Source organism: Centruroides vittatus, unplaced genomic scaffold, assembly GCF_030686945.1.
Source record: "Centruroides vittatus isolate TY-2023 unplaced genomic scaffold, ASM3068694v2 contig_766, whole genome shotgun sequence".
Lineage (NCBI taxonomy): Eukaryota > Metazoa > Arthropoda > Arachnida > Scorpiones > Buthidae > Centruroides > Centruroides vittatus.
Window position 1 is genome coordinate 617,049 of NW_027122495.1, and position 284,716 is coordinate 901,764.

A 284,716-nucleotide genomic window follows, 5' to 3' on the forward strand; every position below is an offset into this window, starting at 1 on the left:
TATTTATTCACGTTTTACGCCACGCGGGCCGCAAAAAATATTACTGCGGGCCGCGGGTTGCCCATCCCTGGCTTAGGTGACCCCAAAAGCCAGTTAACCAGGATATTCACTCACTTTTAAATACGTAAATTCGTTCAAAATTATATGTAAATGCGTTTTGTTGGAATGAAATCTTTGTTTACAGTTCCTGTGCTTTCGAGCTTACTAATTTATATTCAGGGATGTAAATTAATTTTTGTGGAATGTATTCCCTCGACAATAAGGCTATTATAAGCACTCTATGTTAAAGTCTAATTGTCTTTGCATACATTTTGTGATTTTGAAATAACTGCCTTCGTAACTAAGAGCAGAGCCATAACTAGGGTATGGCCAACGTGGCCCCCGCCATAGGCGCCGATTTAATAAAGGCGCCAACGAGAAGGTTTCAGAATAATATGTATTCGAAATTAATAACAAAAATACTATATAAATATAAACGTTTTTTATGATCTGTAATTTCTACAAACATATGTTTCAAAAATAAAGCACCATTTTTATTTAATAACGAAAATTAAAAAGGTGCCATTTTTATTCTTTGCCATAGGCGTCCAAAGTCCTAGTTACGGCACTGACTAAGAGTAATAAGTTTTATATACGTAAAATGAAATTTGGAACAGAGTATATGAAAGATGATTGAAAACATGAAAATCGGCTTCTAAATCGGGAAAAACATAATGAAGTTAAAATTTCACTTCAATGTATGTGGGCAATAAGGTCATTTTTGAAATGCCCATCATGGATTTGCCTAGGACAATAGGCATGGGTAGTAAGACATGGGGCCCGACATATATGGGTCAATCTACTCTTGAAAATTTCCAAACCCAAAGCTCGTTTTACAGAACAACGGATGAACTCTAGGAATTTTGTGGGTATTTGTCTCTCCAGGATATGTCGCGTTCCGATCCCTCACCAACCGACCGAACCTATGATGGACTTGATTAAAGACGCCTTCTAATATCCATAGGGTGGAGAGAGTAAAAAACTGAAAAGTTTTGAAGCGATCATTATTGAAAATGAATTACTGTTTTTAAGATCCATTGATCTTTATTTTTCTTGTAGAAAAATTTACTGTGTAAAGCTGTCAATATGATAACAGCCAGATATTGTGCCCAGTGCCTCGATAGGCAGACGCAAAGGTTGCACAGGCACAGGGCCCAGGACAAAAGGAGACTTGAAACGAGATATCAAAAATGATCAGTATTATAACTTCATTTTAAGATTTTAAAGATTCAGTACGTTCAGTGACTAACATTTCTGTTAAAAACTGGCCGGTCAGTTCTATCGTATCTTTATATTTTTGACTTCCCTTTTAAAGAAATGAAAATCTTGCACAAGGCGCAGGAAAAGCTGATTACGGTACAATTTGTACTGTAGCAAACTGAACATCGCAAAGATTAAGGCAACCTACTTTCAGACTAAGATTATGGACCCATTATTAGATTAGAAAATTCCATATTTTTACAAGACAGTAATCCGTATGGACGAAGTATTCAATCATACTGCCAAGTTTTCAGTAGCCTATACACTAAGAAAGCAGTTATAACTGGTATCAGGCGATCCCTTTATGTCTCTGTCAAATCATCAGACCGATCCTCACATATGAATTTTTGCGGCTTTGGCATCTAAAAAGGAGTCTATTAGAAAAGTGCTTGAAAACCGTAAAAAGTATACTAGAAGTGGAATGAAATTCCCCTTGAATCTCCGCAACGGACCCTCCTGCAGTAGAAACTTTGCTGCAGATCAATAGTTCTGGCTTGATGAAAGCACACAGAAAACAACCGATGGTAGCAAAACAGTATAGAAAACTCCAGAATTAACTGACTAATCCTCTGTATTCAGAATTTCGTTACAGCGAACATCGTAATAATGAACGTTTAGATTTTCCCGGCCCAATCTCTGCAGAAATCCACGACAGAATCGGTTGTACATTATAAAGGACTTTCAATTTAATATCCCTTTTCTATCAGTCTTATGGTACTAGAATTCTGCAAGTTTTACTTTACTATAATAATCTCGTTATTTGTTTTCCTCTTTGCAATTTTCTTCCAGCTGTTAAAGGACTGTACCTAACGGAAAAATGACGAGCTTGAAAGCGAACATGTAGGAGTGCACCATATTGCATAAATCCAACGTGAGCACCAAGACCGTTCATCTTTAATCATAAACGTTTGTTTTGTCGCGTCTTGTAATGAAAAAGTTACAAATAATAGTTAGTTCACAAAGATGCTATATTGTTTTTAACCTCATTTCACGTAAATTCGCGCCTCCAAATCATATTCTTCCAATTCTTTGGTTTCTTATACCAGAGGGAACTGATAGGAGCCCAGTAACGTTTTCCTGTCGGATATTCCTTTGTACCATCCGAGTCTCACTCCTAGTGAATAATAAAGTAAATAATAAAATTGAGACACAAACAGCCGTTCTTACACTTGCAACTCGTTAGCGACTTAAATGTGTAAGCCTTACTTTTCCTTAAAAATTGAAACACTACTCAGGATGAGGACCGGCGCTACCATTTAGGCAACATAGCTTGCATCATAGGCTGTTGCCTACAATACAAGCCATCAAGGGATGCAAAATTTTAAGCTATGCTTTATTCATACTTCAGTAAAATATTAAACTGTGATATATTATTTAGATATCGGTTCTTTTTCCCTATCCCTCAAACACCACACTATTTTACTATTTAACTCTGAACTACTACTCAAATTATGATCACCCCATATTTCTGTGAACAAATGTAACGTTGCTATGAGTATTTGTGAGAAATTTTTCGGGGGTGATCCGTCTCGGATATGTCAGAACCCATCCCTCACCATCCGATCGTCCCGTTATGGCTTGACCGAACCCATAACGGGCATGGTAAAAAAGGCCCTCTTAATGCCCACACGACAGAGTAAAAAAAAAAAAAAAAAAAAAAAATACAGTCAAACCTGTTTTTATGCGCTCTTTTTATGTGCGATTTTTATTTGTGCGATTTTTTAATGCGAATTTTTAATTTGTGCGGTATAGTTGGCGACTAGTCTCGTGCGATTCGTCGTGTCTCACGTTGATTTATTATAGCTAAATAAACTTATTATAGCATAAATGCACTTATTATAGTAATATTATTGCATGAATATGCGAAAAATGAAATAATTTACTTTTTAAGTCAACAAAACACCACCTGGACAAAAAATATGTAAAACAGACGATAGACCAGACGATGCAGTCAAGTGCTGACATCTGTTGTCAATAAATTCTATTTCGTACGGTTTTGAGTTATTTTCTATGTGAGACTTTTTTTATGCGGTCCCTGTTGACCGCATAAAAAAATTATTTTTTAATTGTGTTGCGAAAACTATTATTTACAGTCATTCGTGAAGTTTCGTGAGATTTTTTTTTAATGCGTTTTTTTTAATGCGGTCCCTATCCCCCGCATAAAAACAGGTTTGACTGTACTGCACTTGTTTATTCCAGCATGCGCGTCCACGAGGGAGACAAATGGGGCATTTTCCCTCCTGGGATCAAGTAAACACTGCAGATTATCGCAACAGTGAGAGAGACGTGTAAGTTTTCATTTTCGACCATGGGATGCATTTTTTGTATTTATGCAATACTGTATTCTTCAGTGTACTTGTGAAAACCTCCCAAAATGTAATAAGTAAAAAGTTTTGATGTAATTATTTCTCTCTCACGTTTGCTCCCTCGGAAAATTTTCTGCAGATGCTCATGCTCTGTGGTGTGACGTTTGCCGTGTGTATGTAATAAGAACCGATGCCATTGGCGTTAGATGCGTGTTATAATCGGATTTTGCCATCCAATCATAACACACATCTAATACATATTAATCTTACACAGTTTAGAGTATATAAATAATCTTAAGTATACTTTTTTTAAAACTCCACGCTGGGCACTAAGAGACCTTTTTATCAAATCCACAATGGAGTGACCTGGTGAAAAATGGGGGTCTGAAGTATCCGGACGAACCACCCCGTAAACCACGAGGGGACAGGACATGACAGCACATTTACAGCTTACTCTCATTCCATTTATCGAAACTATCAGGATAATGATATCAGGGTTGCTGCCACAAATAATAATAATCAGTCCATAATGTCAAGGTGTTGCGTTGTTGCGCACTAACGACGTGAGCTGGTTAATGAAATCTTTAGCGCAGAAAAATTTTGGTAATCTGGACATTTTTGGATTTTTGAAAGCATAGATCGGTAGTTAATTGAAATCTATATTAAAATAAATAAATGTAGAATAAATACGGTAATCTAGTAATATTTTACATTTAAAGTTTGTAAGAATGATCAATTTCTTTTTATTCTGACGAAACCGTGTTTTTTTTTTTTTAAATTTTTTGCACGGTTTCGTCAGAATAAAAAGAAATTACTAATATAGAAACGGCAGATATCATAAGAACGGAAAACGTGTGCAGTTCAACATCAAAATAAAGGACAGAGGCAAAAAAGTAAAATATTACATTAATACGAGTGCAATATTTGCATATTTCAAACTGTGTCATTTACTGTATATCGATATTTACTTCTAAATTTTGTAGCCGTGTGGTTAGGAGTACGAAACAATATCTTAAATGGTCTATAAATTAGAGGTGTTACTGCAACATTTAAATTGATTTTTTTATAAACATTACACTTTGCAGAAGATCGACACACGTTTTTTCGAAATAATTCCATACACAGGATCTATTTTTTCTGTGCATTTTGAACTATTCTCTATAGTTAAACATACTAAGCTTTTACAATAATTCATGAATTATAAATAGGGGAGGAGTGGGAGGAATGGGACATTTTTGGGAAAGTATGTCAAAAACATAAGCAATGAAAGAACTTTTAAGTCTCTTTTTTAGCTTGTTAGTTTGAATCACCTGTATCTTCTGAAAAGTACTGGAAGTTTCAATGCTAACATTTGGTAGAAAAATTATGTTTTGTATGCTGTGACAAATGTCCCACTCCTCCCTAATAAAAGGGAGGAGTGGGACAGTTTATGAAAGGATAACAAATTCACATGAAATTGGTATTAAAATTCTTATTTAGCAAATATAAATAGTTATTACTGATGTGTGTGTCTATACAATATTAGTTTTACTGAGATAGTCATGTGAAGCTTCGGAAATGGGTCTAGAATTTGTGCAAAAAAGAAAAAGATTTTTTTTGTTTTTAAATAGAAACTAATAATTATAATAATTAAAATAATGTTGTTGTAAAAGGAAACCGTCAAACCAAAAAAAAAAAAAAAAAAAAGGAAAACGAAGAATGAATATTTTATGTCCATAAAAGGACGTGTTTGTAGAAATTTCCGAGAAAGTCGGTCTTCTCAGGTTGAAACAATAGATTAATTTGAGTACTGGGATCGAATTGTCAGTCGAGATTGACTCATCCCACAATCTGGGTTCCAATCTCGTTACAATTCGTAACGAGGGGGGGGACCAATTGGAGAGCGAGGACAAGTCGGCATCGACCTATCCTAATGTTCGATCTGGGACTCAAAAGAAAGTTAAGAACCGTCAAAAAAGGATGTGACGTTCTTGGTTCATAGCGCTCCTTTCACGGAATTTTTGTGCTCCTGTCCGTACACACCGAAGGCTTGTTCGACGTCCCAGGATTCGTTTTCCCATCCCGTCAAGAACCAACCCAGGTGCACCTGGTGATCAGTAATCATCGATGCGAGTAGTACTGTGCGGCCCTGAACCATCGTTCTCGTCTTCACCTTCTCCGGAGGAACCTAAACGACCGTCTGGACATTCGGACACACACTATATTTTCGAAGGACTTGGTTCCCTTCGTTGGATTGGCATTACGCCTCTTTGTCAGCTTAGTTGTAAGGAATTTTTACTACTATTAAACGGTTTGACGAATGGGGAACTCGTCTCTGAGAGTTTTTCCTACTTTCACACGTTAATCGTGACCGCACGACATACTGACTAACGCAGTCGATCGGCTAACCTCACAGTCATACTATCAGCACAAGGTTTTGCTGTAAAGTATCATAGTATTTTACAGCAGTATTTCCTTGAAATGCTTGATTTGAGGTATTAAAAGAAAATTTTACTACGTAATTTATAAATAAACAATTTATTTAGAATACTGTGAATCAACATTTAACAGTACATAAGAAAATGAACCAACAATCACTGCAAATATTTATTGGACATTATATGCAGATAAATTAATATATTTTTCATAAACAGATTTCAGTTTGTCCATGAAGTCATCAATATTCTTATTGAAGCTAGTAGTTCTTCCTAAGCTAGTGGCCTCTGGTAATTGCAATGAAAGCTGTAAATGACGTCCCATAAACCCCTTGAACCAGTCATATCCTGCAGTTTTATTGAAATTCCATGAACTGGGATATGTTTTATTCAAGGCAGCAGCAAACTCGCATGCCAAATTTTACCTGCACTGTTGTCAGGCCATAGTGCATTTTACTTGCACTAAGCAAGTAATTTCTTAACTTTGCTTCTTCTTCCACAGAGAAAACCATTCCATAAATGTGGTTAGACTGGAATACTAGACTCCTTGTCAGAAATGCTATTAAATTTTTTACATGTCTTGCTAGTGCTGATTTTGATAAATTCGTGGCTTTTGTAACTTTCCTTATACTCTTTCCCTTGTCACACACCATGTTCACTGCTTGAAGAATAAACACACTGTTGGCTGGTGTTGATTTTGTTGGATCTTTCTTCTTCCATTTATGTGGCATTTTTCCTGAAAATAAAAACAAAGACTATAAAATTTAACACCACATCAGAAAAATTATTATTAGGGAGGAGTGGGACACTGTCCCATTACTCCCTATTATGCAATGTCCCAGACTTCCCTACTGGGAGGTTTTGTATTATACTTGCTATAACTAGACATACAGTGGAAATAACAAGAAAGTAATATAACAAAATTGTACTATTAATATACTGCTTTCAATTCCTGTATTAAGCACTAAAAGTTATCTTTAAATTTTAGATTACATCAGATATTAGTATTAATATTTACCTGGAGCAGTATAATGTAATTTTCTCTTTAAAGCCTCTTCTATTGAAACATTCATCAGCCATTTTATAAGAAAATACAAGTGCAGCCACTCTCACTTGGGGACAAATAAAGAATTAGAATAAATAAATAGGAGATCAGAAAATTTAAGTGTCCCATTCCTCCCTTGTCTCCCCTACCGATATATTTAATGAAAATGTAAGAAAAAGTTACCTTTATATTAAAAGCAAAGAATTGGCCAGCATTGCTAAAAAGAATGCACCAAGTAGATACATTTAATATAGTTAAAAAAAGGAACCATTATAATTTAAAATTTTCAAGATTTTAAGAACTTATGAAACAGCATACTAAACTATCACATATATTGAATAATACGAAATTTATCATATATTTAAATGTATGCAGAATAAATTTAATAATAGAGGATGCCAAAATCCTTAACTCAAATCTTAAGACTTCAATTATGTTTGTTGATGAGATCAAAGTTGATCAAGATCTTGTATGTCTGATGTTGCTTACATTACTAAGATTTATATATTGCTTTTCACAGCACAACACCATTTTTAATCAAGAAATTTACAACTGAAAACTTTGTTATACTATTCTTTTAGAAATCTAACTATTTTGATAAACTTTTTCGGAATTTGTCCATATCCACATCTTCAGATTGAACTCAGTACAAGAATTTCAAAATTCCTTTCTTTGCACTTGCTTGGTAGCATGTAGAATAGAATTTTGAAATTTGTTCGAAGGTTGATCTGAAATTTCATTATAAAATTGACATTGTAACAGTACTAAAACTGTGTTTTCTCTCGATAATTTAGCAAAAAAAATACTTCCAGCACTCTGTATTTAGAGATATTATCTCTCTTATTTTGGTAATCATCATTTAAATTATTAATTAAGTGTGTGCGCAATTCGGTACTGTGTTGTAATTTAGAATGATTTATTCATTTGTATGGTCACAGAATGGCCTAAGCCTGAATAAGGTGTACCACAATGTGAATCTGTCTCTGTAAACCATATAATCTGATTCACATTGTGATACCATACAGCAAGCCAATTAAATACTGAATAAAGTGTAACTTTGGTATCTTGAAATTAAAAGTTTGGTTTTGTAAACTTTAAATGATTATTAGACTCCAATCTTATCTAGATACTCGTATAAATACTGATAAAACAAACTTTTGCAAACTTTTCTCATTAATTTCTCTGTTTTCACTTTTTAATATTACAAAGTAACTCTAAATAAAAGACTATTTTTATCCAAAAACTACCACCAAAAAAATTCACATAAAGGATTTATGTGACAATAAAAAAAAACTTTTTTTACTAGACATAACTGTTTAAAAATTTTTTTCCGAAATGGCTATGAGAAAAATGCATGAGAAAATACTTAAAAAATTTCCCACATTTATTCTCCACTACATAATGATAGCATTTTACCTGACTAACCCACTGCAGAAAGGTTAAAGCAGTGGTTCTTAAATAGTATTTAAAAATGAATTGCTTTTGCCTAAATTTTGGCTATTCTTGACACTGATTATTATTTTAATCCCTTCCACCCTTTGGAAAGTAAGGGGACTTTTTTAGCAAGCCCTTTATGGATTAGGTTAGGCCTACAATCGGGTGGCCAAGTGGAAAGAGAGAGGGTTCAATGTATCTGGGTGGACCACCCCTGAAAAATTCCTGAGGTTTTTCAACCCGTCCAGATTTGATCCAGGTCAACTAGAGCAGTGGGCTGTCACCTCAGCAGTTTGGCTATCTGGCCATTGCATTTTGAATGTTATGATTTAATATTCCATTCTGTAAATTCCATTTAATATTTTGCATTTTAAAACATAAAAGTATTCCATTTTGTTTAAAAAGTTTGTTTGATGGGTCAAAATTTTCATGTTTAAATATTTTTTTGTAATATTAGCAGTTTTTTGGATTATTTATTATATTTTGGTGCCAAGTTTTATAACATTTTCAGACTGTTTTGTAATTCAATAATTACAATTTTTATTCCTTTTAAAACAGACTTTAAATTTATATTAAAACACAATTCTTATAAGTATTTATATCATTAAAAACATAATTTGATTGCAGTAAAAATTTAATAATTATATATAAATTCACTAGTTAAGAAATTTAAAAAATTCTTTTTAATATTTATTCATGCAGTTTCAGACTTTTTACAATAAAATAAAAATTGTTAATGTTCTGGATCCACGCCAACTATGAAAAAAATTAAAGATATGATAAAATATTTCAAGAGATCTAAACAACATACTAAAAAGAATTTATTCCAGAAAATTTCATTTTTATCTCATACAAAAGTGGAATAAATGTCATGCTGATTAATGATCTTGTATCGAAATCAGGCACTTATCACTCTCGGCTAACGGGTCATGGAACAAGCTTCAATCAACCTCAATTACAATAATTTTAATTCTATGAAAAAGTAGAAATTCTCTCTTTTAAAAAACTTCTTTACATAAAAAGATACCAGTTTTTAAATTACTTTTTAAACAAATATTACAAAGTAATGCACAGCAAACAAAATACAAATAGTTTTGCCATATTTTGCTAACAGTTTAATATATAAATGCTGTACTGCCGGCTACAGAATAAATTTATTTTCTGAATTAACTGCATTTAATATAGTTATATACAGCAAAAAAAAAAAAAAAAAACAAACCAAATTAAAGAAACAAATTCAAATACTTGTTTTATAATTAAGCACACACTTATGTGATGTACAATTTGAATTTACAAATGGTACATAGAGTTTAGTTTTATATATATATATAAGGTGCAACAGGATAAAAAACTTTATAAAACTGTTATACTAATTCTTTGTTCAAACTAGTGTAAAGGCAACTCCATACGTTTGGTATTTGCTGAATGCCAAATGCTTGGCTGATACCAAATAGTGCGGACAATTTACTTGTGACCGATACTTGGTATTTGCTGTTTCCTGCTCCTGATCAGTACAATGCCGAATCAAAGAGGACAAACAGGCAATTATTTGACAGTTGGTGAATACTAAATGCGCAGAACCACCTCAAGTTCAAATATTTACAATAAATTGCATTCTTAATTATGATATGCTAAATGATTTTTTTTTACAATAATAGAATCCTGATTACTTGTTTAAAAATATGAAGATAGAACTTCAAAATGTTCCAAATACAAGATAAAAATACATATGGTGGCATCGTGTACACACGAGTTCAGTTGTAAACAAATACATTGTGACACTTCTCTGAGTATCAATAGTAATAAGACTAGTAGGACTGTTAAGTCATACGGAATGTCAAAGGTGGAAAATTAATGAAAACTAATTTGGATTCTTTTGTCAATGAAAAAGTCAGAGCATAAACTGATTAAATATAATAATTACACCTATAATTAATTAATTCTAACATTTTTTCTAGGTGTTGTTACACAAAGTAAATTAGAAAGAGATGTAGTTTATAATCAGTAAATGCTAGTAATCCTAAAGATGTTCTAAGTTTTTGATTGTGTGAACTTTTAGAATTTATTTAACACCTATTGCAGTAATGCTATATTATGGTGTGTTTAGACAAAGATTCATTCTCTATACTGTTACTATTTTCATATATTACACATTGTTGACCTTGCTTTTACAAACTCAAATTTAATGGATTTTGGAAACAAATTCATTTGTTCCAAGGTGTATGTTAGAACATCTGCAGAATTAGTATTTAAAAATATCAGATTGCAACTTTTAATGTGTGAATACCCATTAGAAGTTATTGTTTGTCTCTACTTGAAAGTATGATACTTATTTCCCTCATATTTACCACAACTTAGACTTGTTCTCTTTATCATCTTATCTTATGTGAAGTTCATTTTGGCACAATATACTTAAAATTTTATTGATGTTATAATGTTACAACCAGTGCTGCTGTTTCTAGGGTAATTTCAATCTCTTGGTAATGTTAGGATAGTGTTTAGGGTAAATCTAGGGTAAAACTGCCCAGTGATTTGATGCTGTTACCCATTGCACCACAAGTTTTGCCAAAAAAAGTTTTAGCCGAAAACTATTCTGTTTTCCACTATAAATAGAGGGTTTTAGGATAGGACAACAGAAGCTAAAGAAATAAAGATTTGTGCTTTCATTTGAACATTCAAAACAAATGTTAAAACACAAATATATATACATTAACTAATTTTAAAACTGATAATTTACATATTAAAGTATGTTTGAAATCAACTGAATGGCTTATTTAATTTTCTAACTTCAGCTAAGATACACAACACATGTTGAAAGTGAATTAATTAAAATTAAGTTTAAATAATTGCATTCATTAAATAATTATAAAATATATCTAAGTCTAAAGTCCAGTCAAATTTTTCTCACTGGAATTACCAAACTAAACCATCAATTATTTCCATAACAGATGTAAATTAATACCTAAAGCCTAAAAATCCTAAGACATTTCAGATAATTCATTATTTTTAAAAATTTTAATAATAATTGTTCTGATTATTATTTCATAATATTAGTACAAGGATCTGCATAATAGAATCATTCATCTTATTTTTTGTTATCCGAGCACGAGCTCAAGCTCGGAGAATTTTCTCAATTTAGGGTAATCTAGGGTAAAACAAAGGTGTCGTCAAGGTAGAGCCACCAGAAGCAGGCAGCAGCACTGGTTACAACTAAAACTGCATATACTATTGATAAAGTTAAGTATATTGTGCCAAATTTTTCAACAAACAAGAATACCTTACTTAAAGTTCATCAACACAGCCAGGCGGAACCTCCCTAAAAGAATTAATGAATAAATGGTCAGTAAATAAAGGTTTAAGCAATACCAATCTGTCAGCATTCATTATAAAATTCATTTTGTAGCTGACAGCAACAGATAAAATTAATTATTGGAGCATCAGTTCCCCTATTAGTATATTATGTTTAGGGTCAACAGTTGCACTTAATTTAATATATCACCATTTTATTCAGAGATATAGCATTACTACAAGTATTTTAGTTAATGTAATTACAATTATTAAGTTTAAATGGCACTTTTTTCGAATGAATGAACACTGCACTATTTTAAATAATGCTGCATATGAAAAATTGATTTGTAAAGTTATCTTCAGAAAAATAGTTTGCTTTGCAAAAGATTATTTTGCTATTTCTGATATTAAACAGCATTACATTTATTTATTTATCAAAAAGCACTTGATTTATATTACGATAAAGTTTGTAAATGTAAATGGTAAAGTTTCTTATAAATGATTAAAAATTAATAGTATGTAATCAGTGTCAAAAAAAAAGCATTAAAAGAATTAGTAATGAGATTCTCAGAGATTAATTTTAAATTTAAAATAAATGAATACTGTTTATTTATATTTATAGCTCTCTACTGTTAAAATTAATTCAAATTATGTAGAAAATAATATGTTTATTATGGTACTCAAATTTATTAGTATGAATTATGCGTAAGCAGGATTCTATTAAAGTCGTAACACAGCTAATAGTTATTAACTACATAAATTAATTTGAGAGTATTGCTATAATATGGTCCCATACAAACTTATATTAATCAAATTGTCTATTCTGCTTCTATGGTACCATATCAATGTTAATATAAAGAGCTACAAAAAGAGAAATGGGAAAAATCAAATTGCAACTCTATGGAATGTAGAAAAAAAAATTAATAATTATATAAAATTTGCAATTCAGCATCAATAAATAATTATTTTAACATACCTTCCTAATATTATCTTCAAACATTTTCTTTGCATTCATTTATGAATTCTCTGAATCTGTTTCAAAATCCTAATCATATCCCCCCGAGAAATAAAAAATATATATTTATATTAAAAAAAGTTATTTTTATAAATCTAATACCATTAAAATCTAGTTTATAACAAATTATCACTCTAGATAAGTCTACAAATAAAAATTTTGATTATTGTAGTTGCAAGTTAATAGTTAGGATCCCTATATTAATGACATTCTTGTTTACTATAAGCAACTAAAATTTTTTTAGAACCTAAAATTTTATACTCGAATTATAATAAATACAAAATTTTATTTATTGTATTAATATTTGTTAAAGAATTAGTAAAGTTATACAATTATTTTAAAAAATTAGAACATTTAAAAATCAAAATGACAAACAGTAGTTTACAATACACAGATAAGGCATTGCATTTTCTCTATTTTTTTCTGGTGTTATCAACTAGATAACTTCTAAAAAACAGCATACTTTCAAAATGGGAATGTTTCTGGGGATAAATATCTTTAAAATCCATAAAATAATCAGGGAAGAGGTAAATTATATAAAAATATTTCTGCGACATATCGATATTCTAAATTAAAGCTTTTGAATGGAAACAAAAATCGACTGAAATTAAATATAACAGAGAACAGTTAGTTTAAAATACAAGCACTGATACAACTGATAAAAAATATATGTACATATATCACAGAATTCACATTCACAAAAATTTATACAAGAACTTGTGACATTTATCTAAAATGCTCAGTTCTTAAAAAAATTTATCCAAATTGTTGTTTCATTATGTGCTATGTAATTAACCTATTTTCCAACAGCTTAGGGTATTTATTTATTTTATTTTTTTTGCCTATTCCAGGAGTGGCATTCGATCATCATTGACTAGGTGAGATCTTTTCTGTCGAGTATGTCGCCTGAGGCGTGCTACTCAACGATGTTTTCTCAGTAGCATTGGGGTTATTAGTTGGTGAAGGGAGAGGAATAGCTGTGTCTTCCTGTTTGGTCGGCTGCTCGGTCACTGGTGCTTTAGGATCGGTTTTAACAGTCTCGTCATCCTAGGGAAAGTAAGAATTTAATTTGCTCAGATTCAATTATTATATGAGTGCCTTAATTAAATAAGAGGGTCCTCTTATTTAATACTGGATAAATATGATGGCTATAAAGCAAAGAAACTTTAAAATTCAGGAAAAGTGATTAAGAATAAACATTTTTAGCTAGTCTAGAACCTGACCATGGCTATTAAAGAGGCAAAAACATTCATTCTTAAACCTTTCTAGATTTTGAAAGGTTCTTTGCTTTATAATTGTTATGTAATTATCTACAATAATTTATAATTTATCAAATTAATATGAAATAAAGTTAAAAAGTTTTATTCAAATCAAATGTAGTGAAAACTAAATATATTAGAACTGCAATGAAAAGCATAAGAAATAAAATAATCAAATGAAGAATGTTCATTTGATTCAACACTCAAATGATAAAAGAATTTAAAATTTATTCAATATGAAAATACAAACTACACAAAATGTATTAATATTAAATAATTTTAGAATTATTTATAAATATAAGAGAAAAAATAATAATGAGAGATTTTTTTAGGTGTATGTATACATACACCTAAAAAAGGATCTATGTAGTAAGAGTGAAGAGGGACCTGTTATGTCTGAAATGTATATTGTAAAATAGAGAATTACTCCGCAAATTCTCTCTTTCTCTCAAGGTATTCTGTTCTGTGTTTAATCCACCTTGATAAATCCATCTTTGGAAAAAGTGTGCTAGCACTAAACATACAAAACATAACAACAGACAAAAAGCAATCAAAATAAAAAATAATTAGATTAATACAGATTATGCGAAAATCTGAAGCATTACCCCTCAATGTGTATTTTTATTATATTTAAAATAGAGTTCTTTGTTAATTAATTATAATTTTAATCTCCTGTATTTTCAAATCCACATCTGTTGATAATTTATTCACAATCGACATCTGACGACATCCACTAAACAAGGAACACAAAGCAAATCTAGTCATCTTTTCCTGTTCTGTGTTAGTAGCATTGATAGAACTAGGACAAAATTTATTCTAACACAAATGTTCAAGAATATATTAATAAAAATTTTCTCAAGACAAACCAGAAGTCGATCTGTCATCTGGCCAAAAACATTCAGTTGCAATAGTTTTGTATTAAGTAACTGGTATAAATCTATTGAAAAATTACTGTATGTGCTATTATATAGGGATATATATATTATACACACAGTATTTTAAATTAAATAAATTAAAAATTTCAGCCTGGCATCGTGATGATCTCAATAAATAATTGCTCATTTGATTTAGTGTTAATACTATATAATCAATCAACTATCAATTTATTGACAAATTAAATTTATAACTTCTCAAAACAGGTTAATTAAAATAAATTCAAAGAAAACTCTCACAAAGAACAGTCAATTATTAACAAGTAAATTTTATAATAAGATAAATAGAAAAAACAATGGACTTTATATAACAGAAAAAACTAATAATGTTATTTATTTTACTAAAATTAAATATACACATATATTTGTTGAATTTGTTGAATGTTCATAAATACCTGCAAATTAGAATAATCAGATATATCTTCAGGATGTGGTGGTTTACATTTTCCGCAACAGCAGTTACAACAGCAGCAACAGCAGCAACACAGATAACAACCAGTTAAAATTCCACAACAGATTACCAATGCCTGAAAAACAATAGTTACAAAATATTTTTTAATACACAGGAAATATCAACCAAATTTCTCGTATAACTACTTATAAATTTACTAACCTTACACCATGTACTTGTAAGAACAAAGTAAGTATTGACATTCTCTTCACCAAACTGTTCTGCTATGTACAATCCTAATGAACCGTAATTATCATAAATGCTTCTTTTAGTTTCATCGCTCAGAATAGAATTTGCATTATTGACAACCTTAAACTGTAGAAATTTTTTATAATTAAAAAAATAATAATTAAAAATATTAAATAATGAAATATACCTAACCTTTTCTGCTGCTTCAGGATTATTTGGATTTTTGTCTGGATGATACTTTAAAGCTAACTAAAGAATTTTAAATAAAATTAATTTATTATTATAAAAATATTTAAAAGTTAATTCCAATCAAGAAAATATGAAAAAAAATCACAAAAATGTTTTTACGTAATGTTAATATATATAAACCTCTCAAAATCAGACATTATTAATCAAAGCCAAACGATTGTAGTAATGCATCAGGATATTTTTTCACTACTATTAATAATTAAATTTTAAGTAATTTGTTACTAGAGGTAGGCATTAGGCATCATCTCTTAATAAATTATAAGTATAAGGTTTTTTAAAATTGTATTTTATTAAGAAATTTTTAAGTTATACAGTAACTTATTTGTTTTGTTGTTACTTTTTAGTGTTCGGTAGTAATACTGCTGATGAGGGGCATGCTAGCCCGAAACACGTATAATATGTGTACAGAAATTATTACTACAGGTGATATAATAAAGAAATTTTGTTCTTTCCTGAACTAACTCTCATTACTGTGCCAATCTTTAAACACCAGTATAAAGTCCTATTAATAAGTAAAGTCCACGTAGACGATTAACAATAATATTAGAATTTAAGAACAGTAAGGCTTTTACAATTTATAAAATACCCTTTGAAAATCAACAATTAGGAGTAGCAAAGGATTATGTGGGTGTAACCAGAAGAAACTTAGCAATACGTCTGCAAGAACACAGGTACAACATTAATAAAGGGCACAACAACACCATTTTAGCAATCATGGTGCAAACGGAAGGAGCGAATGTAAAATGGGATGAGGCAAAAATCATTAAAATGGTCCAATCTCCAACCATTGCATTAGAAATGGAAAGATGGAAATATATAAAAGTAAAATAAAAAACCATTGCCAAAATGCCAAGGATGCTAATATGCTTCCAACAGCATGGAAGTACATGATAAAAAATAGCATGGGGATTAAAAACCCTTAAAACTTGTAATATTTATACTTAGCCTTGTATATGGTGATTATTTATTTATGCTATTTTATTTTATTTTTAATGTTATTTATTTATTGTATTTATTTATTTTTTCATATACACAATTATTCTAAATCTTTAAAATGAAACTTATTCGAAAAATGTTTTGTTCCATTTTGAAACAGTAATCATAAGCCTGAGGGTGGCCTATAATAAATAGGCTGAAAACATTTAAGAAATAAAATACAGTCAAACCTGTTTTTATGCGCTCTTTTTATGTGCGATTTTTAATTTGTGCGATTTTTTATTTGTGCGGTATAGTTGGCGACTAGTCTCGTGCGATTCGTCATGTCTCACGTTGACTTATCATAGCTAAATAAACTTATTATAGCATAAATGCACTTATTATAGTAATATTATTGCATGAATATGCGAAAAATGAAATTATTTACTTTTTAAGTCAACAAAACACCACCTGGACAAAAATATGTAAAACAGACGATAGATCAGACGATGCAGTCAAGTGCTGACATCTGTTGTCAATAAATTCTATTTCGTACGGTTTCGAGTTATTTTCTACGTGAGACTTTTTTTATGCGGTCCCTATTCACCGCATAAAAAAATATTTTTTTAATTGTGTTGTGAAAACTATTTTTATAGCCCCTCGTGAAGTTTTGTGCGATTTTTTTTATGAGTTTTTTTTAATGCAGTCCCTATCCCCCGCAAAAAACAGATTTGACTGTAATTTTATGCTTGGCAAAAATTCAGGTGTGTTGACAATTATTTATTGAACAAAGTAACAGTCCCAAGTGTATCATCCTGTACATTTATAATCATTTACAGTTATTGTTGTTACATTTTTTTAAATGAAAACAGTAAAACTGATTCTGTAAGATAGAAATTAAAATACAGGAAGTTTGAAACAATTCAATAAAAAACCTAATTTTTGTTTATATCATTTAGCATATGGTACAATTGATTTCATTATATATAGTTTTACTTAATGTCACAATTTCCAAGACCTATCAACAACATTAAGTGAAGACTTGCTATACTTTTCATTTAAAGACTATCTTGTACTTACACAGAGAAGACTGACAATTTAAACTATTACTATTTTCTATCTATGTTATTTTTTTATTTACTATTTTTATTCTGTAGTTCCTGTAATAGATGTTATGCAAAAATTACATTCTTAAGATTAAAAACTTTTATCTATTACAAATTAAAGTTCAAAATAAAAAAACAAAAGATTTATCAATCATAATCAGCTTGAATTAGAGTTTTCTTTCTTTCATTTTGGTGCTCTGCCTTGTGGATACTAAGAGGGCCTCTTTTACATAATCTTCAGGGATTTGGCCAGGCCCGTAATGGAAGTGGCTCGACGGTAAGGGACAAGGCCTGACATAGCTGGAAGAGACTGCCCATGCAAAGTTCCCTAAATTGCTTGCCCAAATTTGATCCCAGTCCTTCAGAACAACAGATGGATGCCTTAACCACCTCATCCATCCAGTTATCAAATTTGATATAATTTGTACAGTAGTATTGTATCTGACTGTAATTTCTTCAATAATCCTTAAAAACTCATCTTACAAATTTAATTCTGTTCATTCAGTTAAAACTTTAGACCTGATGATTTTCATAGTTTGTTTTAATGACTTGTTAGAATATGCTTGCATTTATCTTTTGCAGAAATAATTATAAATGCACAAATACAAAGAAATGATTGAAAAAGAGAAAAATATAAATATTTGTTAGCTTTAAAATTAGTTTAAACTTTAAACTACTGTTAGGTAATTGTACATCAAAACACTATTTGAAGGAGATTCATAAATTAAAAAGTCACTTTTTACTATAAATATTTGTAATTACAAGTTTGTATGTAATATGCAGAAGTTAAATATTTATTCTGAGAACTTTCTGTTTAAATTCATTGAGTAATAAATTAAAACAATGAAAGCAAAAGTAAATTTTTATCCAAATTATGTTTCTTTGCTGATTAATTTTCTATTTCCTGAAATTCATTATTAAATCAATACTTATAACTGTTCTGTTTTTTGACAAATTATTCATTTTTCTTACTTGTGCGCACACAACATTTAGTATAATAGGATTTACTTTATATCTTAAAATCAGTTAAGTTTGCTTAAACCTATAAATGGGGAAATAACCAAATAGACAAAAAAGTTGAAGACAAAATTTAACTGCCCAATAAACCATGACATGAAGAAAAGTAAAATGCATATGCAAAACACACACAAATTTATGGATCAAATATACCATCAACAGCAACCAATGAAAGTTATTCATATAGAAACAAACCAAATAAGGATGACTAATAGAAAATAATGCTTATAAACCTCTTCCAGATCTTGTACAGTACAACAAATTATTCAATACTACTCCTTGGCCTGAGAACAGTTCAGATTTTCCACCTACTGAAAACGTGCAGTGCTAGTTGAAACAGAGGGTGGACCAATGAAGACCACAAACATTTCAGCAGTTGCATATATATGGAGAATGGGCTAAAATTCTGGCTACCTATTTGTAAAACATGGAAACTTCACTGCTTTGTTGGGATGACTTGTTTTGGCCATGCTCAGCACTTTTTTGTTTTATTATTTTTGTTCCGTATATAGTTTCTTATTGTTTCTACCAGTCATAATATGTAATAAGAAGCATTGTTTTCAGGATCCATTTGTACTTGATTATATTTTTCTCTCTTAAGTGTTTGAATGAACTTCATTGATTTTAAGATTGTAAATGTATAAAAATTCTAATATATAAAATATGATAGTCATGTGATATACAATTAATAATGAAATTGAATACTGTCAGTTTGAATATAATTTTTTTTTTCCTTTTTTTAAGAACTGATTAATTCTATTAATTAATTAATTTAACTATTTAACTAATTTAATTAATTTCTATTAATTTGAATATAATTTAATTTACTGTAAACACTATTTGAATTGAAAATTCAGTGATTTTTATAGAAATTTTTCAGTGTATATTATATTATATTATATTGTAACTACTTAAATTAAATACCTTTCTGTAAGTTCTTTTGATTTCATCTTGAGTTGCAGTTTTTGGTAAACCCAATACCTGATAAAGTGATTCACCATTTGTTCTAATAAAAATAAAAAGTGTTTTGTAAAAAATTATCATAGATATATAAACTAAATTATCACTGATTCAATAACATATATACACACAATTGTTAATATATTTCACTTTTCCTCTAAAAATAACAAATAATTACTTTTATTGTCAAATATACAGGATCTTCCAAAATAAATGCCACCATTTAAAATTACTTTAATTAATGTTAATTATTATCTGAAAAGTATGCGACACACCAATTGATAGAGCATCCATCTGAGTTTCATCTCCCACCTACAATCTTGTCATCTCTTAAATCTAGGAAGTGCCATCAATGAAAATGTGTCTGTAACAGAGAAGGCATTTTGCATTCTGCAGTTTGCAAAGTCAAAATCACTTGTTACTGTGTAATGAGAGTAATAGCTGTAAAAATGTGGCTGCCGTGAGAGGAGTGATGACATATGCCATAGTGAGTGAAGAATTTGAACATCAGTTGGATGCATGTTGCACAATGCAAGCTGCCCTGCTGAAAAACTGTAATGGACAGATGTGAAATTTGGACAGTTTTCCAGTGTTTTAATGAACAATGTCATCAGATAATAATTAGTATAATTACAATAATTAAAAATAGCAGCATTCATTTTGGAAGACCTTGTATAAATTTGTTATTAGATATATATAATACTTACAATCTGAAATATGAGAGAATTAGCATAACAAGTTTAATTACAATTTAGCAAGTGTTATTAATAAAATAATATTTCAAATTGTATAGTAATGTATATTCAAGTGATGTTTAATAATTATATACAATTTTTGTGTAATCTACTTGTAAACATTTTACATTTAAAAAAATCTTAATTCTAAATTATCTGCTAAAGTTTAAGATTATTAACTTTCCAAATCAGCAAACAATTAATAATAAAGTATCTGTATTCAAATGATAATCAAGTATATTCATATCAACTAAAATTGAATCGTTTACTTTAAAAAGGACATATCATTTGTTTGTCATTTTGAAAGAAATCAAGATTTTGGTACATAACAAAAACTTGACCCAGCTGTCTTCCTTGTTGCTGTTTTTAGTGGACTTCCAAATGAGAACCTTCTTCCCTTTATGATTAAGGTGCTCTTTCCCTTCTAGTTTAGCTTTTTTAATTTGAACTTGTGTAGTTCTTTCTGCCTGTTATTTCGTGATTTGTAAAAATTATTTAATAATAATATTTAATTACTCAATTTTTTTTCCTGGGAGAAGGCACGAGAGAAGTTTGTCCATTGTTAGATTAAAAGCATTTTATCTTCAATTTGGTTGTTACTTTCTTTTATGGCTTTGGAACTTGCCATCAAATGTTGTAAATGCCTAACATGTACTGTGCTTGTAATGATTTATTGTTCTTATGTAGTAAAGTTGAAGTAAAAAAAAAAAAAAAAAACAAATCTGAAAAATGTTTATCTGATATTACACTCAGATATACTGTTCAGGATTTCTAATTACTTCTTATATGCTGTTTGTGGGTTCAGAATCAGGAACATTTTAAAATTTGATAGGAATTAGAAGTGCTTGCATTAATAGCAGTTTTTCTCCTCTTCACTTGTTAAAATTTGCAGGGAATAATGGTGTGTCACCTGTAAAACTCTTTAGATTGAAACATTGGTGTTGAAATAGGTCTAAATCAGCAACTTGTTCCTTTCTCAAAATCATTGCAGAAGATGCATGAACTTTACATTCATTTTAATGTCAACTTGTAGCACTATGTGTATAGTACAGAATTGCACTTTTAGATTAAAATGTTGAAACATTGACTTATGCCCTTTTCAAACTAACTGATTCAACTGCATATTGGAAATAACATTTGTAAGAATAATTCAAAGTATTAGCACAATATGACAAATGATATTTTAAAAGCTTACTCTCTTTAAAAAATGTAGAATCTTTATTTTAAACTAAGTAAGAATTCATCAAATAAAGTAACTGATAAATTCCTAATTATTTATTCATCAATAATTTATTAGTCTTATCCCAATTCCACTGAAAAAAATTGAAATTTACAAGAGCAACTCGAAGAGGCATGCATAAATGCAAGGGACGAAGAAGGCCTACCAACAGCATGGAAATTTATAGCCAAAAAGTTTGCCATGAATTCGTAATCTTGCCTTAGTTTATAGTTACATGTTTCACCAATTATGCCTTAACAATTTATTTCAACATTTATTTAAAGTATTATTAGTGGATTTATTTTTATTTTTTATTTCTATTACTATATCTGACTGATTTTTATTGTGTATTTGTATATATTATTTTTTCAGTTATTTTCTTATTTTTCTGTTGTCATTTTTTGAATTTGAACATATGTATTCTATTTAATGGAATGCCAATGTTCCAATTCTCTCATTAAGCCTGAGGATGGTCTATAGCAGTGGTTCCCAACCAGTGGTCCACAAGGGCTAAAGTATGGTCCGTGAAAGATTTAAAACTTTTATTCATTTTAAATTATTATTCCCACATTGACACAAACTGAATTTAATTTTTACTAAAAATGTTATGTTTTCTATTATAATAGTACTGTTAAAGTACATTATTCTTGAATTTAACGATTACTTATGTTAAAAGTTTTGATTAAAGTTTATTTTCAGATGACACAGTTTATTTTTCTTAAACCTTGTGGTCCCTGCAAACAACAATGAAATCAAAGTGGTCCCTGGTCAAAAAAAAAAAAGGTTGGGAACCACTGGTCTATAGAGTAGGCCAAAAATGTTAGTTTTCAATAAAATTATCTCGGCAAAAAGAAAGGTGTGTTGTTATATACATTTAAATAAAATTAAAAATGAGCTTAAGTACCAAATCACAACATAACAATTTTAAATAACATCATGGAATATTCAAATGGTTCTACTTTAGAACTCTACATAGCTCTTTCATCTTTGAAACAGCTAACCTGAAGCAGGCATGTAAATTAGGCTGAAAACACTTGTTTCTATCTGCAATAGGCCAAGAACTTAGCTTGTCTATGTTTGTAAAAGAACAAAAACAGTAGTAAAGTCTATCTTATGTAAAAGTGTTTTTAAAATTTCACTGGTTGGGAACCGCTGCTATAGACCATCCTCAGGCTTAATGAGAGAATTGGAACATATGTATTCTATTTAATGGAATGCCAATGTTCAAATTCAAAAAATGACAACAGAAAAATAAAAAACACTGATCATAATTATATTCCTTATAATTGCTATCAATGTTGAATATCTATTTTCTGTGTTTAAAAAACTTATGGATATTGATGGATGTAAAAAGTCACTTAAAACATTATCAATGTAGTTTATTATACTGATAAGAAACTAAATTATACAGCTTAATTGCCATTTCATTTCTTTATTAATAAGTTTTATATAAATAGAATAAAAATGTTTAATTTTTCATGTATGAATTTAGGACATAAATTTAAAATTAGCATAATTACATAATTTGAAAAAAGCAAATGCTATATTTATCATCTATAAATTTCCACTAAAGTAATAAAAAAAAATCTAATCAGAAAAACATCTATAGTTCTTTGGCTGAAGTCCAAAGCTAGAAGGTTTCAATGAAAGGAGTGAGAATAACAGATTTGTGAAAAATTACAAATAGGAAAAAAAATAAATTTTGTAATTTAATGATTGATACATCATCTAATTATTCATCAGAAAACTATTTAACGTTGAAATAATTGAAAAAATTATGATTTAAGTATTCTATTAGACACTGAAATCATCTCAATTTTGAAGTTTAAAATAGCCAATGTAACTTATATCAAATAAATAGAAATGTAAATCAATCATATAATCTACACAAATACACAGGAAGATAAATTTTCATTTAGTAAATACACTAAAATTAAATTTCATCCACATTATTGCAATAACTTAAGTAAATTAATTCTGTTTAATGTATGAATGAATGTTTGGTATTTATACATCTACAATAAACCAAACTTTTTATGTAGCAACTACTAAATTTATAGTACAAATATTTATAGAAAACAACCTTCAAAAGAAGTATGTTCTGCAGCTACTGTACATTTTTCTACCTGCATTCATATCCTTTGTCAAAGCAGTGATGAAAGTCAATTTTTGAATATCTTTAAGGGCTACACTGTGAATGCCATCGGTTGTTCCTAGTCAAAAATTATTACATAAAGATACAGTATTTTATCATATTTTTTTTCTTTTTGATAAAATACTGTACTTGGTAGTTATTTCATTTACTTTCACTTTACTAGACATCATATAATCCATCATTCCTGATATAAAAATATGCTAGTAACTTTGCCTATTTCAAAAAATTTAAACAAATTCAAATTTGTATTTGTTTGGGTACATTTTATTCTATTTGAATATGCATAAGCTTGAAACATTTCTACTAAGAAAAAGAATGAAAATTCTTGCTTTAAGCCCATATTTTCAGTTTATTGATGTTTGGAATAATAAAAATTATTCTGTATTAAGTAATGACATTTATGCAACTGTTTGAAAGAAAATTAAAATGCTTCTTTTCTAAAAATTATATTGCATTTAAAATATATTGAAATTCGACTTTACTTTGTGAAAATATTCCAAACAAATCTTTTCTTCCTCAATTGAGATAAATCAAATTCTCTATCAAACATTGACCTCTGATATTTTTAACAAGTTAGATCATAAATCATTAATAATTTGAAATTAAAATTAAATTTATTTATTTTGAGAAATTTCAAATGAAGTCAGACTTTAAAATATTTAAGCAAAATGTGTAATAAGTTCTTTAATTTGGATCTGATGATACATTCAAAATATCAGGTTTCAAAGTTCTGAAATTTTCCTATCATTATGCATAGCGAATTGATAAGAAACTTTTTCCAACTGTGAAATTTTGCAATAATTCCAAGTCAGGTTTACCACTGCATCACTGCATATGTGGGTACCGAGGAGGGACGATGAGGTCAGACCTCTGTCTAATTTCAGCTAACAAGTCGGAGGGACTTGCCCATGAGTCAGAGATGGCTTATTTGTCAGTAAGGATCCTGTAGAGACGGGACTACTTTTTCATCTGGTCGAGTGTAGGAGGGAAGGTGGAGTCGTGGTAAGGTGATAAGCGAATATTCGAGCAAACAAGACACCATTTAACAGGATAACAATGATTTAATGGAAAACAAAATATACATTACAAAAATCTGACATAAAAGGGGTGACATATAAAAAGCTATATATCCCTACCACGCGAAGAGAGAGAGAGCTCACATAAATGGGTTCCATACCTCTTCGACATTCAGTATTTCCAATATTCTGTCGGTCACAAGGATCGATAATTCTTTTAAAGGGAAGGATCGATAACTCGAGGCACAACGTAAAATATTCCCTTAGGCACAAAGGACAAAATGGACTAGATCGTGACTTGATCTAGGTCGATGATGGACTCCCGTGAGGGGAGGGGAGGGAAGGAAGCATCTTATATAGCTTTTTGCTGGGAAAGTTGGTCACGTGCATGTGCTTAGGCCATAGGTGTTCCAGGATTGGAAACAATACGGCAAATTCGGGTACTAACTATAAACTTAAGTTGCAAGATGATCTGTACTCAGCGTAAGAACAATGGATAGTTGACAGTTATACGGCTGGGGACGCATATTTTCTCATACAGGACCTTTTTTAAGCAGGATGTTTATAATAGGAAAATTTTTAATTCAATATAGGGAACAATTTATTATAATTCGGATTATATCCGGATATAAGAAAGGGGTAATTATTAATTCGGATATAATTTATTAAAACTTTACGTTCAAGGGGATTTCCAGATCTCACACATATATACAGGTATCCCTCATATAACATGGCACTTGTACAAAATGATTTTGCTCTAACACAGTTGGAAAATTGGAGATGAAAGGAAGTTTGGGAATGCTGAATTATGAAAGATTAAAGTTAATTTCCTATAGTATAAAGCAGGCATGTCAAAGACAAGGCCTGCGACATGAATTCAATAATGCTTAATAATATTTATTTATATTTTATCATCATCTTGATACCAAAGTAAATGTGATGTTTTGTACTTAAACAAATAATACTTAATAAGCAAAATTGTTGAACTCAATAATAATTATTATTATTGTTTTTATTTTTATTTATTCATATTACTTAAAGTTATTTATTTTATTTGATTTAGTTTTGTTTAATTTTTTGTTTAAAGATGAAATAAAGAAAACAATGTAAAGTCCATCTTCTCAAGACCATTTATTACATAATTTGCACTATTTTGCATATAAAATGAATGAGTGTTTTCGAAATATTAGTAAATTACAGTTTGTTCTTGTACTTTGAGTTTTGCAATCCTTATTTTTGGATCAGTTTACAGGAATGTAAATTGGCCGAAAATGTTTGTTCTGTGACTAAAGTTTTTGCTGGAAAAGCACAAATGTGTTTTTTTTTTTTTAAATTTATTGTCAAATCTCAGGTTATTAAAAGAGTTTTTTGAGTTGGCTACTTTTGGGCTATTTTTCAGAAAATTTTTGGCTACAAAAGGTAAAAACATCTGGCCCACTGTCATAAGTTTTTATGTATGTATATATACACAATATATATACAGAGTGGTTATAATTAAAGTTAAGCTACTCAGACCTGTCTTGAGCCCATTTTCGTGGATGTATTTTTGATGAAACTTGGTATATATGTTATATGGACCATGGAGAAAAGGAAAATGCAAATAAAATATTTAGTTCAAATTTTTACCACTAGGTGAAAAAATGGCACATTAAGAACAAGAAATACAAAATAGAAACACCAAAAGGTTTTTATTCAGAATATTTGTTCAATGTGCAATCCATTTGCATCAATTACATGTTCAAAATTCCTTACAGCAAGGCATTTTGAACAGGTTTCTGGTGAGAGCCTTATTAACGACAACTTTCAAGAACTGGCAGAACAAGGAATTTCTCTACAGATTTCCTTAGTAAAGTTTGGTAATGATAACCGAAATCGTTGATCAAATTGTAGCGAATGATCCAGATTTTGAAAAAAGTGGAAAAGCAAAACGAGGCGTTTTGGATGCAATCTTAAGAATTTCAGAAGAGCCAGGACCTTCATCACAAAAAATGAACTTTCCATTTGATGATCAATAGGGCGTTTCCCACGTCAAATATTGTATTCTAAATTGAAAGTGCTTGTGGAAAAAGGACATACTAAGTACAACGCCAATCTCAGTGTTTTTCTTCAATTTAGAAGAACTTTCCATTTCTGTGTGCATATGTTAATGTGTTATTTAACATATATTATTATGCAAATTAATATAAAAATAACCTAAAATTGAAGTAAAATCTGTTTATTTTTGGTTGCATCTTCACCTATCCCTACTTACTCTACGTTAAAGTGACCTTGTTTAATGCTGTTTCACTTAGTGCTTTGTCGTCCAGGAACGTATCCCCCATGTTAAGTAGGGTCTTACTGTATTGTTATTGAAAAGTGAATAGATCTGTGGGAACCTTTGTCTTTACATCTATTAAGCATACAAACAAGATAAATAATGATAGGGTAGCATCAAGTCAAAAAGGCTTCCTAAATGTAACAGAAGTAAAATTATTTCAGAACCATTTTTCATGTGGAAAACTATGGTACAGTACATTATATTCAATAATAAATATATAAACCATTAATCCACACTGTCAAAACATTTTTTTAAAACACAATCTATGGATTTATGAGCAAATAAAAACAGTGCATCTGAAAGTGGATTAAGAGCTATTTTTTTTGTTTTGCTAACTTTCAGTCTTGCATTGATTATAGATTATCCATTTGGCTTATGGCTGCTCTTTCCTTTTAGGTAAGTCTGCTAGAGCTCTTGATAAAATTTATCTTTTAATAAATTATGCAAACTTATCATATACTCAAAACCCTAGCTTTACCAAGATTAGATTAGGTTTTTCTTCATTTTTTGAGCATATCAAATATTTTGATTGCTTACTTTAAATTTTTTAATGGCTTTATTATGATTGGTTTCTTTTATGTACTCCACTGAAATGACTTTCATCTTGTGTGTTTACTCTATTTTTTTGTTTGAGTGTATCTCAAAGATCTTTTTTTTTTATATTGTTTCTCAAAATTTAAATATTTTGATCATCTTTTTTATTTTTTATTTTTCATGTTTTAAATTAAAATATAAAAACACATTAATTACTAACTAAATATCATACTCAGCTCTTTAAAATACTTAATGAATCATCAAACACCTGATGCTGAGAAATGTTTATTAAATAAACATTTCTCAGCATCAGATGATTCATTAAGCACATTAATTACATAAAATTAAAAATTATACAATATGTTTATTTTATGTATCAGGTCAGTCCATAAGTTCGTGTGTATTTTTATCTACAAAAAAAGCAGCAAAAAATTTTAATTAAATTTTATTTCAATCTATAATGTATTCACCATTATTTTGTACAATTTCTTGCCATCTTGATGGTAGCTTTTTAATCCCGTCTTCATAAAATGATTTCGGTTTTGAATCAAAATATTCAGAAAGCCATTTTTACATTGTTCTCATCCTCAAAAGTTTTCCCTTTTAAAAAATTCTGCAAACTGCGAAAAAGATGATAATCACTGGGAGCAATATCTGGCGAATATGGTGGATGAAGTAAAATTTCCCAGTTGTAGCTTTCAAGTTTCTGTACAGTTATATTTGCAGCGTGTGGTCTGGCATTGTTATGCTGCAAGAGAACCTGCTTTCTGTTCACTAACGACAGTCGATTTTTTCAATTTTTCATTTAAATGCTCTAATTGTTCACAATACATTTGAGCTGTAATTGTTTGATTAGGTTCTAACAGCTCAAAGTGAATTACACCTGACAGATCCTACCAAACAGACAAAAGAATTTTTTTTGGATGCAACCCACCTTTTGCAGTTGGTTTTCGCTGCTTGTCGCAATCCATCCATTGTCTTTTTCTCGTCACATTATTATAGAGGATCCATTTTTCGTCTCTAGTAACCAGCCTACCAAGAAAAGGTTCTAAAGCAATACGGGATAAAAGAGACGTGCAAATGTTTACACGTTGTCGTCGGTTAGCTATTGACAGTTCGTGTGGTATCCATTTTCCTAGCTTTGAAACTTTTCCGATTTGTTGTAGGTGTGTATAAACAGTTCCGTGGGATGAATTTAAACATTCCACAATTTCATCAACTGTTAAAGATTGTTCTGCTTCAACTAGTGCAGAGAGAGCATCATCAAAGTCAACGGGTCTTCCAGTACAAGCCTTATCCTCCACACTAAAATCATTGTTTCTAAATCTTTCAAACCACTTCTGCACAGTCCTTGCACTAATTACAATTTGATTATGTACAGTATTTGACTGCATTTGTAGCATTCTCACCACTTAAAAATAAAAAGTATAAAACATGTCTTTTGTATTCGTTGGTTACTTCCATTTTAACAAAAATAAACAACTGAAATGTTCACAATTCTGAACAGTATTATATGAATGAGATCCAATTTAACACTTCAGTGTAAAAATGATCACATTAGACTGACATTTTTTAACAGCAAAACAAGATTTTTCTCAAGGTCATAAAAATGCGCATGAACTTATGGACTGACCTGATATATTTGTTAATTTTTTGGGATGGATATCAACTGTCCTTCAGAACTTTTCCATTTATTTGTAAAAATAAGTACAGTCAAACCTGTTTTTATGCGGGGGATAGGGACCGCATTAAAAAAGACGCATTAAAAAAAAAATCGCACGAAACTTCACGAATGGCTGTAAAAAAATAGTTTTCGCAACACAATTAAAAAATATTTTTTTTATGCGGTCAACAGGGACCGCATAAAAAAAGTCTCACATAGAAAATAACTCAAAACCGTACGAAATAGAATTTATTGACAACAGATGTCAGCACTTGACTGCATCGTCTGGTCTATCGTCTGTTTTACATATTTTTGTCTAGGTGGTGTTTTGTTGACTTAAAAAGTAAATTATTTCATTTTTTGCATATTCATGCAATAATATTACTGTAATAAGTGCATTTATGCTATAATAAGTTTATTTAGCTATAATAAGTCAACGTGAGACATGACGAATCGCACGAAACTAGTCGCCAACTATACCGCACAAATAAAAAATCGCACAAAAAAAACCGCATAAATTAAAAATTCGCATTAAAAAAATCGCACAAATAAAAATCGCACATAAAAAGAGCGCATAAAAACAGGTTTGACTGTAAATAAAAATTATAGTATTAATAATAATAATAAAAAACTTGAAGCCTGTTTGACAAAAATTTATTTACTTGGTTTAACACACTTTTTTAATGTCTGAACCCATAAAATCAGAATTTTTACCAATTTTAGTCTTATTTAATTCAGTAATTGTCATCAGTATAAGCAAGTCACAAAGTAATATACAATAAAATCTGCTTATTGTAATAACTATTAGAATTTTTTTAATGTAACCTAAACCAATACATGAAAAATAAAATATAAAACAAAAACTACTTAATTAAAACATTGGGGGAATAAACAAATATAGCAAGATTGACTTTTTCTAATATTATTTCAATTAAGCAATTTATGTTTTTATTTAATTATACATTTAATTAATTATAAAAAAAAATTAATGGAAAAATTCATTAAATATTGAATAAGAAGTTCCTACTGATTTGTTAAAACTTTTTACTCAAGTTACTACTTTAGAGATAGAAACACATCACTTTTATTGAATTTGAATATTAATCAGATTATTTGAGATCTTATATGTACGAGTATCCCGAATAGTTAGTAAACTTAATTACCTTGCATAACTTTAGTTAATAATTTATTTCAATATATTAATAAAGTAAAACAAAAAAACACCAATTTACTAAATTTTAAGAAATGAAACTTCAATTTTGACTCGAAGTTTTAAAGCAACTTTTTTTTTTTTAAATGTAATCTTATCTCAACTAAAATAGATTAATAAATATTTATTCTCATCTCATCTAATGCAGATTTTTATTTAATAAAATAAGAATTTGAAAATGTTCAGGATCAGTCTGCTCCTTTATGCATCACAAATTAAACCATAGGTGCTAAACGGGTCTATTATGTGTATGCAATGGCAGATACAATATCATTGACATGAAAAAAGTTAATTTATTTGTTTCAAACTTTATAAATGTTTTTTAAAACATTCTGATGGCAATTACAATGGTGTGATATCAGAAATATTCAAAATATTTGAAGTTATTTTTTATTGACTTCCCAGTATTCCAGTCTTTGTGTATAGTATTTGTCCAGCTGTACTTTAAATCCTGTTTTGGTAAGTGATGCTTATATTAGTCAACATTTAATAGGAATTGATATGAGAAAAGTGCACTGTAGTTGCAGTAATATGTCATTGCTATTTATTAAATCAGAATAAAAAGTAACATTTATGAAACCATGTGTAATCATATTATAAATAGTTTAAAACATAAAATATTTATTACGTTATCAGTTCCAGATATGAACAGCATATTTGAGGTGATATCAAAAGATAAAAAATGTAATAGATAATACATAAAATTTATTTAATTTTGTTTTAAAAAACATTGTAACAATTATATTCATATTACATCATTGTTTATTGCGATATAGTGAATCAACAAACAACTTTTATGACTATCAGTCAAGACATATCATTATTTCACATATTTATCAGTTCAAGTGAAACTTTAAAGATCACTTGCATTTAGATAGTGTTGCTTATGTAATGTAACTTGGCAAAACATTCATTTATTTCTTACTGTTAAACATAGTAAATTATATCTATACAAAACAATACATTATAATTAAATACTACTATTAAATTAACTTTCTTATTTTATCTCGTGGAGAGTAAACCAGAAGGAATAATTTCATGTTAGCCATGATATAAAGAAATTCTTTAATTCTAACATGTGCAATTAAATGGTTGGGATTCTAAAGCATTAAGATTCAAAATGAAAATTGTTCTAGAAAACAGCTTTCATTCTTATTTTTAAATTGTAATAGTTTTTTATCCCAAGGAATGACGTTTAAAACAACCAAAAATGTTAGAAAAATTAAATTTGTACTGCATTTAAAGATATGAGAGGTTGTTTTTGTAGTTGGAAAATACAAAACAAATTCAAATAACTGCATTGAAATCAGGATTTAAATTTTAAAAATCAAAATAAATTTTAACATTTATTTTTTTTTACAAAGCGTTGGAGAGAATTGTACTTGGGGCAGATAAGGAACATAATTCTATATGGTTGCAAGTTTTAATATGAAAATGCAGTTTTGCATGCATTGTTAAGTCTTAATACAAATATTATTTCTGGCAGAAGCTATTTTCAGGTTTCTCAGGCTAAACAATAATTTTATCATGTTCCATAATTGTCTTCAGACTAGGATAATTAGTGCTATTCTTGTTCTGTATCTTACATCACTTTGATGTTCTGCAATGTATTTGATTAAATTTCTTTTTGTTGCTCCAATATATAGCAAAGATCTGCTTTCAGAGTTTTCTAGAGCAAGGGTGGGCAACCTTTTTTATAACATGGGCCAGAATAAATTTATGTTTTTCCATGGACCATAGTAGTTAATTGACGCCTTCTTATGACCTGTAAGTTTTTAGTCTGCAAATGTGAAATAAATAAAAAAAGAAGTTACTTGCAGTATTACATTTATTTCTCTTATTGTTTTCAAAAAATTACAAAGAATTGGAAAAATAACTATTAATTAGTTAGTTATTTTTCCAATTTAATAATCTATTAAAGTTCTCGCAGGCCAGATAGAAACTTTTCTTGGGCTGTAGCTGGATTGTGGGCTGGGGGTTGCCCACTGTTGTTATAGAGTAGTGGTTGGCAACCGGTGGTTCGTGGACCATTGATGCTCTGCGAGAAAATTTGGGTGGTCCTTGGAGAAATTTGGACATTGATCAACTGAAGGTTAGGCAAAGTATTACAAAAGAAATGCAAAATGCTTAGTTGCTTTTTTCACTCATTGGGGGTTTTTATTCGAATCTAAAACCAAATACGAAGTGACTTATCAATAAATAATGAACAATAAACAATATTGTGAGTGTGATTGTTGTCCTTCATGGAAAGTGCTAAGAATCCATAAACTTATTTGAAACAAGCAGCAATGAACTTTAGACTAGCATTAATTTGTTATAATTAAACAAGTGGGCTACATATTAATATAGTAAAATTGAACTTTTATGATCATTATTCTACAGATTTTGTATGGTTTAAAAAAATTCATGATAGTGGTCTGCAGAATTCAAAATTGTAAGTTCAGTGGTCCGTGAGGTCCACTGAACTCACAATTTTGCCAGAAGGGTTGCCAACCACTTCTAGAGGAATTTCCTGTTCTAGAGGAATTGCCATACATTCCCATTCTTTGTTTTCCCCATCTATCCCTATCATTGCAACACAATTTAAGTAAGGTGGTGGTGATGTTACTGGTAATCGGAGAGGAATGTTTTCATATAATTTTAATAATTTATATGCCATATTTCCTGAAAAGATTGTAGGAATGGAAGAAAAATGCAATTTATAATCTGGTACTAAAGCACTTGGAAGATAGATCTGATGTTTAATTTTGTTGTTTAAATAATTAATGGTTTTTTCTACTTTAAAATTATAGTGTTCTGAATAACTTAACTCTGGCCGAAAGGGAGACTCATGAGGTATGATGCAGAATTCACTGATTTTGATTAAAAACTCTTATTTTTTAATGCATACAGTAATGGGTATCTGCAGATAGGGCCAAACATAACACTAGTCCCCAGGATCAAGAAAAACATTCCAAAAATTAAAATTGTGGAATATTTTTCTTCAACCATGGGATGCTTTGTCTTTTTGTGTTGGTGCAATACCGTATTCTACAATTTACTCGTGAAAAATCTCAAAAAATAAATAAGTAAAAATTTATTGATGTGATTATGTGTCTTCCAAGCCCTGGAAAATTTTCTGTGAATGCCCATGTTTACTTGAATTGTCTCATAACTCATGCCAAGAAGAGAAAGTACAGTAGAGCATCGTTTATCTGAAAGCCGGTCAACCGAAACGTTGGTTAACTGAAAGCTTTCCAGTCGGACTGTGTCGTGCCAAATCAAATGTTTTTGATACTAGATTAATTTCTAAAGTATAATTTTTTGTTTTTATATTTTTCAATATATTTACTTTGTTTGAAAAAAGAAAGAAATAATTTTTAACGATACAATAGGCTCAATTATTATTATAAAAATTTTCATTAGGCTTAAAATCGACGAAACTTCAACAAGAAGCGGCACGCAACGGAGAAAAATTTCAACATCAGATAGGTTAATATATTTTTTCGTACATAATCAGTTATCCGAACAACCCCAGTTCCCAATTGATTTGGATAAACGTTGCTCTACTGTACTTTTAAAGAATCTCTTTGTACCCTGAATAATGTGAAATTATTCCTTTTGATTATAATTAAATGCTTAATCTAAACAACATTCTATAAACTTTTTCGAATATAAATATTTCATAAAAGAATATATTAAAAAAACAAACTGAGTTATTATGAATAAGCAAGTTTTATTTCAAATTCCTCTTCATCAGTAAACAGCAACTCTGTTTACCAAATAACAAGTCAAATGTAATGAAACTTGCATAACATTAAAAATATTACATTATATTTTATTACATTATTTACGTCGTTATTGTATTTGTTCATTTAGTGTGTGTGTTTTATTTTATTATTTATTTGTTAATTTATCCAGTATTTTGGTTTCAAATTTAAATTGGTTCGAATGTTCCGACATTTAAATATTTAGTTAAAATACATTCGAGAATACTTGCATCTGAAGATGGCCTATCATATTAGGTCAAAAATGTTAATGTTTCTTTAATAAACATTTTCTCAGCATCAGGTGATTGGATGATTTATTATTAAAAATAAATTTATTTAGTTTATATTAAATAAATTTTGATTTCAGTGTGAAATAATCTATTATTTTTAATTTAAGAAACAAGTTTTTATGTTCACAAATAATTTCCCCCCACATTTCTGAGCTTTAATTCAGAAATGCAGGAAAAAGTCAGGTTTGCTTTAAATTCAACATGCTACTTATTTTGGCTAGTTTTTAGTCAGTCTTTGAAAGTCTATATATATAATGAAAATTGTTTATCCCATAATAATGGCAATCTAATCAAACATTCATCAACATTCCTGATGATGACTCACAATAACTTAAAGCACTTGAGTACAACAGTGTCCTACAAACTCCAGTTAATGTGGACTGAGGTGACAAGTTTTATGGCGTAGCAATAATGCTAGTCTATATATAACTCCTTTATGAAAATTCCCTATGTGAAAAGTCATATACATATTAACTACATACCAATTGTAACTATTTCCTAATTGCAAAAGCCTTACTGTCCTTAAATTTTAATATTATTGTTAATTGTCTACTTAGACTTTACTTATTAATAGGACATAGAATAAGTAATGTCCAAGTAGACAATTAACAATAATATTGTAACTATTTCCATTTGTAATTAAATTTTAATTTAAAAAATATTGGCTATTCAGTGACAGTTTTGAAAAAGTACTATTCTTCATTAGGACAAGGAACTGATGCCACATCATCATCAAGATTAACCAGCAAACAACAATATCTTATTTGATCCTAGTGTTAAGTTAGAGGTAATGAGGAAAAACGGCAAAACTGTATTTAGGACAAGACAATGTCTCGAAGACTACTACTAAGCGGAATCACTTTGATCCTCAAGGCGGGTCTGTGATGTTCTCATTCTCCAATCTTCTTTGATATTGTTGGTTTCGAGCGCGATCTTTCAAACTTCGCCGACTTTGGTCATGGCCACCACCATGACCACGAGGCATTTTTGGTGAAATTAACCTATCCAATTTCGAAATTTCTCTCCGTTGATTGTCGCCCTGGGTTGAATTCGATGCCTAACAAAAATTTCCCGTTTTAGAAAAAATAATCCTGGCTATCATATCATCCGAAATTATATTTTATTTTGCACAAACAATATATATATATTAAAAATGTAAAAAGAAAAATTATATTTTGGAAGTTAGTTTTAAAATAAAATTATAACAACTAGCACCATCTATTTGAAAAATGTTTCAATGCTGAAACGAGATATCTTGGGTCAATTAGTCAAGGTCAGCATGTGGCAATTAGAGATATGTTGGGAATAACACGGGACAGGTAAATGGGTTTTTTTCAAAGATTCGTTTGTCAAAATTTGATTTCTCATTTTGAACTTCCCAATGCATGCATTTGTCAAAATTCAATTTCACAACATTCGCATTTCCAACTTCCCAACGAGCAATGCATGCACAAATCTCTCACTATTGCCTGTTTGTAGAGTGTGTCGCCATTTTGTATTTTATTTTGACTCTGTTCTTGGTCCCCTGACTACCTACAAGTCTGGTTTTTTTATGCACGCTTGATTTGGGCACTTAATACTCTCTGACAAATTGCAACTCCCGACATGCACTTTTTCATACCTCTAAGCTGGTTACCTGGCAGGCAGTACGATTTTATAAACAAGACAGTCTTGTCAAAAATTAGATGCATTTTTGTTTTTTTGAATGACATGATAAGTTTTAGTGTGAGATCCAAAGAACCATAATTGTTTTGAAGTGTCTAAATTAATGTAGCATTTAATAATTTAATGATAAGATTATTTTTTAAGTCTTGAGTCACAAAAGGACTTCTTTCATTTTTGAGGGAAGTTCCTGTCAAAATTTTGATAACAATTCAACAAGGAAGATCCTTGTTGTTTCTCTCCTTGGGTGATCTAAACTGTCCCTAATGATTGAACAATTGAAATAAAATAAATAGTGCCAACCATGATAGAATAGCATACAAAAATCAGTTGAGACCTTCATCCCACTGAAAATTCCCCGCTTACACAGAAACAAAAGAATCTCTCTCCAGAAGAAAAAGAGAAGAATTAGAAAAACATTTAGAGAAAATATTAAATAATGTAAACTCTCTCTCAGAAATAAAAAAGGATTCGATAGTTAAAGTATAGTTTTGTTGTTTCAAATAATAGTAATAAAAAAAAGTTATTTTGATACTTAGGAATTAGAAAATATGTATCCCACAAGATTAAATGAATACACAAAGTATAAAAATTGTGTGTTAAGATTTATTTTATAAATTTTATTTTTATAATCCTGAAGATTTATGTTATTTTCTCATTAATAAATCTAATTTTACTTATTCTAGACAAATTTTTATATTTTCTTTTTCCAAACTCCATCTCTCTCTTAAGGTTGGACTATCCCTTTTAAAATCCAGAACAGTAAATGTGAGTTAAGATGCATAGTTTATTATCCTAACTAGTGTCGGGAATCCTGAGTTTTTGTTAAAAATTTTATAAATGACTATCCTGACATGAGATGGGTTGACCAGAACCCTGGAAATTCACAACAGTATGTCAAAGTATTGAGAATCAAGTTTCCAGGATTCTATTATACTTATATTTTGTTTTCTGCTACTTTTTTCCTTCTTATCATAAAAACATTAATCTAAATATATAAAATTACTTGTCCTGACTGATTCATCATCGCCCAGAGCAAACTGCTGAACCTAGAGGTGAAATTTGGTACACAGGGTATGTCATGAAAACGCACACTAAGAAAAGATTTTCGAAATTCCTCCCCACAGGGGAGAGGGAGAGCATTAAGGCTTAACCAAAAGAATGGCTTCTACTGTACTATTTTAGATGCAATTTTTTGTTTTTAACTACATTTAGTCTTTATTGAGTTTTAAACTGATAACATTTCAGACATTGCTATAAATATTTTTATATATTTCAATTTTTTAACCAAATGTTCGAACTGTTTTAAATTTGAATTTGTTATTGCATATTGGTTTGATTATAGAATGATTCTAAATTTTCCAAAAAATTGATCAAATTGAAAACAGTTCGTTTGACTTTCAACAATTCTCATCATTCTCAGCAGTGGGCGTTCTTTAACAATTAGGCCTACTATAGTTGTTGAAATACTGAATATAAAATGGGGTTTGCTTGCAAAATCCGCACGGGCAAAGTCGCAGGTAGCAGCTAGTCATAACATAACATTATTTTCATTTTTGTAGTAAAAATTTATATTATTTCTTCTTTATTCTTTGTTAATTATATTTTAAATGTACTTTTAATGTTTATTACTATCTAATAAATTATTTTCAACTATATTTCTAATTATACAATTCCATCTCCTAAAAGTATATTTTTTAAAAATAGTCAGGTCTTAAATTTGGAATAATATATTATTTAAAATGTGAAATGATTACCAATTTTATAACATTTTTTTATAAATCTAAAAATAGTATTCCAAACTCATATCTTAAACTTTAGACTTTTTCCCCCTACATTCTGATAATTTAAAATAAAAAAATATGTATAATATATAGACACATTTAATTCTTTCGTGCTTTTCATTAAATTATAATACTTTATATTTAAAATTAAATATAAAGAAAACTTAAGCATTTAAAATTATATACAGTAATTTTAATTTATTTAATTATAATATAAATCTTTTAATACAATAATATCCTATTTTGCCATGAATCACAAATGAAGTTAATTTCTATGACTAAGACTTTATATGTGATTACATGACTAAATCACATGATGTTATACAAAACTTACTGAATAAAGCTACTTATCACATGAAGTAACAATAAAATCATAAATTATAAATAATTTTTTTTAGTGATACAACTTGTATTTTTCAGTAATATAAAAGTTTACATACAGGAATGTATTACATATTAATAGACAATACGTAAAAATATAAAGAAATTCATTAACTGGCAATGTGCTTTTAAGCATAAATGAATATACAATAATTTTGTGAACAAAAGCATCACTAGACTATTACTGAATAGAAAATAAAGCCATTACTTATGTATGTATGTATGTATGTATGTATATAGTGTGCAAAACTTGGCACCATTTTGACCATTAAAATTCTCACACTATTTTATATAGATATCAAAATATAGTTATTTAACTAATGTTTTCAGCTCATTTGATCTAGCCATTGTTTAACAGAATATGACATTCTATTGCTGAAGTTTAAAATTACTTTTTAAAACAATGTATAGAATTAAATACACATGATAAATGTATATAGCTTCTGCCTCACACTCAGCCTTATAGGAAACAGCAGTCTACATTGTTTAATTAATATCAGTATGTGCCATGAACAATATCTTTTTGCCATGCCCACTGCATCAAGTAATATCTCCTCCTTTATTATCTTTTAAATGGTGATAATTCTATTAACTTGTTCACAATAGTATTAATTTAAATATAAAATACTTGACTGATTAAGTATATCTTCTGACTGATTTTTCCACAGTATAGACAAGTGCAGTATAAATTAAATTTGGCACTTCACGTAAATCTAGATTCACAATTCTCCTTGGCCAAACTATTGATCAAAGAAGACACAGATGGCATGCTGCCACACTAAATCATTAGAGTGAGACATCTGCAAAATCAGTACTTTGAAGATAAGGTTAGGGCCAGAATCTTCATATAAACGGATAAAGAAAATATGTATTTAATATGCAAAAAAGTTAAATGATTCATTTCTAATAAATTAATTCATATACCAGTTTTACTTAAATAATAACTATGGCTACTATTTTAAACTACATATTTTCTTTGCAGTTATTACTAGGGTTGCCACCTATCCGGGTTTGACCTGGAGACTCCGGGATTCAGTGAGTTATCTCTGGGCTCTGGGGTTAGTTAATATTTCTCCGGGTTGTGCAAGTTGAAATGAATATGTACAAAATTATGTGCAAACCGTCGCGTATATTTCTTTCCCCGTGTACCGAATTACTAACGTGGTGGTCGTTAGCTTAAAGACATAACGTCTATAACTGGCATAGGCACAGTGCTGCTGCATGCTATGTAGCTGTACTCTCTCTTGTGACTGTTCTGCCAAGAGATGCCTATTGAGAGCAACATGTTATAGCCTACATAGGTGACAGTTTAATAATCAGTGTTTGTGTTGGTTGAAGATTAATAGTAAGTTATAGTATATAGTTAGAATCAGACTCAAGCAGGTTAAACAGGTTACATAACAAATGGTCTGTTGGACCCTCAAAAAAATTTTTTTTTATTTTTGGATGTTTTTTAAGTCTCCAAATTTTTTCAAAAATTTTTACCCGCACAAAAAAATTTTATTGTGATTTTAATGACACACGATTAACGCTTAATTGTTTTTTATGGGATTTTTTTTATCAAATTTCATTTATCGTTCTAAAGTTCTAGAGCATGGATATTACTTTGATAAAGTTATTTAAAGCTACTTTCTAATGTCAAAAACGACATCCAATAGTTAAAATGTATTAATTAAAAAAATTAATTATATATATGTTTAATTAAGTCAGGGGGACGGAAATCGCTCCAGAAATCGGAAGTCGTCTCCGGGCGAGACTAAGTTATGAGGTGGCAACCCTAGTTATTACACGAGGACAGTCATTATTTTCTTTGCATATATTTATTGAAAATTATTTATTCAGGCATATTATAATTAAAAATACCCTAGCTTAACACACAATATTTGATGCATTCAATATCAAAGTATGTGGAGTATAGATACAGAATAATAATAAACAAAACTTATTCTTACAACACATTAAAATAATGTTTAAATTCAAAACTTGGAATCTAGGTTACTTACTTTTTAGTTTAATATGATGTAGTGAAAACTTAAATATTTACTATTAACCCCAAATGGTTGTGAAACATTTCAAGAAGTTACCACTATAGTTATTCTTATTTCCCTGAACAGTTACTTGCCAATCTTCCATCACTACTTTTTTCACAGCACTAATCTTATTATATAATTGAGATGGGCTGATTGATGATGATAATATTAAGCACAGAGTCCAAACAGTTAGGAGTTGAAAGTTGAAATTTTGTACACAGTTAGTATATGTTCTCATGATGTACCCTAAGAAGGAATTTTATGAAATCCCCTGCGGGGAGAGGGAGAAGGTTAAGAATTAACCAGAACTCAAATTCTACTGTACTATTTAGATGCGGTTTTTGCATTTTTGCGGAAAATCAAACATATTTTTAAACCCATCTAAAATTTCTCTAATTAGGCTCAGAAAACGGTAAACCTAATTCTTGCACCCAGTGAAAACAGGTAAGGTCAGCTATAATCTAAATCTTTGCTATCGTTACTTTTTGCCCGAGCAAACTTTTTGCCAGGCTCATCTGCTTGTGCTTTGTAACTGTAGTGCTTGGTTGTCCACTATGGGGGGGTCATCATTTAGTGATGTTTTCCTATTTGATTTATTGAATCACATGACTTTTGAATACGAACCATGCTGAAAAGTTGGATGTAGAAGACGTCTGTATTAAAATAATAGAAAAAAAGCACAACTAGGAAGAACATTTGCAATACAACATGCTCTTAATGATGAGTAATTATTTTTTTATATATTAGCAGTGGTTTTATGGTTTTAGTATCATAATTTAATAAAGGAGAACAAGTTATAGTGCATTTAAATTTGTGAAACATTTCTTTACAGTATCGTATTGTTTTAGTTGCAATAAAAACTGCACTCTTAACTGTTGTCACTAAACATCCAAATATCTCGGTGTTAGATTACGTTGTCTAAATAGTTCTTTAAATGTTTCTGTATTAACAAATGTATTTCTGTATAATATTAATAGAGGTCTGAATAATTTATATTTTTCTTTCAAAACATTTACAGCCAGTTTAGTTCCATTTTGAACCCACCCAATATATTTAAAAATTCAACACTGATGTTTGCATATATAGATAGAACAACAAATATTGGCTCCATTATTATTCTGAAAAACACACAATATCTTTTTGACCAATTTTCAATTATTACATGCAAGTAGTTCTTAACTTTTGGATAACTGTTTTTTCATATTCATATCTCTAAATCATATCTTGCAAACGAAATTTGGACTTTCATACATTTTCAGCCAACAAACAATGTTTTTGTACAGTGACACTTTGATAGTTTTAATTAAATTACAGTTACACAGTAAGACCCCGCCTAATGCTGTTTCGGCATTACACAGTAGTATTGAAATTCCCCAAGATCGCACACAGTGTTGGGATCGAGGCGTAATATCAAATTTTAAAGCTTATTATCTGCAGCGGACATTCCGACAACTGATTGATAAAACAGATGGAGCAGATAAACAATCCATTAGAGATTTTTGGAAAAACTAGAATATCATGGATGCTGTAGACAACATCAATCTTTCCTGGAATGAGGTGACCGAGAAATGTTTGAAAGGAGTATGGAAGAATGTATGGCCGGAGCTAAGCAAGGATGTTGACACAAGAGAATCCATTGTTGATGCTCGACTAAATTGTCAAGCTAGCTAATGAAACAGGGTTGGATAATATAAATGCGCAGGCTATTGAAGAATTATTGCAAGTTACAACTGGAGAAAGTTTTTCCAACGATCGATCTAAAAGACTTGTAGAACAACAGGTGCATGAAGATGACGAAATTAGCATTTCTGAAGATGAGGAACAAAAGGAACTTTCAACGGATTTTCTAAAAAAAGTTTAGCCACTATAACAGAAATTATGGATCAGTTTATACAAAATGATTTCAATTTTGATAGAAGTTCAAAGTCAAGACGAAGTGTCATGGATGCGATGTCTTGCTATCGACAACTGCTTGCTGAACGAAACAGGAAAAGGCAAACGACGTTAGATGACTTCTTCACAAAGAAACAAAAGATGTCAAATGAGGAAGAACCTTCCTCATCACAAACATAACTTCTTTACTCAAACTTTTTTTTTATTTTCATGAATGTTTTATGAATAAATTTCGATATTAGCAATAAATAAGTCTATAATTAATGTAATAAAAAAGTATTTAACAATAAATGTTACAAAATAAAACAAAAAAAAAACTGATAAATTTTCTTATTCTCTGTTCTGTTTCATGTATCCCCTTATTTACATGTTAAGATGACCTTGTTTAACGCTGTTTCGTTTAGCGCTCTGTCATCTAGGAACGCATCCCCGCGTTAAGCGGGGTCTTACTGTAATTATAGAATTTCTAATAAGGATAGGAATTTTATTATTTTTAGCTCCCAGGAAACAGAATTCCTTTCGTAACAAGCAACTCTAATGTTCAACTTTTGAAATATGACTTGTAAATATGTTTAGAAATGTATGTCCAAACTGTTTATTTTGCATGTAGTACATGCATGCAAAATAAATAGTTTATAATAAGAAAATAAAGCTAATTTTTAAAAATTAAATTACAGCATCATTTTTTGTTCAGAAATTAAAATATTAATGATAAATACAAATATTTAAAATTTTAAAAATCTAAGACAAGACGACAACTATAAGAAATTCTGGTCTGAGGTTTACGAAACTGATGAGCATTTTTAGCATCATTAATAGGCCAGTTCAGTTCAAATATCATAAAACCTATAGAATTTTATAGTAAATATTAAAATCTTGGCAGACTATTTAATTTTTTTAAATATAAAAAGTTTGCAAATATCTTCGCTTTCTTTCCGCATATAAGAATTCTGTTTGAGCATTGCTGGATTATAAGATGGAAAGATAAGATATTCACAAAGTTTTTATATTTTTAAAAGAATTTTATAGGTTTTTGGGGGTGGATTTTCTTATGGTTGTCTTCTTGTATTATATCTTCCGGTTTACAAAAAGTTTTAAAGTAATTTTAAAACTTCTTTTCTATGTAAAACTCATTTCTCTTGTATCAAGAAAAATCAAATTTAATGACAAGCATTTCACAAATGCTAAATGCTTAAAGACTGATATCTGGTTGCAGTGAATCAGTATTCTATATATATTGCACAGGAAAAGTGTAACAAAAAAAAGCATTGCTACATTGGAGTTTAAAAAACAAAGCTGTAGTGCTCTCAGACATGTTTTTACATTTTGTTTTTTAATCATCATTAAAGCAAATATTTCTTTACATCCTATACAACAGAACAATGCTATATTATTTATTTTAATATTCAGTCAACCATAAATGATAAACAAAATCTTACAACTTCCTTATCTTGTTGGAAACAAAATATGCCCATTATGCATCTATTATAAATTGTATTGTTTAAAATTCAGTTTGGGTCTAAAAAAAACTTGAAAACAAGCCAGGAAATTATCCAGAATATAAATTCTTAATAGCAATTTGTTGTATTTTATTTTTTAACTACATATTTATTTATTATTAATTTCATTGACACTTTCATTTCAAAAACAGGAGAAACTATTCAGTTAAAATAGCAAAATTTAATTATCTTTTATTGCATACCATTTTTTTTTTTTCTAATTATTTCAAAATTCATTGTTTAAAGAATGCTGGAATTTCAATACTATTCATTTAAACTAATATGTTAATTTAAATTATAATTAAAGGATTTTTATATATATGTAATATTTGATACGTAGCCATGTATCTTTGTATCTTTTTAAAATTTATGTTAGATAGATAATAAAATTACAGAAGTTATACTGGCAGAAAGCCAGTCATTGACTTATAATTTGTCATGCTATAGATTGATATATAGAAGTTTGATAATGTCATTCACACTCCAAAATTTTATTAATGCAAACAATTATACGTGGTACGATCCAAAAGTTCGGGGACGGCAGTAATCTATGACAACAAAAGCATGTATTTGAAGTTACAGCATATGAAATGGATTCTACTAAATCACCTCTACGTGTTCAGGTTAATTTCACCAATGCCATGTGATTAAACCACAAGCACTGCTGTTTTTTCTGGAGATAGTTACCTTTGTTCTGCAACGTAATAAAAGTGGAGTTTCAAGAACAACCTCCAACATTTCGACTTTGCCATGGTAGAATCACCGTACACCTTTCTTAGCAATTTTAAAGTCTCTGTAGGTGTTTTATCTAAATGCTGACAAAATTTAATGTTGGAGGTTGTTCTTGAAACGCCACTTTTATTACGTCGCAGAACAAAGGTAACTATCTCCGGAAAAAAACAGCAGCGCTCGCGGTTTAATCACATGACATGGGTGAAATTAACCTGAACGCGTAGAGGTGGTTTGGTAGAATCCATTTCATACGCTGTAACTTCAAATACATGCTTTTGTTGTCATAGATTACTGCAGACCCCGAACTTTTGGATCGTACCACGTATAAAAACAAATCAAGAAGCCAAAGAAAGTTCAATATAAAATATGTATTGAATCCAGAAATTAAATAAGTAAATTTAAATGATCCTGAAGTCTTTCAACTATGGATTTGATGTAACAAAATATACAGAAACTGGAGAGAGAGAAACCTTTTATGGATATGATCATGTATATCTTAAATATAAGCTCTTCAGTCTAATTAAAATTTATATAATCTTTATAGACAAAAAATTCTCATTAATTCTTAGTGTGACATTTCCAGATCCATCATCACAATATAAGATTATAATTAATTAAATACAAAATCCTACAAAAGTAACAGATTTTTTTCATCTTTATACAAATCATTAACCTAATAAAATTAATAAAATAAAATTTTTAAAGATTTTTGTAAGATTTATAGATGTAATAATTTATATTACATACTACAAATACAGCATTTTATTTATATTATTTACATATGTGCTTCAGAAAGTAACTGTACTTTATAAAATATAAAATAAAACCTAACCTATCTACATATTTATTTAATATATTATATTATATTTAACATATTTATATACTGCTCTCTCTATATATATATATAATAATAATATATTATATATATATATATATATAAACCAATAATTCTTTTTTCTTTCACAACTTTATCCAAAAATAATGCACAAGATCTAAACTGTGATATACAAAGTGCTAAATTTATTATTTTAGGTATTAAGTAATTAAAAAATTATTCAAATAAATAGAAAAATGCAAGCTACATTTTATGCTATCAAATTATATTTAAAATATATTAAACTATAAAAAATATATAATTAAAACAACCATCATCATATTTATTCTAAAATCCTTTAACCTTGAACATGTTACACTTAAATTACAATGAAAGTACTCTATAATTTTGTACTTTATGTGCCAATGTATATTTTATTTAATTTACAATGTTAAAAAGCAATTTGTCTTTTATTCCCTCCTCTACTCACATTCATAAAAGCAACGATTTTATAAATAAAATTACATTTTGTTTAAACTTTAATTTAATGCCTCACCATGGTTCGAAACAAATTATATGAAAGTGTCAGTTGTATGAATATGTAGAATGGTTAATGATATGTTCAAATATCTTTTATTTTAATCACCATTATTTTAATTAAAATTGATGACAATTAAGTCATTATATTATAATACATGTACAGTTTTGTTTTTCCTTTTCTCCATTTTATTTAGTTTTTATCACCTTATTTTTATCTTTTGTGAATATTTCATATAATCTAATTCTGTTATGCAACAAGGAAATTCTATGTAATAAATAATTTAAATTGTTTAATTTAAAATTGCTTTTCATATTGATAATAAATCTTTACTTTTTTATTTAATAAATATTTTGTTGTTCCTTATTGCATAGAGAAATTCTAGATTTCACGATTAAATATGGCCACATATTTATCATTGGAAGTCAAATAAAAAACATTTTATTTTTAATGTTTAAACACTTGTTTCTTAATATTTTTATTTCAAATATAAATATATAAAATCTTGGACTTGTTCTGATAACAAATAACACCATTTTATTAAGAAACATGAATCAATTTATTGTCTATTTACCTAACAAAATATTTATAAAATGTTTATTGCATCATTTGACTCATAAAATTTTTTAAAAGCTACATTTACAAAACACAGTCCAAAATAGCATCAATGAAAATGGAAAGAGTTTTGGTTGAATCAATCTTTACTTTATAAGCATCTATTACTCACCAAGTGTAAGTTTAACATTCAAACATACATACCTTAATACTGAAACATATTCTTATCTTCTACATTAATTAAGAAATACATTAAGAAAAAACTATTAGACTGATACTTTTAAACACCAATTTACATGCAGAGCACTCGAGAAGCCTACACAGAAAGGTCAATGCCATCAAAAAAATTTTTTAGTGCTTTCCAGTATGTCAATAATTTTGCCGCAGATCATTCGTCCTAAATTTTAAAAAGTTTTTTATATCTATTGGAACCTTTATATTTTTTTACCAATAATTTTTTAAAGCACTATTAATTTACCTATTAAAGTAATAAAAAAAATTTTTTATATTATAAATTGTCTTTTTTTCTATATTTTAAATGTATAGATGAGATTGTATAATATATAATACTCAACAATTATATTATATAGAACAAATACCGGTATATTAAATTCTATATCTGAATAGACGCTAGACAAATTTTTACACAAAATATTTAATCTTAGAATCCACAGTTTTATATACTGAGAAGTAATAAATTTTTAATAAAACAACACTTAAAAAGTGTATATCAAGTTTATATATGATAAAAAAAAACATTAATTAAAACCAAAAATACTACCTTATTGGGGTCAAAAAGGTTTAAAACTGAAAATAGTGTGTTTTCAGGCTTCTTTAAGTTATTTTCAGGGAATACAGACCAGAAATGCACAAAACTATCAACAAGTCAAGATTTTTCTTCCAATAACCAGATTTAATAGTAAGACAAATGTTCAAATTCACAGCCCAACTTCAGGTCAATCTCAACGTACAATGGCTGGAAGAAAAACATCTGGTCAACAATTGCAATTTCAAAATTCATTCGAGCGTAACTTTCAAAACACAGGAGAGATACTGCTTTTGGGAATATAAAAAGTGGAACTCGCAACAACCAATTAACCGTGCAAAAACAATTAACATTCAAGCGACGAACGTTTTCATAAGCCCTTCTGGACTCTTTGGGCTTCTTTTTAATTCAAAATGGGCCAGCAGTTAACATTCAAATATAAAATTGAACAATAAGAGATTTTGAATACCATACGTGCATACGTTTCCCATAAGATGTTTATATAAGATTGAACAGTAGGATGAGTCCAAACGCAGATAACCTCTGTGCAAATGTTCTCCTTTAATACGATTGAAAATTAAATATCATCGTCTAGCAAGGAACTTTCAGGAATCCCATCGATAAAATATCAAGCAATAAAGTATTCAAACGGCTGCAAATACATAAATATTTAAATGCAGCAAAACAGCAGTCTAACACAATATATAATCCAATAAGGTTTAATCCAGAATATCACAAATGCGGCACAATAGTTTACGTATAACCCAAACAAGCATTTCGGGAAGGCATTTAATCTGTCAGATAGAATCACACACATTCAAGAATGTAGCAGAAATAAGTGTTATAAGTTATAAAAGGGCAAACCCTGCCATCCCTCCCTTACACAATGAATAATACAACAATTGAGAAGGCAAAACATGTATACAAATGTCAGGTGTTAACCAAAGTATTGTGAATAACGCCTTTATTTTCTATAGGAGAATTGAAAGTCAGATTTAATTGTTGGAATTAAATATAAAAGTTGGGTGAAAGCTACTTATGGTTTATTTATCAAATAGTTTTAAATCTGGAAAGCAAATAGAAACTTTACTCGCACTGACTTCATTTTTAAGTAAAGTAGAAAAATGCAACAATATACAGCAAATGATTTGATTTTATTTAAAAATGAAGAAAATGCCGGCTTAAAATTAGAAGTTAAAATTTAAAATTCAACAGAATAAAAGCATATTCGGGTGTAACTTACGATAACCTTCGACTAGCCGTCGCCATTCGGATAAGTATAGAAATAATCTACGTGAAATAATATCAAGAAAACGACAAGTCGACTGGACGAAATGATTTTTTTTACGGGAGGATCATTCGATCAATCTGAATATAGTAGCCGCCATAACACCGGAAGTGGTGCGCCCTCTATCGGTTTATTTCGAAATTGGAAACTTTTAAAATGAAGTTACGTAATTATGTAAAATTGTATTTTTATAAATATATTATAAAAAGCAGTGATTTTACCAAGCCCATTATGGGTTCGGCCAGGCCCAAATGGGGCGCAGGATGACGAGGAACGGAGACCGACATATGCCGGACCCAGTCTCATTTATTTTGGGCCTGGTCAAAACCAAGGCCAGAGTCGGTAGATTAACTGGTCTTTCGACTTCCTATCTTCGCTAGTAGCTAAAATCAACTAGAGACAAATGTTACCACCAGGGGCATTGCAATCACTACAAGAGCGCTAGATCGAATCTCAGTGAGGTCGAATATTTTTTTTTTATTGAAAGTTATATATAACCTTCGAGTTCGATTTCATAATTTTCTATGAATTTTATTATAAGAATGAAAAGGCTTTTATTTAAACCCAAAACCAGGTTTATGGATAAATAAATGACACTTAATAAAACATTAAACACCTTCCATCGCTGAGAAATGTTTATTTAATAAAGATTGATATTCAGTTAAATGAATGACAAGGAACAAAACTGACATAATAGTACAATTATTATACGTTAAAAATTTATTATACATACAAACAAATTATATTACACATAATTATAATTATAATAGTAATTATTATTATTTGCGCTATTAAAATTTACTTTAAGTGAGAAATTTTTCTATGTTTTTTACTTTCAATTGATGAAATAAATGATTGATTAATCGTTCGCGTGAAAAAATGCAATCGACAGGTAACAAAAAAGTGCAAAAATCTGGAGGTCAAGTAGGACTTGTGACCAGCATTGTGGCATCCTATCATCAATGTAACAGAACACTGATTTAATATAATATCCATTATTGAAAAATAAACATTCATGTTTGGGTTTGTTAATTGTTCACATACTTTGCTTTCTGCCCAGTACATCAATTGGCAAAGCTTATAGCTTGGATATAACAAACCTCCTCGAGATTTGATGAATGTAAATGTCTTCTCTGGTGCAGCATCTTCAGGTTTTGCTGTTAATATATTTTTGCATTCATCACAACCAAGTGATGGCAGCAGATGACGAACAATGTAACCTCCTAAATAATGTAAAATAAACTTAAATGTTTCTGGTGCACAATAATCGTGATCTAATAATTCATTATCAGTAGGATCTCCACAGGGCAGGCTTGGATTACAAAGCAAATTTTGTAAATGTTCTTCCAATTGTTCTTGAACTTCCTTAAATGGTTTTTTATGACTCTGAAGAAGATTTTTTAAAGTAACAAGGGAAGATCCAGGATCAGTTTGAACTGATGCTCGTTTGGGAGGACGAACCAAACTGTACACAGTCATCAGTCTATACAGGTATAAGAACTGTACTGTTGTGGGATGAGAATTGCTTCCACTTCCTTGTCTTATCATTCCAAAGAAACGCTAATTGAAAAGAAAACATAAGTTAAGAGTTTAATACAAGATTATATAATCATTACACTAAGTCAGTTTTACCTCTAATGGGTCCTGATTAAAGTGAGCTGTCAAGATATAATATGAGTTTGGAAGCAATTGTTTAATGAGTGCTGAGATACTAGTTAGCGTCAAGCGTAGATTTTCTGCTGTCTGGTGGCTCAAAAATCCCTTTTGATCACTGCTTTCAATCTGTAATCTGAATGTTTCCCATCTATTTAACCATTCTAGAGATTCTTCAATAACCTATTTTAAAAAAGTTGTTTATTAAAACATTTATAGTTTTTCCTAGTGAATCATTACTATTACCTTGAGATCATTTGAATCATGTCTGATTCCATCCTGTGGCAATCTGCGATTTAAAGCATCAAAAAGAGCATTGATGCGACGTATGAAACTTATTGTAACATCTGCATTCTTTAGGCTAGCAACCTCACGCTGTTTATAAAACAGCATAGCATCAGCAAAAGTATTACTAAATATCTATAAAGAAATGAGATAAATAAAAGTATTCTTATCAAATCAGATTATATAAGTAAAAAAAAAAAAAAGTGTTACTTGAGCTGCCAGCAATACACTCATTCTCTGGAAGTTATTCGGATTAACATGTATTTCAGTTACTTTGGAACATGCCTTTAATCCCTTTGGTAATTTGGAATCTTCATCAACAACTGCTTTAAAATGCTGTAATTCAACCCTTCCTTCAGGAAACTAAAAGTAAAAATGAAGAATAATGCAATGGCTTATATTATAAATTAGGTGAAAACACTTTATTTTCTTAGTTTTACCTGAAAGTATCTACTTTTCAAAAGATTGTTTCGCATACATTTTAAAATATGTGGTACATCAATAATTGCCAGTACTTGTCTATCTGCAGCAGGATTTGTAAATGAGCATTGTACATTATTTGTGTCTGCACAAATTCCTAAAGTTTTTAAAGCTGCTTTGTTTGTGCTGGCACGATCACAAACTATTGCATTGACTATTATGCCACACTGCTCTAAATGAATAATTGCTTGCAAAATAAGTTTTGCAACAGTAGTACCTAGGACAGAGCTTTTTGAACAGAATGTGCCAATACATTGTACCCAACTAGCAAAGTGAGGTCTGAACATAAACACTAGGCCATGATCACCTGCTGTAAATTCACTCTGTCGCAACACAGAATTATCACCACAATCAACAAGTCCAATCATTTCACCAGTAGCTTTTGAAAGTTCTATATGTTTTTGAAGTGTAATTTCATCAAAAATTAAAACTCCCTGGCATTCTGTTTGTGGAATAGTCTCCAATTTTGACTTTAAAATAACAAAAAGATCTTCATCAAATCCAAATTTGGCATTAATGCCTCTAATATATTGATGCAGTGTAGACTGACAAGGTAAAGGCAAGTAATCATTATTTCTCAAAAATTCATAGACAGATGGTGACCTAATTTTTAAAAGCAAACAGTCAAGTAACCAATTAATGTCATATCTCATACCCTTTTTGCTTTTTATATGGCATGCTTTCAGCATGTGCTCTATTACAAGTTTCTGTCTCGGTGGTAAGGAATCAAGTTTATCAGCTGACAACTGTTTTATTTTAAGTTCAGCATTTTCTTGATGAAGCTTGAGATTTTCTGTTTGAAGAGTTTTCAGTTTCTTCTTATAGATCATCTTTTGCTTTCTGCACCGATACAAATCCTCTTTGACTTTTAACAATTCAGACTGCAAAGCAGAGATTTTATTGACATATAACAGCTCAGGATGCTGTGTAGTTGCTGCTTCAGATGTGAAGGGTTCTTCTATTTCATTTTCTACAGTTGTTACTTAAGAGTGTGTATCATGCAAATCTAATGATTGATAAAAAAATATTTAAAAAATCAGACAATTAATCTTAAAGTATTTATAAGAAAAGTTAGGCCACAGAGAGATAGCCCTCAGTGAATCACAGTGGGTCTCACAAACCCAGCTCAATCTTTAGTTAGCATTTTTTAAATATAAAATGTTCCTTAAAAATACTGAAAAAATTTATATTTTTCTAACTTTTCGGCCCGATCAACATGAGATTAGAACGTTTTTTTTATTTGATTTTACTTAGACTAGATGTCTTAAGCTTCCAATCGAAAAATTTATATTAAAACACAGGGTCCGAGAGACCCACTGCAACTCAGGCAAGGGCAAAAAGTTACATGGCTCACTAAGGATTAAGATTACATAAAAAACATATAAATATTTACCTTTGGTATTGACTTTTCGGTATCTCTTCGTAGATGGTTCTTCATTTCTTGTGAGACATCGCGTTGATCGTTTTTGAGGTACAGACTTACTAATGTACTTAGGACAATTAGGGAAGTTTGATGGATATGCAGCTGACGTTAATGCCCAGCGATCTCGTGGAATTTCTACTTTCTCTCCATTTATAACATGGGAGTAGGTTTTTAAAATAAATCTACTCGCAAAATGTACGTCACAAACATAACATTTACTTGTTAGCATCTTGTCGTCTCGTGGAATGCATCGCATCCACTTCTCAATCTTATCGCTAGGAACACGGAAGAAATGTCTCTTTTCGTTCGATGACTTATATCCTGCCTTGCATCCTGGCACAAAGCACGTTGGCATTTTTATGTAGCTAAAAAAAACAATTATTATAGGTCGAAATCACTGAGTTCCGTAAATCCAAAGCAAGAACAACGCTCTTCTGCGAACAGTGGCGCAACTAGCGGCAAATATTGTCTCTAGCTAAGTTTGAACTATTAGTCGAAAGACCAGTTAATCTACCGACTCTGACCAAGGCCCTAGAATATAAGGTTAGCTCATACAGCCGATTTAGCCACTTCCTGCCAGATTCCGGACATACGTCATCCGTAGTCGATCCGTGGTCGAGCGACTGCTTCACCACAGTAAGCGAGGGAAGAAAGTTTTGGAATTTTACTATTTTTGTTACTTTGTTCAACATTTTTTAGACTCATATTCTTCGAAGGTAAATATATCTATCGTTATTACTATTATTAAGCATAATTATGTCGATAATTATATCGATAAAAATTGTACGGAAGTAACAAAAGTGTTCCTAGAACCGTTTGATATTCTGTTGTTGTTTTTACTCTTCGTTCTGTAGAAATTTCAGACTATGATTACGGATAAAATATATTTATTACTAAAATACTTAAAAATACTAAGAATAGTTTTATGCATGTATAAAAATAATATCTGCACGATGAAACGACGACTACAAATAATAAGCAGGCCCCGTAACAGGATGGTAACACTTTTAAGATGTTTTATATATTTAGTATAAATTTCTTGTGGTGTTATTTATTTGTATAATAATTTTTATGTAAATGTTAATACTACTTTTTTCTACTTCAGAATATTATATCTTGATTAGATTTATTTGGGAAAATAAAAAATTACCTAAATCTTATTATTATTTTTTTTAGATGCCAGGAGCAACATATGCTGTTGCAACTTGTAATAACAGCTATTGTAAAACAAAGTTATTAAACAGGAAAGTTAGTTATTTTACATTTCCTAAAGATCCAATAATAAGAAGAAAATGGATCCATAATTGTAAAAGAAAAGATAAATTTAATCCTGATTCTTGTCACGTTTACTCTGATCATTTCGCAGAAAATGATTTGAGAGAAATTTAAAAGCTGAATTATTAGGTTTATTGGCAAGACCTAAACTAAAGAAAACTTCACTACCGACAGTAAATTTAGGAAATATAAAAAATGAAAATATTAAGCAGTCAAATGAAAGAAAGAAATCAATTAATGCATGGTTTGATGTTATGAATAGTTCAACACCCAATTTTCATTACAAAATTGATTATCCCTCCAAATGTGCTTATGGCATTAACATAACTGAACAAAATAATATACTTGATAATACAGAATAATTGAAAGTATGAGATGTGTATCTAAACAATCACTTCAAACATTTCAAAAAGGAATGCTTATATCTATTAAATCTATTAAAGATTTATTTTTCGACCTTAGTTCAATTTTCTAAATACCATTATATCTTAACATGTAAAGTAAATCAGGATTCTTTAGAAAATCTATTTTTACAGATTCGAACTAGAGGTGGTTTATATGATCATCCTAGTCCACTCGAAGTAATATATAGAGTAAGAATGATAATTTTAGGCAAATCACCAGGAATATTGCAAAATAAATTAAACACAGAAGATCAGATAACTGAAAATTATTTAATAAATGAAATGTTTGAAGAGGCAGAATTACTGCAAGAAGTTTCAGATATGTCTAGTTCTAAAGAACAAGGAATATCTGAAAATTCATGCAATGTAAATGATGATGATTTATGTGAGATATCTCAGGAAAATATAGAATTAAAAAATGATGGATTACAACATTTAGCAGGATGGATTGTGAGAAAATACAAAAAAAAAAAAAAAAAATATATTTAAAATATTGAATATTAAAATATTATAAAAAGTTTGTACCTGATTTAATTGTTTTTACGTAATACTTAATTTGTATATATTGATATCAATAATATGTTTTGTTTATAACATAAAAAATTGTTCTTTTGACAAAGTTATTTTTGTATATGTATGAGTAAATAATATCGTTTTTGGTACATGAATATTAAAAATTAAAAAAATAGACCAATATAATTTTTAGTTTTAAAAAAGAAGTCGTTTGACGATATAAATTAAATTAATTCATTTATATATAAATCACCTACGTGGGATTTACCAAAATTAATCTTTTAAGAAACTATTATTGTTATAATATAAAATAGATAAAATCGATTTCATTTACAAATTAGAAAAACGCATTTTAATTTCAACTTTACACGTAAAAATTACGAAGATTTGCTCAATATTCCGGATTTTTCTTATTTATAATCCATTTTTATTTACATTTAACAAAATATAAATCGTAATTAATGAAATATTAGCGTGTAATTAAAGCTACGAGCATCTGATCGATAATGTTTTTACCATAAGGATATAGTAAGATATTTCATTTTCGAGTAGAAGTGACGTTAAATAAACAACCAATGAGAAGCGTTTCTTCTCTATGAGCTAACCTTATATTCTAAGACCTTGGGTCAAAACCACGTATGGAGGAAAAGATCCTTTTAGTGCCCACAGAGGAAAAGAGCCAAAACTGAAAAAAGTGTTACACAAAGAAGGCTGAATATTGATATGAAACTGTTTAAAATAAAGATAAAAACTGACTTGCTGTATTTTTGTCTATTATTGTGTAGTATTTATAGACGGTGTAGTGACTGGCAGTGGTGATATTCAGCGGGTTCGCACAGGTTCGCCCGAACCTGTTGTTAAAATTTTCAGTTTTCCGAACCTTGTTAAACACACGGAACATTTCACAGTGGTTTTGTTTCTTTTAAAAAATATATTAAAATATACGTATTATACTCTGTAATACTACTAAACTAGAGCCTTATACCCCGTTCGCACCGAGCATTTCAATCTAGATTGTGAGCAAGGTCGGGGACTATGTCTTGGTGCGATCTCTCTCGACCGAAACGAGGTTTAATCGCGATCAATTCAAGACACTTCTTGAAACTAGATCCAGTCATAAGAGAGATCCCACAATCTCACGCGCGCGAGATAATACAAGATGGCTGTGGAACACGTGTCGGGCAATGGACTGCGAAGTAAAAAGAATATTGTATTTCGAGAGATGATGACATCTGTCTATTATCAGCAGTGCCATTCGGGGTGAAAAATTTCTCTGCCTAAAAAAAAAAAAGGTCGACAGCACTAATATACTATTGTTACCTGGTCTTCGTCCAGGGCCCCTTACGTTCCAAATACGCCACTGATTATTAGATATATCGGAAGATATTGTATTTATTTCTAGCCAAAACTTCCATTTCGTTTGTCGGTGATTGTCAGGGAAAAATTTTCTGCTAGCGAACCCTTTGTTAACTATTTCGAATATCACCAGTGGTGACTGGGATATATTGGAATACAGGTATACCTCGCCTTACGTCGGTAATTGGTTCCAGGAGAGGCGACGTAAGTCGAATGTACTTGTGTAGTTACGACGTAAGTCGAAACTACGGTGAAAAATGCCAATAATGAGCACTTAAAGACCGCTAAATAAGACAACACAGAAACACAGATGTTTTCATGTTTCGTTCTCTAGGATTAATGATGATTATATTAACATTTACTGTAAATGTACATATTTTAATATGATTTTAAGTCCTTTTAACGCTTTTCTAGTGATATTACGACTTCAATATTTGTGGCGGACGTATGTAAAGTCGAATAAAAAGACAAACTTGATTTTTATTTTTCCATATACTTTTTTGACAAACGACGTATAATCGAGAACGACGTAACTCGAGGTATACCTGTATATCCTGTCTGTAGATGGGTAATTGTGAGGATTTTACAAATAACACGGTACTACGTTGTTTAAGCAAGTTTAATAAATGACAACTAGAACAATTAGGACTACAAGAAATTCTCTACTACAATCACATACACGATCAGACCAACTAATTTATATGGTAAAATCTTAGGTATATCGTCCGAATATAAACTAATTAAACTCGCGTGCTCCAATTGTACAATATTTACAGGGAGATTGGTACATGGCAGATACGATTCTATACAACGATTCGTGTATAGGGGCAGTGAACAATCACCATTCACATCGGATTGATAACCATGTGGACTGAACAGTTCTGAATTAAAAATAATCCTCCCGCGAAGAACAACCACGATATAGCCTCACTTGATACTATAATTTATAAACTATATTTGCTTGAGGTATGTTCATGCCGATGTATATGGATTTCCAGATCTACGAACTCGCCGACGGTTAACCCAGTTCCTAGTCAAGGCTCATCATTTTGCCCTTCTTTCTATTCTCCGTCGGATCAGGGGCTTTACAATCCAGTCCAAGTCGAAAAGGCGGGAAAAAAGTGCCTGAACACGTGAGAACCCCCTTCTTTAAATATATCCCGCCATCCGGGACTTTCCCTTCGTCACGTGGTCTCCTTACTGTCCAATCAGTGGTTCACAACCATTAACATCCGGAGGTAGCACGTAATACAACACAGAATATTCCGCGCGAATGTGGAACAACAAAAAAATAAACACGATACAATCAAACAAACACGATTACATACTAATACAGAATTGGTAATACAAGGTAAAGAAAATATATGACAATTTACAGTAGCGAAGCACTACAATAGAAATCATCCGGAAGTAGGAAGAGTAAACTCTACCGGGAGAAAACAAAATACGGAACAATAAGCTACAATAAAAATTAATAAAATCTGTTTAAAAATAACATTCCTCCGATATTTTCATTTATTAATATGTTATAAATGGAGATAACCAGAAAAGTGGAAGAGCATATGCTTCTGGAAATTCGAACTCGAACCCGAACCGTTTTATAAAAGTACGATTCGTTTCTATATGATTATTCAAACTCGCTAAATAATAGTGTGAGGGGCTAGCCGGGGATATGAAGTTTGGAATGTACTACTTAATCGTATACTACTTAATCGGCTGTCCAGTCGGGAAAACTGGCCCTCTGCGTCGAAGGATGGCGTTTATAGTGTAATAGGTGGAGGACGTACGATCGTATAATGTTGTCTCCCGCCAAGATTCCCGACACCAGTTAAACTATTATTTTTAACCGTGGTTTAATTCACGATTTATAAATTTCTATCATTAAAAGGAGGGCTAATAAACTGACGAGTGGGAGACACGTGAGTAAGAGATAAGATGTCTTGTCGTGAACGAAACCAACCATACTTAGTTAACTAAAGAATAACAAAATTCAATAATATAAAAATAAAGAAGTTACAAATAAAATAACTAAATATTCCATCTAACTTAAAGAGCGTTAACAATATAATAATCTCTAATATGGGAGATAAGAGAGAGAGTTTACAAATCTAAGCGTATTACCTCATTTATAATGTGATTGATAACTTTTCTGTATTCTGGGTGGAAGTTCAATCTCATGAAGTATGGCAAAATGGTTGGAACATTCTTAGACACTTCTCTTAAGTATGAGGTAATCTTACTTTACAAATTGATTAAGATACACTCTCTCTCGTAAAACCATTAACATAAAATTATCTATTCTTTTATAAAATTATATGTGACTATATTATTCTACTTCCAATAGGAGATAACAAAATATAGATATTTTAAATTAAGTAGGAAGTTATTTGTATAGTAAAATTTATCTTTTACTCTATCTTTACTCTATCTCAGTGTTTCCCAAAGTGTGGTACGCGTACCCCCAGGGGTACGGGAAGAGTTTAGTGGGGGTACACGCTGCACCGTGCTTCGGCTGGTGCAACAAGCAGTTTACTTTTTTTCGATTACAAACATATAAAAATAATAAAAAACTTCGTTACTTCTTAGCGGTTTCGCCGGGTGCTGTGATTCTGTGTATTCCTCCACCCTATGGCCAAGACAACAGTGTCACACAAAAGCCTCCAGTATCTACACATTGAATTGTTACAATGTGCGCGTGTGTATTTTTAGCTTTTGTGCGATTTTTCTAACAGGAAAGGTTTGTTATGTGCTTTAGTATTAATAAAAAGCTAAAATTGCCGAATAAACCAATTTTTCTGTAGCTAGTTACTACAACTAACAATTCTTAGCAGAGACTTACTTTGACAGTGCTTCTAGAAAGACGAAAATGAGACCTAAAGTCCATATCGCTATATCTAGGAACAATATTTTCCACATAGTCTTCTATTTTGGCTTTTTCGATTTTTCAATTGCAGCAGCATATAGAAATGGAATATCCTCGTTATCTTTGGTTTTTGATTTAAAGTATATGCAATTTTTTTGACGAGGGGTACTCAGCATTAAGAAAATTATACAAAGGGTACACAGATGTCAAAAGTTTGAGAAACACTGCTCTATCTGATAAATGGATAGGAATGAGTCAACTTTCTGTGTTGACTATGTGAAACTATGAGATTATCTACTATGCTATTCAAAACTCGATTTAAATTTAAGTTTCGTATTTAAGTGATAAAGCATTTCCTTTAAGATCCCCTCTTGAAAATTGTCTTTATTTCTTACATTAAACATATTTGAATCATAGGAGCGTTTTTGCTCTTCACTACATTTTTGTTCCTCATACCAATTGTGAGGTATTTTTTTTATCAGGTGAACTTCTTGTCTTTTTCGGGGAACTTCTTATGAACTTCTTGCCTTTTGGAATTCTTCTACATGCCCTTCGTTTGTTTTCATCAGAGCCTTTATTAACATTAGACCTAGATTGTCTAACAACTTTAATTATATTTACTTTCTGAGGTTTTGGTTCCTCTGTATTATTAATCTCCCTCTGAATTATGCTCTCTACTTCTTTCAAAGGATTAATCTTTTTCCTGTGCTTTTGTAACAGGGGTTTTATACAACAAAAATCTATGCTCTTCCCATTGGGTATAGTTATTTTCCCATCATTAAAATCTAACACTATGCCTATAGGCCTATAGTTAATGAGGTCACGCCCGATTATTCCTTCGCATGGGAATGTATCCTCTGATCTCACTATTCGATAAGGTAAGGAGAATTTGTAGCCTCTTAATTTAAAATTTGGTCCCACAATACCAATAGTCTGAATATTTTCCTTTCCTACATTTAACCTTGATTTCATCCCGAATTTTACAGGAGCTTTGCCCTTTACTCTATTGGCAATTTTCTTTGAGATAATAGTAGTATCTAAACAAGGGTCGACGATCAATTTTGCAGGTATATTATTTATATAAACTAAGATTACTGGATTATGTCTGTCTCCGACTTTTCCGATTCTACCTATAAATATATGCATAAAAAGTTTATTCTAATATCTTCAAAAATCCAATTATAATTCGATTGATTGATTACAATCGAGAAAATTGCTTAATAAATTCATCAAATTATTGATGATGATAAATTTTTGTGGTTATAATTGATTCGGTTTCTAATTTTTAACACTACACTACAGTAAATCGTATATTTTGAAAAATTATTTATTGTAATTTAATACCTTAATAATTTATAAACTGAAATTGATAGATAGTTTGCGTGTTTTCATCCTTTAACCGCGATTTGAATGTACAAAAGCTTTTAATTGAAAATAATATAAATTTCTATTAATTTATCCACTTATTATAATTATAGATATTGTTGTCAGTCATTTAACGTTAGGAGAATTAGAACGTTCCAAAACGCAAGTTTGTAAAAATTAGTATACTAAACTTATGTGTATTAGGACACTAACAATAACTGTAGTAAAACCAAGTATAAAAGGGCCTGATCCTCAATAGATCCAATCAGCAGGGTGAGAAAAACGATGCTGACATTTGTTTTAACACTTTCTTTCAATTAATGTCAGAGTCAATAAAACCAGAATGTCTACTGTATCTGAATAGGCAAAACAAATAATGTTGTCTATATAATTCTGTATAGTTTTTCTTGGAAGCAAATCTTATCAAATTTCATAAGATTTGAAGATTATTTGTTTCTGTATTTTTATTAAAAAACTATAATTTTTATTAAAAAGTTACTATCGAGCTATAAAACGAAGACGTTTTTCTTATATTCTATAAGAAATTTAAAAAAAAACATTAAACTTTTTTTGACTGAATTTGCGGTATGTTATTACACAGTTTTATTCTATTCAAACAGACTTAAATGTAGTTGTGTTCGATTAGTTGCACGCTTTTACGTCATTCTGACATCATCTTATCAATTTTACAATATAGAAATTCTAAGAAATGACGTCAAATTTACGTAAACGTGTACACTAAGTCAAGATATAAATTTCAAAGAAAAGATTAAAAAATTAAAAATTATATATTTTAATAATATTTAATATAAAGCAGTACAAAAGCCGCAACATATATTGCTTTAAGCATATAAACATCAATAACATAATTGCATAACTTTCTGTACATCATGCGACTAAATTAATATCCAGCTAACATTTTTTTTTTACATTTTTTAAATAAATGAAAGATAATTTAAAAAAAAACAAAATTGTATACATATATATTTAAAAATTCGTTTAAATTTTTCATAATTAAGCTTGGCTTCTCTTTATTTAGATAATTTATAATAAATTTTACTGAAGGAAATGATAACAATAATAATCATTCTCGACATTAACTTTTTTTTTCTAGATTCTAATTTTCATCAACAGATGGCACACTATGTTTATACATTTTGAGAATTTTTCTATACTCTAATTGACAGTAATTCGAGTAACCAAATTTGATTTGGTTATGGAAAGCGATAAATTGAAAGAATTTTTATCATTTATTTTTCTTTACTAAATGGAATTTTTTAAAAGAAAAATGAATGGTTTTTGCCTTAGTTTACTTCAGAATATTGATATAATTAATATTTTTCGTTAAAGGTGAGATTTTTATTAGAGTCGCGCATAATTTTATGCGCACCTCTAAGCATAACTTATACATCAATTTGATAAAAAATCTATTGTAATTTATGTAAATTAACTTTAAAGTATACTATAAATACATTTTATTCAAGGCGGAGTTTCGTAGGACCCGTAAATCGTACTAAAATTAACGTCGGGGCTACCGAACAAAATGTCCGAATTGCCACACGTCGTTTGTATCGCCAAATTGTCATCCAAATGCTTCTTTTTCTTATTCCTTCTGTGCCATCTGCAGCAAAACATAGCTCCTAAGGCAACCCCAACGTGTAGAAGAGTCACTGTCACTACAGTTGCGATAATAGTAGATTGAGAGGCGCACAACACGTCGGAAACGGGGTTTCCTAAAAAAAAAAAAAAAAAAAAATGCATATTTATTACTGTAATCGGATGTCTTTAAATAAGGTACCAACATAATCTGAGCCAAAAACCTTAATTTTAAATATCATAAGTGAGTCTGATCAGCAATGGGATCATTCACATCAGTGTATGAAGCAGGATCTGATTTAAATTTTTTTGGCTCTACGCTGGCAGAGGAAGAAAGGTTTTTTTATGTGTAAATATAAGAAACCTTTTCCCCTATACCAAATAAATTTAAAAGCGTAAAGTCCTAAACTGTAGCTAGTTTCGTTTATAAATACAGTAAGCCCGGTCCTGGTATAAAACCCACATGATGTTTTCTTCCTTACTATGATCCTTAAAATTTTTCATGGAACTCGTAATCTTTTTTGTGTAGTTCCCCGTGAAAAGTTAGGAAAGTCCGAATTACTTTACTGAAGTGGAATTGCATTAAATACAGGGTGACACACTAAGAACTTAACACTTAATTTGTTCAATACCACATGACTGGACATTCAAATTTGAATAACATGTAATGTGAAACACCTTTATCATGAAATAAAGAATTGTTCTGTTCGTGTTTCATGTCTCATCTTTTCATTTTATACGGAGATATTCCCCATAGTAACTGTTCATTTCAGAGTGAATTACCCTGTACTTTTATTATTATTATTAAAAAAAAAAAAAAAACCAGAACTCACCATCATTTCTGTTGCTAGAATCTGAAAAGGAATTCTTATCAGAATCATCTCCAACCATAATGGCTAACGAAAGAGGAATTTCTCTAACATTTCTGGCAGGTGTAGCAGCTACATATTCTGCAGTTGAAGGAAGAATGCTTGGTATATTGTCGTACGTTCTAAAGTCATCATTACCTCCATCTTCTAACTGAAATTTATAATTAGTGGTCCAAAACGAGAAAACATCTTCAACTGTCGAATCGCCTTCAGTTCGATTCCACGCTTGTAGAGGTGTTGTAAGATTACTTTCAGTTTGCGCAATAGATTCTGTAACTGGATATTTTGTTTCATTTATGATATTTACTGTAGATTCTCTTTCTACAGCTAATGACATTGGCATTGTAGTGATGTCGTCTGTATCAATAGTGGTATTATAGTTTTCGTTATCATACGGTGTGTGTAACGAAGTCATCTCCTCTGTGCTAGGCCCTACATTTCCGTTTAGTAAATCTTCGACAATGGCCGCTTGAGGCACAATAACGGGAACAGATTTGTCGTCTTCGATTGGTAAAGCCTGATATTCGGTGTAAAGTTCGAAATTCGTAATGTTTACCTCTTCCAAATCTCTTCGTTTACGTTTACCAAACGATTCAAGACCATTGGAGCATCGTACCTTGCAAACAAAAATCGTAAATTAAACGCATTTAAACTAATTAATTGCAAACATTTTGATTACTTACAGGTTGGCATCTTTCTGGACAGAATCTTATCTGTACTTCAAAGTTTACTAATCCAGTAGAGGGAAATCTAAAAGCTTTAAAATTAGCGAATAAAGTTCGTCTATCTCGAAGGTCTAGACTAAGTGCAGGGAAGATACTCAAATCTGTTGGGCATCTAAAAATATTTCATTAAATTTGTAAGTAATGCCACTTATTAACAGTGAAATTATATTGCTAGAACTCACCCAGTGCTGTCGATGAGAAACAACGATTCTCCATTTTTACTTCTGGCGTACAGATTGCGCGCAAAGATTGCAAGCGAAGCTAAAAGAAAAATTATGTAAGTAAAATAGGAATTTACTACATTATTTTAAACAAAATTTACTTACTTTCGGGTTGTCTTAATTCTAACCTAAGTGATAATTCGTCACCTAGACCTACAACTGTAGCATCTCTTCCCGTTCGATCCAAAATTCTCATAACGACGTTTGGAGGAGGAGCGGTATTCGTTACTAGAGATGCCAAAGTAGGTTGGAATCTAGTACTATAACAGAATGAAAACAATTAGAAGTGTATAAATTTATAGTAAATAATTAATTATTAATACTCACGTGACATCTATTCCCGGTATGCCACCGAGTACAGGCGATCCTAAGGTAACAGTGCGATCTGCAGTTTCGAATGAACAGATGACTCGTATGGTTCTGTCGTTATCTGTAACGATAACTGGATGTTGCTGGACAACTACTTCGTTGGTAAATCTAGTAGGGGTCTAACAAAAGCAAAATGTTTAGAAAATTTAAAATATATATTTTAATAAAGTAGTTTACTTTACTAACTTCTTCTTTAGTGCCACACCGGGAACCTAAAGATATAGCAAACTGCAAAGAAGTTTGTCCAGTTCCTAGCATATAGCATTGTGTTGGATTTCCTTTAGCGTACACCCTTCCATTGAAGGGAAAATCGAAGTTAACCGATAGTAACATATCTTGATGATTGCACTGGACACTAACTGTGTGTTTGAAAAGATAATTTTTATAAGAACACGTTGATTTTCGCAATTATTTACACGAATTTATCCATTTTCTTACCTTGCTCGCATGTTCCCTTTTCACTGTATATAGAGTTGGTCCTTGTTTCTAGAGACAACTGCCCTCTGGGTATTGTAGATAAATCTTCGCTGCTAAGGGCACATTCTCGAGCGAAAGTTTCATAATTTACTGATCTACACGTAAAATCTCGCTCCGAATCGCATTGACCCTGGCATTCCGCTAACGTGAAAGATCTTGTGACACGATCCATATATGGTGTCATTCTATCAGGCCATTCTCTATACTGACATGCCGATGCAGCTAATGAAAAAAAGGGAATAAACTCCTGTAAATCATGCTTCTTCTGTTGCAAAGAAAGAGTGCGGGAAAGCCCAGAATTAAGTGAAGGAAGTTTAATTCAGAACTTTTAAATTAATTGAATTAAGATTACCTGCAGCACACTGGTTTTCCAAATAGTCGACATCTTGATTGGAGCGTGCGAAACTATTGGGGCGTGTTCTTCTAGTTTCGGTATACAGTCGACACAATCGACGTCTGTAGTAATAATTGGCTGATCTGCACGGTGGCCTGGATCTCAGACAGAATTCTTGACATTCTGCCTTTTTAAATACGTTTGGTAATTCCTGATATGGAGCTAATTGTAATTCGAAACCGACTACTCTATCAAAAGTCCAAATTTTTCCGCAAGTTGGCTCTGAAAGTGTAAAAAAGAATTGATTTCCCCTAAACGTTTCAAGAATTAGTCTCGATTTGTATAAATAAAATGAGATTAACTAACCTCTTAAACAGATTTTCTCAAAATAAGAAAAGTCCTTAACCTCTATTAAAGTACTCCTTGCATCTGTAGCAGCGTTATCTAACCAATAACAGTTCTGAAATTTACTGTACTCGACGACGAAAGCCTTGCATCTGTCCCCTTGCCTCTGGCATTCGTTTTTACAGTCACCCACAACACCTACTGGAAAACGTGAATAAACTCGCTCCCTTTTTGCATATTTAAAATCCATCCCTAGTGTTTTCTCATAGGTATATCTGTCAGGAGTACACACTGCTGGTATGGGGGGTGTAGGTCTTATCGTTGGTGGAATTGTTGGTTGAGTGGGTGGAGTGACAGGTGGTCTGGTAGGACGTGGAGTGGGTGTCGACGGAGAGGGGGGTCGACACATTTTACCAGCGTAAAGCGTGCGTGGAAAGTACTGAATGGCGGAGCTCTGTCCGGTTTCTCTACTTTCTGAACTCAGCAGGCATTGACTTTTATCTGCTTTATCTAGATACGTATACGATCTGCAGTTGAAATCGTGTTCTCCGTTACAAGCCCTCTCACATTGAAAATTGGAGGTAACATCAATAGTTTTAGTGATATATAACATTTTTAGATCTCTTTCAACGGTGTCATATGGACAAGATGATGTGTCTAAATTAGAAAATTCACAAGATTTTCAAAATATAGCAAGGTTAGCAAAATATATACTAGAAACTTGGCAAAAATCTTACCTAAATAGCATTGTTTCTCTAAATAATCGACACCTTTAGAGTAGGAAATTTGGATTTTGGCAGTCGTTCTATATACGCTCTCATATAACATACATTCTTGCCTAAAGCTATTATAGTTAATGCTAGAGCATACATAATTTCTCTGTTCCATACACAATCGTTGGCAGTCTACTCGAGAAACAAATTGTATAACATCTCTTGGCTGCGCTCCGACCAATTCCCTGTCCACGAAACGATCGTAAACCCAGATTTTGTTACACGACACAAAAACTGTAATTTTAATATGAAATTCGTGAGTATAAATGGCTGCATAAGGATATGAATAAGAAAAATCCAAAGTATATTACCAGATATGCAGAATCCCTCGAAAAAAGCCTTTCCAAAACTAGGTTTTAGGTCGGTTGGTTTAGTGGACGAGATATCTTGCAGCATGGCGCATTCTTGTCTCTGATAATCTAAATTAAACCCGTGACATTCTGATGCTCTTATGCATCTCTCCACGCATTCTTTAGCGATTCCTGGGACTTGACTGTCTCCACGATATAATAACGAACCTGTTGATCCTATATATTCGTATCCTGTTACTTGAGCAAACACTTGGCGCTGATTAGGTGCACACCTTTGCGCTGTTAAAAGAAAATTATGTCATTAGAATTCGAATCCATTGGCTCACTTCTCTTAATTTTTATCATACCTGGAGGTTGGACAATAGGCGTAGATGGAGGAGGAGTTGTGAATGTGGTCGGAACAGATTGACAGTCTCTTTCAAAATACGTTAATCCAGGACGGGATTGAATTGCACTACTACCTCTCCCGCTAACTGTGTCGTCTCCACTAATAAAACATTGTCCACTGCTCGAATAGTAAGCATAAGAGCGACAGTTAAAAGACTGAAAGTTGTCGCACAGTTGAGCGCAAGTTTCTTGAGATATCACCCCACCCGCTTGCACAAAGTCTGTGTAAGTTGGATATCGACCTTCTTGTTTCTGATAAGGGCAAATTGTTAGAGCTAAAAGAATAATATAGATTTGTTACATTTCCCATTAGAATTTGATGATTCTTCTTCCTATGAACTTTTTAAATGAAATTCTAACTGAAAATGTTTCTTAAAATAAACTTCACGTGATACATTTAACAAGTTTTGTTTCATAACAAGAGAAGCACCCACTTTCCCATCCTTTCAGGTTCATTTATTGACGTGCATGTTCAAAAAATGCATTTCATATTTATAAAAATCTTAATATTATTAAATTTCGTCATGATTTCAAGTAGTTAAAGTAAGATAATACATAAATTGACTTACTTGGTATGCATTGGTTTTCTAAATAATCCACTCTAGTACTTGTTGATTGCCTAAAATGTATAGGTTGTGTCCTGCGATCTTCTCTGCACAGCTTACATTCTGTGGTTATGTCATTATACAGAGCCGATCTACAAACGAAATTTCTCTCTTTTAAGCACAATTCTTCGCAGTCTCTTCTGCTTAAAACCGGAGCCAATACGCGATCATATAGGTATGAATCCATTTCGTAACCGTTAACCCTCTCGAAGGCCCAAGCTTTATCTGAGCATGCCATGGCTTCCGAACCACGAAGGCAAATCTTCTCGAAGTAGTTAAAAGTGTCTCTGTACACCAAGTCCTGATCCCTTCCTTGAGAATTCCTATCCAATTTGTCGCATTGATTATGTAAATAGTTAACGCTGAAGGAAGGGCAAGACAATCCTTCTTTCTGGCAATAATCGCGGCATTCTAATGTGATTCCTATAGCTCCTGGAGTTAGGCTAGATATTGCTGTAGATATGGCCGAGTTTAATATAACACCCGTCATTTTTTCGTAAGTAAAAACTCCTCCCGTACATTGCTCTATTAAATAAGCATGGTTTTTCATCACAGAAATCATTTTATATGAAGAATTCAATGTGTTCGTTAGAAGATCACTTACCTATAATACACTTTTTCTCTCCATAAATAGCACCACTCACAATTGGGAGTTGCACGGGTCCCAGGCTGGTAGTATCGTCTCCACTGACGTAACATCTGTTCTCCATGTAAGTGTACGAACGACAGGTAAATGCCGTTTCTGTGTCACATTGACTCTGGCATTCGTCTTCGTTAGAAGCGTACTGAAGACCGTCCATAGACAGAATGGAGATGTCTGGTCTGAGATCGTAACGACAGGACGTCGGAGCTAGTGAAAAATTAACAAAAATTTAATATAAACAATTAAAAAAACCTTTATAAAGCTAAGAAATTTAAAAAATCGAGTAAAATTTTTCACAAAAAAAGAGAGGATTTCCAGTTTAAACTAATATAAATGTCATTATTTGAGGGTAAAAGTAAGAGTTTGGAACTAAAATCTAGCAAAATTCCAGGTAAAAAAGTTAAAATTTGAAGCAAGATCTTTGAAATATGATAAAATATGGCTTAGCAAAAGTAAAATAAGAAGTAGAAAGGCAAAGAAAGGATGAGAATAGAAGTTAAAATTGGTGAGAAAAACAAGTTTAAATCGTTCTAAACATAAAGTAGACTATAGTAACTACTGCTCTTATTATCTCTAACACTATTCACCTCATTAAATTATATCGAAAGTTTCTCATCTAAACAAAAGTTTAACAAGTTACGTCGCGTGAATTCGACATGTAAAATAGTTTTGTTTAGCTTGCAAAAAATTGAATTAAACAAAATAAGTAATAATAGAGACGACAAAATCGTTTCAATTTACTTTTTCTACTATTTATTTTGACAGTATTAGTAGTTGTCATCACGAAAACTATCCAGCTTTTTTTAATAAAAAGTTATTCTAAAAAAAGAGGACGATACAAAATACGTTCGGGGTGATGTGAACATCCACTGAATGTAACGTAACTGGGTCATTCGAACAGGAATTGCGCTGCATTTGTCATTTCCGGTGCATAGAACTTGAAGAGGAGGATAATTAAAGTCGTCGAAGGTCACGTGTCGTATTATAAAGACAATTATAGAACGGTGCGTATTGTATATTCATTAGTGTGGTCTCCAATTACAAAAACTACAGCTTTGGTATGCTAAACGAAACTATTTTAGGGATAAATTTAGACTAGTTGCGGGCCTAAGCTTTAAGATATAAGAGGCCCTTCAATAAATAATAATAAATTTAAAATCGCGAGGCTCTTAAGCCCTAACAGCAGATATAAAGAGCCAAATTTAAGCTTTAATCGCGTATTTAAAGCCATTTTAATACGTTAATATAAATGTAAAACAACACAAGGCGATTCTGCTTTACAAATAATTAACATTAATTTGCTAATTAGCATTTCAATTTCGTTTTTTTTTCTTTTAAACAGGAAATTTTAGTAATTTCGAATGGAAATTGTTGGAACTGATCAAAGCTTCGATGCAGCAAATTTTCGAATTATGTAAAAGAATAGAATGATGTATTTTTGAATTGTTATCAAATATATCCGATGATATTAATAAGGTTAATGTTTATTGTCCGTATTCAGTTAGAGAGATGAGCTTTTGTTTCGCAGGAAATGGTTTAGGAAGAGAGGAAGTTAGGATATAATAGGCAGGATATAGGGATAGAGAATTCGGAGCTGCAGAGTTATAATCCTATAGCTTTAATAGTGATAAATGTATTTAAATAAATCTTATTTACTTGAGATGTGTGTAAAATTTTTAAAAATTCTTTCTTGTAATGGCTGTAAAATAAAATGGAAAGCTGTGTACTTTCTTGAAAGAATTCTAAAACGTACATACATTTTCTAGAGATAAATTTAAGGATCACAATGAATTTGTTGTCTACATGAATTATCATGACAATCCTGACGGGGGATGGCAGAGACAAGTTAAGGAGCAGCCTGGAAGCCTGGGATCAAAATCCGGGAGAGTACCCTCAAGAATTTTTCATGGGAGGTCTGACCCGGAAATGTCAAGCTCCGTCCCTCATCACCTGGCCGCCCACGTTGTGGACCTAGCCAAACCCGTGATGAGAGCCGAATCTACGGGTTCTTCGTACTCCCAATAGTCCCTCTTATTGCCCACAGGACGGAAAGAATCGAAGAACAATTTTTCTTCGTAAATGTTAAGTAGAAAACCTTCGGAAACATGCATTGTATCATGTGGCTTTCAAACTCAAACTGGTGTATAGATTTCCTGCTGTAATTGTTTGAGGTAATTTAGTTTAACGCAACGCTCGAGTTTGGAATCTGAAATTATTAAAGTTATCTTCGCGTATAAAATTTAAGTTTTTTCATTTTAGGACCCCGAAGTTTAGATTTATCTCATACAAATATACTTAATTTTCTTTTTCTTGTGTGAATTTCACAAGAAATTTTTTCTCCTAATTCTAAAACGACTTTAATTCACATACCTGAAGCGGCACATTGATTCTCTAAGTAATCCCTTCCACTTCCTGGCACTTCTCTAAAAGCTTGAGGTTGGGTTCTCCTGTCTTCTTTGCTTAGTCTGCAGATCTTCTGCACTTCGTCATGGTCACACGACCTACAGGTAAATGATTCCTCCAAAAGGCACAACTTTTGGCATTCTTCTTTCGTTTGAATATTAGTCACGTCCTTCTCTACGTAACCATCTAAAAATGCGTCTGGCACTCGATCGAAAGTCCACATGCGAGAACCACAAAGGGTATCGAAATTGGCTTTTGGTACTGGAAAAATTTAAAAAATTTAAAAGATTCCTCTGCCATACTTATCACTAGGAGTTAATTGAAGGTACTTACTGCCTCGGAAGCATGTTTTTTCGAAGTAATTAACACCGGAAACGACTTCAAACAACTCTTTCCTACCGACCGAATCTACTTCATACGAATTGCATCTGAATTCTTTATAGTCTAAAGAGAAGGATCGACAGGAGCTTTGCTGCTTGCATAGATTCAGGCATTCTCTGGTTAATGCCTGATTTCTCTGTTCAGTCAACACAGAAGATGTGACTCCGGATCCAAATTTTCTTCCGGTGACTTTATCGTAAGAGCCTATACCTCCGAAACAGTTTTGCTGTTGCTGCTGCTCAGGTGCTGCAAAGGTCAAATTATTAACATCATTTATAAACAGTAACAGCCCCAACCCATAAATATACTTACTTTGAGTTAAAACTTTTCGAAACAAAATTTTGATTATAAGTAGAAAGAGATGAATGTCCAGCTTCATTTCCCTGTAAAATAATTAATGTTAATTAAAATAAATCAAGTGTTAATCGTCTTTCATCTTCAAGATGATCAACGTTTCGTAACGGGGTGAATGGCTCTTCACGTGAGAGCAATAACGTGATGCGATGATGTATTTATTTTGTCAATTGCGTGACACACATATATACAAACAGTACACACCCATAATTTCCATACAAGGGGTAAATGACTTTTACCAAGGAGAATACAATATTTCGGATATTCTCACCCTACAATGTAAAAAAATGGGGAGAAAATGTCCAATTTTAACAACATCGAAACGTAATTAACCCCAAAAATGCTGTAAAATTCCATTAAAGTGGATGTGCATAGCGATTTTAGATAATAGTCACCCAGAATAGTCGTTATAGAGGGGAAAATTGTTACTGTAACGAATTTAGCAATGGTATTCCAACCATAATTTGAAATTTTAACACGCCAAAGTGTAGCGGATAACTTTAAGGATCAGAATAATTTTATGAAACATCTCGCTGTAGCGAGGTCTTCATGGTTTCACTGATTGTACGTAGAAAATGGACTCTCCTGTGCACGAAATTTCAGTTACAAATAATTCCCATTGACGTAATTTCCTTAGTTTGTTCTTGATTTCCGTTCGGTATCGGGTTGTTGAACCGAATTGTTTAAGAACGAACATTTCGTGTTCAATTTGTCGCACATTTCTTACGTCATGGCTGAGCGTGAAGGGATATTACGTAAATTTTAAAATCATTTTGAGCTAGTTAATGTGCTATTTAAATACTTAACATAATATTTATTAAGCAAACAACTGAATTGCGTTAGTTTCTATTCATAAGAGCGCCCGAAAAGTTTCCATTAATGAAGAACATTTAGAAACTTTTAAAGCAGACATTAGTTCATTTTTCTATGTGACACTTTCACTTACAGGTCGAAACATGTGAATTGCAATATGCAATAATGGATGGAATTTTTACAGTAATTAGTCGTATGACAGACCACAATTATGTCCATTATGGGTGGTCCTGACCCGCGTAGCTAGAATCGATATTAGGGAGGTCTAAAACAAACGTGCAAACCTACTGTACCACTCTGGACGTATCCACTAGCGTTGAGATGAAGACTTACTCTTAGACATTATATATTCACGTGTTTATCATATTAAATTCTTTTCCTTGTACTCATTTGATTAATTTATTTAGAAAGATAAGCGCCCTGGTTACGTTATAGTCGCCCAGCAATGTACGAAAATAGGAAACTGCAACGTAAAGCAATGCATGAGAATAAGAAACGTCATGTACAGTACACCCATAGTATCCAAGATATATTATGGGATTCTGGATCGGATCGAACCCGGATCCTTATGGCTGTAGACTATAAGGATAATTACAGTTACTGGTTAACACTTTCTTTAGGCTCCTTATTTATATCATTTTTCTTACAGCCACAATATGAATAGAGGGTAATATTGCAGGTATCTATATTCATATAGTAGTGGCTGAGAAGGGTCCAGTGAGGATCGAAATGCATCCCGCAATTAAAAAGTCTCTATTTAATGTAATCTCGATTATTTTGCTCCATTGCAGTTTGATAAGCCTCACATCTTTACCAACTGGCTATTGAGATAATTATTCAATTAATGTTTTAGAGGCAAGAAGCTTACAACTATTCAAGGAATAAACTTATTTAAAAGAGTAAACACTACACTTTTATACGCTTCACATCATAATACAAAGCATAAAAGCAAGATAAACAGGAATTTTTGAAAATTTTCTTTACTTTTATGAAGCAAATCTTCATTCAGAAATATATATATATATATATATATAAACTTATTTATAGCAACGCGATAAAAACATAAAAATCCAACCTTACCTATATGTGGAAAAGTGAAGAGTAACAAGGGATAACGGGTGTCAAATGTGCACCCACTTCCATTATTTATTTAAGTTACGCATAGACGAACTTTCGATAATTGTTACGAAACGAAATTAATTAACCTTCAAAACAGCCTGGATGTTATTTTATCAGTTACTGTACGGGTCACAAAGGCATTGGGGTCATCCAAATAAAAGGAATAGTCGTTCGATCCGTTAGGTCGACGATACACTATTTTTTTCTCTGCATCCTGCCTGCGTATTTTTACTGTTACGTGGAAATTGGACCGGCGACCTTTATACAATTAACCAGATACCGATCCGAAACAATAAAGGATGGTGTTGTCTGACCAGAATGGATTTAGAAATGTTACATTTTTTGGCATGGATCAGCTTCACTTTGTAACAATTAGATTCAATGGTCTGCGAGTAAAAATTTCGAATGTTTGTACCTAATGTGTGATGTTTTATACTTACTTTTAGCTTGGAATGTCTCCTGTTTTTGTCTTGTTATTTACTAAAGTCGAGGCCATTTTATAAATATTCAGTTAACTACAAAAGTTGAATGGTCTAATAAAATTTAATTCAGTTATTTGGGTATATACAAAGCGTATGTAAATTGTGTGGCCAAAATTTACAGACCTATTCTACAAATCAAAAAAGTCTACTAAACTTTATGTAGAAAGACTTATTATTATATACATGTAATACTGTATAGCACACAGTATTACAAGTATATAATAATAACATGTAATACTGTGTAGTAACATGTGTGAACTGTATAATACGTAGGCCTACCTGATATATGTATATATAATACATATAGGCTTGTGTATTATTAAAGTTCAATCCTTATACATGATGAAGTAGACAAACAAAAGCATATATAACATGCGAAATCTTATATATATATATGTATAATTTTATGTAAATTTAATTTGTAAGGAACCGTTGTAAGAGACTGTACAGAAGAAAATAAAGAATTAACTTGCATATTATTGTCGAGGACTAAGTACAATTCTCGATACAATAATTACCGTATATCTCGGCGGATAAGACGATAGTTGAATCATAAAAAAAGGCCCCAAAAATTCGGGTCGTCTTATAGGACAGATATAAGCTAAAACTATAAAACTTTGCCGAAAATTTATACCTCGTCTTATCTGAAGGTCGTCTTATCCGCCGAGATATAAGGTAATTTTTAAAAAATGAATGAAAAGATGAAAGTAACATTTAAATTGTGTAAATAAAACTTAAAAGTTGAGGAGTTCTTCTAAAGGAAATTCATTTTTTGTGTGCTTTATGTAACGCTTCTAGTACAGTTTTATACAATGGAATAAACACGAAAGATGTTTCATAATCGGCTAACTTTTGTGTGTAAGCAATTATCATGTACTTTTCACCAAACTACACCGATTATAACACATCTTTCATAATCTAGTATTAAATTACACGTCACTGGCGTGTTAAATTTGCATTTATTTTAATGATTTATTGCATAAAATATAAAAAAAAGGAAAGGTAATAAAACATTCTCAAACATCCTCAAACTATACTGTTTTATATTAATTATAATTTCAGCTGGAAAAGGTGAAAAATTAAAATGACAGGAGCATGAAGCCCCTCTTCAACTCCAGCTCTGATTTTACTACAGAAGTTTATCGGCTCTTAATTTAAAAAATCGCATAAATCGTACAAAATTTAGTGATGTGTACGCGTATACAACGATATGCAAATAGTATTTAACAAATTTCAATCGCAGTAACAGGAAGAAATGCCCGTAACGTTATCCGCATTCCGCAAGGACAGAGTAAACACCCCGTAACGAATAATGCATATCATTAACGAAATCCGTGACAAGTTAAACTTAACCCAAATTCGGGTAAAGAATTTGTAAACAATATAATAAAAATTAAGTTTAGTTAATCACATTTAAAAATATATATTAAAAATATGCACCGAAGTTTGCATCTCGCAACTCACCTGTGTCTTCACAGCTGTTGTTATACTACAAATTATTTATGTATAATCCACTTTGTTCAATAAATCCTGGCTGTGAAGGGTTTGCATCAAGAAGCATTAAGTGGATGGCACATATTTTTATGATTTTTTTTAACGCTGTTTTTTTTCACCGCTTATCAGGTGTTGCGGTCGACACGGACCATAGGATTTCGTATAAACGAGTGAAGAGGATGGAGATGTGGCTCGTATGTCGTTCCATTGGATCCCGCCTCCTCTTTTTGTTCATCACAGGAAGGCACTGCCCTAACTGATGGCCCGCCCATTTGTTTATTATCTAATATCGTAATCAATCTGTTGTATTGATAATGCTGATGATATCGATTAACGTAATTATGTTAGCGCTCATTATCGTCGTAGCCATTAAATGAACACGCTGAAGCGTGCGTTTTCTGGCAGGAATTTCTTAAAGCTGCCATCTAAATTGACTCCCCTAAACTCGATTTTTCTTGAGTAGGTTCTAGAAAAATACTTCGAAAATTATAGATTTAAGCTGTGATGATTGCTAGCGTGAATCAATTCATTTTTTTTTTTGTATGCCAAAATAGCCTGAAACGATGAGATAAGCTACACACCCCAATTTTGTATTGGAACACAGTAGACTTTCTAGTTTTAGTTCTATGTTGAATTTGATTGGGATTTTTTGGCAAAGATTTAGGCTCGACATAGCACAATCCTTTTGGATTCCGTGCCCAAAAATCCTAACCAAAACTTCGACTCGTCTTAAGAATTTTTCAGAGCTCATCCTTACCCAACTTTCACACAATATTTGAAAAAAAAAATTCTATTTAATTAAAATCGCGCACTAAAGGATCCAGCACGGCACGTTACATAAAGGCGGCGAATTACTTAACGGAACTTTTTTGTATGCCGGTCACGTGATGCGATTCCAGAAATGAATTTCGATAGGGATGCCAATGGGCATTCTCTAAAAACAATTTTCGCCGAAGTGCGTGCGGGCCATCAAAGATAACCTCTAATACACAGCCCCAAATATGTCAGAGAGGTTCCGTGTGGAAGTGTCCAGCGTCATAGAGAAGTGGCAAAAGAAAAAAATATATATACTATTTTTAATCAAACACGCAAAATTTGGTGAAAGTTTCTTTGCGTGGAGCCACAAAGTAGGTTGACGGAAGCGTATTTTTCTCTCTATGGCTTCCGTTCCTAAGAGATATCTGGCACACACAGACGAATAAATTACTGCTTTTTTTACGATTACTATACCGGATCTCCGGCCGCACACATCTCATCTCTGTTATCTCATCCAATCGTCACTCCTATGACCCTAATCTTCGCATCGGGTGTTAAAAATTCGCTTCTTAATGGCAAAAAAAGAAAATAATTCACCATTCGTTCCGTCTAATTGCGCATTATCTTATCGTACGCAAAATGGTGCCTGGAATCATCTTCCGATAATCGTAAGAAACTAATTCCAAACGTACTAAATTCCCGTAGAGTAGCTAATGAATATTACTTTTAATCATTTACACCAGGGATGGGCAACCTCTTTCTACGTAAGAGCCGCAATTCAAAACTTTTGAACTGACGCGGGCCGCACACAAGAGAAAAGGGGGGGGGGAGAACTGTCGGTAAATCACAATTCTTTATTCATATATAATTATAAATTAGCATATGTATACTTAATATAGCTTCTGGCACCGATTTAATCGTAATATATCGGAAATATTTGGTTAAATATTAGTCACTGCTAGTTTTAAATTAGTTTCGATGTGCCTGTTAGCCGGTTTCTTGTTTTAATTTTTATTGAATATATCATTAAGCTGGGAAATTGATATATTTATTCATATTTTATGCCACGCGGGCCGCGGGTTGCTCATCCCTGATTTATACAAAATTTACATTCTTAAAAGGGGCTAAATTCAAATTAAAATGTGTCCCACTTATTTACAATTTGTAACAATTATAAACCGACGCAAATTACAAAATAAAAAAAAATTTAACCGTACGAAACGTGATGAGAATGAACTAGAACGAGGAAATTCGAAGAAAAAATATGCAGGGATGGGTCAATATACATAAACAATACAGCGGTAATAAAAAAGATGCATGCGTAATACAATAAGGTGGGAATTCATTTTCAATAAAAACACTTGTGTAAAAACCTATATTTTTTTTTATTCATTAGAAAAGCCTCACCAGTAAGTGTGTGAATGAAACCATCGAACATTTTTCGTAAACTATTTAATAAAATAGAACGGATATAACTGAGTAAAGGTTTCTTCTTTCTTCGTGAGACTAGTGATCTTTATCCATAGCAATTCACTTTATTCGCTTGTTAAATAGGCAGACAACGTGAAATGTCTTAATCTTTGTCTGTTTATTGCGAATATTTAAGACACGATAAAGATCACTAGTTTCACTATTGGAAGAAACCTTTATTCGTTCGTATTGTCACGGGTTCGCATCTCACAAACCTAACCACGCGGAATTTTAGGGGTTTTCTCCGTGTCTAACACAAATACGAGCCAGTTCTCGACTCACTAGCGGACAGGTGGAGTTTTTCAGATTTTCTTCACCTGCATAACATCAAAATAGGGGCTAATCTCTCATAGAGTCTTCGGTTCCATGTATTACATTGCCTTTCCACGTAAACCATTAACAAAGAAAACTTTAATTTTTATTTCAGTTAACAAATTTAAACACAATTTGTTCATAAATACATCACTAAATATTTAATAATGATCCAGAAAATGCAGTTTGTCCACTTCCTACTCCAACTGCAAAGTGAGATCACTTTCTGGACTTAGATTTCACATCATTGGTTATTTAATAATGATCTATTAACAAAATATTACACCCTAATTAGTAATATTGTTTATCCTGTATTATATTAATATATCTTTACATAAAATTCAATCTGAGCAAACTTTAAAAACTTCAGCTAAAGTACAATAGCTTTATTTTTCTTCTCCATAAAGTTCTATATAAAATTTTGTACTTATACAATGTATACTGTTAACATGACTATTATGAAATTAAATATTACATAATTTTTCAGCAATTGTTCCCATAAAAGCAGTGTACTGCTATATATTTTTTAATAGTTTACAATAATGGAAAGGATATAATTCACAAACATTTATAATAATCTTTTTTATTTAATTTCTATTCAAAAACAGATTATGCAATATTCTTAATATAAAAAAATATGTATCTACATTATATATTGAGTACAGAAATTTAATTTTCAGAATAACACAAATGTTATCTAATTCTAAATATATTTATTGCTACTAAAAACGATGGAAGACGTATACATTGTGTTTGTTGTTTCCTGCATATGCAGATTTCTGTTCTTTAAAAATGTATTTGTGTCGGATACTCAGATTTTTCTCAAAATTTCAGTATAAAAGATCCGAAAAGGTGCCATTAAACTGGTACGTTTATATGGAAAACAGACGGTTTTATTATAATGGACCATAAATTCTTTAAATTAAACTAGTGTGCTTCTAAAAGTGTGCTATTCTGTTTGTATTTAGACATTCATTTTTAAAAAGTTTTAATATATTTTTTTCCAAATTAAAAAGGTAATTCTCAACAAAATATCAAATAAAAAAATGTTGAAGGTATTAAAAAAATTTAACAGCTAACCGTTAAACTTGCTATGATTGTTTTTGAAATAGTATTTGGTGAGAGGAAATGATCCATTAAAAAATGTAATTCGTTATAATGGATCATTTCCTTTGAAGCTTAAAAGTAAAATAAACTTTATTGCACAGATATAAATGAGCAACAACAGGTATTTTTCAGCTGATGAACTATCAGTTTTTGTATCGACATAATGCAAAAGTTTATAGTAAAAAATGTTTGTATTTGTATATTACTAACACAGGATGTCCAACAAAGAACTAACAGATTACAGAAACTCATTATTTTATGAAAATAGATAGTCACATAATTTGCTCTAATTAGTGAACAAACAAGATTTCTCATCTTTAACTTAAAAAATCTCAATATTTTCTATGTCATTATTCTCACATTATGCAGACAGCATTCAATCTTCATCCAGATGTTGCATAATACACCTTAAATAAGTTCCAACTGCGTTTATTATGTAACCTTTTAATATTTCAATATCTGTAACACGTGTTTGAAAAACCAGACTCTTCGAAAAACCCAACAAGAAAAAGTCTAAATTGTGTCAGGGGAGCAATGTGGCAACTGAACTGATCTGTTTTACTCCATCCACCAGTTAGGAAAAACTTTAACTCAAAAGTTCTACTTTCAGCAGAGTACACCCTCTGTTTTTGTAATAAAAAAGAAACTTTTGAAGTTTCACTAATGATTACTAAAAATTGTATGTTGGGTCTGTTTTCCTGAATGCTAATACCTTTTGTAATCCATCACTTCTTTTTCGGACATCCTGCTTATCACAAACTATAAATGATTAATTTGTATAAATAAAAACAAAGAATAATCATTAAAATCAGATTTTTGAAATAATAATTTAAGATATATTGCCAAGAATGAACTGTATATTTTTGGTTATGAATTCATAATAAAGTTTCTTTCTAAAAAAAATTCTAAATGCTATATCACATCTATCTGTGTAAAATTATTTAGCTCATCTACAACACATGATTTTGTTGATTATTTACATGTCATAAATAAAAACTAAAAGTATTGGATAAATGCACTATTATTAGCAATTTTAAAACGTAAAAATCCTTTTCAGATAAGGATTAACAAACATATTTGTGGGGTCTAATTTTTCTCTGATGCTACACCAAGTGTTGAAGCATGGATACATTTTTACGAATTCTGGAGCGGTTACTTTGTGAGCCTGTGAAATAAAATTCAAACTTTTGTTAATTCCAATGTGCTTTTGTAAACAAAACCTAATATAAAATATTAAACTTACATAACAAAATTTAAACAGATAATAAATTAGCCTTTAATTATCTTAGTAAAAAAATCCCAAAAAAGAAACAAGCAATTATTTAATATGATATCACAATGTTGGGCTGCAATTTTTAACTTATTTAATTTAAAGTATACGCTCCCCACCTCAAATTAGTAGTGGCTTGTACATCATACTTTTCTTTTAACAATAGAGTCATGCCAGTCATCTATCTAACACCTTTTGGGGGAAATTTTGAATTGAAATAACATAACTTCCAGTTTGTATATAATTAATCAAGACCTCCTGTCCCTAAGGAGTTTAGTATAATGTTTCCATATCTGGTCTTGTCTTTCATCTACCTAACTCCATTCTTGAGATTAAGGAAACACAGATGGACAGACAACAGTGGGAATTTATAGGTCTACAATTTTTTCAAATTGCAGCCCAATAAATATTTCTATAAAAATAAACTATTGTACCCTTTCCATATAAAATTATATACACTCAAACCTGTTTTAGTGCGATTTGTTTTGTGCAATATATGAACTTCAACCAAATTGGTATACCGCACAAAAACAGGTTTGAGTGTAGAAAATATTTCCAGGACATTAACTTTTGTCTTCTGTAAAACTAAAAATACAATAATTTTGTATTTAGTATAGAGTGAAGACATTCAATAAATTTTTAACAGAAAAAATTTATCTAATTTTACATAATTTGCTCCAAAGTTTATATATGCTAATTGTAATAGATTATTATAATAAATCTAACTCAAATATATACAATTATAATAATACTGAAATATTAGAACAGATAAAACACAGAGCAATTGAAAAATTTTTGAAGTTATAAATCAAATAAAATAATTTTTAATTATCATATTTTAAAAATTTATTCATAGAGTAATTTCATAAAACTATGGAATTTTATTTGTTCAAAATATGTAAATATAGATATTATATCATAGTCTCTAGATCATTTTACCTTATGATTATCTGACATTCTAATATACTCAACATAGGTAAATGCTGTTTACAATGTTATGCGAAATGATTCAAAAAGGACTTCACACAATTACTCACTTTTGCCCAATGAGGTCGTCCTCCAACATTTCCCATAATTGCTTCATAAGCTTCCCAATATTCTTCGTATAATACTGATCTACTATAAGGCCTGTAAATAATCAATAATGTTAATAATGATATTTTTCAGTCATACAAATTAGTTAGGAAATAATGTTAAAAATATGCAAAAAGATAATTTATAAACAAACAATAAGTTAAACTAATAAAAAGTAGAAAATTGCCAATTAGTTATATTGGAGCAAACTTATTCAACAATATAGGATTTTCCCTAAGCATATTTGTATTCATTACTTGTCAAAGTATATTAATTTCATTAACAGTAAGGATACAACAGCACAGCATAATGGCTGGAAAATACTGGACAAACTGAACTTTGAAAAACTTGTTAACAGAATCAAAGAAGAAATGGAAGAAACAATGAAGAACAATTCTAGGGGCATTAATGGTCTACAGTTACTATTTGATGTTAATTTGTTTTGTATTTGTGTATGTTTTTATTTTGTTTATGTTATATTTTAAATTTAAGAATGCTTTTTAAAATTTTATGTCAAATTTAAAAATATTTTAGAAAATAATTTAAATGCTTCATTCTATAATGGACTCCTAGAAAAGTTCTATAAGGAATTCAAATATGTTTATCCATTATTCCATATCCTTTTTAGTTAGTCTGAATGAAATAACTAAAATGAACTGAATAAGCATAAAATTTATAAAAAAAAAGTTAGAAAAATCTACAATCCAATGTCAGTCACAAATTCTAAAATTATCTAACCTCCAAAAAAAAATCAGTAAATTTTAATAATTTTTAAAAAATTATATCATAAAAAATAATCTTAAATTACAAATGTAAGAAATAGAAAACAATTTTAAATTTTTTTTCAATTTATTTCTGCTAAAAATCCACAATTCTTTCAATTTCCATTTTATCACTGTTCTACAAAAGTTCTAAAATTCCAAATTTATTCCCACACTATACTTAATACTTTGTGGAATTCAAATTTATGAACAAGAAATGAATTAAATTAATAAATTTTTAATAAAATAATTTCTGACATCATTTAGAACAACTTTAAAAATTATCAAAAAATAAAAATGTTTAAATTGGGACTACATAACATACACAGTTCTATTGTCATTATTGAAATGCTGGACTGAAGTTAAACCATTCATCTTGTAATGGGATAAGGTGCTTTTTGTGCCATCCACCCTATTAGAGCATTAAAGTTATTTGCTGGAAATCAAATTAGGTTAGTTCACTGTATCTTAAATTATAAATATTAATAAAATTTATGTAGAAAAACGATTTTATAATTATATTATTTATTTATTTATGCATTGGATAGCAGCCACAGTCTTCAGAATTTGAATAATGTAATAATTGCCATAATAAAAGATATTGTTCTAATATGAAACAGTGTCTTTTATCTATGTTTATCCATATTACCCAATGAAGCATCTTCAATAGACACCAGGCTTTACATCCATCTTTATTCTGCTGTTTAGGTGGCGATACACATTTTGGGCTCTAGCCCCTCTTCTGTTAGCTACAGAATTATATTAGTTTTGCATTATTATAAAACCGCAATAAAATTTGATTTAAAAATGTACCTCTTTGTTATTTCTTATTCAACACATTGTATAAAACAAATACAGTAGAGAGTCGTTAATTGGAACGATTTTCAGTCAGACTGTGTCATGCTGAATCGAACATTTTTGATACTAGATTTACTTCTAAAGTATAATTTTTATGTTTTTATATTCTTCAATATATTTATTTTGTTTGTACAAAATGAAGAAATATTTTTAACGATACGATAGCCTCGATTATTATTATAAAAATTTTCGTTAGGCTTAAAATTGACGAAAATTCAATACGAAGCGACACGCAACGGAGAAAAATTTGAACATCGGACAGGTTAATATATTTTTTCGTACATAATCGGTAATTGGAACAAATCACTAATCTGAACAACCCCAGTCCCCAATTGATTCAGATTTCCGACTTTCTACTCTACATGGCAATCTTGCCTGTTTAAAAATGCATAGAACAACTAAAAACTCAAATTAACACTAATGTATACATACAAGTTTTTTTGATTTGTAATGTCAAAATGACACTTTACATTCTTAGTTCTTATTACACCCTTATGAGCTACACTTCCACCTTTCATTTCCATATGTCTTTAATGTACTTTTTACAATTCATATTTTTATTAATCTTTTCTTTTATTTCTAACAATGTAGTGTTGTTTCGACATTACAAATAAAAAAACTTTTATGTATACATCAGTGTTTACTCTAGTTTTTAGTTGTTCTACGCATTTTTAAACAGGCAAGATTGCCATGTGTTTATATGTTTTATACGTGTTGAATAAGAAATAACAAAGAGATATGTTTTTAAAATAAATTTTATTTCAGTTTTATAATATTGTAAAACTAATATAATTTGTAAATAAAAACATATGGGTATTGTTTAGGGTCTAGGAACAGATTAATTCACTTTCCATTATTTCTAATGGAAAAAATTGATTTGGATTTCAAACAGTTGTTTGGATGGCCTTCCGAAGGAATTAAATTTGAATTATATCTTGTATTTGTCTTTTTATTTAACACTGCTTAATGTATGTTTTAATTTTTAAAGATGGAAGATGTATTACCTGTACATTATTATATTAATATAACATGTATCTCTTCCATATGCTGGACTTATATATATATCATCACTTTTCACAAATCTGACTTCAACAGGAACATGAACATATACATTTGGAGTGTTATCTAACCAACTTTTTAACTGCAGAAGAGCAGATTTTGTTTGACTTCTGAAATAAAATATTTAAAAGTTTTATTCATTTTATCAACTTATATTTTTATTAATTTATCCCAAATAATTTTTATAATAATTCCTTATACTCACATAGGTATAGCCCATTCATTAACATATTGTTTAAACAAACAGTCAAAATTAAATACTTTATAACTGGCGTCGACTTTCCGTTTATTTTGGGAAAACACTAACCAATAAAAAATACTGTTGATTCTTGATATTAAAGGAGGATAAAATAAACTGAAATTAAAAATAATAAAATATGTAAAATTATCAAATACACAGAATTACAAAATTCAATTTTTGTTTGCAATATATAAAAATGTTGTCATTAGATTGTGATCACATTACTATATAATACATAATGACATTTTCCATTCAACTGTATCATTAGCAGTGAGTTAGAGAAATATATTAGAAGAAAAATTTTGTTACTTTAATTATAACCCTTTTAAAATAAACACAAATAAAACAAAAAATATAAATAAATGTAACTGAATAACAAAAATAGTAGTTACACATAATGAGAGTATAATCTTCAATCTAACAATGACTGAAAGTGTAAAAACCTATTTAGGACCTAACAACTATTGTGCAATGCTCAGGTCAAAATCATCATCAGAAGAACACAAGAAATATTGTATAAGATGTATCTTCACTACTGGATTATTCTGAATCTATTCAGCAAATATGCTTTTTTCATTCTTAGAAAATTCCTCCTTTTTCCAGTAGTTATACTTTCTGCCACCTTTATGACATCTAAATGATCACAGACTAGTTGAACAATAGTCAAACAATGAGAGTAACAGTGGTTAGCATAATAGCCAAAATTTCAGACATCCGTTTAGACCAGAGACATCCAACCTGCAGCCAACTTAATATTTTTGTGGCCCACTGCCACCATAAATTTTTCAGGTACATTTTTATTTATTTTGGTAAAGAATTTTGTAAAAATTATTCTTGTTTCACTGGTAGTTGATGTTAGAAAACTATACTACCCCACATGCATAACATACCGTTGTGAACAATTCTTTTTGTGCATGAAAAACATCAAACTGCTGAGTGATTCCCATTTAACTAACATTCTTTGAATTAATACCAGTATCATAAAAGTAGATATTGACATTATAATAAAAGAAAGGCAATGTCAAAAATTGAATTGAATTTTTTTATTATTTTTCAAATGACATTTTTGTGTGTGATCCACTTTTCATCACTCGTGACAATTTTATCCAAAAAAAGGTTCCTCTTTATGCCAAGAAAACAAGATAGCAGCTATTGACATTCTGTCAGCCTTATCCCATTCACTGAAGTTATGTGGAACCCAAACTCCCAGCTTGCTCACTTTTCCTAGTTTTTGGAGGTGATGACTGATGGTTGATTGGGATGTGTGCAGCTTCTCTACTAACTCCCTCGTTGCTTGCCATGGGTTCTGTTCAATCAAGACCTTTAAAATGGCATCATCAAATTCTGAGAAGCAGCATGGTCTTTCTTCATCTGTTAAGGACAAATCGTCAGAATGGAATTTTGTAAACCACTTTTGAACTGCTCTGTCTGAAATTACTTCACTGCTGTAGACATTGCAAATCTTTTTTCACCATTTATGTAGCATTATTACTGAGTTTTAACTCCCACAACATAATATGATGTATGTGCACTTCCAAATGTTTCATTTTAAATGAATTTAAAAGCAATATTTTATAACTTTATTGACACTTTAGTGTTAAAATTTACATATAGAGACTATTTGCTAATAGCCACTAATAAAACTCAGTTGAAAAGACATCATCTTGCAAGTACTTGACAGTCAAAATTTAATTAAATAATTACAAATATTAAATTTAATTTTACAACTGACCTTAACCAATAACAAAATTCAAGGGTGTAGTAGCCTAGAGCATAATCAATCAACCAATCCCAATATTTTCTCCATTTTGACACCTCTGTAACAGGCTAAAGAGATAATTAAAATTAATATTTATTTATTTTCTAAATATTAAATAAAATGAAAAAAACAAACAAACCTTGTCTGTTCGATTAACATGACTCACGACAACACCATCTGTATGAGGAAACCAAGTGAATTTAAAATGCTCAGAACCATTCACATGCAAATCTAAGTGTTCCAACACCTAATACATACAGAGGAAAAATTTTTAAATAAATTTATTAGTAAAATCACTTAAAAAGAAAAAATAGTTTCCAATTCTGACAATGTTCAAACAATAAAATGATGACAAACGTATTGATAATTAACAATATTAACAGCGAAAAATATTCAGAATGCTGAAAATAAAAAAATAAACAACACACAGACAGTCAAAAAGTTCTTGAACCTATGGTATAGCACTGTAATGGTAAGTTATATGAAAACACTTACCTAAAAGTAATACCCTTCAGCATGCACACACATAACTTGCCCCATCAATCCTGCCATTGCTTTCAGCAATGGCAGGATTGATGAATATTCCAAATGATACACACACAACTTGGACAAGTTGTGTGTGTATCATTTGGAATATTCAGGAGTTCTGCTGTCACATTTGATTCGCTGTTCTCTGTGGTTGCAAATCATGTCCCCTTGAGACTCATTTTTACCATAGAGAACAACCAAAAGTCACTCAGAGCAAGATCCAATGAGTTTGGTGGTTGGGCAATGATGAGAAGTCTTTTGTCAGCAAGGAATTGCTGCACAACAAATGATGATCAAATCGGACCCTCCCCTGCCATTTGTTGCATTGTTTCCTCCAAACTGCATCTAGTGATGTATATGAATCTTGCACATAGAAATGATCAGTAACACACTGTTAAAGCTGAAAATGTGCATCAGTGGGATGTATTTCGCAACCACAGAGAACATCAAATAGAATGAATGGCCAAACACTCGAATATTCCAAAAGAAGCCTTCCAACAATGGCAGGATCAATGGAACAAGTACCTGCGTGCTGAAGGTACAACTTTGAAGACGATTAGGTAAGCATTTCCATATGTTCTACCACTACGATGCTATACCACTATTCTGGACTACCCATGAATTTTTGCAAACTGCAGGTTTTTTATTAATTAATTAGTCATCAAACCATCAGCCAAATTAATCAGGCAATATTATGCTACAATTAATAATTGGTTGGATGATTAAAAAATACATTAGGTTATTGATAAGTTTATATTTTCTATTATATTCAGTTATATGTAATTTAATAAGAATTGGTTTTTTTTTAATTTTTAAATATAATCAACCACTCAAAAATGGTTATACTTAATAATCAAGGTGAAATAAACCAAAATACAGAGCAAAAGTGTAAGACAGCTGATGTTTTCACCTGTGTTAAATAGGCAAAAATGTTAGCTGTCTTACATTTTTGTACTGGATATTAGTTTATTTCACCTTGTTTTTAAATCTAATAAAAATGAGTCCAAAATTAAAAATAAACTGTGACTCTTTCTTAACTTTAGTGATAATTTCCTTTAATTATTAATTTAGAAATTGTAAAACAATTTAATCAATTCACTAGTTTTGTTTTATTACTTGAAGTATTTGACTTGAAGTTTATTTTATAATTATAAGTCAGTTTGAACAGACTTGCAATTATCATCATATATTTAAATATTTAATAAAAAAATGGAACAAGCAAAGTTATGAATAATATTATGTTGTAAACAAAAAGAGCACTTTTGTTTTTAATATTAAAAGTTCTTAAAAAAACTCAAAATCATCTCCAAAACTGCTAGTAAGTAAAAATTATTTTATCACTAAAATACTAAAACAAAAAATAATAATAAAATTTTAACATTCTATTTCCAAACTATATAATCAGGAATGCATACAAAATTCCTTTCTGAGTTCCTGAAGATAAATGTTAGAGCTTGAAAATTCTAGAACCTAAAATTTTTATTGTTTGTGTTTTTGATACTCTACTAGAACAGTTTCCACTTACGAAGTACTTAATAATTATTCATACATTGTACAGTGAAATTAATTTATTAAAATTTTTGAACTAATCTAAAAGCATTTTCTTCTATAAATATCTTTTGATTATTTCAAAATTTAGATTAATACTAACATCTTTTAATGTTGTTCCAAACTGTCTTTGCTCTAGATTAAATGCTGATTCGCACTGTAAAGTGACAGTTAGAATAATACCAATAGCACCGAGTCCACAAACAGCTGCCAAAAATATTTCCTTATTTTCACTGCGAGAGCATCTGATAAATTTTCCACTAGGATCCATCATTTCTAATTCGATAACCTGTAATAAAACATTGCTGAATCAGTATAAAAGGAAAGGTAAAAACAAATGTTAACTTTAAAAATTGGATTTGTCTGTCGGAACGATTCAGTCAACATTTTTCTACATTCAATGTTTAAATTGTAATGCTTAAATAATGTTTTTTAAGAATTTCAAAAATTTCCTCTCTCAAATTCAGGAAATTAAATAAAGCCTATCCCAAGGATGCACAAGATTGCTTGCAAACAAATGAAGATATATGAATGGCAGAGAAGAAAGGTAAGAACAGAACAAAATAATTCTGAAAAGTTTATCCAGGAAATAAAGGAAAGAAAATAGGTTAATTGCTGGTTTTGAAGGTGATATCAAATTCATGAATATATAGATGACCTCATATAACGTACTAAATCCGTTCAGTGTCACGTCCGTATAGTGACAATGGTCATTTATACGAAACGCATTTTTTCCATAGCAAAATACATGTAAAATGTTAATTTCGTTCCGCAGATTAAAAATAACCGTACTGTATCATAAAAAATGAACATGGGGTGCGTTTTTTTATTCCTCTGCATAACTCTGCGCGAGCGACATCCGTTTAAAAATTCCTGCGGAACGCGGTTCCTAAATTCCAGTGGGAGTGCGCGCCGTCGAACAGCAAAACCGCCACTTGTAGCAGTAGTTTACGGTGGAAAGCAACATGGCATCCTCCATGGCTCAGATAGTTTCATTTCCGGGTCCATTATGTGGTTTTATGAATGAAAATTTAGAAATTGTGAAAGCGCGAGTTAGCGCACGTGGTGATGTAAGTGTCTTTACGAATTTTTTTCGAGGCTATTTTGAATGCTCTTTCAACAAATAATCCATTTTATGGTTAAATTTTACAATTGGGACCCTTCTTTTGCCTTTAAAAGCTCATATTTTAGAATTATAGATTCCTCCATCGCGATACTATCGATAGTGCGGGCGCCGCCATCTTTCTTTCTTTCACCGTTGTTCCTAAATGCCTACAAAGAGCAGCGCACTCCCGTAGTAGCGGAGACGCAGAGCGACCTCTATTAAAGAACGCGCCCATGGAGCAGTCACCAATTATGCCGAAAACTCCGTTGTTTGCAGCAAGTCCGTTGCTCGAGTCACGGTAAGAACAGAACAAAATAATTCTGAAAAGTTTATCCAGGAAATAAAGGAAAGAAAATAGGTTAATTGCTGGTTTTGAAGGTGATATCAAATTCATGAATATATAGATGAGATCACTTCCTGGATGTAGAAATAATAAAACAACAATATATTTTTGATACATCCTATTACCATGGTATTTTAAACAAGATAACTTGAGGAAAATTTACATTCTAGCAAAATCTCAAGACACACAGTTGTTAATTTATGATTCCGAGTTAAAAATTACTAAAATCTCTATTTGAAACGAACCAAAGTTCCTTTACACTACCATCAATAAAAGTGGAAAGAAAGATATTGGAAGTTTTGTTAGTGATATTTGAATATAGAAGCCAGTTTAAATATGCTAATATATAATCTTAAATTACAAAACATTGTATTCTTTATTAACACAGTAAAATAACTTTAAGTTAAGTATAAATTGATTAGTTTGAGGAAAGCTACACCTCCACACTCAACAGTAAATACATACAGTTTATTTACACAACAAATATTTACAAGATGTACATGTTCGACACCAATACATACACTATGCTACAAGATGTAGTATCTCACGTCGGCTTGTCTATTGGGGACTGTTAAACTTCGGGGAATTCAGGTCGCCTTTCCGGAGTTGGCTCAACTATACGGCCTGTCCAGTATCCGCACTTACCTGTCCTTGAGATCGTTGTCAGAGGAGAACACTCTCTCTACGCTCAGCGGGCTGTCCAAGTGTCTGAGACTACTGTATTATCAGTCTCTTGCCCTTCTCCTCGTTTTTTCGCCACCCTTCCAATTTAAGGGATCCTGCTGCGACCACCCGCAACCAATCAGTTCTTTCCCTTTTTTTTGAGAGCTTCCAAAGACGTCCGCCCTATTTCCCGCCGACGTAGCTCACATTTGCGTCCGTCCCTTGTTTACATTTTTTTCCCAAGCTGGCCGGCACATAGCACACACATTGACCCCTAAACGAAACCGCTACTCCTTTGATCTTTCCGGCTGTTTATGGCCCCAACGCCAGGTGGGTCCAATTATCTCTGTCGCGTGGCTTTTCGACTTAGGATGCTAAAAGCGACCTTTACAGTGATATTCTGAATATGAAGCAGTTTCTAATGTTAATTTTTATCTTAAATTTACATAAACATTGTGATTCAATTTCTATTTAACACAGTCCAATTATATTCTTAAGTATAACTATAATGTGGTAACAGGGTCCTAATCCCTGTTACCCACTTTGGGGTCCCTGCCCACTTTGTCAGTGGATGGCATGTTTACTTTTTCTGATCCCATGAGGTCGGGATCAGTTTGTCAGGCCGAGTGGAGGAGGAAGAGAGGGTTTGTCGGTAAGGCGTAGGCAATGAGTAATGGACACCATTAACAAGAAAATCAAAAATTTAATAAATAACAATTAAACAATTACATAGCTTAAAAAGGTTATATTTGATTTTCTGTCTATCTCTTACGTTTAACGAGCCTAACTAAACTCTCACATACAGTTTTAGGAGGCTGAGAGAGAGTTTACACCAATTTTGATATCATACTACTTTCCTAAAAATTTTGAGGTTCAAACAGGGATCCTTTCTTGGGAACTTTTGCACCAATTAATAGTTTCCGCCCGACTACTATAATGATCATTGATTACAATGCAACCGTGCACAAGTTCAAATGTTCAGAGAGAGACTGTCCCAGAGGGGTGTATCGGTCTTATATTCGAATCAGTCTTAGAAAATGGTCATGTGATTAAGTGTTGTCGAAGATGAAGGTTGCTTTTGGCAGGTGTTGGGTCATAGGTATTCCTGAAACAATGATAAGATGAGTGAAATCGGATGTCAACTGTAAACTCTGATTCGTGCAATACTAGATCTATGATACTTGCACAGGTGAATGTTGACGTTCTTGAAGGAAGAGTTATAAACTTTTAGATGATGTTGATGAAAAGGGTGACACTTCAATCCCTTTTTCTGGTAATGTTATTTTAAAGATGGCATTAAGAAATTAGTTAAAATATCTCAAAAATTTAGGTAAAAATATCTTAAAAAAGTCCAGATCTCACATATATATATAACATGTGCAAATGAATTCATGGAATTTATATGAAAAGATAGAGAATGTATGTCTTAAAGAACCAGATGTTACTTATTGTAACATCTGGTTCTTTTGATGTTACAATAAGTAAAATCACTAAAATATCATTAAAGATAATACTAATGAAACATAAGAAAGACAAGTTAGTATTAATTTAAAAATATTAAAAATTTTACAATTTTTTGTTCTCAAATACATGTAGGAAGCTATTGCATATATATTTATAATACAGTATTAAAGGAAGTTAACAAAAAAAATTTTTCTTAAAAAGAATAAGTTGATATGTGAAAAAGGTTGAAACCCTGGATTCTAGAAATAAATCACCAAACTTAATTATTTCTAATTACGCAGTTGCAGATGTTAAAGGGACTATTTTACCCAAAGATTAGTACAGTGGAACCTCGGTATATGTCTGCTTTAGAATACGTCCTGTTTGGACGAAACAAATTTTGCTCAGTATACGACTTTTGTTCAGTATACGACTTAATTCAATTATAAGCGCATCATCTATGAACAAGTAGCACTCATCGGTGTACTAGACCAGACTAGACGTTCGCGGTCCCACGGTTTATAACTTTGTTAAATTTCTTCTGATTTTAATTTGTAAGTAAAATTTCATTATTTTTATTAATCATGAATTGCAAAAAGGCAAATAAAAAGCAACAGAATTAATTATTATTATGCCTTTGTGTCCTTTCTATCTTAATTTAAATTTAATTTGTATACTACAAAAATAATGTTTTTTATTTAGTTCACAGGTGAACTAAATAAAAAACATTATTTTTGATGTGTAAGACTAAATATCTGCATCCATATTTTCCAGTATAATAAGTCCTGTTAATATATAAAAAGTACTAGTATACAAATTAAATTTAAATTAAAAAAAAGCAACAGAAAACTAAAAAAATGACTAGAATCACAATGGAACTGAAAAAAGAGGATTGTTGAGAAATATGAAGGTGGCATGTGTGTTCGAGATTTAACTGTTGCATACCGTATTCCGAGAACGACAATATCGACAATCGTGAAAAATAAAGACATTATTAAATCTGCTAACGTTGTGAAAGGGGTTTAATCAACTTCTAAACAAATTATTAATATTAATGAGAGTTTGATTTGATTTAATGATTTAAATAATATAATACAATATACTGTAATAACTTTAAAAATCTATAATAAATTATTTTTTTATTAATGTGCTCAGTGTTTAAATTATTTTACAACCCCATTAATATATCATATCAAGAGGGGTTTTTTTACATGAGAACGGATTAATCATTTTTACATTACTTCTTATGGGAAAGGTTGGTTTGGTATACGTCCTATTCTGTATAAGTCCAAACATCAGGAACGGATTAAGGTCATATACCGAGGTTCCAGTGTATCTAACTTCAAAATTTAGTATTAAGAAAAATAATCATAAACTTTATGATTTATAAAATATAAATTCTATACATCCATTAACAACTTTCAGCATACTGCAATTTTAATAATAAGCAATCTATATTCAAAATTAAGTCATTTTATTAGTGAAGAGTTTAATAAAATACAAATTATATTTTTTTCATATTCTGTGCTTTAATAAATAATTTAAAAATTTATATACTTACATAACTACAAAGGTTTCCAAAGTTGATTCCTGTTCCATGTGTTCCTGTACTTATAGCTCCACCAATGGTCAAATCAGAAACAGATCCTAATCTAAATTAGGAAATAATTTTAAAATTGCATCATAATTACTCATAGAGATAAATAATACTTAATATGTTTAACACCTACACAGATAATGCAAGTTTATATTTAGGTAGATGAATTTCATTTAAATCCCTTAAAGTAATACCAGCTTGTACTTTCACTTGTTTGTTAACTTCATCCACCTATAAAAACACAAAGATACATTTAAAAACATTTTTCAGATTTTAAATTACCGTATTTACTCGCAAGTTGAATGAGATGTGACTTTAAAGATCAAAACAAAGAAAATTAGATTTATTAATACCAGGGCTTACACTGAAAAAAAGCTAATAGTGTTAAAGTGAACTAAAACAAACATTATTAAAAAAACATACAATGGTGTGAATATATTTAACACACAAACACACACATTTTGTATCAATAACATTGCATATGATATTAGATTGATTATTAAGTGGACTGATAAGATTAAATATGAAAATGGTTAGGTTGAGTTTATACTCCAGAAAAGTGACCAGTAAGACTGCATTAAGCCAGAACAGGCCTGGATTAAGGTTTCATGTGCCCCGTACGGAATTGCCACCGTTACACAGCAAAACAAATGGAATAGTAACATAACTACCAGAATGTGTTTCCATATAATATGCCAAATTTCAAATGCCATTTATTTCAAGGTACATTTTTTGATTTCTTTATTAAAAAAATGTAATTAAAGAGGAAAAAAAACAACTTCTGGCAGAATCAGTGGGTTGCATGTTCATTACATAGCAATACCACTAGTAATTGTGACTCAAACATTTATTTGGTAATTTTATCAATATTTTTTAAATGATTAAAAATAAAATTACAGAACTTCATTACTGGTAATACTAGTCTCCAAATCTATTCCCCTGAATACAATAAAACAATTTGTTAGTATAGATTTGTTAGAATAATGCAATTTGTTAGTCATTTGATCCACAACTGCAGAGAAGAGAGTTTATGAAAACAATGTAATTAAATGTTTAGCAGTTTGTTGTCCTTCACAATAGGGAACCGGCAGAGTCTATTACTTTTATGGGAGAAAATATACAAAGCTTTTTACTACCCTGCAGTTGAAAAATAATACAATCCTGCAAAATTTAACAAATCTGACCTCAATAAGTAAATGATGAAATTATTTATAGAGAGTTATAGATATTTGATAAGTTTAGTTTTTTGCATTTATAGATCAAATTACAGAAATTATAAATAAAAATCTCATTTTTTAAAAATTATGATTTTTAATTTTTAACTTGTATTTCGCTTACAAATGATCAAGACACAACGCATGCTTTTTATTTTTATAATTGCTTTGCTTTATTGAACACAGATATTATTCCTATATAGATTTATTAATCATAATAAACATACATTATGTATAAAATTACATTAAAATAACACTGTAATTAACGTCTAAAATGAAAAAGTAATTGAATTGAGTCTTGCCTCCATATTAATTAACGCGCCACAGTAATTAATTGATCATGTTGCATCAAATTAAATAATTTATAAAAATTAAAATAATAAATACGTTTATAAAATAATTGGCTATATCTGTTCGCAATGATATTGTAAATATAGTTTAGCATTTCTGATAATATTTAATTTATTTTTGAATTTTAAAATATAAGAAAAACAATTTTTTAAAAAGTTTTATGCATTTATATCTGCAACTTCAGATAATACAAATATATATGAATCTGCCAAAAGAAATTAATTAATAATAATTAAAATCGAGAAAAAATATAAAACTTTCAAGGTAAGGATACTTGTAAAAAGTCAGGTACGTGATCACGTGTCGCCCGTCTCCCCACTTTTCTTAACTAAATGGTCGAGGTTAAAATAAAAGCCTAAACTCCAGTAGAAGTAAAAACACGAGTTTCTACTGTTAGTATTAAATAAAATCTATTTCTTTCTTTTGTCTACTGTGCTTAAATAAATACAAATGCTAAAAATAATGCCACATAAAAATTACTCTTAATGCCAAACTAGAAGTGTACTTATGTCTTAATGCAGTGTGATTGTATCGAAGTGCTGTGGAGATCGGTATTTCAGAAGAATGCAAGCAAGAAGAACCCACACGCAAATTCCTACAGCATGTGCAGAGTATCACGCTTTGGGAAGCTCTGTTTTGTTAGTCTATATACATGTATACTATGTGTGTATACGACAGTGCCTTATCATGTCACGTACAGTCCATAAGGTGTATGGATGTGTGCTGGTCACTATTTCTCTCCTGAGTGCATTTACAAAAAAAAAAAAAAAAAAAAAAAAAAATTCACACGAGAAGCGAAAAAAGTTAAAAAAGTGAGTTTTTCTCAGAAAAAGCTAAAAAAGAGAGGAGCTATGAAAAAAAACTAAAAAAGAGAGTCACTTTAAGCCCTGTAAAACAGTTCTAATTTTATTTCATTCAATCACAAGTAAAATGTCAAATGAATGTCCATACACATTGTCCCGCAAAAATTACTGGCATTTTAAACTTTAATGAAAAATCTTGTAAAATCGACAACATAACTTGTTCTTGTAAAGCCGGGCAATCAAGAACTTTTTCTTGCCAATTCTTAACAGTCAAATCCACTCTCTGTCGATTACACTTAGGAGTTTCTCCGAATTTTGATTTCATGTGGGAATGGATTAAAAAACTTATATTGGGCTCCAATGTGATTTTGGAATTTCAATCTGGAATTCAATTCAAAAGCTTTGTTTTTTCCCCTATTGCTATTCATCTTACTCCTGACAATATACAAGAACGATTCAAATGACCAAGATAAAATACTTATGTTTTTAAACACAAGAGAGTAAGCCTCCGGTAAAAAATGCAAATACACGGTTCACATAAATTATTTGCAAAAACGCAAAAAATCTTTCGCTTGCACATATAGGACGACCTAGGAATTTGAAGCTGTGATAAATGAATAAAAACCTCGTCTTATATGCAAGTAAATACAGTAATATATAAAATACTTTCAAATATGCAAATACTAACTGACAAATAAACTTTTGATATTAAGTTTAATCAATATTACCTACATATTTTTTTAGTTATAATAATTATATTTAAGCTATTAGTTTCATAACTAATTGAAAGTAAAGGTAAATCTTTCATTCTGCATGTTTATATTTAAATTTTATTTCTGTACTAAAAGTTTACATTTATACTACGGAGTTTTGCCCCAAAGGCTTCACCCACTTGTTCAGAAATTTTGTGATGATTCAATGATTCCTGGTGTTGCCATTTTAATGTTTTTCCCTGGCTACTCTAGATGGCCCAATCCCCACTTCTGTACATTCCATGTCACTATATCACTTACTCACCCCAATAAACTTTGCCCATTTGTTTCCAATATAGACTATTCATAAGAAAAATTTTGCGACAATTCACTGATTCTTAATACCATCATTTCTATTCCCCAAACAATGGAAAAATGCTCTTGACTGTTTTAAGCTATATATATATTATTATTATTATTATAGACTAGATTTAAATGTAAACAACTGTCCATTTATTTTTGTTCTACATGTTTAAATTCAAGTGCTAACTACACTCAATTTACATAAAAATGAAATATAATGTTCTGATATCCCTAAGATGGCTGTAAGAACAGCTGAAAACATTTAATTTAGTTATTAAAACTTAACGTAATAATTTAATAAAAGTTATTATTTTTAATTATTATAGACAATACAATTCAAAAATTGCTGTTCTGAATATAACGCGTTTCTTTGATTATTATATTAGTATTTATGTATTAGAACTCTACTGAAGAATAAAGTTATAATTAATGATTTACCTCAACAACTTTGTTCATATGTTGTAAACTAATCATATAATCTTCTGTACATGCTATGTCTGATGGTGAATGTCCACATCCAACCACACGCACGTGTTTTTTTTCATCTGTAGCCAACGCAAGAATCTAATTAGAAACGAAAGAAAAAAATACAAGTAATCATTTGAAAATATAATATTGCTTTTATTAATATTTAGAAGTATTATTCATACTTGAGCAATTTCATCATTTGTCTTGGGTGCAAACAACAATTCTGGCACACAGCTGAAGGTTTTAGACCAGTTGGTAAAATTAACACCAGATATTCCACTTGCCTATTAAAATAGAGTTCACTTAAAAACTTAAACAACATTAGATATAACTAAATATATAAAAAATTAAATCTAAGATATCTGTAATTCAATTACTTAAATTTTATATCATATTAACTCAAATTGTTCTTGCTGTATCAGGATAGTCAAAAGTATATATACTTTGTTTTTAATGTAATAACCCTAAATATGAGGTTTTTGTATGTTAACAGTGTACTATAAGCACTACTATGGATCAAATAAGTTTTATTTCGTAGTTGTGCAGGGCCCTTGGTGTACGCATGTTCTGCAAAAATCTTGAACATTTTGACCAGTAGAACTTGCCAGATCATTACGTGTAATAATCTCTTGTATAGAGGAACTTGCATGATCATTTCTCATGACCAAATCATCATTGTTTCACCTCCTGTGCCATACTTGTGCTGTGCTGTTCGTGGAGGTGTAGTACATAGTATATTTAGTTTGGCTTGTGTGTGAACATTTATCACATGTACAAGATGGAAAAAACATGCATTTTACTAAGTTATTTAACAACTCTTACTGCTCAAGATGTCGAGCAGTACAAATGTAAAATTCAGTTCCTTTTTATAATCTAAATCCTGATAAAACAAAAGTAAAATTGTAATGTATGATTGAGTTTATCTGTATGTAGATGACTTGAATTTGTTCATGAGAATCTAGTTCATAATCGAAGATAGAATATGATGACACCTTATCTTAATAACCCAATTTTTACCAAATCTTTGGCTCACAAATTTGTAACAAGTGGTTGTACTTGTTACAGAATTGTCAGCTTCAACTGATTTGTATGCTTTCAAGTGGTTAACAGTTCTTCAGAACATACCTTTTCTAGCAAGAGAACTTTAAGTACACTAAAACAAATTACAGTAGAGCATCGATTATCCGACTCAATTGGGGACTGGGGTTGGTCGAATAACTGAAAAAATGTATAACCGAAAAGTATGAAAAAATACATTATTAGTATATAGCTATTAACCTACTTCGCCTTGAATTTTCATCAATGTTAAGCCTAACAAAATTTTTTAAAAATAATAATTGTTGCTATTGTATCGTTAAAAATTATTTCTTTATTTTGCACAAAATAAATACAAAAATAAAGTAAAAAATAGAAAATTAAGCCTGGTTTAAATACTGGCCTCCCTTTCATGGTCGAGCCAATGTTGCCAGCTAAAACATGCAAACATTTAACAAAAATAATATTAAAGTAGCCAAAACATAGCCAAATATTGTAGTGCCACATCACTAGCGGACATTCGAATTTGCTGACTAGAATGCAGTCGGTTAACCGATGTGACGGTTGATCGGGGGTCGGATAATCGATGCTCTACTGTATAGCTCTAAGTTGTATTGTTGTACTGACTAAAAAGTAAGTTTTATGATAGTTTTATTGAACATTGCATAGCATCACTTCTAAGTGATGTATAGTAATTTTTGTTTGTAATTGTTGAATGTGTTTATTGTTTTAAAACTTTCTTACACTGTATCCTTTCATTAGATGAACCACTCAAAGTTTACACCTTCCCTCATTTAAAGTTTGGTTACTCTGCAGGTATTGGGTAATGTTATAACAGAATGGAAACATCACAAATATGGCACTGAGCAAAACACACACATACACCCAGCACTCCAATATATCACATGCAAGATGTCTATAATTGGGCAGTTTGCCTTGATTAGGAAACCTATATAAATCTTCTTACTGGAAACCAATTAACTGAAGCAAAATTTACAAATGGTGTCGGACATTTACAGCCTACTGAAGAATGGAAAAGACTGTCCGAACCAGCATAGATTATCAGGCATCTACAAAGTCTCCATGAAGGATGACAGATTTGATAGAGAAATGGTGTATGTAGGTGCAACAAAAAGGTCCTTAGACACATGACTGAAGGAGCCAAGTTGGACATACGACACAATAAATGTACGACAGCCCTTTCGACAAACACTGACATCACAGCAGAATTTGACAGAGCTATAGTTCTCACCACCCCACATCAAGATCACCTAAAGATTTTAGAAGCAATGGAAATATTTAAGGCAGAGTGCGAATCCACTAGCATTAATTATAGGATGTGGCTATTTATACATACAGTATGTATACACAATTGGCTATTTATACATACAGTATGTATACTCGATTGACTAACCCTTTTAAAGCCATGATGTAAAGATGACAGTTTTAATGTTATTTATAATTTAGGGTATCCTAAATTTCGATTATCGATATCCTAATCATATTCGATTATATAATTCACTTCCGTGAGCAACTCTGCACGAACGGCCATTTTGTTCTGTACATTTTCATCAAAACAAACTCAAACACTTTTTTCACACAAAGAAATATAGGTTAATGTTACCTATGGTAGCGAACATGGCGGCTCGTCTCTGAAACAGTGGAGACGCACGTTCTAACCTAACCTAACCTATTCTCATAAATTACCCTTATTCTAATATTTTGGCAATAATTATGGTAATTTATTAGAATAGGTTAGGTTAGAAAGTGAGTCTGCACTGTTTCAGAAACAAGCCGCCATGTTCGCTACCATAGGTAACATTAACTGAAATGTATAATAATGTATGTATAAATAGAATGTGTAGTATGTATGTATATAAATATGTTTTCTACCAGAATGATCTAGTAGCAATTCATTAACAGTGGCTGCTTCCGATGATGATGCTTTGGACTTATTGGACTTAGTGAATATTAATTAATTATACTAGTTGTGATGCCGCACCCAAAAACGACTTCTTCAGTGCATCCCTGTTAGCGAGAAAATGTCAATTTATCCAGCAAATTGTATGTTGTAATCTGGATCGTCTTTTGTGTTTACAATCAATTGTTTGCTATTTTTGGTTAATGAAAATTAAAAACTAGAAAAAATTAAAAACAGTTTTCTTTTGAACTAAATTTCTAGTAACAGCTGACAAAAATGGAGCCTGCTGGAATCGTCTGACATATAGAATGTATAGTAGAAATATATGTATAAATAGCCAATTGCATATACATACTGTCTATAAATAGCCAATTGCATATACATACTGTCTGTATAAATAGCTAATTGCGTATACATACTGTATGTATAAATAGCCACATCCTTAATTATAAGGAAGAAATGACACTTTCTACAGCATGGCAATTCCTAATGGATGATAACATTTAAATTTATGTTACAGTAGAGCGTCGATAAGTGGAACGTTGGTAAGTGGAATGGCCGGAAAGTGGAATGATTTTCAGTCGGACTGTGTCGTGCTGAATCGAATGTTTTTGATACTAAATTTACTTCTAAAGTATAATTTTCATGTTTTTTATATTCTTTAATATATTTATTTTGTTTGTACAAAATGCAGAAATAATTTTTAACGATACGATAGCCTCGATGATTATTATAAAAATTTTCGTTAGGCTTAAAATCGACGAAAATTCAACACGAAGCGACACGCAACGGAGAAAAATTCAACAGGAAGCGATACGCAACGGAGAAAAATTTGAACATCGGACAGGTTAATGTATTTTTTCGTACAAAGTCGGAAACTGGAACAAATCATTAACTGGAAGGACCCCAGTCCCCAATTGGTTCCACTTTTCGACGCTCTACTGTATTTCATATTTGTTTGGGTTTATAAACATTTGAATTATAAACAGTTTGCATTTTGAATCTTATATTGGTTCATGATGTTTGATTAAGTTTTGGAGTGCATGCGCATTAGGAATATGAAATTGAATATCTTTTAAAGTTTAAGAACTAGCTTGCAACGGTTTTGAGTGAACGCCTGAAAAAGAGCCCAGAAGGGGCATCGAAAACATTTGCAAACATTTAGAAATTTTGCTTCGGTTAATTGGTTCCCAGTAAGATGATTTATATTTCAACCCGGTGTATTAAGAAGTTTAATAAAATTAGGAAACCATGTAAGTGACTAAATCCTTTCTTTCTGTCAATGAGTTTAATTAGTAGTAAGTTTAGGTAATTATGCAATTACAAATTATAATGAAAACCTTCACATGAGAAAATCTTAAGCTAGTATAAGCAATATTAAACTCCTTTTGCTGTTCCTGTAAAATTTGATTTTTGGCATATACAAGGGTTTGTGTGTTGACAATATTTCTAAAGTTAGTCATAAGGATACGTTACATCTTAGAAAACAGAAGAATATCATTTAAAAATACTAAATTCATGGAATGATATATACATATAAATAATAATCATATAGATTCATTTATACAAGGTATGTTCCAGGAATGGATCAAAAATTCAAAACACAAATATATTTACATCCAACACATTTTGATTTGGTTTTACTCATTCCCAAAACTTTTTGAACACACCCTGTGCATAGATTAATAATTAAAAAGGGACATCTGGTTTATATTTAAATCAAACACTAGCTTAGATTCTCAAAATTCACAAAATCACTAGTTTGATAGAATACAGATGTTTATAATCTGCTCATAATTAAGCATAAAACAAATTAATTATAATTAAAAATTTTCAATCAGATTGCTTCCTTATAAAATTTTTATATAGCTAAGGCATTAAAAACATGTCATTAACATCTGCGAACCCTGGAAACTCTGGAAATATACAAAGCTGGACTGCGCACAACCTGCATCAATTCTAAAGATGTGTGTAACATTTCTCAAGCTTGGAAGTTTTCTTACGAAGGGGATGTTCCCCATACCTGTATTTAATGTACAGCACATCCCTATCCCTTCGTTTATATATGGAATGCAATTACATTGTGTTTTGCTTCACACGTATTACGTATGTCAACAACACGTATGATACCATGGCAACACAAACGTGCAACGGTTCTATTCAAAAATTTGAATACGTTCTGAAAGAGTTTTGGACTTGTAACGAATCTCAATATTTAGAATCTGAGGAAGACTGAGTTAATGGTCGAAAACGTTTGTTTTCAATTACTATTACTGGTTTTTTAAAAGGTTGTTGAGTGTGAATTCTGTGAATTCATAGCTAAGTATGATACGCACTTTCAAATGACATAATTGTTAATGTAATCACCAAGTCTAAAGGACTGCAAGTTTGACGAAACCAGTATTGGATCAATTATGGGTACATTCGTAAAGTGAAATGAGTTAAATGAGAATGACATCATCGTTATTCTTATTTCATTAGACTTTTTGAATGATTCGTTTTAACTAAATGGCTGTTTCTAAAATCGAAGATATGAATGTTGCTAGTGCAGCCTTATCCGAAATATTTTTCTTAAATTGCTTCGGATGGACAGTTATTTCAATCATTTCACCTTTTAATTCACAATTTAAACACTTGAGTAGATTTAGAAACATCGATATCGTTGGGCGCCATTTTCTTAACGAAGTAAACTAACTCTTTCCTTCGTGAGCTTCGTTAGAGTTTTGTTTGAAATGTCATCACAACAGAGCATGTGCACTGAATGAGACTACTACTTTTCAGACAATTCATTACTAATGTGTGTAACTCGTTTGACTTTACAAATGTACCCTATGTTTTATTTATACATTTTTCAACATTTGCTAGGGAAAAGCAACATTTTTTGGCATAATTAGTAGTGGACACTGTTCGAGGAAGAACTATCATTACATATAATTACATATAATATATAAATAAAGGCACTATGAGATCTTTATCGACACAAATGGACAGACATTCCTTGCTATGGAATGCAGCAGAATAGGAAAAACAAGAAATGTGTATGTGGAATATTGTGGTGTGATAACTGTGGATCTATTGACCTACACAAATACTAACAGATTTGGCAGAATCAGTGTGATGTATGATGATCTTGAACTACCATAATTTGCATCTGTTTGGTATACTGTCTACGAGACTGTTCATAAATGAGGTTGAGATGATGATCTATTCTTCCTTTAAGATTGCGTTTTGAGATTCTAAAGAGTCCAAGTGGTGGTTTCCTCTATGTTTCAGGCATGTTCTATTTGGCTGAGATCTGAGAATATGCAGGCCATTCCATGCATGCTGGATGTCCTCACTCTCCAGTACTTAGGCAACTCAAGCAATAAGCAGAGACATTGTTGTCCATAAATACAAAGTCCAGATTCATTGCTCTACAAAAAGACAATCCTTCAGAATCTCACAGTAATACTGTTCTCCCATTAATTGTGATACTTGCACAAACCATGACACCAGGATCATAATTCTGAACTGCATGGATGTTTTGTTAGAATCATGTTCCCTATTCTTGCCACAACAGTTGATGTCTAGAACTGCTTACAACACTGAACTGGGATTCATCTGAGAAAATAATCTTGGACCACTCTGATGTTTCCAGTCATGATGGTCCCTAAATCATTGTAATCTGACACAATGATAAGTGAACCTACTTCATGGACTTCTAAGTGTATAGACCAGACCAGGCCTGGCCAACCCAAATTGTTTTGTGGGCCACTTTGATCACACGTAATATTATGGTGGGCCACAATTTAGGCAAACATGCTTTTAAAAAAGTAAAACAAATACAAAAAGAATAAGATTTTATTGTTATACCAAGAGTTCGTACTTGCACTTGTGCATTATAACAATGACATATGCAAATTTCCTTTATTTAATTGTTTTGGTATACACATAACGGGAATCAAAAGTTTTAATAGATATATATCACTTAGCAGGCCACACAATTTAATGTGACGAGCCGCGGGTTGGCCAGGCCTGGTATAGACCAACAGCATATGGTTTGTAAGATATGTGGATGTCTAAAGCATGTGCTAGGTTGGTGACTAACTGTGCAGGTATAATAATTTTGTTCCTTTTTTGCTAAATGGGATACATATCAATCATCTTGGGCTGTTGTGCAGCTCCCCCAACGATATGTAAGGCTATTTCTCTGGACTCAGATTCTTTTTCAATTGGAAAATCAAGTTTTTTGACACCCATTGCTGTTGCAACTTTAGTGACAATTTGGCCCCCCTGTTCAATTTGTCCAATTGCTTGCCCACAATTAAATGCATTCAAAAGATGTCATTGAGACATCAACTGATATTCGCTTTCAACTGAAATTTCATATTACTGATTTTCAAACTTCTATCATATGTTATTCATATAGATGTAAATTTTATACACTGAGAATCATTTCTGAAGAAGACCTTTTATGCAAATTGTAGGGTTTGCACAATAATGCCCTCTGCTCATTAATTCAAGTGATTGTGTTGTCACCAAGCACTGAATGGCATTTCATGAAAAAAATGTTGTTCCCTAGTAATTGTCAACCAGTGTATAAATAAAATGCATCGCTAAAGAACTACAGTTTTTTATATTAAAAAAAAAAATACTAAAAAGTAGACAACATTAACAGTTTAAAATAATGTTTTGAAATTCTGTAACACACTTATATGAAGTTTTTAGCACACATGGCACGCTGACTGAGAACAACTGTCCTACACCACACCAAATATCTTTTCTTTACTTTGAAAAAATTATTTATTAATATTTTAAATAAATATTAAAATTTAGAATATAATAATTTGCTATTAACCTAAAACCTCGGTTGTTATGCCATGTCCATAAGGGCAGTTAATATATAATAATTTTATTTGTATTAATTAAATAATGTTCCTTCTCTATTGGTTTTTTTATGCTTAACCCCGGTTTAAGAATACAACTCCATTGTAGTCTGAAACCTGGGGTATAAATCACAACCTATATACATAAAAGTGTCTTATCCGTGAAAAATTCACCATTCCTTTACAACTTTGACTTTTGTGGCTTCCACACAAGTAGTCTACAGACAAGGTTTTAGGGTAAATAAGTGTTATTATCAATAAACTTAATCATCAAATAATTCATAATTATTTACTCATTAAATGTGATGACATATGATGATAATATGTATTAACAAATTCACTAAATCAATAACACATTATCTAATTTCTCTTTTACGAAGGCAAATACTATAGTAAGTTAAGTTGTATGTATTTATTGCATTAAAATCAGATATAGAGAATTGCAGATGTTAATGACATGTTTTTAATGCCTTTTCTCAGAAGAAATAAACTTTATTTTATAGTATAAACGCTTGTAGTTTGGATAATTATGTTAAATTTTCAATTGGCTATTAGGCCAGGAAAACACGTGCATAAAATTCGGTGTAAAATCTAGCATAAAACAGAAAGCGTAAAAATTTTTCTGAAATTTTGGAAGAACAGAACTGAAAAAAAGAGTAGAGCATGTCACTACTTTTTGCGCCGTAAAATTTTTATGCCAAAATTCCTGCAATAAAGAGAAGTGTTTTCTGTGACGTCAAAGTAGACACGTGGTTTTTATTCTAACAATAGCGGCATTGAGGGTTGACATCCTATAATTGTGAGTCTTGAAAAAACGAAAAATAAATGAAATAGAGGGGTTTATTGAATCCGTTTGACCATATCAGTGTCATGTATAAAGACACTGTATTTAAACAACGTTTATGGATGGCTATAGGTGCAAAATTTCAAATAAGAGGTAGGTCTAGTAGAATCGATATATAGGCCTAGTATTTAGATCACACGTTCTTTATTTGAATTTGGAATACAAGTGTATTAATTTAAATTTTCTATATTATAGCAGAGGAAGCGGAGAAAAAAATGGAAGGTACAAAGGGATAGATATAGGAGAAGAAAAAATTAATAAAATTAGCACTGTTAATGGCAATGATATTTCCTATTCAGCCAGAATTTTTACCTATGTGTGTTCTGGCATAAAAGCGTAAAACAGAAACTGAACTGAAAGCTGATTTCTGATTCAGTTTTCTGCCACACAATTTTACGCATGTGTGTTCCTGGCCTTAATATGCCTAAAACCCAAACTTATAATTGAAAATTTAACAAAGTTTATCTTATTACAGATTTTTCTACCTTTTTGGCATTCATAAACAATCATGTTAGATTGTTGTGACAACAACTAAAGCTTATGACAGTTCAAAATAAAATACTGATTCCAACATGTTCCCAATATGTAATAGTGTTCATGTAAATATTTATTAAGTAACAAAAAAGAATATTGGAAAATTCAAATAGTAAATGTCTTTTTTATTTGCCAACAAGACACTACTTTGAACAACTAACATAAGAATGAGACATCATCTGCCAATATCAAGACAAGACAGACATTGTCTCCTAAGACCGAGACTTCCATTACTATCAAAATACACCACCCAACTACATTTTAAGTTGCTGAGAAAATTTATTTAAATGTAACTAATGTTATGTTTAAATAAATTTTCTTGGCAACTTTTTTTTTTTTTAAGGAGTAGTTAGGTGGTGTATTATTTGCTGAGTGTGTTTTGTCAATTACTATCAAAATATTTCACATCTAAAAGCAAAACTAAATTCAAGAAACTTGTTATGTAACAAAGTTACAAAAGTTAATTATCAAAACAACAAAACTGACTTAAAAATTATGCAATAGGCTTTGAATTTAGAACATTATTTGCATTACATGCATGTGCATTTACCTTACAAACATGCCTAAAATATGTAATGAAATACAGAATTAAGGATATTCTGTGAAAAAGTACTGATCAAGCAGAATAGCATTCAACAGTTTATTATATTTAAAAAACCTATAGTTCTAATAATAAATCTGCCATTATGGAATATTGGGAGTAACTAATCAAACCAATAAAAAAAATATAATTCCCTTCACGGAAGCCAAGGTTGTCAGAATATAAAATACATTAGAAAAAGTTTTCTTTCCACACGCTCCAGAACTAACAGAACTAATGTCTAGATCACTGCTGCTAGGATACTTTTAGCACGGTTCAAACATATCAACATATGATGTAAATACTTTTATAAATTTAAATTTTCCCAAAGCTTTCACTACCAAGATGAGACTGAGATACCCCAGTTTAGTCTCAAGAATTCACAAGACTAGTAAAAGTTTAAAACTAAGTAATTTAACCTAAATTAGTTTCAATGATTAAAGTTTAACCTAAATACAGTAAGACCCCGCTTAACGAGGGGGATGCGTTCCTAGACGACAAAGCACTAAGCGAAACAGCATTAAACAAGACCATTTTAACAGAGTAAATAGGGATAGGGAAACACGCGACCGAAAAATAAGCAAATTTTACTATAATTTTAAGTTATTTTTATATAAATTTTTGCATAATAATATATGTTAAATAACACAAACATATGTGCACAGAAATGTAACGTTAACTTTTGTGACGAAGGTGCTGGCTCTTCTGAAATTCTTGTTTTTTGCAATGAAGTCGTGTAGTTTCATTGGTCGCTTTCTTTTTCTTTCCTTAAGCAAATGGGGGTAGTGGAAAATGGCATCCAAAATGACTCGTCTTGCTTTGGCACTCCTATCAAAATCTGGATCATTCGCTACAATTTGATCAACAATTTCGGTTATTGTTACCAAACTTTTATTAAGAAAAACCGTAAAAAAATTTTTCGGGTTCATCTTCAGAATCTCTATTTTCCAGTTCTACACGAATTCCTTGTTCTGCCAGTTCTTGAAGGTCGTCATTGGTGAGGGACTTACAAGAAACCTGCAGTAACTCCCCAATATCCTGCTTGTCTACATTTCCTATATTGAATAAGTTGACAATTTTGTTAACCTAACGATACAGCGATAAGCTCGTCGTGATGAGAATTCTTGGATACCTTCAGCCATAACTTCTTCCACACACTGTTCATGCATTTATTAGTTAATTCTTGCCAAGCGAAGTCGATATTTCCTATGGCATCCATGATGTTATATTTTTTCCAAAACTGCACAAAACTAACATAGATTTAAGGGAAGTACAGTGCTACGATGAATTGCCACCTTTCGCCAATTGGTTCATGTTTGGGAATAATCATGTTACTGTATATACGAATCAATGAAATACCATGTTAATTTGAATCGGCGTAAATTTTGAGCGGTTTTTTAGGCGTCAAGCAGACTGTGTTATATTGAATCAGCATTAAGCTAGATCTGCTGCTGTATAGTCTAACAAAATTCAGCTTGTAGGTGTTTAATTATAAAGATTTGGTCTTGGGTGTTCTTTAATATTTATTATAACTAAATACAGTGACTTCATTTAATATTTAGACAGATGACAAATAAATAAATAAATAAATATATAAAACATACATATAATAAAACTTGGTACCATTTTTACTTCTTGAGCAGTTGAAAATACTTATTTCTTATCTATATTAACTCAAAGTTATTTTGACAAAATAAGTCTGCAAATGCCAATATAGAGCTGTTTGTTTCTGCCATCTTATTAGGTTGCCAGACATTCTGGTAAAAGTCCACTAAACTGTTTACCAGTGCATTGGTTGTGGCTGAGATTGATGCATAGTGGAATGCATCCATTGAAACTGAGGATGACTTGGTAGAAACTGAAAACGTTTCTCACTACAGTAAAGAATTTTGGTTTCTTTAAATGAGATTAATAAAGTGTTTAAGAAAAAGAAATGTTAAATTTATTTTGTTTGTTTATAACATCCAATAACAAGTGACAATCACTGTATGACTAACCCTATTAGTCATACGATGATTGTCAGATTTCTTTTTAACACTAATAAGTTTTATTTCTGTTTTTCTTTTACCAACCTTTTATATTTTACAGTTCTAATAGTATTTTATTACACTCTTTCCTCTTATAATTTATAGAATATACAAGTTTCTTTATATCAACATTTAATTTTTATTGTTTTAATAGAAGATTACCATACTCCCAGTTTTATAAAGTACAGGTATATTATTATACAATGAAATCCACTTGCCACTAGAAGTTGAAGTTGTGTGTGTGTGTTATATACCTATAACACACACACAATTTCTGCCATCCAGATTGATGTATAATTAAGATAGGACCGATGAGGGTCATATTGTCCACAACAAATATCCACTGGAATCAAAAAAGACTGTATATCTATCGTTGTTGTGTTTTCCTGTACAATTTGTTCTCTCAAGCAATTTTATGCTTAATCCTAACAAAATAAACAAGAACAAGAAGTAATCAAGTACATAAGTAATATTCTTGTAAGTTTGCCAATTATTATTAGTATAACATACAAACAGATTGTAAGCATAACTCACAACTTGGGAAGTTACAATCATAAGCTCAGATGTATGGCCAGCAAAGGGACAGTGCCATTTTGACGATTAGACAAATCTAGGCATGTGCCTAATTCTGTTATACTGTACATTTTTATTTCATTTAAATTAATAATACCTCAATCCATCAGGGAAACATAATTAATATTTCCATGCTTTTATATTTCCTAAAACTTCATATTCTAACCACTCCACATGGTCAAATTTTTGTAAAATGATTTACAACGATAATCAGAAAAGCAATTTCAAAACAAACTTTTAAATTTTGTGGAGTTGAAAACAAAAGTAATTTCTAACCTGGTCAAATTGTACAAATTCATTACAGATTGCAAATTAAAATCAACATTCCAAACTTGTTTATCTTTATTCACATTTTCTTTAATGTTCCCCTCAAGTAATGCTAGCAGAGTAAAGCCATTTTCAGTGTACATGAACATCATAATTGTACATGCTTGATTAAATTCATTTGCAATATTGGGTACATTCATTAAGTCGAACGAGTTAAACACGTTAGTAACGAATCGTTCGAAAAGTAGTAGTCTCGCTCAGTGTGCATGCTCCGCGGTGATGACGTATCAAACGAAACTCTAACAAAGCTCACGAAGAAAAGAGTTAGTTTACTTCGTTAAGAAAATGGCGCCCGACAATATCGATGTTTCTAGATCTACTCGAGTGTTTAAATTGTGAATTAAAAGGTGAAATGATTGAAATAACTGTCCATCCGAAGCAACCTAAAAAAGATATTTTGGATAAGGCTGCACTAGCAACATTCATATCTTCGATTTTAGAAACAGCCATTTAGTTATAACGAATCGTTTGAAAAGTCTAACGAAACAAGAATAACGATGACGTCATTCTCGTTTAACTCAACGAACGTACCCATTGTCTACTGAGGTGGCAATTACCAGAAAAGTTTTCCTTCAATAAAGCATAAGAGAACTTGCTTGTAGTTTAATAAAAGACTCTGTCATGCCAAAATGTGTTTTTTAATTTGATTTTGACCTGTTCAGGTTGTTTTATTGTAAATGTAAATAAAAAATTAATAAATTAAAATTGACAATAAGTGTACTTGCTTTGCTGAAAATTTAATTATGGGTATTTGGGTTATGGATGGCCCCGAATTCCTTTATGCCTCAGCCGAAGATACTGCTAAAGGTAGGTTTGCTTAGCCAGTCCTGAAGAGGCAGTTGGGACCTTATCAGAACTGCAATCATGACCATAAGAGTAAAAAAAGTCACAGTGACATATTATCCTATGGGCATTAAGGGTAATTACCTAGGGCCCCCAAACCAATCTTTTATAAACTGCAGTAAGAATATTTAAATTTTGGACAAATCTGGGAACCCTACATTGCTGGTGTGGCACAGATGCAAGGAACACTGTAGTAGCACAGAACTTAACCCTCCAGAAGTCGTATTAAGAAAACAAATGAGGTTACCAGAGATTCTTCCCAAAAAATTCCCACAAAGAAAAATTTCTGAAGTCAACACTCTACACGAGGTCCTAATTCAAATCTGCCTTGGCCCCATGAAGTTATAATATACCACTGAAAAGTCAGGAACTGATGGTCTAAACATTTTTCTTTATGTGCCATGCCCGGTCCCCTGGACGTCAGCAATCACCAAGGAGAGAGAGTTCCTATCTTCAGCCTTTCTTATTACCTCCCCAATGCTTCGTATGCCTGTCCATTTTTTAATATTGTCCATCCATGACAGTGTCTTCGACCTCATTTACACTTTCCCTCAATCTTTCCATTGAGGATTAGTTGTAGGATTTTGTATTTTTCCCCTCTAGTGATATGTCCCAAGTATACATTTGATAATTAACAATTTTCTCTTTGTTCTGGTCTAACATTACCCTTTATGAAATATAGCCCTCAAAATTAGGTAGTACATGCAATATACTTAAAAAAAGCAGGGAACACAACTCCAATCATGCCTCAGAAGTAATCTGCACAATGGCGTTTCTGGCATTTTACAAGCTTGTAGCAACCTCTAGTAAAGTGGAAAACAATTGACTTTTAGCATTGTTTGGAGAAATATTTCTGGATTTTTTTACTTTTTAAATCTTACCCCAGTTTTGAGGGTCTGCAAAATTAAAGATAGGATGATTTCAAAGGCTAAATCCTGCCAAGAGTCACACGTAGACAATTAGTCTATTTGTTTTATGGCCGCAGGCACGATCTACAGCTCCAATAAGGTACTGCAGTGGTTGGCAACAGGGCATTTGACCACCTTTCCCAACCTACATGACATCAGACCGAGGCTAACTCAATTTTTGGGTTGACCCGGTCGCTCACCTGGTGGCACACCCCAACCATTATTCGTGGCTGACGTGATTGTAACTTTTATACATATCCTGGAAAATAAATTTGTGACAACTACCAGTGGATTCCATCATCTGTCCCGAGATCATTTATTTGACTCTGAGCCGAGGCTACTCGTGGATGTAATTGGATGATCCACACAACTGATTCTTTCATCAAGAGGTGCACCTTAGTGGCCTCCTCAGTACAAACTGCCCATTTAAAGCTGCAATTTTACCATATTTGACTCCTCTGGTAATAAAGTTTGCTCACCCCTGTTATATTTAGAAATCACTAAATAATATGATAGTTTTTCAAATAGTTGACCATAAAACTTGTACTCAAATTCCTTTGGAATTTAGGAATGTTACGTAAATGAACAGACATTTTTATTCCTCCATAACAAATGAATTTTCAAAACAATATGAAAATCATCAATATCAAAACACGTTCATTCAAACGATGAAACCGCTTAAACTATTAATAGAACTGTCAGTATATACACGAACACAAATTCTTAGCATTCTTGCGCTTAATCTAAATTAATTAAAATATAATATTTTAAAATACTTTACGCGATATACAGAGTTCAACAGAATTTCAAAAATTAATAAAAATTTTTGACCTGTTAACTAAATATAACTTAAAATACCTTTATGTCTTTCATATTCATCTCCTTGATACAAACCACATGTTAGCTCCTAAGAATAGAGTAAGTGTTGCCACCTTATTTACAGCAAACGGGAAAATATTTTAATTAATTTTTGTTGAGATTAAATATTTATTTATTTAAGAGCATAAATTAATGATCGAACATAAATAATCTATTTTAAAATTTTACGCAATAATTATTAAATTTACCATTTAAAAATTTTATACAATTAATAATAAACATCTTTTCTCACTAGAGAGAGTATGAAAAGAAGCAGCGTGTTTTTCGGGTTGTAAACAACGTGGGCAAATGGCAATTATTGCAAGCCACGATCTAGGTTGGTTGATATGCCATAAAACATATCTTAATCGCATGTATAATACATGTATAGATCTTACTACTGAAAAAAGAAGCGAATTTTGTGTAAGTGTGCTCGATTCTATATTTCATATTGAAAATCATTTCGTAATGGACAGTGCAGCTAGAAAATTAGCGGATAAACAATCGTCGTCACATACAAAGGTAGATTTTTAATTTATCCTTCGTGAAAAGTTATTATATTCATCCGATTAGAATATTTCTTAATGTAAACCGTTGTAAATAAACGTTCTTCATATGTATTCCAATATTTTATCTGTAATATCTGTCTTATGTAGTGCAGTTATTATATATCTTCAGTTAAATCAATGTAATATCATTTCGAAAAATTGTAGACCATCCAAAATCAACAAGAGTAGTCGGGATATTTTTATAAAGTATTTTGCTTCAAAATTCTTTTTACATCTTAATTCTATGTGCCTAAAATGGAGTGGCATAATTCAGAAAAATTTGTATTGCAATCCATGATTGTTATTGATGTTTTGCTCATGTAGACAGTCTTATACTCCTCATTTTTAGTGTTTCTTTCATTCATTGTTACATCTGTATTAAATATATGCCACCAAATAATATCATGTTTGCAATACGTGATGATGAAAAATTATACATGTAAAAAATATTAAATTTTAACAGTAATGATCAAGTATTTTGCTGGTCATTAAGTACTGAAGAGCAAACTGTAGAGAATCATATTCCATGAAGTGTCTTGGATGTAAGGTCTTTTTATTTTGTGCTCCAATTGTAGGTTTGATAATCTACATCTCTTAAAGGTTCCAGCCCACCAGTGGCTGAGTGGATAAAATCATTGAACATTGGTAGGAGGTTGTGAGTTTGTGCCTCACTAATGGCTAGCCTTGTAGAGTTTTCCAGTTTTCTTCGTGTTTTTAACACCTCCCAGGCTGCATCCTCTATATGTTGTGTTGCCATAACCAAATAAACCAAACTTAAACGATTCCAAGAGTATATGACAAAGATAAAATAGCAAATTGCTGAAATTTCAATTAAATGAAATCATATGGTCAAAGAACTTAGTTATATTTTTCATAAATGCATTTACATACGTATGTATAAACTTCTTTATAATTGATTAAAAATGTTCCAATGATCTACATTTATTTTCTGATGGCTGACAATTACAATGACTTCCATTTAACAATTAGAAAGGAAAAACAATTTGAATTGATCAGATTTTTCAGAAAAACCTCATTTTATAAATAGGATAATCTAATTATTTTCATAGAGAACCAGAATATACTATACGATTAGTATTTTATAGACACATTTGCAATAATAGCAAAATAGTGAAGGACAGCTAAAAGCTCACAAAACATGAGAAACACCATTGTATGAACTACTACTAGGATATGACCAGACAGTGGCTTAGCTACAAATTCAGCTCCTTGGAGCAAATAGGATTGGTGTGCCCCCTTGTTCCTCGGAAGAGGTCTCATGAAATTTATTTTGAACATTTAATTTAAAAACATATATCTAATTATTTTGATTTAAAACCTTATTTAATAACTATTTATTTGAGATTTGAAGAATTTCAACAATAAGATATTCAATTTAATAAATACAAATATAATAATAAAACAAAATATAATTCTTTATGTACGGAGTATCTAATAACATTTACTACATATTATATAAACTGGCAAAATGTATGCAAGTTTAGTTTCATAACAAATACATAAAAAAACACTTCAAAATTGTTGTTTTCTCACTTTTTCATTTTCAAATCTAACAGTCACTTTCTCCAGATCAAGTTGACAAGCTATTGTTTTCTCAATTGATATAGTAACCAGAGCTAAGACGGTGTTGAGACATGCTGCTTCTCAAATAGATTTTGATTAATTTTAGTTTTGAAAAACTTTGTTAACTGTCACTGTTGTCGCCAGCAAAGTTAAAAAAATAAGGCATGCTGCAATAATGTCGGAGAAGTTACTGGAGGCTGCGGTGTGAATTAAATGTTGGAGGGATATGCCATTTGTAACAATTCTGATCCTTCTGGCATTGTTTTATCAGAAGATGTGACAAGATATGCAGGTGATAAGCACTTAGAAAGTGTACATAATTGTCGAATGGACTATTAGATTTGAATAATTGATTGATTATTAAATCCAAAAAAAATTTTTTACAAATGTTTTTACAAGTTTTTATTTTGCCCTTTCTAACTTGGCACCCTCATGATTCGTGCGCTTGGAGAGTTTGCTCCAACTGCTCCACGGTAGCTACAGCATGTTCCAAAAGCCTATCATGTGTTTAGCAAGTAGTCTGGACCCATCACTATATCTCACAAATTCCACATGTATACCATTGGTTCCTTTGACTATTTTTATTCTTCTGGGCATGGTCTACAGCAGTGATTCTCAACCAGGTCCATGTAACATTACTGGGGGTCCACAGAAAAAAATACTGAATTGAGGGTTCACAGTGATATTTTAGTGGTCTTTAGGGTAATTCTACTTCAGAACAATTGTTTTACTGAGAATTAAATTTTTACATTATGTATATTGTCAATTTCTTTATTATTCATTTCTTACATAAGGGTTAAAATATAAATTATTTAAAATATTGAATACGTATATGATATATATATCTCATTGACAAAGGTCAAAGAGAGATTATAAGGCCAGGGTTTGTTAGGAGAGTCTTATACCATCAGCATCATATTACTTGAGAGTGATCTTTTTGAAAGTTTTTCTTTCATTTTTATTAGTGAAAAATATAAAGTTGTTTTTTTTTTGTGCAATGTCTATGAGGGTCCACAAAAAAAAATTAAGAAGAAAAGGGGTCTATGGGTAAAAATAGGTTGAGAACCACTGGTCTACAGCTAAGATAACATCCCAACTACCTTATTCAGACCTACAAATTCAGCCTATATCTGGATACTTTCAATCAGATGAAGAGCATTAAGTTGTACTGAAGAGATAGAAAAGAAAATAAAATTAAAATATCAACGTTTTGAATAACATTGTTATTATCATATACAATTCCAAAAACTGGATAGATTCAAAGATAACACTCGCCAACACTAAAATCCAGCAAAATAGAAAAATTTTATTGTAAACTAGTATTTTCATCTATATCTAATGTTATATATGGATAAAAACATTTGTTTACAGTAAAATTTTTCTATTTTTCTGAATTTTGGTGTTGGTGAGTGTTATTTTTTTTTTAAATCACTGCAAATATTTCATGTTTACTCATAAATCAAATTGATTTATTAATTATATTTTTACAATTTAGTACTTAAATATGTTTTTCAGAAGAGGAAGCGAGAAGAAGATATTTCAGATCCTTTATACAATGAGGTATTTGACTTAATTTTTTTTATTAATTATTATAAATTTTTGATTATAATTTATAGAAAAGTAAATACTTTTAAATTTAATTGACTATGACTATAAATTTACTTTTGAAATTATTTTATAATCATTTATACAGATAAAAGATATTTTAGAGAATTCGCTGGATCAGTTAATAAAGATGGGGAAAGAATGCAATTACATTAATGAAGGATTTTTATCATCTACAGAGATCAAAAACAATAATTCTGAAGCAAAAGCTGTTGCAAAAGTATTAAATAAAAATTTTCTGTTGGAATTTTGTAATGAAAAAAATTCAGGTAAAATTCTGAATCTTCTCAAAGCTGGTTATACACAATTAAATAACTCAACTAAGAACCTTCAAAAGTACCAGCACATTAATATATTTAAACTAATTACAAACTGACAAACGTTTTTGATCCTATATGGATCTGCTTAAGGTCATTAATGTTACAGAATTAGAATGCAGGCCGTTCGAATTTAAATATTTTAAAATTGTTCCAACCATAAGGCTTTATAATGTGTATACAACAAGAATCACATGCACCTTAGTGCTAAAACTAAAATAAAGTAAAATTTAACACAAATATTAACATATACATTTTAAAATAATATGTGAGTTAATTGTTAACTCATACATGTGATTTTTGTTGTGTAGGCATTATAAAGCCTTACAGTTCTAACAATTTTAAAATATTTAAATTCGAATGGCCTGCATTCTAATTCTGTAGAACATTAATGACCTGAAGCAGATCCATATCGGATCAAAAAGGTTTGTCAGTTTGTAATTATTTTAAATATATTAATGTGCTGGTATCTTTAAAGGTTCTTAGTTGAGTTATTTAATTCAGGTAAAATGAAAAACAAATGCTTTTTATTTAATATGTTATATAAATAAACACTTCCTAAAACTGGATGAAGTTCAAATTAACACACCAACACCAAAACTCCAGAAAAATATATACTGTAGTGAACAATTATTTATTGTGACATCATCACAGTGCCATCATGACATCGTCGACAATACCAACCTGGCATTGTGATCAAAAATAAGATAAAAAATTGCCAGGTTGCAATTTTTTATCATATTTTTGATTTATTTAATTTAAAATATATGCTCTCCACCTCAAATTAGTAGTGGCTTGACCCCTGTACAGTACTGTACATCATACTTTTCCTTTAACAATAGAGTTGTGTTGGTCATCTATCTAACACATTTTAGGGGAAAACTTTTGAATTGAAATAACGCGACTTTTGGTTTGTATCAGAAGTTCTTATACAGTTAATCGGGAACTCTTGCCCCCAAAGTTTTCATATCTGGTCTCGTCTTTCATCTATTTAACTCTGTTCTCGAGATGGACAGACAGACAGATGGATGAGAGTGGGAATTTATAGGTCTACAACTTTTTCAAATTGCAGCCCAATAAACTAACCTCTTAAACAGTCATCATCAAGTTAAGACGACCTCCCATATAGGATGAGATGTGACTTTAAAGATCAAAATAAAGAAAATTAGATTTATTAATACAGTTCTAATTTTATTTCATTTAATCACAAGTAAAATATCAAATGAATGTAAATGCACACATTGTCTCGCAAAAATTTGTGGCATTTTAAACTTTTAGGAAAAATCTTGTAAAATCGATAACATAATTTGTTCATGTAAAGCTGAACAATCGGAAACCTTTTTTGCCAATTCTTAACAGTTGAATCCACTCTTTATCAATTACACTTATGAGTTTCTCCGAATTTGGATTTCTGAATAATCATCTGTTTTCATGTGGGAATAGATTAAAACTTATATTGGGCTTCCGTGTGATTTTGGAATTTCAATCTGGAATTCAATCCTATTCATCTTTACTCCTGACAATATACAAGAATGATTAAAACAACCCAGATAAAATACTTGTTTTTAAATACAAGAGGGTAAGTTTCCTGTAAAAAATGCAAATACACGGTTCACAAAAATTATTTGCAAAATGCAAAGAATTTTTTGCTTGCGCATATAGGACGACCTAGGAATTTGAAGCTGTGATAAATGAATCAAAACATCATCTTATATGCGAGTAAATACGGTAATTAATTTGAACAGTCACCATAATTAGAATTAGAACATATTTAAATTTATTAGATTAAATTTGATGATGACCATTTAAGAAGTTAGTTTATTATAGTGTACAGTACATTTTGCTGAATTTTTGTTGTTGGTGTATTAACTTTAACATCTTAATCATCAATATCAAACACTCTCACTTTCTCTAACTTATTATTTTGAATACTTGTGAATGATATTATAAATAAAACTTGTGAATGATATTATACTTGTGAATTCTTAATACTTGTGAATGATATTATAAATAAAATATTAAATGAAAATTTTAATTATTGTATATATTTTTAGGTAAATTTGATAAATTGAAAGAGAGTTTATCTGATATAACAACATATCCTTTTGACTTGCCTGGAATTTCTTTATTTTTGGGGAAAAAATATATAATTCCAGATCGAACAAGATTTCTTCTAGGTGATCTCTCTCAAATAGAAAATTTAATAAAGAATACAAGTAAATTTCTCTAATATTTACTTATAATTGCTTTAAAAAATTAAATTCTATTTTGTTGGTTTTGATCTCTTTACTAGTTAGTTAATAATAATAATAATTTTTTATAATTACATTTAAATGGATAACAATATTAAAACTTCAAAATTGTTTAAAATAGGTTTTTTTTTTTATCACATCAATATCTTTCACAAATAAACCTCTGACTGGAAAAGTGTCAAAGATATTGATTTGATGTTATTTGTTTCAGCTTTGTTTGATAAATAGACCTTTCTTTTATGGATTGGCATTCTATCCTACCGATCTTATTTCAAATACTAATGTTAGTGATACAAACTTGTTGGCATTCATCACTAATATTAATATTTGCAAATTTAAGATGCAAATGTAAATCAAATTTCACTACTACACGAACAGTAACAAACAAAACTTTATTATATGTGAGCAGGACAACTATATCCATAATCCTTGGTGACAGATGGACGAGGCAACAAACTTTATTCTGCTTTTTACAACTGTTGTCAGCCAACTCCAGTTAGGAATAGTGTTGCCAGACAGTCTTCTGAATCTCTGGTGGTGGTGGCCACAATGGCATATTATTTATAATTTCAAAAAATATTCTAATGCTAAGAAAATCTGACTTATACTTTTATTTAATTTAACATACAGAATTTCAATACATATTCATTATTTTATTCAAACTGTTGTTTTTTTTATTATATAAATCATTTTAATTTGTGATTTGCTTGATTTTAAAGAATCATCAAAGCACAGGGCCTTCCAAAAAGAATGCTACCAGTTTAAGTTACTATAATTATGTTAATTATTACCTGAGAGGTATGTGAAGTACAGTTTCATCTATCATCTGCATACAAATGCAGATAATAGATGAAACTGCCATTAGGAAGTGCCATTAGGAAGTGACATAAACAAAAATGATAACTCTGCAACAGAAAAAACATTCTATGTTCTGCAGTTTCAAAATTGGAATCAGTCATCATTATGCAACATGAATTTTGCAGACAATTTCAAAATTATCCACCATTTATTTTTGTTGCATAATGATGACTGAGTCTGAGTTTGCAGACTGCAGAACACTAAATGCCTTCTCTGATGAGGATTCATTATTTTTGTTTATGGTACTTCCTAGAGGAGTAGACAAAAGTTGTTTGATTGCAAATCTGCAATCAAATGAAACTGAAACAGCTACTCTATTGATTGATGTACAACACACAGTGACAGATCATTGCATAGACACAAGAAGCATACTTGGAGCCTCAGAAAGTTAGCAGCTTTGAAAAAAGATACATTCTGCAAACCTCAGGTATGGATACCACCTTCATCTAGACCTTTTGAGATTTATTTTTGAGGAAATGATTGACGATTAGTATTTTTTAAATTAGGTGGGTGATTGGTTAACAAACAAATCGGATAATGAACACTTTTGTGAAAGATTTTTATGATAGGACAACGAACACTTCAGTGAACAAACATAAAAAGAAGCGACAGAAAATAACGAATACTGAATGATTTTCTTTTGTCTTCAGATAACAATTCGAAACCTTTTGAAGTGTGGGAGACATCAACATTGACGCTCAACCTGGTATATATTGATCAGATAGTATTCCTCCAAACTTTGTAACTCTCCCTTGTAATTCCAACCTTTTATTTTTCTGAAAGAAACAATTTTTTTGTAGTATTTGCAAGACTGTCAGGCGGGCACTCGTTATGTTTTGCGTCAGTTTTTCTTTTCGAAAGGTGAGAGTATAATAGCAAGGGAGTAGAAAAATCACATCTGAGAAATAAAGAACATTGAAAAGCTCATAATGGAACCTGCAATGGATCCTACGACAGAGGAACGCCACAAACTCGAATGAAGAACACCAAGAAACTCAGCGAGATATGTTTTCTTCTGAAAAAGAGGATTATCTGATATTTGCTATTAAAGATCTTTTGACAAAGTGGGAGGATGTCAGAACAACCGTCTTAGAATGGCATCCAAACCAGGTTGAGGTTAATAAGCTTTGGAATCTCTACAATTACAATGCTATTAATTACTTCCAAAAAATCCTGAAGAAGAGAGAAAAGCAATTGACATTAGTCAGATTCTTTAACCCCAAATAAATGGAAAACACATGACTAATAAAAATGCAAGACTTTGTATATATGTATTTTTATTATTACGTATAAATAAATGTAGTAAGAAAGTATATATTTTTTATTTTTTGGAGTCTCCAGAATGAATTAATCAAATTCTCATAAAAACCTGTGGTAAGTCGATAATCGGTTAATGAACAATTTGGATTAAATTTATCATAATCTTTCTAATAATATAAAATTAAAAAGTAATTGAAAATCAATAAGAGAATGTCATGTTGAGAAGTTATATTTGGAGGAGTTTTTATGCTGAATGGGGTGGTAAGTTTAATATATGGAATAGAAGAAGAGAAGAGCACCACTACAGCAAGAGCAAAATTCAGCATATCTGGTCATCATGACAATCAAAAACAAAAACATGAATTTTGGGACCATCCATCCACTTTTCATCTACAAGTACAGTGGAGAATGAAGGCATCAACACATATACATAAAAGAGGAATTCTTGCAACTCTTTGTATTTTAACATTTATAAAATTGAAAATTATTTGTTCTATAAAAACACTTTTAATTTGTATCAAAATAATTTTATCCAGGATTATTATTACTTTTTTCATATTTATTTTTGTCTTCCCAAAACAATTATGTATATATAAGCAATTACAGATGAAATCATTTGTTTTTAATTGACAAATTTATTTAAATATGTCATTATGAAACTGAAATATAGTCTACTGACAAATACTATTAAAGTATACTTATTATAATTAATGTAATATTTGAAATTAAATAATAATAATTTTAATTGTGTTCTGACTTAAATAGAACAAAACTTGAGTTGTTTTTGTCAATTTCATAAAAGCAGTCTCTTAAATTTATTCTGTAGAAAATAAATTTGATGTGATTCTTATGGATCCACCATGGTTTAACAAATCTATTAAAAGAAAGAAAAGGTAAGATGATGTTACAGATGAATTTATAATAATACAGTAAAATATTTCTGATTTTAAATAATAATTCGAAAAGTTATCACATGTTACGTAATGAAGATTTATTGAATATTCCAATCCCTCAACTGGCAAATTCCAACTGCCTTGTTATTGTTTGGGTAACAAATAATCAGAATCAAGTGCATTTTATCAAAGAAAAATTATTTCCAAATTGGTCAGTGCAGTATTGTGCAGATTGGCATTGGATCAAGGTAAGTTCTATAACTTTTTCATTAACATTCAATTAAAACCTGAAATTATAAATAATACTTATATTTCAGATTACTACTCATGGAAGTCCTGTTTTACCTTTGCACTCTCACCATAAGAAACCTTATGAAAATTTAATAATTGGAAGGTTTAAATCATCCAAAAGTAATACGGAGCTGCCAGCAATACCAAATCATAAAGTGATCATCAGTATTCCTAGTAGCATACATTCTCACAAGCCTCCTCTCACAGGTAGTTATCACCTATTAATTATTATTCTTAATATTTAATGTAATAAAAGTTTATTTTGTAGAAGTTCTGAAGCCTTACGTTAGGGAGGATGCAGAATGTTTAGAACTGTTTGCGAGATACTTGATACCGGGTTGGACCAGTTGTGGAAATGAGGTGGAAATACTTTTTTTACTTGTAAAAAGCAAAATTATTATTAAAATGTAATAATTATTATTTTTTTCAGGTTTTAAAACTACAGGATCTGAATTTATTTGAAGTATCAAAATTAAAATGACAAATGTATTTATTATTTTTGAAATATTAAAAATAAACTTATTAATACATTTATTTATTTATTTATTTGCATATCCAAAAATACACTTCTGTACACTGTCAATTTAATTTTACATTAAGAGCGGTCTAAAAAAAGTCTATAACCAGTGTTCATGATGTAAGCATCCACAATCATGTTTATTATTTCTATTATACTCAGGAAGCTCAAAATCATCCCATTCTAGAGTAGATTTGCTATCATTCTCGCTATTCTGTAAGGGGATATCACACATATAACGAGGATTATATCCATAATTCTTGTAACATCTTTCATTGTTCCATACATTAAGAGGAATACTCTGCAATCCGTAACGCCTTCCTCTTTTATAGTGATTAATTCTGGCGTTGTCACTTCTGGCAGTGTTAAAATGAATATCTTCCAAGTGATGAAGTTCGGGGGTTGTAGACACATTATTCAACATCGACGTACCCATTATTGGCATTTCTCTTTCTAAACGAGAATCGTAGGGAGCCGCTTGTTTAAAAGTAACGTTTGGAACATTCCTCGTCCTGTTGTTGCTGGTGTAAACGCGACAAAATGGCGTCGTCACTAATGGAGGATTATTGTATTTGTACAGACAATTAGGCCGGCTTCTCCATTTACGAAATAAAAGAAAGATTATGAATAAGAGGATGATTAATATTATAGAAACTATGACGAGAGATGCAAAACAAAAAGATGTTGACAAAGTTTCTTTATGTATATTGGATTCTCTTGCTGATGTAGTGTGATTCTGCAGTCGTAGTGCAGCCATTTAATTTTAAACGCGGTTTTATTTAAATATTTTAATACTCACTGCGAAACAGTAAAATAATGAAGTATAGTTAATATAAATGCAGCAGCGCTATCTACTAGGAAATTAAAACAATAAAATTTGTTTTCTCTGTTCACTATTTAACTTTTAGAAACTAACAATAAGAATCTGTTGATAAATTATGTCATTTTAAAAAATAATTTAAAAATTTAAATTAAAACGGGTAATAAATGTAAAATTCCGAACTTTTATTTATCTTTGCAAGAATTTTTTAAATGTTAAAGTAATTTATTATGGTAATTAGGAAGAATGTAGCAGGAGGAAATACTCTGTATACATTGTCGTCTGTAGAAAATTTTCTAGGGGAGCAAAGTTCGGAAAAAAATAATTACATCAATAAATTTTTATTTATTTTTTTGGTCCCACCCAGCGCCGGATTAAGCCTCTAGCGGGCCCTAGACAAAATTTAAATTGGGGCCCCCATTTAAATAAGTTGCTACTAAACAAATCTTATATAATGTGACATTAGCGTAGCTAGCATCGGTGACACCCGGTGCGGATATCGTGGTGTCACCCCAAGTCACACTGTAGTGTCACCCTTTTTAACTCTTTTATAAAACACTATTGAATTGTAATATCTTCGCACTCGACTTGAACGCTATATCGAATATGCGATGTCGCGACGTATAGGTGTAGATTTAGAAAATAAATAAGAACCATCCATACATCGGTACTACCACGAGAGGCGGACCTAGGAATATATCTAGATGGCGCGAGATCCCGTAGCGTTACTTCTGACCCACGGGAGGCTGTTGATTTTTTTTTTTTTTTTTTCGGCAATGGCTAGTCGAGAGGAGCTTACTAAGAAAAGAATTGTTAAGTACAGCATTTTCTGTCCTATCGAATTTCTTAAATTTAACTAATTTTCAAACAGAGAAATCTTCTGCACTGAAGCCGGGCCCCTCCGACTTACGGGCCCTAGACATTTGCCTACTTTGCCTATTCGATAATCCGGCCCTGGTCCCACCAGTGGCCGAATGGATAAAACCACTGAACACTGGTTATTTATTGATCGTGGATTTGCGTGGAGTTTTTCAAGTTTCAATAGCTTCGTGTGATTCAGGCGAATTTGAATTAGGGGACCATGAACAGTGTTGATTTCAGGTAGCTTTTTTCGGGGGAATGCTTTGGGGAAATATTTTCTTATAAAAGATTGGTTTGGGAACCCCAGATAATTACCTTTTTTATCCGTAGGATAACACGCCATCGAGGGCTTTATTCGTGTCTGTAACACCTAAGTAAGGGCCAGTTTTCCAGAGAAACACCACTCGGGAGGCATCCCCTCCAGACAGATCGCTCATTGTCACGTTGCCATAACCAATTTAATTTTTTAGGGTTTTTTTAAAAGACAGATAAAACATCTCATGGTAGAGAATGTAAGGTTACATATCTCAATTTTACGATTATTACTATTGGAATTTTTTAGGGGCAAGTGTTCCATTTGACTTCTTTCTGCGGACTCTCACGGCTGTATGCATTAAAAAAATAATTTCTAATGATTTTTACTCCTCTTCTAATAATTTTATTTTCACTTAAGATGACATTGTATTCATTATAGAAGAATCGAACCCGGATCCTTGATTCAGATACGATTTAATTATGATAACAAGTGCAGGAATTAAAGATCAATAAAGTTTTATGTTGTGTTGAATCAAACAATAAGCAACAAACGGAAAAAATGTTTTTCGCTGCGATTTCAACATTAACTGGAGCAATTGAGGATTATTTAAGTATTATATCAGCGGGTTATGGGGAGGGCGATTCTTCTATATCTGGCGATTGTTGGTGAGATTTGATGGCCCGAAGTTGCAGCCATTGATCATTTTTCCTTCCAGTCATGCCGAAATTGTCTGAAAATAGTTCCTGTAGTATTTTGTGAATGGTTTTAACCTCTGATCTGAAGACACAATTAAGGGTATTTGATTTCTGATGATCGGTGACGAAGGGGAAGCAAATAAAGGACAAATTTTTGCTTCTGTAATGCTGAAGATTTTTAACGGGCCTTGAACGGCCCGTTAAAAATCTTGGAAGATCAAAAGTTTTAATTATAAATGTGAAAAACGCAATGAAATATTGACAGAAAACGTAAAAGGGGAAATATCTTTTGGCGCTACTAATTCTTCGTCGATATTGATATCAACATGAAGAAGATTTCGTTATCTTTCGTCCTAGTGGAGATTGGGAACTTAAAATCCCACTTCTCGGACACCAGTGTAAGTAACGGACTTTTAGGGGGCATCAATTAATCCCGCGTCAGGATGAACCTAAGGGATGTTCGCATGTGAGTGTGGCGGAGGAGACAAATGATGACAAGTATCTTACAAAAACCCATTTATTTTAATATAAAAAAAACTTACACTATGGAACAAAAAATTTTCTTTAACATAACTGGCTGTTCGGAAATCATGAGCGTCGATGTTGTTTTGTTGTTCGTCGAACGAAGGTAGCCTCGGGGCAGTGGCGACAATCAGTTCGTAAGGCAGATGAGGAGACTGTTGGTTGGCGTCTGCGGCACGGTTCTCAGGATGGACACAACGGAAATCTGCGTCTTACATGCGTAGACTCACCGTGTGCAGGTGCACAGTTTTCACAGTTTACGGAAAGTCTCTGTCCTTGAAGATCGGGGATTATATCAATCATCGTTCTTCCTTTTGTCCAGTCTAATTGGCTCCACGTCCCTTTTTCCCGCTTCCCGATTGGTCCCTCGTCTGTCCCTAAGCGAAAACAAGACCTGTTCGGGTCACGAGAAAGGTCAGCTTCGGAGGATCTACCCGACACCATCTGTTAACTCTGAAAGGTGCTGATGGAACTTTGAAACCTGCGATCATATTTTACCTCATTATAGTGTAGTTTCTTTTCATCATTAACCTTTCCACTTTTCAAAATTTTTCTACGTTCTGATTGCTTGTATATGAGCGCCTTGTTAAAGGTCCATCTCTATTGGTGGACGTTCGTTTACATCTATTTCGTCGTGTTTGACATTAATAGTTTTTTTCTTTTTTCGTCTCTGTCTCATATGACTTGCAGAACTAATCCGATCTTTGATCGGTTTTAACAATGGAAGTTTTTCTAGTTTCGATTTAATAAATGTTTAATTTCAACCCGTTTTTGGAACCTCACACTTGACTTCTGATTGAAAGTGCCCACCAGTGACCGAGTAAATAAAACCTCCGAACACTGGTACTTGGTCATGGGTTCGCGCTTCTCCAATGTGCTGGCCACGTGGAGTTTTCCGTGTTTTCTTTACGTTAGTAACACTAAATAGGGGCCAATTTTTCATAGAAAGTCGTCCCGGGAAACATTCACCTCGGCAGATCACCCATGTTGCCATATACGAATAAAACAAAATTGATTGAAAGTAGCTCCTCGAGCGACCTATTGGCCGACCTTATTACATTTGATAAATTCTTCGGCAATTTTGCATAATTTTTCAATTGTGCAACGAGCTTAAAAATGATAGAAATTATCGTAATAAACCCTCGACGTTTATTTCCGACCAGTGTGTATGATTCGTACTGCAAGGGTTTCGATTTTATAGTCTCAGTTTAATTAAATTTCGCTCATACTGAGTCTACAAAATCCAACAGCTCGTTACATTTTCACCCACTTCTTTCTCAAATTAGCACATCAGTGACCGACGTGCTTGTCACGTGTAGTTTTCCGGATTTATTTTACGTGTGTAACACTTAAATACAGAGTAGATGACCAGATGTCCGAGTGGTAAAGATGGCAGCTCACTATTCTAGGCAACCCGGTTCAAATCCGGACGGATCGAAAAATCATAACCCGTTTTCAGAGGACCGTCCGGTAATACCGGTCACTCACCACCAATTATGGGACTGGCCGAACCATAATAAGCTTGCTAAAAAATGTTCTGTTAATGGCTCGTAGGGTAGACGTAAAATAAGGTCAATTTTTCATGAAAGTCATCTCTTGTCAGATCGCCCGAATGGTGTTGTTTTATTTCAATATTTTCACAAATCTTCTAAGAGAATTTCCTTTTATAGATTTTACTTTAATGTTTAATTAAAAATGAATTTTATCTAGAATATTGAACATACGTTTACTTGTACATACCTGTGCAAACAGCTACGTCAAGTAGCAACTATGTACAGTATATGGTATACATTTACTGCATCAGGCACATGTTTATTAGAACCAGTTTAATTCAGAAACTACTGCGTATATTTACAAAAAGAACTTCGGCTATTAGTTAATTTACTAACATGAAAACATTATTAGTCGTCAGCATTATGCTTATTTTCTTCAAAGTAGAATGCCAGAGTAAGAAACAATTTTTATTTGAATCAATTTTGTATTTATTTAATATTTAATTTAATTTTAATTTAGATCGTTGATGTAAGCTGAAAAAGGTAGAGGGACTTTGCATAGCCGACTTTCCTAGCTATTTTTATAATAAAGATACTTGAAAGTGCGAATATTTCGTATATGGTGGATGTGATGGCAATTGCAATAGATTCGATACTCAGATCGAGTGCTGTGAAGTTTGTGGAGATTGTAAGTAATAGTTATTAATAAAAAGTTCTAGCTAAACATAAAATATATATACATTATATATATATATATTATTTTCAGATAGGTGTTACGAAGACATTGTTTAATCTGTATTATTCATGAAATTATATGGTTTATGCCAATAAACTTTGAATATTGTTAAATGTCTGCTCAATTTAAGTCATTTAGTCTCGAATTTATTTTTCTTTTCTATTTTTTTAAATTATACTTTACGGGAGTTGAATGCCACGGGAGTAAATACTCTTAATCGGGCTTAGAAAGAGAGGAGACATTAAGACCATTTGGTCAGGGGCTTCCAAAAGTTAGTTTTTAAGTAAAAGAAAAATACATACCAAAGTGATATAAACAATAGAGGATCCAGAATTTTTAGAGGAAGTGCAGAAAGAAAACAATATGCCTTACAAAATTTTTTACTACCCGAGTCACTTGGCTTTAATCGGGAAAACCTTCCATACTGAAATGCCGCGCGTCCTGCACATCCCTCTCTAAATCCTCCAGTGGATATAAGTTTTTCTAACAAACTTATTTAAAAACTGATAAAAAATATCAGTTTTTAATTATTTTATTCATATATTTTTGTTTTTCGGAAATAGTCTGTACATTTAAAATAAGCCGATTCTTATCTAGCTTTCAGATTCATTTAACAGAAATAAATTAAATTGACCCTTAACTTTCACACAACTCCACTCTCATTTAGTACTTTCTAGTCAGATGGGTCGAAAAATCCCCAGGAATTTTTCGGGGGATGGTCCGTCTGGATATGTTGGGCCCTTTCCCTCACCATCCGGCCGCACCATTGTGGGTCTGGCTGAACCCATAATAGGCTTGCTAATGGAGGCCCTCTTAGTTCCCACAGGGCGGAATGAGTTAAAAAAAGTAATTTCTAGTGACTACGGTTAACAAATTAGTACATAAACCAATATGAAAAGGAAAAATATATACTGTATATATATTTTTATTTAAGTAGCATCTCATTTACATTCAGACATTTATTTAATCTCGTTACTCAAGGAACGAGTGTTACTCGCAATTTCAACCAAACAAGATGGCGGAATGGCCGAGCTGCTAAGGTGGCAGCTTGGCCAGTTGGCTATCTTGTGGAAGTGGTCCGTTCGTATTTATCGGGCCCGTCTCTCACTACAAGTTCGCTTCACAGTGGGCCTGGCCGATCCGTTAATGGGCTTGCTAAAAAGGTCTTTCTCAATGCCCACAGGGAGGAGAGAAAAGAAACCCAAACAAGATGTGAAAGAGCTCACGCATCGTCACACCTACAGTAAAATGTTCGCAGATGTTCTAATAAATTACGTAATGAGACCGAATAGTGTCTGCCTTTAAATGGTACTATTTTAATAAAGAAATATTTATAAAATTTTTCTGTCTTTTAAATTGATTTCTGTACTAATATTTTAACCGTAAAAACCATCATCTCTGGATTAAAAGTTTGTTCCGTTTTTGGCGAGAATCTGAATATGTTGACATTTCGGTAGGGTTCGGTTTAAAATTTCGGAGTTGACCTTCATCGTCACATCGCCTCTCAAAACGTGAACACTTGAAAAAAGTTACCTTAATTATCAATTCATTGATTGAATAACGGGGTATTGAGCTTTAACGTTTTATTTTGCCACCCTGTTTATAGATATACATAATTCTTATATGTGTGTATAAATCAAGTCACAAAACATAAAGGGCATGCCTATAATTATTGGGTTGATTCTTTAACGTGCTGTTCACTTGGAATTTTCCGAATTTTTTTTATGTAACACCTAAATAGGGGCGGTTTCCAATATTAATTCTGCCTGCGAGAAATTTTCCTTGGCAGACGGCCAATATGTCGCATCGCCTTATTTCATCGTGCCAAACGTTCGTTTATTATTTAAAAAGTTTTTATGAAGTTTATTAAATTAAAAAAATGGAAAGACGAGATACGAAAAATTATAATAAACTAACATCTGTCATTCGGACAATTGCGAGACTTTGAAACATCTGTATAACTCTGTGTCGTCATCAGACGACAGGATGACATTATATAACTTCAAAATTGAATTAATAATACGGATGGAGTAGAGTAACGTTAGAAATATTTATTTTTATTCATTCCGAAATAAAATTCGTTATGATTATTTGTACCGTTTTTCTCAAAATAATTGTCGCAGGACCATTTCATATATATGCGAACTAAACCACGATGCCAGATGGTCAAAGGACATCACGTGGTTTCTAGAAAAGTATGGCGAGAAATTTTATGCTAATGTGACAACAGTAATCAATGTAAGTAATGACAAAATAAAGCCATTTATTATAACTATTATAAAGTGTATTATAAATAATATGAAGTTATACGTATATGTCCAACATGCTCTGTAGGTTCTTCGGTACGCTATAAATTTTTTATGGGACGATTGTCGTAACTTGGAATAATGGTATGTCGAGGAATCTTATTAAATTGAGGTGAAGCAATGTGTGTGTGAGTTTTTTGTTTTTTAAAATCTATTTACAGAAATATTATATGCACGAATTAGCGGATATCCCTCTAACGAAGATAATTGGATACGTCGCAGGCAGGAATTCAGTGATCAGTTGTTAATAAATTCATGAATTGTTATACGAATGGATTTATTACATGCACATGTATTTTCTTCTGCATTTAATGCATACGTTGCTTACACGTTACATTTAATGCATGAAATGAACATGCTTAAAGAAAACGCCATTATTTGGCAAAAGAAAGAAATTATGAGCAATTTATTATAACGAAAGTAGGTTATTCAAGTAGACATCCGATTTTAAATTCCAAATTAACAAACATACTTTACGTGATAATAAGCACACAACTGGAAACACAAACACATCTGTCGCGAGCTACAAATGCGCGCTAATTCATATAGAAATTCGCATTAAAATAAACTGAAATAAATTTAAAGTATATAAATTAAGCTAAATGAACACTGCAGAGTTTATCTGAGGAGTTAATTTTTCTGTGTTGCAACATGATCATAGTAGCATTATTGATCAGTTTCATGTTTGACCAGGAAAGCGAAGAAAGTAAGTAATTTCTTATAACGAATTTATTAGTAGAAAAAGTAATATAATAATTTCCTTTCAGGCAACTTTAAAATGATAAAAAGGATCACGATTTTATGCATGGTGTATCTTCCTATTCATTTTTATAATAAATCCATCCACCAAAGCGGTAGATAGAGTACAATTTGTAACACGTTTGATAACATGACTGGTATCCGCCATGCCCGTGCTTAATTCAGGTTTAGTGTTTTAATTTCTCATATTTTTTGCATTAAATGAAAATAATTTTATTTACAGATAACTGTTTTATAAAACTTTCCCATATTTATTTAAATTATATACGATTAAATTGTATTAATGATTTATAATTAAAATCGATTGTTTCTGTGGTAAAGAGACGGAAAGAGTTACAAAAAAAGAAAAAATTATGAAATTCAATTAGGATCGATGTATTAAGCTTATTAATCGTAGTAAATTATCAATCTCTAACATCACTTTTTACAAAATGAACTTTTATGACATTTCGAATTACACAACAGTTTGTTATTTCTACATTTGCAACGATCTGTTGAGCACTTGGTAGTGCAATTGCATGGAGCTTTTGCCGCCTGTCAGTGATTGGGAAGACGCAAATGTTCGTAGTGACTTTTCTTCTGCGCCCACGGATTCCAGCGTGAGCAGTTTCTTGTGCAGAATGGAACATTCACTTCTGGAATACAGTTGTTTGAGAACACCATGTTTTGTTTGTAGCTTGTAGAAATCGCCCTCGACGTTTATGATAATTGCAAGAATGCTTCTTTGATCACCGCGATTTCTGTCAACATCTAGTATACTGACATTATCCCCAACTTTTGCCAGTGGGAATTTTGCATCTAAAGTGTTAAGCAGCTTTGCACCTTGAGCTTGCAAACTAGCATGAGCTACTAACCTCTTCTTCATTATTTCTTGTTTATTGTGACATAGCCTGCAAGTAATTTTCCCTCCGTACCCTTCGTCTGCTTCATTGTTTATTTCACGAATTGCACGGACATCTTTGTTACAGGATCCACAAGAATAGGCTGAACTACACTCTTTTTCACACACTATACAAATCTTTTCGCATTATTATTATTCTCAGGCAATCGGTCTGGACTTTCTGTTAGTTTCACCGTCACGGCAGCAGCTTCATTTCCGGAGTCAGTCCCTTCATTTATAATATCCTCCATTTTTTCACGTGTGCCTTCTTCCGGACTATCTTGCAACAGAACATCGAATTTTGGCCAGAGATTTCGCTCCACTTCGCGAATTGGTCAGCCAAAGTAGCATATAGACTGGTTAATCATTTCAAGTACGTCGAACCTTAGTCACAGCTCTCGGCCAAAGTGCGAAATGGCCAGCCAATTCGGGAATTGGCCAAACTTCGGGCTTTCAAATCAGTACTAGTCTATAGACTGTTTGTGGTAAAGTTTTAGTTTTCTGACAGGTTGTATAACAACATTATGTAACTTATTAAACAGAATAACATAAACATTAGAATAAAGATTTATTAAACAGAATAAATGTTATAATATGTTTGTGGACTAAAAAAAGCACTTTAAAATTTAAAATAAAATGTAGTTATTAAAATTAAAACTTTCAGTCATTTAAATTATATTTCATAATAATTGTGAGTAATGTAACATAGTACTGTACAAATTGAATATTCTAATGAACAATTGTTGATTAATAATCATTTTATTATAAACAATAAATAAAGTTGAAGTAGATATTTCTAATTTTTGTCTACTGTTTAATAAATTTTTATAGATATATTTATTTAATTCTCTGTAAAAATAATTACATTTAGTTTATATGTGTAAGAAAGATCTTAAGTGAAGGAAATTATTTTCTCTCGCAAACACTTTTGAAGGTTTACTTTACGTAATATATGTATAAAGTTTGTGAGGATGGTTTTCTTTCCTCGATCAAATTTTAATTTATGAAAACGTTTGTTCTGAGCTATTTGCAGTTTCTGTAATGCATGTGATTATAGAAAACTAATTACCGTATTTTACGGACTATAAGACGCACTTTTTTCTTCGAAAAATTGCCTACAAAATTCAGGTGTATCTTGTAGTCCGTAGTTGTTGTCTAATAGGTATTTTTTTAAAAAATTGCTTAAAAATTAAGGTGCGTCTTATAGTCAGTAAAATACGGTATATTTTTATTTTAAGAAATATCTCCAAATGTCTTCTCTAATTTTGCATTTCAAAACTAAATAAATTTATCTTCATACTTTATTATAAGAACCATTGACACAGCTTTTCATTTGGAAACCTATTCGGTTAAAACCTTTAATTATATATGCCTTGTCTGTCGAATTTTTACAATTCGGTGCTGAACTTCGAACCATTTTTAAAATATATATATATCTGACAAGAAATCCAACCAATTTAGATCGAAAGAGACAATCAGCTTCGCTCTAGAAACACCGTATACACTGAAAAAGACTCAACAATGCGACTGCCGCGATGAATCATAGTATCGTGTCTTGACCTCATGTTTATAGACCTTGCTATCTGTCAAAGTCTATAAACAGAAGGTCTGAATACGATACCGTGATGTACCGCGGCATTCGCCATATTGGCTTCGTTGAAGTTGTGTGTACTGTTTATAGAGCGAATTTGTCATTTATTTATTTATTTATTTTATCTGAATTAGTTGAATTTCTTGTTATCTATTTTTTAAAAATAGTTTGGTATTTAGCACCGAATTGTAAAAATTCGTCAGCCAAAAGTGAAAGATTGCTTCATTTTCTTTAACTCTTTCCACCCTGTGGGTTCTAGAGGGCTTCTTTCAGCAAGCCCATTATGGGTTCGGCTAAGCCCATAATGGGGCGGCCGGGTGGTGAGAGACGGGACATTTCCGGACGGACCACCCCCCGAAAAATTCCTGGAGAATTATCGAGTCATGCGGATTCTAATTCTAGTCCCCCATAGCGGTAGGCTGCTACCTTGACCGCTTGGCCATCCGGCCGTTTTGTAAGATTGTTTCTTTTTAACACTGACAGATTCAGGAGAGTGATGATTTAAGAGTTAACATAAGTGTCCTGTATACCTTTTAGAAGTTTTTTCTTTTGTATCTACAGATAGTAACGGACGGAATTTACGTTTTGAAATAACGCTAAGTAATCAATTATTTTTAAAATTATTATTTATTTTTAACAGATTTTAATAAGTTTACCAAAAACTTTAATTTTTATAAAGTATAAATTAACTATTTGAAAGTCATTTTCATTAAGATAAAAGTTTGACGTAGATATTTTGACGTAACGCGTAAAGTTTCGTTATTACGTTCGATTTAACCAACAATAGTTTAAAAGTGTTCGATTTTAATTGTCGAAGGCCATTTTGGAATACACGATATTCCCGAAATTCCGATGGTTATTCACTTCAAAGTTCTTTCGAAAATTGAAGAAATGATTAAAAATATTCCTGTATTATTGTAAGTAATTATTTTCATATATAAAAATTCGAAATAGCGGTAAACCATTGAATTTCAAATATCTTGGTATTTTAGAATACAATTTTCATTGGGAATTTAAGATTTGAATTCATTTAGGCCTATAATTGAATTTAAATAATTTACTAAATGTTTAATACGTTAACCACCACCATTGAAAAGAATTTTTGTATCTATGGATGTATATTCTTTTCATATCAGAAATCCGAAATTACTCTTTGAATTGGTTTTTCTTAAATCTTCCTCTTCTTCTTCGACCATAGTCGACTTACGCCATGCACAAAAGACTTGTATCTCTTTCTATCTTTCCCTCACTACTCTACAAACACCACTGTTACACCGTCATTTCTTTTACTTAGGTCTTTGGCTATCTTGTCCTTCTACCTCTTTCTGGGTCTTACCGCAGGTCTTCTTCCCTCCATCTTATCAATTTGGTTATCCAACTTTGGTATTCTGTTTTCTTAAATTTTTTTGGTAAGTTCAAACCATCTCAGTCTAATTCGTTCAACCTTTTTTCGCAGATTTTTCTTTCCTGTTTTTCGTTATTTCTTTATTCCTTGTCTTATTCCTTGTCTGTTCTGGTCTTACTCAACATGCTTCTGCAGTATTTCATTTTTGCTGCCTGTGTCTTTGTCTTCTTTTCCTCCGGATAAACACCTTGTGTACGGCCGATGTCTTTCATGTATGTATGTCTTTCTGTCTTCTCTTCGTGATGTGGTCCATGCTACAGCTGCATAAATTAATATTTTGACAAAAAATAATTGATAGAAAAGCTCCTTACATTTAAGTGGCACTTTTTTTTCTCAGATCAAATCCTCATATTCTGGCAGAAGCCATCCGCTTGGTGTTTTCTTCTACCCATTTCTTTGCTTAACTTTCCATCATTTTATATTTTTGTTTTTAGGTATTTAAAACTGTGAACATCCTGTAATAATTCTCCATACAATTCGATTTCCCTCTCCGCTCTGAGTTCTTGACATCATCACTGTCTTGCTCTTCTCTATGCTTATCTCCATTTACCATTCCTCTAGCTCTCTGTTCCACACATCCAGTTGATATTGTACTTCTGTGTCTCCCATCAGCACTATGTCATCTGCAAATAGCTAATCCTTCGACGTCTCCGCATTAAAGTTCTTTTACATTCTTTATACTTTCAATAATCTTCGTATATCTCTCACGGAAATTATTGCCTCTTCTAACTCTAAATGTCCGGGTACTTGAGGACTTCCTTGTCACTGCCATTCGTATCTACAGTACATCAAAGGTCTTTAGCTGTGAATAAAGGCTTCAATATGGTTTATATAAAACAATCAGCTCTATTTTAAAAAAAATAAAGCGATAGTGATTTGGTTATTATGAATAAGTTTATTTTTTCTTCAGAAATTTTCGAGTTTTCGTACCTTAATTTAATATTTAGCTTTAAGTAATATGCTATTGTAGTATCTTAAAATACTTGGCATAATATTATCCCTGGTTTTTCTTTATCTTCCTCTCAGTGTTAATTTTACAAAATTACAATATCAAATTTTATAGAACATAGAACAGTATTTTTATATTTAGAAATGTTTATCGTATTTAAAGTCGAACTTTAAATATTTGAGAGATGTTGCAATGTGGACATTTCTAGACACTTTTTCCATTGCGATTCTTTCTACCAATCGTAAACGTTTGTTTAATTTGTGGTTTCGCATGAGAAGGACTATTTTATACAGCTTGATCATGCCTGAAAGGAAATTTCTGTATGTAACAATGCAAAAAGCTACAATTCTTAGACACAATTATTTTACTAAAATACAGTAATTCATCGGGAAGGCCGGATGGCCGGGCGGTCCAGGTGGCAGTCTTACTGCTCTAAGTGGACCCGGAATCGAATGTGGAGGGGGCGAAAAATCCCAAGGAATTTTTCGAGGGGTAATCTAACTGGAAATATTGGTCTCTATCCCTCACCAAATTTCGGCCGCCCTATTGTGGGTCTGGCCGATCGCATAATGGGCTTGCCAAAGATGCCCTCTTAATGCCCACAGGATGGAAAGAGTTTAAAAAAGTAGTTTTTTGGAACTCGAACTCAATTCTTTTGACTACCAAACCAACTTTTCACATTAGGAATAATATAAAGTTAGTTATTCCGTTTCCAAACCGCTAAAGATGCCCATATTAATTGTTTAGCGATGAGTTCTTTTTTTACGTCAACCTCGCTCTATCAAGCTTTTACCGATTTTGCTGAAATTATGCGAGATGCTTTGGGAAGGAGAACAAGAAATCAACTGAGCATGGCTAGGCTGCTTCAATTTGTATCCCAAACTTTTATTAACAAATTCATAAAACAAATCGTTTGTACTCCTAAAAGTAGCAATTAACCCAATCTGGCAACGTTGCCACATTATGCACAGGCGTACAGATATCATACACGTTACAGTATGGACGCCTTTCTGTTCGTGTTCCAAAAAAACTTCGACTTTTGGGGAAAAACTTCTTCGAAACAAAGCGTTCGGATTTCAAGTTGTTCGGCTAAAAGAAATATCGAATAGTAGCAGATGAGCTCTGCGTTGCTCGGACGAAAAGTAACGATAGTGAAGATTAAGATTATTAGATTATACCGACCTTACCCGTTTTCACCGTGTGCGAGAATTAGTTTCCCCGTCTTCCGAGACTAATTAGAGAATATTTAGACGGGTCTAAAAATAAGTTCGATTTCTCGCAAAAACGCAAAAAACCGCATCTGAAATAGCGCAGTAGATGCTGAGTTCTTCAAAGTAATCCTTAACTCTCTCCCTCTCCCTCGTGGGGGGATTTTGAAATATCCCCCTTTTTTATTGTACATTATCATGACGAACCCTAACTGTGTACCAAATTTCAACTCCTAACCGTTTGAGCTCTGCTCTTATTATTATCAATCCATCTCGATTATATTAGAACAGAGGTGGGCAAGCAAGAGTTCATTGGGAGCCGAAATGTAGGTTTTGCAAAATGCATGAGAGCCGCAGTTCTGTAGGGGAGAGCGGGGCTACAAGTTCCGTTTTTTAATCAACCTTATATTTTGTTAAGGAAACATAATTCTAGCATAAGTATTAAGAGATTAAAATTTAGTAATATATCTAACTTTGCTATAAATACAGTTTTTGGGGTTGATTTTTTGTAAGTTTTTTTATAATTAATAATACAATACCTAAAGTCGGAAAGTAACAACTTACCCCGGTTCGGGGCTAGTTGTTAACAGGGTGGGGCAAGTTGTTACAAGATCTATGGAAGGTGTAATATGTAAAAAAAACAATAATTTATTTAACTAAGTATGTATTTAAAGACTAATCAATAATATCTTATCAATAATTAGTTGTTTTTCTTAAATTTATTATAAAGAAAACATTTTTACGTTTCAACATTTATAACTTTTACTTAAAGAAAAGGGGAGAAAGGAACATCCTTTCCAAGTTCTTGTATAACACCAGAAGTTGCAGGCAAATTTACAACTCCTGATGACCCTGGCTGATCCAAGATTTGTCTTTCGTCAGTAAAGCTTACATTTAACAAATACTCTGCTAACTTGTTTTCCTGTTCTTCAATAAAGACCAATCTTACTTTTTTGTAGCCAATCGCAGCGTTTTCTACTCCAGATTTCAACTTCTTTACAAATCTATATAACGTCATATGACAAATATCTAATTCTCTGGCAACAGTTTTTATTTTTTAACCATCTTTAATAACTGCATCTGCAGCTCTTTGCATCAACTCCTGAGATACAGAACCCCGTGTTGTTTTTCGAATATAAGTCCGCATACTGCAAAAGGAAAAAAACATTATTTTTACTGCATTACCGGTACAGATGAACTGGGGCAAGTTGTTCCAAGGTCACAACATGCCCCCAAAGAAGGGAACATCTAGCCCCGATAACACATGGGTTCAAAACAGCAACTACTAGATTAGGTTACGAGACATATACAGTTTTAGCGTAGTATATCAAGATACTCGATATATTTTTGAATAAAAATACCAAACAACTAATCGCTAATTATTTAAATTCGCCAGATATACCAAAAATATCAAACACGAAAATATTTACTTATGTGGATCAGCGACGTACAGGCTCTCTTTCCAATGTACCGGACGTCACTGGCCTGATTAAGATAGCTGCCGTCGGTGCGCAGAAACGTTCGATTTCATGACATATTTACTAATTATATATATATTTTTTCCTTGTGGAGCTATTTCAATCGGAACAACTTACCCCGGGAACTTTTAGCCCCGCTCTCCCCTACTTGTTGTGGCGGATAGTATGGTAAGGTGCACGATTTTATTATATAATATAAATATAATATAAAATAAATATGAATTTTCTAATAAACATATTTTCTCAAAATTATAAAAATAGAATTGTAAAAATAATAATAAGAAACAAGAAATTAACACTTTCAGCAAGAGCCGCATGTACTGTACCTCAAAAAGAGCCACATTTGCCCATGTTTGTATTATAAGATTTATTAATTTTTAGAATTAGAATATCGTGTAACATTAATGTGAAGTTAGCGAAATATTTCCTGTGTTTAAAGTAGTAATCGAAAAGAAATTTTCTATTGGTAATCTGTCCCTGACTGTTTGACCTCCCCTACTGATAAATCCACACAATATGTTTTTGATAATTTTTTTTGTCGCTATTTTCCAGGTGAGCACTGAGAACGTACGTACAGGCCCACAATAGCATATTCAAATGGTGAAAGACAAGGCCAGACATATCCAAGATAGATGGCTACCCAAAGAATTCGAGAAATTTTTTGACCGTCTGCATTCAATCTCGGTTTTTTCATAAACGTAAACAGGTGGATTTCCAACTCTTCTATTCGGATAACAATGAATTTGATTTAAAAGCCCTTTTTAGTGAATACAGGATGAAAGTGGGCAACAATGAAAACAATACAGTAGAACCTCGCTTAACGAGCATAATTCGTCCCAGAACATTACTCGTAATGCGAAACACTGGTTAAGCGAAACAATTTTTCCCATAGAAATTAATGTAAAATATGATAATGAAATCCATGCCGAAAAATACTCAAATGCTGTATTTACTTGCATAGAAGACGAGGTTTTTATTCATTTTTCATTGCTTCAAAAACATAGGCCGTCCTATACGAGCGAGCGAAAGATCCTATGCGTTTTTGCAATAATTTTTGTGAACCGTGTATAGTTCATGCTGCCATTATAAGAGTGCTATCGAGGTCAAAGTGAATGTCGCTTTTAAAAAGATGATCCGAAAATAGCTGGTCACTTAGGAATGATTATAAATGTAGTTATTTTATATTTGATAAATTGGTATTTTTAATGAATATTTGCACATTTTGAATCATTAAAAATAAACTTTTTCTGGTCATGCGCATTATAATCTTTTGGCTTTGCTATATGGGTATCAGGTGCATGGAAAAACAATCTTTTAAAGCTGATAGCAGTCATTCAGGAAATATTGCATTTTAAATTCACTCGAGGGATCAGGAGGGATTTGTGGAGAAAGAGTGGAAAAGAGAATTGTAACGAAGCTTCGGAAGGCGAGTCCGAGTAGACAAAAGATGATAGCGTCAAGAAAACATGGTTGTTTGCGTTAATACGTGCATTTCATAATAATTTTTTTGTGATTAAACGAAATAAAATTAGAATTGTATTTGTAGGCTTTGGTCGTTTGCCTCTACAATCCTTTGTCTAGTCGGAGGTAGCTGAGCTCTTGTCGAACACACCTGAACTGTCTCGTGGCAGGTCGAAAAAGGCGCGGAGATCTGACGAAACCTGACGTCATCCTCTCCAGGCCCACTGGTGGCGACTGTAGGCGTTAGCGCCTCAGTACTCCCCCGCGAGTGTTAACGATACTTCAGGTTGAAGCGTACCCGTCGTCCGGAGCGGGTTGTGACGGGTGGTTGGGTCGTCTCGAGGTCTGTTGGTGGTGGGGGTCCCTCTTCCGTGCTGGTTGGGACGGAAGTTGTAGGGTCGGCGACAAAGGCTGGTTTGAGGCGGTCGATAGTAATCGTCACCTCCTTGCCGTTGATGTTAATCCTGAACGTTTTGTCGGAGCGCTGGAGTACTTGGAACGGACCATCGTATGGGGGCTGTAGAGGTTTACGTATGGCATCGTGGCGTACGAAGACGTGGGAGCAGTCGTCGCATCCTGCCCCGGAGATCGGAGACGAAATTGGACGCGTCAACTGTGTTGTCGTTGTTGTTGACAAAGAATTCTCCGGGCAAGCGCAGCGTTTGTCCGTAGACCAGCTCGGCTGCGGTTGCGTTGATGTCGTCCTTGTACGCGGTCCGGACTCCCAAGAGCACGATGGGTAGGTCGTCTGTCCAGCGGTCAGAAGAGTGGCACCTGATCGCTGCCTTGAGTTGCCTGTGGAATCGCTCGATAATTCCGTTGGCGGCTGGGTGAAAGGCGGTGGTGCGGATTCTCGACGTACCTGTCAGCGCTGTGAGTGCTTTGAACAGGTGGGACTCAAATTGTCGTCCCTGATCGGTCGTTAGCCGCTGTGGAACGCCGAAACGAGCGATCCAGCCATCAAAAAGTGTTTTGGCTACGGCGGCAGCTGTGATCTCCGACATGGGAAATGCTTCCGGCCAACGGGAGAAACGGTCGATTGCCGTGAGGCAATATGTGAAGCCGTTGGATGGCGGAAGCGGTCCAACGATGTCAATGTGGACGTGGTCGAATCGCTGATTTGGCGGGGCGAATGATCCAGTCGGTGAGACGGTGTGCCGGGTGATCTTGTTCTTCTGGCACGCAATACAGCTACGCACGAACTTTTTGCAGTCACGCTCGATGTCGGGCCACACGAAGGACTTTTTAACGAGGCGCATGTGGCTCTCACCCCGGGGTGTGACAACCCGTGCAGTGAGGCGATCGCCTGCTGTCGGAAGTCTTTGGTGACAAAGGGACGGGCGTTGAGCGTGGATGTGTCACAGTAGAGTTGTGCCGTGGTGTTCGGAATGGTGATTCGTTTAAGCTGGAGACCTGTATTGGAACGGAGGAGCTGTCCCAGTTCGTCGTCGGACTCTTGGGCGGAGGCGAGTGCCCGGAAGTCGATCGCCTGTGTGATAGGCTCTATTCGAGACAAGGCATCTGTAGGGATGTTGTTTGTACCCTCGACGTGACGGATGTCCGTGGTGAATTGTGATATGAAGTCTAAATAGCGAAACTGTCGGGGTGATGCCCTTTCAGGTTTCTGTTTCAGGGCGAAGGTCAGCGGCTTGTGATCGGTGAATAGAGTGAACTGCCTTCCCTCGAGCATGTGTTTAAATTTCTTGATGGCAGAGTAGGCAGCGTACAGCTCCCGGTCGTATGCGGACCACTTTTTCTGGGGTTCCGATAGTTTCTGGCTGAAAAATGCCAACGGCTGCCAGTGTCCGTCGATCCTCTGCTGTAGGGATGCCCCTACGGCGGTGGATGATGCATCAACCATTAGGGAGAGATGCGCGTTTCGTGACGGGTGGGCTAGGAGTGCGGCACTAGCAACGGCGTTCTTTACGTTGCGGAAAGCGCTGTCGGCATCGGAGGTCCACTCGAGGTGATCTTTCGGACTCGGGTTGCCCTGAAGCAGTTTGTTGAGTTCTGAAGTGATGAGAGCTGCATTGCGTATGAAGCGGCGATAGAAATTGACTAGTCCCAGGAATTGGCGTAGATCGCGGACGGTAGTTGGTCTAGAGAACTCGATAATTGCCTCGACTTTTTGTGGAAGTGGGCGGATTCCTTTTGGGTTGACCAGATACCCGAGGAATTGTACTTCTTGCTTTCCGAATACGCATTTTGATGCGTTGATTACAACACCGTAGTCACGAAGTTTGGTAAATAACTTGCGTAGGTGCTGCAGATGTTCAGTTTCATTCCGGGACGCTATAAGTATGTCGTCGATGAAGACGTAACAAAATTCGAGGTCACGAGTAACTTCGTCCATGAAGCGCTGGAATGTTTGCGCGGCGTTACACAAACCAAAAGACATGAAGTTAAACTCGTATAGTCCAAACGGTGTGGTGACGGCCGTCTTAGGGATATCCTCTGGAGCTATAGGGATGTGGTGGAAAGCACGGACAAGGTCAACGGTTGAGAAGTACCCACAACCGTGAAGAGTGGATGCGAAGTCCTCTATGTGAGGGACAGGATAACGGTCGGGTACAGTTCGTGCGTTGAGTAGACGGTAGTCACCGCAGGGTCGCCACTGGTCGTTCTTCTTTGGGACGAGGTGTAATGGCGATGACCAGCTGCTGGTGGATGGTCGGCAGATCCCTTGAGCGAGCATGAATTCGAACTCGCGCTTAGCCAGAATGTATTTGTCCGGCGCAAGTCGCCGGGGTTTGCAGCGCACTGGTTGTCCAGGCGTCGTGATAATATGATGGACGGTGGAGTGTCGGATGGGTGCGATGGTTGGAGATGGACGTGCTATCTCGGGAAACTCGCTCAGTAGTCGATGATAAGAAGAATTGCCAGCAATAGTTCGTACTGACGGTGAAGTGACGCTGAGGATATGTCCTTGGCTGACCAGTTTCGTTGTCGAGTCGATGAGACGTTTGCTGCGAAGGTCTGGGAGAAGTCCATAATGGGATAAAAAATCGGCACCGATCAATGGTTGTGTGACGTCGGCTACGATGAATCGCCATGTAAAGTTTCGTCGAAGAGAGAAGTCTGGCGTGATTGTTACGTAGCTGTATGTCTTGATTGCTGGGCCGTTCGCTGCGAAGAGTTGATAGTCTTCTGCGCGGCGCTTTGGAAGGCGTGAAGCTGGATAAACGGAGACATCGGTGCCAGTGTCGATTAAGAATGTGACTTTGGACGTACGATCCGTGATGAATAAGCGACAGCTTAAATTTTTGGAATCAGTCGCCGTCTCTACTGACTCCCGTTCTCGTTTCCCATCGAACAAGGTGGTTGGCAGCGTCGGGCATTCGCGCCAAATTTTGCATGGTACCAGCAGACATTGTTCGGGAAGGTGTTAGGTGGGGAGCGTCGACCGAGTCTTCCACGGCTCGAGGAACGGCGGCGAGGTGGAGAGGGGCCATATTGTCGTGACATCTCGGAGATTTGTTTTGAGAGTTCGGAGATTTGCACTTCGAGCGCGGCGATTCTGGGATCGACCGTGGCAGAGGCCGTAGACGTGGCGGAGATATTCGATGTCGAGGGGTACAATTCGCTAAGGCGGTCGGCGATCTTAGCGAGAGATTCGAGTGTGCCCTCGGATACGGTTAGTATCTTCTGTATATCGGTGGGAAGACGGGACAACCAAATACTTCTGAGTAGGTCCTCCGTAACCGTGTGACCTGCGAGAGTTCTTAAGCGTCGAAGGAATTGCGATGGCGTGCGGTCGCCGAGCTCTTCGGTACGTAGAAGCTTTTCGAGACGTTGGGCTTCGGACTGGGACATGCGGTCGATCAGTGCCCGTTTAATTGCTTTGTACTTGTCGGTATTCGGAGGAGTGGCCAAAATGTCCTGAACTTCGGTAGCCATACGTTCCGATAAACTCGCGACTACGTGGCTGTATTTTGTTTCGTCGTGGGATATATTAGCGAGGACGAATTGGCTCTCCAACTGGGCGAACCAGAGTGCTGGGTTCTCGGACCAAAATGGCGGCGGCTTGACGGCCACGTGGCCGACCACGGGTTCGCTCATTTTGTCACGTACCTGGTAAAATATTTGTTCTCCAAGCGAAATTGTGAATTCGATGAGTTTTAATGTCCGGCTCACCAATGTAGGCTTTGGTCGTTTGCCACTACAATCCTTTGTCTAGTCGGAGGTAGCTGAGCTCTTGTCGAACACACCTGAACTGTCTCGTGGCAGGTCGAAAAAGGCGCGGAGATCTGACGAAACCTGACGTCATCCTCTCCAGGCCCACTGGTGGCGACTGTAGGCGTTAGCGCCTCATATTAATAAATCTAATTTTTTTATTTTGATCTTTAAAGTCACACCTTGTCCTATATACGAGATCGTCTTATACGCGAGTAAATACGGTATTTTACGTATAACGTTTATTCAAAGAAAATTATACAATATACCTTGTTAAGGAACGTAAATTATCATCATTTTTTCTTCTAGCAAGGAATGAACCAACCTGGAATGCGAATTAAATTTGTAGAAAACAAATAAATCACAGATAATAGCATGATGAAGCATGCGGACAATCTGGGACTTCCCCTCTCCTCACCACTCGTTATGGGAAACTTCGCTCGTTAAGCGAATCAATTTTTTAAAACTTGATTTGCTCTTTATGCGAAACACTCGTTATGAGAGGTGCTCGTTAAGAGAGGTTCAACTCTATATATACTCGTATTTAAAGAATTCTTTAGAATTATTGAAACTGGAGAAAAATAAATTATTTGATTTTTATGTTGAAACAAAGGATAATTGGTTAATTTGTATGCTCGAAACAATGCATACTTCGACAGAAATTTGACGTCATCACTGCAGTATTACATTAATCAAACGAAACATATGACGCGACGCTTTGAAATAACCCAATTTTCGATCATTGCCATTTTAATTTCTTATAATTTAATTTTTTAGTAATTTTAAAACTACATCTCGAAATAATTGAATTTTTTAAAACTATAATTGAACTAGTAGTCCAGGATGCCCCATAGTGGGCGTTCTAGTCATTCCATGGTATAAATAATAAATTCATATCAATGGGAAATTTTTTCCCTTTACCGTTGGGGGAATTTCCATCCCCACGGGGGAGGAGAACCATGTTCTTATAGATTATATCTTATTTTAGAGGTAGAAGATTGTCCCAGAGGCAATCCGCTACCCCTACCGCCCAACCAACCCCAGAAGAAGTCCTTGACCCATCAGTATAAATATTGAGCTCTTTTGGGGGGCTTGCCCCCTCAAAGAAGAAGTCTACAATAGAAAGCATGGCAGGATGGTTGGAATGACGGTTAAAGATTCGGTTGATGTCCTTATCTTTAAGGTTGTTCCACACCACCTGAAGGGGGGAGGAAGATCATCGCAGAAGATGGAATAATTTGCTACCCCAGGGAGAAGAGCCCTGAGGAGGTGGAACCTCCAGTAAATACCCTTAATAACGAGGTCAACAAGGGTGAGCCCCGCGATAACCATAAGGGTGTTTGTAGATGTAGTCCTATTGCCCTTAGCAATAGCAAGTGCAGCTGCCATTGGAAAGATAGAAGCTTTCTTCTTGTGTGGACCCTGGTGATCGCCCTGCCCCAGACCTCACATCCATAGGTGATCATGGGAGCAATAGCATAGATATAAAGAACCGTGATGGCCTTAGGGCTGAGACCCTAGGTGTTACGCGAAATGGAGGAGGGCATGCACAGCATTAATCACCTTGCCATATATGTAGTGGATATGTGGAGTCCAGTTAAGTTTGTTATCAAGGATAGTCCCAAGGTACTTTATTGTATGGTCACAGTTGATTTGGGTCCCCATGATCTTTATAGTGGGGTTTTGGTAGGGGGATTCTTCCTAGGGAAGACAATGCTGTTGCATTTGTTCGGGTTAATTACCAGCTTATTCTTATTGCACCATGTAGTGAGAGCCTTTAAAAGGTTGTTCATGTGGGCTTGGAGTACCTTTTGATTAGCAGGGGCCATGAGAATAACCATATCATCAGCATACCCCTGTATGGTGGTTTGAAGCTCAGTGGGGGATGCCTTGGACACCTTACAGATGGTGTTATAGAGGTTATTCCAGGAAGGGGGCCGGACTTAGAGCCCTGGGGCACCCCTTGTTGATAGGCATGTGGTAAATCTTATAGTTGTTATGAATAACCATGGCAGTTCTGTTAGAGAGGTAACTGGACAAAAGCCTATATAAGTTGCCAGGCCACCGAAAGGAGTTTAAGTTAAACATAATTGCCGGCCACCAGGCATGATCGAACGCCCCCTTAAAGTCAATAGAGACCATCATGGTGTGCTGGTTGTTCTTCTTAGAGTGGTTAATATACTTGATAATGTTAAGAAGGGCGTCAGTAGTCCCTTTCTTCTTCTGGAAGCCGAACTGAAGATGGCTGAGATGATTCTGCTTCTCCAGGTGGTATTCAATCCTCTTTGCCATTAGGGCATCCATAATTTTCCTGAGGATGGATAAGAGGGAAATGGGCCTGAAGACATTAGGGGAAGATGGGGACGAGTTGGTAAACCTGCTGATCAGCTTGATGGAAGCCACCTTCCACAATATCAGGAAATGCCCGAGGTCTGGGCATTTATTGAACAGGACCCAGAAAGTGGTAGGAATGGTCTCTAAAGGGATGCAAGGCCATGGCGCCAGAGATCTGGTCAGGGCCAGGAGCTTTCCTTTTATTAATGTTTTTAAACTCATTGTCAATTTCTCTCATCGAGAATGAAATATCTTCCTTGGTGTTGAGAGGTGTGCCTACTAACTGCCTGATGGAGCAGTGGTATTCCTCATCTGTCAATGTGTTGTCCCATGGAAAGAGGTTAGTCAAGATAAACTTATAAGTTTCCTTGATGGAGTTCTGGCAGTTCTCCTTGTCCGTGAGGAAGGAAGGAATACCGCACTTCCTATACTTATTAAAGGCCACCTTATAAGAGAGGGACCAGGGCTAGAGTTGGTGATTTGCGAGCAGAGATTCCTCCAGGAAGAGGTCCTTGCCTTTGTGATGGCGATTTTGTAAATTCCGGACTGGGTTATAAACTGTCGTTTGAGGAGTTGATGCCTTTCACTGTTGATGTTCCGGCACATCAGCTTTTTGACCCTCTGGGCTATCAGCTTGCAGAATGAGGAAGATCTGGAAGTGATAAAATTACCATTTTATCATTTCCAGATCTTCCTCCTTCTGTACCCAAATGCAAATGTCACCGCTTTTTAGGGAATGGATTGCCGTGATTCCAATTCCCATGACTTTGAGGAAATGTTGTCCTGAATTGTGGCCATGATCTCTTCAGGAACTGGCCTCGGTTCATTTCGGTTCATGAGAGGAGTGCTTGTCAGAATGATATCTAGGCAAGAATTGATGTTAGATAAGATTTCCTCTTCAGCAAAGTCCATATTGATATCTCCATTCTCTTTGCTTTTGTTTTCTGAAGCTATAGATAAAAGATAAGGAGAATAATAAATAAGTAAAGCAAAAGCTCTACTAAACCTTAGAAAGGTGGCAGAAAACCTTGGGGACTGATTGTCAAATCTCCGAATTTTAGTTAACAGACTAGTGCGGTGACAACCGCCTCCTCCCAGATAGGGTAGGTTACAGTACTTCGGGTTAGGGTAGGTTGAAGTAGGTCAAGAACAATAGCCTTTGTTCTTGTTACGTGGCGATTAGGGTTTCTCATACGGGATCCCGGTTGTTTTTTTAACCCGGGAAATCCCGCAAATTTACTTTTTTCTTATTTGAAGTTGAAATTCAGGAAATTTTGCAAATAGAAAGTATAATTAACTCATAAACTGTGAGAATAAATTTGTATTTATTAATTTTAAACCTACTTATTAGTTTTTTAAATTTTTGCTCGTTATGGCATGTCACAAATGGTCAATAATAAATGCGTAGCTTATTTGTGGCAGGATTCTGAAAATTCTTTACTTGTCAGAACCTGTAATATCTCGAATAATTGTGATTATGCTGTTTTTGTTTTCAACCATGCCCAGTAGCTTCAATAACTGCCTAACGCCAGGTTGTGCAAATTGGGCAAGGATACAAACGAGTATGAAGTCTGCAAGTATGAAGTTTTTCTTCATAAACCTAATTATTAAAGACAAACAAACTGTCGAATTATCGGGCTACAAGCTTAATACCGCTATTAAAGCAGCCAAGTAGACAAATCAAGAATACTAGAGAGCAAAAGAAGTACTGCAATCTCGAAAACGAACTAGAAATCTCCAGGCTACAGGTGAAAAAACACATAACATCTGTATTCTCTTAAATGCATTAAACACGATTCCAATCACACTAATTGAATCGAAAAGGGATTTTCGGTAGCAAGACTTTTTATTACTAAAATAAGAATAAGATTGAGTGATCGGAGTATTGACCATTTTTGCTTTTTAAAAATCTCATAATAATATATAATAATATTTTATATTATGTTTTATTTAAAAAATGAAAATTACCTTTTAAGTTAGAAGTTTGATCTAAATTCATTTTTTCTTTAAATTTTCAACTCAATTCAAAGCCACATTTTTTTTAATTGTTGTATGCAGTTTCCAGCAAACTTTAATAAATTTTTTCTATTGGTGAACATTTCTACGTAATTCAAAGATAATTTTTAATATGTATCTTACACAGCGTTATTAATATGATTTTGGAGGTTGCAAACATATTAAATTACTTTAAAAAATAAAAAATAATTATATCATTTGATTTCAAGATATTTTGTATATTTTAAAAATAATTAATTCTATCCCGGGATTTCCCGGGATCCCGGGAAACAGTTCACTTTTATCCCGGAATCCCGGGACAAGCAAAAGACCGGGAAACGAGAAACCCTAGTGGCGATGATATATGAACAACGCTGGTAAAACGATGAGAAATTGCAAGCCCAAGCGGTTGGCAAACACCAGACACACCTGAGACCCAGGTATAATCTCGAACAGTTAATTAGGGCTCGCAGGGATCCACCGATGAGTTTCGACGTAACTCTGTGTTAGATGTTTAACCGATGATAAAAGACAAACACTATATCGCCCGATGCGGAAAAGTGCTTCTTGGATTGATTTAAAAGTCACTTACGACGCTAAAATCCTGAAAACTGGTTAGCGACCAAACGTAGATCACGTGGGTCGAGTTTTCGATCATCGCAGAACTTTACACATAAATCCGATTTGGCTCTCGGTGGTCTCTTTAGATGCAAAGTGACTTGCTGATTCTAAAACTATATAACATCACATAAATAAAACCAGATAATTCTTGTGAAACTTCGCGAAACACGAGCACAAGCAACTCCAAACTTTCACTAATGGCATCCAACTAGGAACCTAATTCATTATATATATATAGTCGTTATTCATTATAATGTTCGTTTAATAATAAATTCCTATTATAAATAAAAAAAATAATATACTGAATTTCTCATGGAGTCCCCTACTAAAATGCAGACAAAAACGCAAAAAACCGCATTTAATAATAATATACTGAATTTATTGTTAATTTAAATAATAGCTAGGGACGCCCCTAGTGGCCGTTTTAAACATTCCGTTACAGATATACAAACACGCGATCAATGGCTTATATTATTACATATATTTATATACAGTAGAGCGTCGAAAATTGGAACGTCGGTAATTGAAATGGCCGGAAACTGGAACGATTTTCAGTCGGACTGTGTCGTGCTGAATCGAACGTTTTTGATACTAAATTTACTTCTAAAGTATAATTTTCATGTTTTTTATATTCTTCAATATATTTATTTTGTTTGTACAAAATAAAGAAATAATTTTTAACGATACGATAGCCTCGATGATTATTATAAAAATTTTCGTTAGGCTTAAAATCGACGAAAATTCAACACGAAGCGACACGCAACGGAGAAAAATTCAACAGGAAGCGATACGCAACAAAGAAAAATTTGAACATCGGACAGGTTAATATATTTTTTCGTACATAATCGGAAATTGAAAAAAAATCACTACTTGGAACGACCCCAGTCCCCAATTGGTTCCAGTTATTGACGCTCTACTGTATTTTTAAATTATATCCTTTTTTTTGTATGAATATATTTTATTTATTTTTTAAAATGTTTAGTAAGTAGATGGCGCTACATGTAAAACCGGCAAGTCGGAATTAGAGAAAAGTCGATTGATGTGTGGATCAATGTTGCCGTTCCTAGTATATTTGTACTTTTCGGGTACATTTTGCTTTTTCGAGTTAATTGAAAGTACACTTAGATTTTTAGTATATTTTGAGTATATTATAATATTTTAGTACCATTTATGGAACAAAATAATATTTCATGCCTTAAAGAGAAAATGCGAAAAAAATTAGTTTAATAAAGTCTCACTAGTGTGACTAGTGTCACTGCTTGCTAATTTGATTTATCCAATCACAACATACACGTTACATATTACGTATTACGTTAACATACTCCTAACATAGATATGTTACGAGTATGTTAACGTAACTGGTGTATGTCGGTCGACGTCAACAACATACAGATAGTTGCACGTGCAAATGTCCGGACTCAGTGGTCCACTTTTACACGTTTCAGTCGTCTGCACATTTTCGTGACCTTGACAAAATTTTTCACGCCACGTAATCCAAACAATTCAACTCTGTCAAACAAAAATAATGGACAGGTAAGGAAATCGATGATATTAAACTTCTGTCGTCAATAATATCAAAATATCCTTTAAGTCAGAGTCGAATTATTACAGAAAATAGTTTTGAAATTGTACGAGTATAAATAATATAAATACTTTTATATTATTTTCTACCACTATAATTTAATTTTAAATTATGAACTTCAATTTTAGTAATCTTGGTGAAAGAAATAACTTTTGTTAATTTAAATCTGTCCACACATATTCTAATTTTATTTTATCCATCGCTATTATATTTTTAAAAAATCAACTTTTAATGCTGTAACTAATAATCAACTTTGACAAAAAACCATACAAACTATTTTCATAAAATCTTTTTATGAAATATTTAATTTTAAAGTATTCATATTTAACAAGTATTCATGAATACGAATTTGAAATAAGCACAAAACTTGAGTATGATGGTATATTAATATTAAAAGCAACCAACCATAGAAATAGTACTGTACATTTTGAAGGAAAATAGTACATTTTTTGAAGGAGCTTCAGTACGTTTTGAAATTTCATTGTGACAATGTTGGGGTAGATGTTAAATCTTGTGTATGGTTTCAGGGTGGTAAGTATGACATTATCTATGTTAGGAGTATGTTAACGTAACTGCCTACTTTCATAGCAATTGGTTGAATGATCTTAGCAGTGCATAGGGAAAAAAAACATCCTCATTTATACATATACATAAATAGATAGTATAAAAGTTATTTTTAAAATAAAATTTGTTATCAGCAGGGAAAGTTATGCAACTCTTTGCTGGATTCTGTTTTTTACATTTAAGATTGATTTTTGGCGAATAGGCTATTCAATGAAAAGGCTATGATGTAATAAATTTATCTATTCTCCATGTATTTAGCGATAAAATCTGCACATCAAGTGAATTTTGTGGTCTGACAAATTTTTTTGAGCTAAAAAACTTGATCCAATTAAAACATCTGCGTGCTCTACATAAAAAACGTTTCAAATTGAAGAGACGGAAAAATTTTTTTAAATTGTCTTTTTATTTCACAAACAAATATTTATAAAAATTATATTATTCATGAATATTTTTACCATATAAATAATATTAATAATATGTTTATTATACAATTTAAAAATATTACCACATTAATTATTATGAAGTTATATTTTACTAGCGGGTGGGCCCGGCGTTGCTCGGGCAAAATTAACGATAGTGAAAATTAAGATTATTACACTACAGTCAACTTTACCCGTTTTCACAGAATGCAAAAATTGGGGATCCCCTGTTTCCAGACTAATTAGAGAATTTTTTGATGGGTCTAAAAATATGCTCTACTGTATTTCCCGCAAAAACGAAAAAACTGCATCTGTGTCTTGCACGTCGCTTTCTCTTAACAATTCCATTGTTACATAGCCCTTCCATTGTTGACAATTCCATTGTTACGTAACACTTTTATTGTTGACAATTCCATTGTTATGTAACACTTTTATTGTTGACAATTTTATTTTTATGTAACACTTTTATTGTTGACACTTCCATTGTTACGATATCATTACCTTCCATTGTTTATCACTCGTTGGGAAGTGCTAAGCCTTAATCCTGTCCCTCTCCCCTGCAGGGAGGAATTTCGAAAAATCCCTTCTTAGTGTGCATTCTCGTAACGTAGCTTAACTGTGTACCAAATTTGAACTTTCAACTTCTAACCGTTTGGGCTCTGCACTAATTATTATTATTATTATTATTTTTTTAACTCTTTCCGCCCTGTGGGCACTAAGAGGGCCTCTTTTAGTAGGCCCATTATGGGTTCGGCCAGGCCCACAATGGGGCGACCGGGTGGTGAGGGACGGGGCCCGACATATCCGAACGGACCACCCCCCGAAAAATTCCTGGAGATTTTTCGACCCGTTCGGATTCGATCCCGGGTCCCCCAGAGCGGTAGGCTACCACCTTGACCGCTCGGCCATCCGGCCGCTCACTAATTATTATTATGTTGGGTTATGTGGGATATACTCGGTTAACACCGGTGGCTGTGTACTATGCCGGATCAAAGTCAAGGCATAGTGACCAAAACAAAAATTAAAGAAGTGTATCAGTGTGTGTGTCTGTATTCAGGAATTTCCTCACAATGACACGTATTCAATATAGTGGCCTTCTGTAGTGCGATATATGTATTTCTATTCAATTGTAGTGTGCCCAGGCTTTTGTGTAGTGTGTGTGGTATGACACCTGTAGAGGAGAGAACGACAGGTACAATAAGCAGCCTATCCATCCTTCACAGATGCCTTATTTCCTGGGCGATTTCTGTGTACTTGCTGACTTTTTTAGTGCATGTGTTTTGTACATTGTGAGTATTTGGAATAGATATGTCTATAATGTATGTGATTTTATTGTGTTTGTCAATGAGTGTGATGTCTGGTCTGTTGTGGTAAATTGTTTTTATCTGTGATTATGGCTCTGTCTTGGTACATTTTGTGCGTGTTGTTTTCCAATACTGTCTGTGGAATGTAGTACTTGTAGTATGGTTCGTGAATGTCTACTAATTTGTGTTTTTTTGCAAGCTCTTGGTGTATTATATTTGCTGCTTGATTGTGTCTATGTAGATAATCTGTCTGTGCCAAGAGCTTGCAACCAGAAGTGATGTGTTGTGTAGTGTCTGGCATGATGTGACATTTTCTGCATGTGTCATTTGTGAGTGTTGTATCTTTGAGTATGTGTCTTTTGTAGTTTTTAGTATTTATGACCTGATCCTGTATGGCAATCATGAGCCTTCAGTCTCCCAAAAAGACATCCCGAGCTAACCAGCTGTTTGACACAGTTATGTCAACAAAATCCTGGGCCAGGTCGTAGGGATGCTTGCCATGGAGCGCCTTTCGAGTTCATAATTGCTTAATGGTGTCTCTGCTTTTTATATGTTGTGTCATGTCCATATGTTGTGAGTGTAAATTTAATAGTGTGTTATTCGAGTCTGCTAGAGTTACTGATTTATGTAACTGTGATGTTTCTTGCTTTTTGTAGAAAAGCTCTCACAGTGTCTGTATTTGTTTGTAGTGAAGGTTAACTATGTCAATCAGGCCACGTCCACTATCTTTACGTGGAAGGGTTAATCTTTCTGTGGCGGATTTAGGATAATGTTGTTTATGCTTAGTAAGTGTTGTTCTTGTATTCCTTTGGAGTTGCTCGAGATCTGTGTGAGTCCAATGTATAACTCCAAAAGAATATGTGAATACTGGGATGACATACGTGTTTATTGCTTTAACTGTGTGTTTTGCATTTAACTGTGTTCTGAGAATAGCATTTAACCTACTTTGGTATTCTTTAATTAATCTTTGCTTTATTTGTGCATGTTCTGTTAGTTTGGCCTGTTGGAATCCTAAACACTTGTAGAACTCGCCCTCTTCCATGGATTCAATAACATCTCAAGTGCAAAATCTTCTTTCTTCAAAATTCCTTTTGCTATGTGAAGTGTATGAATATGTGATTTGTAGGAGTTGATGAAGTTGTTTTTGTGTGGATGCATAAAGTTTTATGTCATCCATGTACATGAGATGTGACAGTGTAAACTGTGTTATTTTTTCATGTCTGATATTGTAACCATATTGTGTGTTGTTTGACATGTTGGATAATGGGTTGAGGCTAAGCAGAACCAGAGATGACTCAAGGAATCTCCTTGAAAAATTCCTTGCCTAATGAATATTTGGTTTGTTTGTATGGAAGTGTTACTAACCCTGAGATGTAGTGTTGTTCTCCAGTGCTGCATAGTGTTTTGGAAGAATGTAATGAGTGATGGATATATTTTGTACATGTGTAGAATATGTAGCAGCCAACTGTGTGGAACGCTGTCGAATGCTTTTCTGTAGTCTATATATGCCATGTGTATGTTTCTGTGTTGTTTGTGTGCTTGCCGTAGAATGACTGAATCTATGAGTAAATGTTCTTTGCATCCCCTGTGATTTCTACGGCAACATTTTTGTTGTTCCGTTAGAATGTCGTGTTCTTCAACATGTTTGTATATTTTGTTTGCGATACCGGATGTCAATAATTTGTAGAATGTTGGAAGACATGTAATTGGTCTGTATTATGTGGGGTCTGTGGTATTGTTGTTTTTAGGTTTCATGTAGTTGATGCCCTGAGTAAGAAATTTTGGCATATCTTGTGGATTGATGATGATGTGTGTTAGATGTTTAGCTAGTTCCTGATGCAATGATGTAAATTTTTTGTACCTTTTTTGTACCAGAAATTGTGAATGTTGTCTACACCAGGTGTCTTCCAGTTGTGTGTTCTGTTAACAGCGTAGCAGACATCGTGTACGTTTATTTCAGCACAGGGCATGGTTGGTATGCTGTGCAAGTTTCTGTTCTCCTTCTCGATCCAGCCTGCATCAGCATTGTGTGTGACAGCACTGGACCAAAGTGATGACCAATAAGTTGTGAGTTCAAATTACTCAAAATTCTGTTGGTGTGCCACTGTGCTGTGTATCAGTGTTTGTTTTGGTACTGATTTGTCTATAGAAGAGTTTTTCTTTGTTTGTGAATAATTTATTTTGTTGTTTACGTAGCGAACACGTTTTGTATCGTTTGAGTCTACGTGCTTTGGCTGCAAGTTTTTGTTTTATTGTGTCGATGTATTCTGTAATGTGTGTGTTGTGATGTTCATGTTTTGTGTGTGTTTTGATTTTTTTTGAAAATGTTTTTGAGTTGTTTCTTTAATTTGGGTGTTATGTTATTTTTAGTGTATTGTGTCAGCCTGCCTAATTGCTGTCTGATGTCATTTATTTGTGTTTCTATTCTTCTCTGCCAGCCAGGCTTGTGATAGAACTGTGTTTTGTGTGTATCTGTCTGCGATTGTATTTTCAGTCCATGGTGTGTCACTACTGTGACTGCCCCAGCATAAACTAATGTATGAATATCTGCGAGTGTAGAAATTGAATGAATGTAGTGTGGTTATATAATTTAGTATTTTTGCTACTTCCTTTGACGTGTTGATTTTTGGTATTCGTGGTCGTTGTGTGGGATCTGTACCTGTATATTTAGTGAGTGTTTCCTGAAATATAAGTGAGAGCGTATTAACTAAATCCATGTCTGTGTTATCAGTGATGGATGAGGAAGTGTCTGTAGTATCATTAGTGGTAGTTATTGTATGTATGTTATTATGAATGCTTGTTGCTGGATTATCCTGACAGGTTACATGATTTTCATTAGTGTTAAATGTTTCTGTCTCTTGATGTATTTGATGAGCAACGTGTTGTTTGATAAGTTCGAGTGTTGTTTGTGGGATAAGGTTGTTGTGTATAATTGTTCTTTTTTGATCAACAACCCTTTGTTCGGTGACAGTGAGATGAAGATACTGTTGTGTGAATCTATGGTGTAGTTGTTGTCTGTATGCTGTCATGTTTGTTTCGAGTTTTGTGATGGTGTAGTAAGTACGGATGATAAACTCGTTCATTTCTACTGTCCATTTCATCCGTTGGCGTGGTTTTCCTGCCTTTGTGGTCTGTGGACGCATTGCCACAGAAACCCCAAGGCTAAGTTGGTTCCTCACATCCGTTGAGGGCATTGCAGTAGCCATGCTTGGGCCAGTGCTGCTTTCTCCACCGGTAACCAAGGGAGACTGTGGCCTATTTTTCGAATTTAAGCCTCTGCCTAACCCACGAACGCGGACCTTGTTAACCCGGGCGACGTCCGAGCCGGTATCACACTTTGATCTGGTCACTACCATGATAAATATCTCCACAGGATGCGGGTCTGGTCACTCTTAGTTTCATTTCTCCCCATAGACTGGCATGAATGTCAGTACCAGAAGCTTGTGCTCCAGCCTGCATTGCTCTATGGATCAGTAAAATTACTGGGCTCTCCCACCACGACCAGGTGGTGACCACGGGAGATTTATTATTATTATCATCATCATTATTGTTGTCAACTCGTCTCGATTATATATATATATATAGATTGGCTGTTAAGCCAGGAATTTAATAACATTGTTTGCCTCTTCAATTAAAAACATTTTTTATGTAAGAATACATAGACATTTTTATTTGGATAAACTTTTTCAGCTCCACTTGTAAAGTTTGACTAGTCAGACCACAAAATTCTGTTCTTGTGCAGATTTTATTGCCAAATACAGGGAGTATAAATAAATAAATTACATCATACCTTTCCTTGCTTTATATACATAACCAGGGAAAGTATTGGAATCTTGTGAAATTTGAAGTTTTGAGCTTTTCTTCTTTTGCAGATCACTACGTTTCGAGACTCACCCTCTGAACACAAAACAGTCCAAAACGATAACAATTCCGTGAATCTGTGTGTGTGTGTGTGTGTGTGTGTGTGTCCACGCGCGCGCGCGCGCGCGTGCACACACACACACACACACACACACACACATTAAATGAAATAGACGCGCGCGCGCACGTCTATTTCGTTTAATATTTAACATTAACAAATGACATTTGACATTGTAAATTATATATAAGGGCAAGGTCGAAGGGGAGAGATGGGAGAGGAGACTCGTGTCATATCTCGAGAAAGTCGGATTTAATAAAGATTTTATTTGTTATTTGAATATACAATTTTTTTTTTTTATAAAAGTAATCCTAACCTAACTTGAAAATTAAGCTTTTCGCCATTTTATAATAATTAATAATATAAAATTTTCTTATAATGAAATATGTTAACAAATGACGCCACATACAACTTTATTTATTATGATTAAAAGTTTTATTTTAAACAAGTCTCATAGCAGCTGGGAAAGTCACACAACTGTCTGGACGTTCACCTGCTCACCTGTAAGAGCGAGATAAAACCAAAAACCAAAAACCAAAAACCAAAAATTCATACATATTATGTGGGTTGAATTGTATGGGGAAGTCAGATAGTTGGAGATATATTAGCAATAACAAATTCCTGTTCCATTACTACTTTGAACATAGGAATGATTTCGTTAACTTCACATTAATGTTACTTGATGTTCTAGTTCTAAAAATTGGATAAATATTCGATATTTCTTTCAGTCGAACAATTTGAAATCCGAACGCTTTGTTTCGAGAAAATTTTGCCCCAAAAGTCGAACTTTTTTTGGAACTCGAACACAAAGACGTTCGTACTTGAGATATCTGTATGCGTATGCATAATGTGGCAGCGTTGCAAGATTGGGTTAATTTTTAATTTGGGTTAATTGCTACTTTTTGGGCTACAAACAACATACACCGGTTTGTTTTATGAATATAATGATAGAAGTTTGGGATACATATTGAAGCAATCTAGCCGTGCTCAGTTGATTTTTTGCTCTCGTTGCTAAAGCATCCTCGCATAATTTCAGCGAAATTTGCGAATGCTTGATAGAGCGAGGTTGAGGTAAAAAAACAAACTCATCGCTAAACAATTAATATGGGCATTTGTAGGTTTGAGAACGGAATAACTCACTTTTTATTGTTCCTAATCGGAAAAGTTGGTTTGGAAGTCGAACTCTTCGGGAGTTGAACGGGGGATAGTATAGATTGCACCCTATGGAATTTCGGGACTTTAAGTATATATTTGAACTAAGGGAATCGAGACGAGTTCAACAATACCCTACTTTTGGACCAGAGACAAAAAATAAGAAAGTTATCATAGTTTTTAAGTTATCATACTTTTTTAATGCTTTCATGCAGACGGCACCGTAGTTGCTAGTGCTGTCATCTCGCGGTAAAGTATGCAAACAAAAAGCACTCTAAAAAGCAAGAAATTGCACGAACAGTCGAACGCCACTTCCTTTTTTTCTTTTATTCAAGAACTACCGTGAATCAATAACCAGTGACGTTGAACAATCGGCGGTCTTCCGGCGGCTCCCCTCCCGGGGGGAGTCCGCCAGGAACACGAACAGTCGAACGCCACTTCCTTTTTTTCCTTTTGTTCAAGCATCGCGACTCCCGATCGCGATAGCGCGGTCGGCTCGTAGTACTAGCCGACCGCGATCGATAGCGAGGCTGAGGGGCCGTAGCCCCCGAGGTCGAGGAGCGCGAGTGTGTGCGAAAAGGATTTAACTCCAACTGCAGGCGATCTATGTGCTTATGGTTCAACATATGCCTCTGTTGAAGGTATATATGGCCGACTTCACGGACTGCCTGGTTAAACACGCGATAGGCTTAGCGGAGAGAGCGACGCGACTCCTGAACATCGCGCGATCACTGAAAAAAAGTATGATAACTTTCTTATTTTTCGTCTCCAGTACAAAAGTAGGGTATCGTTGAACTTGTCTCGGTCCCCCGTGTTCAAGTATATACTCAAAGTCCCGAAATTCCGTAGGGTGCAATCTATACTACACCCGTCGAAGGACTGCTGGAACAAATTGAATTCGAGTTCCGAGGTACTACTGTATATTAGTCGAATAATGTGTCAAAGAATTGTAGTTTTTTTGCATCGTTACACACAGAAATTTCCATTCAAGGATGATGAAACTGCCGATACACCAGATGTATTCTCATGCAAAACCACGAATTAAACAAACGTCTAGATTGGTAGAAAGAATGACGATGGAAAAAGTGTCTAGAAATGTGCTCATTGAAATATCTCTTAATACAGATATTTAAAGTCATACTTTAAATACAATAAACATTTCTAAATATAAAAATACTATTTTATGTTCTATAAAATTTGGGTTAATATTGTAATTTTGTAAAATTAACACTGAGAGGAAAATAAAGAAAAAACGGTGATAATATTATGCCAAGTGTTTTAAAATAGTACAATAGCATATTACTTAAAGTTAAATATTAAATTAGGGTACGAAAACTCGAAAATTTCTGAAAAAAACTTATTCATAATGACCAAATCACTATCGCTTCATTTTGTTCAAAACAGAACTGGTTGTTTTATACAAAAGGTATTGAAGCCTGTATTCAGAGCTCAAGACTTTTGATAAACTGTAGATACGAATGGCAGTGAGAAGGAAGCGCTCAAGTACACGGACTTTTAGAGTTAGAAGATGCCTCTGTCATGGAGATTACTGAAAGCACGAGGAATGCAAATAAACCTTAATGCAGAGACGTCGAGGGCTTGGCTATTTGCAAATGACATAGTAATGATGGGAGACAAAGAAGACGTACAACATCAACTGGATGTGTGAAATAGGATGCTAGAGGAATGAAAAACAAACATAAGCGAGGAGAAGAGCAAGACAGTGGTGGTGTCAAGAACTCAGAGGGAAGAGGGAAAATCAAACAGGATGGGAAATTATTACAGGATGTTCAGAGCTGTAGAAACTAAAATATCGAATGATGAAAAGTTAAGCAAAGAAATGGATAGGAGAATACAGTATGCGGATGGCTTCTACCAGAATATGAGGATTTCATCTGGAAAAAGGATGTGCCACTCAAATGTAAGAGCCTGTCTATCATTAAACTTGGTCGAAATATTGACTTATATAGCTGCAGCATGGACTACATCACGAAGAGAAGAAAGAAAGGTCCAGGCAGCCGAAATGAAATTCCTCAGAAGCATGTTGAGTAAGACCAGAACAGACAGGATAAGGAATAAAGAAATAACAAAAAACAGGAATGAAAAATTAGATTTAGAGAGACGATAGGGCAAATTAGACTGAGATAGTTTGAATATACCAAGAGAATTGAAGAAAACAGAATACCAAAGTTGGTTTTGAATAAGAAGATGGAGGGAAGAAGACCAACGGTAAGACCCAGAAATAGGTAGAAGGACAAGATAGCCAAAGACCTAAGTAAAACGAATGACGCGGTGCAGCGGTGTTTACAGAGCAGCGAAGGAAAGATAGAAAGAGATAGAAAGAGATAGAAACGAAACAGCGGTGTTTACAGAGCAGTGAAGGAAAGATAGAAAGAGATGCAGGACTTTTGTGCATGGCCTAAGTCGACTATGGTTGAAGAAGAGGAAGATTTAAGAAAAATCAATTCAAAGAGCAATTTCGGATTTTTGATATGAAAAGAATATACATCTATAAATACAAAAATTCTTTTCAATGGTGGTGGTTAACGTATTAAACAGTTAGAAAATTATTTTAATTCAATTATAAATGAATTAAAATCTTAAAATCCTAATGAAAATTGTATTCTAAAATACCATGATATTTAAATTCGATATTCAACCGCTATTTCGAATTTTTATATATGAAAATAATTACTTACAGTAATACAAGAAGATTTTAAATGAATGTTCTTTCGAAAATTGAAATGAAGTGAATAACCGTCGGAATTTTGAGAATATCGCCTATTCCAAGATGGCGACCGACAATTAAAATCGAACACTTTTAAACTATTGTTGGTTAAATCGAACGTAATAACGAAACGTTACGCGTTTCGTCAAAATATCTACGTCAAACTTTTATCCTAATGAAAATGACTTTCAAATAGTTAATTTATACTTTATAAAAATTAAATTTTTGGTAAATTTATTAAAATCTGTTAAAAGTAAATAATAATTTTAAAAATAATTGATTAGTTAGCGTTATTTGAAAGCTTGAACTCCGTCTGTTCGATTGATTGAACTGTTGCCCGTTTTTACCTCAATTTGAAGTCTTTTTTTCAGTAATAGGCAATACGCATGTTTCAGTACATCAACGTAGCATGCTGCAGTGGCTGGCAAACGTTGTACCGCGTGACGCCTTCGCACTTGCAACAGAGGTGTTTTTGATTACACCGCCTCATGGTCAAGACCGACAAATGCAATATGGCTGTTTTTAGTGACAATGACATGGATATTATGCATTATTGGACTATTTTACTCCATGCCTCCTTTAAACAAAATGCTGAATTTTCTGTTTAATGCATCATGCATTGACCATGGGTGCCCATCGTCCAGTTTGCTTGACTGAAGCGGCAACGGACCTAACACGCCATTGGCGATACTTTGCCTGCGCAAGTTTGCGAGTTTTTTAGAAAGGCTTTGGTAAAAGGATATTTCTTTATTCATTATTTTTTCGAATGAAGGTGTATTAAATTTATATTACTGTACTGTAAATGTTTATTCATTTTGTGTTGAAATTTTCAGGTTGTCACTGTTGTATTAGTTCAATATACTTTTCAGCATTGGGATTTTATTCGCTGGATGTGACTATTACTGTTTTTTATTTCTAATTTACGTATTTTGTGTTTGCTTTTTAGGTAAAAACTGTTTTATTTTTTATTTTTAATGTGATATTCTGATGTAGCATTTGCTTATATTAATATAATTTGCTTATTATGTGTAATGTTGAATTAATGTACTTAATTTACTTAATTTAACGCCCGTACAAATGATTGTTCTATCTTCGATACATAAATATATAATAATACATATTTCTTCAGCGTATCGTTACTCATTGCTGCAGAAGTAATAAAACAAATTGGAGTGAATTCTTAAATTCACTATGTTTAACACATGTGATTTTAAAATAACACCATAGTAAAACGAGCAGTTATTTATTGTAACATGGTCACAATGCCGGGCTGCAATTTTTAATCATATTTTAAATAATTTTTTAATTTAAAATATATGCTCTCTACCTCAAATTAGTAGTGGTTTGACTCTGTATATTGTACGTTTCCCGTCAGGAATAGAGTCGTGCCAGTCATCTATGCTGTCCATTGTATCATTTAACAGTGAAAATTCAGATGATAAATACGAACGATAAGCTCTACAAATTTGCCATTGTAATTCAATTAAAAACTATTTTAAGTATTATCATTTTTAGCAAGAAATTGAAAAAATAAATAAATAAATTTGTAATTTTCAGGAAAGAACTCAAAAATCTGGTTACTTTTGCCTATGTAAACAATCGTCTCTTAGTTACATATTATAGTTTATAGTGATCAATAAATAAAAAAGTAATGAGAAATTAAGAATTTAAGGTGCTTTATTCAAATTCAAACTTGTGTCAAAATAGTACATTGAAATAGTTCAAGAAAGATGAAAGCAATATGTCCCATAACGTTAAACGAATTGGTGGGTTACTTTAACATTCAGTTAGGAAATAGGAAAACATTCTAAAAAAAAACAAGATTATTATATTTATATTTATATATATAGAACGTAATTAATTTTTGGAAAAAATGTTCTTACTTTCCATGTTACAAAGCGTACAACAAGCGAGATATTCAGTATTGAAATTATTGCAATTCCCGCCGCACCCTGTATAATAAAAAACTTCGCATCGTCCCGTAGTAGAATTGTAATAATAGCTTAAAATTTCTTCGTCGCAATTACCTGGGTCCACATCCATATTGCAGCATTCTGAACATACCAATAAAGATAATCAATATTGTTGTATATTTTCTATTCTTTATAATTGATTTATATTTTCTGTAGAAATTTTAAAGATACTTCTTACCTTTGCCCTGTGAATTCACTTGCGAAAAGTACAGGGCGAAGAAAATGAATACGACAGTCTTCATCATTTTCGAATCTTCTATCCCAACTATCATTCTGTGATGTATTTATACGGTATCACTTCTACGTTCTCATTGAAAAAAACTATGTCAACGACATAATTTTTTCAATGAGAACGTAGAATATTTATTATAATACTAATGAGTATTGAAGAACGCAATATGAAAGTTTCGTTACGTTTTGTTGACAGGTGTTACTCGTATAGAGAGACCATTCTTCTCGTATTCTCTTAATACAGGCCAATTATCAATCGCATAGATATAAATTGTTATTTTAGAGTGAATATTACATAAAAATATTTTTAAAAAATGTGTCTAGGAAATAAAATAATTTACTTAATAAACGAGACTATCTTTGGCTAAGTGGGTCTGAACACATAAAATCACTGAACACTAATAGTTAGTCGTGGGTTGGCGCCTGAGAACGGGCTGAACGCGCGGAGTTTTCTGGCTTTTTTGACGTTTGTAACAGCTAAATTGGTGGCCAGATTCCCATAAAAAGTCCAGAGAAGTACATCCTTTCGGCAGATTGCCCGGCCGAGCAGTCAAGGTGGCAGCCTACCGCTCTGGGGGACCCGGGATCGAATCCGAACGGGTCGAATAATCCCCAGAAATTTTTCGGGGGGTGGTCCGTTCGGATATGTCGGGCCCCGTCCCTCACCACCCGGTCGCCTCATTGTGGACCTGGCCGAACACAAAATGGGCCTACTAAAAGAGGCCGTCTTAGTGCCCACAGGACGGAAAGAGTTAAAAAAAGGGCACATTTCCCACATGTTACTTTACCAAATAAACCAAACTTAAATAAGACTTAACACGCTACAGGTTAGCTTTCATTTATTTGTTTATCTATATATATAATCGAGACGAGTTGATAATAATAATAATCAGCGCAGAGCCCTAACGATTAGGAGTTGAAAGTTGAAATTTGGTACACAGGTTAGGGTACGTCACGAGAACGCACACTAAAAAAAGATTTTTCGAAATTCCTCCCCACGGGGGAGAGGGACAGGATTAAGGCTTTAACACTTCCATGGTTGATCGTAACAATGCAATGCTACAGGAGTGTTAAGAGAAAGCGACGTGCAAGACACAGATGCAGTTTTTTTCGTTTTTGCGGGATATTTTTGCGTCATATTTTTAGACCCATCTAAAAATTCTCTAATTAGTCTGGAAACAGAGGGACCCAATTCTTGCATCCTGTGAAAATGGGTAAGGTTGACTATAATGTAATAATCTTAATCTTCGCTATCGTTACTTTTGCCCGAGCAACGCCGGGCCTACCTGCTAGTTATTAATCTATATATATAATCGAGACGAGTTGATGATAATAATAATCAGCGCAGAGCCCAAACGGTTAGGAGTTGAAAGTTGAAATTTGGTACACAGTTAGGGTACGTCACGAGAACGCACACTAAGAAGGGATTTTTCGAAATATCTCCCCACGGGGGAGAGGGACAGGATTAAGTTTTAACACTTCCATCAGCAATGGAAGTTTCAAGTAACAATGGAAGTGTTACGTAACAATGGAGAACAAGAGAAAGCGACGTGCAAGATTTACCGGCGCTAGAGAAAAAAAGAAAGAAAGAAAGAAAAAGAGTAATATGTTAGAACATATTCAATTTTCAAATTTAAACACATTAGTTCGGTTTTTCTCGACCTTTCTTCTTTAGAACATTCGATGAAAATTGAACGATATAATCAGAACAAGTCGTGAAAATCGAACAATATTAGAACATTCGATTTTCAAATTCGACCTTTCTTTAGAAATACTTAGTTTGTTGATGAAATTACTCTTTTTCTTTTGTGACTATAAAGTAATAATTTCAATCTTTCGCTATCGTTACTTTTGCCCGAGCAACGCCGGGCCTACCTGCTAGTATAATATAATAATATATATTTACGAATCTTATTTTTTCTAGCTCTGAAAACAGCAGTCACAATCGAAATGATCTCCCATATTTAGGAATATCGAAAAGGTAAGTACGGTTCATGCCAGTGAATATCGATTTCTTCCAGACATTTATAAACTTCTGAATTACTATATACCATCTATAGATACGTCAAATATTATGAATTCACCGGATATGGAAACATTAAGGGCAGGAGGACCCGATTAATTATATACGACCTTTCGATGCCAAACGGAACTTATGTTGTTTCAATTCAAAAATTTTTCCCCGAAAGAAGTTAGATAGATACTGGCACGACTCCAGATGGAAAAGTATGATGTACTGTACTCGGGGAAAACAGTACTGTACTAATTTGAGGTGGAGTACTTATATTTTAAACTAAATAATTTAAAAATTACAGCCCGGTATTGTGATGATGTTAAAATAAATAATTATTTGTTTAGATGTTACAAACGTGAAGAAAACCCTTCAGATCTACGTGCCAGCCCGTTGACGGGCGCAATCCCACAACCAAGTAGTAGTGTTTAGTTGTTTTATCCACTCGACCACTGGTGGACCAAGTTTCGATTTGTAATGTGTGTTAATTAATCTTTATTTTATTAAATCATTTATTTTTTATTTTTTTTCCAGAAAGATATCTGCAATATTTACACTTAAATAAAAAGGATATTATTGATAAATCTAATTAATCCGTTTTCAAACAAAACGACAAAAAAAGAGCCTAATTGCATACAAACAGGATAATGATTTCCATTCTTAGAATCCTACAATAAAACATCGAAAACATCGCGTCTTTTATTCAGCTTGCAGCTGTTTTATTGAAATCAACTCATAAAATGTTATTGAAATGAGATCACATCTGACTAATAATACAAAAAAAAAATTCAAATTTAGATTAAACTAGCAGATGAGCCCGGCGTTGCTAGGGGAAAAATAATAAAAGCAAAGATTAAAATTATTACATTATTTCGTACTTCTAACTCTTCTATTAAATTATGTTATAGAATTTGATTTATATTTACAAAGATTATCTTATGTAAGACTTTATGACATCTAATACCCAATCTAATACATTTTAAAAATACTTTAAATTGTGTACTATTCATATATGAAAAGTGATCCGTGTTAGATAGGGGTTGTGATGATTCCATATGTGATGGAAGTTGCGAACTTTAACGTTCGATAGACGTTATATGACTTGTTTAAATAAAAACAATCTTGTAAAATGCTAGAATATTTGCTTTTGTGATAATAAAGTGTTTAAATTTAGGCAACAGATTATATAAAGTACGTGGGAAATATGTGAATGTAAATTTTGCGGTTATGGTAAAATTTTTGAACTGAAATTTGAAAAAAATTGTACACATATAAATTTTGACTGTGGTCTCCTGTTTCCTGCTGTCTGTCCTTCCTTAATCTCGAGAAAGGAATTACAGATAAAAGCCGAAACAAGATGTGGATAGCTTAGCGGCAGTAGGCGTAGATTAACTATATAGGAACTACCGGGTTGGAATAGAAGTCACGTTTCTTCGATTTAAACTTTTCCCAAGAACGAATGTTAGATAGATGCCGATATTGCTAACAGGAAAAGTATGATGTACCGGGCAAGAATTAAAGAATTAATAACATTGTGACAAAAAGTTGCAATCCGGCATTGTGACGATCTCACAATAAATAATCGCTCTTTAGAAATAGTTTAGTTTATTTGGTTACGGCAACGCCACACTTGTACGAACTGTGGATAGTAAGGCCGCGACTCCACTAGCCGTAAAACAGCCGTAAAACCCCTCGCCGTAAAAGCTTTTAATCACGTGACCTATTTGCGTTTGCGGTCGGATTGCGGTGGAGGTCCGGCTAGCGAAGCTTTTTATGGCGACAGTACTATTACGGTGTATACGTGATATATCGATATAAAGACAACAATTATATTCTACAAGTTTTCTCTATACTATAATTACAAACATAGTAAAAGTAATATCTTTACTTTCTTATATTGACTTTTATTATTATATTATTAAGATAACATACAGCATTTATAAGCTTAGCTTTTTTATTATATACTCCTCTAAATTGAAGGATTTTCCTTTGGCCGTTCATATCGCGTGTTTTAGGCATCCATTATTATAATCGGGATACCTCTTGTCGTAGATACATGAATACTTTCGGATGTTTTCGATAAATCTTTCCAGATCTTCTAGAGTAGCCACGAGAGAACGTACACAAAAGCTCGTTTTCCGCCATTTTCGCACCGTGTCACGATGACCTAGATTTAACTGATTTCTGATTGGTGGATGGTACCGGTTTACGGTCGTATTCGCTTCGAAAGTTGAACACTGCTCAACTCGCTTTTACGTTGGTTTTACAACCTGCTCAGGCGTAAAATATCATGGTCACGTGATTAAAAGCTTTTACGGCGAGGGGTTTTACGGCCCTTTTACGGCTAGTGGAGTCGCGGCCTAATGCATCCTGGGAAAATTTTTATGAAAATCTGGACCCTATTTCGATGTTACAAACGTGAAGTAAACCCGGAAATATGCACGTGGCCAGTCCGTTGGATATGCGTGAACCCACTATAGGAGCAGGTGGTATTACGGAACCCCATTTACATTATAGTGATTGTAAACAAGGTATCATAACTATGCCTACATTTTTTGTGCGAAAAGTACTGGTAACTATTATACTAAATGTCAATAATTGGATTTTTCGTTAGCATAACTATAAGTATGGTTTTTGAAAGCTTCTGTAAAAAAAGTCAAAAAGTAGTTTTTGGAAAGCCAGGTGGTAATATGGAACCCCATTACTTGTTTTCAAAAAATGCTTTAATGTATTCAAAAACAAATAGAAAAGTACAAAAAGGTTAATTAATTACAAAATCATTTACTTCAATATATTTTATCGAAAAATGCTTTAATAATAAAAAAATGTGACCTCCATCAACGACATATATTCCAGTATTTCTTTTTCGATATTCTCAGGAAGAATTGGCTTTATAACTAGTGTCCTTTTTACAAATGCTTCGGACGAATGTCTGGTTGCAAAAGGAGAATTCGCAAAGTAGTTTTTGGCACCTCATAAAATTTTGCAGCTTTCTTCAGCTCCGTTTTCTTGTCCTTTTCCATACTCACTGCCATTTTCTTCTGGCTCCATGTTTGTCTCTTCAAGGTTTTCTTTGGCTTGTTCAGATAGGCTCTAAGCATCTGAAAATTAAAACCAAAAAAAAAAAAAAAAAAAAAAAAAACAATCAATTCGAGAAAATGCATGATTTATATTTTTGAAGTAATTAAATTCACTTGCTATTCAAAAGAGTGGAATTGCGAAAAACACAAATGTCCTGTTTCATTAAGCGCAACCACATAACTGAAGTGGGAGGCGTCTTCCCCTTGCTATGGATGTCTGCCTAGTGCAGTTCAGCCACAATTTGCTAGAGTTCGCATCTATTATCAGTCTGAAATGGAGGGATTCCATAATACCTGTGGATTCCATAATACCACTTTCTCCTCTACCAACTACCCGGATTTGGTAGTTTTATCCACTCGGCTACAGAAGGTCTTTTTGGGCTGCAATTTGAAAAAAAACTAACATATAAATTTCCACTGTCGTCTGACCATCTCTGGCTTTCTTTAATCTGGAGAACAATCTTACATAAATGAAAGTCGAAACTAGGGTTTCTCGTTTCCCGGTCTTTTGCTCGTCCCGGGATTCCGGGATAAAAGTGAACCGTTTTCCGGGATCCCGGGACAAAATTAATTATTTTTAAGATATACAAAATATCTTGAAATCAAATGATATAATTATTTTTTATTTTTTAAAGTAATTTAATACGTTCTGCAACCTCCAAAATCATATTAATAATGCAGTGTAAGATATATATTAAAAATTATCTTTGAATTACGTATAAATGTTCACTAATAGAAAAAATTTATTAAAGTTTGCTGGAAACTGCATACAATAACAACAACGAAAAAAAGCTTTGAATTGAGTTGAAAATTTAAAAATTGACCTTAGATCAATTTTCTAACTTAAAAAGTAATTTTTGTTTTTAAATAAAACACAATACAAAAAATTATTGAAAAATTTTATAATAAGATTTTAAAAAGCAAAGATGGTCAATACTCCAATCACTCGATCTGGTTCTTATTTAACTAATGAAAAGCCTGCTACCAAGAATGCCCTTTCTGATTCAATTGGTGTGATTGGAATCGTGTTTAATGCATTTAAGAGAAAACAGATGTTATATGTTCTTTCACCTGTAGCATGGAGGATTTCTTGTTCGTTTTCGAGATTGTAGTACTACTTTTGTTCTCTAGTATTCTAAATTTGTCTACCTTGGCTGCTTTAATAGCGGTATTAAGCTTGTAGCCCGATTATTCGACAGTTCGTTTGTCTTCAATAATTAGGTTAATGAAGAAAAACTGGTACTTATGGGTTAAGAGGATGCCAGTCGGAAATTGCGATTTTTCCGAATAATGCAAGTTTTTATTTTTCAAATTTAAAACAATTGTTAAATCAAACAACAAATTAACGATTTACAAATGCTTAGTTTTAACATTTAACAAATTTCAAAAACTGCTTACTACTTACGATTACAGATAACGGTTAATGTTACCTACGGTGCCAAAATGGCGGCTCGTCTCTGATTCCAGCAAACAGAAGAAACAGTGGGGACGCACGTTCTAACCTAACCTAACCTATTCTAATAAACTATCATAATTATTATTCAACCAAATTATTAGAATAGGTTAGGTTGGGTTAGGTTAGAACGTGCGTCCCCACTGTTTCTTCTGTTTGCTGGAATCAGAGATGTGATATCAATAATCATCCTTCTTGCTGTTTTTTGATTTTTACAACTTAGACAGTAATTTTTGAGTTAAATTTACTAATCTATTGTTATTTAGATAATTTCATTCAAAAAATGCGATTTTGATTGTAATTCCTCTTAACCCATAAGTACCGAAAAACTTCATACTTGCAGACTTCGTAATCGTTTGTATCCTTATTCAATTTGCACAACCTGGTGTTAGGCAGTTATTGAAGCTAATGGGCATGGTTAAAACTAAAACAGCGTAAGCACAATTATTTCAGATATTACATGTAAAGAATTTTCAGAGTCCTGCCACAAATAAGCTACGCATTGATTATTGACCATTTGTCACATGCCATAACGAACAAAAATTTAAAAAACTAGTAAGTAGATTTAAAATTAATAAATACAAATTTATTCTGACAGTTTATGAGTTAATTATACTTTTTATTTGCAAAATTTCCTGAATTTTAACTCCAAATAAGAAAAAAGTAAATTTGCGGGATTTCCCGGGTTAAAAAAACAACTGGGATCCCGTTGGAGAAACCCTAGTCGAAACCAGACATGAGAAGTGGATGAGGAATAAATTAACTACATACGAACTTCTGATTTGTATGGCAATTCACGTTATTTCAATCAAAAATTTTTCTCTGAACGGAGTTAGATACGTAAGTAGCACAACTCCATTGCTAACAGGAAAGGTATGATGGACAGGAGCAAAATACTACTACACCACGCAGGAAAGGGCTATTTGCTACTTATCTCAGTAATGGCATAATGGCGCTTCTATTTCGCGCTATATCATTGTGGCAGTAATTCGGTTATATAGAATAATTGCACTTGCCATTCGACACATATTTAAAACTGAGTAAACTAAGTTCTAAGTCATAGTAGTTCAATTGGTAGTTCGTAAGTCACATTCATCTGATCTTAGTAGCTAATTAGTCTACTTTTGTGACCTTAATTGCTTTGAGGTAAGAACTGATGTATGTAGATTTCTATCTGCCCCTTAGCGACAAATACAGTCAATACAGAACAGTGAAAGTCAATACATAATAATTGTTCTTCGACAAAAATAATCTTCAATTTTAATTCAAACGATTCACTTAAACTTCGTTCTTAATGGGAGCAGTATTAATCCAAGATTTATTTCGTGTTCAATATTTGTTAAAAGAAAATGAGAATCTTTTCATTTTTTAGTTTCTAGTTTTTGATATTCTTCAACGAGAGCATAAAGGATTTCTGGGTATTTGCTACTGGCGATTAATACCAGTAACAGAAACCCTAAAGCCTTAATTTTAGGTTTATTTTTACTCGATATGATAAATAATATGTTGTATTGTACAGAATATGTATATTGAAATTGAAATTTTGTTTTGATAAAAACAACTGAATGTATTGAATTATTTTTCTCCCTTTGAAAAATATCAAAGCCTTCAGCTAGAAACTCAAAACGTAAGAAATTTCCATAAATTGCGGCAATATTTTCTTCTTTCCTTTTCTCATTTTTGTAAATTCAACCTAAATTTTGTTATATTTTTAAATTCCTACTATTCGTTCACACTCTCCCTATATATATATATATATATCTTGTTCAAATTTCAATCGTTAATAAAGTACTTTTTATTCATCCACTCAAGTTCAAATACATTTTTTAAAACTTGTAGTGGATGACACTTGATGCTAATACAGTTTTTTTCAAATATTAATTCATTAATTAAATTTAATTATTGGTTAATATTACCGCGTCGCCATCTTCGATACCACGAGTAACATTAACGTAATTTTTAATACTTTAAATAGAGTTTTAGCAGTTTGTAATGAAAATTGAAATCAACAGGCAGTAGCTCAATCGGTAAAATGCAAGGATTTCAGTATTTTTCACGTGAAGGTGAAGAATGCGAGTTCAATTCTTGCGAAAATCAATAAATTTTTGAAAATTTTTGCTTTAAGTAGACGTTTTATCCAAATGATTTTCGAGAGTGAGTTAGTAGTTGTGGCTTAGTGGTTAGAATGAAGGATTTTTCTCAAAAAATAAAATTGAGGAAATTTTATGCTCTGGGTTCAATTCCGATTTCTCTTTCTATTTTTCCACTTAATATTGTGATTCTGTCATATGTATACACATATTTATATTAATTGCAATTATTTAATAAAAAGTAACTAAAATAAAATTTTTCTTTGTTGACCTAAGTAGGAATTCTTTAAAAAAATTTTTTTTTAGTATATTACTTGTTGCAAAACAAAATTAAGTTAAATTTTAAAAATGATGATCTGATACATCAATTACATTTTACAATTATTAGTAACAATTATCATTGTATTTTGGTTTAAATTTATTTTTTCTCAGAAAAAAATGAATGGAGAGAGTCGTTTTTTTGCAGAAACCCGGAACAGCTACGATTTTTCAAAATAAAAATAGTTTATGTTAACTTATCTGTCACTGTCATTGTCACTGCATCAAATGGAGATATGAGTATAAAAGTAGATGCTAAATTTCATAAATTAAGTAATCTTTTTTTAAATTAAAAGTTATATTTTTACTCTTATAAGTAATGGGAATAGCGAAGATACGTCTATATATATAAATGAGGATGTTTGTCTGTTTGTTCGCTATGCACGCCCAAACCGTTTCACCAGTTGCTACGAAACTCGGCAGTTATGTTTAAATACTTCTCGTACATTCCACCGCCAAATTATCGATTGGATATTTATATGTCGATTAATTTCTGTCTACATTTGGAGTGCATATACTTTTCGTTTTGTCTGGATCGATCTGTAAAAGCGGATCACGTGATACAGATAGCTTCTGTCATGGCGGAAAGTATACAAGTAGGATCAAAGATGGCGGCAAACATTTGTTAGTTAATAATAGTCTCTCCTTGTTAGTTAACATATACTGAGTTTTAAAAATATTATACGTATAATATATTTGAAACTGTATATGTTAACTAACAAGGATCAATTAATTAAATTAAAATAATCCATTTTATCCCTGGATATTAAAACTGTAGTTAGTACTAAACGACATACGCTGTTATGAATTATCGTTTATTTGACAAAATTGTTTGTGCTCATTCATACAAATTTTTAAATCGTATTACTCTGTGAATTAAATTGTTTTCCACAAAATAAAATGTAAATAAAAATTTCACAAAATTAAAAAATAAAACTTTCAGAAAAGATGAAAGTGCACGCCATACATTCTTGAAGTACAACTTCGCAAAATTGTCTCTTTTTTCATCTCAGTTTATCGGATATTTTAATAATGATGTTTTTACTTGCCATTTATAAGTTTTAAATAAGTTTCTTTGTCAACAATTAAACGTGTTTCTTCGTTATTTACTGTAAGCTTAACTTCAACCATGGTAGCCGCCATCTTTAATCTCTTCTATGGGATCCAAACGATCCTACCTTCCGCTCGGATTAGTTTGATCGCGATCCAGTTGATCCTAGATGGCGTTTGTATACGCAAATACAGATTGATCGGATCGCAGTAGTTCCTTTGTATACACGATTTCATCGATCGAAGTGATCTTGGATCAGTTTGATTCCAAAAGTATACGCGTCATTAGTTGTTGCCATTACATGCAGCGCCATCTATTGAAAAAAATTAACAAAATAATTAACTAAATATAATGCAATAAAAAAATATAATTTTAAAAAATATATGTTATATTAATTTTCCTAAATCGTACGAATTTATAAAAATTCTATAGAAATAAAATATTCTATTTTAAATAACTTTAATTATTATTTTGTATGTAACATTCATAAGAAATGGATCGCAAATTTCGATCGCGAAAAATATTTGCATTTTTGTTATTTTAATGATTTTTAAAAAATGTTTTGTATTTTTGTACGGCAAAATTCACTTGTAACGTCGTAATATATTCAAATCAGTGTAGTAAAATTATACAAAGACAATATACAAACTAGATTATCACTAATATAATTTACAGATATTTGCAGTTTGTTAAAACAAACAGATAACAATACGATAGTATGGCGTGTCATTTGATAGGATACGGCAATGCAGCACGTGACGAATGGATTGCTTCCCGCAAAAAATTTCTATGGTATCTGGCCCCTTTTAATTGCTACGTGAAAATTCCCGGTAAACTTTACGTTGTCAGTTCGTTGGACAGGGACGAACCCACGACCAATGTTCAGAGATTTTTGCCTCTTCCCCGCTACAGAGCGTGCTCGCAAATTAATATATTCTCTATTTTGTAATGCCCATTTTCGAAATTGACTACAGAATTGAATGGTAATTTCTTATTTAACACATAGCAAGAAAATTAATACTAAAATAAATTAACTTCCTTAATCCATCTCATTATCCTTAAAATATTACATAAGTATGGAATTTACTAATGACTGCTCCTGTTATATGCAATTAACTAAAGAATTTTAAAAGGTTATTATCATCAATCAATCAATTAAAATATCTCTATTCTAAAAGGAATTAAAAATTTAATAAATGCAACAGTATAAATTAATTTGAGCATAAAATATTCGCTTAAAATTGTTTATGATAAGAAGAATTTCGATTCACATTTCATAAACGATATTAAGGTATTAAGATCATAAGGTAGGATCACACAGGGTAGAATGTTCAATAGAAATAATTGAAAATGTAATTAAGCTGCTTAAATATTTGTGCACCGCGAGCACTTATACTAATCTGAAGGCAAGAAACATGCTTTCAAATTTTCAAAGAAAATCAATATCAGCCTCCTCCATAGCAACGCAACACAACAGAAGGATTTTCATTATCAGTTTATTGCTGTTATATTCTAGGTCAGAAATTGCCAAACCTTGTCACAATAGGAGCCAAACATTGCACCCTCCTCTCTTCTAGGTAAATAGAATTAAAATAATTCGTTTTGAGAAGCAATTACGTCACTTCGAGAGAAACTTTAAAAAAAAAAAAAAAAAATATGCTGTCACTTCGAGAGAGGCAACGTTGTATCGGGTATATGTTAGCTCCTATATTTAATTCAGCAAAAATATTTGGACTATACTTTTGGTATCCGTGTCCATGCATGGAAGACGAAAGAGCAAAGAATCGTTTATCATCGAATTTATTTAAGAAATATACATCTTTCATAGAAATATTTGAATGGGTAATAGTTACGGCCTTCTTGATAAGATTATACAGTACGAATATTTACCTTTTAAGAGTCATTAAAGTATTTGGCAACTACACATCAGAAGCATCCACAGTCATCACGTTATTCTCCATATATATTGCTGGGCAATTCAGTATTCTCAAGAGGAAGAAAATTTCTTGTCATTGCATTGTCAGCAGTTACGAAGGAGAATCGAAAATAATAATACGTTACATAGAAACGTATGCTTTGTATTTTCTATCTTTATTATTTATCTTAATTATCATGTTTACCGTGATGCCTGGAATTTCGTTTTTCGCAGAAATAAAAAGGCAAAATGGCAGTAATACAGAAGCATTTCTTGTTTCTTTCATTTGTTCTTTGTGGCATATTTATTTCTCCGGCCAGGTCGTTTCACTTCTTTTGCTATTAACAGCAACTTTCTTTATTGTGCAGAAAAGATATCTGAAAATGTCACAAGAAATAACTGAAATTACTGTTGAACACAATTTCCTGCAAGAGAGATTAGAGGAAATATTGGAGAAACACGTGGAACTTTGGGGATATATTACAATGATTAACGAAGAATGGAACATTTTTATACCTTTCGTTTACACAAGTTTCCTTTACTTGACGTCATTCGTTTGGTATGCAACGATATTCGTTAAATTACAACTAATATTGAAGATTATTTTTATATTGATATCATTATTTCTTCTTATCGGTTTAATTTTGCTGTCTTGGATATTTTCTTATTTAACCTCATTGGTAAGTATATTGCCTGCGTCATTAGACGTCGCGACACGAATCATCGATGACGTTGCTATTTAAATTAGATTTCAATGCGCATGCGAGAAAGACGCTATTTCCGTTGTCGGTACCCACAGCAGTTGAATCTAAATTAAATTAATTAATACAAACCGCGTTAATTGACATTAACGTAATATAAATCGCATCCAAAAATTCATTTTTAAAATGCTTAAGTCAAATTAAATAACAAAAATTTTTTCTATATAATACAGTATTGTATTCAATGTTATATTGTATTTGTAGGCATTTTTAACATGAAATACTAATAAAAAAATTCAAAAAAGGCTTTATATTCGGGGTGAGGAACGGACTAAGCCATTTTATATTGTTTCTATGGGAAAATTTGTTTCGGTTTTAGAACAACTTTAATTGCAGAATGAAAATAATATTGATCTCATGTGAAAGTCCATATTATCAATTTTTCTTATATGTTTTGTTTGAATTATATTTACAGACAGGTACCATCGTAGGGATTTGTGTATTATGAAGCTAATTTCTTTTTCACTGTTGAATTAATTTAATATATAAGTATAATATAACGATTACAGGTTGAAATATTATTATTTCTCTTTTTTAGATATACGATAATTTCATCAGTATTGAAAAAGTTTCTTCTGCAAATCTCCCATTGAATTTCAAATTTAAGGTAAGCAAAATTTTTTTTTAAAAATTGGAAAACATTATTCAATAAGGCTTAACTTCAGAGCTGGTAGGGATTTTCCCTTTGTTTCTGACAAAAAAATGAAATCCAAGCCACAATAAAGGTAATTGATTCCAGGTTGAGTTTATAATAGGCCTATATGATTAGAGTTTTGTTAGAGGAATACAGTATAAATCTCTAATATGTATATGGGGATAATCTACATAATTAGATCTTTACATAAATACAAAATAAAAGCACACAGTTCAATAAAAATGGCCGACGGTAATTTACATGGTAGCCTCTGTAAGTGAATATTTGTATTAAGCTATTTTGGTGTCGATTGGTGACTGTGACAACGGCGGATTGTGAAGACATTTTTTCTGTATTCTTAAATTTTTACTATGTAAATTACCATCGGCAATTTTTAATGAGTCAGTAAATAGTTTAGATAGTTCGTAAAATTTAGGAATGAATAAGATACAATTTTTATCCACCTTGTCTCCTGTTAAAAAACTCGGTTTCATGAAACTCCGGTTATTCAAATAAATTCGGAAATACGTGATTAAAAAAGAATTAAATCCTGGAAATACGTCAATGTAATTATAAGTAACCAACTTATATTTTCCCACTTTTGATTCTAAAAGATAAACGACTTTATGAAGAGATTTGGAAAGATTCCTCTCGGCATATCCATTGGAGGATTCTTCTATATAAAACAGGACTTCCCGATTAGAGTAAGTTTCCATTTGTTTTCTAATCGTGTAAATAGATGTCATATAGAAATAATATTAATAAAATATCGTTATTTTCAGGTAATAAGTGCGATTTATTCAATATTCTCGTCGTGTATTGAAGTGAGCGGGATTTTGAAAAAAGAAACAAAATGCATAATCAAACAAGGAAACAACACGCACGGTATTTAATCATTTTTCAAACAAAATACAACTAAGTTTGGTTGTTATTGGATTTTGATGTCTTTACGTTTAATCATTTCATGAATTAATGCACCGTTTCCGAAAATAAATTAATAGTTTATGATAATCTTTAGAACCAAATATCGATATTTAAATATATGTTCTCATTTTATTTGTATAAGACACTACTAAAAATACAAAAGTTAATGCTGAATGTGCTCACTGTTCTGCAGAGGATGAACAGTGTGTTTAACAACCGACTGTACTTAGACCTCTGTGATAGTTCTCACATGCAGTGTGGTGCCGTCTTTGGAATCTGCCAAATTTTTAACAATTTATCGATAAATCACACTTCTTAATGTGCGTTCATAGCAAAAAATCATAAGAATTAAAATCCAACTCGTTTTACGTTGCTTCCAGCGTCAATAAGGCCACAATCTTTCTAAAATATTTTAAATAAAAATATAAATCAGTACGGATTACAATTAGCAGAGTGCATAACAACACTTAACAATGGTAATAGGTCGGTGGATCGCGCCTGACTAACGGACTGGCAACATAGAATTTTTCAGATTTGCTTTATGTTTAAACCTAATTACGGACTAGTTTTCCTGAGAACGTCTTCCCGAGACGTACTTTGTTTTCAGATCGTCTACGTATTACTTATTACTTAAGTATTACTTATACTTACGTATTACTTATACTTATCCACCAATCCAAGCGCATGACTAAACATTGTTGTTATTGTGATAAATAACTTATCGAAGTGCTAGGAACAATGAAAAATCAATCACACACCCAACGTAGCGATACCTTCAGACCACTTGTATGAATGAGGATGAGATTTCAGTATCGGTTTCACGATTTGCTATGTGTATTCAATTCAAAATTGCTTCGGAGTTAAGAATTCTGTCATCTCTGCTGTTTGTTAAGCATCAAACAGTCTTTACTGATTAATTAAGTATACAAAAGTTTAACAAGTCATTTAAGCTTACTTTGTGGTGAAAAACCGAAAACGAAATACGTTCATTTATTTTTATATTGTACGGCATTAGATAAAATTTGTACACGGTTTCAAATAGTTGTTGTTACTTGCCTTTGTCCTGACATTCAATTTAAGCTTGTTTATTTGATCAAAACGTTTTCAATTTTTTTGTAGGCCTAGAAGTGAAATAAATAAATTTAAACTGCATTATTTGTATTCCTTGACAGAGGGGTTCCCATAATTCAATAAATTTGAAGTAACTGAAGCACTTATTATTATATGTAATACTTTTAATAAAATGTTGCTGAAAATGATGGTAGCTTCTTCATAATATTTTTCGAGCAGTTGCTTACAGTCGACTGATATTTCCGATTTTTACACTCTACATGTTATGAGTATAGGTTTAAGAGCATTTTTACCAGTCTCTTGTGATGTTGAAGATTCTGCTGATAGTTATTTATGTTCACTCACGTTCTGCTAACATTTGTAAGTTGCTTTTTCGATAAGCTTGTGATGTACAGTATTCAAACATTACCCTCTGCTTTTCAGCAATAGTATTGTAATTATTGCTTACAAGTGGAAACTCGATTATTCGGATTAAAAAAGCAACGTTCTGCATACCACAAAGTTTAACACACAGAGTCCAAACTTCGCACGTAATGGATATCACTATGTTATCTGTGAATTGTAACACCGCAAAACTAGGTCATATAAGTAACATTATGTTAGATATCGAGTAAATTAATTTACCTTTAAATACATTAATTACAATACGCTATTGTTCACAAAACTTTAAATTTATTAAAACTAAAACTAAATAATAGTAATAATTAAAAAGAACACACCATTAAACGAATAATTATATATTGTGACATCGTCACAATGCTGAGGTGCAATTTTTGATCATATTTTTAATTTATTTAATTTAAAATATATGCTCTCCGCCTGAAATTAGTATGACTTCCTGTACATCATACTTCTCCTTTAACAATAAGTTCGTGACATCATCCATCTAACAGCTTTCAGAGAAAAAAATTTGAATTAAAAGAACGCGACTTCCAGTTTGCATCGAAATAGTTAACCGGGACTTAAGGTTTTCCTATCCGGTCTCGTCTTTCATATATCTATCTCCATTCTTGAGATTAAGGAAAGACAACGTACAGACCAGGTCCATTCATTTCGGATGGACCTGGGAGTTTGTTTTGACAACGCGACATTGCACTCAATGCCACGCGACAAAATATAATTTTTATATTTCTGTCGCATTGCATTGCGACAACCCGATGCGTAATAAGATTCTCACCAAATTTCGTATGAATCGGATATCGAACGTTTGATCCTCTCCTTCTTCGATATGTACTTTCTTATAGACGAAAGAACGCAGTTTTTTAGACGCGCGTGAAATGATTTTACAAGTAATTATTTTCACAATTATCTCCAATGACGTAGCCATAGAGAGGTTGTTTTTCTTGAAAGATTCTGTCAAGCACTCGCCTGTTTAAATGGTGGCAATCAACAAGACGTTAGCCAAATACAACTTATAAGCAATTTCTAACATGCGATTTTACCACCAATAGTCTTCAACTTGTCCTATGAATTAATAATGGGTAATGTTAACTTTCGCGGAAAATATTTGGCTAGACGGTTTTCACGAAACACTTATTCGTTGGCATTGTGTTAATCGCATAGAAATTAGCCAACCAACATTTAAATCGCCTCCAATGTGGAAGAGATTCAGGTAAGGCATCGTTAACTAACTGAACTCGTTCAATCGCCTTTGTCACTGCTCACACCAGAAAAATCGCCTTTCGATTAGGATTGCTTTCAAGTACTTGGCACTTCACTTGGCAGCGATTGCGTCGCTCTACGAATCATCAGATGACGGCGACGCGATTGCGCAAAATGGAGAGCCAGTATTACAGATTAGCTATACTTCTGTCGCAGTGGCAGACTTGTCGCTCGTTCGGTTGACTATGAGATTCATAGCAAAAAGCGGCGATTAGCGATTTGTTTGTAGCGCGAAAAGTCGCTGGTGAGAAAATGCCGTAATGAATGAGCGCTTCTGACTGTAATTTTTATACGAGAACAGTGCTATCTGCTTAGCATAAATAACGTATTAAATGAATTTTTTTAACGAAATCTGAAACTTATAAGACGTTTAATAATATCTGTTAAAAACGACATTAATTTGTCGACAACTCATTATTTATTTTTTTGATTAAACGAAATTAAATTGTCGAGAGTGTAAAGCCTTACACCACTTCAATTTTGCGTGTGGGGGTCTTTTCAGCAACGTGCCAAAAACCATTTGTAAAGCGATAAGCAAGGTAATTATTGAACATTTTCAGGAAGGGAAGAAGATTGAGGGGATCTCTTCATCTTTGAAGTGTATTATCAGCATATCAAATCGATATGAGCAAACTCTTTTCCCTACAAAACCAAAAGGCGTCCACGACGGACTACCACAGAAAATAAAAAGCTAAAGGAACACTCAAAGAACTTATTTAAAACATCTGGCATGCATAAAACCGAACTCTGTTTAAATGTATCGATTGATACTGTAAAAAGAAAGTATGTAACATTATAACATAATACGTAGAATTCCAAATGATCATTTTATATACATCTTACGAACGTATACTTTTTTAGACTACCAGTTCACTTCCGGGAGACGAGCTGCTCAGAAACAACGGCTTTCTGAGCAGAGCATGATAGACTTGGCTTTCCCACGCCAGCAGTGGGCAAACTCGCAATAGGAAGTTGTCATATGAGTTTTTATACTGTTTCGCCTTCCGTATGTTTTACATAATAATTCTTACTGTAAATAGAATATTTAACTTGTATTTAAGATTCGAAATAGATTAACATTCAAAATAAGGTCACGTATTGAAAACTACATACTACAGTTCTCCCCAAATTTTCACTAACACAAGCTTATGTTATCAAAAGCAAGCGAGAAACCTGAAAATATATTAGGTGATACAATTGGAAAGAATATTTATGTGTAAATCTTCATGCAATAATACGTAATTTATGTCTAAACATATTAAGATATATGTATTCGATATATATTATATTATGTTAAATATATTAGATTATAAAATCGAATAATTGTGATATCTATACAATTATGGGCAACTAGTTGTAAATCATAATTTTAAAAAAAGCATTTGATTTTTTTGTGAGATTATACTCTTTCAGTGAATGTTTATCGCAAATATCACATAAAGATATTTTTAGATATCTCTGTAAGTGTCGATAATTATGCGTTTTGTGTCAAGTATTTACAACAGTTTATATCAAAATGTAGAAAGGGCATGTCTCTATCCAAAGCTGCATAGAATTAAATTACAATTCATTAATGAGTTTTAATACCTGATTCTAAAGTTTTCAGTTATATTCCCTCATAATGAGGGTAAATTTTGGTGGTTAAAGGTCGACAGGGTAGAGCCATAGAAGCGGGTGGTGTGTCATATCTCGTGTGGGATAGGACTTAATAAAGGTTTTACTCGTTATTAGCATTTACAACAGAAACAACGAAAGCCATTGTTTCTTTTATATGTTGGGAAAATGAAAATAAAATTGTAAGAAAAAAATTAAATATTAAATAAATTTTGAATGGTATGCATTTATACTTTTAATAAACAATTTAGGGATAAGTTAAACACATGAAAGTATGATTATCAAAGTCACTGTTTTTGCTTCTTATCTTAAAGTTGATATATTTGTAAAAACCTTATCATTCGGTAGTGCTGATAAAATAACGAAGTTTTTATATACATAATTGAAAGCTTTATCATAATACATTTGCACTTATTCAGGTAAGAAAATTTTCAACTTATACTGCTATGTGAAGATATTTTTAAAAAGAAAATTTTGTACATGTGTGCAATAATTTTTCACTTAATATAAGAAAAATGCAATTATATGTGGCAGTTACTGTGCTAAAATTTTATTTATATTGAGGGTATCTTAAAAAGATAGCGATCGTTAACTGTAGAGGTGCTTTTGTGTTAAAAACTTTGCAGGTTTCAAATATAACTATACTAGCATGTAGGCCCGGCGTTGCTCGGGCAAAAGTAACGATAGCGAAGATTAAGATTATTAGGTTATAGTCAACCTTACCCATTTTCACAGAATGCAAGAATTGCGTTCCCCTGTTTCCAGACTAATTAGAGAATTTTTAGATGGGTCTAAAAATATGTTCGATTTCCCGAAAAAACGAAAAAACTGCATCTGCGTCTTCCACGTCGTTTCTCTTAACACTTCCATTGTTGACACTTCCGTTGTTGAAGGAAGTGTTAAGCCTTAATCCTGTCCCTCTCCCCGTGGAGAGGAATTTCGAGAAATCCCTTTTTAGTGTGCGTTCTCGTGACGTACCCTATCTGTGTACCAAATTTCAAATTTCAACTCCTAACCGTTTGGGCTCTGCGCTGATTATTATTATTATTATCAACTCGTCTCGATTATATGTATAGATAAACTTTTATGTTTATATCATAAAAATACATAAACGTTTTCAAGTTTCTGTCTTATAGTAGAGTATTATTTATTCCTGTATCAAATGTAAATAAAAAGCATTTTAAAGTATTAGATTCTTTTGTAGAAAATATACCCTGTACTTTATACATTTAGGATTAGTAAACCCATAATTTAACATAAACAAATTGTGTTCTGCTAATATTTAAATATTATGATTTATATAGCGCTTTTTGAGATGATAATGTTTTTGTTCACATAAGAATTTCATCCCAATAATACAATTTAAAAATGTTTGTTTACAATTCTTTCTGAAGAAAATGTAAGCAGAAAATGAATAGTATTTTCTAAATATTTATATTTGATTGCTTTAGAGCTATCCTTTGTATTTTCTATTTCTTTTGTAAATACTACTCGACACTTTTATGTATACAGCATTATTAGTCTAACATTTGCTGAAGCTCGTTTCGAGTACATTTTGCTCCTGATCAGTTGACACTACGAAGTGAAGTAGACGATCACAATCGAGTGTCTGAGAATGGATTTTTATTACAAGATCTTGTATTCACTGTACAGTGCGGGAAATGGGTTTTGGCTAATGTAAGATAATGTTAAATTCTGTTATAGAAAATAATGAGAAAAAAATAATTTGTTTTTTACCAAAGAACACATCTCAGTTGAGTAAATCTAGTAAAATGAAGTGTTGGATGTTGACAAAACTGTTTCGTATTTTCGAAAATAAAGTTTATATGCTTAATTACAGATATACAATGAAGAGTATACAATTTGTTAATAGCTTTATACAAATACTGTTTAGGCCTACACTTATTCGTATTGTGTATTCGTGCAGTATGTGCTGCCGTGTTATGACATAATAATTGTACATATTGATATGTGGAGATAGCGTAAAATACTTTTTTAATTTAATTATAGTATTTAACTTTATCTCATAAATATTCTTTACGAGATTAAATTTGAATTCTTTATTTGATAATTCTATTTTTAATGAATTATTTTACTTTGTCGCATCTAAGCACTCAAGCAAATACTACTTAAATATGTCAGTTATCATACGTTAAAATTCAGTTAGTTACATAAAATACATTTTAATATTTATGGAAGTAATAGTAAAATTCCCATTTTTTATTTTCTAGGTATAAAATGAAAAATCTACTCATCATTCTAATCATTATATGTCTGTTGCCAGACTACTTGTGTGATATTACTCGTATTGTACAAACTTCTAATGGAAAGATACGGGGAAAGAAGATAAATGTTTTGAACAACGACATATATGCTTTTTTTGGAATTCCTTACGCCCTTCCTCCAATTGGTGAACTCAGATTTCAAAACCCTCGACCAATCTCTGCATGGAATGGAATTTTAAACACGACTACAATGTCACCTATTTGTATGCAAGATTCAAACTTTCCTATATTCGAATGGGTGCCAAATAATTTCAGATACATGAGTGAAGACTGTCTTTACTTAAATGTCTTGGTTCCTGTTCACAAAACAGAAGACAAGCCATTTTCTACAATGGTATGGATCCACGGAGGTGGATTCGTTACCGGAAGTGCCAATATGGATGCTCATTATGGACGATTTCTTTCTTCCATCGGAAATGTGATTGTCATTAGCTTAAATTATAGATTGGGTATATTTGGATTTCTTAATTTAGGCAACGCTCAAACAACAGGAAACGTAGGAATGTTGGATCAAGTTACCGCTTTAAAATGGATTCATGAAAATGTAGAAAACTTCGGTGGTGATAGAAATGAAATTACTCTTTTCGGGTCTAGCGCTGGATCTATATCTGTAACACACCATATGATATCACCCTTAACAAAGGGCTTATTTAAAAGAGTCATACTTCAAAGTGGAAGCAACTACAGCCCAATGTTTTCCGTTGACCGAATTGATAATATTAGATTAAGCGAGATGATAGTGGAACGTACAGGGTGTGGATCTGACAACGGGATTTGCATTCATAAAAGTGAGAACGATGTGATGAACTGTTTACTTAAATTAAAAGCCGAAAAAATAGCAGCTGCAGAAAGATCTTTTATCGATGATAAGCAAATTACTATAAGTTTTGTACCTGAGAGAGATGGCTTTTTTCTACCCAATAATCCCATTGGTAATATAGAAAAGGGTTTAATACACGATGTTGAAATCATGATTGGAAGAGTACCTGACGAAGGATCGACACTTCTAGCATACTATAAACCAGAAGTTCTCAATCAAGAACATCCGATTATGACTAAATCAGAAGCTAAGCACAGTTTGAGCAAATATTATAAAATTAATGGTTCAAGTCTTCAACGTGTTGTTGAAGAATATTTAGGAAATTTGTCAGATGATGATTATTGTGGAATATTTCAACGTGCGCAAGAAGCGATTGGAGACGGTGTATTAACCTGCCCAATAATAGGTTTAACAGAAAAACTCTCTGAGCATCATCGCGTCGTATATAGTTATATTTTCAATCATGCTCGAATAAATGCTGGCTACAAGAAATGGGAGGGAGTTTCTCATTTTGCAGAAGTATACTTTGTCTTCGGTATGCCATTCATGTATCCCGAAAGTTATACTCCAGAAGAGGAAGAATTTAGCTATCAGATCATCAAGATTTGGTCTTCTTTTGTTAAAAACGGGTAAGGAATATTTTAATTAACACATTTAATTTAGCTAATAATTATGTAACATTATAACATTCTATAATAATGTTTGTTACAATGTTTAAATTTCAATTAAACTTAATATTTTGTTTACTTATAAATAAGAATAGGATTTTACAATGCTAAAAAGTTTAGAAATGGGAAGTGCAGATTACTAAACAAAAGAAAAAATAGTGCAAAACTGTCATGCTAAAAATTACTTAAGGAATTTATCTCAAATAAAAATTTTTTATTTAAATTGCAGGGTGCAGTAAATTTTTTACATTTTATTGGGCTTCAAGTTGAAAAAATATAGATCTATACATCATCACTTTGCCTGCCACCATTTTCCAAAATCAGGACAGACATGTCCTGATTTTGGAAAATGGAGCTAGGTAGATAAAAGCAGAGACCGGATTTGGAAATCATAGGTGCAGTAAATCCCGATCATCTATATTCAAACATCTGATACGAAGAGGGAGTCATGTTATTTCGATTCAAATATTTTTCCCCCGAAAGGAGTAGATTGATCACCGGTACGACTGTATTGCTAACAGGAAAAGTATGATGTACAGGGTAAGACACTACTAATTTGAAGTGGAGAGAAACTTATATCTTACCGAAGAGAATGTTCTTACTGCTTTTCTTTTTGATGACCATTAAATTATAATTTTGCAATTGGATCAACAACGAACTTGCAATAACGTATAGCAGACAGATCTTCCTAAATTAAGAACTTAGTCTTGGACTAAGTTCTTAATTCAGGACCAACTGCTACAGAATCAGAATCTTTTATATGCAAAGCGAATTCTTTGGTTTTCTAAAAATTTTCACAATAGAAAATATCAGCCCTCAAAATTAAATAACAAGATACAATAACAATTTCAATAACAAGATACAATTCAAAGCAACAGATTCATTATTGTGAATCTGTTGCTAGGAACTAATCAGGCGAGGGACACGATTAATCATTGTTTTAGAACAGGCATGCCAAACTCATATGATATTACGGGCCACATGATCTATTTTGTATAAGTCGGGGGCCGCATGTTTTCAATGTTCAAAAAATTAATAAAATACGATTTTTAGAAAGATTATATTATGTATTTATTAGACTCAATGTATTGTATATTATACCTACAGTACATAGACATTTCATATTTCATATTATTTTTTAAACTTAAACTATAAATATTTTACTTTTTATAAAAATCAAAAATAAAAGTTATAATAAGAAATAAACGAAATCACAGTTTAATATTACTTTTTAGAAGACATATGACAACGTTTATCGCAAAGCAAGTCATCAAAATTTGGTTGAATATATTGAGCTGATGCAATTTTGATAAATGTTGATCGGTTAACCTTGGCCTTTCTGAATTTTTGTTATTTTTCATTAAAGAAAATAGTTGCTCGCATAAATAAGTGCTTCCGAACATAGCCAGTATACGGGTAACAAACGATAACATTTTAGGAAATCGATCTACAGATAAATATGTATTAAAATCTGGAATTCCAACTTCCATATATTTTTGCTTCAGCAAATTATCACATTGGATTTCAATGAATTCCATTTGTAAGTTTTCATCAACAGTTTCAATATCGATAGATAGAGGCGAAGTAAAAAGACGAAATTGTAATTCACAGCTTTTAAAATCAGAAAATCTTCGATCTAATTCCATTTCTAACAATTTAATTTGGTGAGAATATTCTATAAATTTTAATTTAGGTGATTTAAGCAATAGATATTGACAGCTTTCAAAGTGAGACAACTTTTCTTTTTCTATTTGTTTTCGCCAAAGTGATAATTTTTGTTTGAAAGCGTTAATATTATCAAATAGCGTTGTAACATGATTTTGCCTCGAAGCGTAAGATTAAGTTGATTAAGATGACTTATAATATCAACTGAGAAAGCCAGGTCCTTTATCCATTGTCCATCTTTTAATTCAACACATTCATAATTTTTTGTTTCCAAGAAAATTGTGATTTCGTCCAGCAATGTGAAGAATCGTTTTAGCACTTTATGACTCGAAAGCCAACGAACTTCCGTATAATATGGTAGATCAGTGTATTCACATTCTATATCTTCCAGAAATGAAGCAAATTGACGATTATTAAGTCCACGAATATAATTTACAATTTTGGTGACTATTTTTAAAACATGTCTGAAATTTAAAACTTTGGAGCACAGTACTTGCTGGTGAATAATACAATAAAAATTCTCAAAATTATTATTACCATGCTGTTTGCATGTTTCTTTTAATCTTGCAACAACTCTTTTAGTAATACCGATCATGGTAGGTGCACCATCAGTTGCGAGATAAACCAACTTTTCCAATGGTAACTTATACTTCTTCAAAACTTCCATAAGTGCATCAAAAATATCAGTCCAGTGGTTGTATTATGCATAGGAATGATTTCCGAAAGTTCTTCACTTATTTTTAAATTAACATCGCATTCGCGAAAAAAAGGCCAGCTGAGCGATATGTCGAATATCTGTACTTTCATCAACTGCAATAGAGTAGACTTGAAATGTTGATATTGTTGAATTATGCTGATTTCTCAAATTATCGGCTATTTCATCAACTCTGCTAGCTACAGTATTTCGACTTAAACTTACACTTTAAAATTTTTTTATTTGTGCTGGACATAATATTTCCGCCGCTCTAATTAAGCATTCACTAATAAATTCCCCTTCGGTAAATGGTTTCGATCTGCTTGCGATTAAATGTGATAATATATAACTAACTTTTACAGCAGCTGTATTGTCTTCAACAGATTTAGTGAGTAAACTTTGTTGTTTTTGAAGGAGTGATTTCAATTCCGACAATTTGTCTTCACGAAGTTTTGCAACGTATTGGTCATAGTTTCTTTTATGATTTCTGTCATAGTGCCTTTTAAGGTTATACTCCTTAGGAACTGAAATAGAGTTTTTACATATCAAGCATAATATTTTATTCTTGTTTTGGAAACAAAAATATTACAGTTCCCATTTTTCTTGGAAATTACGATGTTCCTCTTCAATTGACCTTTTGTTGCTCATTGTTCATGAAGTTAGTCAAATTTGAAATACCTCTTTTCAAATTAAACAAAACGTTTATGACAACTATTTGACGTTACATGAACTTACAAGGTTTACGAGATATACAAATCACAAAAATTACGACGTTTACAAAGTAGATTCACACAAACAGTCAAAATTCCAAAAGTCACTATTCCTGAACAGATCCGTCGAAAAGACAGCTTGCGACGTATACTTCGGATACAGTTACTCGGAACAGTCCTCCCGTCACTCGTCACGGCAATAGTAGACGAAACACCTTACGGTAGAGCACACAAACGTCCTCCTTAAAGCTCCAGCAAAAACTTGACTTTCGCGCCAAAACTTTCCTTTTATATGGATTGTAGCAATCGCTGATAGACCAATCAGCGCGTAGCAGTCTTCCACGACGACCGCTCTCGTAGGATGTTCGCCGACCAATCATCGTTCGTAGATTCAAAGCTGCGGCCGTTATCCAACCGTCTTTCGTAGCGTCGACCAATTTGAATTGGTTGAACTAAATACGGAACGAACAAACACAAAAAGGGCGGGAATTGTACAGTTCAAAAAAGTTCAAATTTTCCAACTTCAAGTGTCAAAGCTTGATATTTAAAAATTTTTAAAAAGTCTCGGCGGGCCGCAACCCACGTATTGGCGTGCCTGTTTTAGAAGTATTTTATTGTTGAAGTTTAAGATGCATTTCTAGCATATGTTTGACCTGCATTATAATATATGCCTTAGAAATTTCAATAATTCAAAAATCTAAAATTAAAATATTCCACATACATACGCGCAATTTCTTCCAAGTTATGGACTCAAAGTAATACAATATTATGTACATTTAAGATAAATCTTACATAAAAATCTAGTTACAAATAAATTAAAATGAAATCACACTTTTAAAATTATCTCTATGACAATGTTTTAAAGGGAGAGTTTATAGTTAGTTGTATTACAGATAGTATGTTATATTCAATAAATATTATTCATTGAAAATAATGATCTATATAGAGAATGAGACAAGTTTAAATATTACATAAAATATAATAAAATAATTTTTTTTAAAATCTTAAAAAAATAATTTTAAGATTTCTGCTATAGTTACCTTATTTAATTTAAAAAATTATATCCTAATTTTATATACAGTTCCGGAGATTAAGAATGATTATCATTATCCGTTCATCACTACATAAAATTAGTTAGCTGTATGCTAATGATTTTTGTCATGTAACAATGTGTGTATATTTTTCAGGATACCTTTTTATACAGGAATGAATGAGAAATGGTTATCATTCGATATAGTCCACAGAACTACAATGAATCTGACGCTAGGAAACATCCATCTGCAAAGAGATGAAGTAAAGGAAGAATGCTTTGTATGGAGAAATGTATTTTGAAGTGTTTAAAGAAAGCCACAATTGACTATAGTTCTGTCCTACTATTTAAATCAATTTCGAATTAAAATCCAACTTTACATCGACATTTTTTACTTTTATTGTTTAAATGAATAAAATATTAATTCAATTAGGCCTATCTTTTATTAAAATCGATTATAAACTGATTATTACTGTTGGGAAAACGATGAGGCAATCCTTTAACTTAGAACTGAACTTTATTTTAATCTAAAACTATATATATATATATAAACTAGTTTCAACTAGTTAAAACGCATCCTAACTAAAAACTGGTTTAGACTGCAACATATAGAGGGATTCGGGGTAAGATGGTAAGCGGAGGAAGATGCCTACTTTTTGATATTTTCAAACGGTGACGTCAGATATCGTCATGTGTTTGTATGATGAATCGTTGGGCCAATATTAAGTGCGGAAAGCTATAGTTGGCTACCTTTATCTCATTTTTTACATCCGAGAAGAATAAAAGCAAGATAAGAACGAAGTTTTTGTTGTGAAATGTTTCTAGAATCATTTTAAAACTATAAGTTAAAGCAGAATTTATTAAAAATTGCGAAAAACAATTAATGTGTGATGTAGTTAAGGTTCCAAAGTTTCCATTGTGAGCTACCGCCGATCCCGATCAGACATGCTAGAACACGTGACTCCACTAGTCATCTTACCCCGACAAATGGAAAAGATGCTACATTTTTCTTGGGGTAACATGCCTATTTTTTGTTAATTGAATTCCAATATGCCTAGTTTTAATAAACTTTTGTTTTCTCGTTTTATTGCAGGATATGCATAGAAATTATATAAAGGCTTCTCAAAAAAGTTTTTGGACTGAAAAAAGCTTTCAGCTAGCTATAGAGCACGTTAGAACGGACGGAAACTTAACAATACTTATACTGCGCTGTTATACTTACTATGAAGTACTTTGTACTACGTATGCAATAAATTAAATTTGGTTAAGATATTCGAAAATTAATTTTATGCAATTATATTTGTTATCTTACCCTAATGGCATTTGGCATCTCACCCGGATACTTGGGGTGAGATGCCTAAAATGCCAGACAGTAAAAAAGTCGTCATTGCAAACACAATATACAATTATTTTTCATATACTCCAAAGTTTTATTTGAAAAACATGCTCAAGAATATGATATTTTCGTTAGAGGCCTCCAAAACCCAAATTATCGCTATAATTTCCTTCATAAGCAAAATGTTAGGCATCTTTCCCGAATCACTACACATAACTTTATTTATTTCCCCCAAACATATTTATGTAGCTAAAATTAGTTTTAACTAATGTTAAAAGTTAAAACTAGTTTTATCTAAAATCAAAACATGTACAGCTACAAAACTAGAATTTAATGCTAGTCAAAAATGAATTTGAGTTAAAACTAGTTTTAACTAGACAAAACGCGTTCTAACTAAAAACGGGTTTTGACTGTAACATATATATATACTTGTTGATACATCCATAATTTGGCGCCAACAGAACAACAGGTTTCTTCCTGCCTCGTGCTTTCTTAGCAGAGTGTTGCCAGTCCATAAACAGTTTACGACATCGATACTCGCTTTAGTTTCTCATTCCCAACAATTACTTTATCCATTTTTAATTATAATTATTACTCTTCTAAATTTTTATGCACTTAGTTACAGCAATGAACTTACTTGAATCGAACTTAAGATCATGTAATTAAATCAGTAGAATGTTAAAGAATTTGGAGCCACTCGCAATCACAACGAGGAAACACCAGAAAAATATAAAAATTAAATGAAATTCTTTTGGTTTGTATTATTTCTTCTTAGCAAAAACACAAGATATTTGCCGTAATTCTAAGTTTCCTTATTATATAAGAGTTAGATACAAAAAATTCTAATATACTTATCTAAAACAATTGTTCTATACTTGAGAATCAGAGAATGGGAAACTTTAATGAAATTTTTTGAAAAATAAAATTTTTTTCTCATCTTTCAAATTGATTAATGTTTATATCTTTAAAAAAATGTTTTATAAAAATCTATCAATATAGGAATTAGGGTTACTCAAACGAGATCCTGAGATACCGTTGTTTTTTAACACTGGAAAGATTCTGGGAAATCACGCAAATTTCTTAAAAATTCACTTTCTTCTTATTTTGTGTTAATGTTAAGGAAATTTTGCAAATAGAAAGTATAATTAACTCATAAACTGTCAGAATTCATTTGTATTTATTAATTTTAAATTTTTGCTCGTTATGGCATGTCACGAATGGTCAATAATCAATACGCAGTTTATTTGTGGCAGGACTCTGAAAATTCTTTACTTGTCAGAACTTGCAATATCTGGTATAATTGTGCTCATGCTTTCTTAATTTTTAACCATGCCCATTAGCTTCAATAACTGAGTAACGCCACGTTGTGAAAATTGGGCAAGGATACAAACGAGTACGAAGTATGAAAGTATGGACTTTTTCTTCATAAACCTGATTATTAAAGACAAACGAACTGCTGAATAATTTGGCTATAAGCTTGACGTTTCTATTAAAGCAGCCCAGGTAGACAAATGAAGAATACTAGAGATCAAAATAAGTACTACAATTTCGAAAATGAACGAGAAATCTTTCAGGTACGGATGAAAAAAACACATCTGCCTTCTCTTAAATGCATTAAAGACGATTCCACCCACATGAATTGAATTGGAAACGGCATTCTCGGTTGCAGGAATTTTCATTAGTTAAATAAGAACCAGATCGCGTAATCGGAGTATTGATCATCTTTGCTTTTTAAAATCTTATTATAAAAATTTAAATAATATTTTGTATTATGTTATATTTAAAAAACGAAAATTACCTTTCAAGAAGTTTGATCTAAGTTCATTTTTTAAAAACTTTTTAACTCAATTCAAAGCATTTTGTTCTTGTCGTTGTTGTTGTATGCAGTTTCCAGCAAAGTTTAATAAACTTTTTCTATTTATGAAAATTTCTACGCAATTCAAAGATAATTTTTAATATATATCTTACACAGCATTATAAATATGAGTTTAGATGTTGCAGAACGTATTAAATTACTTTAGAAAACGAAAAAGAATTATATCATTTGATTTCAAGATATTTTGTATATCTTAAAAATAATTAATGCTATCCCGGTATTTTCCGGGATCCTGGAAAACAGTTCAGTTTTATCCCGGAATCCTGGGACAAGCAAAAGACCGGAAAATGAGAAACCCTAACAGGAATTATACACAACAATGCCCTTATCTAAACCTAAACGTTTTATACTAATAAAAATACATGGTAAATATACTTGAAAAAATGGGGCAATTTCTGTCAAGGTATGTCAAAAACTTTTTATTTATACCTAATAAAGTGTGTCATGTACTTGCTCTTATATTAATTAAATACCGTAATTCCAATCAAACTTATTACTGTTTACTGTGTAGGAACCTCTAAGTTTCAAAATCTGTTTATCTGTGATCTTTTTTATCTCGTTCCCGTGAGATTCCAGACGGACAGGTTCAATTGTATATGAAAATTATTTTGCAATATTCACAAAGAAAGAGAAAGAAATTCGTGTAAGAAATTCTGTTGCACTCATTTCTTTCAATGTTTATACATTGAAAAAATTGAATGCAACAGAAAAAATAAGCACACCGGTTGAGGAACACTGGTCTAGGTCACTGACCTATAGCGTAGTACCGCATAGCTATAATTGTATCTTACTCTTTATTTTTCTATTAAACTTATTATTTAGTTAACCTGTCAACCTGTTATTCAAAGATCGGTCCCCTATCAACTTATCCAAATGACATTCCCACTCAAAACAATTAGCCCTCCTATTAAGAACCATTCAGTGACAACGTGAGCGGTCTTCACCAAACTGTTGCCGTTAAAAGAGGTTTAGTGTTCGGCTCTTTACCCCCTTCGGCTTCTCACACTTATATATATAACAGACAAGTTTTTGTTATAGTTTAATGTAGACAAATGTCTTTTACGACTCAATTAACAATAAAATTAACTAAAGAAACGGCGTTAAAATTTATTTTATAGTTAAATTATTTATCATTTTCATACTAAATTCTACAGTTAAAAGTACTAAATATGATTTTTCATATAAGGTTACCATTTATAGATTGTTTATCTAAAAATATCGTAATCTTGTACGTATACATAACAATTTTCTCGAAATTTTCAGATAGATCGGAAGCGCAGTTAAATGAGGTTACGTATGACACAATCGGAAGTAGATTGGCGTCACGGAAGACGAACGATGAGGATTTTCCCTTTTTCCTCTTTAAAGTACCAACACATGGACTTTTATTTATTGTCCTCGTCTTTCCTTACGGTTTGAACTACAAGTAAACAAACCGTTGATGTTTGTGTTTATCTAGTTGTCAATTGGGGTGGATAATTTATTCGCTGTATATAAAACCTCTTAACACTGGCCAACATTCTGGCCACGTGGAGTTTTTCGGGTTTGTAACACCTACGTAGGACCAGTTTTCCACCGAAATTCCTACCGGGGGCATTCCCCCTAGGCAGATTTGCCACGTGTCGCGTTGCCATAAACAAAATAAATAAAATCCTGTTCTTAAATTTTCAAATCTTACATCATAATTTATTGTTTGAAGTTGATGATAAAAATAACGACATTTCTATTGTCAGCAGTCAGGAAAATTTCATGCTAGACAAAATATCACAAGATACATCTTAAGAAACGTACCTGAAAAAATAATTTATTTGAAAGCTTGATAAACTTAAATAATAACAAAAATTGTCTGATATTTATTACATTTCTGAAAATCTTTTCAATTCTATACACTTCAGAACAATATTTGGGGCGAAGCATTAGCGTGGTTTCTATGTGGCTTATAGAATTGAGTTGATACTCAAAATTTCGTCAGTCGATTTCGATGAAATTTTATAGAGTATGAGACGAGTAAATGAAAAATGTAATAAAAGTAAGGAATCCACCATCTCGTTAATGAAATAAAATGAGGTCAAAGTGACAATGTCCAAAGTTCCTAATACGAGTCCACGCTTTTATACTTTTTAAGTCAGCGACGACGTTACTGTCTCGGTAGCCTTCCAGTAATTATGATTCTATATACATGCAAAATAATATTTAAATTTGTTTCCAAATTGTCTTACGTTGCATCTACCAGAATGATTTAGACCAATGTCTGGTAATCTCAAAAACATTAATTTTTTTCAATTAATTCATTTCGTTCAATTCACTATAAAATAAAAAAAATTATATTTGTTTTTTGACTGAACATTATTTTAAAAAATTCAGCAGCGAGTTGAGTAACTTTTTCGGCTATAATGGCATTTTATTTTATAAATAACCTTTATATTATTAATCCACAATATATAAGATGGTATGTGGCATCATCTAAGAAGTTCGTATAATATTACCTTATATTATTAATTATTATAAGATGGCAAACAGGTTAATTTTGAGAGTAGAGATAGGTTTTATACAATAAAAATTGTAAATGCTTATAAAGAATACAATCTTTGAAAGTACGACCCCTCTTCAGATGTGCATATGACCTCTTCTATCCCCCTATCCTGTCGCCCTTTAGCCACTAAAATTTAATTAATAGATCAATGACCCTTACATTTAAACCACTGTACAAAATTTCCTAAGTTACTTTATCTACTAATAGATCTTTAATAATTTTTATTTATAATATTATTTTTATATTGCTGATCATTATTAAAGATCTGCACATATTTATAACTTTAATGTAAAAATAGCGACATTTCGCTCGATATAAACATATGCTACAATGATTTAATCATTGTAGCATATGTTTATATCGAGCGAAATGTCGCTATTTTTACATTAAAGTTTATATGTTTATATCGAGCTTCTAAAATGATAAAAGCGTGATAAATTAGTACATAAAATGGATCGAATTATTAAATTTTTATTTAAAAATTATATAAATATCACTTACTATCTAAAGTACTCATTTAAAAATTGTTAAGATTACTATTTCTATTATCAAAATTGCTAACACTTAAGGGGTGTAATTTAATATTCGTAAAGTTCTTTCGATAGAGGCTTTTAGTCCGTTAATCTATTAAAATGTAGCTATTAACAAATCTATTAAAAAGACTAAAAGCTTGTATGAAAAGTTTTTACTGCCACTTGTCTTCTTCATTCAGGTTACATAAAGAGGGCTATTTAAAAATTTAAAATGCATTCAAAGGCTAGCTGGCAAATATTCTTATTTACTTCTGTTTTATAAAATTCTCTTTTAAAAATTAATTGAAATGGCGGGTATCAGTTTGTGATATTTAATTCCTAAAGTAATTTTAAATCAGAAAGATAGTTTTTCATTTTTTTTTCTTAGAATTTTTTATCTTCGCAACTTTTAACCCGCAAGTTAAGTTTATAGAAAAGTCTTATAAACACAACATTTCGCCTCTTATGATTTGTGTAACGGTAAGCATGTATAAATATATAATTTATCTTAAAATGATCTATTGGCAACATAATCTATAAAAGTTGAGATTATTTTCGAAAATAAATATACTTTCATTTTACCAATCTTAGTAATATGAATAATTCAAAGAAAATTCAAGTGGCTATATTTGTTAATGCTAATTTTTGTCTAGACGCAGAGAAGACTAACGTCATAAATACTTCTAGAAATTAAATATACTGTACTTAATATTCGTATGCGAAAAATGTAAAATTTACGATGTTTTTCCCGTATCAGTGTAGTTTGACCTTTTAAAATCCGTCAACGTCACCTTTGCATACACTAGTGTAATTTCATTCAATTTGTTTCAAGCTTAACAACTTCTGTGGTTTTTGTCTAAAATATCTGAAATTTTGCAGGAAGGTTTGGGTATTAGGGAAATTGGTGCGGTTAAAATTTGGTGGTTAAAGATCAACGGAGTGAAGAGATAATGGGAGTCGTGTGTATCTCGAATAGGGTCGACTAAATGACGATTTTACTCGTTATTAGCATTTAAAATTTTTTTATAAACTCATTTCTATTTTAATAATAAAGCTTTTTGATATTTTATAATAGTTAAAACTATAAAAGGTTTTAAAATAAAATGTGATAACAGCTGGTGCCACCAAAATTTTAAACGTTGCCGACAAAGTTGAGCAACTCGTTTCTGGTTTATCATTTTTCTGTATTTACAATCAATATCTATCTCACCAGTGGTTGAGCAAATAATACAATTGAAAACTGTTCAGCCGTTAATGCGTCTCATTAACGGGCTGCCACATGACGCTTCGCGGGATTTCTTCACATGTATAATAAGTGAATAGAGGCCAGTTTTTCATAGAAAGTCCCCCTAACAGATCGCTCATCTCATCAAACAATCAACCTTATAAACTTTATATTTATGTGAAGAATTAATGAATTTTACTTTCCTTATATAAGATATTGAACAATATAATTTTCTTATATTTATCATTGGAGTATCAAGGACATGCAACAAGAGGTTTCGACTAACTACAGAACATAATTTCTTATATAGGGTAAGATTGCCCAAGTCGTACCCCTTAAAAAACGTTCTCAGAAATCAGAGAATATATTGGTAAACACATACTTATGAGTATCATCGCAAACCTTAGTAAACCCTGATTTTATTTATTGCAAAAAAATTAAATAGTCTGCGCACATTTTCTTTAAACTCATAAAATTAAAAAATTGAAATCGGTACGAGTAAGGAAACCAGTACCTTAAGTCGTACTACCTACTACCTAAATCGTACTTTAAACTAAAATTAAATAAATATATGGTTTAAACAAGTATATTTTATTAACATAACTACGCAACTATATCTTCATTTACAGTCAATACAAACATATATGTTTTTGTTTGTTTCGTAACTCCGCCGCATACATCACGAATCCAAGACTTGCATTTTAAACATTGAATCATGCTTTCTTTACGGATATTGTTGCATATTTTACAAAACCAATCGTTCTTTTTACTATTCTTCACCTTCTTTTACATTTTTCTTTTTGTAATTTACGTTTAACAGAATTTTGCTTCATATCTTCTTTATTTTTGAGGTAAATTTTATACGGAGAAGTAGTTATTTCCTTCGATAAGGTTGTGCTTTTGTGCGTTTTTTTATTTAAACGTGGAACTGCAGCCAGCATATTCAACTTTGCCTTTATTTCTCTCGAAGTCTGACATGATAAGTTGAAGACTGAATCTGAGACAATAATATCTACAGCAAGTATTTCAATTTCTGTATTCTGTCCTAGAGGTTGGTGGATGTGTTTCAGCTGACGGACTTTCAATTTCTTCAATTTCAATATTCTCTTCCGGAGTTGGTTTGGACAATGAGCCTTCATTATTTATCATTGAAGCAGAGAAATCTTTATCCCAAAAGTCTTCTTCCTAAGTCGTACCACAGGTACGGCTTAGGAAGCGTAAGGGGGTACGACATAAGACACAACGTGCATGTCAGTTCGTATAGCCCCAAAACTATTTTGAAAAAAAAAATCTTTCACAAAACTGCAAGAGGCAAACAAATCACTAATAGATATACTAAAAAAGCAAAATGTATTTATCTAGTATTTTCTTACCTTCTTACCTTAGCTTTCACACACCAAATGAAAATTACACTCAAACGACTATAAATGGATTTGTTTACCAAAAACAGTCTTAATTCCTTGAAACGCAGACACCCGTTGCCTATGTGCATAAATACAACCGAGCAGTATAACTATATACTGTTGCAATTTGTATGGCTGATAAAGTAGTTTTGAAATGATTGAGGTATGATTTAAGCACCTGTACGACTTAGCCCCTTGTGAACCCACGTTGATTCAGGAATGTTTAATTTTAATGTAATTAAACATAAAAACGGAAAACACGAAAGAAATGCGTTAATTTTGAAGAGAAAGCTTCAAAGTTTAATTTCCTTTGTCTCGCCGTTCTGCGAAATCTGACACGGATGACCTTGAGAATAGCTGGTGTCGTCTTTCGCGGGACATTCTCATAGACGTCTCAGGAGTAGAAGGGTCTAAAGTAGAATGAATACTAGGTGGCGGTATATTTCTAAATATTTTTTAAAAAATAAAATTTTAATTGCGATTTTCGACCCCCCCGACTTAATTAAACGTATATATAATAAAATCTATTAATTAAAAAAATTAAAAAATCTATTGGATGTCGTTTTTGACATCAGAAAGTAGCTTTAAATAACTTTACCGAAGTAAAATCGGTGCACTAGAACTTTAAAACAATGAATTAAATTTGATATAAAAAAAATTCCATAAAAAACAATTAAGCATTAATCGCGTGTCATCAAAGGTTAATTAAAATCGCTATAAAATTTTTTCGCGCAGGTAAAAATTTTTTTAAACAATTTGAAGACTTAAAAAACATCCAAGAATAAAAAAGAAAATATTTTTTATTTTTGTATATTTCTTAAAATACACATCTCTCATCAATGCCTATCAAATGTAGACGTATGTTCCAATCTTTAAAACCTTACATATAAAAATGAAAAAATAAATAAATAAACGACGATCAAAGATCCTATAAGACTTTACTAAATTTCACTTGTAACATGGCTTTGTTGTAGATTACATGGATGCAAAATCTAAATTGGAAACGTTTCTACTCCTAACGCGAGTGCTAAAGATTGCTTGAGTTTTTGATTAGTGCTATCGGTGACACAATTACTGTATATTCCAATAACTACAACTGAAGTGTAATAAAGGATAGTAGTTGTTTGTAATTTATAAGTTTAACGTGCATCCTTTATTCTGTTTGTTGCATGAATGAAATCTTCAAGTTCAGTTACTACAAAATTTGTGTTAGGAGATAATGAATATTATTGTACTGTAGACCAGTGACCAGTCATAAAAATCTTCTACAGTAACAAGTTTTAATTACTCTGAATTATTAAACACTAGTTTTATAGTGTATTTCGAAGACACCTGGCAAGTTTTTCATCAATTATCTTTATTTAGTTGAGTTAAATTCAGAAATACGGAAAAGGACACGGTTTCATAAAATACAAGTTTTAATTAATTTAAATATTTCTTCTGTAGTATAATCAACACTAGAAAACAGCTGAATCGTGCATGTGTCCCTCTTTCAATTGTCCGCTTCTCCCCTTTCGATTTCTTTAATTTTTGGCCCCTTTCAGTTCTCAGTGGCCTCGCGGCTTTAGGCCCGGGATCGTAATTGCTGATATAAGCTATATAATTATAATTATATCAACATATTTTTTTCTGTATTAATTTTCCCTACGCTTCTTGCCTTCATATTACATAAAACTAAAATAGAATATCTAAATATTTCTGTTTTATTTAGCACTAAACGGAAAAAAAAACAAATATTTATATGATTAATATACCGCACACGTGTTTTCCTGTGGATGTCACAAGTTCCTTTAAGTTACTTTATTTACTAATTGATCTTTAATAATTTTTATTTATAATATTATTCTATATGAGAATTATTAAAGATCTGCACATATTTATAACTTTATTGTAAACATAGCGACGTTTCGCACGATATAAACATAGCTACAATGATCTAAAGCTTCTAAAATGATACAAGCGTGATAAATTAGTACATAAAATAGATCAAATAATTAAATTTTTATTTAAAAATTATATAAATACGACTTTCTGTCTAAAGTACTCATTTAAAAATTATTAACTTAGCAACAATGTTAATGAAGATAGTAAAGAGATAAAGGGTGTTAGTTTATGTTCATAAAGTTCTTACGATAGAGACTTTTAGTCTGTTAATCTATTACATTTTAATAGATGAACAGACTAAAAGCTTGTATCAAAAATTTCTACTGCTATTTAATAACTAAATAGCAGTAAATAACGATACGAGCTTGCTGGTCTTATTGTTATAATTAGACTATAGCCCCTTACATAAAGAGGGCTATTTAAATGGCTGAAATGCATTCCGAGATATTAAGCGTTAATTAAAGAAATCATAAAGGTGATAAGTCTGATAATCCTGTAAAATAATGTAGATGGGTTGATAATAATAATAATAATAATAAGCGCAAAACCCAAACAGTTAAGACTTGAAAGTTGAAATTTGGTACACAGTTAGGGTATACCATGAGAATGCACACTAAGAAGGGATTTTTCGAAATCCCTCCGCGCAGGAAAGAAAGAGGATTAAGGGTTACCCTGACGATCTCGGCTTATACTGTACTGTACAGTCTTAAATGCGGTTTTCTGCGTTTTTGCGGGAAATTGAACATATTTTTAGACCCATATAAAAATTCTCTAATTAGCCTCGGAAGAAAGGCACTTAATTTTTGCACTCCACGAAAACGGGCAAAATAGGCTGTATAACTATAAATGTTATCTTACGTAACACTTTATGATACCGAATGACCAATCGAACACATTTTTAAAATTTTTTTGAGTTAGATTGGTCATTCAGTGTGATAAACTCTTAGGTAAAATAAGCTTTGTAAATATAAACCAAATACTATAATATAATATATTAGAAGGGTTAGAAGTACGAAATAATCTAATAATCTTAAACTTTGCTGTTGTTATATTTTGCCCGACAACGCCGGGCACATCTCCTAGTTATAACAATAAGGCTAGCAGGCTAATATCCTTATTTATTATTATTTCATAAAATTCTCTTTTAAAATTAATTGAAGTGGCGGGTATCAAACGAAAAGTTTGTGGCATTTAATTTCATTTTTTTTCTTAGAATTTTTCAGCTTTTTGGCATCTTTTAACCCGTATTCTAAGTTTATAGAAAATTTTTATAAACAGAACATTTTCCCTCTAATGCTAAATACTTTCTAAATTCTTACAAAATAATGCTAATTTTCGTCTAAACACACAGAACAGATGACTAACGTCATAAATACTTCTAGAAATTAAATATATTTCAATAAATTTATACATGTTGATGAGTGAAACATTTAAAATTTACGATGTTTTTCCAGTATCAATGTAGTTTGACCTTTTAAAATCAGTCAATGTCACTTCTGCATACAGTTGTATAATTTTGTTTAATAAATATGTTTATTTGTTTATTTCAATGAAGTTTTTATTATAGAAGTTTAAAAATAAAGTTTACTGTACAAACTAGAAGATTTTAATTTATAAATTCTGTGTATATATAATATATAAAATATAAATGAAAGGTGCAAAATAAAGTTTACTAATTAAGATTTTCCTAAACATTCTCGCAATTAATTTAATTAATAATTTTAATTTTTTCGCGAATGAAATCAATAAATGAGAGTTTAAATTATTAACATTTATATATACGTAGCGTCATTCACAGTTTGAATATAAATAGTAATAAAGATAGAAAATACTATAAATATGTATTCCGAGACCGTGTCTTCTTTCTATTTGTATTTATATTCACTACTAGGTGTATTAAGAGAGACAAGATGTAAAAAAGCCTTGTGTCTCTTAATACACCTAGTAGTGAATATAAATACACATAGAAAATACTATCGAAATACTTTTAACACATAAATTTACGTTAAATTTGATAATTTAATCATATTTTCAAAAAATTTATAATTCAAAAACAGTTGTCGACAGCTGGATAAAAGAAAAATAATTGAATTAATAAACAATTGTTTTTAAATTCAAAAATAATTTTTATTTTATTAATTTTCGATTTTTCACTATAAAGTCGTTACCTTTATCGTAAAAAAAACAATCCCGTCAATTTTCATGTTTATAGTCGAAACATATATAAATATCACAATATTAAATTCTTGTGTTCATACTTAAAGCCCAACCTTTTTTGACTCTGTTCCAATTTTTCTGATTGGTGGAATTCACGAAAATATGGTAAATTATTTACCTGAAAATATTATAATACTTTGTGCAGTATATTTTGAATTGCACTCAGAATTCTGAGTGCGGTTAAAGTCGAAGCTATGATGAATAGAGTAACTGTCTCCTTTGTTTTCTTAGTAATTTCTCTGGCCGATTTTACAACTGTTGAATATTCATCCAAGTCGAACAAAAGTATTGTTTCAGATGACATAGAAAAATCTGGCCGTATTTTAAACGATATCTACAATTCATTTAATTATCTTACGGGTAATGTTGCTCGATTGTTGCTTCCCATCATGTTGAAAATTACTCAAGAAGTAAACGTTTCTCGCTCGTGTGTAAGAGGTGGAATGCGTTTTTTGGGCGATTTAAAACAAAACAAAGGTTGGACGTTAAAATGTAAGTAGATATGGTCTCTAAATTATATTTTATATAAACGATTAGCTATTATTTCATCAAAAGTTATCGAATGGTTTGGTTTATTGGGTTACGACAAGTGGGAGATTTGCCAAGAAGAATGCCTCACGGGAGGACTTTCTATAGAAAAATCTTTTAAAATACAGTAGAGCGTCGATAAGTGGAACCAATTAGGGACTGGGGTCCTTCTAGTTAATGATTTGTTCCAGTTTCCGACTTTGTACGAAAAAATACATTAACTTGTCCGATGTTCAAATTTTTCTCCGTTGCGTATCGCTTCCTGTTGAATTTTTCTCCGTTGCGTGTCGCTTCGTGTTGAATTTTCGTCGATTTTAAGCCTAACGAAAATTTTTATAATAATCATCGAGGCTATCGTATCGTTAAAAATTATTTCTGCATTTTGTACAAACAAAATAAATATATTAAAGAATATAAAAAAACATGAAAATTATACTTTAGAAGTAAATTTAGTATCAAAAACATTCGATTCAGCACGACACAGTCCGACTGAAAATCGTTCCACTTTCCGGTCATTTCACTTACCGAACGTTCCACTTATCGACGCTCTACTGTATTAAACCCCTTTTTAAATATTAGAATAGTGAAGAATACCCGTAAAATTCTACGCGGCCAACATGTTGGCAACCGTGATAGTTGGCGAACCCACGACTAAGATTGAGTGGTTTCATTCATTCGGCCACAGGTGGGCCCAATACAGAAGCAATCTAATAATATAAGCCATTGATCGCGTGTCATTATATCTGTAACGGTATGCGTAAAACGCCCACTAGGGGCTCCCTAGCGATAATTTTAAATTAACAATAAATTATTATTATTTGTAATAGGAATTTATTATTGATATGAATTTGTTATTTATACCACGAAATGACACCGTTGCTGCTAGAACGCCTTTCTCATGGGGTGCAATCCTTAACTCCTTCCCCGAGGGAATAAATTTCCCCATTGATATGAATTTATTATTATTTATACCACGGAATAGTAAATTTAAAAATATATATAACAAATAACATAACCAAAAATAGGCAAGATTAAGACAGTTCTCGATAAACCAAACAACAAGAAAAAAACCACCAGCTGCCAGTGTCGCAAGTATTTATATATTCTAATAACACAAGCCGTTGATCGTGTGCCCGTATATCTGTAACGGTATGCTTAGAATGCCACTAGGGGGCCCCTAGCTATTATTTAAATTAACAATAAATTCAGTTTTTTGGGTTTTTGACTACGGTTTAGTAAGGTATGCCATGAGAATGAACATTAAGAAGGGATTTTTTAAAATTCTCTCCACGGGGTAGAGGGTCGAGGATTACCCTGAAGAACTCGGCTTCTAGTGTACTATTTTATATGCAACTTTTTGCGTTTTTGACTGCGTTTTAGTAGGGTAAGCCATGAAATTCAGTATATTATTATTTTTATTTGTAATATGAATTTATTATTTAAACCACGGAATAACATCGCTGCTGCAAGCACTCCTACTAGGGGGCGTCCCGGGCTACTAGTATATAATAGTACAGTCTGCAACGTTTATTTAAATTTAAAGTTTAAGAGAAATTTTTAAAAATAATTTAAATTCTCAATTTTTATACTTTTTGTTTTGTGGAGTTAATCGATTTGGCAAGTGAGCGGCTCAATTATTGTTTAAATCTAGAATTTTAACACGCATTACTGTCATGAGGCAACCACTGAATGTGATCTCATTTACTTTTAAGGTCAACTCGTTTCTTTATCTGCTACACATTTTTTCCCACTTAAATTATATAATTTATTATTCCAAGACAGTTTATTTATATCATCCAACTTTTCTATAATTTATACTGTTCTATATTACTTCCCCGACTGTTATATACAGTACAAGAAAAGGAAAGTATGGCGTTTAGTCAGAGAATGACCGCTGATGATTTTTATATTTTTGGATTTAGATAACCTTGAAATGTCCAGAAATGCTAATAATTTCGGGTTTTTTTTTTCTGTATGTACGAATGTTTGTTTGGGGAAGACGATTTTGTTCACTTAATTTCTTAATAACTCTTGTGTTAGTCAAAAATTTTTGAAATTTTGCTGCACAGCTTGTGTATTAAGAGATTAATACTACTAAATATTGGTAACATAAATATCGAGGGGTGACGAGATAGAGAAGGTCACGTGTCATATCTCGAGTAGGCTCGTAGTTAATAAAGATTTTATTCGTTATTAGCATTTACAATTTCTTTTATAAAAATCATCACTACTCTCAAAATTAAGCCTTTTGTCATTTAATATAATTAATTATATTTTATTAAATAACATATTTTATATAACGGATGGCTACCCACGCAGTTTTAAATGTTGCCGGGAAAGTTACGCAACTCCCTGCTGGAATTTTTTAAATAAATTCATGTCTGATTTACAGCATTGGCTTTATAATTTCCGTATTAATGGCAGTTGTAATTTCTATATATATATATATATATATATATATATATATATGCCTGACGCTAACCTGAGAAAAGTGAAAAAATAATAAATTTTAAAGTGGAAACTATTGCCTGATGTTTACCGAAAAGTATTAAGGAAAAAAATCAGTTGAACAGTGGGATGTCGTGGTTTTATGGTAGCCTCTATTCTCTGCAAGATCCTTAAAATAGCTATATTTTCTGTATACAAATATATAATTTTCTACGTTTTTATTATATTATCTGTGTAGTATTTTGTACTCAAAGCCTACAGTTTGTGTAACGTATCCTCGAATAATATATTAATTTAGGAAAAATATAGAGTCGCTGTTTGTGACAATTTTTAGAAATAATCCTATCAAATAAGAATAAAACTCACTGGTTAGTGCAATTAAAATTGAGAATAGAGTACAAACTTCTATGTTGAAGCATAGGAATTATTGTTTGTCATACTAAAATATGTTTAATTAAATAACATGTTTATTTCACGTATAAATGAAACTATTTGAATTATTTACTTCATTCTTGATACCTAAGAAAACATTAAATAAATTTTTTAAATTAAAAACAGCGTTATTAGTGGTTAATAGAGAGTCGCAAAACGAATCATTTTAAATTGTTGTTTAGAATGCATCACGGGTCTAAACCATTCTTCAGCTGTTGATAATTCTTTAAAATAACTGATCCTGAGTAAAGACACGTGGTCAATTCAAAGTGCATTAATTTTTCCATGCTCTTCTAATCACAAATCTTGTATAATAAGTCCTACGTTTGTCGAATTGTGAGATTAAAGAAATGCAATTGAATAAGACAAAAAATTTTCAGCTCATTACGCTATAAGTAGTCTGAGGAATATAAAAAAATAATAATTTTTTAAAGTTGCTTTTCATATCCTATTTACGAAGATTATTCCTACTAACTTTAAGGAAGTGAAGAAGAGCAGATTTGCCCCTCTTTACCATCTTTACTTTTTTGCATGTAAAATTAATTTGAAATTTATTACAACCTTATTAAAAAGAAATTGATTCCTCCGACTTACGATTTTTTAAGTTTCCATTTAACTTTTATTCTAGTTATTAATATTTTGATTATTTTATTTGGTTACGTCAACACGTAGGGAATGCCACTCGAGAGGTCTTTCTATGGAAAACTGGTGTGCTATTTAGGTGCTAGTAAGGTAAAAAACAAAAACCCGGAAAAATCAACGTGACTAGCTCTTTGGCAAGGAACGAGAAAACTATTAGTGCTTACTGAAACAGTCAAATTTTTTCAAAAACAAAGAGTTTTCACAAAATACGCGAACATAACAACATATGCCATTATAATATCAATGATAGAAATCATGACGTAAATTGACAATGTTAGTTTTTACAGGATTTCATGTCTGGCATTTTTCAGTATCCGAGACTCTTCCAATCTTTCTTAATGCATTTTAAATAAATTTTAAAAAATAATTATTAATTTAATATACGAAGAAATGCGAAGATATAAGCATTAGTGTAGTTTTTAACGCTAAAAAAGATATATAATAATTACTTGAATAATTTTAATAATAGTTTTAACACGAATTTTTCAGTGATGGATTCTTTAGGGAAACCAATGGGACTTTTCAGTGGAAATCAGTGGTTACACGGAGATTACGATCAATGCTTAAATATAGAAGTTAAAGACGATAAAATAAGAAATTATAATAAAAATCTAAACACAATTTATGGGGAATTCTGTGCACTGACTATCGGATTTAATTCCTATCAATTTAATGAAGTACCAGAAGATAATAAAACGAGAAAAATGTTCAGAATGTTTGAAGAAATTTTTGTGAGTATTGGTATCTCATTGTTCAGGCAAAATACAGGCAAAATAATATATATTTTTATATTGCAGAAACCGTTTTTATTGAGTAACATATTTGAAAGTCTTAGTTACAAGAAAGCAGGATATCGTGTGGATATTTGCATACCGAGTACCTGTGATCGAGAAGATATAGAAAATATTCTTCAATGGAGTGAGTTAATGATAACATTAATATGTTTGCTATTACTTCGATAACTCTCTTTATGTTGATTTGTAATAAGTATAACTTTCCTGGTTATAATTTGAGGATAATTGCCTGGGCGAAGCCAAGGCTACTGGGGTAAGGATTGCACTTTTTTGTCAAAGTTTTAAAAAAATTCGCACGTTAGATTTTAATGATTTTGGGTGTCAGTATGCTCGACAGAATCCTGCCAAGTGGGTAAATTGTTTTTTTGGGGGGAAATATATTTGTCTCTGAGGAACGATATATTAAAAAAACGAAAGTGTCGACTTTCGCCTCTTTGACGCTTGATAAGAAAAAAGTGTTTTGATATTTTTGGATGCTATTTTTTGGATTATAAAGCCAGACAGTTGTTTCTTATGGTTTCAGAGTTTGGTGAATTTCGGTCGAACTATAGAAAAATTATCTGAGTTCAAAGAAAGAAGAACCAGATTTACGTCCCTCATCCCTACTATATGGCACCACGTTACCTAGCTCTTCGATTGCCTCTGCTGTAACTGCATGCCCGGATTCTATACCGATTTAAACCAATTGTCGTTTTTTTCGGTCTACATGTCAGCAGTTACACTCAACTCCTTCCTCTCATCCCATCGTAAATTTTCAACTTTTATGTAACTATTTAAATTATATGTGTTTTAGCCATGTGAAGCGACTCACCGACGTTGTGTTTGAGACAGTTCCCTCAGTCCATACTGGACGAAATCTCAAACGCGAATGAGTTTAAGGAGCGACTCCAATTTATCCAACATTTTTCCCTCTTAAATGCCACCTGATCTTATTTTATTATTATTTTATTTCTTACTTTAGTTTAGTTTATTTATTTACTTTACTTTAAATTCCACTAAACTAAAGTAAACGAAATGAATCTCTTTATTACTTTTTTAATCTGTACTTTTCATCATATATATTTTTTATCTATATATATAAACAATAAATCACTAATAATCTTTCATTTCTGCTCAAACTGCTCATTCAGGTTAACTACATCGATAAACATCGTCTCGCGTTTTTCGATGTCACCTATCTAGATTTAATTTATATTACGTGTACAATTTTAATGAAGTTGTAAATGTAAAATGTAACAACTTTATGTTCATATATTATTCCAGAACATTATCACTAAACCTTCATCAGATTTTATTGATGCCAATGTTGTGGCCTACCTATAAGAGTGATGTTGTTGTTGGAACCCTTCTCAGACTTTATACATAAAATTTAAAGTAAAACGGCTTATAAAGTAATACAAATAAGAATATTTGTTTATAAATAAACAGTACTATATGGTACGCTTACTTTTATTTCATTCTGTATGTACTTTTTACATCATTTCTCCAGACCACTCTCCGAGAAATATCTTATTTATGCTAATGACTCCAATTACAATAAGAAGTAGGAAAACTTTTTAACTTAAAATTTTTTTGAAATGTTTTTATTTATTGAAATTCATTATAGTGTTATATGTTATTCAGCTAGGGTATAGTGATTGGCAATTTCAAATTCTGTATAGTATTGTAATTTTGAAATATGTATGGTGTGCTTATTTTTGCGATAAATCAAATTTTCAGGATTAGCTTAAATTTATTAATTTGTTAGAAGAGTTATATGATTTATGTTAGATTATTTTTATCGTTCCTTCCTACTTTTATGTAGATTTTATGACAAATAAATTCAAAATTTAATTTATATATTCTTTAAAAATTCGTTTTAGGTTTACAGTTAGTTTTCAACGAATTTCATAATTTATGAGGGCATTCTTCGGAAAATTGATCTCTATTCAGGTGTTAGATACGTGAAAAAACCCAGAGAACTTTACGTGACAGGTCCACTTTTATTAATTTTATGTGACTCAAAACATTAACACTTATTAGAAATAATTCTGAACTACAAGTTATGTAGTTAAATACTACATAATTTTTCGAATTTTGATAAATATTTTATATCAACGATTGTACTTAATGATGATGAATAGCGTAATTACTAGACACTTTTTTATTTCACTGAGTAAATATAATTATTGAACAGTGCAAGTTAATTGTCGATTCATACATGAGCAACGGGTTGACCCGTGAAATTTTCAAATTTTATTTACGTGTTTAATTAAAAAGAGGACACTAATTTCCCATAGAAAGTTTTTACAGGAAACATCTGTCGTTGACACATTGCCCTTGTGTTCCTGCGATTCCTCATTTCATTAATCCATTATAATTTAGTTAATTTTTCTAGTTCTAAATTAAGAAAAAGTTTTTTTTGAAAATTTGCACTCAATTTAGAAAACACAATAATTATTAATCAAATAAACTAAAATATTATAGAAATATTTGTTTAAATTACTAATGAAAATTTTATTTTGTATTTTCAGAATTGCCATTAGTTTCTTTATAACATGGGTTATTATTGCAACAATAATCGAAACTCTACTTACATTTAATATAATTAAGACTTTTTGCAATAAAGGTACTGTACATACATAAATAATGTCTAATTTCATAGTTATGAAAAATGTGATTCTAATAATTAATTCATGATATTTCTCAGAACTTTGAATGGTACAAATTTAATAACTTAAATAGATAATTATAAAGTATCGTTGAAATTCTTAAAATACAGCATTAATCGAAATGGAAGTTGTGCAAAAACGATATCTACAATTACAGAAAATGTAAAATTAAATTCATTAATTGAATTAAATTAATGGAAGATCTAATTCATACTGACTTAAAAACAAGTTTCCGCTAATTTAGCTACAATCTTGGTAATTAATCAAAACTTATACCACAATCATGAAGATGACTAAATTTGAAAAATATACATTTCGGGTCCGTAGACCCTTCTTCAGTTGAAGTAAACCATTTTCATAACAATTAATGACTTACAGTTTTTCTGTAAATAATCCTCTTCATTCAAATACAATACGAATTTATTTGTATCTCTATTTTTTTAAAAAAATACTTTCTATTTGTGTGATTTTTTCCATATTCTTCGAACTTGGGGCATTAAACTTTAAACCAAATGCCTTTACGCAACATTGTTATTTTTTCTTCTAAATCTTTCTCCAAATTCTGGAATATAGGCATATTTTTTCCATTCTATAGTTTCACTTATGAGAGTTCGATGAATTCAGAAAACATTATCATACAAGTAAAAAATATTATAAATCAATTAGATGAAGATAAATAATATAGATAACAGTAAATTTGCATTGTATTTGAAAGAATAAATTTATATCCTAATATTCAAAATCGGCAGTGACCTTTTTATTTCTTTTTCTTATTCAAACTGAAGATCTTTATCAAAACTATTTGCGTATTCTCAGTGGTGATATTCAGCGGTTCGCAAAGGTTCGGCCGAACCCGTTGTTAAAATGTTCAGTTTTCCGAACCTTATTAAACACACGGAACATTTCTCAGTGGTTTTGTTTCTTTTTAAAAATATATTAAAATATACGTATTATACTCTGTAATACTACTAAACTAGAGCATTATACCTCGTTCGCACCGAGCATTTCAATTTAGATTTGAGCAAGGTCGAGGACTGTCTTGGTGCGATCTCTCTCGACCGTATCAATCTCGACCGAAACGAGGTTTAACCAACGATCGATTCAAAAGTTCTTGAAACTAGATCCAGTCATAAGAGAGATCCCACAATCTCACGCGCGAGATAATACAAGATGGCTGTGAAAGACGTGTCAGGCTATGGACTGAGAAGTAAAAAGGATATTGTATTTCGAGAGATGACGACATCTGCCTATTATCAGCAGTGCCATTCGGGGTGAAAAATTTCTCTGCCTAAAAAAAAAAAAAAGTCGACAGCACTAATATACTATTGTTACCTGGTCTTCGTCCAGGGCTCGTTACGTTTCAAATACGCCACTGATTATTAGATATATCGCAAGAAAGGTATTGTATTTATTTCTAGCCAAAACTTCCATTTCGTTTGTCGGTGATTGTCAGGGAAAAATTTTCTGCTAGCGAATTTTGTTAACTATTTCGAATATCACCACTGCGTATTCTACTAAAGTTTATTCATCTACAGCAGTGTTTCCCAAACTTTTGACATCTGTATACCCTTTGTATAATTTTCTTAATGCTGAGTACCCCTCGTCAAAAAATTGCATATACTTTAAATCAAAAACCAAAGATAACGAGGATATTCCATTTCTATATGCTGCTGCACTTGAAAAATCGAAAAAGCCAAAATAGAAGACTATGTGGAAAATATTGTTCCTAGATATGGCGATATGGACTTTAGGTCTCATTTTCGTCTTTCTAGAAGCACTGTCAAAGTAAGTCTCTGCTAAGAATTGTTAGTTGTAGTAACTAGCTACAGAAAAATTGGTTTATTCGGCAATTTTAGCTTTTTATTAATACTAAAGCACATAACAAACCTTTCCTGTTAGAAAAATCGCACAAAAGCTAAAAATACACACGCGCACATTGTAACAATTCAATATGTAGATACTGGAGGTTTTTGTGTGACACTGTTGTCTTGGCATAAGGTGGAGGAATACACAGAATCACAGCACCCGGCGAAACTGCTAAGAAGTAACGAAGTTTTTTATTATTTTTCTATGTTCGTAATCGAAAAAAAGTAAACTGCTTGTTGCACCAGCCGAAGCACGGTGCAGCGTGTACCCCCACTAAACTCTTCCCGTACCCCTGGGGGTACGCGTACCACACTTTGGGAAACACTGATCTACAGTATATATCGAGATGGATTGATTAATAATAATAAGTGCAGAGCCCAAACGGTTAGGAGTTAAAGGTTGAAATTCGGTACACAGTTAGGATACATCACGAGAAGGCACACCAAGAAGGGAGTTTTCGAAATTCCCCCCCCCCGCGGGGGAAGTGTTAACAACGGAAGTGTTAAGAATGGAAGTGTTAAGAGAAAGCGACGTGCAGGAATTACAGGCCCAGATGCGGTTTTTGGCGTGTTTGCGGGAAATCGAAAATATCTTTAGGCCCATCTAAAAATTTTCTAATTATTCTGGAAACAGCGAGACCTAATTTTTGCATTCTGTGAAAACGGGTAAGATTGGCTATAATGTAAAAATCTTAATCTTCGCTATCGTTACTTTTTGCCCGAGCAACGCCGGGCTTATCTGTTAGTTTGGTTATATTAGAATCAAAAATATATTAATAGACTCTTACTCCACATTACGTTTTCTGGTTCTTTATGACGTTTCTATTTACATTACTGGTACTTTACGAATCCTTCCATTTTACGAATGTGCTCTAAGCTTTCAACAGTCAGTTTCGAAATTAACTTATGAAGTACACTTAAAATCTCTGTTTTTGTTACACTACATAATTGTCAGAAATCTTACAAAGATATTATAAATGTGTAAGTGATATAAACCAAGTTTTTAAAACGATATTGTATATGCATATGAGAATTGCCATAAGGGTCTTCAAGAGCCTCACGCGGCTCGCAAAACACAGCTTGGCATCGTAATAAGAGTTTTAAAAACACAAAACTTAAAATGTGAAACGAAACTTAGTTTTTTCTAAAAGTCGAAAATTTACCTGTTACTTTTCAATCATTCTTGCTTAATAAACACGCACAAAAAATAATTAAAAATATTTTATGCAATAATAAATTTGTAATAATTCAGAATAATAATATCATGAACATAAAATCATTTAAAATTCTTATTATTATTATTATTATTTGTTTCATAAAATGTTTGCATTTTTATTTCTTTTTAGGAGACTTTCTACACGGTTTTGTTGCAACTTCGTTATATACATCGACCCAAAAACTCTTTAGTACCGACTTCAATAACAAGACAAGATTCTTTTGCGGAATTAAATGTTTACTTATCTGTTCAGTTGTATTTATTCATATTTTGATACATTCGGGATTCGTATATACTATAACAGGTAAGTGAGAATAAATTATAGAATTCGTGGATACCTTCCAATAATTCATTTCGTATTAATCATTAAATTGTTTCTTTTATATTTGTATATATTTATAAAGGAAAACGCATCGAAAAATATCGTACATAACTAACCAGTATCACATTTCCATCTGTGTCACGTCATCTATTTTCTGCCAATCATTCAAGTGCAATATGTCGCATTCTAGCATACCGGAAGTTCTGCTATTACTTCTCTCTAGCTTCCAGATTTAACGAAAAATTTAAAATTGAGTCTACTTACTGTATATTTTCGGTTGAATGTTCGTCATAACCGACATGTTTATGAAGTAATGTAGTTGTAGTTTATATTAAACATTTCCCCGATAACTTTCGCGCTTATAATTGTTTGATAATGACGGCATATCCTGTTCACATTATAGCGTGCCTTTACTTTGTCTTTTACAAGTTACTTTGTTAATATTTTAAAGTATTGTTTTCATGAAAAATTTTACATTCACTAATTCTTTTATTCTAATTATCCGTCTTGCATAAATTATTATTATTACCTTTTTAAATAAAATAACGGGTGCTTATGAATCATGTAATGCAGACATGAGCAGGTGGAAATGTAGACAACTGATATGCTTTGTACGGGTCAGACGGTGAAGGAATAGATTACTTATTTATTAGAATAAAATTGCACCAAGCGCCATCACTCTATAGTTTTGTGTAATGTAAAACAATTGAATACTTTCTGAAATAAATTTTGTATATTTTTTAGAGAATGTTGAATGAGTATAATTGAATTTATTGATGATGTTTCTTAAATTCAATTATCTTTGCGTGATCAATGCATATTGATTGTCTATGAAAAGTTTCTTTACAAACCTAATTTATTTGTTATACTTATCTAGTGCAATATACTTTGTTCGAAATATTGTAAGAATTGGTCTGTTTTCGTTAGGTTTTATATGTGTATTTGTTACTGTGAAAGACCGAAATCCTGCGAATGTCAACATTCTCCGGTGAATGTCGGCATTCACACAGTCGTTTCGAGCGTTTACGAAATATTTTCTAAATATCATTATTTCTCACTTACACGGACATTCAGCATGCACTGATGTGAACGTTGAATAAAAATATTGTTTCTAGCATTTAGTCGTAGAACAATTTTTTTTTTGCAATTACAACATGTATAGCCTTCCCTTCCATTTCTCGAATTAGTTGCAGCGGCTTGTCTGAATTACATTTTTTACATAACGTAACATAAACTAACCTAAAACAGACCTAAACCTAACCTAAATCTATACTAACATAACGTAACATTAATAATATCACCAAATATTTGGTCTTTTACCAATGGGCTGTCATATGTGTCGACATTCTCTAATTTTGGTCTTTCACAGTAACATATATTTTTTATCTTTGAATTGCCATCCTACAGGTTTTAAGAATCAAGTAGATTTACGGTTTTAAATAAAAAAAACACTTATAAACTCTAAAAAAATGTTAAATATTTCAAAAAATATTTATTCTTTATATGTATATATATATTTTTTTAGAAAAATTACTTTATATTGGAAATATATCTGAAGATGTTACTGTAGAAGTTTCATCTCAAGGAATGTCATTAATCGAAACGTTCTTCTTTTTGAGGTAAGTACAAGATTTTTACTTTGTAACGCACATTATACAGTATAGATAAGTCATAATTAATTATTTCATGGCAAATTAATACAATAGTATGTATACAGTGATATTTGCTTATGCGATCACTGAAAGGGCCAGCTAAAAGTGGTCACCTTACACAGGGGGATGCTTTAGCAGCTTCTACATTAATAAATTCTGAAGTCTGATTATAAGGGAGCTTTTCAAAGTACAATTTATTTCAGTTTGCAGTTCACAAAGAAAAATGTTATTGTGTTACAGGCGTCCGCAAGATTTTTAAAACAATGAAATTTTACATACAAATCACACTTTTTCATAACGTAGTTTATTTATTTTTACAATATATAAAGACAATGTAACATAGCGGAGTAATGTTTCCCAAATCCGAAATAATTGGGCAGGTGTGATGCGAATAATACAAAAATTTGGTTAACTTAGTATGAGAAATTTTAAATAAGGCTGTAACAGATATGCCCATTATGAAAATATTGTGATAAAATTGTTTTGTTCTTGTCGATTCTTTGAGCCGCTGGATCACGCTAATTTTTCATCATTATCAGGTTAGCGTTGGTTAATGCATAGCGCACTTGTACAATCAAAGATATTTAAAAAATGCACACACTAAAGTATGGAAAGATTAGATTCATATCAGTGTATGATATTTTCAAGTTTGGTTAGTTCGGAAATTGTAAGGCAGATGACACAGAGTCCACTTTATATAATTTATTTACAATATACTATTGTATGTTGTATTTCACATCTAAAGACAAATGCATTGGTTTTGCAAAATATAACAGTAATAGCTACAATAACTTAAGTAGTGGTTAAGAAATGTTATTATTGCTTTGTATTATACTGTTGCGAAGAATTGCATATCAGTATTACGCAAGTCATCAAATATATTACGTCTCCACTGATATGAATGAATCACGAATAGTAAATTAATTTGCAATAAATAACTACGGATCTCATTTGCTTTTCCGTAATAATTACAAATTCATCACGTAGCTATTCGATTTTTTTATTCACTCATGCGCTGTAAACCACAAAAAAGGCACGAGTTCGTGCAGTGATCTTTGTCACATTCGCTACGCTGAAATGAGGAAATATAACACCATGTGAGGGATGCGACGACGAGAGCTCAACAGGGAAAAGGGAAGTTAGTGAGTCACGCGACTGGATTGTTGATGGTCCGTTTTCGCGTGCTCTTTGTACCGATGGTTCACCGTTAACCGTGTATCCGTTTCCGAACGAATAAAGTGTTTTGTTCTTAGTCTCATCCCTTTCTGTGTTATTGCGCATAGTCACAACACAGCGAGGTTGCGGTCAAAGTTTTCAACGCGAAAACATGAACATCGGACGTTCACGTTTTCGCGTTGAAAACTTCGGCCGCAACCTCGCTAATGATTCTGTGGAACTGTCACCAGTGATGTTACAAGAGGCATCGTTGCACTATCGTCGACAGAAAACATTCACGTGATTATAAAAATTGCCGCTGACGTCACGTCGAAAGTGATGACATTGCCTAGTTTAACGTTTCCAAAGAAATGACGCTTTATTTATGCTATAAATTACGGTATTCTTTTGTTTAATTTTAGACATTCAATATTTCACATACTATTTAGAAATAGATTCAAATCGATTTAAGTTTCGTTAATTTAATTTAAATAATAAAGGAAAAATTAAACTTAACAGGGGAAGTCACAGCTGGTTATACTCCGATTTTGATTAGCTTAGACACAGCAAAACTATATAGAAAATTAAAGGATATGTGTTAAAGATTTTAGTCCAATGTGCTTTGCAAATACAGTGGAACCTCGCTTAACGAGTATAATTCGTTCCAGAGCCTTACTCGTAATGCGAGACACTCGTTAAGCAAAACAATTTTTTCCATAGAAATTAATCTAAAACACGACAATGCGTTTCACGCCGAAAAAATGCTCAAATGTTTTATGTATAACGTTTATTCAAAAAAAATTTTTTACAATATACACTGTTAAGAAGCCTGAATCATCATCATCATTTCTTCTAGCGCGGAATGAACCATCCTGAAATGAGAATTTGATTTGTAGAAACAAAAAAAAAATCACAGCTAGTTTGTTTCATAAACACTACAAACGATATGCCAAATTCTTAGATTATGTAAATGCTATAATTAAATATTAGAAATTAATTAATTTGACTAGAGGTAGGCAATTATGTTTTCATCTGGTATTAAATTTAATATTTATAAATAGTTAATTTTTAATTCAGGCATTTCTAAAATTTAATTTAAAATCGATCATTAAATTTGATGACCCAAGAATTTGGCATATCGTTTGGCGTGTTTATTATATAACGGGCTATGGTTGTTGATATTTATAAGTAATATGTGTGAACACAAGTTTGGAAAAATATGTGATTACAAGCGACACTAAGATGCTAACTAAACACAGACTGATGGATCATGCTGCTTGCGCACAATTTGGGACTTCCCCTCTCTTCATCACTCGTTATGCGAAATATCGCTCGTTAAGCGAGGTAAGTTTTACAATTTGTTCTACTCGTTATGCGAAACACTCGTTGTGTAAATTGCTCGTTAAGCGCGGTTCAACTGTGTTAATTTTTGATCTTCGAAAATTCAAAGATGTGTAGCGATAGTTATAAGCCGTGATGGACGATACGTCCATCACGGCTTATAACTATCGAGTGTTCGAGAGCGCCGTTTAGCATTATTTGTTAAAATATCATTAATTAAAGCTGAAAATCCATCGTTCTGATTTCAAATCCAGATTTACTTTTTCGTGTGTTATTTTTATACTTTTCATCTAATCATGATGATAAGTATTCAACCTGTTCAAAACGAAAATTTTTTCAAATGGAAACAATTCATTATTGCGGGGTTACACTTTACACATGGTTTACTATATGCACTGTGTAATCTATGGGTAACAAAATAGCGGAAAACACAACACTAAGAATAACATCAGAATTGTTTTAATTCTACTTAAATGAATAAGTTTAACGTTAGATACACGTTAAAATTGTTTTCCTAATTTAGAAAAACAAATTGTAATAGGGTTTTAAAATTTCAAAATTTTAATGCTTGTTTAACATACGTTTCATAATAGAAAAATTAACGAAGTTGTTAATTATACTACTATACAGTGGTTTTATAACATTTTATCTACGAAGAAACGATGAACAGAAATCCATACTGTACTACTGCATCTTTTTCATCAAGAGATACATCAAGTTAATTACATCTTTATTTACGTTTATTAAATTGACTGTTTAATTAATTGTTTGTTAAATGCTCTTCATATTCACTCATTTTATATTACAGATTAACTTTTCCATTGCTCTGCGTATTGGCGATCTTCATAATTTTGCCACTCTGTGGCGAAGGACCACATTGGGATCTCGTAAATGAGGAAGCCGTAAAGGCTGTACGATATTGGTGGAGATATATTCTTCATATTCAGAATTTATACAACATGCCATTAGATGTAACTTGCTGAATGTTATTATTCACTATTTGAAATTTTACGAAATACAGTCAAAATGCATCTTTCTTTCAGTTTTTTATCCATTTATGGTTCGTTAATGCGCTGATGCAATTAACTGTAATTACAATTCCTTTATTATACATTCACGACAGATAAGAGTGAAGATTTCTTTGTAATTGCTTTTTTTCTTTGATTAAATTATATTTGTTAAACAATTCTATAGTATTTAAAGTATTACATATAATAGAATTTAGAGTAATTAGTTAACTAAAAACTATTAATAATTGAGTGCTTGTTAGTTAATTATTTTTAGTGCGGTTTCTGAAAGTTGTCTATATCGACTACATTAAGCGCTATTAGCCATTAGGGTCTGTTGGAAACGGTTCATTAGATTTTACGCTGTTCTGCATCATAATCCCCTCGTGAAAAAAAGTGACATTTTATGTAATTTAGTCTACTAAATATGAATATAAAATCTAAAATTTTCTATTAACCACAGTTGTTTTTAAATACCACTATTTTGCAGAAAATGTTTCTTTTAGAAAAACATTTTGTTACTATTGTATGAATATAATATAGAATTTGAGAAATCATATTTGCATGACTGATATCCGAGATTTTACAGCAGAATCAAAAGGCAAAACAATATCTGAGCTTCGACCAGCGCACAATGATGAATCAATGCCAGTAACGGACCCACCCGTAAATTTCTGGGAAGATTCCAAAGTGAAATTTGATCCTGAACACACCTCGGCAAAATGACAATCAAGTTGTTATGACCATCTATCTTGGATTCATTTAGAACAGCTAACCAATCTGTTTCAATTGAATGATCTGAATTGTTATTTGGATATTTTAAAAAGAAAGGTTCAATTACTTGCAACAGATCTTCAGCTATGGAAACTTATGGAGAAAGAAGTAACGGTGTCCTGTTAGAGAGACCGAAAATCAGTAAAAATAAAACTTTTTCAATAGAGATCATTCTTTTTATTTTTTCAAAGTTTACTCTTAAAGGAATTTATCTGTACAATGGCACCACCATCTGCCCGTTCCGTCGCCCATGCTGTTCAAATGAACGAAACTTGCGACTGTACGAAGGTGATGCTGGAGGTAATAAAATACAATAAACACAAGTGTAATGTGTGTGCTGATTTCAAAGCTGTTACAATGCCAACAGGTTTACAAGGAAGATACATATCAATAACATTCTTCTGTTTTTATGTGAATAGGACCATTTACTATTTGGTAAAATTTGTTCTATCGCGCATCAAACGAAAAGGTTAGAAGAAAATTGAATTTCCTTTTTCTGGTGGAAAGAAATAAAATTGTCTTACCACTTCTTTATATCAAGTTCTGTTTGATGAAATGCATTGTCAAAGATATGAACAAAAAATAAAAATGTTTGCTTATCTAGAGAATAAGTTTTCTCAAGAAGGAAGGTGTAATGAGAACATGTAAGCCGATTACTACCGAACTTTACAGTGAGAAACTGCATAAGAACATAAAAGGAAAACGAACAATTATTTATTGTGACACCGTCAAAATGTCGGGCTGCAATTTTTAATCATATTTTTAATCTATTGAATTTAAAATATATACTCTCCACCTCAAATTATTATTGACTTGCCATGCATATCATACTTTTTTTCTAACAATAGAGTCGCACTGGTCATCAATTTAAAACTTTTCAGGGTAAAATATTTGAATTGAAATAACATGATATGTAGTGAATTGTAAAATTTTTAAAAATCGGGTCTTTTTGTCCTTATGCTTATCACATCTGGTCTTGAATATGTAACTCCGTTCTCGAGATTAAGGAAAAACACGCGGATAGACGACAGTGGTAATTTATACATCTACAATTTTTGCAAATTCCAGCCCAAAAACATGTTATTAAGTGTTTCAGTATTTAAATGTATAGCATTATAAAAAAGAAATAATTAACATAAATTTATTGGTGTCTAATTTGCCAACTAGCAATGTTTGTAGCCAACGAATATGATATTTTAAACAGAAAATGTTTTTCATCAAACCCTCATTTCTATATAGAGTGCTGGATGTTATAGGCTATTTTTTTGCTAGAATTTAATTCAATATCATTAAAAGCATAAAAATCAATGAAAATATAACATGGCAGCGAAAATAATTTTTTTTCTTTGTAGAACTCTGTTATTACTATAGTTGTAATGTGTACGAAAATTCAGAATGTTGTAAGTTTGCAATACGTAAGTAGATCGTTTATATGTAAATGAGTGTTGATTAATACCAGCTTAGCATATTTATTTATTAGGGGCAGTTCATAAATTACGTAAGGGCGAATTCGGCCATTCTTGTGTAAGAAACCGTAGTATTTTTTTGATCCCCTCCCCTTCCCTATCTTACATAATATTTAGGCATGATTTTATAGAAAGATTTTAACAAAAAAATTTTTTTATGAAACCCTAAAAACCTTAGGTTCAAAATATATAACTTATTAATTAGTTAATTAATATGCACTATTATTTATAAAAGACTTTATGTGAACAAATTTAAAAATATAAAAATTTAATGAATTCGAATGAACAATTTATTTTAAGAACTTTATTTTTTAATTATTAACAATCTTTTTATCTTCTTCTTTAACTGCACTTAATTACTATTCAAGTATCGACACAAAAACCTTTCAAAATAGCCGAAAACGTCAGAAATTTGAATTAAAAGGCTGCATTATAAAAGTTTTTGTGTCGCTACTTGAAACTTATTATTATCATTAATCAACGTCATTATATTCATTTTTATATTAATTTTAATTTTCACAAAAGTACGCAAAATTTTGACAGAACGACTGGCTAAAGAGTAAACAGAAACGTCATATAAAATAAAACAAGAGAGAATGGAGAGAAACCATATTTCGTTGCCATATTGATTACATCTTGGCTAAGGCCAAGAAAGATGCTGCTACATGCTGCTAAAATGTGCTAGGTGTACCTGTGGACTAAATCATAAAGCTTGTAAAACTCTATATAATGAGATAATACAAGCAATGCTACTTTATGCAGCCTCTAGCTCGGGTCATGTAACTAGTAAAAATTCAGTAGCAAGTAAATTACTCTCTCTTCAAAGACAGTTTGCCATAAGAATTTTAAAGTGCTACAAAACTGTTTCTATTACTGCTTCTCTGATAGCAGCAGAGTTCCTTCCTTTGCCACTATGTATTGTAAAAAAGGTTCTAAACTACTACATCAGAACTACAAACATCAAGACTCAACAACAGTCTCTACCCCATACTACGGCTGTTCATATGCTGCCACATTGCAATTACCCTACTATCTCTGATCCTCATCCTGTGATCAATGTTATCCCCAGGGTACATTTGGTGTCATCTGCTATAACCATGCACACATTAATATCTACACAGATGGATCCAAAAGCCCTCTTCATGTCAGCTCAAGTATCTGTATCTTCCTCCAAACTGACATATTTTGTTCAAAATATGTTAAAGTATATAGGGGTATCGATATCTTCTATCTATTAAGCTGAAGAAGATGCTGTCTACCAAAGTGTTCAGTGGACCACTTCACTACCAAACAAAACTCTATCAACATTTACAGTGATTCTGTCTGTCCTAAAAGCTCTATTACATCCCAATTGCAATAGCAATAAAATAGCATACATCCAGCACCATATTAAAAATCTTGTAAATAGGATAACTTTTATATTTGTTCCTGGCCATACTCGCGTACTATAAAATGAAAAATTCGACTTTGAGGGTAAGTCAGCTGCAAAGGACTGACTGGGACTATACTTACAGCCCTCTCTGACGTAGCATCCTTAAAAATAATATTCATGACAACGCTATGCAAAAGTGGAATCAACAATGGAATCAATAATGCAGGTTCTTATCACCACTTAGAGATTTAACGTTTGCTACTGCTCAACTATTTACTGAGCATGGTAATTTTAGAAGCTATCTGGCGATGGTAAACCTGGCAGAAACTGCCTCTTGCTTTTGCTCTACAGAAAACCTAGACACCGTCGACCATATAATCTATCATTGTCCAATTTACGATCAAAATAGACTTATTCTGAAGTTAGAAATCTTTACTCTTGGTTTCAGGTGGCCATATCCACTCGATAAGCTTGTTCAGAAGCCACTGTTTGATGCTTTTTACAATAATGTTCAAAAATATGGAAGAAAAGACTATTTATAATTTCTAATATCTAGTTTTACATTTTAGTTTTCACTAAAAGCCTAATACTAATTTCATGTATTTTGGTTTACGTATTCTTAGTGTTACACACATAGGAGCGGTGCACTTATTCCAAAAAAAAAAAAAAAAGAGAGAGAGAGAGAGACCATTACACGGCCTTTCTCCCAGGATAAAAAATGTGTAGAGTGTGATTCTGCTAGCGTTATTATTCTGTCAACGCAAACGAGATGGCGTTTGTACAACGAGAGTTCTTAATAGAAACCGCTAAATTCAAAACTACATCACTCAACGAGATCAAAAATAAGAATATCACGTAAGACGAGGTCTACTACCCCCTACCCCTGAGTGAGAAATTGTAAGAAATCCTTGACCCCACACACCCCAAAATAGCTTACGTAATTTATGGATGGCCCCTTATTAACCGTATTCGAAAAAAAACACGGAATCAATAAAAATTCGAAGAATTGTTGAAGGGATCGACAGAAAAAAAGTTGTTGACATTTACTTTAGAGTGATGAACGAACTAAAAATTAATCTCATACAATATGAAAACTTTTGTGCGATCTTCAATTACATGTGTTACGAACAATCCCAAGTTCTCCATCTATATCTACAGAATCCTGAATCCATCTATATCTGTATACTGAATAAAGTCTTGGATGGCTAAGTTAGTCGAAATTGTTATGATTTCTTAAAATGTGTGAAAACACTTTTGTTTAAATAAAAACTTCTCGTGCCTTCAAGTTCAGCAATTACGTTATAGCATATAGATATATTCATTTTGAACAATGTGAGTAATTTTCCTATAACCAATATTCTTTTTGACGTTGTTCTTATTATTACATAATTACATTTCGAAAAAACGGAAGTAAAACAGTACACATTCATTTACCATTAAAGGAAATCTAACTTTCGTGACGTCATGAATTCAGTACCTTACGATGTCAACGAAAGAAATAAATTTCATGTAATATTGTTGAAATAACTTTTCACGTAAGAAACTAATTCTGTATTAAAACTAACGGAAACAATCACCAGAATGTGAGAAAGCTGTACTAGAAATTTTTAATAGTTTTAATTACATTATCCTGTTTTCACAGAAGTGCATCTAATGCCCCACTACGAAGGCGTTTTGAGAATCACTGCCATATTTACAAAATATAGTTTAACACGGATCTTTTTAGTCCAGGAACCAGCGAAATGTCTGAAAAAATTCTACGGACCACTGAGTTATACAGGGTTAATTTGTATTTTTATACTTAATATAATTTCCGTAAACACTCTTGTTTTATTTTTTCAGTTTCAAATGAAACTACGAAAAACTGAAAGTTGTAAGTGTACACACGTATGCATAAATGTGTTCTTTGGTTTTTGAAATGGTTTACTTCATTTCCATATTTGCAATAAATTAATTTTGCAAATATGGAAAGTTACCTGTAATTGATATAAATATAATTACTTCGAGTGTGTTCAGTTTTTATTTTTAGTCATAAATTCAATTATGCACTTTAATCATTTTAATTTCTTATAATCAATGATAAGTAGATATACTATATATTTTTAGTACATGTTAATTCAATTTGTTTTAATTGCAGGTGGCCTACATTTGGAACCATATTACTATGCACTTTGACACTGACAGGGATCATTTACTATATTTGGCAATTAATAATTGCTAAATACATCACAATCGTTGGTTTATCGATAAATTTGCAGTATGTTTTACTTTTAAAATATGTTTTTTGCATATAATCATACAAAAATTACTTTTTTAAATAAATGACAATTTTCGCTTTGGGCTGGTTAGAAGTTTTTTCTGCCTCATCGTTATGGTTATGGCAAACTTCAAATGATCAGCGATCAGTTTAGGAAAACGGAGCTTATATAGAAAGAAGTCCATCTTTCTACCTTTTAACATAATTTCTAAGATCGAAGAGCTGAATTAGATAGGCTGTTACAGCGGCAGGTTCACGTTTTTTTTTTTTTAAATCATGTTTCATAGTATAAACAAAGAATAATTTTCTATGTAAAATTGTAAATTTAATGGCGAAATTATGAGTAAAATTCTATCCGGATATTATTAATTATCTTAGTTAGCAAGGGCTGAAAAAATGTCTGAAAAAATTTTACGAACCACGAAGTTGTATATATCTAATATTTTAAAATCTTATGTAAATATTACTAAGATTTGGGACACTCTGCCAATCCTAACACGATAATCCTAAAAGCAAGTCATTATTACACGTGGAAACATAATTAAATAAATTAGAAGTGAATTATCATTGACCCTTAACAACCTGGTAAGGTTTTCTACCTAACTGACCAATAGTGTTCAATAAATCCACCATTTAAAATTGTTAATATTAGATTAGAATGAATAAAATTACGAAATAGAATTTACTGTTAGTATAATAGTTTATATATCATAATTACTATGAATTACTTAAAAGTACAGTTTACACAAATTTTTATCTTATTTAAATGTTCTGAACATCCATTTAGATTGCATACATAACAACACTGTTATGAGTTTTTTTCCAACGTTTACTTGATAAATATTGCTTGTTCGTTCATCGCAAGATTTTCTTCTTGAAAATAAAATTTTTGTAATTTGTGAATAATAGACCCCCACGATTTTCTGATAGGTGCTATTTACCTTTTAGTATTTTAAGTGTTCAGATAACTCTATTATCAAATCTGAAGAAACGTAACCAAACCAAATAGTTTCATCTTTACCACCACATTCAACAATTGAATTATTATTTAGTTAATTATTCAGTTGTTCCACTTCAATTACATTTTTTCATCACTCCATATCTGCTCAATATTTGCCCCTGACGCTATTTCTGTCAAATTACTTTCATTATCAGAAACATCATCTGCAATACAATCTCGTCTTTACTATAACGTTTTCTAAATACATAGTTCTCACCATCGCTATAATCTACAGCACGTCGGAAATTTTCATTAGTCAAATTTTATTCTTATCTATTTTTTTAAAAAATGGATCACTTACACTGTTTATTTTGTCATTATTTTACTACTACTGAATAATAATATATATATATATATATTTAATATAACAGCGCAAATTTCGAAACACACTGCAAATCAACTACAGTGCTGCCTCGTATAACGTACGCCTCAAATAACGGACGCTGCGAACAACGGACTTTGTTTGGCCGTTACGTGACTCGAGCAACGGACTGGCTGCGAACAACGGACTTTCCGGCATAATTGGTGATTGCTGCATGGGTGCGTTCTTTAATAGAGGTCGGTCTGCGTCTCCGCTACTACGGGAGAGCGCTGCTGTTTGTAGGCATTTAGGAACGACGGTGAAAGAAAAAAAGATGGCAGCGCCCGCACTATCGATAATATCGTGATGGAGGAATCTATAATTCTAAAATATGAGCTTTTAAAGGCAAAAGAAGAGTTCCAATTGTAAAATTTAACCATAAAATGGATTATTTGTTGAAAGAACATTCAAAATAGCCACGAAAAAAATTTGAATGCCGGCTACCATTCGAGAAAAATTCGTAAAGACACATCACCGCGTGCGCTAACTCGCTCTTTTACAATTTCTAAATTTTCATTCATAAAACCACATAATGGACTACAAAACGAAACTATCTGAGTCATGGAGGACGCAATGTTGCTTTCCACCGTAAACTACTGCTACAAGCGGCCGTTTTTTGCCGTTCGACGGTGCGCACTCCCATTGGAATTTAGGAACGCGTTCTGCAGGAATTTTTAAACGGATGTCGCTCGCGCAGAGTTACGCGGAGGAATAAAAGAACGCACCCCATGTTCATTTTTTATGATACGGTACGGTTATTTTATGCTGCGGAAAGAATTAGACATGTCCATTTCGGTTAATGTTACCTTAGGATCCAAAATGGCGGCGGTGAGATTTTTTTTCCCTACTTCGTAGACTACTACGGGGAAAAAATTTTCCCTAGAGTCGTGACGTCGACGCCGTTGAGAATTTTTCCCCGTTCGGTTTCGACCCTGCGTTCGACGTGGCCGAGTTTCCTGTAACCTCGAAACGGAGACGGTAGTGTGTAAATTTGCGACGGTAGAGGGAGCTTTTTCGTAGCGTCGTGCGAAAGTAAAATCGGCGGGAAATACGTAGGGGTGTTACGAACGAATATGCAAATGCATGATCTACGACGTGATTCTGTTCCTTTCGGGCAATTTTATGCAAATCGACTAGTTTCCAGTTGGAATCGTTTGCTGTAGTGTTGCGACGAATTGCGTATTGGAATAATTGCTGTTTTATTTCGTTACGATATTTCATTCTCGCACAATTTATTATCGGTAAACGTATAGTTTATTCGCAATTGTTCGATAATGAGTAGTTTTGCAGATTTGAGTTGCAACGACGAATTTTGGTCAAAATGCACCCCCCGTGATTTCTCCATGTTAATTGAAGACGACTTTTTGGAACCAGGTTTGCCTCCCAGTATCGATAACGCATTGAAATTTGCTGTAAAATTAGGCATACAGCCGACCGAGTCCGTTTGCATTCATTGCGATTCTTTATGCAAATTATACTATCGGAGTAATAGAGAAAGCTGTTTCTTGCGATGTAGTAAGTGCGGAACGAAGACCTCTGCCTTTAATGGAACATTTAAAAGTAAATTTGGCCACATTTCTTGGAGTTGCGTTCTGTCGTTTATATGGCACTAACTATGTCTGGAATGTACGGCGACGACCTCGGCGATTGCGGCGGGCAAATCCAGAAAAACGGGAGTCGATTGGTCCAATCACATACGGTTGGTATTGCTTATAGCTTTGAGTAATTTGACATCGTTTAAAAAAGGAGTGCCGAATAAAACGGTGGAAATCGACGAGACCGTAATATGTAAAAGAAAGTACGAGAAAGGGCGTATATTTAAAAATACGTTCGGAAAGGAAAAAAAAAAGATAGGAAGAAGCAGGCAACCACCATCGAAAAGTGAGTAAAAAAATTCTTTACTTTTTTATTGTTTATTTCGGTTAATATCAGAGCAGAGAAATTCAAGATGGCGGCCGGAAACGCAGCCATCTTGAATCGAGGGAAACTTTTTTTCCCCGTCGCAGTCTCCAACGTAGGGAAAAATTTCCCCCGCCGCCATTTTGGATCCTAGGGTAACATTAACTTCTATTTCTACTCTATTTCTACTATTTCTACTGAGGAACGAATTTTACTCATTTTACGAAACGCATTTTCCCATAGAAATACATGTCTATTTCTATGGGAAATGCGTTTCGTATAACGGACGTTTCACTTAACGGACGTGCACCTGGAACGGATTAAGTACGTTATATGAGGCACCACTGTATAACACAATAACATCCCCACATATCTACAAATGCTATAAGTACTGATGAACAGAACAAAGAGAACAAGAAATTCGGTACGAATCATCGAACTTCGTTAAACTTTGTTTTGTATGCAAATCAATTTGAAAATGTGTCTGTCAGACACTACTAAGTGGTCTATGGGTGAATACAGTTACAGGAAAAGTAATTTTTTGTTTTTCATGAATGATTAACGTTTATTAATTCAGAAATATTTTAGTAATCATTTTCAATATATTTATTCAACTAATTTTGAATTAATACAAGACTATTGCTTGTATTAATCCTTAAATAATATCTTTACAAATGTAGCTTAATAACTTTAAATATTTTTACAGAAATTTCGAGAATTTATTCCTGTATGTCTATCAGAAACCTTACTTCACCCATCTGTGTTCTTACTGCTTCGGCTTATTAATAGGATACGCGTTAGTTAAAAAGAAACAGTTGAACTTCCAAAAGGTATGTTATAAATATGGTTTAGCATATTAACGGAAGTTAATTTCATATATGCTGTGTTATATATAACATATATTAAATAAGATAAATTATAATTACACAGATGTATTTTACGTAAGAAAAATGGTTTTGTGACTGTATATAAATGTGATTTTAAACAGAATTATAAACTTTGTAGTATTTCGGAGAAGAAATTTAATTTGCTTTCGAGGTATTAATGAAACCACATTCGGACCTGCAAAGATTTTTTAGTTTTAATACTCATTTAATATGAAGACATTATATCCCGGTTAATTGTAGGGTCGGTTAATTGGTACCGCCGTATATTTGGCTAATAATAAAAGACGGAAATAAAAAAAAATAATATAAGACAAATTTACTTCGCTTACATGGGGTGTTTCTAGACGAATCACGAAGAATTTTTATATATGGTCAGCAACCTTCCATGTTCTAATGAAAATAAGAATTACGTAGATGGAATTATTGCACATGTTGTCTCGGAATAACACCTACAAGCTAAAGATAAAGATAATGATGAAAACGATACAAAAGATCAAGACTTAGAGACTAACTAGAGAGTCAGAAAATACTTTCTGAATTAAGAAGATATTTTATGCAAAATAGAAATGAAGGATTTAAACTTATCTTGTCTACTGGTACTTTATCAATTAACAGGGCTTATTATACTGGATTTATGGTGATTTAAATAAACAATATTATTTCTGATCTGTAAGACATAATTGCTGCATCCATGAATCCAGTACAATAAGTCCTCTTAATTGATAAACTACTAGTAGACGAGATAAGTTTAAATTAAGATAAGGACACAAAAGCATATTAACTATGGAAATGGAGGAATTCCCATTTCTGCACTAAATGCTCTCGCCGATTTTGTCCACTTGTAAAGTATAAATAAATGTATCAAGAGAAGCTCGATAAATTTCTTGAAAAATAATTGTTCTTGTTCACATGTTAAATGATTATATATTAGTTATGTTTCAACTTAAATTTATTCACACATATGTATGGTAGTATATATGTGCAAATAAATTGAAGTTGAAAAATAATATTGCAATCGATTATTAATTATATTTTTTAATAAATAGTTTTTATTTTATTGCACATTTTTCGATTTAGATTTTGTTTGTTTACTTTTAAATTGAATACTACTAATTAGAAGCCCGTTGTACTCAAGGCCACAAAGACACGCTTCTCTTTCTGATATAACAATGTCAATACAATACTAATGATAAAGTAAATAACTTTCATGTTTACAAATAGAGATCATTATTTAAATTGTTCCATCGTTTCTATTAGACAATAGTTAAAATTATGCTATATTCTGCCTATCGATAAATATTCAAATAACCATATCTCATTAACTATATCTCTTTTTTTACAGTTTGAAGTACAAAGATTCTACTATGTTTAATATGGATATTTTAATCGACAACTTTATTTTTACCTCTAGGTTAAGTAATATAACCTAATGTACTGTACTTTACAAATTAGTACAAATAAGTGAAACTTGCGATTTAGTAACAGATTTTATTTTCAAACTCTGTGTAAGATATTTGTAATACTTCTCGAACAATAATTATACGTGTTAATGTGCAGTTGACTATTAATATTTAATACAGAGAGTAAAATGTAAAAAACCGATATAAAACAATAATTTAAGTATATTCTACTCGTGTCAATACTTGAATTGGAATTGTGTGTGTTTCTAGGTCAAATAGTTTATCATTTCCATTACCGTCCCATCTACATGAGTGAAGTAGCTAGTCACAATAAACAAAATTAAGAACTTGCATATAGTCCTTGAATATATCGTAATATATTCATATATTAAATATATCTTAATATAATGATGTTACTGCGTTAAGGTCTGCGTGAATAATAATTTCTCTAATAATCTGACGATGTCTAAAGAGCAAACCAACTCCTTATTCATTGATAAACTTGATAAACTTGAACATTAATAAGTTCTAATAACAAAACATTCTTAACATTCAATAACAAAACATTCAATAACAAAGAGAGAATTCTTGACCATTGATTTTTTACGTAAAATATAAATTAACATTGAATAATTCTTAAAAATATCTCAAATAATTTCATTAAAATAAATTATTTGTGATATGTAAATTTACGACTGAATTGAGAAAATAAAAATTTGAAATTTGATTTTAAAATTCGTATTTACCGCAATTTCAGATGATTGTTATTTCATGTTGGGCTGCGACAATTTGTTTCATGGGACTTGTCCTCTTCGGTTTACACAATTACAGAAATGATCCTTCTCCGAATGAGTCGATAATTCTTGCTCATCAGATTCTTTCTCCGATCGCATGGATGCTTGTAACAGCTTGGATATGTGTAGCATGCTTATCGGGATATGGAGGTACAGTACATGAACAGTGTTGATAATATAGTTTCTATATATAACTATAGTTTGATTAACGTTGTAGGTGTAGTAAACAAATTCCTATCCATGGACTTCTTTGTCATAATGGATCGACTAACAATCTGGATTTATCTTGTGCACCCTGCGTTTATTCTTTATCTTTTTGGAGAATTTAGAAGTCCACACAGATTTACCCAAATAAGCCTGGTAAGAAGTCTTTTCTAATAAATTTTTTGAAATTTTCTAAAATATAACGCTTGATATTTGAATCATGTACAATTGTTTTGAACTATTCAAGTTCTAGATACGTAAATTAAGAGAGAAAAATACGTTAAATATAGGCCGTGATTTGTAAAATTTGAAAACATTAAAGTGAACTCCATCTGAATGACGTAATTTGATTTATTCAGTCGACGTTATTAAACGAATTTTAATTCATATTTCGAATAAAAATGAATTTCACTCGTACCAAATGAATGTGAATACAAAACGTTTGGTCCGTGTGAATAAAAACGAAGTAAATGAATAAGCATAACGAAGCAATAAGCATACAGTAAAAGTAAAAACAAAAGCATTTCCACTGATTAGGTTCAATAATGATTACCTTATACTTCCGAGCGAATGCTTTTGGTAAAGAAAGAAAAGATTTTCGACGCGTAGTTTATAGCAAGTTTTATCTCATCCTTATGTTATATTTTATTAGCAGTGTTAAATTCATATTAGTCGTACGCGTGTTGGCCTTTGTTAATTAGTGAAGATATTCAACGAACGTGAAAGCTAGTGCACATGCATCTGGAATCACAAGTAGTTTGTATGTTTAATGTGGGTTTTCCTTTTCGATTAAGGTACTCATTACCAGTTAGGTCTAGATTTTTTTATTCCTTCGCAAGTTCAGTCAATCATATCAATTGTAGTTGGAAAGCGGTACTAATTTGCATGACAGAATGATCTGTTGCAGGTAATTTTAACCTAACGATCAGAGGTATTATTTTTTTAGGTATTAGTGTTAATGTTACCCTAGGTAGCCAAGATGGCAGCCATTTTGACTGCGATTTACGATGGTGCAGATGTGATCACGTGATATGCTCCGCGATTTATTAAATACTAAATCCCGATTTTCAAATTTAAAGATTTTGTTAAAATAATTTCTATTTCGAAATATTAAAAAAATAAATAAAAAAATAAACGATAATTATATAATGTTATTACTTACGTCATTGTGCATGCTGCTGTTCTTTTTTTTCCGACGCTTGGTTTGGACAGGAATTGATACAGTTTGACTACTTGTCTTTCTGTTCTTTTTTCCGCCCTCGTTCCTACTTTTATCGTTATCATCATCAGTAATATTGCATTCCTCTCTTTTCTTCACCTTTTCTTCGACCACCTCTTTTACTTTTTTCTTAATATTAGAAACTGGGGCTGCAGGGACTGTCTCGGATTCTTTCCACAAAGGAATTCGTTCTGAACCGGGATATATCTTACTTAAATGGTTCACAAATGTGTAGAACTTTTCCCCGGGTTTTTTTGAAGGCCAACCACAAAACTTTTTATACATAAAGGAATACATGTACGAGTCTGACAGATCCTCGGTGTAATGCTTTGGTAGATTTTTTTTGTTTTTTAAATACCCCCATAGCCTTTCTATATTTTGCGTATGGTCTCCTGTTCTGGGGTTAACGAAATTCTCGGAGTGATTGACTGTCCTGTGCTCTATTTCGACGCCTTCTAAATCGTCTATGTTGTTGTAACCTTTCCATTCGTCAGTTAAGACCAAGCTTCCTGAATTGACAAATTTCGATATAATCCAATTTAGCGTGATTTCGGAACGATCGTTTACTTGACAGATAAAACAGCTCTTGTCTTCTCGACATATTCCCCCTACAACCCATTTCGTACTTTTTAGTTTGCGGTCTTTTTCATATTTTCGTTTACATATGACAGTCTCGTCGATTTCGACGGTTTTCTTCGGACCTCCAATTTTAAACGACGTCATATTGTGCAGAGCAACTAGCATAATAAAACGTATATGGTTGGACCAGTCGACAGCAGCCTTATTCGAAATGCCTACAGCAATACCCGAGGTGGTCGAAGAGCATTCCAGTGCAATGTAATGCCATATAAAAGAAAAGACTCTACTCCATGATATTTTTCCACATTTACCTTTAAAGGTTCCTTCGAATGCAGAGCTATTTCTTCGACATTTTTTGCATCTCATCACACACGAATCTCGGTCGTGTCGATAAAAAATTTTGCACGAATTCGAACAATTCTTACACACTTCCTCAATATGCTGTAATCCTAGACTCACCGCAAATTTAAAACCTTTATCGATTCTGGGGTCCATACCTAATTCGGAAAATTTCGATTCGAGCACTTGATAGAAATTATGGGTGGTGCACGCTGCCCAAACTCTTGGGAAGAAATATCGAAAGAACTCTAATAACCAATTAATATTAAACGAAAAACTTCAAAAAGAAAAGAAAAGAAAAAAAATTACGTCTAAAGTCACTCAAATCGACACAATTATCACACCTGTTACTACTTTCCGCCGATAACTCTACACGAAATGCGTCGTTACTATAAATTTGCATAACACAACGCGATAGTTCGCAGCTCCCTCCATCTTGACGTCACTAAGTAACCTGGATCAAGATTACCGGAAGGTTCACCATCTTGGCTACCTAAGGTAACATTAACCTGTTTTTACAATATTGCTACACCAAGATCTTATCCCATGGCTGTTTGGTATCCAAAATCATCTTAAACATCTTTTTATTTTTTGTAAAGAAATTAGTGCACCAGCATGTGATTCAGTCGTCATTCGAAAAAAGTTATGTGCCAACCACCCAACACTTTCGTCTTCAAACTTAAATAACTCGTTGAAATCCTTGACTTATAGAGAGAAACGAAGTTTATAATATTTAACCTTCCTTTGATTAACTACTTCAGCCATGATTAAACATTAGTAGAAAATAAACCTAGGTAAAAGCAACAACAAACTACACTTTTGTTGAGCTACGTCTGAATAGATGTACAGTACAGTACGTATGTTGAAGGATATGGTTATAATTCGAAGTAAATGCTTACTTTTATTCATACGTAATATTTATTAGTATAACAAACCTTCATTCATAAGCATTCGCTTCATGCTTATAAGGATGTGGTTTCGCTTCTATTTTTCTTCATATAGCTCATTGTGTCGCATTGTATTTTGAATTACAGTTTAAGTAATTAAGTCATACTATAAACAAATTTTAAATATTTTATTATTGTGTAGCATTTGTGTTTTTTAAAAGTATGTTTACGATATTTATATACGAATGTTTACAATATTTATATACGAATGTTTACAATATTTATATACGAATTTATTATCTTTATTTGTCGAAATATGTTTAATACAAATTTGTTTATTTTTTCTAGTGCATGACATTCCTATTGGTGATGGCACTCTCCATTATTGCATCTGTTTTCTGTTACGTTTTTTTGCAAATCCCATTCACATATTTTGTTTCGAAAATATTCATGTCAGGGAATTCTAAGAAGAATGTTTCCAATGATAATGAAAATCAAAAAATGCAAACATTTAAAAAGTGGAATTTACCAATTTTCCATACAAAAACGTTATGGATATCAAGAAGTGAAAGAAAAAAGATGGACCAATAATTGGCTTTTAATATGGGACAACGGTTCATTCTAAAAGCCTTACAAATAGGAAAGAAAATTAATTAAACAGAAACAAATTTTCCTCATTTTTAAAAGAAACAAGAAAAAGATAAATGGCAATTCTTTTTTATGCTTACATTTAAAATCTTTTAGGTTTCTCTGTGTTTTGATGCTGGAGTAAAAGGGCTTTATATTTTTTTTTATTTATGTCTAATTAATGTAATATCATGTTTTTAATTATTCGAAAGTATCGATTTTTTATAATATTAATTATTTTAAACAGATTTACTTATAGTGAATGCATTATAGTTTTTTTTCGTAAAAGATATATTAATAATAATCGTTATTAATAGTTCCAATGTTTTACTAATCGAATTTAGTTTAACTTTTATAAAATTTGTGTAAAGGATTGTTATTACTAAATAAATATTTTATTAATTAAATACTGTATTTAAACAATTATTTATTGTGACATTGTCACAGTGTCAGGCTGCAAATTTTAATTATATTTTTAATTAATTTAATCTAAAATATATGCTCTCCACCTTAACTTAGTAGTGGCTAGCCCCTGTACATCATTCTTTTACCTCTAACAGAGTCGTGCCGGTCATCTATCTGAAACCAAGGAAAATATTTGAATTGAAATAACGTAATCTTCGGTTTTTATCGGAACATTTGATATTGTTAATCGGAATCTACTGTCCCTGCTCTTTTCACATTTTCTCTCGCCTATTATCTACCTCACTCCGTTCTTGAGATTCAGGAAAGACAGGCAGACGGACGAGAGTGGGAATTTATGTCTGCAGTTTTTTTTTTAAATTGCAGCCCAATAACACTTATTTGTTTTTTCATTTAATTCGTTCGTCGTACAATAAAGTGTGTTTTCTAATTGCATACAAATAATAATAACCTGATGTTATTTTATTTTAATATAATACTATTTTTTAATATAAATTTAAAAATCTTGTGTTCATTCTTTTTTTATAGTCTGCGGATGTAGCTGCTTCTGCAGCACAATGAAACTTTTTATTAGAGTACTGCGAAAATATAATGCATTACTGTTAAGAATACAAAACTTTTGAAAATTTTCTATACATAATTTTTTAAATATATATATTTTTTCTACAAAATTTAATAAAATAATTTACAAAAACTGCCACTAAAAATGTTCTCTCTGGATGCAGGCGCATTCCTGAAAGATTATTTTGAGAAGTTTAATGAGTTTGGGAGATCCTTTTGAGCATTTAAAACATAAATCTCTAGATCGTACGTTTGTAACACAGGAGAAAGAAAAAAACAGTAGGGCCTAGTAAGTTTTTGGGTAAGTTGGTGGGAGGTTTAAAATTGTTTTCTGATATGGTTTTTTTGGCAGGCTATATTTCGAAAACAAAGAAGATTTTAAAAATTTTTTTGTAGGATTTTAGAGTTACTTTTGTCCTGGAAATCTATACTTAAAATATTGAGAAGAGTAAATATTTTCAAAATTGATTTTATGAGATAAAGCAATATAACACACAGACGATCTGCCAATGGAGAGGTACAGTACCTCTTGGGAAAACCTTTTATTTGAAAATTCGTCTCACGTAACTCATGAAAAATAGTTTAAACGGATAGATTTTCTCTTTGTAAGGCATCCAATTTCTTGCTTAAATTATACTTTCTGTTTCATGCGTATAATTGTATCACTTTAAACTTATCCTCGTCTACTAGTACTTTACCAGTTAACAGGACTTATTATACTGGATTTATAGATGCAACAATTAAGTCTTACAGATTAGAAATAATATTATTTATTTAAATCACCTGTTAATTTTTCTATTTCCTCTGCTGTATTTCTCTGCATTCTCCAATTCTCCAGAATTTCGGCTATAGATTTTTAAAATTTGTTTAATTAATATGCCTCTATGTCCTTAACTTAATTTAAACTTAGTACAACCAATGACACTTAGAATAAACACAGAATAAACAGTAGAGAAGAAAGACTACATATATGCTTAATTTCTAAGGAGGAGTCATCTGACACTCACGAGTGTTGAGTACTTTCCACTTAGTTCACGGTATTTGCGATGAATACAGAGAAGGAGTAAGGGTTTGGATAGAATGTCACTTACAACTTGTGTTTACTGAAGAACGAATTTACATTGAGCGAGAAGTTGCTAAATTTGGTTAAGAACAACAAGATGAAAAAAATGGTTTCTATTTCCAATTGAAAACTTTCAGCAGTTGATATTGGGAGAAATGTTAAAGTCAGGGTGCCTGACGTTGATCTAGTCGAAGACGAGAAGAAATGACCGGCAGTTATTATGGATATCAATTCGAATGGGTTTAATCAGTTGGGTACAAAAGAAGGCCTACTTGAACGACTTTGTGTACGCAATTATCTTACAAATGCTGAACAATTTCATCGACATATACAGAATGTGTTCTCATGTTCACAATTTCCGGTCAGATTCAAATAGCCTACATGACTTGGAAGTAAGCAAGGCTTAGTAAGCTAAATTTGTCAGAGATACGAGTACTTCATGCGAATATGGTTTGAAAGATATCAACTGTAATGTTATGTGCTTTCCTCACAATTACTTAAAAAAATAAATGAAATTTTTCTCTATTTTTAATTGTTATACGTATTTAGTAATTTATATAACTATATTTGCTTACGGATTAAACAGAAAATGGTCATGACACGTTGTGGTATGTTGATAATGCTATCCTATTTGCGGTCATGTTTTAACCATCACAATCTTAATTTTGAAGTAGGAATTTTTTATATTACACTTTATAGATATGTGAATTGTGATCAATATAACAACTACATTTACAAAAATTATCAAATGCACAAATTCTCTGATTGTTAAAAAAAGACAAAAATATTGTACAACAAAAAGTCAACATTGTCACCAAAGACTTCTCCCTGGAAAGAAGAACATTGATGGATTTCACATTAGGCGCAAGTCTAGGAGTTCGAAAATTCAAAATAATAATAACATCAGTAAATAATGTAAAATACTCTGTGTAGAGACAATTCAGGCGGAATTAAAGCAGGTTAAAAACTTATATAAAATCACGTTAATTTATATTCACGTAATATAAATGGCATCAAAGAATTCATCCTTAAGTCAAATTAAATAACAAAATTTATTACATAAAACAGCATTATATTATATACACTATTACATTACATTTCTAGGCATTTTTGGCATTAGAATCGGTGAAAAACGTAAATAACAACTTTATTTTACGGGCAAGAAACAGATTAATCTGTTTTATATGTTTTTTTTAATGAAAAAAACGTGTCGGCATTCGAACAAATTTTAGGAACAAATTATGTTCCAAAACGAAGGTTTGGCTGTAAGGGTGCGACTATGCAGGCGAAAGCGAGCGAGAATATGAGGCGAGAAAAAATGCTGAAATTTCACTTTTTCTGTTTCTCGCTCTCGTTTATAACGACCACACAGACAGAGAGCGTGAAACGTCACCACCTCGTCTCGCCACATATTTGCTTCCTCCGAAAATTCGCTCGCTCAGTCTGCATAGTCGCACCCTACATTAACTCCTGCAATTCGTCTAACAGCAGATTTTTTTCGACCATGTTTCATTCCGAAGTGAGGTATGACAAAGCAGACGAAGCAATAATAGGAATAATGAAAAGTAGTAGTAAGCACGGAAAAAGAGGAGCAGAGAGATTCTTAAGAAAGAATATAAGTAATAAAAAACTTTTTATACTGATTGAACTATGCTTGTTACCTGAAAAACTTCTCAGAATTTTTAAATGCATTAAGCTAGCATTGTTGCTCAATAATAAAATCATCTTTAAATATATCAGTTGAATTTGGAAATAAAAGACTTATTAGGATTAAAAACAGCGAAATTTTCTTTCGGCGATAACGGAAGCGAGTTGCCAATCGAATTATCCTAAAGAATTTCAGAAATGTTTATTTATTCGAATATTCTTGGTTTTCATTACGTTGGAGATATAACTGCTTTTCTTCTAAGAGTTATACCTGTTATGAGAGGAAAGGAAGATCAGATATAATCAAATATAAAGATGATATATAATCATATACTGTATAATAGTGTGGTATATTCAAATGTAAGAGTGACGTTTTGTGATTTCATTGTAGTAAATTGAAGCGTGTTCTGTTTATCGAAATAATTATTCTGTTTTTACACAATAAGTGATGACATTTTAAACGAAAATAATTATATATATCATTGCTTTCCATTACAATATGTTTTTATTTTTTAGTAATAAAGGAAATTTTCATTGGATTAAATGTCCGAGACACAATTCATTCTTTGTCCACATTTATTTATCGATTTATTCCAAAATTGAAGTCATCGAGAAGTCCCTCAAAACAATACGCCAGTTCCCAAATTAGCAATGTCTGCTGTTTCCTGTCAACATATTGCATTCGTTACGCTACTACAATAGTACAAAATGATGAAAATTTAGTTTTGTAAATAAATTAATTAGTTTTTAAACAAATAATTATCAGCAGCAGAGAAGCGATAATCAGTTTCAAAATCTTCATTTCTGTTGACAATTTTGTTTGGACTGCTTTTATTCACGAGTACTTTTGAACAATTCTTTCGATTTTGCGCTTATTCATTGTAGTTCGATACAAAATTTTGTGAGTGTTATTTCCGTTTATTTGCACACGTGTTTAGTAATTTACGACAGAATATTTTATGACTAAACAATAAGTTATTTTTTGAAAATTTCACATTTATTAACGTTAATAAAATCATTTTATATCGTCTTTTATCTAAGTTCAAATACGTTTTATTTTAGGATTTAAGTGGATATTTATAAATATTAGTATTTTTATTTTAAATTCGTTTAATTTAATAATTTTATTCCATACATATTTAGATTAATAGATTAAAAACTGATATAAAAAATAAAATGTTAGAATTCAAAAATATAACGTTAATAATTTAATTCTCACACTTATATTTATTATTTCTATTCATTTCATCTTGTACCCACAGAACAGAAAAAGTTAAAAAAAAATCATGTGTGATGACTTTTGGGCATGATTATGACGTGTCTGCAACGTACTGCCGCAGCGACCGGGTTTAAGAGTTTGCAGCAGAGATTGCTTGACATGATTAATGTTGATGGTGATTACCTGCAAAAGTGAACTGTAATCATTGGCCATTTGTCATTGGTTTTTTTTCACAAGTGTTTAAATTTCTCCTCTATAGCCTGTACTTTAACTATATCTACGGAAGACTACGTGATAATCAAATAATCGTACATTTGAATTAAGTACTAGTTAAGTAACGCTACATCAGCGTGTAGTCGGAACGAAGCTGCTCGCACCTTTATTTTCTAGATTATGAGGAAAAAAGAAACAAAGAATCATTCGTTCTCAACAATATATATGATTTCTATTGGATCATTTAAAGGTACAAATATAAGGTCAGAATAAGCCATTAATTAATTGCTATGCCAATGTCTCATGAAATTCTGACTATCACTATAGGCCTTGGACTCACAGATTGACTCGTAGCGATCTTTATTGTAACTCTTTAAAAATACTGAGTCAGTTATTTTTTCACTCGACTCAATATAACATAGGTAAGACCGATAGCTGTCTCTTTTTTCCCTATATCTATTTTGATTTTTGAAAGAGTTAATCCCTGTGATTTATGTATAGTCATCGAGTATGCTAAGGTAAGGGGAAACTGTCTACGAGATGGCAATATACTGCCATCGTTCGAAGTGCGTGTTATGGGGATTATTGGAAACAGATTATCATAGATGAAAGGTCCCCGATAGCTATCGAATTCCACTAAAATAAACAGAGGAAGAGCTGGAGGGCGAGCATTAGGAACATATATAATGCAGCGTATAGTTCCTAGTGAACCATTGACGAGACCTCCTTGCACCCATAAGTTGACTCTCAGAATGATATTCTGGCATTAACTGAGAGATTCAAAAACTTGGAGGGACCGAGAGACCAAGAGCTTGAGTCATCTTTGGACGAAGGCAGGGCAATATCTGGAGTGTTTTCAGATGATATATAACAGGCATGGGCAAGTGCGGCTTTTTTTGAGTTACATGCGGCTCTTGCTGAAAGTGCTATCCTTTCCGGCCTTACCATACTATCCACCACGATAGTACAGAACTGCGGCTCCCATGCATTTTGCAAAACCTACATTTCGGCTCCCACTAAACTCTTACTTGCCCACCCCTGCTATATAAGCAAAAGGGCATCCAGTTGACTGCAAGTAGTCTTCATTGCTTTGTTTAACTTGCTCGTTTGTTGGATATAGCTCTACTGCCGTTTGGAACTGATCAAGTTCATCTCTGGATAAATAGGCTCGATTTCTTGTCGTCAGAATGTTCAGATCTGTATCAGAGAAATCACCCGAAGCTAGATGTTGTAAGACATCCGTGAAGGAACTATCTGCGCTATTTTGTCTATGAGAATTACTAAGTTCAATGAACTTCTCAAAAGAATCAAATGCGAATCTACCTTGTTGGGACATTACATCGTAAAAAACACTCGAGTAGAGAGGAGTATCTTTAACAGGAGGAAGCTGACGAAAATCACCAAACAAATAGATAAAGAATCCACCAAACGGCTCATCTTTCTCGGGGTTTATCTCTCTCAATCTTCTCTCGATCATGTAAAGCATTCTTGCACCAATCATTGACATTTCATCGATGATGATGAATTTGAGCGACTTCATTTCAATTTGGAATCTCTGCGCAGCTTCTCTCATTTAGAGATCGAAATTTCGTACTAACGATAGGAAGACGAAGGAGAGAATGGATCGTAAAGCCATCAATATTGATCGCTGCTGCTCTACGTTTTAAAAAGAAGACTTGTTTAAACTTATTATTCAATAAAGATTCTTTATATTTCTTGTGTGTCCAGTTAGCGACAACATTTACTTTTCAAAATTACCGTTTTAATGCTTGTCATATCTTCCGACCACCAGATGGCACTTCTACACGTGCGTGTAGGTAGCGACGAACACTTGACTTCATGCATTCCTTGTCAAGAAAATAACTCTAGAATGAGTTGTCCGATCTTGATGAAATTTTCCACGACGACTCATCATCACTCAAAGATGAACTGATTAAAATTTCAACTCTCAAAAATGATCCATACTGAAGAAAAACACCTATATCCAATTCTACAAAAACGGATCATTTTTGAGAGTTGAAATTTTAATCAGTTCATCGTTGAGTGATGATGAGTCGTCGTAGAAAATTTCATCAAGATCGGACAACTCATTCCAGAGTTATTCTGCGGACAAGGAATGCACGAAGTCAAGTATTAGTCGTCACTACGTTCCGACAATTAAACAAATGAAGTATAATTTAAGAAATATTTTTGGCATTATATACTTGTGCCAGTGCTTTATATCAATACTTTTTTAAATTGAGTGCCTGACAATAAAAGGTTTGCATTAAATCTAAACATACTGTCCAATATCATATTCTTTTTTTATCGGCAGAAATAAATGATTAAAAAAAATGTTTTCTTCCGATTATAGTAATGAAATTTATTGACTTTTATTCATAACAACGGAAATTCTTTCGTTTAATGAGCGCAGATGTTTGACAGAGAAGTTATTAAATTTAATTAATATTCTGGTAAATGGTATAGATACGATGCGTATTGAAAAATTCTATAATTAGTATATCTTATGTGTATAGCAGTGGCGTGCCGTCATTGGAAGCGATGGAAGCGCCGATTCCACCTTCCAATGACCTTCCCTTGTATTTTATAAAATATAAATTTTTATATTTTAACGTACTTTGCATTAATTAAAATTAATATTTTATTATAACTGCATTATGTATCTTTTACAAATTTCTATACTACATGTGAAAAAAACGATAAGATTGCTATTGTATACTCGAATAATTCAGTGGCGGAAGGAGTGTGGAAACAGGGTCAGTTTCCAAGCAGCCAGATTATATAGGCATTGGCACATGCGGTTTACAGAGCACCAACGTCACCCGGTTTAGCTGGTGGATGCTTCACACACAAAACTTCTAATTTTATATCCCGGACCGGTTGTGGGCTGTTAGCCGCCTGCCTGCTAGATATTCGGCCGCCCTCGCCCGATTATGTGAATCATGAGTAGACTAGATCAACGGCGGGCAACCCCCGGCCCGCGGGCCAGCTATGGCTCGCGAAAAGTTTCTATCCGGCCCGCGAGATCTTTAATAGATTATTAAATTGGAAAAATAACTAATTAATAGTTATCTTTCCAATTCTTTGTAATTTTCGAAAACGATAAGAGAAATAAATGTAGTAATTAACTTTTTATTTATTTATTTCATATTTGCAGACTAAAAAAATTACAAGTCACAAGAAGGCGTCAATTAACTACTACGGCCCGCGGAAAAAACGTAAAATTTATTCTGGCCCATGTTATAAAAAAGGTTGCCCACCCTAGACTAGATTTATAACTTAACCCAACCGATAGGAATTTACTGGCATGTTTTTATGATAGTTCTGTATAGTTGACAAAAGTTTAAAAAAAATCCATTAAAATATTTGATATATTTGATATATTTATTCTGCGTATATTCTGCTCTCCCATCTTATATTACTTACGGATTTCAACGTTAAACCGGTGATATTACGATTTAGTATGTCCCATCTGTAAGGGGATGGAGAAAAAACGTGTACAATTCTAGTACAGTGTTAAAAAATTAACTGTTACTTTGGCAGCATCATTTACAACCAAATTTAATGAATGAGACGTACAATGGTACAGAAAAAGCCCTAGAATTTATTTTCCTTAAATTTACGATTTATGTATCTGTTGTCATAAAAATTTCTTTTCACTTCTTTCCCAAGACTACAGATATTCAAGTACAAAGTAACCGGTTTCGACTTATTTCTACTTAAGAAGTAGTTAAATAATTAAGCGATTAGGGAATTAGAAACATAAATAAAACCCTGATGAAAGAGCCGAAATTTTACTTAAACAGAAGCTTAACCGAACCAATCTCTTGCCGAGTACAGTGGGGTCTGATCTCTTCGTAATATTAGATGTAATAAAGACAGAAATTTTTCCAGTTCAATGAGAGTGACCGAAAAGTTGTAAATTTTGGAAATTTCCGTGAAAACTTGGTTCTAAAACGAATTAGTTAGAAAACGAACGACAGACAATCTGTTAAGTTTAACATATTTAGATTTTTACAGCTATGGTGAGAAACGTTTAAAATCTACAACAACCCTGTCGCGTCCTTTGATATATACTAGTGATGCGACAAAAGAGGCATTTGACATTGACCGGTATCGGCACCCTCGGGATTTGGCACGCACACACCTACCTGGACTGTCTCTGATTCCATTCATTAGCCACTCGTAGGGAGCTACAGTATTTCACTAAGTGGATTGTTTTAAGATTTAAAAAGTAAAGAATATTTTGTTATTTTTATGTACGTTTCTTCACAAAGTTATATTTAATTATAAGTTTCTTTAAAAGTATATTCGTACAATTGAAGAATTTTTTGTACTAGGTATGTATATTCGTCACATACATTTTTGTTTTACCAAGCTGGTGTGATTCAAAAATTTATTTTAAAAAAGTTTTGGCTCAAGACCGTATAATGAAAAAGAAAACATTATTAAAAGAGAAAGACCAATGCCTAAATTAAATATAAATACGTCAACAAAAAAATTTCGACATTTTGACGATAAAATTTATGACGAATGACGATTCTTTCGTAAAATTGAAGCAATTTGGAAATCAAAGCGGAATACAATTTAACATTGGTAGACAATATAAAATAAATATTGAAAATTATAACAAGATAATTACGATTAATAGTGTTACGAGCTGTGGGGCTCGGGATATAAATTGACAGCCCAGTTTCCGAAATTTACACTTCTTAGATACACTAACAACAAATTAAACTTTAAAATAGTTCGTTAAAAGAACAAAAAAAAAAAAAAAAACAAAATTCTCCACCGTTCTTTTTTCTCCTTCTTTTTTTTCGAATCGTTCTCTTCCCATCTTCCAAAAAACGTTCTATCTTCTTTTTTTTAAACTCGTTCTTTTTTTGCTTTCTTTCTTTACTCTCCACGCCATGGCGCTCGTCCTTTTTTGGAGCCGGCGCGGCAATAGATATATCTAAATTAATAGACGTTATATGTTTTTTCTCAAAGCAAGAATTGGCATTTAGAGGGCATAGGGAATTTATTGAATCTAATAAGAAAGTTTAATATAATTACCTCTGTTATTTATTAAGTAAGTCAGATAATCTATTAAAAATACATTTAAAGAAGTATACGGTTTTTACTGGCTTATCGAACAAACGAATACGAACGGCCCTGACGCGCAATTAATTGATTGCCCCTGTAAGTCGGCTTCTTACAGAAATACAGCTTCCCTATCATCAAATGTCACGGCACGCTACTGGTGTATAGATAATTTTAAGAATTGGTTGAGCATTACAAATAAGCACGGAAGATCAAATAAGCCGATTACATCCCTTCCTAGATAAACAAGGCCTAATGAGAGTCGGCAGTAGGTTGGGCAATTCAAATTTATCATATGACAAATAATTTCTAGTTCTGCTGCCTAAAAATCACAAGTTAACCCACTTAATTATGAGATATTATCATCTGAAAAATTTGAATGTTGGTGTGCAGACTTTACCTTGTCAAACAAGAATTCTGACCTTTAAGTGGAAGAAACTTGGGTAGAAGGGAAGCACATGAGTGCATCGTTTGCTTTAGAAATAAGCCCAAATGCATTGAACAAATTCTAGGAAATCTACCTTCAAAGCAAACCACTTCAAGCCTCTTTCTTTAAATATGTAGGGATTGATTTTTGTGGCTCCTTCTTTATTAAATATAAGGGACAGGGACAAATAAAGGGCACCTATCACAATAGCTACGTCGCAATCTTCGTTTGCCTTGTGACTAGGGCAATTCACATAGTTACTATCCATCTAGAAAAAAAATGTGGTTTATCCTGGTGACCAAAAACGTGTCATCTCTGTTGTAAATGTTAAATTTATATTTATATTTACTTGTTTAAAATTGTTTATTGAAGTATCACTTCAACTTAAGCCGAGATGTTGACGCCTCGAACGCCACCGTATTTTGTAACAAAAAAATTTAAAAGACTCCGTTAGAGAGAGTATCGTTGTAATGGCCATTTTGTTTTCTTGTTCTTGTGTAACGATCCGCAATCCCCATTAAACTTTTAGCAAACCGCAAGTGTGTATTTTTTTTTTTGAGTCTACTGAAGATAAAAAAAAAACATTGAATTAATAAAATTTCAAATGAAAAAAGATAATAATTTTTATGAATACACAAAACATAATTTTACGAACTTCACTGTTGTATTAATTTTAGTGTAATAAAAGCGCAATCGGGGTAGTGTTTAGGGTCCAAAACTTTTCACTTTTGTAAGTAAATAATAAAGAAAATTATTGTTAGTGGCGATATTCACGTTTTTACAGGAGAGAACGTAAGATTGCCCGTTGTAATTCGAATTTCTTAGGGTGAATTTTAATTATTGTACCCTCCGCTTCTGTTAGTGATACTTGGAGGTATGTTATTCACTATGCATTTAATATTATCTTTTTAAGGTTGATATATTTTTGACTCAAGGAAGTATTAATTTATTAGTTACAACAAATTAAGAAATTTTTACATTTTAAAAGTATTTTCAAATGTGACATTTGATATATACTTAATAAGATGCTGAATGTGTTATTATTTAAAAACCGAGTACTTTTAAGCAGTTACACGTTGTTTAAATGGATTACGGATATCATAGATGTATCGCCAAAGTCGACATTCATCTTTTGCTTTCTCTCTGTAAAGACAGTTATTCCCGGGTGCTAGATTCATCGTCCTTCGAAAAATGGGATCAAATGGAAGCCAGGCTTCATCCATGCCCTCATAGAAAGGTTTTCTGTAAATACAAAATACAGTAACTAAAGTTTTGTGTAATTAATAAATTGATCAAATACTATAGTAACAAATATAGTCTAAATATGATCGGATCAGCATTTTAAGAGCGGCTATAATTAACTAATTATATCATATTACATACTGTATAATGATTAGTTGTTTATACAGAAGCGCTATCGTTTACATAGGTTTACTTACTGCATAAACTGAAACGGTGGGAAGAGTGACTTGCATTTTATGCATAATATAATCAGTTGTTTCATTTTTGTTTTAACCACCTTTATTTTTCACTTTAATCTTCTTGATAACAAGAATAGTAAACATATTAGACAACCTTCATGTGACGTATTGGAGTTCCAGATGTACAGTACGTGTTGCATACGTGCGTTTTGCCCGGTGATTTGGCTGACCTTCACAACATGAAGCAAAACGCTGAATACAGGAGGAATTAGTGTAAAAGGAAACAAGAAGAGCGGTGCCACAACTACAGTGCCAACTCGTTATGCAAACTTGATAGTATCAAGGATTTTCAAACAAGCAATGCTTCAGATAATCCAGAAACCAGTTTGTTTTCGTGTTTTGGTACATTATTGTTCATTTAAAGTTTCGTAAACAATATATAGCGTAATGCAATTAGTGTATTCGAACGTATATTAATTTATTCAAAATTTTGTCTAATTATATGTATGAAACAGTTTTATGGCGACAGATGAAATAGTGATTACCATCAGAAGGAGAGATTGCTCTTTTTGTACTGTATACTCTGTACAACACTATTCTGGTCTGAATTTTTTAATCCAGAGTTTCAACTATAAATAATAATTACAATACTACTGCTAAAATACATATTGATATTAATTGACTGTACGACCCAAGTTTAAAGAATATTTTATCCTCGAAACGTTTTCTCGAAATAAGTTACATGATTTGTGGTAATGTGTACCATTCTCTTGGATTTCCTTGTATAATTGATTACATAGACAACAGATAAAGAAATATCTAAATGTATAATAAATAGGATTTAATCGTAATATAATTAAGCTTTCTCGTTAATGGTTATAACTTCGAAAAATACTAATATTCTCTCGAAAAATACTTTTTTGAGACAAGAACTTGTTTATCACTTGCTGACGATTATGTTTTATTTTCACTTACCACAACTAAGAGAAAATGCAACTTACCCTGTTTTAGCAAAAGAAGTCCACAGCTGAATAATTTGGTAACTAAAATATTTCTCTTCTTCTGTAAACTGTTCAGGCAACATAAACGGCATACCAAACACGAAATAATTCTCTTCGAAGTGGGGAACACCTTGCCATTTACGATATCCTGCTGTGAGTCGTGAGTGATTGAAGTTATAATAATAGACTGTATTTTGGTATTTCCACAGTTTTTCTGCCAACGCCACGATAGAACACACTAGTATGCCATCGGACAGTGCTTCAACAGTTCGAGTAGTAATGCCAGAATAATTCCACTTCGATAGTTTACCAAAGTATTTATCAACCACAGATTGAAGTAGTGTACCGTTTAAGAGATAGAACTTGCTCAAAATATATTCTGCCTCCGATTTTGTCAATTTCGGATAATTTTCTCTTTGAAATTCAGGCTTATAATATAATAAGATTGGAGAACCTTCTGTTTCAAGATGTCCAATCATTACTTCAGTGCCATGTATTGCACCACTGTCGATACCGCTTACAGGATCTTCGAGAAGGAAACGGCCATCGACTTCTGGTGAATAAGTGAAAAGCACGTCATTATCTGCTTGAAATTTTCTTTCGGCAGCGGCAATTCTGTCAGCTTTTTGACTTAGTAAACAGTCTATTAGATGTTCTTTAGATTCATATGTATTATTACAACCAGCATACATGGCGATCAATTTTGTTGTTTTCTCGTTCATTTCGGGAGTTAATGTAAAATAACTATTATAATTGCTGCCACTTTGAAGAATAGCTCTATTGATTATTCTTTTCGACAGTGGTGATAAGAAATGATTTAATACTGAAATAGACCCAGCACTGTGTCCAAATAAAGTGATATCTTTTTTGTTTCCACCAAAATATTCTATATTATTATAGACCCACTGCAAGGCAACAACTTGATCTAACATTGCCATATTTCCAGGCATTCTGCTGTCATTTAAATTCATAAATCCAAATGAACCTAGACGATAATTGATAGAGACGGCAATAACGTTGCCAATTGAAGCTAAAACATGCCCATAGTGGACAGGAATGTTCGAGCTTCCTGTGTTATATGCTCCACCGTGAATCCATACCATAGTAGTGAATGGGTGTGATAATGCCTTTTTAGCAGGAACCCAAATATTTAAATATAAGCAGTCTTCACTCATGTAACGACGATTGCGCGGAACCCAATCGAATTCAGGAAAAACAGGATCTTGCATGCAAATAGGTGCCATTATTGTGGCTGTCTAATAGTCCACTCCTTTTCAAAATGGGTTGTGGCTCTCGAAACCGGAGATCACCGATTGGAGGCCGTGCATAAGGAATTCCTAAATATGCATAAACATCGTTATAAAGAAATTTTATCTTCTCTCCTGTAATACTTCCAGTTAATGTATGGACGATTTCTTCTCCATGGATCACATGAAAGGAATACAGACAAATGAGAAATGAAATAATGGTTTTCATATCCTGTAAAATTTAAAAAGTAAAATAACAGTTAAAATCTTTTTATAATTGAATATTATTGTTGAATAAATACAAAAGTAATTTTACATATATATTTGCCATCTAGTAAGGACTGATATGATATATTTTTATAAAATTGCAAACGAATTAGATATATTGTACATATTTAAATTCCTTTGCACAATGTATATATTGATATATTATGCACTTATTTTAATGTTGAAAATGCTTTCTGCTGTAGTAATATGCCATATAAGTTGTTACATTATTTCTTTGGCACTCTGTAATATGTAAGGGGCCATCCATAAATTACGTAAGGTATTTTGGGGTGGGTGGAGGTCAAGGATTTCTTACGATTTCTTACTCGGGGTAGGGGGTAATAGATCTCGTCTTACGTAATATTCTTGTTTTTATTTTTTGATCTCGTTGAGTGGTGTTTTGAATTTGGCTTTAATTTGGTGGTTTCTATTAAGAACGGTCGTTGTACTGACGCCGTCAGATGTAACGTGATAGAATAATAACGTTAGCAGACTTACTCTCTACACATTTTTTATCATGGAAGAAAGGCAGTGTAGGGGTTTCTCACTGTTTTTTTATTTATTTATTTGAATAAGTGCACCACTCCTATGGGTATATAACACTAAGAATACATAAACCAAAATACATGATACAAAGTAAACATAAAATTAGTATTCAATTTTTAGTGAAAACTAAAATGTAAAACTAAAAATTAAAAATTATAATCTTATCTTCCATATTTTTTGAACATAATTGTAAAAAGTATCAAACAATGGCTTCTGAACAAGCTTATCGAGTGGATATGGCCACCGAAACCAAGCGTAAAGATTTCTAATTTCAGAATAAGTCTATCTTGATCGTAAATTGGACAATGATAGATCATATAGTCGATGGTGTCTACGTTTTCTGTAGAGCAAAAGCAAGAGACAGTTTCTGCCAGGTTTACCATCGCCAGATAGCTTCTAAAATTACCATGCTCAGTAAATAGTTGAGCAGTAGCAAACGTTAAATCTTTAAGTGGTGATGAGAGCCTGTATTCAACACTAGGAAAATAAAGTCTTGTTATTCTACCAGTTTTACTGCTCAACTACTGTTGATTCCACTTTTGCATAGCGTTGTCATAAATATAATTTTTAAAGCTGCTGCGTGAGAGAGAGTTGTGAGTGTAGTCCAAGTCTGTCCTTTGCAGCTGACTTAGCCTCAAAGTCGGTTTTTTCATTTTCTAGTAGTGCCAGTATGACCACGAACAAACATAAAAGTTATCTTATTTACAAGATTTTTAATATGTTGCTGGATATATGTGATTTTATTGCTATTGCAATTGGGATTTATTAGAAATTTCAGGACGGACTAAGAATCACTGTAAATGTTGATAAAGTTTTGTTTGGTGGCGAAGTGGCCCACTGAGCAGCTTTGTAGACAGCATCTTCTTCAGCTTGATATCTGGGGGTATCTTCTAACATATTTTGGGTAAAATATGTCAGTTTGGAGGAAGATACAGATACTTGAGCGGACATGAAGGGGCTTTTGGACCCATCTGTGTAGATATTATTGTCTGCATGGTTATCCATAGCGGAATGTACCCTGGAGATAACCTTGTTTACAGGGTGATGATCAGAGATAGGGTAATTGCAATATGGTAGCATTTGAACAGCCGTAGATAGGAATAGAGACTGTTGTTGACCTTTGATGTTTGTAGTTCTGATGTAGTAGTTCAGAACCTTTTCTACAATACATAGTGGCTAAGGAAGGAGCTCTGCTGGAATCAGAGAGGCATTAGTAGAAACGGTTCTGCAGCACTTTGAAATTCTGATGGCAAACTGTCTTTGAAAGAGAGAGTAATTTACTTGCTACTGAATTTTTACTAGTTACATGATCCCAGCTAGAGGCCGCGAAAAGTAGCATTGGTTATATTGCCTCATTATATACAGTTTTATAAGCTTTATGATTTAGTCCCCGGGTGCACCTAACACATTTTATTAGCATGTAGTTTATTTTCTTGGCCTTAGCTAAGATGTAACCAATATGGCAAGAGAATGTGGTTTCTATTTTCTCTTGTTTTATTTTGTATGAAGTTTCTGTTTACACGTGCACTAGCTGGTCGATCTGTCGAAGTTTTTTGCGTCCTTTTGTGAAAATTAAAATTAATATAAAAATGAATATTATTATGTTGATTACTGATAATAATAAAAAGATTGTTAATAATTAAAAAAATAAAGTTCTTAGAATAAATTGTTCATTCAAATTCATTAAATTTTTATATTTTTAAATTTGTTCACAGTCTTTTATAAATAATAGCACTGTACATATTAATTAACTAATTAATAATTATATATTTTGGACCTAAAGTTTTTAAGGTTTCATTACAAAATTTCATTAAAATCTTTCTATAAAATTATGCCTAAATATTACGTAAGATAGGGAAGGGGAAGGAGAGGGGGGACCAAAGAAAATATTACGAATTAAGGAAATTAATAATTCAGATTTTTAAAGCAATATGCTTTAATAAAACTAATAATCAGTAATGTTTAAAAAAAAGGCTTCATTATATTAAACTCATTTCTTCTATACTTTCATTTACCATACTTCCACTTTCCCAAATTGACGTTGTATTAAGATAATAACCATTGATTACATCTGTTTAAGTGAATCATTAATATGAATTTAAGAAGAGAAATTAATACAAAATACAGAAAAGCAATTTTTTATAAGTGAGGTAAGACTTTGCAAATCAGAGAGAAATAGAATTTATAAAAGAAAAAAACAATACCACATGGAGAAATTTCTAAGCTAGAACATAAACACGTACAGTGTAAACACGTGAATAAATTTGAAAAAAATTTCCATATTTTATTTAGGTGTTAATATTTTAATAGATCAAATTTGAAAATGTCTGTTTTTTTTCTGCACGATTTCGTTATGAAACACTATGAAAGCCTACTAAATCTTACTCATTAAAAGCGCTGCCAAGCCTTTGATGAGAAAGGTCGTATCGTGAGATAAAGGGTCCGACTTATTCAAAATAAAACGAGAGATTGCAAGCCCGTATTCGATCATAATTCTCCCAGAAACATAGGCTGACTCCGTTAAATGTGTGTATTTCAGAAATGTTTATTTCGAAAACATTTTTATTTCGAAATTTCTTATTATTTTTGTTGCATTTTTAACTTAAATTTAATATATTTTTCAAGTTCTCTCGGATAATTATTTCTCAAAACCTCTATATCTCGAATCCTGCCTATCTCGAACTTTTTCTAGTTCTCGTCAGATTCGAGATAGACAGGTTAAACTATGTATTAAAAACAAAATTGTAGTAATTAAAGCGGTGATAGAATTGTTCAGTTATGTTGATATTTTATCATATTTTTGATAATATACATTTACAGTTAATAAATAAAATAGTGAAAGCAAAACCAATTCGAATTACAAACTGAAAGTCAAAAACTACCATGATTACAGATAGTATTAAAGACATTAGATAATATTGTAGTTTAAAGGTGTTGAAACATCATAATAATGTACTAATAACAATTATTTCATTGTGACATCGTCATTATGCGGGCTGCAAATTTAATCATATCTTTAATTTATTTAATTGAAATATATATGCTGTTCATCTCAGATTATAATGCTCTCCGCTCATATTAGTAGTGTCTTGCCCCCGTAGATCGTACGATACCTATCAGTAACAAAGTCGTGCAGATCATCAACTCCTTACATGGGAAAATGGGGACTTCCCGTCAAAATCGAAAGTTCGTATATATATAATCGAAATCCTCGTCCTGAAGCTTTTTACATCTGGTCTCGATTTTCATCTATCTTACTTCGTTCTAAAGTTTAACGAAGAACAATCAATCAGACAGTTGCACAGCCACAGAACGACGACAGTGGGAATTTATAGATTTACAATTTTTTCAAATTGCAGCCCAATAAAACTAACACATTACAATGGGGTAAAGTAATATATGGATTTGAGTCTTCGTGTATGAAAAATTATGCAGATGAAACAGAGCCGATTGCGACCGACAGAAGATTAAATCAAAGAAATTTCGAATAAATTTTTAGAAATAAAATAATGTTAACATAGCTTACTTTATTTGTATTGTATAGTCGTTTATTTCTTCCTTTTCGACTTTTGAAAGGCAAATTACGCTTCTTCACTAGTGTCTTTTATGGATATATTTCGCTTAATTTTTCTTTTCTGGTTTTAACACAAGTACATATTTAATATTACATAAAAAAAGGATAATACATGTTCCTCCTAATTAAATTTAGAAATAAATTACCTTTTTAAGAAGACAGATATTACTGTATTCAATAAAAGTGAAAGTTTATAACGCAACTAAATTATTGCGTATTTATATTTAAATATGAATTTAACAATAACTTGTTTTGTACAGTACAAGCAAGCTGAATGTGATGGTGTGACTCATGAAACTATGGATGCAGCTGAAAACTCGAATCCAATGGAATAACATCTGTGTCTTACACAACTAGTTGTTTATAACTGTCTAGACAAAAATTTTTCACAAATATTTATAATAATTAAAAATTACTTAAAAATTCATTATATTTTAAACATTCTTCCAAAAAATAATGTTGGTTTCGATTTTTAAAATAACGTTACACGATTTTTAGAACAGTCTGATAAATTTTGAATTCTTTCATTCTAACATAATGTTTTTAGAATTATAGCTTTATATTGCGATCTCCATCACCATTTCCTAGTGGTGCGGGATTGTAACGATGGCCTTGAAATCTTGGCTAATGGAGAGGGTTTTCAACAACAGTAACAATCCGGTTGAAGTATTTACAACGTCAGATCAAATAGCATGAAACCACAACATTTATCTATAATGCTATGGGGTTTCTCCATGCGATGGACAATGACATATGGAGATTAATTGAAATGTCCACCATGTCACGTTTCTCGGGCGACAGCGGCGTAGGGTTACCCCAAGCCGGCGTAGGGTTACCGCTGCCGCCCAAGCGACGTGAAAGTGAACTAGGGCCCCCTACTACTCAGGCTCCAATACTTATTGACAAATCTTGGCTTTATACATTTTGGAATTGATATATTAGAATAATCCGTAAATTAGCTGATATTCTAGGAAAAGGCGTGTTGATATTGCCTGCATCCTGGAAACCAAATAGAAAGGATGACAAGCAAGACAAATAAAGGGTTTTAACTATTTTCCAGGGAAACTAAACTGAACTCCACGACGTAGGGTTTTCTGTTTTGTTTTCACACGAAAATACAAGTATGATGACAAGCTTCTAACGTTCTGTCAAAAGCAGTTTAAAACACCACAAGTTCACGAGAAGTGGTGCATGTCCAACACCATTAGTGAAAGAAAGTCAAGAAACGTTTAGCGTTCTGTCAATGAAATGTTTCAAATAACTTCAAAGGGCACAGTGTGCTTAATTGGCACATATTAAGGTCCGGTTCGTTTTTGTTTGTATTGGTCCCTTGTTTAAACATCTGTCTTCGTTCAAACCGGACCTTAATATGTGCTTAATTGGCACATATTAAGGTCCGGTTCGTTTTTGTTTGTGTTGGTCCCTTGTTTAAACATCTGTCTTCGTTCAAACCGGACCTTAATATGTGCTTAATTCGGTAGTCGTTGGTCCGAAAGCGAAAGTTTGCTTTTCACTTTTTTCGTCCGCCCTCTATCGGTCCGAATTGGCACATTGCCGACGGGCGCCACAGTGCTCTCCCCAGTGACAACGATATAGGGATTAGAGGTACCGGGGGTTGAAGCTGACATGAGGTCCTGACCGGATCGTAGTGGTTGGTGCTTGCTTCCGGTGTGACTGGATGTCTTGTGCTGTCAACTAGTGGATTGGGTGAATCGTCTGTAGTATCGATGAACGCTGGTTTGAGCCGATCCACGCTGATGACAGCATCTCTGCCTTTTATTAATATGGTGAAATTTTTATTGAACCGTGCAGGACTTGGTACGAGCCATCGTAGGGAGTTTGTAGGAGTTTTTTGACAGAGTCATTTCTAACAAATACGTGGGAGCATTTTATTATTGAGGGGTGTAAAAAAGTGGTACTTTTGTCATGCGCAGACTTTTGTACTGGCGAAAAATTGTTCATAATATTGTGGAGGCGCTGAAGGAAGATGGGTGGCTCAACAAAGTTATTTGTAGGCTGTATGAGGTTGGCTGTAACATAGCGTCGTTCTGTATCCAATTTCTGAGCAAGTGTCTCCGGCATCGGGTATAAATGTGGAACAGAGTCCGAGGGAGGCCTTCTGTCCAATGGTTGTGTTTACTGCATCGTAGGACTTGTTTAAGTGTGCGATGAAATCGCTCTACCAGTCTGTTCGATGATGGGTGATAGGGGGTGTGCGGATTAGTTTAATTACAAGGAGGGCAGTGAGTAACATAACGAGCTGGGACTGAAACTGTTGCCCTTGGTCGGTCATTATGATGGAAGGAACTCCGAATCGAGCTACGCACGTTGATATGAACGTTTTTGCTACCGTTTCTGCTGTTATATCCGGCATTGGTGTGACCTCTGGCCAACATGTGAATCGGTCGATACTTGTAAGGATGTACACGAATCTTTCTGATGGGGGAAGTGATTCCACGATGTCCATATGTACGTGGTCAAATCGTTGCTTGGGTAGGTCGAATTGTTGTAATGGGCTTCGTAAATGACGGCTGATTTTATTCTGCTGACAAGTGATACATGCTCTGCATCATAGATTGGTATCCTTAAGCATGGCTGGCCATACGAAGCTTTCATGAATTAGTTTTTGGGTTGCCCGAGTTCCTGAATGGGAGCAGTTGTGAATGGAATCGAAGACTTCACTGCAAAAGTTTATTAACTCTTACATTATTACCTCCGAACTCATACTTTCTAAACACAAAAAGGTTCCTTGCTGGACCGTTGAACTAGTAAACAAGAAAAAAGTCGTTAGAAGATTAAGGAGGCAATTTAGGAATGAACAGACTCAGACATTAAAGTCACACTTAGAGACCAGTACAGGCACGAATACAACGCTTACAAAACTTTTATAAATAAAACAAGGACTAATAATTAGGATTTATGTACCAATACTTGCGGTCACAACCCCTGTTCTGAACCATACTACTTAGCTTGTAAGGAAAAACGCCAGCTCCAAACACACTCCAGTATCCAACTCCCTGATGGCCGCTACACCAACAACACAGAAGAAACTATCACGCACATCCTTACTAGCCTTCAAATGACCACAGCAGGATGACAATATACAAGCGGTCATTCAGAGTTCTACACTCACTCCACCTATTACAGACAATGACCACAACTTCACCTACATCGAGGTATCGAATGCTATCTGTTCGCTCACCGATAACAAAGCTCCAGTCTTGACGACATAAACACTAGGATGATAAAAACGCATTTAAAGCCAATTCTACAGCGTTTGAAATTCTCTTTAATATCTGCTTAAACCAGTGCCTTAACTAGGATTTTGGACGCCTATGGCCAAGAATAAAAATGGCGTCTTTTTAATTTTTGTTATTAAATAAAAATAAAAATGGTGGTTTATTTTTGAAATATATGTTTGTAGAAATTACTATAAATACTATATAAATATAAATATAGAAGTTTTTTGTGTTATTAATTTCGAATACATATTATTCCGAAATCTCGTTGGCGCTTTTATTAAATCGGCGCCTATGACAGGGACCACATCGGCCATACCCTAGTTACGGCTCTGGCTTAAACACTGGCCTTTTTTCAACTCAGTGGAAAAAGGCTAGTGTCAAATTGATTCCCAAACCCATCAGCGCTAACACTTACAAAAATACAGACCGATTTGCCTTTTCCCAACTCTGGGAAAAGTGTTAGACGGTCTAAGATGAATAGGATCACTTGGCATCTACGCAAGCGTAAAGCCCTGCATCAGAATCAGTTCGGCTTCTCTAAAAACAAAGGTACAGCAGATGCCATCCATCGGGTAGTTACCTACATCCACCAGGCTAAACAAAACAATCAGCATACCGCAATTATCACCATTGACTTTAGAGGCGCCTTTGATCACGCCTGGTGGCCTTTTATCCTGCACACATTACATGCTCATCACTGCCCTCAAAATCTTTACAAACTTCTTCAGTCCTATCTTAGCAGCAGGAGTGCAGGTGTTCATACAAGTCTAAATAACATAGTCATCCCATCACTCGAGGTCGTCCTCGGGGATCCAGGTCTGGTCTTAGTCTCTGTAACATAGCCTATAACTCTATTCTGCACTTAGACAACACTCTGCCTCCTGGCTGCCTCATACAGGGTGATGCGAACGACACAATTATCCTAGCGTAACACAGGAACAGTGAATCCTTACAGGACCTATGCACCGACATTCTCAATTCAACATTGGATATTGAGCATAGACAATCCATTAAGACAGACAAATGCGAAAGCATGATAGTTGATAGGAACGCGCTACTTGTCAGGAAGCTTACCCTTCGATTAGATGCTTACAGAATAAAGCAAACAACAAAAAATAAATATTTAGGTGTTATTCTTGACGAGAGACTTAACTTCACACCCCAAGTCAAATACATCACGGACAAAGGTAAAAAGTCGGCCAACGTCCTCATTAGTATTGCTAAGAACACATGGACCTTGGCCCTAATGCTACTAAGCTTATTTATAGTGGTGCAACAAAAAATGAACTTCACATTTCTGTGTGCATATTTTTATGTGTTATTTAACATATATTATTATACAAATTAATATAAAAATAACTTAAAATTGAAGTAAAATTGGTTTATTTTTGGTCGCGTGTTTCCCTATCCCTATTTACTGTACCTCGTTTAACGCTGTTTCGTTTAGCACTTCTTTCGATGACATTTCCCAGAAAAGATAAATAGCGTCCATTATATAAAGATATTGTCGAACTGCCTCTATTGTATGCTCCGAGATGTATCCATACTATGGTACTAAAGGGTTTTAATGCTTGTCTTTTAGCAGGAATCCAAATATTTAGATATAAGCAATCTTCACTCATGTAGCGCAAATGTCTCATAAAAACTTAAATGTATAGGGTTTTGGGTGCACGCGGGTGCCATTATTGTGGCATCCAGAATCCTATGACATTTCGGAATGAGTTGAGAAGGCCGAAATCCGAGTTCATAAACTGGAGGATATGGAATACCTAAATACGCATAAACATCAATAGAAAGGACTTTTATTGTTTTTCCTTTAACACTTCCAGTTAATGTATGGACAATTTTTTCTCCACGAATCACGAATAAAAAATGCAGACAGACGAGAAATGAAAATAAGATTTTCATATTCATTCTGAAAATATAAAAGTAAAATAATAGTTTAAAACTTTACAAACTTCACAGCACATAAAACTTACCGAATTTGGAAAAATTCGTTAAGTGTTATGTATTGTGCAGATTGCAGATATTCACATATACTGTATTTTATATCAGTGTAGGTTTCTGTGCGTTTTCGAATTATTCACGCATTTCTTTTAATCAGAATGTAAATGATAGAGTAAATGAGTGAAATTTATGAAAATTGAAAAATTGAAAAATCGTTATTTTAAATATTGCACGTAATTACTCAAGTTTTATTGTCCGTCACCAATCTGGCTATTAAAAGAGATCTGATACAAACAAGAGTTGAGATCGAAAATTAAGACGCAATTTTGTGCTCAATGTAATTTTGGTTAACATTAAGAGTTTAAACAAATACAATATAAACCTTTACGATTTGTTTTTGTGGACGGGAGGATTACAGTATTTAATACGGCATCGCACGGTATGGTGGCCGAAAAGCTAATTTGCGAACTCAGATAATTCCAACTCAACCAAATACACAGACGAATAGAAGGATAAACAATGTAAACTGGTGAAAAGTAAGAGAAAACTTTATGCGAGAGAGAAGAAATACACACAGGTCAAAATAGCAAGAATAAACGAAATAACAAATCATCATAAAGATAGAGCTGAAGTCGTAACACTGTCATATTAATGGAGTAACGACTGGATTGGCCGTAGATACAGGCTGGGGATACACTCATTAGCAGAGAGAATAGGTACAGTGCAGCAAGAATAGAACGTGACAACAGAAAGATACATTTCAAAGCGTTTCCGGACGTAAAATCAAAACATATAGAAGGAGTAAATTCCGATTTAATATCGAGTCTTTACAATTTCATTCACATGCTATGTAGTAAATGATAGAACCACGAAACCATTCGACGGCCTACTAGGAAGAGATATAATAACGGATCTTGAATTAGACATAAATTTAGTAGAAGAAAAATTAATACTCCCTGAGAAAGAGGGATAAACTTCCAAGACACTTATAAGTCAATTGGGACTGCAAAACAAATACGATCGAAAAAGTCTCCGTCCGATAGGGAAGATAAAAAAACTATTATCAGATTTGTTTTTTTTCTTCTTCTTTGAAACCGTGTTTTGTTGATTGTTGGACTATGAACCCAAAGTTGAGTTTTAATTAAACACTTGGCTTTATTTCCATCTTTATTTAGTTGATCAACTAAATAAAGATGGAAATAAAGCCAAGTGTTTAATTAAAACTCAACTTTGGGTTCATAGTCCAACTATTATCAGAGTTGACCGACAAGAGAAGAATATCCTAAGAAAATGAAGATAAAAAAATTAGAAGAGAAAAAATCCCAACTTCTACTAATTTTCGTGCTGATAGATCGATCATTCAAAAAGTCTGTTCCTTGGAGGAAAAGGATAGCCAACAAAAGACATCTTTCCCCAAAGAAAGAGTATGAAAAACAAAAACAAAGAGCAAAAGAAGAACCAAAAATAGACCCTGTACCAACATATGTTGAACAAAGAAGCGAAAATAAACACTCTCAACCTGACAGATGGTATGGGACGAAAACAAACGGAGTCCGAAAAACTAACAGTTCAAACTGATCATCAGTTCTCCAAATTTTGATTAAGATCATAGGCGTCATCCACGCCATAATGTTGAGAATTTTATGCTTTCCATTCTTCTCCGTAGTCTTATTATCGAAGAATTCAACGACGTCTTAGAAGTCAGAGAGCTTTGCGCGATGTTACGTCAGTCGCAAAGCGGCATACCGATAAGAAATTCTCTGCAAACATAAGCAAAGTCCAAGTTTTAATTCTTAATAGACCATTTATTTCTCACAATTATTCCATATTTTATTATGAAGTTATCGTTCACATTACCATATGGCATGGAGGATCCCCTACTATTTGATCGAGAAGCATATAGCAGCCCCGAAGAAAGCGAAAGAGCAAAGAATGTTGCAAAAAATCCGTTTCTTCTCGTTTTTCCTTTGGAATAACACCCACTAATTTTAACGACCAACTACTTCTAAGAATTCTCTCATCTCAACAATTATTAGAGACTAGTGAGCGTGTGTGTGAAACATAAAGGTTTCATATTTCGAATAACCGGAGCAGCGATAAAAAATATTGTTGGTAGTAGTGTTGTATAAAGTATAAAATACCACGGTGATGTGATTTAGAAAATTTTAGGATGCTAGACGAAGAAAATTGTAATGCCCGAAAGTAGAGTATAAAAGAGAGAGAGAGAACGAAGATGCGAGTAAATTCACATATCAAAAAGGAAAAGAGAGTATGTGAAAAATCACGCTTGCTCGTTAGGAACAAGCCCGATTTTAGAAAGGGCTAGGTGATATGAGAACCCTGGTTAGTGTAAATTTGTGAATTTCAATCTTATTTTTTTTGGAATAAGTATTCTATTTCACATTGCAGTCAAGGAACTTTATAATGTTTTCCCACGGTTTGCAATTTCTCCATGAATTATACAGCTTCCGAACGAATACTCATCGAGGGAAATGGAGAAAATATTGCATTGGAGCAACCGTCAACTTTTCTAAAAATGGGCATTAGAGCAGCAGGGGAAAATCCCGAATAAGAGGTAAGAGGACAGATGACCACACAGAGTTCATCTGTTAATTTGTGTGTATTAAACTTTTCCACTAATTTTATGCCCTTATAAAATAGTTTATAAACTTAAAAAAATTGTTATTTAACGTTTAAATCCGTAGTGTAGTGCGTTATTTCCGGCGCGCTCTCTCGACTTCTCTCCATCCCGAATCCCACCGTTCACATAAGCGACCGCTCGCGGAGGACTTAAAGAAAAACGTAACTGTCAGAGTAGTGTCAATTCTCCCTTGAACATTGCGTAATGGTAACATATTTTTATTCATGTATGCCAGTGATTCTCAACCTTTTTTCGTCACGGTACACTTTTAATAATTTAAAAATTTGGCGGCACACACGGTTACTTCGGTAAGTACCGCAGGACAAATGATGACGTCATAACAGTGAATTTTAAACGCAGTTGGTTATTTAGGTCACGTTTTCTAAACTCCTTGGTAACTACCGGCAGTTACCGGTAACACCGGTTACAATTTCCAAACGCGTCCTTGGTAGGTAGAACTAATTGAATCACTTGTCTGACGTCGCTGATGTATGGGTATTTACAGTGGCGGCACACTTCAAAAATCTCGCGGCACACTAAAGTACCGCGCCACAGTGGTTGAGAATCGCTGATGTATGCGCTTGCAGAAAGCAGTACATACATGTAAGTGTATGTAGTCTTTTCTGCAAAATATTACAGTTTTCTGCTGGAAACAAGTTAAATTTATCCTTATTTTTACGTAGATATAAGTTAAGAAGTTAATAAAAAGTAAATACAGTCGATTCCGTTTAATTGAGATACATTGGGATTAATTTGTTTTGGCCCAATAAAGCGGCTGCCCAATTAAACGAACTAATAATAAATTCTATAATAAAATATGTAATACGTAGGTAAATAAATAAGTAGGTAAAAAAATAATAATTAGGTACCTATTTTAATGCTTTATATACAGAAATACAAAATACAGAGAATATTTGTACTATAAATTTGCCAGACTCACGACGATAGATAACTGATTCGTTATAATGCTAGTGTTACAAATATTAGTGGTGATACACAATAAGGGTTCACATTCGATCCGTTCCTGATCGAACAATTTTTCCTTTCTTTCTTCTTAGTTAGAACATGTTTCCTTTACTTGGAGATTTACGGACGCTCCCGCCGAAGTGGCGGGAGCGTCCGTAGAATCCGCCAGCTCGATGCTGGTATCAATAATCAGATGGCTGCTGTCTGGATATAGACGTAATTACGCACACAATACCTTCCAAAGGAACTCTAGATGTCTTCCAACTCAGTCGAGAGACCTCGAAAAATTGTCCGTCGATCTTTGTTCCTTTGCTTTTAAGGGGATCGTCCGGTCCAATACAGAGCAGGGTCAGTAACTCGCATTCAGGTCCGCCTCAGACGAAATTCCCGTGTGATACATCCCGCTATGCTGACCCCCTCCGGAAAACCGAACTGCTCGAGCAAAAGACAAAATCGCTTTGTCTCTGCCGATCATTAGGCCTACACGACATTAGTGTACATAGTGCCTACATATTTTCGGAAGATAACTGAAATATATCAAAAATTGCTAAATTCCTTTTCTGCTACTGGCCCAATTGAGCGAAAAGTTGTCCCAATTAAGAGATTAAATTACGTATTAATTTGTTAGTTTGGTTTCCGTTCTTTGAGATTTGGCCCAATAAAACGGCTGCCCCGATTAAACGGTGGCCCAATTAAACGGAATCGCCTGTATATAAGATGATAAGCTTGCAAGCTGCTTTTTTCAGAAGAGCGTTCAAAAAATTCTAACGTTTATGAGAATGACCATAACTTGGTGGTAAAGACTAAATTTATCCTGTCTAAAACAGTGATAATTATCGCACCGAAAAGAAGTAATGTTGAATAAGGAAGATGGTTAGGAATCTGTCATTTTTTCTACAAAAATGAATGCATATTAAGCCTACTAAATGCCTTGTAAACGGGTTGAGGTCCATACGAAATTAGTTTGGGACAATTTTATCTTAACGCATGGGTGCGCTGAGCAGTTGTTCGGGACTCCACTTTAATTTATGCACAGACCAGAATTTAACACTAATTTTCCGATCATGCGCTGGTTGTGTAGGCAAGGTCCAGTGCACTGCTTTGCCTAGAGTCCATAATGCTGTTAACCTAGCTTACCATATTGTTTAGTTGTATTTTCCATATATTGGGCTGGAATTTGAAAGAAATTGAAGCCTTAGAATACCCACTGTCGGCTGTCCGTCCGATGTCTATCCTTAATCTCATGGATAGAGTTAGATATATGAAATAGGAGACGAGATGGGAACGGTATGGGTAGGAGGCCACCATACTGTTCCCATCTGTATAATAACTTCCGATAGAAACCGGAAGTCATATTATTTCAATTTAAAATTTTTATCTCAAAGGTGTTAGATAGATGATTGGCACCACTCTATTGTTAAAATAAAAGTATGAGCTACAGGAGAGAGCAGTACTAATTTGAGGTAGAGAGCATATATTTGAAATTAAATAAACTAAGATTATGATTAAAAATTGTTCTTGTTTAATATTTTCGTAGTTCATAAAAGTTTTAATAAAGGCAAAATTGATATGATAAAAAAAGGAAAGTAAGCTTATTACATTATCTTCATATTTAAATTTAATAAACTTACCTTTTAATTAAGACGAAAGTTACGATATTCAATAAAATTAGAAGTGTATGACGTAACTAATTTATTCCCTGATTATATTTAAATATGCATTCAGTAATAACACGTAAGCACGGACTAAATGCTATGGCGTGACTCATCAGACTGTATAGATGATGCAGCTGAAAATATTGAGTCCAATAGAAGAACATCTGTGTATTCTGCATGTTCTACACCAACAGTTATTTCTACCTCACTATATAAAATTTTTTGGAAATATTTAATTATTAAATTTAAATTTTTTTTTTTTTAAATTTAACAATATCATTTACAGTAAGCGTCAACTTTACCCAAAATTTGCGCAGTACAAACTACTGAAATATAGTAAAAAAACATTAGAAATGACAAAGCAAAGGAAAAAAAAATATATCAGATTTAGAATTAGTATAATAGTAACAAACGAAAAAAATTCATATGTTTAAAATACAATTTTTTACTAGTTGCATTGACGCATAAATTAATTTATTATAACATCAAAATTAATATCGAACACTTTCACGAGATGTCAGCACATGAATAATCAATTGAGTTGCTGCTTGATCTGAATAAGTATGAGGATGTTATCGACTGAATAGAAACTTCGTATTGTCGACCTGCTAAAGAAAGGATTATTTGTTGAAAAAACGGCTTTAGACTTTGGACGTTCTAATTTGTCGAAGTGATCTGCCACGTTATCAAAATTTGGCAGGAAGAAGAAATTAAGAGCAAACAGAAAGATACTGTGTACAGTACGTTTGATTAAGAGTAGTCGTTGCGATGTGTCACAAGTAAATAGAAAATTAAGAAAGGGCTTAGGAACAGAATCCAATACTTCATCTATTTGCAGAAGTCTAAAACGTAACAATCTAAAAGCCAGAGTTAACCCTAAAAGGCCTAAACTTAGCAAATTACATAAACGGAAACGTCTTAATTTTCACAAACGCTATAAACACTGCATCTTAAAAAATTGGAAAAGAAGTATGGGTCAGATAAAACCAAGACTTAAAAGTATTGGTTCAGATGGTCTAAAATGGGAATTAACTAAACGTCGATAAAGCCTATAGCTGAACGGAAAGAGCAAAACAACTTTCAAATTTGTTAGTAGTAATTTTGTGGTGGGGATGTATTATCTATTAACACTAAAAACCTATTGATAATACAAATAAAATTAAGTTTCATTGGTGTGCGAACGCAACACCTAGGAGACCTGCCGAAAGAAGCTCTAATGGGAAACTGACGCCTATTTACGTGTTTGTAACATGAAGAAAACCTAGAAAAATACACATGGTCATACTATCGAATAGGCGCGAACTCGCAACCTCTACTAATGTTCAATGGTTTTATCTACTTCCCGACTGCTGTGCATTAGCAATAAGTACAGTAATACCTCGACTTACGCTACTCCGACTTACGCGAACCCGGAGTTACGCGATTTTTAAATTTCGTCGATTCGCCTTTCGTTTGAGCGCCACGCAACACTTGATTACTCACTCTCTCCACACTATTGTTCAGCTTACATGTTCGGACGTTTCGCGCGGAATCGACGCATAGCTACAATTTATTTTGTGTTATTTATTTCTTTGTTTGTTATATCTACGGAGACTTGACAGACTCTACTAGGTCATCCAAACGAAGTAGAACTGATTCTTCTGCATCAAACAAGAAAAGAAAAACTTTATCTTTAGAATGTAAAGTTAACATTATTAAAGACTTCGATACAAAAATGAAAAGGGGTTACAAATTTTAGAAAATATAGACTCCAACGCAGAGCTCATTTCTTCTACAAAACGAGAAATAAAAAAATTAGTAATATGCTACGAGAAAATTTTGCGACAGAAAAAAATCTTTGAGCCGTCAGACGAATTTGTTAGATTTTATGAAGCCTTCTACATCAAAATAACTTCGGTTTACGATTTTAATAATATAATTTGTTATACATATGTATTATCTAAAATTTTATTAAACATATTTTTCTAAATTATTGTTTTCGTTAGTCTCCGGCCCAATTAAAAATAATTTGTATGTATTTATATGCGAAATTATACCCCGACTTACGCGAATTCGACTTATGCGGTTATCGCTCGGTCCCACCTATTGCGTAAGTTCGGGGTATTACTGTATTTCAAAATCGTTTGAAATACCTATTGGTAATGCCCTCATTAAAATGGGCATGGACTACATCGATGAAATCTGTAGGTGAACGAGAACCTACAGTCTTCATCGATGTAGTCCATGCCCAGTTTAGATCATCTAAATCAATTGTATTAATTTTTCGTTTTATCCGATTAATATTCCTTTTCCAATTTTCTAAGATCTAATCTTAATAGCGTTTAGTAAAACTTAGACGTTTTCGTTCACGTGACTTGGTAAGGGAATTGGAATGCTCTGTTCTATATCTGGTAGAACGGATAGCAATATTTATACTGAAATACTTGACAGTATTTCTTGCAATCTGTTGACTATTATCACATTTACTGGACCTCTTTTGTGTATCAGCAAGAGAATGACCAAACATATATCCAGTAGGGCAATGACATGGATCATAATAATAATTTGCTCGAGTGTCCAACTCGATTTCTTGATCTCAACCGAATTAAACCCATCTGTACCCTCTTTAAACATCACTTATTACATTATTATGCTGTGCTCGAATACCTTCAGTAGTTACGGGAACGTGTGAGAAAATGAGTGAGAAAAAATAACAGCATGATTGCGGGAATGTTATTGATTCTATGCCTAATCGCATTAGATAAGTTTTAAAGACAAAAGAACACTACATAGGTTACTGATGTTTGCTATTTCCACAAATAACATATATATATTTAATTGCACCAGAATCCTCTCAAATGCACGACTACCTTTGTTTGTAATTATTTTATTAAATTAATAATAGCCCGTTTAGAAAATTATAACATAATTATTTACCTGTATCTTTGTTGTGCATTCGTATATTAGATATTCTGTGCTAAATGAATGTATGAAAAAAGACACGTAGCAATGTACTGTATAGAGTTTTTAAACTTTAATATTTTTTTGTGAGATTATTATCACAGTTCAACAAAATTACTCCTAATTCTTTATTACTTGAATTTTATATGCAACTATAATTGAAAATTATCAGATTTCTTAATTGTCCACGAAATATTTCATTACATAAATATTAATTTTTATTTTGTTTTTTGATTTTCGATACTTATTTGCATGTTTTAATATTGTTTATCATGTAAACACTTGATGTACATATTTTATAAATGTTTAGTTTTAATAAGAATAGGAAAAAATTTGTTTTTAAACTTTTCAGCTGCAATGAATTTCAAGACAAAGATGTTCTATGTTTGTATAATACGTTGTAAGCATTAAGATGAAATTCTCAGAAAAGAACTAAATACTAAATAAATAAAGAATGTATTTTAAATTTATACTTTTTATAAACAATTTAGGAATAAGTTAAACATATAAAAATTATAAATATCGAAATCCATTGTTTTGCTTTTTTATAATTTCTTATATAAGCACTATTCTTATCAGCACTTCCAAATGATAAAGTTTTATCATTTGATAGTGCTGATAAGATAATGAAGTATTTTCATTGAGTAACAACTGAAATCTTTTTATAATACATTCGCTAATAATATTTGCTCTTATTCAGGTAAAAAATTTTTCGAAATAATACTCTTTTGAAGATATTTTTATTATTAGAAAATTGTACATGAATGAAGTACTTTTTCAGTTAATAACAATAAAAGTGTAATTACATGTAACGCTTATTGCCGTAAATTTATTTTTATAGTGATAGGTGTGTCATGTAAAGATAGGGATGGCTTAAAGTGTAAAGGTTTATTGTAAGTTAAAAACGCTGCAGCAAGTATTGTATTAAATATAAATACAGTATATAATTTTATTCTGTTTATAGCATGAGAATACCTAACTTTTTTAACTTTTTGCGTTAGAGTAATATTCTTCTCTCTATTACTCATACAGAAATATAATTTTTATATGATTATATTCTATTTTCTTTAGTGGAAAATATACATTACTACATACATGCAAAATCATAAAAGATGTATTGATATTTTAAGCAACATAAATTGTGTACTGCTAACATTTATATTTTATGATTTATAGTGTTGGATGAAGAGATTCTGTTCGTAATAAAATAGAATATGCACTTGCGACTAAAGGAATTAAATATTTCTGTTTACACTTGTTCTATCTAAAATAAAATAACAGTTCGAAGAGAATGAATAGTAATTTACTAGAAATTAGATTTGGTTGAGTTCGAGCTACGTATCGTAACTTTTAATTATTTTCCAAACACAATGCAGCGCATTAAAAAAACGCTTGATTATACTACATTTTTTATTAAGTATTCTTTAACATTAACCGAAACTCATTTCGAGCATATTTTGTCTTTTACAGTTGTTCCTGTAAAGTGTTGTACGATACAGGATCTCGATTTGTTCATGGGAATAGACTTTTATTTTGAGATCTTTTCTTCGCTTTGCTGTGTCAACTGACTAGGAGCAAAATTATCTCGAAACAGGTTTTGTCTAATAGAAAAGAATATTAATTAAAGGATGCTGTGTAATCCAATGTTTTTTGAACACACTCAATTGTGTATACAAAAAAAAATAAATAAATAAACAATAATACTTAAATGCATAATATGATCAGGAGCCAGAAATTTTAAATTTTGTTCAAATATAATAACATTTAAACTTTGGTGAAGAAAAAATACAAAAAAATAATTCGAACTGTTGTTCACCAAAAAACACACCCCAGATGAATCAAGTAAAACAGCTTGTTGGATATTTACAAAACTATTTTATATTCTGTAATCTAATGTTTCTCTGTATCGAATAGCATTTATCTAGTTAATTACCGATATACAATAAACAGAATAAAATTTCTAAGAGCTTTATGCAAGTTCTTTGTAGGCCTAGAGTTGCTGATGTTGTATATTTGATGAAATATGCGCTCCATGTTATGAGCTAGTAGAATATTATATATATATCGTTTAATATTTAGAAGTAATATTAAATTTTATTTCATCAAATATTTTCTATAGGATTACATTTCAATTCTTCGTTTATTAATTCTATTTTAAATGAATTTTTACGTGATGTACCTTAGATCTCTAGCAAATACTATTTAAATATGTAACTATATTATAAATAAGTTACCTACATAAAATACATTGTAATGTATATAAAACTAATAATAAACTTTTAATATTTTTTTACCAAGGAAGAAAAATGAAAAGTCTACTTATCATTCTAACCATTGCATGCCTGCTACCTGACTACTTTTGTCATATTATCGTACAAACTTCTACAGGAAAGATACGAGGAAAGAAAATAAATGTCTTGAAAAACGAACTGTATGCTTTTTTCGGAATTCCTTACGCCCTTCCTCCAATTGATGAGCTCAGATTTCGAAAACCTCAACCAATCTCCGCATGGAATGAAATTTTAAACACGACTACAATGTCACCTATTTGCATGCAAGATCCAATCTTTCCTATATTTGAATGGGTACCAAACAATCGCAGATACATGAGTGAAGACTGTCTTTATATAAATATCTTGGTTCCTGTTCATAAAACAGAAGACAAGCCATTTTCTACAATGGTTTGGATCCACGGTGGTGAATTCAATACGGGAACGGTCAATATGGATGCTCATTATGGAAAATTTCTTTCTTCAATCGGAAATGTAATTGTCATTAGCTTAAATTATCGATTGGGTATATTTGGTTTTCTTAATTTAGGCAACACTCAGACAACAGGAAACATAGGAATGTTGGATCAAGTTACCGCTTTAAAATGGATTCATGAAAATGTAGAAAACTTCGGTGGTGATAGAAATGAAATTACTCTTTTCGGGTCTAGCGCTGGATCTATATCTGTAACACACCATATGATATCACCCTTAACAAAGGGCTTATTTAAAAGAGTTATACTTCAAAGTGGAAGCAACTACAGCCCAATGTTTTCCGTTGACCCAATTGATAATATCAGATCAAGTGAAATGATAGTGGAACGTGCAGGGTGTGTATCTGACAACGGGTCATGCACTCAAAGGAGCGAGAACAATGTGATGAACTGTTTACTTAAATTAAAACCCGAAAAAATAGCAGCTGCAGAAAGATCTTTCATGAATGATGAGAAAACTATAGTAAGTTTTTTACCAGAGAGAGATGGCTTTTTTCTACCCAATGATCCCATTGGTAATATAGAAAAGGGTTTAATACACGATGTTGAAGTCATGATTGGAAAGAGTACCTGACGAAGGATCGACACTTCTGGCATACTATAAACCAGAAGTTCTCAATGAAGAACATCCAGTGATGACTAAATCAGAAGCTAAACACAGTTTGAGCAAATTTTTTAAGCTTAATGATTCCGGTCTTCAAAGTGTCGTTGAAAAATATTTAGGAAATTTGTCAGATGATGATTATTGGGAATATTTCAACGCGCGCAAGAAGCAATTGGAGACGGTTTATTAACCTGCCCAATAATAGGTTCAACAGAAAAACTTTCTGAGCATCGTCGCGTCGTATATAATTATGTTTTCAATTACGCTCGAATTAATGCTGGTTACAAAAAATGGGAAGGAGTTTCTCATTTTGCAGAAGTATATTTTGTCTTCGGTATGCCATTCATGTATCCCGAAAGTTACACTCCAGAAGAGGAAGAATTTAGCTATCAAGTCATCAAGCTTTGGACTTCTTTTGCCAAAACTGGGTAAGGAATGATTAAGCTAACATATTCACTTTATCAAATAATTAACTAATGTTATAATATTCTATAATAGTTTACTTATTTGCGTAATATTAGTTCAGTGCTAATTCATTTTTCATTTGAAATGCGTTAGTTTAAATTCAATCAGAACAAGCAAAGTAAACAAACAAATAAAAATTAAATGAATTCTTTCATAAAAAATTAAATATTTTTATGAATTATAACTTATTTGTTTTCTGTTTATAATTAATTTCCGTTAATCCATTTTGTTTCACGGTAATTAAGTAAAGCGTGAACGTTATATACGAAAATGAAATCGATTTTATGAAGTAAAGATAATATTTTTTTAATTCGATAAAATATTTCAATACTTTGAAAATAAATCTTGGAAGTATTGAAAATATAATAAGAATAAATACTGGCTATCGTTGTGTCATATGGAAATTATGCAATATTTTAAGTATCTTCTCAGAGACGATGATTCTTAACTTTTTCTTTTATTCGCACCCCCCAATTTTTAAATGTGCTCTCACTTTCCAACAAAATGTCCTTCGTTTGGGCTGCAATCAATTAATTTTTAACTTATAAATTGCCACTGTCATTCATATGTAGGTTTGTATTTTCTTAATCTCGAAAACGGAGTTGGAGAGGTGAAATCCGAGACGAGATTTGGACGAAATAGAAGCAGTAGGCCCCGATTTACTATATAAGAACGTCCGGTGAAACACTAAGTCACATTCTTTGAATTCAAAAATTTTCCACTAAAAGGTATTAGATAGATGACCGGCACGACTCTATTGGTAGCAGAGAAGTATGATGTACAAGGAGGGGCCACTACTAATTTGAGGTGGAGAGCATATATATATATATATTATATTTTAATGTAAATTAACATATTATTACAGATATGGTTAAAAATTGCTGCGTGACATTGTGACGATGTTACAATAAATATTCCTTTGTTGTTTATAGCTTAACATTATTTCCTCTTTTCACATGCATTTTAATATAACTTTATATACATATGTGAAATCGGGGGTGCCTAAAAGGACGCCACCCCTTCGATTGTCACCAATGTGTGAGATCTCGGGGAGGTAAGAGGGAGTCGTACCTCTTTTTCCCGTGACTCACTTGTCAAGGATGGCTGTTACGTCGACGGCGCGTTACGCGTTACGCGAGTGGAGGAGGAGGAAGGATGGGGCCGACGATAAGGCGAAGCCGACAGTCAAGAAAGACACCATTTTATAACAAAAACAAAATTTAATGAAAGCTAAACGAACTAAAGTACACTTCTACCCTCGTATACAAAAGGGGCCGGAGAGAGAGAGTTTACAATTATTTTTCATACCTCTTAACAAGTCCGTAATAGACGGAATCAGAAGTGACGATAAAGTTTGGCTGATGGAGAATCCGGTAATGGGCCGATGGCACGTAGAGCTTGTTTTTCCGTAGGCAGGGCAGTGGCACTTAAAGAACTTAGAAACTTTTTGAGAGTCCGGCGGATGGCGTAGTGCACGTCGTAAAAGCGAGACGAAGGAGCCCCTTAGGGGGGGAAGGAAGCGTCTTTTATAAGTTTTTGATGGGAAAACTTGTCACGTGATCGAAAACGAATCACTATTAGGGCCAGAGGTGTTCCCGGGATATTAAATAAACGACTAGTTCGGACGCTAACTATAAACCATCGTGCAAGATGATCTACCTGCTCCGAAGGAATAACGGTTTGTTGATAGTTAGGGGACAATCGTTGCCATTCGAGGGTCAATAATTTCCCGGGTATGGAATGTTGTTGATTAAGTTGTTTATAACTGGAGTGAACAAATTCAGAAATTTCTAGGTTTTTAACTTCCAGATTTCACACATTGTATGGATCAAGAAAAAATCATCTTAATTCATTCAATAATATATAAAGGTATTTAGCCATAAATTAGAAATATGAAACACGATAATATATTAATATATTTACTTTCAGGACACCTTCTTATCCAGAAATGAAAGAAAAGTGGTTACCTTTCGATACAATCCATAGATCTGCAATAAATTTGACTCTAGGAAACATCCATCTGCAAAAAGATAAAGAAAAAGAAGAATGCCACGTATGGATGAATGTTTTGAAGCGATAGAATTAAATGCCCTGATAGTTTTACTGTAGAAGAAACACTTCGGAGAAATTAATGTACGAAGTTCATTCGTGCTTTAATTTACTCGACGGTATTGCGAGTGACGATGCGTAGATGAATTAATCCCTGATTTCTTGTTATACATACGAAGCAATTAAGTTCTAAATAAAATGTTTGTTTAATTATATTATTTGCTGTTTCATTTAAAATTCGAAATGCTTTATTACTTACGTACCGAGAAATATTAATTTTGTTACATAATTTCAAGATGAATTTCATTTTCGAAGTGAAAATAGTTATTTCGCAACTTTACGTTCACAGATAAGGATTATATATGTATACATATATTTTTTATATCTCCTGGGATTGTAGGTTCTTTATGAAAGTGGTATAGTAGTAACTGACCGGATTAATTAAAGAACTATCTGCTATTACGGTTTTACATCACTGATGCAGACAGGAATTTCATGAATGCCTCAAAATATCTGAGACTTACTGTGCACATGGTTTGCTGAATACGCCTTGAGCCTGGGAACTGTGTTTGTGCTCTATCTCATCCATTTCTCCTAACATATCCTCACAGCGTTGTCAGACGGTCTAGTTGGCGGGCTTTTCGGCGAGATGACCATCCGGCTTCTCTCAACCCAATGATCCTTTCCCTCTCAAACTCGGTTAATTGTTCATACGGTCTTCGATTGAGACGAAAAGAGCTCTAGCGATACAGCGTCCCTCTTCAACAAGTAAACTACAGATAGGATGTGTTTGTACGCTTTTTTATAGACTGTGAGGACCCAAATGAAGTCCGAAATTGCGTAAATTGCAGAATTCTTTAGTATAAAATATAACGATAAATTATATAATAGAGAGAGAAAAGAAACTCTTGGTCTAAACGTGACACAAAATGTAAACAACAAGTCCCGGGACGATGCCAACACGTGTTAGACGACCTGTTAGTGTCAAACCCAAACGTAGAACTCTGACGCAAGCGCTCATAAACAGGTAGAAATCTGACTCAAGTACTGTACTCATAAATAGTCAACTTAGGAAAACAATTTCGGAAAAAGAGAAAAATTTGAGGGATAGAAAAACATCGCGTATGATCATCAGAATTCCAAAATGACAGCATTTACATACAACGGGTTAAATTATGAGCGAAGGGGTTGTGGTTCTATCAACAATCTCTAAGCATAGTCGACAAAGGGTATCAAGTAGACAGCTTAAATCGGACCTTTCTCATGACCTGAGTTGGTCTCGGTTTTTCCTCGGGAAGAAAGGGGGAGACCAATCGGGAAGCGAGAAATGGGATGAGGGACCAATCCGAAACGCAGATAGTGGAAGAAAAAGTATAAAAATCGAAATTTCAAGATCGAAAGAGAGTCTCCTCTGGACTAAAGCTACCGTTGTGCTTTATCAATTGTGTTGTGTTACCGCCGAGGACGCCGCAGCTTCATAAGATCGATCATTTGCATCGTCAAGCGATCCTTCTCGTTTTCCCAGGGCTGCGATCGATCAACCGAATTCTCATCGTTTCGGAAAAACGCCGAGATTTGGAACTGTCCAATATCGATGTAAGCATGAATTCGACCATATAAACGGTTTCTCTCGTGTAAAACACTTGTTTTTAATTTGCCTCTTACGCCACAGCCCACATACGCGGTTTTCCTTAGGCTCATTCTGACGCGGGATTAATCCCTTTTAGTCGGCAAATCTTACAAGACTAAGGCAGAGGTTCTTTAATGCCCTCTGCTGGCATTACGCAATAAGCGATCCCGTTATAACTAATCGTTCCATATCTGCTTAAGACTTATTAGCATGCCAAGATTGGCAGCGATACGATAACTCCTTCTTGGTGAGCGAGTTTTTATGGAAATAAATGTGTATCTTTTAATATTTGTTCACAGTAAGTAGTTAGTAGTCAGGATGATTCCACTTTTTAACAATAGTGAAGACAAGTGTTTATATTATAGTGAAGAATACAATGTATATGTTTACTTTGGACTAATAAGTGGAGTATTCTTTACGATGATACTTTACGGATTACTATTGTATAAATTTTTCATCGCTGCATCTGTGAAGCTGCACGAGAATATGTTCCACTGTATTACTCGAACTCCAATTTCATTTTTGGATAAAAATCCTGTTGGTATGTAAAATTTATAGATTTAATTCTTTAATAAATTAAAAATTCTGAATTAAATTTGAAAATGAAATGTTCTTGATAAAATACCGTTAAATTAAATTTCTGTCTTTTGCATTATTTAAGAATTTTTAGATTTTTGTGAAACATGATATTTTCGCTTTTGAAAAAGAATTGCTGTCCACTTAAGTAAGACAATGATACATAATAAATTAGTGACATAAGATGAAAAGGCTTAATATATTGTTTCACGATCACCAAGAATATGGTTTAGCTTAAACAATATATGCATTACTTATTTCTTTTATGATATAATATACAAAAGCAGAAAGTAATAAGAATATGTGTTAAAATGCAACAAAAATTCAGAATAAGAAAAAAAGATTTTCAGTAATAAGATGTCATATACAAGTGATATTGAATATTAAAGAAGTAGTTTAGGAAAAGCATTTTTTAAAACATTTCTACTGAAATCCTGTTAAACAGTATTTGGAAGATATGTGAAACCTTGTACTGCATTTTGTTTCGTAACCTATTTACATAATTATAGCTTTATTGCTCTATTTAAATACCTTATGAACATAACTATGTACTGTACATTGTACAAAATCTTAAGGTATGAAAAACCAAGAAAATGTGAAGGTGACAACTGTAAATCATACAGATATGCTTTGTGGTATAGGGTTTTATAAATAATAATTTTAATGAAATACACACATTTTAGATAAGTTTTTAATTCAAATAATATGTATTATTATTATATTTTTAGGAAAAGTTCTAAATCGATTTTCCAAAGACGTCAATAACGTAGATGACATTTTACCTTACAATGTTCACGAATTGTTGAAAGTAAGTTTACATAATCTATATATATAATCAAGACGAGTTGATAATAATAATAATGTGAGATCGAGGGAGGTAGGAGGAAGTCGTATCTCCCCTTTCCGTTAACAGGTCGTTGACCTTTCACTTGTCAAAATGGCTAAAGTTTCGATTTCGATCCCGAGAGTCGGAACTCTTCTTGTCGGGCGAGTGGATAGGAGGTGAGATGGGGTCGATGATAAGGCGAAAGCGATATTCGAGTCAAAGAGGACACCATTTAACAATTAAAACAAGATTTATTGGAATTAAACAAAGGACACAATTACAGAAATTGACTAAATTCCCTAATTCGCGTAGGGTTCGAGAGAGAGCTTACAGGTTCAGTTCATACCTCATTATTAGTTTCCTTATAGAGTTAGGTCCTTGATATCCAGAAAGTGGAAATCGGTATCCGAAAATGGCACAGTTTTATAAAGTCACGACTGAGCACGGTGACGCTGGACTTTAAGTCCAGAGCAGTGACGACCTGCGATGGCGACCTGCGATGGCGTTGGTCCGGCAGATGATAAGAGACTCCCCTGAGAGGGGGGAAAGAAGTGGCTTTTATAGCTGTAGGCTGGGAAAATTGGTCACGTGATCGATGGTTGATGGCGATTTGGGTCATAAGTGTTCCCGGGACCAAAAAATATATGACGAAGTCGGACGTTAACTATAAACTTAGGTTGCAAGATGATCTGTATACAGCTTAACAACAAAGGATAGTTGACAGTTATACTGCCAGGAACACATATTTTCTCGTCCAGGACAGTTTCTATACAGGATGTTTATAATAGGAAAATTCTTAATTTAATATAGGGAACAATTATTAAAATTTTTACGTTCAGGGAAATTTCCGGATCTCACAATAATAATCAGCGCAAAGCCCAAACGGTTAGGAGTTGAAAGTTGAAATTTGATACACAGTTAGGGTACATCACGAGAACGCACACTAAGAAGGGATTTTTCGAAATTCCTCCCCACGGGGGAGAGGAACAGGACTAATTCTTAACACTTGCATTAACAATGCAAGTGTTAAGTAACAATGGAAGTGATAAGAGAAAGCGACATGCAAGACGCAGATGCAGTTTTTTCGTTTTTGCGGGAAATTGAACATATTTTTAGAACCATTCAAATATTCTCTAATTAGTCTGGAAACAGGGGGACCCAATTCTTGCATTCTGTGAAAACGGGTACGGTTGACTATAACGTAAAAATCTTAATTTTCGCTATCGTTACTTTTGCCCGAGCAATGCCAGGCTACCTGTTAGTTTTATATACTTAAATTTGTGTAAAATAATTTTGAAAAATGAACATGTATGCGGGATATTCAGTTACTAAGGTGTATTTATGAATTGCATACCCTCTATTTCGTTACGGCAACGTGAAATGCAACAAATAAAGCATGCAATTGTGAAATCCGGAAATTTCACTGAACGTAAATTCGTAAAAACGTAACAATTTTTAATACTCGTTCCCTTTATTAAATTGAAAAATTTTCCTATTAAAACATCCTGCCTAAAGACGGTCCTGGATATAAACATCCTGTATAAAAATGGTCCCGGACGAGAAAATATGAGTCTCTGGCCGTATAACTATCAACTATCTATTGTTCTTAAGCTTTAAACAGATCATCTTGCAACTTCAGTTTATACTTAACGTCCAAATTCGTCATATATTTTGAATGCCGGGACACCTATGATACAAATCGTCATCCACCTTCGATCACGTTACCTAATTTCCCAGGCTAAAACTATAAAAGCCACTCCTTCCCCCCCTCAGGGGAGTCTCTGATCATCTGCCGGACGAAAAGCCATCGCACGTCGTCACCGCTCGGACCTACTGTTTTAACGTCCCCGCGCTCAGTCGCGACTTTGTCAAACTGTGCCATTTTCAGATACTTATCTACCCTTCGTGGATATCCAAGTGCTAACTCTATAAGGAAGCTAATGATGAGGTATGACTGAAACTGTAAGCTCTCTCTCTCGAACCCTACGCCACTTAGGGAATTTAGTCAGATTTGTATTGATGTCCTTTGTAATTTTTAATAAATCTTGTTTTATTTGTTAATTGGTGTCCTCTTTGACTCGAATATCGCTTTCGCCTTACCGTCGACCCCATCGCACCTCCTATCCACTCGCCAGATAAGAAAAGTCCCGACTCTAGGGACCGAACGAAACTTAGCCATCTTGACAAGTGAGTCACCAAAAAGGGAGAGACGACTTCCGCCTAACTCCCCGTCTTCACGCAATGTATGCTACTTTTTATGCTAATCACTGAAAATTGATGCATTTATCCTAGCCATTAATAATATTTTGTATAATCTTTTCAAATATAGTGTACTCGAAATACTTGTACCAATAGTAGAATTCTGGAGTATTATACCTACAATTGTAGGCACAGTATTACATCAATAATTTGAAAATTGGGAAGGTTATCCTTTTCAAATTCGAGGAACTATATGCTTTTCGTATAATAAAAGAGCTAGCACTGCAAACTATACAAGTGAAATATACTCGTTACTGTCAAACCGGAGAGTACCTGTAAATATATAAACGTAGTTTTTTAATATGAAAATTATCACCTTTAATTGTCCAGCACAAATGTTTTAACAAAAATAAAAACGTTTTCGATCGTTTTCAACGGTCATCTTCAGTTACAACTCAAATTAAAAAAAGAACGATAAAATAGAATTAAATACGAAAATAATATAAATGCGCATGCGCAACTATAAATATATCGCGCATGATGCCTAATATACAGAATAAATGAATAAAATTATGTAAACAAAAATACGTGGCCGCATTTCTTGTATGTTGTTATTGTTTATCTTTATAAAACGATTTCCATGCGGTTGATAAAGAATCCGCGTCTCTATGATTGATACATCCCGTTTTTTCTTGGGCTTTATATATTTCTAGCTTTTCTAGATGTTTGATTGTATGTCTATTGTTCGTCGGCTTGATGACGGAAGCTTGGTCCCACAATACCTCAATATCTTGTTGCTTGGCGTATGAAGCTAGAACCGTACTGTCCAGATTCTTATTAATCGAGTACTGGTGTTCTTTGATTCTTTGCTCTAAGTGCCGTAAAGTAGCTCCCACATAAACAATATCCGAATTAAATCGTTGGTCCTTTATTGGTATGGAGTAAACCCCCGTTAAAGAGTTCCGATCTTCTCTCTTCTTGTCATTCCTTAACAATTTGTAAACTGTCGGATTACGTCGGTAAACGATACGTATATTATTGGCCTTAGCAATTTCGTTTATCATTTTGTTCAAGAAGGGATAATAATTGATTACCATCTTCTGTTTACCGTTATCCGCGGGAGAGTGATTACTTCGATTCTGGAACGTTGTGATAAGTTTTTCTACTATATTTCTCTGGTAACCTTGTTGTGTTGCTATTTCGAGTATGTAATCCAATTCTTTATAGGTATCACATATGTTTGTGCAATGAGTATAGGCACGCTTGATCCAAGATCGGAATGATGATAGTATTTAGACCCGGTTTCCGGTAAATGTTCGTCTTGATTTCCCCTTCCCCGCAGGTGATATTAATATCGAGGAAATGAACATTATTATAGCTCTCCTGGTCCAGTTGTAAAGTTAAACCATAAGGGTTATCATTGATATCATTTAGGAATCGTTGAGTGTTGTGCTTATTATTCCATAGAATGAATATATCGTCTATGTATCTAGTGTATAGAATAATATCATTTTGGAATCTGGGAAGAATAGTATTTTCGAGTTGTCGTAACACCAAATCGCATAGTATAGCCGACATCGGACTGCCAGGTAGAGGGGTGCCAATGGGCAGTCCGATGTCGGCTATACTATCTTTTGTTTAACTTCGGCTGTTATCTCAGCATTCCACTACCAAAGTTCCTTTGCTTCTGGCAATCTGTTCTCTAAAGTTTTTCCCAAAACCTCTTCTCCAACTTTCAAAATGCAATTACTATTAAGCAACCACTATGTTTGCACATCATCCGGGAACTGGATTTCTTTTAACACTTTTACTTTAAACTCTTTCTTTAGTTCTTCCTTTTTCAATCTCCACCAATTTGATCCTTTGTTCAGCCTGGCTAACACAATTCTTACAATGGCCCATAAGAAAGTCACAATCCACCATGAGGACTCTATGTTGTGCAGCAACACTTTCTTTATTTAACATCTTACTGTTTCTCACTTCTCTCAGATGTCTCCTGCGACACAAGAAAAAATCAATCTGGCTGGATCTACCTCTACTCATGTATGTAATCAGTTGGTTCGCTTTCTGCTCAAAGTAGGTGTTAACTTAGCGCAAGGTCAAAAGCCACAGCAGGATCGCCTAATCTTTTTCCCTCTCCATTCCTTTCTCCCACACTTTACCTCCTAAGAACTCTTCTTTCCGCATTCTTCCTCTTTCCAACATGCCCATTTAAATCGCCCCCACAGATCATTCTCACGTTCATAGGAACACACATTATAACTTGGTGAAGATCTGTCCAAAAGTTTGTCTTTTCTTCTTCTCCACTACCTTGCTGATAAGCATACACACACACACACACACAATCATAATGAAAATTCCACCAACGTCCATCATAACACTTATAATTCTATCAGACCTTCGTTTAACCTCACAAACACTGTCTTTTAGAACTTTATCAATTACAATACCAACCCTCCCTTCTTTTCTCCCTTATTCGCTGCACTCACAAACATCTTGTACCCTTCACCAATTTCTTTAGATTTATTTACTTTCCATCTTGTCTCTTTCAGGCACAAAATGTTCACTCTCCTTCTTTGCATAGTGTCCACCAACTCTATACTCTTCCCATTCAATGCTCTAATGTTTAACGTACCAATTCTTATACTGGTTTTCCCCCCTCTCTTTTCGGACTAACTTCTTTATCCCAAACCGTTCTTGGTTCCGTAGCCCCTGCTCATTTGACATAGTTTTCGGGCGACATGACTGCGCATCGCTTCAGGGGGACGTCCTAACACAGTTGTAACTTACTTCCATGTAGTTTTAGCATGTTTTACGGTTGGACGATCTTTAACCCTAGTTGTTCTAACACTAAATATAGATGTATATATTGATCCTGTTGTAATATTCATTCAGAGAATAGTCTTTCTTACTTACATAAGAATTTGAATTTGACATACTCTGAGTTTAAACTTACTAAAATAAACTTCTCTAATAAGTAAACGCTTTTCTACAATTGTAGATACGTTTTAATTTTTTTACAGCTATTTTCAACTAACTTTTTGCCTTTGAAATAAAATGGTTTTAATGTTTTGTTCTCGAACTCAGCATCTTTGAATGTGGTTTACCGAATTTTCTTAATCTCTTCTCACAGATTTTCAAGTACGAAAAGTTTCTAATACGTTTGTAAGTAAAAAGTAATAATGCAAAACTCTTTTCTCATATGTTACTCAGTTTGTTATTTTATGTTTGTAATAGGAAGAACTAAAGGCCAATAGGCCAATGTGATTTGTAAACAGTGTAGTAAAAATTGAATGATTTGATAGATTGTCTTACATAAAGCATTTCTGCATAATTCCTTTCTGTAATAAATGATTTGGTTAATGTTACCCTTGGTGGCAAGATGGCGGCCGGGGGAATTTTTCCCTACATTCTAGACGGCGACGGGGAAAATTTTTTTCCCTGCGTTCGACGTGGCGACCGCGTTTCCTGTAACCTCGGAACGGAGACGCGCGATTTCGCGTTTGTGACGTGAGAGGGAGCTCTTTCGAAATGTTGTGACGTAATGTGTTGGTGCCGAGATCGTCGAATTATGCAAATTTTGTTTGGTGGGAGTGTAGAAGACAGTGGTGTGGTGCATGTTCGTTGTTGGCATAGAATTTTTTTTTTTACAATATCTGTTCTTTCCGAATTGTTAAAGAGGTAATTTATATTTTTTACAAGTACAAACAATACGAAATTGCTTTCTTTTTGCGCGTTTGTTTTGTTAAATTGTTTTTTTTTATTTTTTAGTAACTTCGGTACTAAGGATATTTTTTTCAAGGCGGTTACTAATTTTGTGCTAGTCATGGGCGACGTTGATTTCAGTTCGAAGGAATTATGGGCAAAATGTACTACAAGGAAGTTTTATAAAATGATGGAAGCAGATTATTCTGAATTGGGATTGAACCCGGCAATTGATAATGCATTCAAATTTGCGGTCAAATTAGGTATACAGCAGATAGAGTCGACGTGTTCTGCGTGCGATAAGATATGCAAATTATATTACAGAAGAGAAAGAAATGAATGTCTTCTAAGATGCAGTTCGTGTGGAGTTAAATATTCAGTTTACGAAGGGACTTTTAAAAGCAAGTGCGGTCGTCTTTCCTGGGGATGTATCTTGTCATTCATATGGCACTACCTATGTCTAGAATTTGGAGCTACCATTTCGGCTTTAGCATCCGGGATATCTCGAAAAGCTGGTGTGGATTGGTCGAATCACATACGTCTAGTAATGATGATATCACTAAGTAACATGACGAGCTTCAAAATAGGTGGGCCGAATAAGATCGTAGAGATCGACGAAACTGTCATTTGCAAAAGGAAGTACGAAAAAGGCAGGTTATTGAAATCAACGAAATGGGTTGTGGGCGGCATATGTAGACAGGACGGGAACTGTTTTATTTGTCAGGTAAACGACAGATCTGAACAAACTCTAAACTGGATAGTTTACAAATACGTCAAATCGGGAAGTTTGATAATAACCGACGAGTGGAAGGGGTACAACCACATTGACGACATCGAAGGCGTGGATGTAGTGCATAGAACTGTAAATCACTCGAAAAACTTCGTGAATCCGAAGACAGGGGACCACACTCAAAACATAGAACGCTTATGGGGATACCTAAAAAATAAAAAACACCTGCCAAAGCATTACACAACCGATTTATCGGACTCATACATGTATCTGTTCATGTACAAGAAGTTCATGGACTGGCCTAAAAAAACTGCCGGAGAAAGATTTCAAACTTTCATCGAACATCTTGCTATGATTTATCCAGGGACAGGAAAAACTCCGAAATGGGTTGAACCCGAGACGGTTCCGTCTGCACCCGTTCAAAACGTCGACAAAAAGAAGAAGAATTATTCAAAGAAATCAGAGAAGGATCAGGATAATGAAACATCGTCCACCGCGAGTAAAAAAGGAAGAAATAAGAAGTCATCGACAGTAGTAAACGAAGCCGTTAAAGGGGGAAAAAAAAGATCTATAACAAACGAAGATCAAAATTCCAAAGGCCGGAAGAAAAGTAAAAAAGGGAAATGACAGACAATCAACGTGAGTAAAAAAATGTTTTTATTTCTATTAAAATAGGGTTGAATTAGCTTATTATAGTATAGGAGTTACTAGGTCGTGTTATTACGATACAGTGCGTAACACGCAGTCTCCATAGAAGACCACGTCGGCGACCGGAAATGCATCGGTCACGTGATCAGAGGAAAAAATTTCCCCGTCGCCGTGTAGAATGTAGGGAAAAATCCCTATGGCGGCCATCTTGCCACCAAGGGTAACATTAACCAATGATTTTACTGTTAAAATTAAGTGCATTCGAACTGTTAGTATATTTGCAAAGCGTAAAGTAATGAGTCGTAAAAAAAGATGTTATTCAGTTAAATAGAATAAACTATTAAGAATTCTATACACTTACATTTTCCTTTTAGAAGTTTTATGCTTTTCAGCACACGACTGTGAATCGCCCACATAGCGTACATTAAGATTGAAATCAAAAATGTCAATATGAGAACATAAGGACAGAGGATTGCTTGAAGAACACACATGCCAGCAAACAGAAAGAATCTCTAAAATATAAGATTATAAATTGCTAATAAATATAAACTTTTCTGTCATTTCATTATAGTATAAATTATTTCAATGATTGGTATTTATATGTAAATCAATATTACATTAAATGACATAGTAACTATCCCTTTTAGCATTTGAATGGAAATTTATCCCAACACGCGACAAGTCCACCATTATTCAAATATTACAGGTAACATAAAAGTTTTTCACTAACAATTACTTATGTGAGATAAGCCGGGGGCTATAGGGGGTTACCATATAACCACTTAATCGGCAGAGGTTGTTAAACCACACTTCGGAGTCGTTTGGATGGCTGAATTTCGAGTGGCGAGGGGGTGAACAAGCCGACAGGAATCATTGATAGAGAGGAGGCAGGTTAAACAATTAAACAAAGCATTTACTAAAATCTAGGTTAACATTGGTCTATAAGGCGATTAACAACTAGATATATATATAAAAAGGGCAGCTCTTAACTAAGCCTACTCTCGTAACGAGAGAAAGAGAGAGTTCATAATGCTCTAACAAAAATACCTCTATGAGGAACGAAGGTATGCGTCATGTGGTTCGTAGAAATCGTAGTCCTAGTCGATATGACGATATGAGCTGTATGAAAGTTCGAAGCCGTGATCTGTTTTCTACCGGAGTCTTCTCCTTTCGTTGAGCCGGAAGACAAATGTATCACATAGACAAGTATAACTTCTATTGGATCGCCCTGAGCTTCCGTGGGCCCGAGCTTTTATTCGATTGTCGTGGGAAAAAAGTCACATGATCGTCATGTGTTGACAATAACCGAGAATTCTTTACACCTATGTGTCAACTTTCCCATCTAATTGTTATCAGAAACAGTAACCTCTGATCTAATTCTCACAAGGAGCGTTTTTTTTCTATCCGAATGGTTTACAATTTCTTTTTCGGCAACTGCGTTAAATTCGCGGATTTCACATCTACAATACAATATTAATAAATTTATTATATAATAACTTATTTAACTAATTAACACTAGAACCGGACAACAATCATCATGACCGTTATTAAGTGTTACTTATTTGCCAAATTGATGAAGTATGTGAGAGAAAGCTGAATTTTTTTTTACTTTTTTTTGAAATTTGAATGATTTAAGTGACCACCGAATTCTAAATTAGAAATATGAGGACGACATGAGATATTAATGTCTTTACTTACAACCGAAGAATGTTTAAACGCTGATCTATTTTATTACTTTATATTTTTTACTTTAACTTTTTAAATTTGTTTCACGTGTGTATATTTAGACTTGTAAATGTTAACACTTCTATACTCTAGTTTTATTTGCTTTCTCTGTGTCTTTTATTAGAACAAGTGTTCTCTTCAGTATCGATATAACTATTCGTATAATATACGCAAAATATGATAGATTTGTTATTTTCTGTGTACTGGAGATGAAATTGCAAGTATGTTAGCAAATATTTCCAAAGGTGAATCTTAAAAGGGAACTGTCTGAGTGTCATCTAATAGATTTTAATAAAATTTAGTTAAAAATTACGTTAAAAGTATACAAACTCTATGACAAATTTGTAGTATTCACTAAAAGTGTTAACCAGAGTTATTAGCAATCAAATGTCGTACTATTTTATAGTGGTTTAACACAAATATGCAAATTTTTAGAAGTGAAAGGGTCGCGCAGGAAGACGGCGATATTACATTTAGAATAAATTCT

At 32.5% G+C, this 284,716-nt stretch overlaps 10 protein-coding genes and 4 long non-coding RNA genes across 17 annotated transcripts; 9 read left to right on the plus strand and 5 right to left on the minus strand.

Annotated features, from left to right (window-relative positions):
• Positions 1-11,574: 11,574 nt before the first annotated feature.
• LOC136981503 (dnaJ homolog subfamily C member 5-like) lies at positions 11,575-48,830 on the minus strand. 2 transcript variants are annotated; one of them, XM_067277811.1, is made up of 6 exons: positions 48,664-48,830; positions 19,844-19,925; positions 15,825-15,881; positions 15,606-15,758; positions 15,388-15,519; positions 11,575-12,831 (listed from the first exon to the last, which is right to left on the minus strand). In XM_067277811.1, exons 1-6 carry the CDS (start codon positions 48,687-48,689, stop codon positions 12,802-12,804), a joined length of 480 nt encoding a protein of 159 aa, XP_067133912.1. In that variant the 5' UTR covers positions 48,690-48,830; the 3' UTR covers positions 11,575-12,801. The 2 variants fall into 2 exon arrangements, with proteins under 2 accessions (XP_067133912.1, XP_067133911.1); XM_067277810.1 differs by lacking the exon at positions 11,575-12,831 and adding an exon at positions 12,843-13,848.
• LOC136981509 (uncharacterized) lies at positions 41,047-218,281 on the plus strand. Its single transcript, XM_067277814.1, has 7 exons — positions 41,047-41,067; positions 209,466-209,560; positions 212,815-212,988; positions 214,532-214,625; positions 217,785-217,871; positions 217,963-218,125; positions 218,198-218,281. The coding sequence occupies exons 4-7, from the start codon at positions 214,594-214,596 to the stop codon at positions 218,279-218,281; spliced, it is 366 nt and encodes a 121-aa protein (XP_067133915.1). The 5' UTR covers positions 41,047-41,067; positions 209,466-209,560; positions 212,815-212,988; positions 214,532-214,593.
• LOC136981496 (uncharacterized) lies at positions 61,309-73,064 on the minus strand. The gene is made up of 19 exons (XM_067277804.1): positions 73,012-73,064; positions 71,077-71,147; positions 70,717-71,010; positions 70,351-70,644; positions 67,942-68,187; positions 67,302-67,862; positions 66,693-67,007; positions 66,346-66,624; positions 65,999-66,268; positions 65,283-65,918; positions 64,935-65,198; positions 64,544-64,804; positions 64,292-64,464; positions 64,064-64,224; positions 63,842-63,996; positions 63,698-63,776; positions 63,474-63,627; positions 62,755-63,406; positions 61,309-62,058 (listed from the first exon to the last, which is right to left on the minus strand). The coding sequence occupies exons 2-19, from the start codon at positions 71,141-71,143 to the stop codon at positions 61,805-61,807; spliced, it is 5,115 nt and encodes a 1,704-aa protein (XP_067133905.1). The 5' UTR covers positions 71,144-71,147; positions 73,012-73,064; the 3' UTR covers positions 61,309-61,804.
• On the minus strand, positions 79,011-112,204 carry LOC136981498 (L-gulonolactone oxidase-like). The gene is made up of 12 exons (XM_067277805.1): positions 112,127-112,204; positions 96,994-97,095; positions 96,782-96,907; positions 93,054-93,151; positions 92,885-92,975; positions 87,873-88,058; positions 85,833-85,940; positions 85,667-85,761; positions 83,899-84,048; positions 83,639-83,803; positions 80,979-81,069; positions 79,011-79,836 (listed from the first exon to the last, which is right to left on the minus strand). Exons 1-12 carry the CDS (start codon positions 112,145-112,147, stop codon positions 79,705-79,707), a joined length of 1,365 nt encoding a protein of 454 aa, XP_067133906.1. The 5' UTR covers positions 112,148-112,204; the 3' UTR covers positions 79,011-79,704.
• Positions 112,408-122,268, plus strand: Mettl4 (Methyltransferase like 4). 2 transcript variants are annotated; one of them, XM_067277806.1, is made up of 9 exons: positions 112,408-112,648; positions 115,774-115,818; positions 115,952-116,132; positions 118,235-118,396; positions 121,377-121,443; positions 121,517-121,691; positions 121,761-121,941; positions 122,003-122,094; positions 122,165-122,268. In XM_067277806.1, the coding sequence occupies exons 1-9, from the start codon at positions 112,436-112,438 to the stop codon at positions 122,213-122,215; spliced, it is 1,167 nt and encodes a 388-aa protein (XP_067133907.1). In that variant the 5' UTR covers positions 112,408-112,435; the 3' UTR covers positions 122,216-122,268. The 2 variants fall into 2 exon arrangements, with proteins under 2 accessions (XP_067133907.1, XP_067133908.1); XM_067277807.1 differs by having other exon boundaries at positions 115,777-115,818.
• On the plus strand, positions 127,138-127,747 carry LOC136981483 (uncharacterized). Its single transcript, XR_010881718.1, has 3 exons — positions 127,138-127,352; positions 127,419-127,586; positions 127,665-127,747. It is a non-coding gene; the product is annotated as an uncharacterized lncRNA (long non-coding RNA).
• Positions 129,749-137,690, plus strand: LOC136981501 (uncharacterized). Of its 2 annotated transcripts, none has more exons than XR_010881726.1 (4): positions 129,749-129,872; positions 129,969-130,024; positions 130,102-130,864; positions 137,505-137,690. It is a non-coding gene; the product is annotated as an uncharacterized lncRNA (long non-coding RNA). The 2 variants fall into 2 exon arrangements; XR_010881725.1 differs by lacking the exon at positions 137,505-137,690 and having other exon boundaries at positions 130,102-130,646; positions 130,708-131,040.
• On the minus strand, positions 162,134-162,705 carry LOC136981484 (uncharacterized). The gene is made up of 3 exons (XR_010881719.1): positions 162,614-162,705; positions 162,346-162,516; positions 162,134-162,269 (listed from the first exon to the last, which is right to left on the minus strand). It is a non-coding gene; the product is annotated as an uncharacterized lncRNA (long non-coding RNA).
• Positions 175,884-176,959, plus strand: LOC136981500 (uncharacterized). The gene is made up of 3 exons (XR_010881724.1): positions 175,884-175,952; positions 176,594-176,683; positions 176,762-176,959. It is a non-coding gene; the product is annotated as an uncharacterized lncRNA (long non-coding RNA).
• On the plus strand, positions 183,578-189,507 carry LOC136981485 (acetylcholinesterase-like). Its single transcript, XM_067277793.1, has 2 exons — positions 183,578-184,984; positions 189,280-189,507. Exons 1-2 carry the CDS (start codon positions 183,726-183,728, stop codon positions 189,422-189,424), a joined length of 1,404 nt encoding a protein of 467 aa, XP_067133894.1. The 5' UTR covers positions 183,578-183,725; the 3' UTR covers positions 189,425-189,507.
• LOC136981508 (uncharacterized) lies at positions 202,294-208,852 on the plus strand. The gene is made up of 4 exons (XM_067277813.1): positions 202,294-202,600; positions 206,648-206,889; positions 206,956-207,076; positions 208,815-208,852. Exons 1-4 carry the CDS (start codon positions 202,303-202,305, stop codon positions 208,850-208,852), a joined length of 699 nt encoding a protein of 232 aa, XP_067133914.1. The 5' UTR covers positions 202,294-202,302.
• A 2,866-nt stretch (positions 218,282-221,147) lies between the features above and the next one.
• Positions 221,148-234,298, plus strand: LOC136981510 (uncharacterized). The gene is made up of 6 exons (XM_067277816.1): positions 221,148-221,605; positions 223,911-224,030; positions 227,997-228,120; positions 230,335-230,521; positions 230,589-230,731; positions 233,948-234,298. Exons 1-6 carry the CDS (start codon positions 221,148-221,150, stop codon positions 234,188-234,190), a joined length of 1,275 nt encoding a protein of 424 aa, XP_067133917.1. The 3' UTR covers positions 234,191-234,298.
• Positions 234,299-245,893: 11,595 nt separating this feature from the next.
• On the minus strand, positions 245,894-257,781 carry LOC136981511 (cholinesterase-like). Its single transcript, XM_067277817.1, is given in 5 exon segments — positions 245,894-246,103; positions 247,284-248,524; positions 248,526-248,762; positions 254,527-254,690; positions 257,583-257,781. Coding segments are annotated over 5 exon segments (2,022 nt in total). The 3' UTR covers positions 245,894-245,922.
• Positions 257,782-266,919: 9,138 nt separating this feature from the next.
• Positions 266,920-272,271, plus strand: LOC136981486 (acetylcholinesterase-like). Its single transcript, XM_067277794.1, has 3 exons — positions 266,920-267,008; positions 268,607-270,104; positions 272,071-272,271. Exon 2 carries the CDS (start codon positions 268,615-268,617, stop codon positions 269,644-269,646), a length of 1,032 nt encoding a protein of 343 aa, XP_067133895.1. The 5' UTR covers positions 266,920-267,008; positions 268,607-268,614; the 3' UTR covers positions 269,647-270,104; positions 272,071-272,271.
• Positions 272,272-284,716: the final 12,445 nt, after the last annotated feature.

Coding starts and splice junctions, on each gene's coding strand:
- LOC136981498 (XM_067277805.1), bottom strand. CDS start 112,147: ATGAATATGAAAGACATAAAG. Junction 83,804..83,898: donor AATGAATGGGCTATACCTAT/GTGAGTATAAGG, acceptor ATTTTATTTCAG/AAGTCAAACAAAATCTGCTC. Junction 81,070..83,638: donor ATTAATATAATAATGTACAG/GTAATACATCTT, acceptor GATTATTTACAG/GCCTTATAGTAGATCAGTAT.
- LOC136981486 (XM_067277794.1), top strand. CDS start 268,615: ATGAAAAGTCTACTTATCATTCTAACCATTGCATGCCTGCTACCTGAC.
- LOC136981485 (XM_067277793.1), top strand. CDS start 183,726: ATGTCACCTATTTGTATGCAAGATTCAAACTTTCCTATATTCGAATGG. Junction 184,985..189,279: donor TCTTCTTTTGTTAAAAACGG/GTAAGGAATATT, acceptor TATATTTTTCAG/GATACCTTTTTATACAGGAA.
- Mettl4 (XM_067277806.1), top strand. CDS start 112,436: ATGGCAATTATTGCAAGCCACGATCTAGGTTGGTTGATATGCCATAAA. Junction 118,397..121,376: donor AAATTTAATAAAGAATACAA/GTAAATTTCTCT, acceptor TTTATTCTGTAG/AAAATAAATTTGATGTGATT. Junction 121,942..122,002: donor TCACAAGCCTCCTCTCACAG/GTAGTTATCACC, acceptor TTTATTTTGTAG/AAGTTCTGAAGCCTTACGTT.
- LOC136981508 (XM_067277813.1), top strand. CDS start 202,303: ATGATGAATAGAGTAACTGTCTCCTTTGTTTTCTTAGTAATTTCTCTG. Junction 202,601..206,647: donor CAAAGGTTGGACGTTAAAAT/GTAAGTAGATAT, acceptor CGAATTTTTCAG/TGATGGATTCTTTAGGGAAA. Junction 206,890..206,955: donor GAATGTTTGAAGAAATTTTT/GTGAGTATTGGT, acceptor TTTATATTGCAG/AAACCGTTTTTATTGAGTAA.
- LOC136981496 (XM_067277804.1), bottom strand. CDS start 71,143: ATGAAGCTGGACATTCATCTCTTTCTACTTATAATCAAAATTTTGTTT. Junction 68,188..70,350: donor GAATCAATGTGCCGCTTCAG/GTATGTGAATTA, acceptor ATTTTTCACTAG/CTCCGACGTCCTGTCGTTAC. Junction 66,269..66,345: donor CGAGGGATTCTGCATATCTG/GTAATATACTTT, acceptor TTAAAATTACAG/TTTTTGTGTCGTGTAACAAA.
- LOC136981510 (XM_067277816.1), top strand. CDS start 221,148: ATGCTACTTTATGCAGCCTCTAGCTCGGGTCATGTAACTAGTAAAAAT. Junction 224,031..227,996: donor GGTTTATCGATAAATTTGCA/GTATGTTTTACT, acceptor ATATTTTTACAG/AAATTTCGAGAATTTATTCC. Junction 230,732..233,947: donor GATTTACCCAAATAAGCCTG/GTAAGAAGTCTT, acceptor TATTTTTTCTAG/TGCATGACATTCCTATTGGT.
- LOC136981503 (XM_067277810.1), bottom strand. CDS start 48,689: ATGGCGACGGCTAGTCGAAGGTTATC. Junction 15,882..19,843: donor TCAAAAGAACTTACAGAAAG/GTATTTAATTTA, acceptor AAAATTCTTTAG/TTAGCTTTAAAGTATCATCC. Junction 13,849..15,387: donor CTGATTATTCTAATTTGCAG/GTATTTATGAAC, acceptor TACTTTCCCTAG/GATGACGAGACTGTTAAAAC.
- LOC136981509 (XM_067277814.1), top strand. CDS start 214,594: ATGTCATTAATCGAAACGTTCTTCTTTTTGAG. Junction 217,872..217,962: donor TTCATCAAGAGATACATCAA/GTTAATTACATC, acceptor TTTATATTACAG/ATTAACTTTTCCATTGCTCT. Junction 218,126..218,197: donor TATACAACATGCCATTAGAT/GTAACTTGCTGA, acceptor TCTTTCTTTCAG/TTTTTTATCCATTTATGGTT.